Source organism: Hemiscyllium ocellatum, chromosome 6 (assembly GCF_020745735.1).
Source record: "Hemiscyllium ocellatum isolate sHemOce1 chromosome 6, sHemOce1.pat.X.cur, whole genome shotgun sequence".
NCBI lineage: Eukaryota > Metazoa > Chordata > Chondrichthyes > Orectolobiformes > Hemiscylliidae > Hemiscyllium > Hemiscyllium ocellatum.
The window spans coordinates 122,649,077-122,878,654 of record NC_083406.1 but is presented as its reverse complement, the minus strand read 5'-3'; the positions used below and the strand labels follow the sequence as shown (position 1 = coordinate 122,878,654).

Sequence of the window (229,578 nt, the reverse complement as noted above, 5' to 3'; positions counted from 1 at the left end):
GACCGAAGGGTATGTTTCCGTGCTGTACATTTCTGGATTCTACTACTAATTAACTGTCGAGTGTGTGTTACTGGAAAAGCACAGCAGGTCAGGCAGCATCTGAGGAGCAGGAGAATCGATGTTTTGGTTCGGAATCCTTCATCAGGAATGGTGAAGGGCTCCGGTCCCAAAGATCGATTCTCTTGATCCTAGGATACTGCCTGACTTGCTGTGCTTTTCCAGTAACACACTCTGCTCTGGTCTCCAGCATCTGCAGACCTTATTTTCTCCCACTAATTAACTGTTCCAATCCAGTGACATCCCATAAACACCCCTTGGCAAAAAGGTAAATTCAAACACCGATTCTTACAGGTAAGAGGGAGCAAGTTTCAGAAAAAGATTTTGAAAGGAAATTAAAGGAATTCTTTACTGAAGTTTACAACTCCCCTGGACACTCATCTTGTGACTGCTGCAGCTAAAACAAACTAGAAGAAATCTGAACTGGGGGAACTGGCTGCTCCCCTCCCATCGTTAAATTCCTATCTTTGGCACTTCTGCCATTATGACCTCTTCAAAAATAACCAAGGACAAAATAATCTTTTTAAAGTGACAGCAGCATCACATGTACCGATATACAGTGCAAAGTGTTTTGCACGCTTTCCAGGCAGTTTGTACCATACAAGTGAAGTGAACCAGCGTAGCAGAACAGAGTGCCGAATATTGTATTACAATAAGAAAGATCAGAATTAACATTGAGAGAGCCATTCAAAAGTCTGATAACAGCGGGCAAGAGGCTGTTCTTGCATCTGCCTGTACTTGTATTAATTATCTACATCTTCTGCCCGACAGAAGAATATAATTGAGGTGGAAGGGGTCTCTGATTATATGGGCTGCTTTCCCAAGACAGTAGGAAGTATAGATGATGTCAGTGGGTTGAAGGCTGCTTTGTGTAATCGCCTGTACTGTGTTCATAAATCTCGAATTTCTTGCGGTCTTGAGGAGAGCAATTGCCATACCGTACTGATGCAATCAGTTAGGATGCTTTTTTTGGTGCATCTATAAAAACTGGGAAGAGTCCTTGTGTGCGTGCCGCATTTCCTCAGCCTCCTGAGGAAGTAGATGTGTTGTGCTTTCTTAACCACCTTGTCGACGTGTGTGGACTAGCATAGATTGTTGGGGATCATCCCTCTCAGGATGCTCTTGACCATCTCCGGCTCAGCACCATTGTTGCAAACAGGGGTGTGCCCACGAATCAGCTTCCTGAAGTTAATGACCAGCTCCTTTGTTTTTGTTAATGTTGACAGAGACAGTGCTGTCTTTAAATCATGTAGCTAAGCACTCAATCTCTTTCCTGTATTCCGTGTCGTCGTTTGAGAGCTGACCTACAATGATGGTGTCATCAGCGAATCTGCAGGAATTGTTTTGAGGATGTCATGGGTAGAGTTAATGGGGGGAGCCAGTGGTTGTAGTTTAGTTAGATTTTCAGAAGGTCCCACAAAATAGTGTGTGTAAAATTGAAGTGTATGGGATTGGGATTAGTGTATGGAGATGGAGAGAAACCTGGGTGGCGCACAGGAAACTAACAGCAGGAATCAATGGATCTTTTTCCAACTTGCAGGCAGTGACTAATTGGGTGCCATAGGAATCCATGTTAGGATGCCAGCTATTCACTATACAGAGTATATATTAATGATTTAGATGAGGGAACTAAATGTAATCCTCCAGATTTATTGATGACAAAACCTGATGGGAGTGTGAGCCATAGGAGTACGCAGAGCTGTTTGAGTGAATATAGAACATAGGACAGTACAGTATAGGCCATATGACCCACGATGTTGTGTTGAGCATTTATCTTAATCTAAAATCAACCTAACCTACGCACCCCTCAATTTGCTGCTGTCCACGTGCTTATCCAGCAGTCACTTAAATGTCTGTAAAGTTTCTGACTCTATTACTACCGCTGGCAGTGCATTCCACACACCCACCATTCTCTGCGTAAAGAATCTACCTCTGACAGCTCTCCTAAACCTTCCTTCCATCACCTTAAAATTATGACCCCTTGCGACAGCCATTTCTGCCCTGGCTATCTACTCTATCGATGCCTCTCATTACCTTGTACACCTCTATCAAGTCCCCTCTCTTCCTCCTTCATACCAGAATGAAAAGCCCAAGCTCACTCAACCGCCAATCCAGGCAGCATCCTGGTAAATCTCCTCTGCACCCTATCTAAAGTATTTACATCCTTCCTGTAATGAGGCAGCCAGACTAGATACAAATTTCCAAGTGTGGTCTAACCAGGGTTTTATAGAGCTGCAGCAAAACCTTGTGGCTCTTAAACTCAATCCCCCTGTTAATGAAAGCCAAAACACCATACACCTTATTAACAACCTTATCAACTTAGGTGGCAACTTTGGGGGATCTGTGGACATGGACCCCAAGATCCCATTGTTCCGAGTGATTTCGGCAAGTTGAGTAAATGGGCAAATGGATGGTAGATGAATATAACGTGAGGTTATCCACTTTGGTAGCAAAAACAGGAGGGCAGACTACCAACTAAATGGCACAATGAGACCTGGGTGACCTTTCACTAGACAGTGAACATAATAGGAGACAGTGAGGACTGGAGATCAGAGCTGAGAGTGTGTTGCTGGAAAAGCACAGCAGGTCAGGCAGCATCCGAGAAGCAGGAAAATTGAAATTTTGGGCCAAAGCCCTTCATCCTGATTCTCCTGCTCCTGCTGCCTGATCTGCTGTGCTTTTCCAGCAACACGCTGTCAACAGTGAACATAAGCATGCAGGCGAAGAAGGCAAAATGATGTGCTGGCCTTGATAGTGTGAGGGTTCAAGTACAGGAGCAGGGATGTCTTACTGCAATTGTGTAGGGCTTTGGTGAGATCACACCTGGATTAGGTGTGCAGTTTGGTCTCCTGAGGAATGATGTTCTGACATGGAGGGATTGCAGCAAAGATTTACCGGATTGATTCCTAGGCTGGCAGGATTGATATATGCCGAAAGACGTGACCAACTGGATCTATACAAGGTATATGTAGAAAGGGTATTCCTGATGACCATGCAGTCCAGGACCAGGGGACATGGCCCAAGGATATGGGTTAGGCCATTTAGGAATGAGATGAGAAATTTCTTCACCCAGAGAGTAGTGAGCCTGTAGAATTCTCTGGCATAGAAAACTTGTTGATGCCAAAATACTGAATGTTTGTTTTTGAAGGAGGAGTTTGATCCCTTTAGCCCTAAGTACTGAATCTAAGGTTGCGAAGAGAAAGCAGGAACAGGGAATGTGTTGGGAGATCAGGTGTGATCATATCCAAAACAGAGCCAAATGCCCTGCTGCTCCTGTTTTCTATATTTCTATGATTTGTTGTCCAGAATAAGACATGCTCCAACCTGTCCCATTACAGCTACAACACTATTAACTACCCAACAATGTGGAAAACTGCCCAGGTAATTGGAATCGTACTGAACTACATTTCAAGTATTGTGACCGAGTTTGGGCCCCATATCTCAGGAAAGATGTATTCGCCCTGAAGTGGGTGCAAAGGAGTTTCATGAGAATGATCCCAGGAACAAAAGGCTTAACATATGAGCCTGGAGCCCAGTTACAAGTGGACTTCCGCAGGGATCAATTCTGGGTCCTCTGCTGTTTGTAATTTTTATTAATGACTTGGAAGAGGGAGTCAAAGGGGGTCAGTAAATTTGCAGACGATACGAAGGTTGGTGGAGTTGTGGATAGTGAGGAGGGCTGTTGTCGGCTGCAAAGGGACTTAGATATGATGCCGAGCTGGGCTGAGGAGTGGCAGATGGAATTCAACACTGTCAAGTGTGAGGTTGTCCATTTTGGAAGGATAAATAAGAGTGCGGTATACAGGGTTAACAATAGGGGTCTTAGTAAGGTGGAGGAGCAGAGGGATCTTGGGGTCTATGTTCATAGATCTTTGAAAGTTGCCACTCAGGTGGATAGAGCTTGTAAGAAGGCCTATGGTGTATTAGCGTTCATTAGCAGAGGGATTGAATTCAAGAGTCGTGAGGTGATGTTGCAGCTGTATAGGACCTTGGTAAGGCCACATTTGGAGTACTGTGTGCAGTTCTGGTCGCCTCATTTTAGGAAAGATGTGGAAGCTTTGGAGAGGGTGCAGAGGAGATTTACCAGGATGTTGCCTGGAATGGAGAATAGGTCATATGAGAATAGGTTGAGAGTGCTAGGCCTTTTCTCATTGGAACGGCGAAGGATGAGGGGTGACTTGATAGTGGTTTATAAGATGATCAGGGGAATAGATAGAGTAAACAGTCAGAGACTTTTTCCCCGGGTACAACAGAGTGTTACAAGGGGACATAAATTTAAGATGAAGGGTGGAAGGTATGGGGGGGATGTCAGGGGTAGGTTCTTTACCCAGAGTGTGGTGGGGCATGGAATGCGCTGCCTGTGGGAGTGGCAGAGTCAGAATCATTGGTGACCTTTAAGCAGCAATTGGATAGGTACATGGATAGGTGCTTCAGCTAGGACAAATGTTCGGTGCAACATCATGGGCCAAAGGGTCTGTTCTCTGCTCCAATGTTTTATGGTTTAAAGCAACCAAGACATCAACCTGGCCAGTTTTCACCCAGTCATCATCAACGTGATGTAAATTGTTGTTGACAATGCTGCACTGTGGCACCTGCTCAGCAATAACGTACTCAGTAACACCCAGTTTGGAGTCTGCCTGGGCCACTCAGCTCCTCACTTCATTGCCTCCTTTGTTCAAGCAAGGTGACACAGCCTTTGGCATCGGCATACCACCCCAATGCTTTCTCCGAGTGGAGTTCAACATGTAGGAAGTCCTAGTTCATCAGTGGGGGTGGGATAATCGGCAGGAGGTTTCCTTGCCCATGTTTAACCTGAGACTTCATGGGGTCAGGAGACAATGTTAAGGGCTCCCAGGGCATTCCCTCCTGACTGTATATTAGTGTGCTGCCACCTCTGCTGGGTCTGTCCTGTTTGTGGCAAACACTGAGAAAAATTACCTGAGGAATAAACTTGCCAAATGGCTAAACAATGGCGAATGAAGTTCAACCTAGGCAAATGTGGGATAATTAATTTTGGTAGGAGGAATATGGAGGTTATGGGACTATTTAGAAGGTGGAAGTTGAGTGGAGCAGAGGAACTCTAGCTTAATGGTGTACAAATACATCAAACATATAAACAAGACTGTAACAAAAGCAAATTAAATGCAAAGCTATTTCTACAGCAATAGAACTGAACAAAAGGAATGTGTGCTGCATTTTGATTAGACCTCACTTCAGAGTATTATGTGTGATAGAAAAAAATAACAATACAGCACAGGAACAAGCCCTTCACCCCACCAAACCTGTATTGCACATACACTGTTTAGAATCATAGAATCCTTAAAGTGTGGAAACAGGCCATTTGGCCGTACAGGTCCACAACAATCCTCTGAAAAGTAACCCACCCAGACCCATTCCCCTACCCTATTACTTTACATTTACCCTGACTAATGCACCTAACTAACACATCCCTGAACACTAGGGGTAATTTAGCATAGCCAATTCACCTAACCTGCACATCCTTGGACTGTGGGAGGAAACTATAGAGCACCCGGAAGAAACCCACGCAGACACTGGGAGAACGTGCAAACTCCACACAGACAGTTGCCTGAGACTGGAATTCAATCCAGGTCTCTGGCGCTGTGAGGGAGCAGTGCTAACCACTGAGCCACCATGCATCAAATGCCGCAACTCAACAGGACCAACAACGCAGCACTGATAACGCAGGCATCAATAACTGCAGCAGCTTGTAGAATACTTATTAGAAACCTGGGATATTGGAACGTCACTTCCAGATTGCTACCTTCACTTCAATCCAGAGAGGACAGCTATGTCAGTGTTCCACATGTAACACTACCACTGCGAAATAAGTCCACGTTTCCTTCTGTGGGAAGCAATCTGATGTCACCCTCAGTAGGACTCTTACCTATTGTCCTCAGCTCATGAATGCTGGCCAAAAAGTTAATAAAAGTGTGAACCTGAAAATAGGAGTAATTGTAAATGGGAATTATTCTAGTATTATCACATATTTTCCTAAGGAAATATTAGCCAAGTGGCTACACTGAAGTGCACACTATATGTAGGCAAAGGTAATTGGCTACGGTGCTATGGGTCTCCCTGAAGATGAGGCATCATGTAAATGTAAGTTCTTTTTTATTCCATAACATAAATGGAGAATTATAGATCAGATCACAATAAGCATCAAAATCAATCGTGCAATATTACCAATAGTACTTGATTTATACTTGATTTAGGATCACCACAGTTCCACAGCTGAGCATCTCATTGTTATTGACTAGGCACCGAAAACAAGAAAGGTGACAACAGCTTTATTGACCCTGCAAAACCCTCTTACTATCTTCTGGGGGCTGGTGCCCAAATAAGAAGAGCTGTCTTACAGACTAGTCAAGCAACAGTCTCATATAATCATATTTATGGAATCATATCTGACAGGCAAGGTCCCAGATACCTCCATCCCTGGATATGTTCTGTCCCACCAGCAGGACATTCCCAGCAGACGTGGCAGCATAGTGGGATACAGTCTGGAGGGAGTTGCCCTGTGAGTCCTCAACATTGACTCTAGACCTATGAAGTCTCTCAGCTTTAAGGTTAAACTTGGCCAAGGAAACCTCCTGCTGGTTACCACGTTCTGTCCTCCCTCAGCTACTGAATCCGTCTCCTCCATGTTGAACAACACTTGGAGCAAGCACTGAGGGTGGAAGAATGTACTCTGGGTGGGGGGTTTCAATATCCCACCACCAAGAGTGGCTCAGCAGCAGTACTACTGATTGAGCTAGTTAGTTCCTGAAGGACATCAGATGGAGTTCAATCTGAATAAATGTGTGGTATTGCATTTTGGTACAACAAACGAGGGTAGAGCTTATACAATTAATGGTCGGGCCCTGGATAGTTTGGTAGAACAGAGGGACTAAGGGTTCAGGTAGGTAATTCTTTTAAGTTTGCTTCACATACAGACAGATTGGTTAAAAAGGTGTTTAGCGTGCATGCCTTCATTGCTCAGTCGTTTGGGTATTGGAGTTAGGAACTGAAGAAGGGCTTATGCCCGAAACGTAGATTCTCCTGTTCCTTGGATGCTGCCTGACCTGCTGCGCTTTTCCAGCAACACATTTTCAGCTCTGATCTCCAGCATCTGCAGTCCTCACTTTCTCCTATTGGAGTTAGGAAGTCATGTTGAGGTTGTACATTGGTGAGGCCTCTTCAGGTAGGGCTGAAGATGAGGTGTCAACCTGGTGAAGCTACAAAGCAGGGCAACTTACATGCCAAACAGCATAAGCAGCAAGTGATAGGTCCAAGCAATCCTTTAGATCAGATCTAAGTTCTGCAGACCTGCCACATCCAGTTGTGAATGGTGGTGGACAATTAAACATCGCACTCCTCAATAATGGAAGAGTCCAACATGTAAGTGCAAGAGATAAGGCTAAAGCGTTCACAACAATCTACACCCAGAAGTGCCAAGTGGATTTTCCATCTCCGTGACCCCCAGAATTACAAATACCAGTTTTCAGCCAATTGAATTCACTCCATGCAGTATCAATAAATGGCTGGAGGCACTGAATGCTGCGAAGGCTATGGGCCCTGAAAACATTCTGGCAATGGTGCCCGAAGACTGGCTACTCCCCTAGCCAAGCTATTCCAGTATAGTTACAACACTGGCAGCTACCCGGTAATGTGGAAGGTTGTCCAAATATTTCCTGTACATAAAACGCAGCACAATTCCAACCCAGCCAATTACAACCCCATCAGTCTACTCTCGATTATAGTAAAATGATGGAAGGGGTCATCAACAGAGCTATCAAGCAGCGCCTGCTCAGTGATCCCCAGTTTGGGCTCTAAAAGGACCATTCACCTCCTGACCTCATCACAGCCTTGGTTCAAACATGGACAAAAGAGCTGAATTCCAGAGGGGAGGGGAGAATGACTGCCCTTGACATCAAGGCTGCATTTCGCTGAATGTGGCATCAATGTGCCCAAGCAAAACTGCAATCAATGGGCATTGTTTATAGGGGGGGGGGGTTGGGGTGGGGTGTGGTGGTGTGATCGTAGTATTTCAGATGATTGGATTCACACCTGGCTCAAAGGAAAATGGTTGTAGCTGTTGGAGTCGTTATTTCAGCTCCAGGACACCTCTGCAGGAGTTCCTCAGGGTAGCGTCCTACACCCAACCATCTTCAGCTGCTTCATCAATGACCTTCCCTCTGTCATAAAGGCAGAAGTGGGGATGTTTACCAATGACTGGGCAATGTTCAGTACCATTCATGACTCCTCAGATACTAAAGCAGTCCATATTCAATAATATATTCAGATTTGGGCTGGCAAGTGGCAAGTAATGTTTGTGCGACGCAAATGCAAAGCAATGACAATCTGCAATACAAGACAATCTAACCACTACTCCTTGACATTGAATGGCATTGCCATTACTAAATTCCAAACTACAAACATCCTGGGAGTTTTCATTGACCAGAAAGTCAACTGGACTTGCCATATAAATACAGTGGCTAAAAGACCAGGTCGGATGCAAGGAATACTAGGATGAGCAACTCACCTGCAATTCTACAAATACAAATTTACCCCATAAACTGATATGTGCGCGCGTGCAGGAGAGACAGTTAGTGTGAGCATGTGAGTGTGTGCGTGTGGATGTGAGTGCATGTGAAAGAGTGTGTGTATGTGTGTAAGCTTGGTGTGTGATGGGGTATAAACCTGTGAGGGGATGCATGAGAGAGAGCTTCTGTATAAGAGAGGGTCTGCGTGAGTGTGTAAGTATGTTGGAGAGTGTGTGTGTGTGTGCATGTGTGTGTGTGAGAGAGTGTTGTTATGACACGGGTTAAACCCCTCTGCTAATTTAAATCTGACACACATAGAAGCTCAGCTCACATCGTAATCTGTTAAATTTCAAGAGGCAAAGAACTATCCCAGAGGTCACGGTTTAAACTAAAAATGAACAATTTTATTCTTTTAATTCTAAAAGAGAACATTAAACAACTATTTATCATTCCTTTCTTGTAAACATATCTTTTAACTCCCACTCTACAATACTGGTCCGATAAAAATAAAAATTATGATTAAGATTTACAAATAAAAAAATCATGTTTCAAAACCAGCTAGCGTCAATTTTCCTCTGTATTTTGCTGGGTCATCTTTGCTTTGGTCTTCTGCTGCACAACTTATGGACATGTACCTTTCAGACAGCTGTTCAGCGAGCAGTCTTGTCAGTGTCCTTTGCTGCTCTCCCCCAACTGTTCAAAATGTCGTTTTATACCCCAAATCATTGAATCATTTCATTGGTTTGATGTCATTCCAAAAAGTAAAATTCAAATTTGATTAGATTCTGGTCTCAGGCATAATTTAAACTGATTGTCATAGAGTCATAGAGATGTACGGCATGGAAACAGACCCTTCGGTCCAACCCGTCCATACCGAACAGATATCCCAACCCAATCTAGTCCCACCTGCCGGCACCCGGCCCATATCCCTCCAAACCCTTCCTATTCATAAACCCATCCAGATGCCGTTTAAATGTTGCAATTGTACCAGCCTCCACCACATCCTCTGGCAGCTCATTCCATACACGTACCACCCTCTGTGTGAAAAAGTTGCCCCTTAGGTCTCTTTTATATCTTTCACCTCTCATTCTAAACCTCTGCCCTCTAGTTCTGGACTCCCACATCCCATGGAAGAGACTTTGTCTATTTACCCTATCCATGCCCCTTATGATTTTATAAACCTCTATAAGGTCACCTCTCAGCTTCCGACACTCCAGGGAAAACAGCCCCAGCCTATTCAATCTCTCCCTATAGCTCAAATCCTCCAACCCTGGCAACATCCTTATAAAAAGTGAGGTCTGCAGATGCTGGAGATCAGAGCTGAAAATGTGTTGCTGGTTAAAGCACAGCAGGTCAGGCAGCATCCAAGGAGCAAGAGATTCGACGTTTCGGGCTAAAGCACTTTTCTGAACCCCTTCAAATTTCACAACACCAGAATTGCACGCAATATTCCAAAAGTGGCCTAACCAATATCATGTACAGCCACAACATGACTTCCCAACTCCTGTACACAATATTCTGACCAGTAAAGGAAAGCATACCAAACGCCTTCTTCACTATCCTATCCACCTGTGCGTCAACTTTCAAGGAGCCATGAACCTGTCGAATTTGAATTTGTTTTTGTACCATGGCAACACAGCACTATTTGTGTCAACTAAATGTTACATTTTTAAATTGTTCAGCATACCCTGTGCTTTCAGTCCTTGCCAGCTTCCTGTCTCTCTTAAAGGTACAGTACACACCTACACCTTCATTACAGAGTATTTAGTGCAGTGGGGTTACCTGCAGTGTGACAAGGTCCCGGTTGAGGCCATCCCCATGGGTACTGAACTTGGCTATCAGCCTCCGCTCAGCCATTTGTGTTGTTGCTTGTCCCGAAGTCCACCTTGGAGAATGGTCACCCAAAGGTCCGAGCCAAATGTCCCAGACTGCTGAAGTGTTCTCCAATTGGGAGGGAACACTCCTCCCTGGTGATGGTTGCACGGTGTCCATTCACCCAATGTCGCAGCTTCTGCTTGGTCTGGCCAATGTACCATGCTTCAGGACATCTTCGCCTGAGGCATATGAAAAGGACAAATTTGGCCAAGTCACATGAGTACCTGCCGTCTACATGGTGGGTGGTGTCCCCATGTGTAATGGTGGCATCCGGTCAATACTCTGACACGTTGCAGCGGCTGCTGTGACAGGGTTGTACGGTGTTGTGGTCGATGTTGACTTGAAGGCTGAGCGGTTTGTTGCAAACAATGATCTGTTTGAGGTTTGGTGGTTGTTTAAAGGCAACAAGTGGAGACGTGGGGAAGGTCTTGGTGAGGTGCTCATCCTCATCGATAATGCGTTGCAGGCCGCGAAGAACATGGAACAGTTTTTCGGCTCCCAGGAAGTACTGGACAACAAGTAGTGGTACCCTATTGTTTCCTGAGGAGGTCGTTAACACTCCTTGCTGTGTCATGTCTGAACTGGCAGTCAATGAGTTGAGCACCGTACCCTGTTCATATGGGGAGAAAGTGACCTATCGCATCTCCATCGCCCCTCCTCCCTACCACCTATCGCATTTCCAACGCCCCTCCCCCAAGTCCCTCCTCCCTACCTTTTATCTTAGCCTGCTGGACACACTTTCCTCATTCCTGAAGAAGGGCTCACGCCCGAAACGTCGATTCTCCTGCTCCTTGGACCTGCTGCACTTTTCCAACAACACATTTTCAGCCCTGTTCATATGAGGACAACCTTAAGCACTTTCAAGGGTCCGTTTAGAAGAGTATTCCGTCACACTTCTGACTTGGGTTTTGTAGATGGTGGACAGACTTCGGGCAGTCAGAAGCTGGTTACTTAATCTTAACAAGTATTCTTAATATACACTTCACAAAGAAGTTTCTCCTGAATTCCCTGACTGGATTTACCATTGATTGTATTGTATTTATGGTCCTTAGTTCTTGCTTCCCTCCCACCCCCTCCCTCAGTGTCTGCAGCATTGAAATCTACTCCCAGACTCCTACCATGAGTCACTAATCTCTCAATGAGGAATTGTTATTTGAAATAGTTGATGACCTAGACAAGAACTGAAAATCACTGGATGGTCAACTGACTCAACACTGACATTGCTGTCAAGAGTGGGGCACTGGAAAAGCACAGCAGGTCAGGGAGCATCCGAGGAGCAGGAAAACCGACGTTTCAGGCAAAAGCTCTTTGCTGGTCCTCAGATGCTGCCTGACCTGCTGTATTTTTCCAGCACCACTCTCTCGACTCTAATCTCCAGCATCTGCAGTCCTCATTTTTGGCCCACTGACAGTGCTATGTCAGATTCAGTCATATTACCTAATGCAATTTAACCACAATGATCTCGGGTCCAGTTGAGCTTTACATCATTCACTGTCTTACGATGCAACTTTGTTCTGAAACTCAGCCCTTGCTATTCAGCACACACCCATGAGTCAGAAGGTCATGGGTTCAAATTGCAGAGCTGAAATTTGACAAAAGAAATCCATGCAAACTCTCAGTACAACACTGAAGGAGTGCTGCACTGTTGAGGAGTTGGTACTGAGGGAATGCCACACTCTTGGAGGGTCAGTGATGTGGGAGAACCGCACTGTCAGAGGATCAGTACTAAGGAAATGCCACACTGTCGGAGGGTCAGTGCTGAGGGAGTGCCGTGCTGTCAGAGGGTCAGTGCTGATGGTCTGCCGTGCTGTCAGAGGGTCAAGTGCTGAGGGAGTGCCGCACTGTCAGAGGGTCAAGTGCTGAGGGAATACCTCACGGTCAGAGGGTCAGTGCTGAGGGAGTGCCGCACTGTCAGAGGGTCAGTGCTGAGGGAGTGCCGCACTGTCAGAGGGTCAGTGCTGAGGGAGTGTCGCATTGTCAGAGGATCAGCGCTGAGGGAGTGCCACACTATCGGAGGGTCAGTGCTGAGGGAGTGCCACACTGTCGGAGGGTCAGTGCTGCGGGAGTGCAACATTGTCAGAGGGTCAGTGTTGAGGGAGTGCTGTACTGTTGAAGGGTCAGGACTGAAGGAGTCAATACTGCTTTCAAATTGTCATGACCACTGACATTCTTAGGTACACTCACATTTCTTGCTTTTCTTTAATAAATGTTTCAAAGGTGACATAGCAATGTTGACATTTTGAATGAACTTACGATCAAATCCTTTCACGCTGATATATGATGCAGTTTCCTGTTTCTGTCCTAGGCATGGGCAAACCAATAATGACCTTTAGTTTTGTTTCTCTCAGTGTGACTTGGTCTTGTTCCACGGTTTGGCCCAAATAACTCAGTTTTACTTTGATTTACAAATTATTCGTAACTGATTTGTTCAAATGTTGGAAATGTTCTTCCTCCTGTTTGGATGTATATACAACCAAGTCATCTAAATATACAATACAATTGCACCATCCTCTGATGACTTGGCTAATCATTGATAAATTGCTAATGTATCTATCACTCCACATGACGACTTTATATTGATAAAGCTCAGTTTGGTATTACTAAAGCTGATATTTCCTTGACTGTAGAGTCAACAGAACTTGTCATTATCCTTTCGACAAATCAATTTTTTAAAACATTCACTCATTAGATGTGAGTATTGCTGACTGGGCCCAGCATTTATTGCCCGTCCCCAGTTGTCCCCTTGAGAAGGTGGGGGTGATCTGCCTTCTGGAACCGCTGTAGTCCATGTGCTGTGGGTAGACCCACAATGCTGTTAGGGAAGGAATAAAGTTCTCTCTGTTCCCATCAAATACTCCCAGAACAAGGACAATATGGGGTTAGATGCAGAGTAAAGCTCTCTTTACACTGTCCGCATCAAACACTCCCAGGACGGGGACAGCATGGTTAGAGACAGAGTATAACTCCCTCTATCTTGTCCCCCATCAGAGAGGGACAGCACTGGTTTAGATACAGAGTAAAGCTCTCTCCACACCGTTCCCCCCATCAAACACTCCCAGGGCAGGGACAGCACAGGGTAGATACAGAGTAAAGCTCTCTCTAAGCTGTCACCCCATCAGATAATCTCAGGACAAGGACAGCACAGGGTTAAATACAGAGTAAAGCTCTTTACACACTGTCTCCAACAAACACCCCCAGGACAGGGACAGCATGGGGTTAAATACAGAGTAAAGTTCCCTCTACACTGTCTCCAACAAACACTCCCAGGACAGGTTCAGCATTGGGTTAGATACAGAGTAAAGCTCCCTCTACACTGTCCCCAACAAACACTCCCAGGACAGGGACAGCACAGGGTTTGATACAGAGTAAAGCTCCCTCTACACTGTCCCCAACAAACACCCCCAGGACAGGGACAGCACAGGGTTTGATACAGAGTAAAGCTCCCTCTACACTGTCCCCAACAAACACCCCCAGGACAGGGACAGCATGGGGTTAGATACAGAGTAAAGCTCCCTCTACACTGTCCCCAACAAACACTCCCAGGACAGGGACAGCACAGGGTTAGATACAGAGTAAAGCTCCCTCTACACTGTCCCCAACAAACACTCCCAGGACAGGGACAGCACAGGGTTAGATACAGAGTAAAGCTCCCTCTACACTGTCCCCAACAAACACTCCCAGGACAGGGACAGCACAGGGTTAGATACAGAGTAAAGTTCCCTCTATACTGTCCCCAACAAACACCCCCAGGACAGCATGGGTTAGAGACACAGTATAACTCCCTCTATCCTGTCCCCCATCAAACACTCCAAGAGAGGGACAGCATCAGTTTAGGTTCAGAATAAAGCTCTCTCCACACTGTTCCCCCCATCAAACACTCCCAGGACAGGGACAGCACAGGATTAGATACAGAGTAGAGCTCACTCTACACTGTCCCCATCAAGCACTCCCAGGACAGGAATAGCACGGGGTTAGATACAGAGTAAAGCTCCCTCTACACTGTAAAAAGTGAGGTCTGCAGATTCTGGAGATCAGAGCCGAAAATGTGTTGCTGGTTAAAGCGCAGCAGGTCAGGCAGCATCCAGGGAACAGGAAATTCGACGTTTCGGGCATAAGCCCTTCATCAGGAATCCCCATGCTGTCCTGGGGGTGTTTGTTGGGGACAATGTAGAGGGAACTTTACTCTGTATCTAACCCCGTGCTGTCCCTGTCCTGGGGTGTTTGTTGGGGACAGTGTAGAGGGAGCTTTACTCTGTATCTCACCCCGTGCTGTCCCTGATGAAGGGCTTATGCCCGAAACGTCGAATTTCCTGTTCCTTGGATGCTGCCTGACCTGCTGCGCTTTAACCAGCAACACATTTTCGGCTCCCTCTACACTGTCCCCCATCCCAGGACAGGGACAGCATGGGGTAGGATATATAGCAAAGGTGCCTCCAGTCTTTTAACGGAAAGTAAAACTCTCTCTACTCTTTGAAACTGAAACTAAAGGTTCCTATATTCTTTTAAACTGAAAATAATGCTGCTTCAACACCCTCCACATCAAACACTTCCAGGATAGGTACAATGCAGGATGAGATACCGATTAAATTTCCCCAACTATTTCAAATTAAAATTAAAGCTCTCTCCTCACTTCGCTTTGAACACTCCAAGGATGGTACAGCACACTGTTAGATACAGCATAATGGTCCCTCTACTATTTTAAACTAAAAACAAAGTTCTGTCTACTCTTCTAAATTGAACCTAAAGTTCCCTCCACTTTCTCCCCATCAAATGTCCCCAGGACAGGGACAGCACGGGGTTAGATATAAAGTAAAGCTCCCTCCACTCTGTCCCAATCAAACACTCCCAAGACGGGAATTGCATGGGGTTAGATACAGAGTAAAGCTCCCTCTATACTGTCCCCTTCAAACACTCCCGGGACACAGACAACATGGGATTAAATACAAAATAAAGCTCCTTCAACACTGTCCTCCATTAATCACTCCCAGCAGTAAAGCTCCCTCTAGTGCTCTCACAATATATTCCTAACTTTGCAATTAATTTATGACTTGTTTGATTCCTGATACTGAGGTATTCGCATCTCCACATGTAGAAGAGATGAAAAACACAACCGATACATGAAGTCTTCTCAGTCAGTCGCCAAGGGTCCTCAGTGCATCCCAGTCACTAGCATTCATTAATCCTGGAATACATATTACACCTTTACCACAGTACAACATTACAGAACTTTATATTGCAGCAAAATTTGGAGAACATTATGGCATTGGAAGGGAAAATTAGACAGACATGGGTGAGAACGTGGAATGATTTGAAAACAAGGCTGACATTTTAAAAATTAATTCAGTGAAACACTGGGAGCCAATTAGGTCAATGAGCACAGGGAGTGAATGGGAACATTTTGGGGACTGTGGGACTTGAATTCTACGGGAAAAAGATTAGAATGAGCTTCAGAATATCACAATGACTGCGAGGTCCCTCACCAAATTGTAAGCAGGCAATTTTCTGTCAATGGTTTATGGCAAAACTGCACAATATAAATGCTGACCACTTGCTGCGTGTCATTTGAAACTCACCGAGCCAACAACACAAGATAAAATTAACCTCCTGAACTTTAGTCCTGTTCTGGGATTGGATAACCAGCTGGTCAAAGCTGCAATTTTCTTCACCAGACTAATTTTAAAGCATCTACTAACGTCTGTAGGTATTGCCAGCAGATACTGTCTGTCCTCAGGTGTACAGTTCTTATCCTTACTTTGACATCCTTCTGTAACCTTGTCCTCTCCCAATCTCCACCTTCTGAGATCTCTACTTACCTCTAATTCTGGCTTCTTGAACCTCCCCAGATTTTAATAATTCCTCCATGGACAGACATGCCTTCAAACTGACTCTGAAGCTTTGGAATGTTCTCATAATTACAGCACAGGAACAAGCCCTTTGGCCCCACATGTCTGTATTAACATTGGTGCCATCCTAAACTAATCCCATGGATTAAACTATCCTTCCATTCCCTGCCTATTCGTGTGTCTGTCTAAATGCCTTTTAAACATTGCTATTGTCTCTGTTTCCACCACCTCTACTGGCAGCACGTTCCAGGCATCTATCACCCTCTTTGTAAAAAACATCTTGCTTTGCACATCTCCTTATCCCACCTCACCTTAAACCAATACCTCTTAGTATTTGATGCTTGCATCCATGAAGTGGTTGGCATGGACGGGTTGGACCGAAAAGTCTGTTTCAGTGCTGTATATCTCTATGACTCTAAGTCATGTGGCTCCATATATGAAAACGGAAGTGGTTTCAATAAGATATAAACACACAGTCCAAAGGTTCTGTCAGAGTTCCAACATCAGCACGGCAAACTCTCCTACTCAGTTCGGCTGCAATCAAACCACCAATGACAATCAAAACCTTCAGCAATCGCCAGACTGGTGAGAATTTAGATTTCTCTCTCTTAGATAAAAATTATAGAAACATGCAGGCAGTAAAATAGAATAACATTTATAAATTAACTGATATCAGAGTAATGCCTCTGCTACTGCTGCACTGTTAAAAATGTTCAAATTATGAAGTGTTTTGACAGCACAGAGGGAGAAACTTTCTCCACGCAGAGATCTGAAATGTATCGCCTAAACGGGCAGTGGAAGCAAATCCAACAGGAACTTGCAGAAGGGAACTGGAGAAATATTTGTTTGAAATTGTTATCACATGTTAATGTAACAGCTCTATTAATAATTGCAGGAATGTGGGGAAAGAAGGAGGAGTGGAAATAACTAGAAAGCTCTCTCAACACAACATAGGCTTGATGGTCCAAATGGCCTCCTTCTTAATATAACAGAGGAATTCATTCAGCCTATTAAATCTGCTCTGGATCTCCAGATGAGCATTCAGTTGGTCTCGTTCTGTCTTCTTCCTTATTACATTTTAAAATTCCCTTTTCAAAGGCTACTATTGAGTTTGTTATGCACTGCTGTAAACAGCCAGTCATTTGATGAAGATATTTTTGGTAACACAGAACTGAAAACAGAGATGTTGCTGAAGCTTTCTGCCTTTCACTCATAGGAACAGGAGTAGGCCATTTGGCCCCTCAAGCTTACTCTGCTATTCAATAGGATTTTGGCTGATCTGACATTCCTCGTGTCTACTTTCTTACATTTTCCCTGCAATCCTTGATTCCCTGACTGATCAAGAATCTATCGATCTCAGTCTTAAAAATACACAAGGACTCTGCCCCCACAGCTCATTGTGACAAGGAACCCTCTCAGTCTGAAATTGGTGCCCCTTTATTCTGAGACTGTGCCCTCTGGTCCTAGACTCTCCCATGAGGCAAACACCCTCTCAGCATTGACCCCGTCAAGTCCCCTAAGAATCCTGGATGTTTCAATGAGATCCCTCTCATTCTTCTAAACTCCAGGGAGTAGAGTCCTGATCTTCACTCATAAGACAATCCCTCCACACCAGGGATCATCCCTGTGAAAAGCAAAAGAACTGCAGATGCTGTAAATCAGAAACAAAAACAGAAATTGCTGGAAAAGCTCAGAGGTCTGGCAGCATCTATGAAGAGAAATCAGAGTTAACCTTTTAGATCGAGTGACTCTTCATCAGAATTTAAGTGATCAATCAAGCTCATCACATGGCTCATTTACGCTTGCATACGACCTTTATTCAGGCCCGCTGTGGTAGTGACCCTATCCCTGGACTGGGAGGGCCTAGTTCAGGTTCCCCCATGCCCCAGACGTGTGTAATAACATCTCTGAACAGGTTGATTTGAAAAATATTTTAAATTTTTAAAAATTCAACATCCATTCATATGCAGGTACCCATTCTCTGAAAGGAAAAGCAAAATGTTTTGAAACTTGCACTTTTTCTGACTAACCAAAACCTCAGGGAATCTATTACTTATTGCTATCTGCATGGCAACTAATCAAGGTTTATTGGCCAATCAATCAATACCCTCATCATCTGTAGGAAATATTGTTTGAATATTCCTATTTGATTTAATATTCATGGATTCATATTGACAGATGCAAAATGAAAAGCTTTGACAACACGTTTCTCAATTCAGCAAGATTCAAGTTCTGCAGTACCACGAGTCAGTGCAGCATTTCCTCAGCACTGACCCTCTGACAGTGCAGCACTCCCTCAGCACTGACCCTCCGACAGTGTGGCACTCCCTCAGCACTGACCCTGTGACAGTACACCATTTCCTCAGCACTGACCCTCCGACAGTGCAGCACTCCCTCAGCACTGACCCTCCGACAGTGCAGCACTCCCTAAGCACTGACCCTGTGACAGTACACCATTTCCTCAGCACTGACCCTCCGACAGTGCAGCACTCCCTTAGCACTGACCCTCCAACAGTGCCCACTCCCTCAACACTGACCCTCTGACAGTGCGGCACTCCCTCAGCACTGACCCACCGACAGTGCGGCACTCCCTCAGCACTGATCCTTCGACAGTGCGGCACTCCCTCAGAACTGACCCTCCAACAGTGCGGCACTCCCTCGGCACTGACCCTCCGACAGTGCGGCGCTCCCTCAGCACTGACCCTCCAACAGTGTGGCGCTCCCTCAGCACTGACCTTCTGACAATGTGGCACCCCCTCAGCACTGACCCTCTGACATTGCAGCACTTCTCAGCACTGACCCTCCGACAGAGCGGCGTTCCCTCAGCACTGACCCTCCAACAGTGTGGCGCTCTCTCAGCACTGACCCTCTGACAATGTGGGACTCGCTCAGCACTGACCCTCCGAAAGTGCGGCACATCTCAGCACTGACCGGTGCGGCACTCCCTCAGAACTGACCCTCCGACTGTGCGGCACCCGGGGTCAGTGCGGCACTCCCTCAGCACCAACCCTCCGACAGTGTGGCACTCCCTCAGCACTGACCCTCCGACAGTGCAGCGCTCCCTCAGCACTCACTCTCCCACAGTGCAGCACTCTCTCAGCACTGACCCTTTGACAATGTGGCACTCCCTCAGCACTGACCCTCTGACAATGTGTCACTCCCTCAGCACTGACCCTCCGATAGTGCGACACTCCCTCAGCACTGACCCTCTGACAATGTGGCACTCCCTCAGCATTGACCCTTCAAAAGTGCGGCGCTCCCTCAGCACTGACCCTCCAACAGTGTGGCGCTCCCTCAGCACTGACTCTCCAACAGTGTGGCACTCCCTCAGCACTGACCCTTTGACAATGTGGGACTCGCTCAGCACTGACCCTCTGACAATGTGGCATTCCCTCAGCACTGACCTTCTGACATTGCAGCACTTCTCAGCACTGACACTCCGACAGTGTGGCGCTCCCTCAGCACTCACTCTCCCACATTGCAGCACTCTCTCAGCACTGACCCTATGACAATGTGGCACTCTCTCAGCACTGACCCTCTGACATTGCAGCACTTCTCAGCACTGACCGTCCGACATTGTGGCACTCCCTCAGCACTGACCCTCCGATAGTGCAGCATTCCCTCAGCACTGACCCTCTGACAATGTCGCACTCCCTCAGCACTGACCCTCCGATAGTGCAGCACTCCCCCAGCACTGATCCTTTCACAATGTGGCACTCCCTCAGCACTGATCCTCCGACAGTGTAGCACTCCCTCAGCTCTCACCCTCTGACAATGCGGCACTCCCTCAGCACTGACCCTCTGACATTGCAGCACTTCTCAGCACTGACCCTCCGACAGAGCGGCGTTCCCTCAGCACTGACCCTCCAACAGTGTGGCGATCTCTCAGCACTGACCCTCTGACAATGTGGCACTCCCTCAGCACTGATCCTCCGACAGGTCAGCACTCACTCAGCACTGAACCTTTGACAATGTGGGACTCGCTCAGCACTGACCTTCCGAAAGTGCGGCACATCTCAGCACTGACCGGTGCGGCACTCCCTCAGAACTGACCCTCCGACTGTGCGGCACCCGGGGTCAGTGCGGCACTCCCTCAGCACCAACCCTCCGACAGTGTGGCACTCCCTCAGCACTGACCCTCCAACAGTGCAGCACTCTCTCAGCACTGACCCTCCGATAGTGCGACACTCCCTCAGCACTGACCCTCTGACAATGTGGCACTCCCTCAGCATTGACCCTTCAAAAGTGTGGCGCTCCCTCAGCACCGACCCTCCAACAGTGTGGCACTCCCTCAGCACTGACCCTTTGACAATGTGGGACTCGCTCAGCACTGACCCTCCAACAGTGTGGCACACTCTCAGCATTAACCTCTCAACAGTGCGGCGCACCCTCATCACTGATCCTTTGACAATCTGGCATTCCCTCAGCACTGACCTTCTGACATTGCAGCACTTCTCAGCACTGACACTCCGACAGTGCAGCGCTCCCTCAGCACTGAACCTTCAACAGTGCAGCGCTTCCTCAGCACTGACCCTCCGACAGTGCGGCGCTCCCTCAGCACTGAACCTTCAACAGTGCAGCGCTTCCTCAGCACTGACCCTCCGACAGTGCGGCGCTCCCTCAGCACTCACTCTCCCACATTGCAGCACTCTCTCAGCACTGACCCTCTGACAATGTGGCACTCCCTCAGCACTGACCCTTTGACAATGTGGGACTCACTCAGCACTGACCCTCCAACAGTGCGGCACACTCTCAGCATTAACCTCTCGACAGTGCGGCGCACCCTCACCACTGACCCACCGACAGTGCAGCATTCCCTCAGCACTGACCCTCTGACATTGCAGCACCTCTCACACTGATCCTCCGACAATGCCATACTCCCTCAGCACTGACCCTCCAACAGTGCGGCGCTCCATCAGCACTGATCCTCCAACACTGCAGTGCTCCCTCAGCACTGACCCTCTGAAAGTGTGGCGCTCCCTCAGCACTCACTCTCCCACATTGCAGCACTCTCTCAGCACTGACCAACTGATAGTGCAGCACTTCTCAGCACTGACCCTCTGACAATGTGGCACTCCCTCAACACTGACCCTCTGACAATGTGTCACTCCCTCAGCACTGACCCTCCGATAGTGCGACACTCCCTCAGCACTGACCCTCTGACAATGTGCTACTCCCTCAGCATTGACCCTTCAAAAGTGTGGCACTCCCTCAGCACCGACCCTCCAACAGTGTGGCACTCCCTCAGCACTGACCCTCCAACAGTGTGGCGCTCCCTCAGCACTGACCCTTTGACAATGTGGGACTCGCTCAGCACTGACCCTCCAACAGTGCGGCGCACTCTCAGCATTGACCCCTCGACAGTGCAGCGCACCCTCAGCACTGATCCTTTGACAATGTGGCACTTCCTCAGCACTGACCCTCCGACAGTGCATCGCTCCCTCAGCACTGACCCTCCGACAGTGCAGCGCTCCCTCAGCACTGACCCTGTGACAGTGCGGCGCTCCCTCAGCACTGACCCTGTGACAGTGTGGCACTCCCTCAGCACTGACCCTGTGACAGTGCGGCACTCCCTCAGCAATGACCCTGTGACAGTGCGGCACTCCCTCAGCACTGACCCTCCGACAGTGCGGCACTCCCTCAGCACTGACCCTCTGACAGTGCATTGCTCCCTCAGCACTGACCCTCCGACACTGCGGTACTCCCTCAGCACTGACCCACTGACAGTGCAGCACTTCTCAGCACTGACCCTCTGACAATGTGGCACTCCCTCAGCACTGATTCACAGACATTGCCGCACTTCTCAGCACTGACCCTCGGACAGTGCGGCACTCCCTCAGCACTGACCCTCCGACAGTGCGGCGCTCCCTCAGCACTGACCCTCCGACACTGCGGTACTCCCTCAGCACTGACCCACTGACAGTGCAGCACTTCTCAGCACTGACCCTCCGACAGTGCGGCACTCCCTCTGCACTGACCCTCTGACAGTGCGGCACTCCCTCAGCACTGACCCTCCGACAGTGCGGCACTCCCTCAGCACTGACCCTGTGACAGTGCGGCACTCCCTCAGCACTGACCCTCCAACAATGCGGCGCTCCCTCAGCACCGACCCTCCAACAGTGTGGCACTCCCTCAGCACTGACCCTTTGACAATGTGGCACTTCTCAGCACTGACACTCCGACAGTGCAGCGCTCCCTCAGCACTGACCCTCCGACAGTGCGCATTCCCTCAGCACTGACCCTCTGACAATGTGGCACTCTCTCAGCACTGACCCTCTGACATTGCAGCACTTCTCAGCACTGACCGTCCGACAGTGCGCACTCCCTCAGCACTGACCCTCCGACAGTGCAGCATTCCCTCAGCACTGACCCTCTGACAATGTCGCACTCCCTCAGCACTGACCCTCCGACAGTGCAGCACTCCTTCAGCACTGATCCTTTCACAATGTGGCACTCCCTCAGCACTGATCCTCCGACAGTGCAGCACTCCCTCAGCTCTCACCCTCTGACAATGTGGCACTCCCTCAGCACTGACCCTCTGACAGAGCAGCATACTCTCAGCACTGACCCTCTGACAATGTGGCACCCCCTCAGCACTGACCCTCTGACATTGCAGCACTTCTCAGCACTGACCCTCCGACAGAGCGGCGTTCCGTCAGCACTGACCCTCCAACAGTGTGGCGATCTCTCAGCACTGACCCTCTGACAATGTGGCACTCCCTCAGCACTGATCCTCCGACAGTGCAGCACTCACTCAGCACTGAACCTTTGACAATGTGGGACTCGCTCAGCACTGACCTTCCGAAAGTGCGGCACATCTCAGCACTGACCGGTGCGGCACTCCCTCAGAACTGACCCTCCGACTGTGCGGCACCCGGGGTCAGTGCGGCACTCCCTCAGCACCAACCCTCCGACAGTGTGGCACTCCCTCAGCACTGACCCTCCAACAGTGCAGCACTCTCTCAGCACTGACCCTTTGACAATGTGGCACGCCCTCAGCACTGACCCTCTGACAATGTATCACTCCCTCAGCACTGACCCTCCGATAGTGCGACACTCCCTCAGCACTGACCCTCTGACAATGTGGCACTCCCTCAGCATTGACCCTTCAAAAGTGCGGCGCTCCCTCAGCACCGACCCTCCAACAGTGTGGCACTCCCTCAGCACTGACCCTTTGACAATGTGGGACTCGCTCAGCACTGACCCTCCAACAGTGCGGCACACTCTCAGCATTAACCTCTCGACAGTGCGGCGCACCCTCATCACTGATCCTTTGACAATGTGGCACTCCTTCAGCACTGACCCTCTGACAATTTGGCATTCCCTCAGCACTGACCTTCTGACATTGCAGCACTTCTCAGCACTGACCCTCCAAAAGTGTGGCGCTCCCTCAGCACTCACTCTCCCACATTGCAGCACTCTCTCAGCACTGACCCTCTGACAATGTGGCACTCCCTCAGCACTGACCCTTTGACAATGTGGGACTCGCTCAGCACTGACCCTCCAACAGTGCGGCACACTCTCAGCATTAACCTCTCGACAGTGCGGCGCACCCTCATCACTGACCCACCGACAGTGCAGCATTCCCTCAGCACTGACCCTCTGACAATGTTGCACTCCCTCAGCACTGACCCTCTGACATTGCAGCACCTCTCACACTGATCCTCCGACAATGCCATACTCCCTCAGCACTGACCCTCCAACAGTGCGGCGCTCCATCAGCACTGATCCTCCAACACTGCAGTGCTCCCTTAGCACTGACCCTCTGAAAGTGTGGCGCTCCCTCAGCACTCACTCTCCCACATTGCAGCACTCTCTCAGCACTGACCCTCTGACAATGTGGCACTCCCTCAACACTGACCCTCTGACAATGTGTCACTCCCTCAGCACTGACCCTCCGATAGTGCGACACTCCCTCAGCACTGACCCTCTGACAATGTGCCACTCCCTCAGCATTGACCCTTCAAAAGTGCGGCGCTCCCTCAGCACTGACTCTCCAACAGTGCGGCACTCCCTCAGCACTGACCCTCCAACAGTGCAGCGCTCCCTCAGCACTGACCCTCCGACAGTGCGGCGCTCCCTCAGCACTGACCCTTTGACAATGTGGGACTCGCTCAGCACTGACCCTCCAACAGTGCGGCGCACTCTCAGCATTGACCCCTCGACAGTGCGGCGCACCCTCAGCACTGATCCTTTGACAATGTGGCACTTCCTCAGCACTGACCCTCCGACAGTGCATCGCTCCCTCAGCATTGACCCTCCGACAGTGCATCGCTCCCTCAGCACTGACCCTCCGACAGTGCGGCGCTCCCTCAGCAATGACCCTGTGATAGTGCGGCACTCCCTCAGCACTGACCCTCCGACAGTGCGGCACTCCCTCAGCACTGACCCTCTGACAGTGCATTGCTCCCTCAGCACTGACCCTCCGACACTGCGGTACTCCCTCAGCACTGACCCACTGACAGTGCAGCATTTCTCAGCACTGACCCTCCGACAGTGCGGCACTCCCTCAGCACTGACCCTCTGACAGTGCATTGCTCCCTCAGCACTGACCCTCCGACACTGCGGTACTCCCTCAGCACTGACCCACTGACATTGCCGCACTTCTCAGCACTGACCCTCGGACAGTGCGGCACTCCCTCAGCACTGATCCTGTGACAGTGCGGCGCTCCCTCAGCACTGACCCTGTGACAGTGCGGCACTCCCTCAGCACTGACCCACTGACAGTGCAGCACTTCTCAGCACTGACCCTCCGACAGTGCGGCACTCCCTCTGCACTGACCCTCTGACAGTGCGGCACTCCCTCAGCACTGACCCTCTGACAATGTGCCACTCCGTCAGCACTGACCCTCCAACAGTGCTGCACTCCCTCAGCACTGACCCTCTGACAATGTGGCACACCCTCAGCACTGACCCTCCAACAGTGCGGTGCTCCCTCAACACTGACCCTCTGAGAGTATGGCACACCCTCAGCACTGACCCTCCAACAGTGCGGTGCTCCCTCAACACTGACCCTCTGACAATGTGCCACTCTGTCAGCACTGACCCTCCAACAGTGCGGTGCTCCCTCAACACTGACCCTCTGAGAGTATGGCACAACCTCAGCACTGACCCTCCAACAGTGCGGTGCTCCCTCAACACTGACCCTCTGACAATGTGCCACTCTGTCAGCACTGACCTTCCAACAGTGCGGTGCTCCCTCAACACTGACCCTCTGACAATGTGCCACTTCGTCAGCACTGACCCTCTGACAGTGCGGCACTCCCTCAGCACTGACCCTCTGACAATGTGGCACACCCTCAGCACTGACCCTCCAACAGTGCGGTGCTCCCTCAACACTGACCCTCTGAGAGTGTGGCACTCCCTCATTACTGCATAGGAAGTGTCAGTCTGAACGCTCATCGTAAAGTTGATCTTGAAGCCAGAACCTTATGGCTTGAGCTGAGAGTGTGACTGATCAGTTCTAAAACTGCTGAAGTCACAGTTGATAATTTGCATTTGTCATCATTTTCTGAAACTACTTAATTTTTTTTCTTCAGGGCAGGAAGCTCTCTGCCTAATCGTCATATCTCTCCTGATGCTGTTGAATGGACTCGTCTCTGCTTACATTTTAAGAGATGGAGTCCAAGACCCAGGTAACTATAGAGAAGTAGACAGCAAAACCCCTCAGACAACAAAGCCCCTACTCAGACAGAATGTTGTTAGAAAAATGCTGCTTTAGTTCTGAGCACTGAGGTTTGCTTCATTGATGTAGAACACACATTTACTTGCCCAGAGTCCACGCCAGCAGGGAAGGACTAACAACTAACAACAATGCCCACACTGGCTGGAGGAATATGACTAACATTATTCCCATCCTCCACCTCCCTTTCTCTTAGTCAAGTAAAATACTGCAGGTGCTGGAAATCAGAAATAAAAGCAGACAGTGCTGTAGAGTTACAGTTTCAAGTGCAAATTCACTCATCAGGAATTGTACTGGACAATTAACAGAAACATTAGCTCGGTTTCTCACTCCATAGTGGCTGCTTGACCTGCTGTGTTTCTTTTTTATTCACTCACAGGACATGGGCATCACTGGCTGGGGCAACATTCATTGTCTGTCTTTAGTTGCCCTTGAGAATGTGCTGCTGAGCTGCCTTCTTCAACTGCTGCAGTCGATGTGCTCCCACACTGCCACTGGGGAGGGAGTTCCAGAACTCCCTTCCAAATGCTGCACAACCATGTCACCAAAAAGCAAATTGCAGGAATAATAAGTCGAGAAATACTCTCAGAAACTCCTTATGCTGACCTCCCAGCTCCCATAATTGATCGAGACTAGTCTAAGGAATCAACTAGCCGACGCTAACAGCCTTTGCTTCACCCCTCCCCAACTACCAAATTTCAATATTTTTATTTTGATAAAATGGAGATGTTCAGAGGAAATGATCATCCACCTTTTTATTGTGTCGCTGTGGTTTTGCTCCAGGATCACGCACAGCAGTGTCCTGTAGACTGATCTCTGATCCCTGGGGAATGTCGGTGGATCCCGGGTGGGGAATGCCAAGCCCAGCATCAGCACAATGTCCAGAGCAGACCTTAGAGAGAGCCGCACAGACTGATATGCAGCGTTTCAGAGGCAGCGTTAAAATGAGGCCCCTATATGTTTGCCCAGGTAGATGTACAGGACCACACTGCCACTATTTCAAAGATGAGGGGAATTCTCCCAGGAACCAATATTAATTCCCCTAACTGAATATCATTATAATCAGATGATCTAATGGCACAGTACAGGATCCCTGTGTGTGTCTGTATCTCTCTCTCTCTGGGACAAGAAAAGTCCATCTGCCCTGGAGCTGCATCATTACATGTCCAGACAGGTTTTTAAAATTCACTCAGGGGACATGGACATGGACATGGCTGGCTGGGTCAGTATTTATTGTCCATACCTAGTTACATAGAACATTACTGTGCAGTACAGGCCCTTCAGCCCTCGATGTTGTGCTGACCTGTGGAACCAATCTGAAGCCCATCTATCCTACACTATTCCACTTTCATCTATATGTTTATCCACTGACCATTTAAATGCCCTTAAAGGTGGTGAGTCTACTACTGTTGCAGGCAGTGCATTCCACACCCTTATTACTATCTGAGTAAAGAACCTACCTCTGACATCTGTCTTATATTTATCACCTCTCAATTTAAAACTTTGTCCCCTCATGCTAGCCATCACCATCTGAGGAAAAAGGCTCTCACTCAATCTAATCCTCTGATTATCTTGTATGTCTAAATTAGGTCACCTCTTAACCTTCTTTTCTCAAACGAAACAGCCTCAAGTCCCTCAGCCTTTCCTCATAAGACCTTCCCTCCAAATCAGGCAACATCCTATTAAATCTCCTCTGCATCCTTTCCACAGCTTCCACATTCTTCCTATAATGCAGTGATCAGAACTGTACTCAATACTCCAAGTGTGGCCGCAACAGAGTTTTGTACAGTTGCAGCATGGCTCCAAAACTCAATCCCTCTACAATAAAAGCTAACACACCATATGCATTCTTAACAACCCTATCAACCTGGGTGGCAACTTTCAGGGATCTATGCTCATCCACACTACCAAGAATCTTACCATTAGCGCAATACTCTTTATTCCTGTTGCTCCTTCCAAAATGAATCACCTCACACTGTTTCACATTAAGCTCCATTTGCTACCTCTCAGCCCAGATCTGCAGCTTATCTATGTCCCTCTGTAACATCCTTCATCGCGGTCCATAACTTCACCTACCTTACCTTTGAGAAGGCGGCCTTCTTGAACTGCAGCAGCTCCATTTGATGTTGGTAGACCCCAATGACCTTAGGGAGGGATTTATAAACAATACAATCGCACAATCTGGATCATTATCACTTTGCTGCGTGTGGGATCTAGCTATGCAGTATCTACCTAAATGTGACAGTGAGTGCAAAGTGCTCTAAGTTTGCTGCGGTAGTAAAAAGTGGTTAAATAAAACCAAATCTTTCTTCCTTTCTACCTTCTCTATGATGGTATTTCTTTCCCATCAGCAACATGTCCAGCTCTTACATGCAGCACCAGCCCAGTCAGGAACACACTGCAGAGTCTCATGTCTCTCTAGGAGCACATTTTTCAGGGGCTCAGCAATTACTGCTCACCATGGATACTGTGAGAAGTTATTGCCTTCTTCTCAAATCACAGTAATCCATCAGTCTGTCAAAGCAGTTTGAAATAACGCTGTCTTACACCAGCGCCAATTTAAAACTGGGATGAGGAGGGAATTTCTTCTCTCAGAGGGTTCAGAGTCTTTGAACTCCTTGTCACAGAACGTCCTTATGTCTATTTAAGGGTGGAATAGATTCTAGGTCAGTTGAGGAATCAAGGGTTATGGGGAAAGGGCAGGAAAGTGGACATTGTCAGCCCTGATCCTATTGAATGGCAGAGCAGACTTAATGGGCCAAATTCCTATTTTATATTGTCTTGTGGGGCCATGTCAGACAACAGTAAAGAGTCAACCACTTTGGGAGTCACATAGCCAGGTCAGGATGGCAGATTGCCTTTCCTGTAGGTCATTGTGTACCAGTTGTTTTTTACACCAAGCTGACAGTGTGAGGTCATTTTCACTGATCCCAGCTTTTTATTGCAATGTCAATTATCAAACTGAGCTACTGGTTTGGCTCATTGTATTACACCACTGTAACCTATGCCAAGCTTTTTAACTTGCCTCTTGTGAGATGCAGCCTAGTCCCCAGAATTTGGGAAAATCCCCCCATGTTGAAAAAAATGGCCAACTCTCCAATCTGTATGAACCTCAGGAAAGAGATATTGTTAAGGGTCTAACTGTGCAGATTACCCTAAATAATGCAGTAAGAAAAGGGTCATAATCTAAAGGCACGTTGCACAATCTAGGTTTACACTTCCTCAAATTTAGAATTTGATTTAATTTATTGTTGTCACATGCACCTTAAGTACAGTGAAAAGTTTTGTTTTGTGAGCAGTGCAGGCAGACCATAGCAACAAGGACATATAGATCATAGGAGACGAGGCAGAGTGGGGGATAGAGGGTTACACTGAACAGGGGTGCACAAAGCAAGGTCAATGTCAGATTTGGAGTTAGAGAGGTCCACTCAGCAGACCAATAATAGCAGTGAAGAAGCTGTTCTTGGAACCATTGGTGCATGGGTTCAAGCTTGTGTCTTCTGCCTCACGGAAGAGGGTGGAAGAGAGTATTATCAGGTTAGGAGGGATCTTTGATAATGTTAACAACCTTTTTGCAAGCAATGAGAAATGTAGATGGAGTCCATGGATGGAAGATTGGTTTGCCTGATGGTCTGGGCTGTGCACACAACCTTCTGCAGTTTTGTATGGTCCTGGACACAGCAGTCGCCATTCCAGGCCATTATGCAATGTGCTTTCTATGGTGCATTTGTAAAGGTTGGGTGAGGGTCCTTATGGACATGCCAAATTCCTAATCATCCTGAGGAACAGGAGGCATTGTTAGGCCTTCTTGACCGTCGCATGTACATGGGAAGTCCAGGGCAGATTGTTGGTTAATGTCACTCCGAGGAACTTCCCGACCCTCTCCATCTCAGCTCTGTTGATGTAGATACTAGTGTGTCTTCCACCTTTCTTCCTGATGTCAATGATCAATTCTTTTGTCTTGCTGACATTGAGAGGAAGATTGTTATGAGTGCGTAATGACACCAAGCACTCTATGCCTTTGTATTCTGACTCAACATTGTTTGATATTCGCCAACAACAGTGGTGTGTGTGCGTGCGTGTACCTAACATTTGAGCCAGGCCATTCAGGAGTGATGACAGAAGGCAAATCCTCTTCCATGGCCATTCTCCCTCTAATGCAGCATGTGTAGGGATAAGGTGCTACCGTCATGTACATAGATTGGAGAAGCTGGGACTGTTTTACTTGGGAAAGAGAAGGTTGACTGGAAGTTTTAATGAGGTATTCAAAACCAAGAGGGCTTTGGAGAGGGGTGATCAATTCCCTTGGGTAGAAAGATCAAGAATGACAGGGCACAGTTATAAGGTAATTAGCAAAAGAAGCAATAGAGGCATAAAAATAAATTCACACAGCAAGCAGTCAGGATGTGGAAGGTACTGCCTAAAGCTGTGGTGAAGGAAGATTCAATCAAGGCTTTCAAAAGATAATTATCTGAGAAGGAAGTCAGGCAGGAAAGACGCTGTTCATTCGGAGAGCGGTACAGACTTGATGGGCTGAATGTCCTTTGTGTGGCAACAATTCTATGCTTCTGTGACAAAGGGGATTGGAATTCTAACTCTCTCTTCCACCTCCAAAAGCTATAGAGAGTGGAGGTAAATTTTCAATTATCAAACAAAGATCTTTTGCCAAACTAAAGGTAGGAAAAAGTAAGATCCTGATTGAGTGTGGTTTAATGGAACAGAGGACCAGGCATAATGATCACCTTCTGTACAGCACTTTGTGGAAGGTGGATTTTGTTTATGGCCCAAATTCATCTCTTGAGCACGTCTAAATGAATTGCTTCTGTTCCCACAGGGTCTGATGCGTATGGTCCTCCAAAAATCATTGTACCCACTGGAATGACCGTCAAAGCTGAGCTAGGTAAGTATGACCACTATATGCACATTACATCTTGATTTGAGAACCACCACTGTAACTGACAGCCCTATGGACACTGCTGTTGAACTGACAGAGAGCTTGAACACTTCACACTCATTCCCAGACTGTGCTGAGCTAACTGGGATGTTGCACCTTGTGTCTGCCTCTTCAACCTGGTGTAGGGACAGGGAGCAAGAAATTTCAGAAAGGGCAAGATTATAATGAACCAGTGACTGCTTGGATCCAGCACATAACCCTCTCTGCTGAGGAAGAACAGTGGCTCTGAGTCCAGAGATTTGATCAGAAGTTTTTACGTTCAGAGCACTACTGACGGTGTGCCACATAATCGGAGGGTTAGTGCTGAAGGAGTGCCACACTGTCGGAGGGTCACTGCTGAGGGAGTGCCGCACTGTCGGAGGGTCAGTGCTGAGGGAGTGTCGCACTGTCGGAGGGTCATTGCTGAGGGAGTACCACACTGTTGGAGGATCTGTGCTGTCGGAGGGTTAGTGCTGAGGCAGTGCTGCACTGTTGGAGGGTCTGTGCTGAGGGAGTGCCGCACTGTCAGAGGTTCAGTGCTGAGGGAGAGCTGCACTGTCAGAGGGTGAGTGCTGAGGGGATGCATTTCTTGTTTTTATTCACTTATTAATTCCACTAGCTACTATGATGGGAGTTGAACCCTTACTCCAGGGAATTAACCTAATTCTCTGAATTGCAAATCCAATGATATTACCATTACCCCGCCTTTTTCTCTCTCATCTTCCAACTCCCACCCCCGGAGGGTTATTATGTAGGAAACATATCAGCCAATATTTCTTTCACACTCAGAAATATGGGTGTCAGTTTAATGACTCAGCTGAATAAATGTGGCACTGCAGGCAATGCAGCACTCACTCAGTACCGGAATGAGAGCATCAGCCTGGATTGTGGGTCCTGAACTTAAACAGTGGTGCCGACTGAGCCACAGCTGAACACCAACTGCACCATGAATACGATTGATATTTTGTCAGGGTGGTAATATTACCTATTGTACAAGAGCTGAACTGGGCAATACAGACTTTCACAAAAATCAATCTTTACTTCCCTGCAGGCAAGTCACTGAAGCTAACCTGCCAAGCAATTACTTGCTATACTGACAAATTTTCCACAATCATTTACTGGTTGGCAAACCACGAGTTCATCGAGGATGTGTTTGAGAACAACAGGGTGAAAGAAGGACAGGAAATGTAAGTTAATACATTAAACTATGACTTGGTGTAAATATCTAGACAGGTGTGATATCTAAGTCATAGCGTCACACAGTGCAGAAACAGACCCTTCGGTCCAACCAGTCCATGCCAAACATATCCCAAACCAAACTCGTCCACCTACCTGCTCCTGACCTATATCTCTTCAAACCTTTCCTATTCATGTAGTTACCAAATGTCTTTTAAACATTGTAATTGTACCCACAGCCACCACTTCCTCAGGAAGTTCACTTCATAAGCAAATCACACGTTTTTTTATAACTCTGCTCTCATCTTAAGAATGTACCACCTAATCTTGAAACCTCCCTCACAACCTCCTATGGTCCAGTGATAAATGTCCCAGCCTATTCAGCCTTTCTTTATAACTCAAACCTCCATTACCAGACACTGTTCTGGTAAATAAAATCTGAAAGAACTGTGGATGTTGTAAATCAGCAACAAAAGCAGAGATTGTGGGGAAAGCTCAGCAGCATCTGGCAGCACTGCAGAGAGGAATCAGAGTTAACGTTTCAGATCAAGTGAAGAAGGATCATTCAGCTTGAAACATTAACTAGTGATTCTCTCCACAGACCGGTTGAGCTTTTCCAGCAATTGCTGTTTTTGTAACATCTTGGTAAATCTCTCTGAACCCTCTCTCCAGCTTAATAATATCCTTCCTATATAACTGGACTGGAACTGGACACAGTATTGCTTCTATACTGAGCAATGAAGCCAAGAGTGTCAAACACCTTTTTAACCACCCTGTCTATATGTGATGCAAACTTCAAAGAATTATATACCTGCACCCTTAGGTCCTTCAGTTCTGCAACACTACCCAAGGCCCGACAGTTAATTGTGTAAGCCCTACCTTTGTTTGTTGGACCGAAATGCAATACCCCGCATTTATCCAGATTGAAATCCATCTGCTACTTTTCAGCCCATTGACCCAGTTGATCTAGATCCCTTTACAATCTTAAACCTTCTTCACTGCCCAATATGCCACTAATTTTGGTGTTGCCCACAAATTTACTAACCACACCCTCTATACTCTCATCCAGATCATTTATATAAATGACAGACAAAAGAGGACCCTCAACCAGTCCCTGTGGAACACTGGTGACAGGTCTCCAGTCTGAAAAACAATCCTCTAACTTCCACTGTCTCCTGCTGTTAAGCCAATTATGTATCCAGTTAGTTATCATGTGTAACGATCTGTTGGAAGTCACTGTCTAGACTAACACAGGAGTGGATCTAACAGGATCAGTCAGGGCAAACACAGGAAGTCCAGAACTTGGGGATATGGGGTAGGCAACTTAGGATTGAGCTGAGGAGACATTTCTTCACCTAGATAATGGGGAACACGTGGAATTTTCTGCCACAGAAAACACTGAGGCCAGAACATTGAAATGCTTTCAAAATGGATGTAGATATAATTCTTAAGACTAAAGGGACCAAAAGATATGGAGAGAAAATGGGAATAGGGGACTGAGATGGATGATTCACCATGATCACATCAAAAGAGGGAGCAGGCTCAAAGGGCCAAATGGCCCACTCTTGCTCCTATTTTCTCCATTACGACGATCACATCCCGAGGAACAGGTGACAGCTGCACACCTCAGGAGCAGAAGGTAGGGATGGAACAGAATTGAAGGCACGCTTATAGGGCAGAGGAGGATGGAAAGTCTGCACTAAGATTCGGCTCTACCAACACCATTTCAGGAACATTAACAGACAGATGAGCAACTGAAGCATTAAGCAGACATTAAGCAAGGTGATTTGAAAGAGGAAGAGCTGAGAGCAAGAAAGTTAAGGAGGGAACTCCAGAGTTTAGGGCCTGAAGGTATGGCGGCCAGTGGTGGAGTGATCAAAGCAGGTGGCACAAACAAACCCAGAACTCAAGCAGCATTAGCATCTTATTGGACTCAAAAAATGTTTTTTTTCCACATCTGCAGTCAGACCTGCAGTGTTCCTCCAAAACTTACTATTTGCATTTCAGATCAAAATGTCAGCATCCATATTTTGCTTTTATTGGAGGATTGGAACGATTGGAGGGTTATAGATATATAAGAGGTACAGAGATAGGGAAAGGGCTTAAGTCACGGAGAGAATGGCATGTGGAAGCTTGATGTATTTTTAACTGGGAGATAGGGGCAGGTGTTGAACCAAGGCAAGTTAACAAATTCCTCAGGCATAACTCTGTTCACCAAGTTAACCTTGATGTATCGCAGCCTATTCCTCAGTCAGTATTTCCTCCTGGCATGACAATATCAGCTCTTCCATCAACTCTTCACAGATTTATGACTGAAAATGGAAAAACTCTTATCCAGAAATATTTGGAGTTCACCAAAGTCACGCCTGGAGATTTCAAGACTAACTTCACGTGTGCTGTGCTGAATCCCACTGGAAGTTCAGTGAAAACCATCACCTTAGGTAAATGAACAGCAGGTGGCAGAAATGCTAGCAAGTGAGCATCTTCAGAATGAGCTGGTCGTAAAGCTCATCAACTGCAGTGGAAGGAAAGAACATGAATTTAGCAGCAACAGAATTGCAATATTGCAGAGGCAATGCAGCACAGTCAGTCATGTAATATAGGGAACCGAGGTGGGGTGTGGCAGTGTTCGGTTTAGTTCAGTTGACTGGACAGCTTGTTCACAAAGCACTATGATGCCAACATTGTTGGTTCAATTCCCATCAGTAGCTGAGGTTACCATGAACAACTCTCCCTTTCAACCACTCCCGTCACCCGAGTCACAGTGACCATCAGGTTAAATCACCACCAGTCATTTCTAATGAAAGACAAGCCATATGGTCTGGTACGACTATGGTAATGACTAGGGAAATGGGACAATTTATGAAATAAACTCGATCTGCAGTATTGGTTAAGAGCTTGGTGTGGTGCAAACAACAGAGACAAATCCTCTGCTCTGCGTCTCAATGGTCTATGAAATTCCCAAATCTCTGCAGCAATCCAAAACAATGGTGCAGCGCCCCCTCAGTGCTCACCCTCTGACAGTGTAGTATTTGCATAGCACTGACTCTCTTAACTCTTTGCACTCCCTCAATACTGACCATTGGACAGTGCCACATTGCCTCAGTAATCACTCTCTGAATTGCTGCACCTCCTCAAGTCTGACCACTCGACAATGCAGCATTCCCTCAGTACTAACTGACAGTATAGCACTGTGACATTGTACTGACCGCACAGGATTCTCCCTCATGAGTGTTCACCGATAGAAAAACAGGTGGTGGGAGAAGCTCTGATTTTTCACAAGCAATATGTTACAGATCTACTATAACTGCACCTGCGCTTTCCAGGCTCTGTGAATCATTCTCCCACTCCCCTCTATCCCAGTGAGTAAAAAGTGAGGTCTGCAGATGCTGGAGATCAGAGCTGAAAATGTGTTTCTCCCCTCTATCCCAGTCATGATAGAGATATATGATTTTAATGTTGCTGCACTTCAATTCTTTTTTGGATCTGAACTCATTTTCTTGTCAAATTGGATTTTGGGGAATCCAAGATGGAGGACTGTAAAAATTTCTGGCAGTAACAGGTTGCTCCTTTTTTGAGGTATTTCAGGTGTTAGAGGTGATTTCCTCAAATTTCAGGAGCGGCAATTACTGTTTTATATGCTGTTGCATTGTTTTGGAACTTTAAAGAAAAGGTCAAAACAATGGCACTTTTAAAAGGGAGACTAACAGACACAGACAGCATATGCTGAAAATGTGTTGCTGGAAAAGCGCAGCAGGTCAGGCAGCATCCAAGGTGCAGGAGAATCGATATTTCAGGCATGAGCCCTTCTTTAGGACTCTTCGGGCATGAGCCCTTCTTCAGCCGCAGCTACACTGGCACCACCCCCCACCTTTTCCTCCGCTACATCGATGACTGTATCGGCGCTGCCTCGTGCTCCCACAAGGAGGTTGAACAGTTCAGAAAAAAAACCTCTGCCCAAAGACAGCACAAGGTCAGGTCAGAGCAAGAGAGAAAGAAACCCATACTGCTGATACAGCAGTCAACCTGCACAGTTACTGCTTTTGCTGTTGAATTCATGTATCCCTGGACATCAGTGTGTCTGGGCAAATTAACAAACAGTGAAGTTCACAACTGATCTTGAAGGAACCTGTTTGGGAGAGGTCACAACACAAAAACAGATAAATGAATAACTTTAAAGTATAGCCTTGCTGTTAATCTACAACAGTGAGTAGAGTTGATTCTTTTGTGATTATATGTTTTATTGAGATATGTCTTTTGATTAAATTCAAAAATATATGACATAAGTATTAAGTTAGGCTGGAGCAGTGTTTTGTAGAGGAATAAGACAGTGCTATTTTTTGGGTCTGTGGATTGGAAGCAGCAAAAATGGCCCTTAGTATAGTGACATGCTCTTCTTGGCAGAATTTAGGGAGAGTTTACATGTTATTAGGATTATATCTGCAATAAATGCCATTGGTTGTGAATCCTATCAGATCGAATGGATTGGTTGGAGTGACAGGTAGAGGCAATGAGGAATTTACAAGAGCAAGGAGGTGTGATGGATGGCAGTTATAGGAAGGGAGAAACGTCACAGGTCGAGTCACATAAATGGGTTAATTCCAGGACAGGTAAGAGAGGTACACAGGTAGTGCAGGAGTCTTCTGTGGCTATCCCCATTTCAAATAAGTATACTGGGTTGGAAAATGTAGGGGATAATGGATTCTTAGGGGAATGTACCACGAACAGACAAGTTTCTGGTATCGAGACTGGCTCTAATGCAATGAAGCGTACATCATGTTCCAAGTGATCGATTGTGATAGGTGTCTCTCTAGTCCGAGGCACAGACAGATGTTTCTGTGGCCAGCAGTGAAAAATCAGAATAGTGTGTTGCCTCCCTAGCGCCAGGATCAAGGATGTCTCAGAGAAGGTGCAGAATATTCTCAAAGGGGAGAGGGGCCAGCAGGAGGTCATTGTACACATTGGAACCAACGACATAAGAATGGAAAAACTTGACATTCTGAAGGGACAATATAGAGTTCGGCAGGAATTTAAAAAGGAGGTCCTCGAGAGTAGTGATATCTGGATTACTCCCAGTTCTATGAGCGAGAGAGGGTAGGAATAGGAGGATAGAGATGAATGCATGGCTGAGGAGCCGGTTTAGGGGAGAAGGATTCACATTTTTGGATCATTGGAATCTCTTCTGGGGTAGAAGTGACCTGTACAAGGATGGATTGCACATGAATTGGAGGGGACTAATATACTAGCAGGGAGATAGTGTGGAAAAAGCTCAATCGCAGACTGGTACAGTTGGGAAAAGGAGCAAGTCAAACAGTCAGGGCAGGCAGGGACAACACAGAGAACAAGATAGGACTGATAAATTTAACTGCATTTCCTTCAATACAGGAGGCCTAATAGTGAAGGCAGATAAACTCAGGGCATGGTTAGGAACATTGGACTGGGATATCATAGCAATTACAGAAATGTGGCTCAGGGATGGACAGGACTGGCAGCTTAATGTTCCAGGATACAAATGCCATAGGAAAGACAGAAAGGGAAGCAAGAGAGGAAGGGGAGTGGCGTTTTTGATAAGGGATAGCATTACAGTTGTACTGAGGATGGTCCCGGAAATACATCCAGGGAAGTTATTTGGGTGGAACTGAGAAATAAGAAAGGGATGATCACCTTATCAGGATTATATTATAGACACCCTAATAGCGGGAAATTGGAAAACAAATTTGTAAGATCTCAGTTATAGGGTGGTTATGGTAGGGGATTTTTACACTGCCTATTTTTGGAAAGTTGAGGGTTGAGATGGAGAGGAATTTGCTAAGTGTGTACAAGAAAGTTTTCTGATTCAGTGTGTAATTTTACTTTCTAGAGAAAGTGCAAAACATGACCTACTCTTGGGAAATAAAGTAGGGCAGGTGACTGAGGCATCAGTAGAGGAGCACTTTGGGGCCAGCGAGCATAATTCCATTAGTTTTAAAATAGTCATGGAAAAGGATAGACCAGATCCAGAAGTTGAAGGTCTAAATTACAGAAAGGCCAATTTTGACAGTATTAGGCAAGAACTTTCAAAAGCTGATTGGGTGCAGATGTTTCTTGGTAAAGGGACAGCTGGAAAATGGGAAGATTTCAGAAATGAGATAACGAGAGTCCAGAGACAGTATATTCCTGTTAGGGTGAAAGGAAATGCTGGTAGGTGTAGGGAATGCTGGATGACTAAAGAAATTGAAGGTTTAGTTAAGAAAAAGAAGAAAGCATATGTCAGTTATAGACAGGATAGATTGAGTGAATCCTTAGAGTATAAAGGCAGTAGGAGTATACTTAAGAGGGGAATCAGGAGGGCGAAAGGGGACGTAAGATAGCTTTGGCTAATAGAATCAAGGACAATCCAAAGGGTTTTTACAAATACATTAAGGACAAAAGGGTAACAAGGAAGAGAATGCAGCCCCTCAAAGATCAGCAAGGCGACCTTTGTGTGGAGCCGCAGGAGATGGGGGAAGATACCTTATGAGTATTTTGCATCATGTTTACTATAGAGAAGGATATGGAAGATACAGAATGTAGGGAAATAAATGGTGACATTTTGAAAAAAAAAGTCCATATTACAGAGAAGGAAGTGCTGGATGTATTGAAATGCACAGACATGGATAAATCCCCAGACCCTGATCAGGTACCCTAGAATTCTGTGGGAAGCTAGGGAAGTGATTACTGGGCCCCTTGCTGAGATATTTGTATCGTTGATAGTCACAGGTGAGGTGCTGGAAGACTGGAGGTTGGCTAATGTGGTACCACTATTTCAGAGAGGAGGTAAGGACATGCCATTGGAATTATAGACCAGTGAGTCTGACGTCGGTGGTGGGCAAGTTGTTGGAGGGAATCCTGAGGGCCAGGATGCATGTGTATTTGGAAAGACAAGGACTGATTAAGGATAGTCAACATGGCTTTGTGCGTGGAAAATCATGTCTCACAATCTTGAGGTTTTTGAAGTAACAATGAGGATTGATGAGGGCAGGGTGGTAGACATGATCTATATGGATTTCAGTAAGGCGTTCGACAAGATTCCCCATGGGAGACTGATTAGCAAGGTTGGTTGGCACAGTGGTTAGCACTGCTGTCTCACAACGCCTGAGACCCGGGTTCAATTCCCGACTCAGGCTACTGACTGTGTGGAGTTTGCACGTTCTCCCCGTGTCTGCGTGTGCTCCGGTTGCTCCGGTTTCCTCCCACAGTCCAAAGATGTGCGGGCCAGGTGAATTGGCTATGCTAAATTGCCCGTAGTGTTAGGTTAGGGGTATGGGTGGGTTTCGCTTTGGCGGGTTGGTGTGGACTTGTTGGGCCGAAGGGCCTGTTTCCACACTGTAAGTAATCTAATCTAATCTAAGGTTAGATCTCATGGAATACAGGGAGAAGTAGCCATGTGAATACAGAACTGGCTCAAAGGTAGAAGTCAGAGGGTGGTGGAGAAGGGCTGTTTTTCAGACTGGAGGCCTGTGACCAGTGGAGTGCCACAAGGATCAGTGCTGGGTCCACTACTTCTCATCATTTATATGAATGATTCAGATGTGAGCATAAGAGGTACACAGTTAGTAAGTTTGCAGGTGACACCAAAATTGGAGGTATATTGGACGGCAAAGAAGGTTACCTCAGATTACAACGGGATCTTGATCAAATGGGCCAATGGGCCAAGAAGTGGCAGATGGAGTTTATTGAAGTGCGAGGTGCTGCATTTTGGGAAATCCAATCCTAGCAGGACTTATACATTTAATGGTAAGATCCTAGGGGGTATTGCTGAACCAAGACATCTTGGAATGCAGGTTCATAGCTCCTTGAAAGTGAAGTCATAGGTAGGATAGTGAAGAAGGCGTTTGGTATGCTTTCCTTTATTGGTCAGAGTATTGAGTACAGGAATTGGGAGGTCATGTTGCAGCTGTACAGGAATTTGGTTAGTGCACATTTGGAATATTCCATGCAATTCTGGTCTCCTTCCCATTGAAAGGAAGTTGTGAAACTTGAAAGGGTTCAGAAAAGATTTACAAGGATGTTGCCAGGGTTGCAGGATTTGAGCTAGACAGCAAGGTTAAATAGGTAAAACCAAGGACTGCAGATGCTGGAAACCAGAGTCGAGATTACAGTAATGTTGGAAAAGCACAGCAGGTCAGACAGTATGCGAGGAGCAGGAAAATCAATGTTTCGAACAAAAGCCCTTCATCATGAAGGGCTTTTGCCCAAAATGTCGATTTTCCTGCTCCTTGGATGCTGCCTGACCTGCTATGCTTTTCCAGCACCACTCTAATCTAGCCAGGTTGAATAGGCTGGGGCTGTTTTCCCTGGAATGTCAGAGGCTGAGGGGTGACCTTAAAAATGTTTATAAAATCATGAGGGGCATGGATACTTCTTCCCTGAGGTGGGTGAGTCCTCCTATAAAGGGCATAGGTTTAAAGGTGAGAGGGGAAAGATTTAGAGACCTAAGGGGCAACTTTTTCACACAGAGGGTACTACACGTATGGAATGAGCTGCCAGAGGAAGTGGCAGAGGCTGGTAGAATTGCAATGTCTAAATGGCGCCTGGATGGGTATATGAATAGAAAAGATTCGGAGGGAAATGGGCCGGGTGCTGGCAAATGGGACTAGATTAGATTGAGATATCTAGTCGGCATGTTTGAGTTGGAGCGAAAGGTCTGTTTCTATGCTGTACATCTCTATAGCTCCAAATTGATTCATGAGATATGGGTGTCAATGGCAAGACCAGGATTTCATGCCTATCTTTAATGGGCTGGCTTGCACAGCTATTTCATAAGATTGATAAGAGTTAATCACTCACTTGTAGGCGAGATTATGTAAGGGTGGCAGATTTTCTTTCCTGAAGGACATGAGTGCATCAAATGGACTTGTGTAAAAAAAAACATGGGGAAGTGATTGTCTGATAGAGTCTTGTGATAATACTTTCTCCAGAGACAAAGGACGTACAAAAAACACTACAGCACAGGCCCTTCAGCCCTCCAAGCCTGTGCCGATCTAGATCCTCTATCTAAATCTGCCGCCTATTTTCTAAGGATCTATGTCCCTTTGCTCTCTGCCCATTCATGTATCTGTCAAGATACACCTTAACTGATGCTATTATTCCCGCCCCTATCACCTCCGCTGCGTGAAGAACTCCCTTAAACTTTTCCCCTCTCACTTTGAACTCGTGACCCCGAGTTTCTTGTTATCCACCCTGTCTACACCTCTCATGATTTTGTAAGCCTCAATCAGGTTCGCCCCTCAACCCCCCCAATGAAAATAATCCTATTCTACTCAACCTCTCCTCATAGCTAGCACCCTCCATACCAGGCAACATCCTGGTGAACCTCCTCTGTACCCTCTCTAAAGCATCCACATCCTTTTGGTAATGTAGTGACCAGAACTGTACACAGTATTCTGAATGCGGCCAAGCCAAAGTCTTACATAAGAGTAAAAAGTGAGGTCGGCAGATGCTGGAGATCAGAGCTGAAAACGTGTTGCTGGTTAAAGCACAGCAGGTTAGGCAGCATCCAAGGAACAGGAAATTCGACAGGAATGATGAAGGGCTCTGGCCCGAAACGTCGAATTTCCTGTTCCTTGGATGCTGCCTAACCTGCTGTGCTTTAACCAGCAACACATTTTCAGCCAAAGTCTTACATAACTCTAACATGACCTGCCAACTCTTGTACTCAAGACCCTATCCGATGAAGGAAAGCCTGCCATATGTCGTCTTGAACACTCTATTGAGCGGTGTTGCCACCTTCAGGGAACAATTGACCTGAACACCCAGATATCTCCGTACATCAATTATTCCCAGGACTTTACCATTTCCATAGTTCACTCTGGAATTGCATCTTCTAAAATGCATCACGTCGCATTAGTCCGGATTGAACACCATCTGCCATTTCTCTGTCCAACTCACCAATCTATCATATTTTGCTGTATTCTCTGACAGTACCCTTCACTATCTGCTACTCCACCAATCTTGGTGTCATCTGCAAACTTGCTAATGAGGCAACTTATACCTTCCTCTAAATCACTTACGTCTGTCACAAACAACAGTGGTCCCAGCACGGATCCCTGTGGGACACCACTAGTCACAGGTCTCCATTTTAAGAAGCTCCCTTCCACTACTACTCTGTCTCCTGTTGCCCGGCCAGTTCTCTATCCATCTAGAGAGTACATGGATCCCATGCGACTTCACGTTCATCAGCCTACCATGGGAACCTTCTCCTCAAATCCCTTACTGATGTCCATGTATATGACATCTACATCCCTTTCCTCATCAATCAACTTTGTTGCCTCTTCAAATAATTCTACTAGGATTGTAAGACATGACCTTCCCTGCACAAAACCACGCTGATAAGCCCATTTTCTTCCAAATGGGTATATATCCTATCCCTTAGTAACTTCTCCAGCAGCTTCCCAACCACTGATGTCAGGCTCACAGGTCTCTAATTACCTGGATTATCCCTGCTACCCTTCTTAAACAAGGTGACAACATTAGCAATTCTCCAGTCCTCTGGGACCTCCTCCATTTTCAAGGATGCTGTAAAGATATGTGTTAAAGCCCCAGCTATTTCCTCTCTCGCTTCCCTCAGTAAGCTGGGATAGATTAGAGTGGTACTGGAAAAGCACAGCAGGTCAGGCAGCATCCGAGGAGCAGGAAAATCGATGTTTCGGGCAAAGGCCCTTCATCAGGAACAACAATCCATCCCAAGTGTCCATGATTGTTCAAATAAAAATCTAAAGGAATTACAGAGCTGCACTGTAGCTATAACCCCAATTTGATGCTCTTGTAAAAACTATATGCAGAATGAGGCATAGAGGCACTACATTCAGGTTCTAGTCAGCACTTAAAAGAGATCCACTGATCCACAGATCAAGAACAGAGAATCCACTTCCTTTTGAACTCAATACAATCCTGATGAAGGGCTTTTGCCTTCGATTTTCCTGCTCCTCGGATGCTGCCTGACCTGCTGCGCTTTTCCAGCATCACTCTAAATTCTGGTTTCCAGCATCTGCGGTCCTTTTTTAACCTGGGATAGATCCCATCTGGACCTGAGGACTTGTCCACCTTAATGCTTTTTAGAATACACAACACAATACACAAACCCAGTTAATGGTCTGGGAACTTTGGTTCGAATTCCACTATAGCAGACAGTGGAGTTTTAATTCAACTAAAAATTCTCGAATTCAGAGTCAATTAATGACCATGAAGCTACTGTTGATTTTCCTAAAACATATCTGGGTCACCAATGTCCTTTAGAGAAGAAAATCTGCCATCCTTATCTGGTCTGGCCTACACGTGACTCCAGACCCACAGCAATATGGGTAATGCTTAACTACCCACTGGGCAATTAGGGGTGGGCAATGAATTTCTAGCAAACACCCTGCAAATGAATGATAAAAATAACAGTTTCACTGAGACTAGAATCCAATTCCAGATTTTATTGACTGAATTTAAACCCAAAGCATTATCTTGAGCCTCTGGGTTACTAGTCGGAGTTGGAAAGTGTGGTGCTGAAGAGCACAGCACATCAGGCAGCATCCCAGGAGCAGGACAGTATACAGTTCAGGCATAAGCCCTTCATCGGGAATGTCCATTGACAGTGTCACGATATTACCGAATATTTTATTTTAAGTTGAACTGAAGTTTCTTGGTTCTGCAACCTGATGTAAACCAGTCACTCCCTGCCTGTACCACTGCCTCTGATATCTGCGGTCATCTTCCCAGCCATTCCACGCAGGCCAGGTCAGCATGGCAATAATGTCATCCAGAGACCAGGGCTGGGAACTTTGATTCAAATCAGACCGCAGGAGCTAACAGAATTCCAAGTTTGGGAAAAGATTTGTAGCTCAGGTGCACGTTGTTGTGGTTCTGTTCACCGAACTGGGAATTTGTGTTGCAGACGTTTCGTCCCCTGTCTCAGTGTCATCCTCAGTGCTTGGGAGCCTCCTGTGAAGCGCTTCTGTGATATTTCCTCCGGCATTTGTAGTGGTTTGAATCTGCCGCTTCTGGTTATCAGTTCTAGCTGTCCGCTGCAGTGGTTGGTATATTGGGTCTAGGCCAATGTGCTTATTGATTGAATCTGTGGATGAGTGCCATGCCTCTAGGAATTCCCTGGCTGTTCTCTGTTTGGCTTGGCCTATAATAGTAATGTTGTCCCAGTTGAATTCATGTTGCTTGTCATCTGCGCGTGTGGCTACTAAGGATAGCTGGTCATGTCGTTTCGTGGCTAGTTGGTGTTCATGGATGCGGATCGTTAGCTGTCTTCCTGTTTGTCCTACGTGGTGTTTTGTGCAGTCCTTGCATGGGATTTTGTACACTACGTTAGTTTTGCTCATGCTGGGTATCGGGTCCTTCGTTCTGGTGAGTTGTTGTCTGAGAGTGGCTGTTGGTTTGTGTGCTGTTATGAGTCCTACTGGCTGCAGTAGTCTGGCTGTCAGTTCGGAAATGCACTTGATGTATGGTAGTGTGGCTAGTCCTTTGGCAATTTCATCAACAGATGCCTAAGGGAAAGATAATGGAGCGAGGACATGCCGCAACCCAAAGGACTAGCCACACTACCATACCAAAATCCCATGCAAGGGCTGCACAAAACACTACATAGGACAAACAGGAAGACAGCTAACGATCCACATCCATGAACACCAACTAGCCACGAAACGACACGACCAGCTATCCTTAGTAGCTACACACGCAGATGATGAGCAACCCGAATTTAACTGGGACAACACTACTATTATAGACAAGCCAAACAGAACAGCCAGGGAATTCCTAGAGGCATGGCACTCATCCACAGATTAAATCAACAAGCACATCGACCTGGACCCAATATACTGACCACTGCAAAGGACAGCTGGAACTGACAATCGGAAGCGGCAGATACAAACCACTACAAATACCGGAGGAAAGATCACAGAAGCGCTTCACAGGAGGCTCCCAAGCACTGAGGATGTCACCTAGACAGGGGACGAAACGTCTGCAACACAAATTCCCAGCTTGGCGAACAGAACCACAACAGCTAACAGAATTTATATTTAGTTACTAAACCTAGAATTGAAAGTTGGTCTCAGAGTCCCAAATACCTCCCTTGACAAAGGTGAATCATCAGTCATCAAGAAGGCAGAAGCAGATATAAGGTGGTGAATGGGGATTGAATAAAGAAAAAGTGCTGGGTTAAGGAGACAGGCAGGAATGAGACTGAACTCCTTCCAACAGTCAGCACTGTTTTGAGGCAGTGAATGATTTCCTTCAATTTAGCAACGTTTTAATGCATTTTTAAAATAAATTTTGCAGCAGAGATGCAAGTCGGAGGTTTGACTACAAGCGATCAACTTGAGAAAAGCAGCGAGATTCAATTATGATGTGAAGCTACAGGAATCAATACTGGAAGCACATTTACCTCAAAGACTAACTGGCTAAGCAAACAAGGAGATATCCAAGAACCAATAGCACAGAACATTTGCTACCAAATGCACGATTGTATTACCCATCAACATTAAATAGAGAACAAGTGCACAGTCTGCCTGGCCCAGGACATACTGTGCTTCATTTTAGCATTCTTTCCCTTTCCTGGAGCTTAATAGCTCATTGCATAACAGCTCTGTGCTTAACACACCCCGCCTACAACTTTGGATGCTGTGGATTCAAGTCTCTCATTTGGGGTCTTGAGCACTGTGAATTAGAACTACGCTGAGAGCATGGGGCTAAGGGTATGCAGCACTGTCACAGGTGACATCTTTCACCTAGAAAATCCCCTCAAGCTCTACTGCAAAGGCAAAGGAGCCTTCTGCCGTTTTTATTGTGTACAATAATACCATAAATAAATACTATTGATACACTGAGATCATTACTGCTGTTATTTAATTATGGTACCCATTAATAGTCTACAGACCAAGACAGGATTCACTCAAAGATGAGAGGGGTGGACTCTCAGCCAACGTACAAATGAATTTATGAATTAGGTGGTGAAGGCCACTCAGCCTCTCAAGCACTTTTGGTCATTTGACAAGATCATGGCTGATCTGATTGCTCCATATTCCCTACCTGATGATAATCTTGTTCATAAAGGATCTACCTATCTATACCTTACAATAGTCAGAGTCTGCTTTCACTGTCTTTTGTGCAAGTGTGTTCCTGGGATTTGCCCCTCTGTGAAAGAAGTACAGCAAGATGAACTGTATCTCGTTCAGTGAGCCAGGCCCTTTGGAATGTCCCAGCATGGAAGGAAGCAGTACAATCATTGGTAAAATTTGGCACTTGCTGCCAGCCCTATCAGTGGGCAACACAATCACCTCAGAAGAAAAGTGAGGTGCATTCCAAAAACTTGTGCATAATCTAGGAGGATATTCCAGGGAGAGCTCAGGAGTCAGGAAGGTTGTTTCAAAGGAATTGGTGCAATTGGACAGCCAGTACCAAGGGAACGCTACACTGTTGGAAGACAGAGCAGTGTCTCAACATCTGCCCTCTCGGGAGGGCACAAAGCTCGCACAATCGCTATTTCACAAAATCTGGGGATATCCCTCAATGTCCTCAGCAGCATTTATCACTCATGCAGCATTATTACAAAGAGGTTATCTAGCAATCAGATTTGTCTGTGGGAGTTTACGATGTATAAAGTGCTCATCATATTTCCTACGTTGGTTGTAAAGTGCTTTGAGTTCAACTCAGCTCATGACAAGTGTTATGGAATTACAGGCCCTTTACTCCATTTCTCAGCGAGCCCATTCCTGTTTATAGAAGTAAACAGCGGAGATTCTAGCTCACTTCATAGACTTTGAAGAGACAAAACCCACCCTCTGTTTGTCTTGGAACAGATTTGCTTTGTTAGTGCTGCATTTCTTTGAAGAATTACAAAAGAAAATGCAACAGGTACATTTATTTTATTAAGTGGAGACAACATTTAAGATTACATTGTGCATTCAGATGGACTGCACGAGAGAGACAGACAGTCTAAACAACTCGTATAAAAAAATTAATATTTTTAAAGCCTGTTTTAGAGAGAGCAAACAGAATATCATTTCAGACAGTCAGTGACAGAAATCACAATAAACCCAGTTTGCAAACAGGTCAGTCAGATAATGGGACCACTAGGTAATTCTTTGTTGACCACCTACCCCCATTCCATACACCCCAAAATACTAAATACCCAGCGGATCACTACCTGAACCTGACAGATCTGCAAACCTGTACAAGTGCTTCGTAGTTCCTGGTTGTGCTGCCTGGTGTTGATATACAGGAGGCACTGGGAAGCAATGAAATTTAAACTGGGAAAAAATTCTCAATCTCTGGATCAACAGCAGCAAGGGAGACAAAAGGGCAGATGTGTGCTTGGTGTGAAATCCTTCAGTGCTGCCCACCTACAATCCCTCCTTCACCCATACAGTGCATACTGCCATCAAGCTATCATTCCATGGGTGCTCTTACAGAGGGCGTGGACAAAGCTTGCTGAAAGCTAGTTGTGATCAGGGAGTCGACCAGCTGGAGGTATCAGTTTATACACTTTTATTTTTGGAAGCCCATTTCCGTGGTGACCATGGGTGCTGGAATTCTAGGAGTCACCGGCATCGGTCCCCATGGAACCCATTACAAGGGCAGATCCACTTTGCAAATCTTGGTGGCTTCAACTTCAATGCAATGCATGACTCGCCTCACCTTTCACCACAGTGCTCACGATCATCAGTACACACTTGCATACATGCAAACACATGGACACAACTCTAAACTTTCTCTCCAACCTCTCTCCAAAACAATTGGACTTATCAAAAGTTTCTCACACAAACACAATCTCTGCTTCTCCGGTACTGACAGATCTGGTCAGATTGTTAAGAGTTCTGTTTATTGATAATAGGATTTAAAATGTTTCCCAGACTGGCATCAGGCATTATAAAAAAAATTAAATAAATTTTGCTCTGAACCAACTAGGATTTCATTACCAGCTCAGTGCCCTGTAGTGAGGGTGACTGAAATTAGCTGTGTCTTTTGAATCCAATATTCAACTTCATAAAACCTACAATAGCTTAAAACAGGCTTATCATAATAAACACGCAATCACTGATTAATAATGACTACATATACATAACCTAGCATTGCAGTATACAGGAGCCAAGGGCTGTACAAGTCTAGATCCAAGACCGGAAAGGATACGTCTGTGACACTGCTAGGATTAATTTAGTGTTCTACAGACAGTGGCCCTGGGAGAGCTGGGCCTCTCCAACAGTGGAAGGCAGGCAGACAATACAGAGGGGAAAAAAAAAGAGAGAAAATGACCTGCAAACAGCAAGTTCCAGCTTGTATAGAGGGGCTGAAAGGAAATCAACAGATAATATATTTATTCCCTCAAACTCACTAATTAATAAGTGGAGTAGATGACTGGGATACCTTTGAGTAAAATTAACGAGTGGTAGTGTGAGGGAGTCAAAGGATTTAATCCAGCTCCCAAGACAAAAGCTGGCACTTGTGACACTTTCATTCTGAACAGGATTTAGTGGGGAGGGAAGGGAAAGAGGCAGGCGGTCGGGGGGGTGGGGACGGTGGGAGGAAGAGACTGCAGACCCCTGCAAGGTTTTCCGTCTATTTTCTTCTCCACATTTTCTTCTATTGCGACCTCCTCATTAAGACGTTCTCTATTGTGCTGTACTTGTTACAAACACTGCACACACTAACATTAGGAGTTGAAATCAATATCACTAATAACAATGCCAGCCTAGTCTCCAGGAAACTGTTTAGTTATTTCCTTCCTAATGTCACTTGCAGTAGAGTGGCAGCTGAAAATGAAAGCAGAGGGACATTATAGTGAGAGAGAACAAGATGATAAAATAGCCAGAAAAGACTTAGGGAAGTCAGCAATTAATACCACCCTTCAGACATTCTCAATTGACAGACAGTCACTCACTCTCATTCCTTCTTTTAGACAGGTTACTAGGTCAGGTTTTCATAATCCTTGTCTCCTGTATAATCATAACGCTCAACAGCTACAATCTAACTAGCTACAGGGATGCTCAAAGATGAAGCCATACAGTGGGAGTGTCAAGTATCAGACCCGATGAGAGAGTAGGGGCTGCAACGTATTTGGACTTCCACCAATTCAGACAGGTTCAAAAAGTGCTCTGGGGAAGGTAGGGGTGAATGATGGGGTACAGGAATAAAGTCCACCAGAGGTTGGGTAAACTCAGTCTCCAACTCCACCCCACCCTGCTGAGGGTGTTGGGACTCAACCTGGAAGCATTTCTTTATAAAATTATGTGCACAAACCTGCTTTCTACAAGACTGAGGGGTGACATGGGCTACCACTGTATGGCTTTATCGAAGGAGAAAACTGCTTCAAAAGCACTAATTGGAAAATTTACAACAGGCAAGGCTTGCAAAAGGACATAAGAAATATAGTTTGATAGAAAGTTCAGCTGCAATCCTAATACTCGAGTAACCGGTATGAGCATTCAAAACTAAGAGGCAGGAGTGAATAGTTAACTCACCCTCCTGCAACTACTGTACTCTATGCTGACTGGTGTGGAGTCTGACTTCGTTAATCACTCTTAAGGCAAATTGTTTTGTTAAAAAAAATAAAAGAGTAAGCCAGCAGTTTGTCTGGTCATTCTCCGGGCAGAATGGGTCTTCACAAACATCCAGTCCTGGGCAGGTTAGGCTTCTGCTCAGGGATCTCACCAAACACCCACCTAACAACACTCACATCTTCATGTTCTTGGATGCTTTGCGTCTGCCAACATCCTGAAACAGAAAGGGAAATTAATGAATAAATGGTGGGGATAGGGAAAAGCAAACACAATTAAGGAGTAGATTTACCCAAGTTTAGATGCTGGACTCTGTTAGGTCCACGCTCCCACCCACACCCTGACCCTCCCCGCATCTTCCCCTGCCACTGCAAGAATTGCAAAACCTGCGCCCACACCTCACCTCTGTCCAAGGCCTCAAAAGGAGCCTTCCACATTCAGAGTTTTACCTGCACTTCCACACGTGTCATTTACTGTATCCGTTGGCCCCAATGCGGTCTCCTCTACATTGGGGAGACAGGACGCCTATTTGCAGAATGCTTCAGAGAACATCCCCGGGATACCTGCACCAACCAAACTCTCCATCCCTTGGCTGAACACTTCAACTCCCCCTCCCACTCTGCTTAAGATATGCAGGTCCTGGGCCTCTTTCATCACCACACCCTAATCACCCGACCCCTGAAAGAAGAATGTCTCATCTTCTGCCAGGGGACCCTCCAACCACATGGCATCAATGTGGATCTCATCAGTTTCATTTCCCCTCTCCCCACCTTATCCCAGATCCAGGCTCCCAAATGGCACTGCCCTCATGACCTGCCCATCTTTCTTACCACCCTCCTCGCCTACCAATCACCATTACCTCCACCTCCATCTACCTATCGCACTCTCAGCCACCTTCTCCCAGGCCCAGCCCCACCCCTACCTATTTATCTTGGCTCACAAGCCTCATTCCTGATGAAGAGCCTTTGCCTGAAACATCGATTCGCCTGCTCCTTAGATGCTCCTGACCTGCTACAGTTTTTTTAGCACTACACTCTTTACTTAGTTTTAGGCTATTCACATCAAACCAAGCAATGACTATCACCAACAAGAGAGTATCTACGAATGCCTCCTGTCATTCAATGGCATCATTATCATCACTGAATCTCCTGTTGTCAACATTCAGGGGGTATCATTGACCAGAAACGGAGATGCACTTGTCATATAAATACCACGGCTACAAGATCAGGTCAAAGGCTAGAAACTAGTCCTAAAGAACTCAACAGCTCTTCTCCTTTGAGCCTCTGTCTTTTTAATCATCCACTTACCTTTTTAGAATTTGATCTTGGAGATTTCTTGGGCGATTTCTTTGGGGTTTTCTTAGGAGTCGCCCTTTTATTGATGCCTCTTAGCAGGGTGTTGCCTAACTTCCGAGGCGTGTTCAAGACGGTGTAAGATATCGATTTTCGTCTATCAGTCTGGAAGGAATGCGCAAGAAAAGATAACAGGTGAAGCGAAGGGAAACGGACACTTATGAACATAAACTCTCCATGTGACAGCCACCAATGGGAAAGAACAAGAAATGTCAGCTCTAACAGTGCAAAGTAAGGACAGTTTTAGTTCAGCACACAGGTAAAGGAATTGATATCACGACATGTATTATGAAGAGTATAGCTGGATTTCACTGACACAGAATGGTTGAAGCACTGAAGAAGGCTATTCAGCCCATTGTGACTGTGTTGGCTCTCCAAAGGAGCAGTGCACTTCATGGCACTCCTTGCCTTCCGCTACCTACATATTCCTTTTCAGATCATCCATTTCTTTTACATGTCTCGATTTTATCAGACTTTCCCAAACACTCAGGCAATGCATTCCAGATCCTCACTACCTGCTGCAGAAATAGGTCTCTCCTGGTATCTCCATTTGACAGCATCTTCCAAACCAACGACCACTTCTATCTGGAAGGACAGGGGCAACAGACACATAGGAAACTCCCAACCCCACTGCAATTTCTCCTCCAAACCACTGATCATCCTGACTTGGAACTAAATCGCTGTTCCTTCACTGTCACTGGGTAAAAATCCTGGAACAGCACTGTAGGAGTATCTACACCAAATGGACTTCAAGGTGGCAGCTCTCCACCACCTTCACCAGGGAATCTGAGCAATGGCAATAAATGCTGATTTTAGCCAATGATCCCATAAAGTTAGAAAAACTTTAAATCTGGGACTTTTGGTTCTCAATTCTTCTACTAATGGACCAGTTTCTCTCTACCTACTCTACCATCAGGAGTTTGAATATCTCTTTTCAAATCTCGCCAGCTTTTTTTTTGCCAAAGAGAAAAGCCCCAACTTCGCCTATTTACATAACTGAAATGCACCAAACTCAAGGAACAAGCTCAGTTACCAAAAGAGGGAAGAGAATTCCAACAGTACCCAATTGTTATTCTCACACATGGCGCAGTGACCAACAGTAATAAATGACACCTAACAAAGTCTGGAACATTAACGTCTTTTGATCACATTGTTATAATTTGTTAATGACATTACATTTAAGAGAGAGGTGGTGAACATTAATGGTCTTCAAATGCATACAAAGAGTAAGGACACCAGCCTGCTGGGATGAGAAATGCAAGGCTAAGCAAGTTAATAAACTCTCTGCAGCACTGCTGCCTCACAATGCCAGAGACCCGGGTTCAATTTCCACCTCGGACAACTGTCTGTGTGGAGTTTGCACATTCTCCCAGCGTCTGCGTGGCTTTCCTCTGGGTGCTCCGGTTTCCTCCCACAGTCCAAAGATGTGCAGGCTAGGTAAATTGGCCATGCTAAATTGCCCGTAGTGTTAGGTGGATTAGTCAGCAATAAATGTAGGGAGGTGATTGCTCTTCGGAGGGTTAATGTGGACTTGTTGGGCCAAAGGGCCTGTTTCCACACTGTAGGGAATCTAATCTAATCTAAATGGCAAGTTGTGTTGGCCTCCATCTCATCCCTGACTTGGAATCTATTAGCATGTTATGGGTAAAACTTTTCAGTAATGTTTTATGGGAAGAAAAGCTGCTGTCTGTACCCAGTATGTATCTAAACAGGACTTCAGATCCACACCAACATGGCTCATTCGGACCAGCCCTGGAGCTGCTGGGGAGCTGACCTTGCGATGGCAGATCTGTCTGCTTTCAAATCAAGATTGACTCAATGGCAAATTAGCTTCACTACACACTGATCTCAACGTGGCATCTTGTATTAATGTGCACGTTTCACATTATAATCTGGAGAATTTGACATCAAATTTGGAAGAACCATGCTCTGAGACAGGAGGCAGTCACAATGCAGATCTGAATACCACAAAGGGGAATATGGGAAACAGATGGAAATATCTTACATCATGTTGTGTCTTTGTCCCTATTTTGACAAAATATATAAAGTTTTGAGAATACAGAATGGCCTGCAATACTTTTCACAACCTCAGACACCCTAAAGCTTAACAGCCAGTGATGTATTTTTGAAGTACATTGCGGGAATATCTAATTTAATGATTCATATAATTTTGGTCTACAACTTTTTGATTAGGAATTGACATTTTAAAATATAAAATGAATGAAAATACCTGACTTGAGAATCTGGTCATCAAAACTACAGTGATGGAAAATGAAAGGGCAGCCTTTGGATTGAAACGGTCTGTTTCCGTGCTGTATAACTATGACTGTGTTTATTTAATAAAGGTCAGAGTTGGAAAGGGAAGCCAGAAGAATAAGATTACCTGCCTGAGCGTTTCGTGGAGATGGGATGTCTACAGCTGTCTTATTAAGGGATTCAAGTTATTCACATGGTTTCTCAGAGCAAAGGCAAATCTTGAGAATTAGGATTTAGGAACACCAGTTGGTCATTTAGCTCCTAAAACGGGTTTTGCCATTCAATAAAATCACGGTTAATCTGGTTGTCCTTTCAACTGCACTTTCTCTCTGTCCATCACAAACCTGGGATTCTCTTGTTCATTCAATCTGTAACTCAACCATGAATAAACTCAATAAGTCAATCTCCACTGTTTTCTGTGGAAGAAAAATTTCAGATTATTGACCCTCAGAAAAAAATTCCTCAACTCCACTTTAAAAGCAAGACTCTTTTAACTGGTTTTAATAGTTTAGATGCCTATCTGGGACACCTCAGATGTGTCATATAGCCATGAAGATAGTGTGTTAGGAACTTTTATTGTTTTATTTTGGACTTCTTGTCGTGAATTTTTATGGAAGTGGGCAGTCAGCCTGGGAGCAGCTCTGAGATAGCAAGAATCTGTCAGGAACTGTAGAAGTCGCTGGGAAACCAGGAGCCAAAGGGAATCAGGACTGGAAGTGTTTCTGATATGGAGTCACTAAACAAGAAAGCAATGATGAAGATTGCTTCAGCTAGCAGTCTACAATTGTGAGGTGTTGAAAGAAAATTTCAAAGACTGTTGCTAGTGGGTGAACTTAAGAAATTTCATATCTCAGAGAATAATGGAAACATCAAGAAGATTTAAACTGAATTCCTGAGAACTGTGACATACCTTGTTTTGTTGACAGGAAAGGTCAACTACCCTCAAGGTCCTGTTAAGAACAGGGGAAATCTTGGACGAAAATAAAAGTAGAGCAGGAAGTATACTTCAAACCTGAAAATCTCAATGGGACAAGTGCTTATGAAATGTAGCACTACGACTAGTAAGTTAGTAGAAACAGTGAAAGCTTTCTTTTAAATTTTAAAATACCAAAATTTTGGTGCAGTTCTCTCAGTTAATACCAAGTTGATCACAGAAGATCACATTTTGTTGAAAAGTTACTTGTCTCCACTGAGACTGTAACTGTAGTCACTATTGAAACACAGGAACCGCTGTAGCCAATTTCTGCAAAGCAAATTCCTACAAGCAGGAATGAGTAACAACCAGGTTACATTTGGTTAAAAGTTAGTCAAAACATCAGAGTAGTTTTATTTTGTCTGATCCAATGTTGTGCTGTAAAGATTAAGAAACACACCTGGTTCTTGGCCTTATTTGGAGTCGGACGCTTGGCCTGACTGTCAAACAGGGAGTGGACACGTTTCTCCTTTTCCTTTGGGGTCAAGGGGCGAGGAAAGCAGCTCAGTTGCTTCTTGGCCTGCAAAGGAGGAAAGAAATTGAAGTTCAAAATATTTAGAAAGCAGTCTATAGTAACAAATTCATGCTGCCTACAACCATCATACATGTAAGCAGCCTTAACGTTCAGATTCCATTCCGTTCTCAGAATTATGCAACTTGCAGTATGGGAACAGGCCATTCAGCCCAAATATGTTACGCTTATGTGCCACATAAATTTTCTCCCACCCCACCCCTATTCGTTTCACGTATCAGCATAGTTTTCTATCTCCTTCTCTATCATGCATTTATTTCACTTCCCCTTAAATGCTTTGCACTTTAATTACTTCCTGTTGTAGGAGAATATAGAAGTAGGGTTTGCTGTTTAAAAGTAAGTGGTCACCCCTTTATAAAGAGTGGTTTGTGTGTGGAAGAACTTCCTGAGAAAACGGTGGATGCAGGTACAATTACAATGTTTAAAAGGCATGAATAAGAAAGGACTGGAGGGATATGGGCCAGGAGCAGGCAGGTGGTGCTGGTTTCATTTGGGATTATGTTCAGCATGGACTGGTTAGACTGAAGAGTTTGTTTCCGTGCTATATGACTCGATAATGAGACTTTTATCTCCCCCCAAAAGTGTCTCAAGAATATTTTGAGGCACAACTGCCTCTTGATAAAGGGTTTAAAGGTGATTTGGAGCAGGAAGGAACATGAAATTACGGTTGCAATCAAATGAGTTCTGATCTTCTTGAATGATGTATCAGGTTCGAGGGGTCAAATGGCCTCCTAATTCATATCTTCACCACTTTAAAGATGCTCTCCTGAATTTCCCATTGTGTTTTATATGATCTTTTATGTGACCCCAAGTTTAATGCAACCCCATCTCCAGAGCCCCTCAAAAGTATAAAAAAAAGTGTCTGTCCTAGCAACAAGGGGCCAACAGATTGGAGGGGTCTCTCTTTCTGAGCACATCAATTGCCAAGTTTCCTACAACAAACTGCACACATGAAAAAAGCCTCGATAAGTGTAATCTGCTTCCTTTCCAAACATGTACAGCAGAAAAACAGCCCATTCAGTCCAACAAATCTGTGATAGTGTTTATGCTCCACAAGGGCCTTTGCTCAGGGAAGTGCATGGGCTAATGCTTGTGGTCTCTTCAATCCCCACTTACCTCTGGGGTACCTGATCCCTGGTGTGACTCCTCTGACAGCCGTTTGCGCTGGCGCGTGGTGACACCTTTCCAGTTGGACCCCTGAGAGTCAGTGGAAAGCCTCTTCAGACGGCTGGTGCTCATCTCCTTTATCTGCTGAGGCAGCAGGGTGGCCCTTCGGAGAGTTTCCTGTGGGTCTCCGAGTCTCAGCTCATCCTCAGTGATCATCGATTCATTGGTAGCAGTCTTGTAGGGGGAGCAGACAATGAAATTTAAAATAAGATAAAAATAATTAAATCCTTTTTACAAGCCTTTGCAGTGGAGTTATGTCAATAAGTATTTTAGAGCTGCCTTTTGGGATCACCTCTCTAAACAGCTTGAAGAGTTTGCAGTTCTATGTCGTGAGTACTTTAAAGGTAGAATGACAGAAGGTTAAAATCACACAACAATTCTTTATTCTTTCATAGAAAAGCCAGCCTTTCTCCCCATCCCCAATTGTTCTTGAATTGAATGGCTTGCTTGACAGTTAAGAGTCACCCACATTGCTGTGGACCTGGAGTCACGTGTAGCTCTGACCATGTAAAGTAGGCAGATTTCCTTCCCTAAAGAGAACAGAAAATGCTGGGGGATAAAATCTCAGAAGGGTGGGGCAGGATCCTTGTTGAGAAAGAGAGTCAATGTTTCAGCTTACCAAGGCCAAAAAGTGTGGTGATGAGGTAAGAAAAGAAACAAACAAAGCAATTAGAATTGCTGAGCAGACTGAAAGGAAAGAAGAAAACAAGCAAACAAAGAATGAGATAAGCAGATAAAGAGAAAACAAATTGGAACGGAGTTTGAAATCAATGTTTCATGTGAAAGGCTAGTGTTTGCTTGAAAGATGAAGTGTCATTCCTCAATCTTACAGTGAATAGCATGGCAGGCCAAGGACAGAGATGTCAGCATTACAACAAAGTAAAGAATCAGTCAGGCCACCAGAAGCTGGGTGTCTCAACTGTGGACTGAATGGAGGTGTTCTGCAAAGTCATCACCCAATCTCTGTTTGGTTGCCCCATTACAAAGGCGACCATAACGTGATTAGCAAATACAGTAGACTAGATTGAAAGTAGTACATTTATATTGCTACTTCACCTGGATGGGATGTTTGGAACTTGGACATGAGGGAGAGAGGAGGTAGAAGGGCAGGTGTGATATCTGCTGCATTTGAATTAGGCTGTGCCTCTGAATTAACTGCCCAGTCACATACACCACTGCCTCCCATGTTCACTCTGGGCAATTAAAATTCAATTAATTAAGACATCTGAAAACAACACATTAATTCTATAATTATCAAGTATAACTAAAATTTCTGTAGAGCTCCAGCACTTGTGGAAACCCATTATCCTTAATGTGGTGTAACCAATGCAGTTTTCAGCCATGTCACTGTAGTTCACACTTAACTAGCTTTTTATTAGATGAATCAGCCATTCTGTTCTATCTAAAGAACAACAGGAAACAAAGGTTGGGCAATAAATGCTGGCCTTACTAGCAGCTCTTTTCCTCAGTACTTTCTTTCTCCTGCATTTCTTAATCCAGATCAGGGCATTACAATTTGGAGTGATTATAAAGTAATCTTGAGATGGTGAGCTGCAAGAGGCGCACACACACACACACACACACACACACACACTTAAAAGAAACAGAACAGCATTTATTGTTATTATTGTTCACTCCTAATTGCGCTAAGCTACTTCAATTAGGTCAAGCAAGGACTTTATATATTTGAACAATGCCATTTGATGCGGATACCACATTCATTTTTGCTGATATTCTCCCCGGGGGGAGGCTATTCAGTCCCTTAAAGCCCATGCCACTATTTAAACAGGAACTGGCTGATTCATATTTCTACTCCAACAATCCTGAGGTAGTTACACTACTCCCTAGTCTTTGCAAGTGGTTGGGATACAACTCCTGATCTCTGATTTCCAGATGACTTCAATGAGCAAGGGGACTTGTTCTGGATTTGTCAGCTGGATAGGGCTTCATTGGGGAATTCCAGGCATGGCGAGGAAGTCATGTCTTCCCAGATTGAACAAATCTGGATAGTCACTAGCCAAATCAACCCACCCTAACTCCAGAAAGAGAATAGTCACCTCAAAGTACAACTGAATAAGGTTTCCAAGATGTTGAGGAGATCTGATCAAGGAGCAAGAAAGAAAAATTACTTCTGCTGACCAGTCAGTCAATTACTTGAGGTGATGGATTATTAGGAAAGGAGGGGATTCAAGACATTTTGTTGTCAGCATATGGAACACTTAACCTGAAATGCTGGTGGCCAGCTGAAATTTAAGGAGACGGGTAGACAGGTTGGATGGGAAGGAACTGAAGGGTTATGCACCAAAAACTGGGCATGCTGGTTTCAAACACAGCTGTTCTTTCAGGGAAATACAAGCTCACTGGGATGAATGGCCTTACAGGCAACAGGTTACGGTGGTTTGACAGGATGGACAGAGGAAAATTATTTCAATGAAGTAAATCAGCTTTCTTACGTTGGACTCCAAGGGATAGGAGGTCTTCAGATGTGGGGGACATACCCCGTTCCGTCGCTGCAGTTCGGCAATCCTATTCCAGTCTTCCAGCTGATCAGGTTCATCCTGGCAACTTCCTGGGTACAAACTGCTTGAACCTGATCAAGGGGAAATGGGAGAAAAAGCAAACGTAAAAAATCCCAACCAGACCTTGCCTGGATTGTGGAGATAAATAATCTAATCTGCACATACAAAACCACAAGTGGATCCTGAATGAAGATTTGCTGATGTAGCTGCATTAATGATCCCTGAAATTGAACAGCCACATGTTTTTGTCAGAGGGGAGGATGGTGAACAGGACTGACATGAGCAGTTGTCCAGAAGAAAACATCAGAAAGAGATCCCTTGGGCTGTTTAACACCATTTTATTAGATCATGACTGATCTATACCCTAAAGCTCTTCTTCTGCTTTTGTTTCAGATACTCCATCCGAGAAGTATCATTTTGATCCATTTTGAAAGGGAGAACATGGACAGACAATACAAAGTAGGGAATACAGTACTTAAAAATGTACAAGAGCAGAGGAACCTGGGTATGTGTATGCATAAAATATTGAAGGCAGCAGGACAGGTGGAGAGACCAGTTAGGAAAGCATACAGTACTCTGACTCATACATAGGGGCACAGTGTGAAAGACACTAAAGCTGAATTATACAAGGCAATCGTTAGTCCTCAGCTGGGATAGTTACTGGACATGACACTGGCGGATTGATGTGAATGCATTAGAGAGGATGCAAAGAGATTTACAAAAAAGTTTCAGAGGTAGAAACTGCAGTTATGAGAGTGGATTGGAGAGGATAAGATCATTCTCCTCGAAGGAAGGCGGCTGAGGGGAGACCCGAGTTTTCAAAATATTTTCAAATTTTCAAAATTGAAGCAGGTGAACCTATTCTAGCTAGTAAAAGGATCAAGAATAAGACAGTACAGATTTAAAGTGATTTGCAAATGCATCAAGTGTGGAAGAGAAAAAGAAACACACCGAATGGTTCACATTTGGAATGCACCACCTGGAAGTGAAGTGGGGACTAAGCAATTGAAACATTCAAAAGGGTAATGCTTTTATTCAAATAATCGTCCAATGTTCAAGGGTAGAAGGAAAGACTAGCACTAAGTCGTAATTATGTTAGACAGCCAGCACAGACAAGTGAGCAGAACAATATCCTTCTGTGATTCTAGTCCACCAAAAATATATTTGTTTTAAAACTAAAACTGTTCAATCAACTTCCAATCTATTTATTTGCTAAAATCCAAATATCAAATTAAGGGAACATCATGTAAAGTACAGGTGTGTATTGCCTGTAAAATGATTTCTTTTGATAATTCAGGATACAAGGGTCTGTGCGATTGTAGTGTCTCAAGGTGCTGTAATAATGTATCTCTCTCCTTTTCTTTTGTCTGTTCTGACCTACAATTAAACAGATACCAACCCTGCAGCAGCCACTAGCAAATTTGCACATTCATTAAGTCTATTTGGCCTACTGTGTCAATGCTTGCTCTGAACTAACTACCAAATTAACCCATCAAACCTCCTCTCAACTCACTAAAATTTCTCATCGCTGGAAGAAGTTTCTCCCCATTCTTGGGAGCTTACTGCCAGTGCATCCACAATCTCTGTAGCTACTTCTTTTACAATCCTAGAATGCAACCCATAAATTCCAGTGGACTTAGTATTTAGCTTCACGAGTTTCACTAATACTTTTTTTCCCTCCAGTAATATTTCTTCTATTTATTTCCCCTCCTGCTTTTGCTCCTGAAATATTTAGTTGTTTTGGAATGCTGTTAATGTCTTCTACTATGAAAACGGATGCAAAGCATATTCAATTCCTTTATTATGTTTTCCTATTAATACGGCTCCAGCCTCGATTGCCAAGGGTCCAATGGTTTCTTTTCCTTTTCATATGTTTAGAAAATATTTTACTTTATGACATTACTTGCTAGTTTACAATGAAAATTCCTTTTTTTTTGATTATCTTTTGTTTTTAACACTTTCCCAATCCTCTGGTTTACCATTCACCTTTGGTATATTTTCTTTCAATCTGATAGAGTCCTTAATTTCCCCAGTTAAGCACTGTTAGCTTATCCCCCTCATAGAATCCTTCTTCCTCAATGGGATATACTTTTGCTGTAAGCCATGATTTTCTTAAATCCAAGATTCTGCATTTAGATATCCCTTTGTATCTAAGATGGCATCACAAGTCATGACTTTTAATTTTTCACTGCACTCATAAGTACATGTGACAATGAACCTAATTCAATTTAATCAATTCAATTCAAATGAATGGCTGTTCATCATTTTTTTTTCTCCTTTCCCAGTCCACTCCAGTCAACTCTGCCCTAATTCCTTTGTAAGCACAACTTATACAAATCTAGCACAGTTGTTTCCAACCCAAGTTTCCCTGGCTGAATGCTAAGTTTTAACATGTTAAAGCCATTGTTCCTGAGAAATATTTTACTCAGAGATAATTTATTAAACCTATCACATTATACATCATCAGATCCAATAAAGCCTGATCCCTGATTGGATCCACAACATACTGTTCTCAAAAACAGTCCTGAATACACTATGAATTCTCTTTTATGGTTACCTCAGTCAATTTGACTTTCCCAAATTTACATGAAGAGTAAAGCCACCCATTACTGCCTATTTTACATGCCCTCATTATCTCCTGATTTATTCTCAGTCCCGTCATATGTTAGGAGTCTACAGACTACCCCCATCAGTGTTGTGTTCTCCTTGATATTTCTTACTTCCAACAATATGGATTCTACATCTTCCAGTCGAAAATCCTGTTTTGCTAATGTGCTTATTCCATCTGGCATTTAAAGTCACTCTACCACTATTTCCTTTGTGTTTCCTTTTGAACAGTCACGTACACCTGAATATTTAGTTCCCAGCTTTGATATCTCTTTGTGACAATGTCTCAGGAATGTTATAAAATCAGCACAATGAGAGACCAGTGGTATGTTAATTCAGTTATTTTGGTGAAATTCTTTTGCTTTGTAAGCCTCCTCTACTCAATTTAAAACCGTTGTTATTCTAGTTGCTAGGTAGATAGTTCCAGTATGGTTCAAGAGAAGCCTGTCCCGGCGGAACAGCTCCCTTCTACCCCAGCACGGGGGTCAGTGCCTCATGAATTTAAATCTATTCCTCCTACATCAATTGAGCCATGCAGTTAACGCCTTGATTTTATTTATCCAATGTCAATTGGCTCTGGCTCGGGTAGCAAACCTGAGATTATTGGCTTAGTTGTTCAGTTTTATAATATAGCTCCCAGGTAGTCAAATTCTTTCATCATTTATAGTCCCTACAATGTCATCTGTTCCATTTGGGCATGAGAACAACTGGATCCCTTTGCTCCCCTCAAGTTTCTCAACAGCTCTGAGATTAAGCTCTTGACGCTTGCACTGGGCAGGGTGCAGAACCTTCAGGACTTCCACTCATGGCTGCAGAGAACGGTAACCAGCCCCTACAACTGCTACATCTGTTTCCTCCCTCTATTTGAATAGCTACCTGTATCACAGTGTTGTGGTTAGTTTAATCATTCTCCCTGCAGGCCCCATTCCCACTCTCTCAGCTTGGAAGAGTCTTTTAACTGCTGGACATTGGGGGCCTGATTCCTCTAATGCTCCTGGATCCCATAATGACCTAACCGGTAAACCGTCTCCTAGCTTTATCACTGACCAAACTTGAAGCATTTAATTGAAGGAGTGTAACTGCCTCCAAGAGAAAAATGCCCTTTCTAGTCTCATAGTAAACAACATGTGCCCCTTCCTTTTCCCCAACAACCTACCTGAGGCAACACTGCCGAATGCGGACAGCCTGGTAGACCTCCTGGTTGATGGCCGGTAGCCTGGCAGATTCATTAGGGTAGCGGCTCCCAGGTCCTCTGCATTGCTGCTGCTGTCCAGCGAGTCCTGTGACATGGAGCGATCAATGATGGGAAGAGAGATGGTGGAGGTGGGCCGATTCCTCCGACCTCCCCTGGAAGGCCGACCCAAGAGGTTAGGTTGAGAAGTGGATGACTGGGTGCCCAGGACTGAAGTGCTGGCTCCCTCTTGGTCAACTGTCTCCTTCTGTAAGGAAGGCAAGAGAAATGTACCCAGCAGAAAGATTAACAAAGGAGAACTGTCACCAAGGTAAACAGCTACCAATACACTGTACAATATTAAAAAAAAGTACTTGCTTTTTGAAAAATAAAATATCTTTTCATAAAAACATACAGGTGTAGACCATTCAGCCCAATAAGTCTGTTCCATCATTCAATAATCTGGTTATGTTCTGAACTCCTGTTCCTGTCAGTCTGTCTCCTCATACCTGGCTCAGCAACCCAAAACACTAATTGTACCAATTAGTTGATTAAGAATATATGATTTGCTGATGGTCAATTTGAGTTCTGCCAAGGCCACTTAGATGCTGAGCTCATTACAACCTTAGCTCAAAGCTGGACAACAAAAGATGAATTCCACAGGCAAGTGAGAGCAACTGCCCTAGATATCAGGTTGACATTTAGTGTAGCATCAAGGAATCTGAACATCTTGTGTGTTGTTGGAACTGCACCTCCAGACAAGTGGAGAGTATTCCATCACACTCCTGTCTTGCAAACAGGCTTTGGCGATTCAGGGATGAGTTACTTGCTGCAGGATTCTTAAACTTTGACCTGCTCTTTTAAGTATATATGGTTTTATCTTTTATATGGCTAAGAAAAGTACATGATTATATCTGGAATGAAACATTCCCTTACATAACCACCACACTCACAATAAAAGGGGCTCCTTTGCATACCTTTGTCATGAGGATGTTGATGACCTGAGTTGTGCGTCTCCGCCCAGAGCGGGTTTTCTTGCCAGAGTCCAGACTCAGGTCACCGAGAGAGCTGAGGCTGATGTCCAGTTTGGACTGGTTATGGCTGGGCAGTGGGGTGAAGTACAGAGACTCCAGTGACTCTTGGCTGCCACGCTGTTTCTGTGCAGCACGAGATCCTGCTCTCTTTTGAGCTGCGACAGGAGTCTTGTAAGCCTGCTTCCCTCTCCTGGGGTATAAAGAGAAAATGTTACAAATGGGGTTATTTGTTCAGGGCAAAGAGAACATATTGGAAATACAGGTCAGCAGACTGTGAAAGAAAGAACAGGCCAGTGACAGAGCCAGAACAAGTGCATGCATAAGCTATGTCCATACCTGACAAATTCTAACCTAGTTGTGAAACTGAGAACTCGCATCAATTCTCGCCATCTAAACTTTGAAAGTGGAGACCCTGTATTTATTCTATTCCAGCCCATCTCAAAGCATATGTTATAATGGATTGCAAAGAATTCCATCGATTTTTCTGCTGCTTAGGTACAGATAAAACACCTTTAAAGGCCACAAAGTCTAAATGGTATTATTAGCAGAGTCAGGATTATTAAAGGATAACTGCTTGCATAGGTTTTTGACTGCTTGTAACTCAGAAGATTAGCGAAACATGTAATACCGTACCTAATTTTTTTTTGTTGAGATTGCTTCCCAATGGTAACCTATAAGAGCTTTGGTGTTACAACTTGCACATGGACAATTCACACTATGGCAAAAGTGAGGACTGCAGATGCTGGAGATCAGAGTCAAGATTAGAGTGGTGCTGGAAAAGCACAGCAGGTCAGGCAGCATCTGAGGAGCTGCTGTGTTTTTCCAGCACCACCCTAATCTTGACAATTCACACCATGTAGTTCTGGCTCCTGACACTTCAGGTGTGGGTTAGAAATCAGGTATTAAATGAGCCTCAGTTTAACTCACAAAAGAACGGCCATGGTGATGAAAATTTAGCCTTTAATGTCTTAAACTAGTTCAAGAAAGATTAAAAAATAAGAGATAACAATATTTGTTTTGGTAGTCAGAATAATTTCCTCGATGTAAGCATGGTCAACTATGGCTCTCAGCAAACAACAGCCTCAACACAGGTTCAGGAAGACACGTGTTCAATTGAAACTCCAGAGACTCAAGCACATAACCCTAAGCTGCCCTGCAAGGGAGTAATGAGGGGATGCTGCACTGATGGAAGTGCTTTCAGAGGCAACATTAAATCAAAACCCAAAAGAGATGGTGAAAGGAGATGAATGTGAAAGTACTTTACCTGCCCCCAGTATTCTCCCATGTCATCGTTGTCTCCTCCAAGTCACTCAGCTCGATGCTGTCCTTGCTGAAATCAGCTTCTGATTCTTCAGTCTGCGATGACCCTCTGCGGGTGTCAACACGTGACTTCACAGATCCAGTGGTCTGACCTGACTTGAGTTCCCTTAACTGCCGGTCAGTGAAGTCCACCTACCAAGCAGGCACAGTAACAATATTGCAGAGACGCAGGGGCAAGAAAGTATTTCAGTCATATGCAGGAAGTGGACTCTATAAAAGTAACTACAAAGGCATAAAAAGTAACTACAACCGAAGCCTGTACACTGCTCAACTGTCTTTTTTAAAAGTAAAGATCTGCTTCTGTCTTGGAGCCCAAATATTCTCTTTTTCCAAAAGGAAGTAGCCCATTCAGCCCATCTTGCCTTTCTCTGATGTTCTGTTAAATCATAACTGAGATGCATCTTAAATCTATTTGGCTCCAATTCTCTAGATACCCCATACCTAACATTAATCAAGAGATTAAGAGTAGGAGGTGCTGCAGAAACCCAGCAAATCTGGCAGCTTCTCTGGAGGGAGAAATAGAGCGAACGTTTCAATTCCAATTTGGACTTGAAACATTAACTCTATTTCTCGGTCCACAAATGCTGCCATACCTGTTGAGTTTCTCCAGCATTTAGTCAAAGAGTCATAGAGACGTACAGCATAGAAACAGACCCTTCGGTCCAACTCATCCATGTCGACCAGATATCCCAACCTAATCTAGCCCCACTTGTCAGCACCCAGCCCATATCCCTCCTTTATTATGGATTTCTAGCAACTACAATACTTTGCTTTTCTCTGCGTTTATTCATCTGGCTTGGCTCCAAAACCCTTTATCCTCATGGTGGCTGGAGGAAAAAACCACAAATTTGAAATCAACTGAAGTAGCACCCATGGCTTACTGTGGGAAACATTCTACACACCCACCATCATTACCTCTTTTCAGAGAAATAGTATTTCCTAACTTCTCTTCTGAATGGCCCAGTCTGACCACTTTTTCCACAGTGCCAACCAAAAAGTGAGGTTTTGATTGGGCCTCGGTCAGTTCATTTTGATAGCATAAAAATTGTCAACCATGGGCGGCGTGGTGGCACAGTGGTCAGCACTGCTGCCTCACGCGCCAGAGACCCGGGTTCAATTCCCGCCTCAGGCAACCGTGTGTGGAGTTTGCACATTCTCCTGTGTCTGCGTAGGTTTCCTCCGGGTGCCCCAGTTTCCTCCCACAGTCCAAAGATGTGCAGGTCAGGTGAATGGGCCATGCTAAATAGCCCATAGTGTTAAGTGAAGGGGTAAATGCAGGGGAATGGGTCTGGGTGGGTTGCTCATCGGAGGGTCGATGTGGACTTGCTGAGTCGAAGGGCATATTCCCACACTAAGTAATCTAATCTAATCTATCCGGGAAATACAAGCCTAAATCATAATCTCTCCTGACAATTTAGCCCTTGGAGTCCTGGTAACAGACTAGAAGAATCAAGAACTGCAGGTACTGGAAACAAAACACAAACTGCTGGTAAAACTCATCAAATCTGGCAGAAAGCAGAATCAACATTTCAGGTTCTTTCATTAGAAGAGTCTACAGAATGTGCACTGCTCTCTTAAAAAGGTCAATGTATAATTTTCTAATGAACACAGACTACAATAGTCATCAGTATGCCTGACATGGTCTGATGAAGGGATCGTACAGTTGAAGCAATGTTCCTCCCCTTTATACTCCAACCCTTCAGGATGGTCAAGGCTGACATTTCATGAGCTTCTTTAATTAAATTTGATATCCAATGTCAATATTTTAATGATTGCAGCACAAAGCCTGAATCTCTCCGGACTGTTAAATTGCTAACCTGTGCAGAGAGAGTCTTGTTCTTCTGGTTAGCTTCCTTCAACTCCTTTGCCGACTGCTGGAGCTCCTGGCGCAGCTGCTCAGACTCCGTGCGCAGGTCCACGCATTCTTGCTTCACTGTGGTCAGCTGTTGTTCTAGGGCAGAGACGTCCTTCCTGCTGGCCTCCAACTTCTGTGTCAGTTCAAGGTTCAGCACTTTTTTGCTGTCGTAATGAGTCTTTGCTTTATCCAGCTGTTTTGGCGGGTTTGGGTTGGAAACACAAAAGGAGCATGGTGAAGCATATCAAGTAGAAAAATAAACCGCACTCGTGTCCTATTCAGTCCCCGAGCTCACTAACCGACATTGGCTACATTACTTCACTATTCTTGTTTACGATCTTAAATCTATCCACAGATTCAGGCTTCCCTATTTCTCCACCCTCCTACCGTTACACAATCTTTTAAGATATCTATATCCTTTCATTTTAGACTTTAAATGCTGCTTGTGGCCTGCCTTCAACTGTCAAAGCCTCATGATCTAGAATTCTCTATCAAAACATAACTTGTCTCTCCTCCTTTAAGACCTTCTATAATACTTACTTAGCCAAGCTCTAATTAGGTTCTTAACATTTCCCCATTATGTAGCTTCATATTCAAATTTTGCTTTGGAATCATTGCTATGAAGCTCACTTACTATATCAATGGCACAATATAAAGGCAAGCTGCGATGGCTATGCCTTCACAACCTACTCCCTTATGGGACAGTGAATCACATCAGAACATTAGATAGTGCACCTGCTACATAAATGGAAGAGAGAGAAAAAGAATATGTTTCCATGACAATACACATCCACAGCTAAATAATAAGTGGACAACCTGGGCCTTGACGTGCTGCACAACCTCCTCCTTCTTCTCGAGCTGTGCATTGAGTTCCTCCACCTGCTGCTCCAGTTTCCCCTGCGCATCGCTATCACGTGCCTACAGTTGCAGAACAAAGTTTGTGGTTAGACAAAGTTAAAGTGGAAAGTCTAAAAACAGTTTCAAAATGGAAGCAATCTGGAATAGAGAGGAAAATCACTAGGTCATGCACAAACGTAGGAAGCCATTTAACTCAATCCCAAACAAATTCCACAGCTCCACCCTCTCCCCATGACCCTGTATCATTCCTAAACTAATCCCACTAACCCCAGTCGTGGCATAGCATAGTGTATGTCACTGGACTATTAATTCAAAACCCCAGCCTACTGTTTTGGAGAAGGTGAAACGTGAATAAATTGGAATAAAAAGTTAAATGGGATGGGGTGGGGGAAGGCAGACACTAGCTGTCCACCCCCTCACCCCTTCCCATTTATCTCTTCATCTCGGAGGCTCCCAGCCTCATTCCTGTTAAAGGGCTTCTGCCCAAAACATCGATTCTCCTGCTCCTCGGATGCTGCCTGATCTGCTGTGCTTTTCCAGCACCACACACTCAACTCTAATCTCCAGCATCTGCAGTACATTCATCTGGAATAAAAAGGTACCCTGATGGTGACCATGTAACGATTGTTAATTGTGGTAAAAACCTCTCTGATTCACTAATGCCCTTTAGGGAAGGAAATATGCTAACCTTTCCTTGTCTGGTCTACATCTGACTACAAACTCTCAGCATCTAATTGACTCTTAACTGCCCTATGGGCAATAAGAGCTAGCCGAGCCACCCACATTTCATGAAAATTTAAAAAAGGAAAAGAAACTCTAACCCCATATGGACTGAAAACTAGTACCAATTTGCTCTTCAAGTAAAGGGCAATGCAGCTGCCGGTTTGAGCATAGGTCGGCCCCACAAAACGACAATCAGGTACTCTTGGTTTTGCTTTTAATAAACTTTGCTTGTTTGAAAGCTAAGTCTGTGTATTAGGTGTGGCCTTTCCATTATCAAAATACAAGTTCCAAAACTTAGCAAAAGGGTCCCTTAGGAAGCATTTATTACACATAAAAACTCAAAATTACTCAATTCCACTCTGCTGAACACATGAATCATAACAATGGTCACAAAAACAGCCACCATCAATGAGGATTGAACAAAGATTCTCAATATTAATTTTGAGTTTTCTAATACACTAGCAAAATCTCCCTTATTAGGAATTCAGGTGTGAATAATTGCATTGCTGACTAATAAATTGAAGAAATGTAATGGTCAGAATCCTTGATCACAAAATAAGTATTAATAATGAACTCTGAGTAATTGTTTATTTTGATTTTCGTGGCTATTTTACTGCCTTGGCTACTTAATAGTAGTAGAGCAAAATAAAACAAAGGGCCTGAGGGGTCAGTGGACCACAAGACCATTAGAAATAGGAACAGGAGGTGGTCATTCAGCCCCGTGGGCCTCCACTGCTATCCTTTAGATTATTGCTGATTCAACTTTTCTGCTCTTTCCTTGATTTCCCTACTGTTCAAGAATCTGTCACAGCCTGAAATATACATAAGGAGGGAGGATTTCAGGTACTTGGATAAATGTGACTCATTCTGAGGAAGGTGTACCTGTACAAACAGGAACTAGAGGGGTACTAATTTCCTGGGTTGGAAATTTGCTGGTGCTATTCGGGTGGGTTTAAACTAGCTCAGCAGGGGGATGCGAACCTGAGGTGTAGTTGCAGTGCGCAGGAGGATTGAGAGTAGGGAGGGCAGGGACAGGAATTCAGGGTCACAGGAATGTGTTGGCAGACAGCAAGCTGGTTTGAAGTGTGTCTACTGCAATGCCAGAAGTATCCAAAATAAGGTAGGTGAGCTTGCAGCATGGATAGGTACCTGGGACTTCGATATTGTGGCCATTTAGGAGACATGGATAGAGCAGGGTAAGGAATGGATGTTGCAGGTTCCAGAGTTTAGATCTTTCATCAAAAACAGGCAAGGTGGTAAAAGAGGGGGAGGTGTGGCCTCTTTAGTCAAGGACAGCATAACGGTAGCTAAAAGAACTTTTGACAATGACTTGTCTACTGAGGAGGTATGGACTAAGGTTAGAAACAGGAGAGGAAAGGTCACACTGCTTGGAGATTTTTATAGGCCTCTGCAGAGCTCTAGGGAGATGGAAGAGAGAATTAGCAAAATTATTCTGGGTAGGAGTGAAAGGGAACAGGGTGGTCTTTATGGGGGACTTTAACTTCCCCAACACTGATTGGAAATGCTATAACTCTAATACATTGGATGGATCAGTTTTTGTCCCATGTGTACAGGAGGGTTTCCTGACACAGTATGTTGAAGGGCTGACAAGAGGGGAGGCCATGCTGGATCAGGTGCTTGGTAATGAACCAGGCCAGGTGTTTGATTTAATTGTAGGAGGCCATTTTGGAGAGAGTGACCATAATTCAGTTACATTTAGTGATGGAAAGGGATAGGTACATGCCACAGAACAAGAGTTATCGATGGGGCAAGGACAATTATAATGCGATTAGGCAAGAATTAGGATGCATAGAATTGGGTAGCAAAATGCGGGGAATGCAGACAATGGAAATGTAAAGCTGGTTTAAGGAACAGAAATTGCGTGTCCTTGATAAGCATGTTCCCGTCAAGAAGGGAGGAAATGATAAGGTAAGGGAACCGTGGTTTACTACAGAAATTGCATCTCTTGTTAAGCAGAAGGAGGAGGCTTGTGTGTTGATGAGGCAAGATGGTTCAGCTGAGGCGATGGAGTGTTACAGATCAGCTAGGAAGGATTTAAAGAGAGAGTAAGAACAGCAAAGAGACGACACGAGCAGTCTTTAGCAAACAGAATAAAGGAGAACCCAAAAGCTTTCCATAGGGTACGTGAGGAATAAAAGGATGACCAGGGTAGGAATAGGGCCAAAGACAGAAATGGGAAGTTGAATTTCTGTGGAGATCAGAGAGGTGCTATCCGAATATTTCTCATTGGCTTTCACTCAGGAAAGGGACAATATTGCAGAGGAGAAGAATGAGGTATGAGATATTAGACGAGAAAGGATCGAGGTTAGTTACGAGCAGTTATTATCAATTATAGGAGTGAAATTAGACGAGTCCCCTGAGCCAGATGGGATTTATCCGAGGATTCTCTGGGAAGCAAGGGAGATAGCAGAGCCTATGGCTTTGATACTTGAGTCATCAATGTCTACAGGTTTAGTACCAGAGAACTGGAGGATTGCAAATGTTGTGCCCTTGTTCAAGAAGGGCAGTAGAGATGACCCAAGTAATTATAGACCAATGAGCCTTACTTCTGTTGTAAGAAAGGATTATAAGAGATGAGGTTTATAATCATTTAGCAAGCAACAATTTGATTTTGGACAGTCAACATAGTTTCGTTAAGGGCAGGTCATGTCTCTCAAACTTCATTAAGTTTGTTGAGAAGGTGACCAAGCATGTATATGAGGGTAGGGCAGTTGACGTGGTATACTTGGACTTCAATAAAGCCTTTTGATAAGGTTCCACATGGTAGGCTGTTGGAGAAAATGCAGAGGCATGGGGTTGAGGGTGATTTAGCAGATTGGATTAGAAACTGGCTTTCTGAAAGAAGGCCGTGAGTGTTGGTTGATGGAAAATATTCAGCCTGGAGTCCAATTACTAATGGCATGCCACAAGGATCTGGTTTTGGGACCACTGCTGTTTGTCATATTTATAAATGACTTAGATATAGGCATAGCTGGATGGATTAGTAAATTTGCAGATGACACTAAAGTCAGTGGAGTAGTGGACAGTTTGGAAGAATGTTACAGGTTGCAGGGGGACTTGGGTAAACTGCAGAATTGGGTTGAGAAGTGGCAGATGGAGTTCAATCCGGCTAAATGTGAGGTGATTCACTTTGGGAAGAATAACAAGGCGGCAGAGTACTGGGTCAATTGAAAGACTCTTGATAGTGTGGATGTGTAGAGGGATCTTGATGTCCATATACATAGATCCCTGAAAGTTACCACCCAGGTTGATAGTGCTGTTAAGAAGGCATACAGTGTGTTAGGTTTCATTTGTAGAGGGATTGAGTTCTGGAGCCACAATATTATGCTGCAACTGTACAAATCGCTAGTGGGGCCTCACTTGGAAAACTGTGTACAGTTCTGGTCACCATATTTCAGGAAGGATGTGGAAGCACTAGAAAAGATGCAGAGGAGATTTACCAGGGTATTGCCTGGTCTGGAGGGAAGATCTTATGAGGAAAGGCTGAGGCACTTGGGTCTGTTCTCATTGGAAAGGAGAAGGCTAAGAGGAGATCCTTGGATAAGCATATGGATGATGGTGGAATAGTGTAGGGGGAAAGCTGAAAATAGTTCACAGGTCGGCGCAACATCGAGGGCTAAAGGGCCTGTCCTGCACTGTATTGTTCTATGTTCTATTACCTGTTGCAACTGTGCTTATCTGCTTTGTGTTTCATGCAGAAGTTCCCCCAAACCGCCCCAAAACATCATTATTTTCATAGATCTGTCAGACCTGTTCAATTTCTCATACAATTTGTTTTTGTTTGATCACAATTTCCAGTATACTCAATTCTTTCTTTTATATTACAATACTGATAGAGGTTTGTAAAATTTATAGTATTATCAGTGGCTCAGTCAGTAGTACTTTCACTTCAGAGTTACAAGGTGCTGGGATAATTTCTCACTCTTGGCCAACTATCCAGGGCAGTACTGAGAGAATGCCACATTGTTAGTGATTGTGACTTGTAGGTAAGACTGAGGCCCATCCTCTTAGGCAGATGAGAGATATCCCATGTCATTATTTTGAAGGGCAGCAGAGGAGCGTATCCTTGTCAAGCAACATGGCAAAAATAGGCTCTCTCGTCATGATGATGATGCTGTTTGTGGAAGCTTGCTGTGAACAAACTAGTTACCACATTTCTTAGAGTAACTATGATCAAAACTGTCTAATTGGCTATGAAAAGCTTCAGTGTGTGTTAAGATTGTGAAAGATGCTACACAAATGCAGGTCTCTCTTTAAATGGAGTGTATTTACCTTAATTTTTTAAAAAGTAGCATGTAAGAATAAAATAGCATGTAGCTAATCAGTAACTGGCATGGGGAAAGTCCGAATTAAATAAAAGGAGGCTTGGTGATGACAGATCCAACCAACCGTCTTGAGTGAAGTAATTGATTTGGAGTCTTACCTTGAGTTTCTGAAGCTTACTTTTAGCTGTTGTGTCGTGCTGGGCCAGCTTCTGATTCAGTTCCATAACCTGAAACCAACCAAACAGGTTCCCATTAAGAGGGAGAGGAGATCTCTGGTGCTTTGTGGGCGATCAGCACCTGAGTCAAAAGGGGAGACTTCACAAATATAATTTCATCAAAGATGAGAAGGAAAAAAAGTCAGAGAACTACAGCACATGTTTTTAAAAGAATAATTCAGCTCCTGAAACAGTTGGTCCAATTATACCAGATCTCGAGGGATAAAAAAGGCTTGCATTTTCCAGCAGCTCTCATAACCTGACATCTCGAAGAGCCCTACCAAAGCGTAGTGTACTGCAGTCACTATTGCAGAGCAGGAAATGTAGCAGTCATTGGCACATAGAAAAACATAAACCAGCAATGCACAATGACCAGATAATCTCTCTTCGCAATGTCTGTCTTAGGATGAAATTGGCCAGGATACCAAGTACTTCCTCTGATCCTCTTCAAAACACAGGATATTTAGGCCTATTCAAGAGAGTACTCCAGTCCTCAGTTTGAAGTACTGACCAAACGATGAACAGACCTCTCTCTGTAATGTACTAAGGACTATTAGCCATGAGTGTGCACCCAAACAGGGTGAGATTTGGGCCACAACTTTTGCCTTAGATGCAAGGGTGTCAGCTAGCAATCCTACTGTATGGGCGCCCACTCCATCAAGTGGGCAGACTCAGGTATTCTAAAAAAACTACAGAGCAATGTTTGCAGGAAATTCTTGCTCCTTCTAGCAACCAACAAGATCAGGGCAAGATACTTTACAAAATACAGCTCAACTTGCACTCAAAGGCAGAATAGACAAAAGGAAGACTGCGCTTTTCACCAGCTGCGAAGACAGAGGGTGGCAGCAGTTGCATATCATAAGCATATCACAAAAACCTGACCACTTAGCTAATAAAGGCCGTGTGGGCAATGACAGTTGCCCAAGTTCTCTAATTTAAATAAAAAACATATGCAGGTTTCTACAAAAGTCCCTTTGTCATGTCTTACGACAATGAAGAATGGGCAAAGGACTGAGAACTGGGGAGTCTGTCAACAGTCTGTTATTTTAATGATGAGATAGAACAGTAGCACAGAATGTCAGAAAAGGAAGTAAATCCTGCATTTTGGATTACACTACTTCATGGGAATCCTGTCCCAGATGCCAAAAGATTCTGGAATTCCCTCCCCAAAGGTAGTGTGGGTTAACTTACAGCATGTGGACCGCAGCAGTTCAAGACAACAGCTCACTACTGCCTTTAAAGGGCAACTAGGAACGAGCAATAATTGCTGCATCTCACAAGTGAATAAAAACATCTGCAAGTCAAGGACCAGCACGTTTAGTCATATAAAAGCCCATGGCAAAAATGCAATGACCTAAGTAGTGGTCACACTCAAAGTGAGGGACAGCCAATCAACACCAATTCAAAGAGTCAAGCCCTCTGCTATAATGTTTGAAGCTAACACTGAAGAGGCAAAACATTTTGCCTGACTTTTCACTTTGGCCTAGATGGTGACAAGGTTTTGGAGTGCTGTAGGAGCTGCACTTATCCAAGCAATAGGAGGGTACTTCATCATACTCCTGACTTATAGATGGTGGACAGACTTTGGGGAGTCAAGTGGTGAGTAACTCACTGTAGGATTGCTAACCTCTGAACCTGCTCTTTTAGTCAATGTATTTATATGGCTAGTCTAATTGAAGTTCTGGTGAATCTTAACCCCAAGGATGTTGATAATGGTAGATTCAATGATAATAGTTCCACTGAATGCCAACAGGTGGCGTCAAAGGAATCAACAAGATTCTTTCTTGTTGGAGATGACCACTGATTAACACTTGTTTGGTGTGAATACTATATGCCACCTGTCAGCCCGAAGCAGGATATTGTCTAGGTCTTGCTACATTTGGATGTGGGCTGTTCCAGTATCCAAGGAGTTGTGAATAGTACTAAACATTGCACTATCAGCAACCATTCCCACTTCTAGAGGGAAGGTCATTTATGAAACAACTGAGGATGGTTGGACTAAGGGCACTACCTTGAGGAACTCTTGCATTCCTCCCCCTAGTCTAGTTGACATTAGCACTATGCCAGTGTCTCCAACTATTCACACACTTTCACAAGGCCATCACTGTGAAAATGTTGTATGACACAGCATTTCTTCCCTGCCAGCTAGCACCCAGGCCCACACAGCACTCCAAATGGTGCCTGGATAAAGTCCTGTACAGCCTAAGCATCATTCGTGCATGCCTGAAGGGAAAGGTGGATTAAAAAGACAAATTTCAAACTTTACAGACATAGCTCATGAACTTTTGTTCGATAAAGTTTTTACTAGATATATGGCAAAGGTGGAAAAATGGAATTGATATCAGCCATGCCCTAACCAAATGACAGAACAGATGTGTGTGGGGGCAACAATTAGATGACCCTAGCTCCAGTATTCTGGAAGACATAATAAAGTTACAAGCACAGTACTTGTCAAGCAAATCCAACAACGTCACATTTTTACCTTCTGGTTCTCTGTGGCCAACTTCTTCTGCAGTTCTTCAACCTGTACAGAGAGAAGCCAAATTAGCCAAAAGCTCAACTTGTCAGCCGTAGGTCCCAATTCCATAGAATAGAAAGAAGCTACAATTCAGGAATTAGCACACTGAATGAGGCAAGTCCACAGGACTTGGACACACTGCATATTTTCAAAGTTACCGATTAGACAAGACATGTTGCATGTTTCTGGAGATTGACTTGTTGGTTATCTTGGGGAGTTAAAGGTAAACAACTGAGTTCACAAACACACCAATGAAACTGAAATTGAATCAGGCTACACTTTGACCAATAATAACTCAAAGAAAACACATTAGTGGCAGCTAAAAAGAGTGACAAACCTCCAGGACCAGAAATGAAATGGGTATGAGAATCAAATGCCTCAACTATAACTATACTGTTCTCAGAGATTGGATAACTGCATGTAACTCCACGATTTAAGGTTAATGAGGGCTTAATTTTCATTAAGCAATCTCAAATTTAAAATTATCAACTGATCCAGCATTCACTGCTGTTTGTGGAACAGTGTTGCAAATATCAATCACTGTGTGTGTAGAAGTGCTTCCTAACATCTCTGCCGAATGGTCCAGCCCTAATTCTCAGACTACGCCCCCAGTTCTAGAATCCCCAAACAGTGGAAATAGTTTACCTTTATTCACCGTCTTTTCCTGATTGAACAGCTTGAAGATTGTCAGCTGATCAGAATCTCAGCATGGATTTGTAGGTATTTTTCCCTGAATGGGCTCTGCATGCAAGTTGAACAATTGGAAATACAGATAATTGAAAGGTAGTGGTTAATAGATGAAAGAGTGTGCGTGTGTGTGTATGCGTGGGTGGGGATGTGTCTGTGTATGTCTGTGTTCTCTTCCTCTGGAAATGTCTTTAATATGCCTGAACAGGTTGGTTAAAATATGCAATTGGGTTTGATAGCACTTCTGGAAATAAAAAGAGGAAAAAGGAAAGGATAGGTATCCCAGGTTCAAGATCCAACTGCCCCAGAGGTGTTAAAAACATCTCTGAACAAGCTGATTAAAAATAAATACGTAAAGGGAAGCTTAAATACGTAAAGAGAAGCTTACACTTGATAAATCAGATTGAAAACTTCGAAGAGCTGACAAACTAGTACTGATATCTGTAGATGTTATTTATACAGATTCTCAGAAATTACTAAGGATTGTCAAAGCAGACTGTTAGCTAAAGTCAAAATCATGGATTTGACAAATTAAATCATTTATCTATAATCATGCAGTGGATCACAGAATGATTACAGCACCATTTTAGCCCACTATGTCAGTGCAGGATTTCTAGAGGAGAAGCTTACCTCATACCATTCCCCATCCTCACCCAGTAGAATCTTTCCTCTTCAAATATAAATCCTATTCCCTCTTGAAAGCCGCAACTGAACCTGCTTCCATCACACTGAGGCAGCACATTCCAGACCCTAGTCATTCGCATGAAAAGATTTTCCTTCATGACTGAATTACAATTTTTTGTCAATTACTGCAAATCCTCTGGCACTAATTCTGCTCTGCCTCACTGCTATACACTGCCCAGGTCCCTCTCAATTTTGAATATCTCTACCAAGTCTCTTCTCCACATTCAAGTTCAAAATTCTCTAATCGGTTTACCTAAACTTGCTCTTGCTGGGAACCCTTCTTGTGAATATTTTCTGCATCCACTCTAAGCCTGTCTTTACATGCTTCCTAAAAGGTATGGCCCTCAAACTTGATACAGTACTCTAGGTGAGATTGAAGCAGTGTTTTATGCAGCTTTAATATAACTTTCTTGCTTTTTCATTCTTGTCACTACTGATAAAACCCAGGAGTCTGCATGCTTTTTTAAAACCACTACCTTAATACATGTTGGACCTGAAACTTATGCACATGTATTCCAAAAATCTGTTCTTGCATCCCATTTAAAATTGTACTCATCCATTTTATATTGTCTCTTCATATTCTTGCCTCCAAAACAAATTACTTCATGTTTCTTGGTACTTAAATTCCATCTGCCACTCATTTATCCTTTCTGATTTCCTATATGCCCTTTTTGAGTTATACAGCTCCTCACAGTTAAAAATATTTTCAACTTTTGTACTGATTGCAAAGGTCTACATCATTACTATTATATCAGGAAGAGCAAGCAAAGGTCCTAAACCCCTGGGATAATTCGCGATAAACTTTCCTCCAGTCTGAAAAAACAACCATGAACCATTACTCTGTTTCCTGTCATTCAGCCAATTGTGTTGCTACTATAATTTTAGTCATGAGCTCCAACCTGGCTCACAGCTGTTGTTTGGTTCTTCATCCAATGCCTTTTGAGATGAATAGAAGGGATAACTGGAAGGTACTCTAATTGACAGAATTTGCCTTGTGATGCCCCACAACAGAATTACCACATTAACCGAATGTGTTTTTAATAACACATTCTTTATTGTGATGGAAGGGTTACTGGTAAAGATATTTACCCACTACTAATTATCCTCAAACTGAGTGGTTTGATAAACCATTTCAGAGGAAGAAAGAGTCAACTACACTGCCGTGCACCTGGAGTCACATGTAGGCCCGGCAAAGTAAGGATGACAGATTTCCTTCCCTAAAGTACATTCGTGAACCAGATGAGTTTTTTCAACACTGATTGTTTGCCATCACCACTGATTCTAACTTTCCAAAGGCAGATGTATTGATGGGATTTAAATTTAAGGTGCAATTTGATTCCACATTTCCAGTGCCAAGACCTCTGAATGACAGTTCAGTGACATGATAATAATGCCCTGCTTCCTCCATATATTAGTGTGTACTGTGTTTATTACAGTTTGCCTTGCGAGTTCAGGATGAGGGACAAGAACATGGCAGATGGAATATAATGTGGAAAAATGGGAGGTTGTCCACTTTAGCAAAAGGGTCAAACAAGAGGACAAAATCAGACCAGAAGTAGACTAGCGTGACGTGGTGCAGTGCAGCACACAATAGTGTGGCGCAGCATGATGCATAATAGCATGGCGTGGTGCAGCATGACACAGAATAGCATAGCACAGAATCCCCAAAGTGTGGCAACAGGCCCTTCGGCCCAACAAGTCCACACAAATCCTGAGGAGTATCAACCTATTCCCCTACCCTATTACTCTACATTTCCCCCTGACTAATGCACCAAACCCGTACATCTCTGAACAACTTAGCCCTGCCAATTCAGCCATCCTGCTCATCTTTGGATTGTGGGAGGAAACCGGACCACCCGAAGGAAACCCACGCAGCTAAAGTGAATGGTGCACAGTCACCTGAGGCTGGAAGCGAACCTGGGTTCCTGGCACTGTGGGGCAGCAATGCTAACCATTGAGCCACCAGACATGAAATGCATTTGGGAAGCAATACAAACAAAATTTTTAAAAAGAGGTTGCAGGAACAGAGAACTTGATTTAATAGTAAATCTTTTATTTTTCTTTTCGACTTTAGTACGTCGGAATAGACCATTCAAACCTGACTGAATGGCTGACCTGACAATCTTCAGCTCCACTCTCTTGTTTCTTCCCCAAAACCCTCGATTTCCTTACTAATTAGAAACCTATCTCAACCCTGAATATACTTAAAGATCCGTGACAGCTCTCTACATTAAAGAACTCCACAGATTCACTATCCTGAGAGGAAATTCCTCATCATAAGTATGACACCCTTTATTCTGAGATTATGTCCCTGTGGTCTTGGACTCTTTCACAAGGAGAAAACAACTTCATTGCACTTACTTTGTCAAGTTGTCCAAAAACCTTCCTGATGAAGGGCTTTTTCCCAAAACATTGACTCTCCTGCTCCTCAGATGCTGCTTGATCTGCTATACTTTTTCAGCACCACACTCTCGACTCTAATTTCTAGAATCTACAGTCCTCACTTTCGCCTGAAAACCTTACCGGCTCAGTTTAGAACATAGAATATACAATGTTTAATACAGAACAATTCATTTACCTGTGCACTCAGCTTTTGCTGCTCATCTTGAAACCTGCGTCGCTCATCCAGGACCATAAGTTTTGCTTTCTCATACTTGTTGGTCACTTCTTCCATTCTTTTCCGGCTCTCTTCCTCTTTGACTTTGCTGGCAGCCTCCTGCTCAGCATGGCAGGATTTCAGGTGGCTCAGCTCTTTGGCATGTGCCTCTCGGGCCTTGGCCAGCTCAGCTTCCAGCTTCCCGCAGGCCAGACCAGATTCAGAGCTCAGCTGGCTGCTGCTCTGCTGGAGTCGCTGTATCTCCCGCTCTTGCTCCTTGCAGCGCTCCTTTAAGGATGGCAGCTGCCTGGTCTCTGCCTTCAACTCATTCAGCACCTTCTGCCGTTGCTCGAGCTCGCCCTGGTGCTGTGACTCAGATGCCCGCATTGTGGACTGGATCTCTGCCATCTGGCCACGCAGTTGGAGTAACTCCTGTTCCATTTGAGCACTTCGTTCTTTGTCTGCTTGTGCCTGGCGTTCTAGCGTTGTTTCTGCCAGCTTCCTAGCAGCCAGCTCCTCCTGAAGCTTCTCAGCTGCCTGCTTTTGGGCAGCAATCTCCATTTTAAGGGTTGTGTTCTGGAGCTTTGTTGCTTCTTCTGCTGAGTTTCTCTTTTGTGCCTCAGAAGCTTGCTCTGCCCTCAAAGCATCTATGGTTTCCTGCAGCTTCCTGCACACCTCCACTTGTACAGCCACCTTATCTCTCAGCTTCGCGTTTTCCTTCTGCTCTTCTGAGGATTTCAGCTGCCAGGTTGGGATTTCCAGTTCAAGGGCGCGAACCTTTTCCTTCTGTTTTGCAAGTTCCTCCAGGTGCAGGGACACCTTTTCCTTCAAGGCCCTTTCCATTGATTCTTTCTCCTTCAGCAAGCCACGGACTAACGACAGTTCTCCTTGTAATGCTGTCATGTGCTCATGACTGTGAGAACCTTGTGCCGTTTTCTCTGTCTCCAGCCGGGCAATGGCATCCTGTTGTCCTTCGCACTTCAGCTCCAGTTCAGCTACCTGAGATTTCAGTGCCTCAATACTGCTCAGCCTCTCTTGGCAGAGGCTGCGGGATTTGGACAGCTCCTTCTCAGCAGAGTCCATTCGCTGTTTGTGCTGTCGGATTGCATCGTCACCTGCTGCTAGTTTGGAACTGAGCTCATGTAACTCCTCCTCCTTCTTACTCAGGACCTCTGCATAGCGCAGCATTTCCCTTTCCTGGCTGATTATTTTTTCCTTCATGTTTTTCATGGTTGACACCTCTGTTTGGAGTTCATTGATCCTCACTTGCTGGTGTCTGCTCTGATCCTGCCATCTCTCAATTTCACTCCTCATCAGTTTCTCCTTAGTTTCGATTTCCTCTCTGGCAGTGCGGGCACTGGAGACCTCACTTTGCAGTACCACAAGACGTTCCTGCTGCTCATTGATAGACTGTTGCAGCCTAGTCTCCAACTCAAGCTTGCTTACCCTCTCAGCCTCCAGTTCCACCTTGGCTGCATCTTTCTCCTCTGACAGTTTGTGTTGCTTTTCCTCCACCCTGGCCATGCACTCAGACTGGGATTTCCTCAGGTCCGCCAGCTGGCTGTGCAATGCCTCAACCTCTCCACGAAGTTCCTCGCTCTGCGCTGCCTCCTCTCTTGCCACTTGTCGTGCTTTGGTGAGATCAGCCTCCAGCTTTGAGATCTGGTCTTGCTGCTTGCTGCCTGCCTGGTTCACCCGGTCCTCAAGGTGAGCCACCTTTTCTCTTGCCTCAATGAGCTCCTTCTCTATTTGGTCTCGCTTGTGCGAGTTTTGTCTGGCCTCTTCCTCCACCTGTGACAGGCGCTGAGATGCTTCCTTCTGAGCAGTCTCAAACTTCTCCTGCCAGCTCAACACCTCAGCCTGAGCCTGGTCTCTCAAAGCCTCTTTTTCGTTAATTTGTGCCAGTGCATCACAAAGATCTTTCTCCAGTGCTGAGGCCTTCCTCTCTTCCTCAATATTCAACTGGTCTATCCTTGTCTCAAGCTCGCTGCTCTTGGCCTTTTCTTCCGACAGCTCAGCGTGGGCTTTTTCTCGCTCTTCCTTTAAGCACGCAATAAGCTCATCTCCCTGAACCTGCTTATGCTGAACCACCTCAAACTTTTCCTTCCAAGATGCTATGTTTTCACAAAGCCTTGCTTCTTCCTTCTCTTTCTCCTCAACCTTCCGCAGAGCATCAGAAAGCTCACTCTGCAGCGTGCTACATCTTTCCACCTGTTCATCCATGGTCTGTTTCATTTGAGCTCCAACCACCTCCTGACGTTTTAGTTCTTCAGCTAACTGGGTTCTCACCTGATTACGTTCCTCTGTAAGCCCCTTCACTTCACTTGCCAGTTGGGAATAGCGCTCAGCTTCTCGGGCATGCCCCTCTTCCCATTGCTTCTTCTCATTTTCTAATGCTTCTACTGTCCCCTGCAGGGAAGTGAGCTGCTCCTGGAGGTTCTTGACATTCTGAGCGCTGGCATCAAGACCTGCCAATCTGTTCCGGTGCTCCTCCAACATGCCTTCAGTCTCCTGCAACTTCATTTTAAGAGCGGCTACCTCTTCAGCATGTCTCTGCTTGTGGGCTTCACAGGCAGATTGGAGGCTCTGGTTTTTGGAGCCTACCTCTGCAACCTCAGAGCATAACTCTTGCACCTTCTGTGATAAACTGTCCTTCTCACTCTTTAGGTTTTCCATTTCCAACTGGTTACTTTTCAAAGCCTTAATTTCTTCAGTGAGCAAGTTCAGTTCAGCCTCCTTCTCAGTCTTTAATGTGTCATACTGAGAGAGAATGGAAGCCTTCTCATTGTTGATCTGCTGGGACTCCTCTTTCAGGGTAGCCACTTGCTGTGACATGTTCTCGCGCTCAGCGCTCACCTCCTTCTCGAGCATTTTAAGTGCCTCTTCTTTTGTTCGCAGAACTTCACTAAGCGTCTGTATCTTGGAGTCAAGATCAAGGACAGTCTGCTCTTTGCTTTGCGAATCATCGGCCAGCTGGCGCCTCAGTTTCTTCTCCTCTTCCAATTCCAGGTCCTTCTGCATCAAGGAATTATTCAGCTTCATTATCTCCACATTCAATGCATCTAGCTGCCCAGTGAGCCTATCTTCCTGAACCCGTGCATCTTGCTCCAGCTGGTCCTTCTGTTCAACTAGGTCACTGATAGACTGCTCGAGGTTACGGATAGTCTCAGCAAGTTGGCTTTTCTCCTCTTTGTGAAGGGAGCTTTCTTGCTCCAGTTCTGCAGTTTTGGCCGTCAGCTGTGATATTTCTGTTTTAAGAGCTTCCAACTGCAATGACAGAAGATTGGAAGATGGAATAAGTCAGATAAGGCAAAGCTTTAATTAACTGCATTCCCTCAACCAACAGATTAAGGGGTGATTTAATCAAGATGTTTAAAATGATTAGATAGGTAGAGAGAGAAATTGTTTCTGGTGCTGGCTGAATCTGGCAATGGGAAAGGAAGGCAGCATTTTAATCAGCTAGGCTGCCATGCAGGGTGATGTCTTGAAACACTCCTTCACACAAAGGGTCATGGATATCTGGAATTATCCCCCAAAAAGCTCAAGCTGTCCTTCAGTAAAAGGCTTTCAAAATGCTACAGGTTTGTCACCATAGAATCCCTACAGTGGGGAAACAGGGCCTTCGGCACAACAGGTCCACACCAACCACTGAAGAGTATCCTACCCAAACCTATTACACTAAGTTTGCCCCTGACTAATGCACCTATCCTACACATCAATGAACACCATGGGTAATTTAGCATGGCTAATTCACCAAACTTGCACATCTTTGGATTGTGGGAGGAAACCAGAGTACCTGGAGGAAACCCACACAGACATGGGAGAGCATGGAACCTCTACAGAGTCGCCCGAGACTGGAATTGAACCTGGGTCCCTGGCACTGAGGGGCAGCAGTGCTAACTACTGAGCCACTGTGCCATCCCACCAGCAACTACTCCGCCCCAATCTGTGTTTCGGGGACTTCATGCAGCACAATTTCTCAGGTATTTCGTAAGAAGCAACTTACCTGGAGAATGTCACCCATGACCTCTCCTTTCATCTCACTGGAACTTTCCCCAGCTGCTTTCAGCTGATCCTCCATTAAGGAGATTTTTCCTTCCAGGATTTGTACTTTTTCTTCCAATAATTTCTGTCAATACCAAAAAAAACCCCAAAAAGGAAACATTTAAAAACTTAAAATGAGCCCCAGGGAAGTGCAGCATCCAAAAACACATCTTAAAACAAAAATCATGACTGAATCCATGTGATTCCTTAAATAATCATACATTTATATAGGGTCTTTCACATCCTTGACACTTTTCAGCAGAACAGGAGCAAGCCACACTTATGCAGCCTCTAAAATATTAAATTATCCATGGAACAGTATAGGAGCCTAATTGAAACACAATCTAACAGAACCACATGCAAAAATATTAGGGTGGATGACAGTCGTTTGGTCAGAAAGGCAGGATTTAAGTTTTGGTTTAGGAGAATAAAAGAGAGTTGGTTTTAAGTGTAGAGCCTTCGCATCTGCAGACACAGCTACCAATAGTGAAGAAATTGAGGTCAGGAATACTCAAGAAGCCAGATTTGGATGAGTGCAGATGTCAGAGTCTGAGGGGCTAGAGAATATTATGAACAGAGAGATACTCTGCTTATTTGCACCTCGATTATAATTTCAACTTACTTCACACGAAAAAAGCACTATTGCAGATGCTGCTCTTAGCACAGTGTGTCTAGCACACAACAAGAATCTAGAGTGCAGACAAGAGTGAGAAATAGTTTTGCATCCCTCATTAAAAATCTACTGCTTCAGTCTCAAAAGTCCTTCAACTGAGTCTCAGCTTTCACTGCCACTTGGGGAAGACAGAATTCCACATTTCCACTCACCTTTGTATAAAAATGTGCACCCTGATATTATCCTTAAACACTCCAGCTCAAATTTTAAAGGTCATGTTCCTTGGCCTTGAAACATTTCCCTTTCTACCCTATTGAATCCATGAACCATTTTAAGCACTTGTATCACATCACATTTCAGCTAAGCAAAAACAAACATAGACCTTATTTATATAATTCATTGCCTCAATTTAATTTTTCGAAGTCCTGGTATTCTCAGATACCGTTTAGAATATTACCACAAAACCTTAAGAATAATTGCTCACTTCCTACCACTACCTCCCCAAGACTGTTCAGTTTACACTGTTGTGAATAATTCTTACCTTGTCTGAGAGCGTCACACAGAGGTCACTCTCCAGCTGCTTCTGCTTTCCCTCCCAAAGGGGTATGGCTGCCTCATGCTCATCCGCTAGCTCATTCAGTGCCTTCTGGGACTGGGCCAGACGACTGTTCAAGTCACGAACCTGTGGATAACACAGACACAGAAGAGTCTCACTACACTCCAAGGCACCTGCTGACTGGAGGATAACCGACTTGGTCATTAACTAGGAGGAGCAAAAGAAAAAACTAACTCCTTATCAAAGTGACCATCGGCCTCTGCCACAGGAAGTCATCCAGGATCAGCAAGCGATGACACTGTTGTCAAATGACAACTACCAAATGGCCCACAACTGGAGGATTTTGATTGCCAAAAAAAGTAAATTTGGTTACAACGAATAATTCTGAAGCACCACCAACATGAAACATCAACCTTCCTTTCTCTCCACAGATGCTGCCAGACTGGCCGAGTTTCCCCAGCAATTTGTTTTTGTTTCAAATATGTCTCAACCTGCCAGAACAGTGAACAATGTAAAACTAACAGTGAACACAGATTGAAATAGCAAAACTGATTACCTCTTCAGCACACAATGAATTCTAATCACCACTAAGAAAACCTTATCAACTGCTGTGTCAATTTAAACTCTATCTGCAAATGTAGGTAGCTAACACGAAGAAAGAAAAACACTCGAAATACAACGAATCATCATATCACTAAATTAAACCTTCATGATGAAACAAGCAGACTCTGCATTAGTTTGCGACAAAGTCCCACAAGTGACAAATTCACCTGCTGGTGACCGCACTCCTTTGGTACTGCATGACAATATCAGCCTAAATTGTCTATGCTAGTCTCTGAAGTGGGACTGGAACCCATAGCCCTCTCAGGCACCAAACAAGAAAGGGTAATCAACTCAGCCAAGCTGACATGAATATGAAAAACAGACCGAAGAACACATGAAACCTCAGGAAAGTGCCTATTTTATTTTATGTGCATATTGTTGGCCAGGTCACCATTTATCAACAACCCTTGAGAAGGTGACAATCTTCCTTTTTATACCAATGCCATCCATAGTGCTGTCAGAAAGGAATTACAAGGATTTTGACCCCATAATATTTGAGGAACACCACTACTGTTCCAATTCAGCATGGTGTATGATTTGGAAAGGAATATGCAGGTTGTGGTGCTCCTTGTGTCTTTGCTCAGAGTTTGAGTAGGTTCAAGGGACTAAGTAGATTACTCCTTCTAGTTAGCTTGTCTGATAGGAGGGGCAGATCTGAAGTTTTTTCTTTCCCAACTCAGATAAATATCCATTTACATTTTTGAAATTAACTTCTGGGACGTGGGCACCTCTGGCTAAGCCAATATTGATCGCTCATTCCTAGCTGAGCCTGAGAACGTGGCGGTGAACTGGCTTCTTGCACTGCTCCAGTCCATGTTTTTATGTAGAGAGCTCCAGAATTTTGACTCAGCAACACTGAAGGAATGGCGATATATTTCCAAGTCTGGATGATGAGTGGCTCAGAGAGGAACTCACAGATGTTGATATTCCCATGTTTCTGCAGCCCTTAAGACTTTCAAATATGTCTCGGTCATGGATTTGGAAGGTGCTATGTAATTTTCTAAATTATAATTTTTCGGAAGTCCTTTATCGGGTTTAAAAAGTATTTAGGGATGCTCTGAGATTGCGAAAAAGGCTATGTAAAAGCACTTTTTAAATCTTGCACGAGTCTTCATAATTCATGTCAGCAATAGATCCACTCAAGGACACTTCTTTCAAGAATCAGGAAACAATAGCACAATAACTGAAAATTATACCTTGTACGAAAGATCTCCATTTTCTTCTTCAAGCTTATCAATCTTTCGTTCGGTTTGGTTTTTCTCAGTTTTCAGATCCTGGCATTGCTTCTGAGCATCACGCAGCCTATTTAACAAACTGGGTAGAAGTGGAAGGTTTTCAGTGGTTAGAGAACTCAAAAAATACATAATGTTTTACTGTCAGAAAAATTCCACAGGCAAACCAACAACAGAATGAAAATACCTTCAAAAGCACTGCAGAAATCTACAGATGGAAGTCTATGATTTCTTTCTCAATACCATGAACCAAAAAATAAATCCATCAAACATTGGGAGAAGTGGAAGAGGATCCTGCGCAATATCTCAACTATGCCACTATAGAGGCCTCAGTAACTGAAAGGTACTCTTCTTACCCCTAACTGCCACTTTGGACGTACAACTGGACATTTAGTACTCTGACAATGAAGTCAAAATTCTGGGTTTTAAAAGCCAATACAGTGAAAGAGGAAACCTTCTCTCATAACACCACTAGACAACTCATTGTTCTTCTTGTATAAACTGGACAGACACCTAACTAAAGGCTGCTGAAATAAGGAAAAAAAACTCAACAAGTTTAATGTCAAAAGGATTAGAACTGAAAAGCAGAGAAGTTACATTAAATCTGTGCAAAACCTTGATGGGGCCACATGGAGTACTGTCTCTCTGTATTACAAAGAGGATGTGGAGGCACTAGAAGAGGTACAAACTTTATTCACTAAAAAGAAATCAGAATGGAAAGATCATGCTGATCAGGAAACAGTGTACAAACTTGAGCCTTTTCTTCTAGAGCAAGGTAGGTTGCTGAGTAATGCAACTGATGTTTTTAGATTATGAAAGGGGTTGACAGGATAGGCACAGAGAAAATATTTCAACTTAATGCACGAGACCAGAACTAGAGACCATTTAATATCAGTTAGTCGTAATAAAACCAGAGGGGAATTTAGGAAAGCTTTTTTATAAGAAGCCTAGAAAGTGGTCAGAATATACAACTTGTTACTTATGGAATGACTGAATGCATACAAAATGTTCTTCTTTAAGGGAAAGCAAATAAACATGAAGGAACCGGATGACAGGATGAGATAGAGGGTTGTAGGCAGCTTGCGTGGTGTGTAGAAACAGACATGAACCAAAAAATAAATGCCCCTTTTCCATGCTGTAAATAGATTACTTAACTACTTCCCTCTGTTCATCATATCATTGCCCCTCAGGTGGGTGTGCTTTTCAGCCTTCAGAACAGATTTTGGAATTGCACAGATACCTTTCATGTTTATCCCTCATATTGCTGAGTTCATCAGAATCCTCCTCACTGGTTTGTTTCTCAGTCAGTTTCACAAGACGCTCGATCTTCTGCTGCATGATTGAGATCTGCGTTTCTAGTGAAAGAGAACAAGGAAATCATAGAGACAGCATGAAGATAAGTCTGCCCCACTTACAATTAGTTCTGATGTTGGTGACTCTACCCTCCAACCTGACACGATCACCTGCACTAACCACTTTCATTCAATGTCTTAACCAAACAACTGCAGCTCACAATACAGCAACCTGACTCCCCTCGCCAATCCTGAGGGCTGATTATCTGACTTTTCAGCCTTGCACTGACTCCCTCAGTGCTGCCTACAACTAGGTAAAAACAATGACTGCAGATGCTGGAAACCAGATTCTGGATCAGTGGTACTGGAAGAGCACAGCAGTTCAGGCAGCATCCAACGAGCAGCGAAATCGACATTTCGGGCAAAAGCCCTTCATCAGGAATAAAGGCAGTGAGCTGGAAGCATGGAGAGATAAGCTAGAGAAGGGTGGGGTGGGGAGGGGAGAGATCTGGGAGTTGCAGTGGGAGAGGGGCTCCCTGAGATTCTTGTAGAGAGAGGAGGAAAACTTCTTCAAGGCAGGCATCCTTACAAGAGGATTCGCAGTAGGGTTCGGAAGCTAAGCAGACTCAGACCTGGTTAGTACTTGGATGGGAGACCGCCTGGGAATACCAGGTGCAGTAGGCTGCCTACAAGTGTCAGGCTGGATTACAAGCTCAAGTCTCTGCAGTAGGTTACAAACACAGGAACTGCTGGCTTACAGGTGAGTGCTGCTCATTAAACGGTACTGATTCCTGTTTAGAAAATAGATGTATACAAAAGGAGAAATAATTGCCATTTTATAATATCTTTCATAACCATAGAATATTCCAAAGCAATTTTCCAACCAATGAAATACTTTCAAAGTGTAGTCACTGTTGTAATGTAGGAAACACAGAAGACACTTGAACAAAAGTTCCCGTGACCATGATAAAGGTGATGACCAAAACATCTCAGCTGGCAGATAAACATTTGAGAGAACCTCGGGACAGCCTGAATGGTGCCGGTGGGATCTCTCAGGTCAACCTGAGAGCAAAGACCCAGTTTAATGTCTCATCCAAAATGGTAATATTGCAGACTATTCTCATTACTGACTGAGCATGTTAACCATAATATTTTGGTATTCAAATGTACAATATGAGCATCACTGGCAAAGTCAAAAAGTGTGGCTTGGAAAAGCACCGCAGACCATGAAGGGCTTATGCCTGAAATGTCGACTCCTCGAATGATGCTTGACTTGTTGTGCTTTTCCAGCATTTGCAGTCCTCACTTTCTCTAGCATCACTAGCAAGACCAGCACATGATACCCATCCGTAACTGACATTGACAAGAGTTCAGATTCAACCTTGTGCTTTGGATCTGTAGTCATGTGAAGACCAAACCAAATAAGAATCACAGATCTCTTTCAGTAACTGACATGAATGAACTAAATACATTCTTTTGACAATTGATGACAATTTCATAGTTATCTTTACAAAGATTGGCTTTCAATTCCACAAGCTGCCACTGTAGGATCTGAACCCATGAATCCACAACTCTGGTCTAGCCCTAGATTGTGTGATTAGGTTGCTGAAGTGGGTCTCACTCAGAGGTAGCAGAGCTATTCACTGAAGTCAGTAAAAAACAGAATCGTGAAAAGGGTCCCAATCAAATCCAAGCCAGGTTTTCATGTAACCTAACATGTTACGAGATGCATGTGCCAGGAAAAGATCATTCCACTGGGTAGATTCACTAGTTTTCTTCTTCTTCTTACTCCTGAACCCAGCTTTTTTTTAAAAAACTCATTTGTGGATAGAGAGCGTCATGGGATGGATCAGCATTTATTGCCCATCCCCATTTGCCCTTGAGAAGGTAGTGCTGAACTGCCTTCTTAAATTGCTGCAGTCCATGTGGTGTAAGGAGACCCACAATTCCCTTGGGGAGAGAAGTTCAGAATTTGACCAATCGACAGTGAAGGAACAGTGATATGTTTCCAAGTCAGGATGGCAAGTGACTTGAAGGGGAACTTGCAGAGGGTGGTATACTCATGTAACAGTTGCCCTTGTCCTCTAGATGGATGTGGTTGTGGGTTTGGAAGGTGCTCTCTAAGGCTCTTTGGTGAATTTCCACCATGCATCTTGTAGATGGTATGTACTGTTGTTACTGAGTGTTGGTGCCAGAGTGGATGTGGTGCCAATCAATTGGGCTGCTTTTTCCTGGATGGTGTCAAGCTTCGAGTGTTGTTATTCAATAACGTAGTCATCTAAATGCTGCCCCAAAACATAATTAGCAAGCGAGAGAGGCAGCCTAAAAAAAACGATCCCAATGATCCCAAAGGGCCATAAGACTACAATACATAAGAAGAGGCTGTTTAGCCTAGCGAGTCTGCTTCGCCATTCAGTGAGATCATGGCTGATCTGATAATCTTTAATTTCACTTTCCTGCCTTTTCCCCATAACCATTGATTCTCTTATCAATTAAAGTAAAAAAATGAGGTCTGCAGATGCTGGAGATCACAGCTGCAAATGTGTTGCTGGTCAAAGCACAGCAGGTTAGGCAGCATCTCAGGAATAGAGAATTCGACGTTTCGAGCATAAGCCCTTCATCAGGAATAAGAGAGAGAGCCAAGCAGGCTGAGATAAAAGGTAGGGAGGAGGGACTAGGGGGAGGGGCGATGGAGGTGGGATAGGTGGAAGGAGGTCAAGGTGAGGGTGATAGGCCGGAGTGGGGTGGGGGCGGAGAGGTCAGGAAGAGGATTGCAGGTTAGGAGGGCGGTGCTGAGTTGAGGGAACCGACTGAGACAAGGTGGGGGGAGGGGAAATGAGGAAACTGGAGAAATCTGAATTCATACCTTGTGGTTGGAGGGTTCCCAGGCGGAAGATGAGGCGCTCCTCCTCCAGCCGTCGTGTAGTTGTGTTCTGCCGGTGGAGGAGTCCAAGGACCTGCATGTCCTCGGTGGAGTGGGAGGGGGAGTTAAAGTGTTGAGCCACGGGGTGATTGGGTTGGTTGGTTCGGGCGGCCCAGAGGTGTTCTCTGAAGCGTTCCGCAAGTAAGCGGCCTGTCTCACCAATATAGAGGAGGCCACATCGGGTGCAGCGGATGCAATAGATGATGTGTGTGGAGGTACAGGTGAACTTGTGGCGGATATGGAAGGATCCCTTGGGGCCTTGGAGGGAAGTGAGTGTGGAGGTGTGGGCGCAAGTTTTACATTTCCTGCGGTTGCAGGGGAAGGTGCCGGGGGTGGAGGTTGGGTTGGTGGGGGGTGTGGATCTGACAAGGGAGTCACGAAGGGAGTGGTCCTTGCGGAACGCTGATAGGGGAGGGGAGGGAAATATATCCTTGGTGGTGGGGTCCATTTGGAGGTGGCGGAAATGGCGGCGGATAATACGTTGTATGCGCAGGTTGGTGGGGTGGTAGGTGAGAACCAGTGGGGTTCTGTCTTGGTGGCGGTTGGAGGAGCGGGGCTCAAGGGCGGAGGAGCGGGAAGTGGAGGAGATGCGGTGGAGGGCATCGTCGATCACGTCTGGGGGGAATCTGCGGTCCTTGAAGAAGGAGGCCATCTGGGCTGTGCGGTGTTGGAATTGGTCCTCCTGGGAGCAGATGCGGCGGAGACGAAGGAATTGGGAATATGGGATGGCGTTTTTACAGGGGGCAGGGTGGGAGGAGGTGTAGTCCAGGTAGCTGTGGGAGTCAGTCGGTTTATAATAGATGTCTGTGTTGAGTCGATTAAACTTATCAATTAAAAACATGTCTATCTTAGCTTTGAATATATTTAATCACCTCACCTGTCCTCAGCAGGATAGATTCACTACTCTCAGAGAAGCAATTCCTCCTTATCGGTTATAAACGGGGGAACTCCTTATTCTGAGATTACATCCTCTGGCCCTGGACTCTCCCCGAAGGGAAACAATCTTTTCACATATACCTTGTCAAGTCCCATAAGAATCTATATTTCAATAAGGTAGCCTTTCATTCACTCAACCCCTCGAGAGAAGACACTCTTCATAGCTGGTATCAGCATAGGGAACCTTCTCTGGAGTGCCTCCAATGTCAGTATACCTTTTCTTAGATAAGGGGCAGTAAAGTGTTTGACAGTTATGGTCTAACCAGTGCCTGATCTAGTTTTAGCAAAATCTCCCTATTTTTATTTTTCATTCTCTTTGAAATAACGGCCAACATTCTTTTTGCTGTCCTTACTATCCACTGAATGTGGACACTAGTGTTGTTGGATTCATGGACAAGGATTCCCAAATCCCTCTGCTTTGTAGTATTCTGCAGTTTTTCTCCATTTACATAATATCCAGTTCCTCTATTTTTCCTGCCAAAATGCATAACTTCATTCTTTCCCTCATTTATATTCCATATGGCAAGCTTATCCACACCGACTTAACCTGTCTATCCTCTGCAGACTCTGGGTCATCCTCCCCATTTGCTTTTCCAACTATTTTTGCATTAGAACACATGCCTGTGACCTATTCAGCATAATTCCCATGTTCCACAGCACAGGAGGTCAGCAAGAGGACAGGTGCCTTGCTGATACATTAGCTCAAACAAGAACAGTAATGCCATGGGAACACCTTCACCTGAACGTTTATTTCAAAGTCAAATGCCAGATTGACTTTATGCATCTACATTCTTTCAATGGTAAACCATCCTCTGCTATTGCTCAATGTCATTTTGTGGCAGCACGGTGACTCAGTGGTTAGCACTGCTTCCGCTCAGCACCAGGATCCCAGGTTCAATTCCAACCTCAGGCGACTGTCTGTGTGGAGTTTGCACATTCTCCCAGTGTCTGCGTGGGTTTCCTCCAGGTGCTCTGGTTAGGTGAATTGGCCATATTAAATTGCCCATAGTGTTAGGTGAATTAATCAAAGAGGGGGTGGATCGCTCTTCGGAGGATCGGTGTAGACTTATAGAACATAGAACATAGAAGGATACAGCGCAGTACAGGCCCTTCGGCCCTCGATGTTGCGCCGACCGAATCCTACCTAACCTATACTAGCCCAATAACTTCCAAATGCCTATCCAATGCCCGCTTAAATGACCATAAAGAAGGAGAGTTCACCACTGATACGGGCAGGGCATTCCATGAACTCTCAACCCGCTGTGTGAGGAATCTACCCCTAACATCTGTCCTATACCTACCACCCCTTAATTTAAAGCTATGTCCCCTAGTAACACCTGACTCCATTAGCGGTAAAAGGTTCTTAGTATCTACCCTATCTAAACCCCTAATCATCTTATACACTTCTATCAGATCTCCCCTAAACCTTCTCTTCTCCAATGAGAACAGCCCCAAGTGCCTCAGCCTTTCCTCATAAGATTTTCCTACCATTCCAGGCAACATCCTGGTAAACCTCCTCTGCACTCGTTCTAAAGCTTCCACATCCTTCCTATAGTATGGCGACCAAAACTGCACACAATACTCCAGATGAGGCCGCACCAGAGTCTTATACAACTGCAACATGACCTCAGGACTCCGGAACTCAATTCCTCTGCCAATAAAGCCCAGTACACCATATGCCTTCCTCACAGCACTATTTACCTGGGTGGCAACTTTCAGAGATCTGTGTACATGGACACCAAGATCCCTCTGCTCATCCACACTACCAAGTAGCCTACCATTAGCCCAGTAATCCATCATCTTGTTATTCCTACCAAAGTGAACGACTTGTTGGGCAGGAGGGCCTATTTCCACACTGTAGGGAATCTAATCTAATATACTAAAATTATCCACTCAACTGGCTCATGGAAACCTAGAAAATGTGAGTTAGAACAGGCCATTCAATATGACCATGGCCAACCATCCATCTCAGTATCTTGTTCCAGTTCTCCCTCCATATCCTTTGATCCCTTTATCCCAAAGATACTTTAACTTTCCAAACATAGGCTGGGACAGCCATCGTGTTAAGGGTTGAGATGGAGAGGAATTTGTTTCTGATTCAATATGTGAATATATCTAAGAGAGAAGGTGCAAAATTTGACCTTGGGAAATAACACAAGGGAATTGAGGTGTCAGTGGGGGAGCACTTTGGGGCCAGTGACCATAATTCTATTAGATTTAAAATAGGGATAGAAAGGATAGATCAGATCTAAAAGTTGAAGTTCTAAATTGGAGAAAGACTAATGTTGATGGTATTAGGCGAGAACTTTCAAAGCTAATCGGGGACAGATGTTTGTAGGTAAAGGCTCGGCTGGAAAATAAGAAGCCTTCAGAAATGAGATAACGAGAGTCTAGAGACAATTTATTGCTGTCAGGGTGAAAGGAAAGGCTGGAAGGTGTACAGAATGCTGTTATGACTAAAGAAATTGGGCTTTGGTTCAGAAAAAGGAAGCACATGCCATGTCAAGGATAGATAGAGGGAATCCTTAGAATAGTAGAAGGCAGTAGGAGTAATATCAGGAGAACAAATAGGGGACATGAGATAGCTTTGGTAAAACGGTTAAGGAGAAACAAAGGGTTTTTACAAATACATCAAAGCACAAAAGGGTAACTAGGGAGACAATAGGGCCCCTCAAAGACCAGCAAGGCAGCCTTTGTGTGGAGTTGCAGGAGATGGAGGAGATACTAAACGAGTATTTTGCAGCAGTGTTTACTGCGCAGAAGGACATGGAAGATAAAGAATGTAGGGAAATAGATGGTGACATCTTGAAAAATGTCCATATTACAGAGGAGGTGGTGCTGGGGTGTCTTAAAACACAAAATGTAAATAAATCACCAGGACCCGATCAGGTGTACCTGAGAACTCTGAAAAGCCATGGGAAGTGATATTTGTATCATCCATAGTCACAGGTGAGGTACCAGAAGACTGGAGGTTGGCTAATGTGGTACCACTATTTAAGAAAGGATGTAAGGACATGCCAAGGAACTGTAGACCAGTGAGCATGACATTGTTGGGCAAGTTGTTAGAGGGAATCCTGAGGGACAAGATGTACATGTACTTGGAAAGGCAAGAACTGATTAGGGATAGTCAACAATGGCTTCGTGCGTGGGAAATCATGTCTCACAAACTTGATTGAGTTTTTTGAAGTAACAAAGAGGATTGTTGACAGCAGAGCAATGGACGTGATCCATATGGACTTCAGTAAAGCATTCAACAAAGTTCCCCATGGGAGACTGGCTCGGAAGGTTAGATCTCATAAAATACATAGAGAACTAGCCATTTGGATACAAAACTAGCTCAAAAGGTAGAAAACAAGAGAGAAGTGGTGGAGGGTTTTTTTTCAGACTGGAGGCCTGTGATCAGTGGAATGCCACAAGGATCAGTGCTGGGTCCACTACTTTTTGTCATTTATATGAATGATTTGGATGTGAACGTAGGAGGTATAGTTGTAAGTTTGCAGATGACACCAAAATTGGTGGTGTCGTGGACAGTGAAGGTGGTTACCTCAGACTACAATGGGCTCTGGATCAGATGGGCCAATGGGCTGAGGAATGGCAGATGAAGTTTAAATTTAGATAAATGCAAGGTATTGCATTTTGGGAAAGCAAATCTTAGCAGGACTTATACACTTAATGATAAGGTCCTGGGGAGTGTTGTTAATATTGTATGCAATTCTGATTTCCTTCCTATTGAAGGATGGTGTGAAACTTGAAAGGGTTCAGAAAAGATTTACAAGGATGTTGCGAGGGTTGCAGGATTTGAGCTATAGGGAGAGGTTGAATAGGCTGGGGCTGTTTTCCCTGGAGCATGAGAGGCTGAGGGGTGACCTTATAGAGGATTATAAAACCATGAGGGTCATGGATAGGATAAATAGACAAAGTATTTTCCTTGGGGTTGGGGAGTCCAGAATTAGAGGGCATCGGTTTAGGGTGAGAAGGGAAAGATATAAAAAGGAATCTAAGGGGCAACTTTTCACGTAGAGGGTGGTGTGCGTATGGAATGAGCCGCCAGAGGAAGTGATGAAGGCTGGTACAATTGTAACATTTAAAATGCATCTGGATGGATAAATGAATAGGAAGGGTTTGGAGGAATATGGGCCAGATGCTGGCAAGTAGGACTAGATTAGGTTTCGATATCTGGTTGGCATGGACGAGTTGGACCGAGTGCTGTACATCTCTATGACTCTAACGGCATCTATGTCCATTTGAAAACATTCACTATTTGGGCCTGAACTGCTTTCTGTGGCAGAGAATTCCACAGGCTCACTACTCTCTGGGTTAAGAAATTTCTCATCTCAAATCTGAATGGCCAACCCATGCCATCCTTACACTATGTCCCTTGTTCTGGATTCCTTGGCTTTTGGGAACATTGCTCCTGCATTTAACTTGAATAATCCTGTTAGAATTTTATAGATTTCTATGGGACCATACTCATTCCTCTAAACTTCAGTGAATATAGTCCTAACCAATTCAGTTTTTCTTCATACATCAGTCCTGCAATTCCAGGAATCTGTCTGGTCACTAATGTCCCCTAGGGAAGGGAACCTGCCCCTCGCTCAGTCTGGGTCTATATACACATCAACATAGTCAACTGAACTGGCTTAGCAAGTCACTCAATCATGTCAAACAGTTACAAATACTCACCCATAAGAAAGCCGTTCACTGTCACCTTCTCGGAGCAACTAGCAATGGGAAACAAATGCCTAGCAACACCAACGTATCATTAATGAGAACGTAAAAAGAAAATGCAATAGCTCAGTGACAGGGCTGCTTTCAAGTCTCTGTTTGGTTGCCATTTATGCTAGCAGACACAATGTCTGTGCCCACTATCATCAATACAGGAAGATTACAGTAAACATAACTGCAGCATGTCTCCAGCTCTGTAACCACCATTGCTGAGGAGGACAAGAGAGAGAATACCTTGGGAATACAATCACCTCAAGATTCCTCACTCACATTGCACAAACACATACCAGAAATCAATCTGTGAAGGAATGTAATTTCTTTTCTGTTACCTTTTTCGGTAAGCAACTTGCGGGCTTCAGTCAGCTCGATCTCTAAATCATCGCGAAGTGTTCGTGCATCCGCAAGCTGTCTCTTCATGCGCCGCACCTGGACTAATGGGGTTTGCATGAAGTCCCGCATGGGCGATGTAGGAGAGTTAGATGGTGCAGAACTGCAAAATTGAAGGATTGAGATAACTACCACCAAAACATTGCAGACCCTTTCTTTATATCTTTTAGCTCATCAACCCTATTTATTTGGAACCAGTGAATAGCTCTCGAGTAAAACAGTGATGCCCAACATGCACAGTCTCCACCAGTCACCAGACAAGTTTGTGTGACAGCAGAGTGAGCAGTTTGCTAAACAAGATGGCAACTATAACATATTTACACGCATAACAATAATTTCAGCTCCAGTTATTTGATTGTGTGCACCCAATGGACAAACCTTATGGTAATAGCTGAAAAATAAATGGCAAGTGGGAGATTCAATAAAGAGTCTCAAATTACAGCAGGTCTAAAACAGTTCATTTACAAAAACAGCTCTCATGGCACTGGCTTGCATTCAGATCATGTTTATATCATCCCAATCATGGTAAATCCCATTTGAACAATAAGTTGCAAGATCTTGGACGAGGTTATGTGCTGTGGACAAAGGGGATCCAATAGATATGGCGTACTTGTATTTCCAAAAGGCATTTGATAAAGTCTTATAAGAAGTTATTGTGCAAAATAAAAGCTCGAGGTGTATAGGGTCCTTTTTTGGATATTCATTCATGGGATGAGGGCATTGCTGGCTAGGCCAGTATTTATCATCCATCCCTAATTGCCCAGAGGGCAGTGGAGAGTCAACCACAGAGCCATGGGTCTGGACTTACTTGTAGAGGATGGCTGTTTCCTTCCCTAAAGATAACTGGCTAAAAGGAAACACTAGATGTAAATGTATCATTTTTAGGTTGGCAAGATGTCAAATGTGATATGTCACAGTGAATGGTGCTAGGACTTCAAATGCTTATCATTTATATACATAACTTCAGCAAAGTGACAGAAGGTATGACTGTTAAATTTAATGATGCAAAGATAGGTAGGAAACAAAGTTGTGAAGAGATCACTAGTTATAAAAACAAATTTGATAGGTTAAACATGCAGACAAAGATGTGATAAATGGAGAATAAGGTGAAAACGTGTCATACTGTCCATTTTGGCAAGGAGAAGCATATTATCTAACTGGTGAGACATTACAGATCTCTGACTGCAGACGGATCTTGCTGCCCTTATGCACAAATCACAAAGTCAACATGTAGGTATAGAAAATAATTAGGAAAGCTGATGGACTGTTATCATGTATCACAAGGAAAACTAAATGCAAAAGTCAGGAGGTTATGTTTCCAGTTATATAGGACACTGGACTATAGTGCTCAGTATAGGTCCTTATTTAAAGATGTATGTAAATACTTTGGACAGAATTCAAAGCAGGTTTAATAGACTAATACCTGTACCTGGTTTTGGTAGGTTGCCTTATGAAGAAAGGTTAGACAGGCTAGTCTTGTACCTGCTGGAATTGAAAAGATTAAAAGGCAATTTGGTTGAAAGAAAATGCTGAAGGTTCTTGGCCAGTTAGATGTGGAGAGCAATTTTTCCTCTTATAGAGGATCTAAAAGCACTGAAAGACTGTTTAAAAATCCAGGTTGTCCATTTAAAATGGAGATTAGGTGATTTTTCTTCTGAGGGTCACAACGGTTTGGCATACCTGAAAACATGGTGGAAGGAGGGTCCTTGGATATTTTCAAGGCAGAGAAACAAAGGAATAAAGCTAGCTGTCTGTGGAAAGCTGAAAATGTGGCTGAGAATAGACACTGGAGTGCAGTTCCCAGAATAGTACATTCTCATTTCAGATACTTGAATATGAGCAGTCATTGAGGCAGTCCATGACTGAGTAGCTCATGAACATCCCAAAGTTACACCTTTGAAAGAGAAGAATTTGGAAATCTATTGTACAATTTTAATGACTTACCATGTCACTAATGGCTGGGCGGGGGGAATTGCTGAGAAGTCCATGAGATCTGTCATGAACGCATTTGTTTTCTGATGTGCTCTGTGGGGTGCTTGACCACAGACTTACCCATATTTACTTTAGATTATATTCTAACAGCTGATTACAACTAAATTGCAAATATCGTCAATTGTATCACTATACTCAATTGCATCGTGAAGTTTACTGTTTGATTGAAACTATAGGATCCTATGGCTTTTACGGTTTTATCTTATCAAAAGCTGGTGTCTCACTCTTTGCTTACTTGAAAATGTAACTGCTACCCTAGCCAGTTGTAACAGAAGTTTGGTTATCCATTCTGGAATCCTAACAACTGGTATTAGTAAATATGAAAAAAAGGAGTTAACTTGAAAATCAGCCATGATAGAATAGAGGTTAAACAGTCTATTCCTGTTCCTATTCTTGATGAAGAGCTTATGCTCAAAGCGTGGACTCTGCTGCTCCTCGAATGCTGCCTGACCGGCTGTTCTTTCCCTGCACCATTCTTTTTGACCCTATGCCTTGTATAACTGGATACATTAATATTGACAATATGAACACTGTGGGCAGCACGGTGGCTCAGTGGTTAGCACTGCTGCATCATAGCGCCAGGGATCCGGGTTCAATTCCAGCCTCGGGCAACTGTCTGTGTGGGTTTGTACATTCTCCCCATGGCTGCGTAGGTTGCCTCCAGGTGCTCGGGTTTCCTCCCACAATCCAAATACCTGCAGGTGAATTGGCCATGCTAAATTGCTCAGTGTTGGATGCATTCGTCCCAGGAAAATGGATCTGTGTGGGCTACTCTTTGGAGGGTCAGTGTGGGCTTGTTGGGCCAAATAACCTGTTTCCTCACTGTAGGGAATCTAATCTAAACATCAGATGATTTTTCTTTTAAGTATAATACAATAGCATATTTTAAATAGTGTGAGAGAGGGAGAGAATGTGTGTCGGAGACCAGAATCATGTCAGAGTACTGACCTGTACACACTGGATGTTAAAAATTTTGTTTTATGCCCTCCAGTTTTCTCACTAAATGGTGGCGAATTAGTCTCATCTGAACTAGCGCTGAATAGACGGGCGACTGGAGATGTGGCTAGAAAAGAATAGATAAAAATAAAACATTAAAGAAAGTGAGGCTGAGGTTTTTAAATTTGGATACTTGTAATACCACTTCAACTTCTATATTGAGGGATTGAGGATTAAGGCCTTTGAAGGAATTGATAGTTAGGCAGAAGAAAAATGGAGGGGGAATCTAAACAAAGAGGGACAGAACCATGAAGTGTGAACCAGCCATTCAGGAAGGGTGGGAGTGGAAATCTAAAACCCCCTCTTACCCAAAAGCTGATGAGCCTTGAAGAAAGTCAACAGACAACTTCAAAACAGAGATGGATAGGTTGGCACTTAAATTACTTTCACTTAGAAAAAAACTACAGAAAACTGCAACACAAAAGGAAACTGAGGGTATTTTGCATCAGACGCAAAGCTAGCACACAGAGTGCAGCAGGTAATCAGGTAGGCTGATGAAACATTGGCTCTTATTTCATGGGGTTGGAGTTTATTAGTAGAGAAGTCCAACTTGTTCTATGCAAAATGCTGATGAAACTATATCTGGAGTACTGATAGCAGTTTTGGTCCCCTTATTTCGGGGAGATATCATTTTACTGCAGACAATTCAGAGAAGGTTCACTAGGATGAACCCTAGTGGATAGGAACATGGATAGGAACATAGAACATAGATGTTCTATGTTCCTATCCACTAGGGTTCACCCTAGTGAACCTTCTCTGAATTGTCTGCAGTAAAATGATATCTCCCCTAAATAATATTTTACTGCAAACAGTTCACAGAAGGTTCACTAGGATGAACCCAAGTGGGTAGGGATTGTCTTTTGATCAAAAGGTTAAATAATTTGGGCACTAAACAACAAATCAAAACCAAAAACTGCAAAGGCCGGAAATCTGAAATAAAAACAAGAATTTTTGGAGAAACTCAGCAGGTCTGGCAAAAATCTGTGGTGAGAAAGCAGAGCTTACATTTCATGTCCAGTGACTCTTCTTCAGAATTGAACGAACTAGGAAAAGGTGGTATGTGTGTATGAGGTGGGTGGAGATAGGAAGAGTAGATGATAAATGGAAATAGAGAACAAGCATTCTGGCTGCTAGGCAGACAAAGGAATAGGTAATGATCAGCCTGAGATAATTTACTAATGGGGGCCATTAGCAGCTCACAATGAGTTGATTGTGGTAGCAGCCCAACTGGGCCCGAACATCTTGCACATCCTATTCCAATGTTAACCAATCTCTTGTCAACTACTAATGGCCCCCATTAGCAGATACTGATTCCCCCGAACTGACCATTATCTGTTCCTTTGTCAGCCGGAAAGCCAGTATGCCCGCTCCCTGGACTCTATTTCGACCTATCATTTATTCTTCTCCCTCCTCATCTTCAATACATACCTAGCCTTTTCCTGGCTACTTCTGAAGAAGGGTCACTGGACATGAAACGTTAACTCTGCATTCTCTCCACAGATTTTGCCAGACTTGCTGAGTTTCTCCTGCAATTTCTAGTTTGGTAAAACAGAGTTGGACTCATTGGAATTTCGAAGAATGCGAAGTGATCGCATTGAAACATATAGAATTCTTAAGGGGCTGGACCAGGTAAATGCTGAGAGGATGTTTCCCTTCATGTGACAGTCTAGCACTAGAGGGCGTAGTCTCAGAATAAAGGGGTGACAATTTAAGGCAGAGATGAGGAAAAATTTCTTCTCTCAAAGCATTGCTTCTCTTTGGAATTCCTTGTCACAGAGAGCTGTGAAAACAGAGTCCTTGTGCATTTTTAAAGGTAAGATGGCAAATGCTTGATCTGTAGGATAATCAAGAGTTATGCGGAAAGGGCAGGAAACCGGACACAAGGAATACTGGATCAGTATTGATTGGCAAAGCAGTCTCAAGGGGCCAAATAACCTACTCACATTCCTATTTCTTATGGTCTGCAAGTAGGAAAATGATCTACAATGAAAGCATGCATGCTGTTGGGACAAAGTTATTTACTGCAAGATATTTTTAAAAAAATACAAGTTACCTCTACTCCGCAAGAATGCGACCAAGTTATTATCCAAATAAATTGCTTCTTCATTGTCGAGAATATACCGAAGCATTCCCACCAGTTCACCCTGTGAAGGAACGAAGGTGGGGATAAGTCAATTTTAACTTTCAAGAAGCAAAATAGAAATGAGGGACGTACAGGGTGAAGCCACTTTTGGAGTACTGTGTCCAGTTCTGATTGCCCTGCTTTAGCAAAGATATTGGAGACGGTTCAGAAAAGATTTACTGGGATGTTGCCAGAATTGGACAGTTTGACTTGGACTTTTTTCACTGGAGATTGAGGAGTGACCTTATAGAAATTTATAAAATCAATTTATAATAGGGATATAGTTAAGGTGAATAGCAAAGATTTTGTCCTGAGGGTGGGGGAGTTCAAAACTAGATGAGAGGAAAAAGATGTTAAAGGGACCTGAGGGGTAACTTCTTCACACACAGGGTGGTTCATATGTGGAATGAACTGCCAGAGGAAGTGATTGATTCAGGTAGTTACAATATTTAAAAGACATTTGGATAGGTACATGAATAGGGAAGGTTTAGAATGATATTGGACAAACGCGAGCAAGTGGGACTCATTTAGTTTAGGAAACTTGGTCGGAATGGACTGTTTCCGTGCTGTATGATTCTAAATCCCTGCATAAAGTTTTCAGAAAGCAAAGAACCATCTGAATTCAAGAACAAGCCTTATAAAAATCATACATAGTTTGGATGTTGTGTGCTGTGTAATAAATATTCAAAATAATGTCATTTCAGCAACAGGAGACAAAAACAGAATTTGCTGGAGAAACTGAATGCTGAATAACAGGTAGTCTATTTGTTATGGAAACATTTCCCAGATTCAAAACACGTTATTTACCCAAGCTGAATATTCCTTCCATTGGCACTACCCCCTTCTTGCTAAACTCTGGTTCCACAGACACATTCTACAGCACTTCAATCTTCAGTAGTACCAAGCCTTTGACCTTCTCCCTAGTGCCCAGGCCAATAATAGCTAGAGTAAACATCAGTGATTACATACAAACAATCTGTCCATCACATTAATGCTTGTGAAAGCTTGAAAACACGCAAATTATGGAAAGGCCATTTGGCCCCTTCTCTTCCTCTGCTATTCAGTATAATCATAGCTGATCTGACTGTGGCTTCAACTCCTCAAACCTGCCTCAAACTAATCAATACTCTTCAACTCCCTTGCTGATCAACAATCTACTTTTACCCAATGACTATCCTCACCATTCTCTGAAGAGAAAAATATTCTCTTGATGTCTTTCATATACGGAAAGTAAATTATCTTTTAAGCTGCCCCCACCAACTCAAAACTATTCAGGGTAATAAATTAGCTTGGTTGACACCATTTTTCACAAAGCCCAACATGCATCCCTTTCATCACCACCTGTGGCTCCATTATGAAGGTGCAGCACAGTAGCTCAATAAGTTCACTTCAACAACATTACATCACTTCACTTCCACTTCCCTGCGGTCTCCATCACCAATGTCATGGGCATCCTAGCACACCCAGTTATACTCATTCTATTGGGTCAACATCCTGATAGTCCATAATGTGGCAATGCTTTCACCAGTAGGGACTGCAGTGGTTCAATGAGAAGGCCAAATACCACAGGGAAATAAATAGCAGGCTTGCCAATGTCATCCTACTCCGATGAGGGAGTGGGGGTGTGCGAGTGTAGAGGAGGAACAATGTATCTGCTTTACCTGGGTGTCTATATCGAGAGACTCAAACTCCCACGGATTTTGTTTGGCCATGGTATGGAGATGAAGTAAGAGGACTGCCACCTACAGAAAAAAAAGAGAATGATTAGAAGTCTCACTTTTTCATCTCATCCTCAGATTGCATACACAGGTTAGGCAATAATTGGCACGTTAAGTTGCCAGGACAATCCCATCTAGTTTTCAATCATTTTCAAGGTTGTTCAATGCCTATCAGTGGCCACGTTAATGGCACATTATACATGCCCCAGTCTTTACTATGAGGAAATCCACAGATATAAGCCACTGAGGAACACAAACGCTCCTCACACCCCCAACCCCCTTGTCCCCACAGCACCAAAGAGTCAACAGCTTTTTTTCTTGGTTAAAATAATCAAGGACTACTTTAGTCTCTGGAAAGGATACAGTTGCACGGAGTATTATTCTTCTGATTGAAAAGAATTAAAAACAACTAAACACTCTCATGCCAGTTCCATCAGGACAACATCTGATCACTTTAGGTAACAAGCAGACACAACCCAGACTGGCTCACCTTCGCCATCTCAAGTTCCACATCCTCGCTGTTCAAGATCTTCTGCCAGGAGACCACACTTCCTGCAGCAGGGTTATACCTACACAGTTCTGTAATTAAGGAAGAGAAATGTAGATGTTCATAGTTGCAATGCTCAGAAGAACAGTTGATAATTATTAACATTCATTGATGGTATTCATAAAAATTTGTAAATTATAAAACAATTGAAATTGCAATTTATTTGCCACCTTTGTAATTTTCCACCTTTGTAATTTTCCATTGTGTCCCCCTGATTTCCAGTGTTTCCCCATTGAGGTCCAATGCTTTAGTATCACTTCCTTAATGTCTGACTCTCTCCTTCTCTAAGATGCATCTTAAAATTGGTCAATTGGACAGGGTTCATGGTCTACAATTTGCCCCAAATACTTATTTGTTCAAGCAATGAGGGACTTCAGTAACGAAGACAGATTAGAGATATTAAGGCAATTGTCCTTGTGGAAGAGAAGGGGGAGACAGAGACACAGAGAGAGAGACAGTTTCCACTTGTGAAGAGACCAAGGATGAGGGGACAAAGATTTGAAATGAATACTAAAAAATCAAAAATGACATGAGGATATCTGGTCAGTATAGACAGGTTGGACCAAAGGGACTGTTTTCATGCTGTATATCTCTATGACTCTATGATTATGACTTAAGCAGCAAGCGGTTAGGGTCTTGAATATGCTGTTTGGAAGTGTAGTGGAGGCAGGTTCAATTGAAACATTCAAAATCACCTGGAAGGAAGACATGCGGGGTTACGGGGAGAAGGCAAGACATTTGCACTGAATAAATTGCTAATTCAGACAGCCAATGCAGACACAATAGGCTGAATAACCTCCTCCTGTGATTCATTAGATTGATGGCTTGATGCCAATTTTAATCCTCATCCGTTTATGTTCCTATTGTTCTATAAAAGAGAACCTGTAACTAAGTGCCCCTCAAGACAATTACAGATGAGGAAGTTTTCACTCCATCTTAACGTGGTGATGCAGAGTAATCCTCTATTGCTGCATGTAATCCTTTGGATAAATTATCCTGGGGAGTCACCTTCACAATTTTATCTGAAGGTTATTTCATGTGGTGATCTGCCCATGAAATTTCACATGTTTGAATGATGTCTAACTATTCCAACATTCAAGGCTGTGGCCTACTGCAAAGTGGGACAAGCGTACACAGTAGGATATTTTTGGCGGTACAGATTTTATGAGCCGAAAGGCCTTTTCTGCACTGAGAAGGGCCAGAGTGGGATAAGGATAGTTGGTACTCTTCCAAAAAAGGGCTTTTGACTACAAAGTGACAGCATCGTGGTCACATGAACTAAAATCTTTTTATTTCCAGATTTTTAAAAAATCCTCAAATTGAAATTCCCTATCCTAAACTCACATGTTGATCAAAAATCACTAACAAAGAAGGGGTATAAAGCTGCAAACAGAAGGTCACTCAACCGCAGAGCAAGCTTGAGGAGTTGAAAAGACTATTACTGCTGCTACATCTCACAATGTTAGGAGGTCACACTCTCTGGATCATCACTGCAGTGACATTAAACAAACCATGTACATTCCCTTTACTTTCTGCAGTCGTGTCTCAACTTCTGAAATAACAGCCTCCAAGATATAACTACTATATATCAACTACCTTTGCAGGGAAACTTACCTGACTGAGTCTTCTGGACTTCAGAACCTATGAATACAAAATAGGATTATTGGTTGTTCATGTGGAATTTCATGCAAGTTGCAGACATCTAGTTTTTAAAAACAAAGAGTTAAAACACATCTAGCTATTGATATATGTTTTACACAACAGTCACGCTGCTCTAAAGGACAAAGTAAATAGAATTTACTGATCAAGGCTGCATTATATGCCGACAGCAGGACTAAGTGGCAGGCTCAGCTCATTAAACATTATTCCATCTTAGGGTAGCTGCATAAAAGTAAAGTACTGAGCATGCTCTGAAATAAAAACAAAATGCTGGAGAAATTCAGTAGGTCTGACAATAACTGGGGAGAAAGAAACAGGGCTCATACTTCAAAGCCAATATGACTCTTCTAAAGAAGAACTTTTCTTGGAACTACTGGACTTGAGAAAGGCAACTATTTCTGAAATGGAGTGCAACAAAACAGCAGAATCTCCGATTTGATCCTCAGCCTGCTCAAGGTTAATGAATCACACCCTGATTGTGTCAGTACAACCAGTCTTCATGCCCAGGTCACCATCTACTGGACCAACCTCTCCTCCACAAAATGGGAAAGTGCATGAATGATATGAATGGACTCAATGGTAAAGGCCGCCACTATTGCTTATTACTTCCAAATTAAGGATAGATAGACACTTGGTGGATCATTAACTCAGCAAGACACAGCCAGTATTGGGTGGGTAAAAGAGAAATACTTCAGCAAGGGATTAATCTCCAAACTTTTGCCCTCTCATTTCAGCAAGACAATACATCCAATTAACAGCAACTCGTTGTTGCAGCTTTTAAAAGTTAAAATACCCCAAAAGAGGTTGAATACTGTTTTCCTGTTGTCTAGCTACAGTAATGTCACCATTCCCCCACTGCCTCCTATCCCCCATGCAATACTGCAGTTTGGTTGTTGCATTACATCAAATCAAATCTTACAGCCAATCCAGCCAACTCACTGAAAGAGCATCCTCATTTGCTCTGATCTGTACAGCACAAATCACCACAAAATCACAAGGGGCATAGACAAGGTGAACAGCAAAGGTCTTTCCCTTAGGGTTGGGGAGTTAAAAACTAGAGAGGCATCATTTTAAGGTGAGGGGAGAAACATTTAGATTAGATTAGATTAGACTTGAGGGGTAACATTTTCCACACAGGGTTTTTCATATGTTGAATGAACTGCCAGAGAAAGAGATAGATGCAGGTACAGTTAAACCATTAAAGAGACATTTAGATAGGTACAAGAACAGGAAAGATATAGAAGGACATGGGCCAAATACAGGCAAATTGGACTAAACTGATTTGGGAAACCAAACCATTGGCATGGACGAGTTGGACCAAAGGATCTGTCTTTATGATGTAAGACCCTGTGACGCTAAGGACACCAATAAAAAGAGGTCAGCACACTAGGAGAAACAGCAGTAGATCTAATCTTTTTAGATTCATATTTCTCTTTTTACAAAGTGCAAGGAACAACTACTGGCAGTGGGAAAGTTTCCACTGGGTACCAAGTAGGAATTTTAGCTGGGTCAACTGATTGCAAATGCACACGGTGTTTAAGTGAAGCTCAAGTTCAGCATTTGAGCAGCAACTGCCTTCAGCTCCCTGTCTTCAATGCCGTCTTTACAATCCAAACCAATAGGGGGATGCCATGTTTTGTTAAAATAAATTTTTTTGTAAATTAAAATCAATTAAGCAAAAAAAAATTAGTTCAAATCAAAACAAAAATCATGGACACATTTATGCAAGACTTTAAACAATTTTGCGCAGTAGTTTTTTTCCATACTTACATTCTAAAAAGTTGCAGATAAATTGGAATCTCTCCTCAATGGTTTTCGATTCTATTAACTGCTGTGCATTTTCCTTTCCACTTCTGTAATAAGAAAATACATTTGCTATCATATTTGATTTTAAATGCGAGATGATTCAATCAGCCCAGGTAGTTCTAGATAAAGTAAAATAGGTGTAGACAAGTGCTCATCACCAGGACCTGTCCAGCAAGCTCATCCTGTACTCGAGAGACAGACTAAATTGATATGGTCCTACTCAAATTAAATACACTGTCACTCTCAGGATCTCCAATCACAGGCTGTTTGTCACCTGCATTTACTGCTCATAAGTATAGTGAATGCAGGAGAGAACCAGTCTCTGATGGGAAAAACAGCTGGGCAAGTAAATGACATCAGCAGACGAGTTAGTGGGGCAGAGGTCCAGGCCTCATTGGGTGGAATGTGCATGCATGTGCACGTGGCAAGGATGGGGTTGCAAAGTTGGAAAGCAGTGTCTGTCAGTGCAACAATAAAGTGTGTCGGGTCTAAATCAGTGCTTAGCCATCAGGAGGGGGTTTTGAACCCATATCCTTCTTGACCGAGGCACAAGTGCTGCCTGTTGAGTCACAGCTAATACTAACAGTGTCAGTCTATTGATAGCGCAGTCCTTCAGATCCTTTCGGTACACTGCCCAAATCATTTTTTTCCAATTATGCTACTTTGATGCGCCTTATAACATTTTACTATTTACTAAAGGTGCTATAGAAACACAAATTGTGGCTGCATCTCCCTCAGCACAGTACAAATTTGGCTGAGATCATTCAACATCATCTCCTACTTGAATATGCAAAAGTAAAAACTCAACCATCCGTTGGAAATTCCTCAAAGTTACTCACATTCTGCACACAATATTGATGAAGATGACACCATCCTGGAGATCTGACAGATTTTCAACTTCTTTTGACAATTTAAGACTATTAATCTGTGGGGTGGAAGGAGGCAAAAACAAAAACAAAAACAAACAAATTATAAATGGGGCAAATATCTGCAAGTCAGTTATTTGGAATTCATCAGGTTCATTCCCAACTTGAACACAGGTACAAGACAAAACAAAAAGCTTTTCACCTTTTAAAGCTGAAAAAACTTCCCACATAAATTTCTTTCTTATTATTGGCTCTGGGGTCTAAGACCAGTGATTTTTCATTATGAATATTTGCACTTGCATAAATTAGATTAGATTAGATTACTTACAGTGTGGAAACAGGCCCTTCGGCCCAACAAGACCACATCGACCTGCCGAAGCGCAACCCACCCATACTCCTACATTTACCCCTTACCTAACACTACGGGCAATTTAGCATGGCCAATTCACCTGATCCGCACATCTTTGTGACTGTGGGAGGAAACCCACGCAGACACGGGGAGAACATGCAAACTCCACACAGTCAGTCGCCTGAGGCGGGAATTGAACCCGGGTCTCTGGCGCTGTAAGGCAGCAGTGCTAACCACTGTGGCACCATGCCGCCCACAAATTCAAGAGCAGTTGGTTTATGAAGACAGATATAACACTGGAAAAGAAAGCATTTCCAATGATTAGCACCTAAAGTCAACAGTTATTTCTCAATTTGCAAATACCCAGGCCAAATAACCGTTTAAAAAATGAGGTCTGGAGATGCTGGAGATCACAGCTAAAAATGTGTTGATGGTTAAAGCACAGCAGGTCAGGCAGCATCCAAGGAATAGGAAATTCGACGTTTCGGGCATAAGCCCTTCATCAGGAATGAGGAGAGTATGCCAAGCAGGTTAAGATAAAAGGTAGGGAGGAGGGACTTGGGGGAGGGGCGATGGAGATGTGATAGGTGGAAGGAGGTCAAGGTGAGGGTGATAGGCCAGAGTGGGGTGGGGGTGGAGAGGTCAGGAAGAAGATTGCAGGTTAGGAGGGCGGTGCTGAGTTGAGGGAACCGACTGAGACAAGGTGGGGGGAGGGGAAATGAGGAAACTGGAGAAATCGGAGTTCATTCCTTGTGGTTGGAGGGTTCCCAGGCGAAAGATGAGGCGCTCCTCCTCCAGCCGTCATGTTGTTATGTTCTGCCGGTGGAGGAGTCCAAGGACCTGCATGTCCTCGATGGAGTGGGAGGGAGAGTTAAAGTGTTGAGCCACAGGGTGGTTGGGTTGGTTGGTCCAGGCGTCCCCCAGAGGTGTTCTCTGAAGCGTTCCGCAAGTAAGCGGCCCGTCTCCCCAATATAGAGGCGGCCACATCGGGTGCAGCGGATGCAATAGATGATGTGTGTGGAGGTACAGGTGAACTTGTGGCGGATATGGAAGGATCCCTTGGGGCCTTGGAGGGAAGTGAGGGAGGAGGTGTGGGCACAAGTTTTACATTTCCTGCGGTTGCAGGGGAAGGTGCCGCGAGTGGAGGTTGGGTTGGTGGGGGGGTGTGGACCTGACGAGGGAGTCACGAAGGGAGTGGTCTTTGCGGAACGCTGATAGGGGAGGGGAGGGAAATATATCCTTGGTGGTGGGGTCCGTTTGGAGGTGGCGGAAATGACGGCAGATGATACGTTGTATACGGAGGTTGGTGGGGTGGTAGGTGAGAACCAGTGGGGTTCTGTCTTGGTGACGGTTGGAGGAGCGGGAAGTGGAGGAGATGCGGTGGAGGGCATCGTCGATCACGTTTGGGGGGAATCTGCGGTCCTTGAAGGAGGAGGCCATCTGGGCTGTGCGGTGTTGGAACTGGTCCTCCTGGGAGCAGATGCGGCAGAGACGAAGGAATTGGGAATATGGGATGGAGTTTTTACAGGGGGCAGGGTGGGAGGAGGTGTAGTCCAGGTAGCTGTGGGAGTCAGTCGGTTTATAGTAGATGTCTGTGTTGAGTCGGTCGCCCGAGATAGAAATGGAAAGGTATAGGAAGGGGAGGGAGGAGTCTGAGACAGTCCAGGTGAATTTGAGGTCGGGATGGAAGGTGTAAGGAAAGTTGATGAACTGCTCAACCTCCTCGTGGGAGCACGAGGCAGCGCCGATACAGTCATCGACATATCGGAGGAAAAGGTGGGGGGTGGTACAGACATCTACTATAAACCGACTGACTCCCACAGCTACCTGGACTACACCTCCTCCCACCCTGCCCCCTGTAAAAACTCCATCCCATATTCCCAATTCCTTCGTCTCCGCCGCATCTGCTCCCAGGAGGACCAGTTCCAACACCGCACAGCCCAGATGGCCTCCTTCTTCAAGGACCGCAGATTCCCCCCAAACGTGATCGACGATGCCCTCCACCGCATCTCCTCCACTTCCCGCTCCTCCGCCCTTGAGCCCTGCTCCTCCAACCGCCACCAAGACAGAACCCCACTGGTTCTCACCTACCACCCCACCAACCTCCGTATACAACATATCATCCGCCGTCATTTCCGCCACCTCCAAACGGACCCCACCACCAGGGATATATTTCCCTCCCCTCCCCTATCAGCGTTCCGCAAAGACCACTCCCTTCGTGACTCCCTCGTCAGGTCAACACCCCCCACCAACCCAACCTCCACTCCCGGCACCTTCCCCTGCAACCGCAGGAAATGTAAAACTTGCGCCCACACCTCCTCCCTCACTTCCCTCCAAGGCCCCAAGGGATCCTTCCATATCCGCCACAAGTTCACCTGTACCTCCACACACATCATCTATTGCATCTGCTGCACCCGATGTGGCCTCCTCTATATTGGGGAGACAGGCCGCTTACTTGCGGAACGCTTCAGAGAACACCTCTGGGACGTCCGGACCAACCAACCCAACCAACCCGTGGCTCAACACTTTTAACTCTCCCTCCCACTCCACCGAGGACATGCAGGTCCTTGGACTCCTCCACCGGCAGAACATAACAACACGACGGCTGGAGGAGGAGCGCCTCATCTTCCGCCTGGGAACCCTCCAATCACAAGGAATGAACTCCGATTTCTCCAGTTTCCTCATTTCCCCTCCCCCCACCTTGTCTCAGTCGGTTCCCTCAACTCAGCACCGCCCTCCTAACCTGCAATCTTCTTCCTGACCTCTCCACCCCCACCACACTCCGGCCTATCACCCTCACCTTGACCTCCTTCCACCTATCACATCTCCATCGCCCCTCCCCCAAGTCCCTCCTCCCTACCTTTTATCTTAGCCTGCTTGGCACACTCTCCTCATTCCTGATGAAGAGCTTATGCCCGAAACGTCGAATTTCCTATTCCTTGGATGCTGCCTAACCTGCTGTGCTTTAACCAGCAACACATTTTCAGAAATAAGCGTTAAACCCTGAATAGAACTACAACACCATATAATCAGGAGTGTTTCCCCCTTAATGCTCGGGACTTACTGACTTAAAAAATGGGCAAGTTCTCACGAGCAGGAAAGAAGATTGCACATTACAACACTAATGTATCTTCACATAAAAGGGTGGGAAATAGGTAACACTCCCACAAAAAAAGCAGATGCCCGTTAATTACTATTGCAAATCTGAGATTTCGCAAGATCTTTTCGTAGGCAAGGGTATTTGGGACTAAGAACCAAAGTCAGCAAAAGGATTTAGGATACAGATCATGATCATGAATCTTCAAATTATGATGTGGTGAATGTTGAAATAGGCTAAAGGAGATGAATGACTCAATGACCATCTCCTTATCCTTTATGATCAACTCCAATAACAGCATGGGATGCCCATAAGTGAATATTTACCGTTATGAATGGGTCCCTGTGTGGAACTTAAAGTTATTTTTGAAGTAGAAGCTCTTTTTTTGAAGCATCCAGAATTGGACACAACGTTCCAGACTGGAGCCTATCAGCAATCAGGCTGGACTTTGTGACCCATGCTCCACCTTTAGCGAAACTGTTAAGACTATGCTGAGCTGGATCCAGTGTGGTGTTTAAGAAACTTAGGATATTAACAAACTCACTCTCAACACAATGAATCAGTATAGTTAGGTTTGAGTTAGAACACCCCAGTAGTTAAAAGAAAGGATCTACACAAAATCCTTCTAAAGGGAGTATAATAGCAGGTTGAGGAATGATGGGATCTGTTGCAGAAATCCACAAAGTATCCTAACTAGAGATATAGGTGAATAAAACCAGAAAAGAAAAGAAAACAAAAATACTGTGGTGTGCTTTTTTAGAGACTGAACTGGAATGCAGAAATGTTGGGCTAAGTCCTTGTAGAACATCACTGAAGGGGGTGCCCTCTTGTGGCACAGTGGTAATGTCCCTACCCCTGGACCGAGGGGCCCAGATTCAATTCCTACCTGCTGTGGTGGTGTGCAAAACAGGTTGATTAGAAAAACAGGACATCACTTAATGAAATCCTCCTTTTGTTGGACAGGTGACCCCACTATCTGAAAGTGCAGCATTCCTATAAAACCGTTCATAAGCCGAAATGGTGTAAAGCAAAGCAACAATTACCATTAATTACACGGGAAAAATTTTTTGAGCGTTCCCAGACCCAAAAAATAACCTACCAAATCATACCAAACAACACATAAGACCTAAACTAACACAAACATATGATACATCCCAACGGAGGTTGAGGTGGTGGGAGGTACAGGAGGCTGGGGTGTAGGAGAGAGAGGAAGAGGGTTGCGTGAACAGGGTCCTCAGCATGACCCATGTGGGGGACATGTTCTGACAGAGTTTCAGCGATTTCCCAACACAGGAAGTGCTGCGTTTTTGCCAAGGGAGCGAATCCGGGACCTTAGACTGCCTGGGTAACTTCCAGGCCAGCTAGCAGAACCAGATTTGACCTGGTCAATACGAAAATGGTATCATCTGCGGTATCACCACGGCTGTGGGCCATATTCCAACCTGGTTTCAGCAATTTCCCACGGTGGGGAGTGCTCCGTTTTCACAAGGACATGAATCCGAAGACTTGTCCCCACCTGGGTGACTTCCAGGCTGGCTCGTGCCACCGGATCCAGTTGGGGCAGCGTACAAACATTGTCCCTGGCTACTCTGGGACGTGTTCTGACCGGATTTCAGCGATTTGCCATGGTGGGAAATTCTCTATTTTCACAAGGGAGAGATTCCGGGACCTCACACAACCTGGCTGACTTCCAGGCCAGATTCAGTCTGGTCGGCGTACAAACAGTGTGCCCGGCTAGGCTGGGATGCAGGCCACATTCTGACCATGTTTCACCGACTTCCCACAGTTGGAAGTGCTTCATTTTTGCAAGGGAGCAAGAGTCTGAAGAAATGAAGTGAGTAACCAGCAAAGCTTAGGAAACGTGCCTGACCGTTTTCAAAACAGTCATGTCAGTAATCAAGCAAACTTAGAAACGGGTCTTTGCTCTCTTAGGCTTTTCTTTACCTTAGGATACATCTCGCTAACGGATGCATAAAATAAGTCGAGATAAAGCACAGATGTTCACAAGACACTCACAGACACAATTCAAAGCTATGGTGGCTTGATGCTGAGTATAGCTCCTGGGGAAGGCGCTTGGCAGTGCCACTCTCGCTGCAGTCGCTTTTTCGTAAAAGCGCAAATCCTCTTTTGGTAGGCAAAAACAGGTACTAAACTAGGTTTTCGTAAAAGCAAGTTGGTGTAAAACCACCGTTTGAAAAGTGGGGGATACCACTTTCTGCTACAGAAGCCAACAGTGTAAGGAACATAGTAACATTCAGGGAACATTTGGTTCGAAGAGGTTGCTACATTTGATTGTTCCAAAATATTAGTTAATTTCAATAATGACTCAGAATAGCAGTGAGGTTTATTGTAGGGTTTTCAATAGATCACTGAAAACAAATCAAGGTCAAAGGAGAACAGTTCTCTGGTCAGTCAGTGGAAGCAGTCTCTGTGAAGAAAAGAACCGTTAAGCTGCATTGCCGAGGAGGTGACTGAGAGCCACTGGCTTTGTTTAATCAGAACCTAAGAAGGAATCAGTAGGTGGGAACAATAATTTGGTTGAGAGCAGAGTAAGAAGTCAAGAGCAGTTGGGCAGCAGTCAGATTTGAGGAAGGTTCTCTAGGAGATAGTGAAATGTTGGGATTGAGCGTTCAGGAAAAGTCCTCAGAGTTGTGCAACATCAGAAGAGTCCGCATGACATTAATTGCTCAGTTCAGCTGAGAGAGAAGGTGAATGAAACTCTGTCTATTTTCTGTGAAGCCAAGCAAGATTAAATCTCAGGAAACAAAACCAGGAGCATTTTTGACTTGGTGAAGCTCGCTTTCTGTGAAAGCTGGAGTTGTGCTCTAGTTCAATTTCCATAATCCAGGGGAGTATAAATCCAGGGTAAGCGAATCATCAGAATATGTGCAGTCAGTGAGATAGCCCATGCTGGAGCAGCTGAAGACAGCTGCAATGAGGTCGTCAAAAGGGAACAATTGGAATTCCTTGTAAAGCTTTAATGAGATTTGATGACCTTTACCTTTTTTATTTTGAAAAGGGAAAATCTGAAGCAAAGCTTGACCCAGATAGAGTTTTCCACAATGATGACTGAAGAGAGAGAGAGAGAGAGAGAGAGAGAGAGAGAGAGAGAAACAGCATTTAACTTGTGGATGAATGCAGAAATAAGGGCCATTATGACAGTCACCAACAAATCCAAAATAGAAATTCCTGACAAACTTTCCAGAGACTAGCGACAATGCAGAATTGTTACCATAGGGAGTTGCTGAGTTGAATAACAGAAATGATGGATTCCTGATCAAAGGCTTGTGCCCGAAACATTGATTTTCCTGCTCCTTGAATGCTGCCTGACCTGCTGTGCTCTTCCAGCATCACTCTAATGTGGACTCTAATTTCCAGCCTCTGCAGTTTTGTCTAATATAGATATGTTCAAGGGGAAGCTGGATAAATCCTTCAGAGAGAAAGTAGGGGAAAAGGTTCAATGGAGGAGAACGTGTGTGGACTATAAACAAGATCGATCTGTTGGATCGAATGGACTGTTCATTTGCTGTAATTTCGATACAATACTGCAGAGGCTCCAACTCAACAGTGCTCCATCAAGCAACTTCTTGAATACTTTGAATCTTGGAAACACAAAGCAAAAATGTAATTCTTCAAAGCAATGCAGCAAACTGCCACAAGTTCCTGGTGTTAAAAAGGATTAAGTGTAATAGGAGTTTGGGCAGCAGGATGGCTCAGTTATTAGCAATTCTACCTCACAGCACTAGGGACCTGGGTTCAATTCCATCCTCGGGTGACTGTCTGTGTGGAGTTTGCGCATTCTCCCAGCGTCTGCGTGGATTTCCTCTGCATGGTTCGGCTTCCTCATACAATCCAAAGATGTGCAGGTTAGGTGGACTGGTCATGCCAAATTGCCCCATAGTGTCCAGGGAGGTGCAGGCTAGGTGGATTAGCTATGAGAAATATAGGGTTACAAGGATTGGGGACGAGTGCTCTTCAGAGGGTCAATGTGGACTCGATGGGCTGTGTGGCCTGCTTCCACACTCAAGGGATTCAATGAATTCTTCACAGAAAAAAAAGGAATAGACACTTGAAATCTGAGTAGGGTTATGGAACAAATCCTGGAATAATTAGGAAACAACCACGATAGAGAGCAGAGGAACTGTATTTTATTTCTCCACAAACAAGTTGTGCTCGGCTGGATGATCTCTTCACCAAGCCAAATTTTTCAGAGAATAGGCTGGACTGAAAGTCTACAGCACACACCAAGGTAGAATGCAACAAGGTGCAAGAAACTTTTGACCAGGCAGTTCAGAAGCAAACTAACTCTTAACACAAATGTGAGAAAAGGCATTTTTATTGAAGAAGATAGAAACATCACCTGCACAAAAGAAGTATGAAACTGAAAGGAGTAAAAGCACAAAAGGAATCTAGGGATACAGATGAAAAAACGTGAACAGTCTTTTCCTCAGTAAACAACAATGCAAAATACTTGTTTAGTATCTCCCCCATTTCCTGCGGCTCCACACAAAGGCCACCTTGCTGATCTTGGAGGGGCCCTATTCTCTCCCTAGTTACCCTTTTGTCCTTAATGTATTTGTAAAAACCTTTGGATTCTCCTTAACTCTATTTGTCAAAGCTATCTCATATCCCCTTTTTGCTCTCCTGATATCCCTCTTAAGTATGCTCCTACTGCCTTTATCCTCTAAAGATTCACTCGATCTATCCTGTCTATAACTAACATATGCTTCCTTCTTTTTCTTAACCAAACCCTTAATTTCTCTGGTCATCCCGCATTCCCTATACCTACCAGCGTTTCCTTTCACCCTAACAGGAATATACCGTCTCTGGACTCTCGTTATCTCATTTCTGAAGGGTTCACATTTTCCAGTCGTCCCTTTACCTGCGACCATCTGCCCCCAGTAAGCGTTTGAAAGTTCTTGCCTAACACTGTCAAAATTGGCCTTTCTCCAAGTTAGAACTTCAACTTTTAGATCTGGCCTGTCTGTTTTTCAGACTGGAGGCCTATGACCAGTGCAGTGTGGTTCTGTGTCCACTACTTTTCATCATTTATATAAATGATTTGGATGTGAGCTTCAGAGGTATAGGTAGTAAGCTTGCAGATGACACCAAAATTGGAGGTGCCGTGGACAGCGAAGGAAGTTACCTCAGGTTACAACAAGATCTTGATCAGGTGAGCAAACGAGCGGAGGAGTGGCAGATGGAGCTTAACTTAGATAAATGCATTTTGGGAAAGCAAATCGCAGCAGGACTTATACACTTAATGATAAGGTCCTCAGGAGTGTTGCTGAACAAAGAGACCTTGAAGCACAGCCTCATAGCTCCTTGAAAGTGCAGTCACAAGTCAAGAAGATAGTGAAGGTGTTTGGTATGCGTTCCTTTATTGGTCAGAGTATTGAGTACAGGAGTTGGGAGGTCATGTTGCGGCTGTACAGGACATTGGTTAGGCCACTGTTGGAATATTGTGTGCAATTCTGGTCTCCTTCCTATCGGAAGGATGTTGTGAAACTTGAAAGGGTTCAGAAAAGATTTACAAGAATGTTGCCAGGGTTGGAGGATTTAAACTGGAGGGAGAGGGTGAATAGGCTAGGGATGCTTTCTCTGGAGCATCAGAGGCTCAGGAGTGTCCTTGTAGAGGTTTAAAAAATCATGAGGGGTATGGATAGGATAAATAGATAAGGAATTTTCCCTGGGGCAGGGGGAGTCCAGAACTCTAGGGTTTAGGGTGAGAGGGGGAAAGATAAGAGAGACTCAAGAGACAAATATTTCATGCAGAAGGTGGTGAGTGTGTGGAATGGGCTAACAGAGAAAGTGGTAGAGGCTAGCACAATTGCAATATTTAAATGGCATCTGGATGGGTATATGAATAGTAAGGGATTGGGGGGATATGGGCCGGGTGTTGGCAGATGGGATTAGATTGGGTTCGGATATCTGGTCGGCATGGACGAGTTGGACTGAAGGGTCTGTATCCATACTGTACATCTCTCTGACTCTTAAGTGTCAAACTTCTACATGGAAATTAAAAGCCAGACAAGCATGAACTTTTAGTTGCATAAACTTCAGAAGTATGAGATTATATTAACAGAAGAAATAGGAACAGTAGTACACCATTAAGTCCACTCAGCCCACTTTATTCTTCAATGAGATCAAGACTGATCATCATCTTCAACAACATTCATATTTACAACATGTAGACAGAAGATAAAAGATACAGGAGAACTGCACCATTCAATGATATCATGGTTGATCAAATAATCCTCAACTCCACTTTCCCACCTTTTCCCCATAATCCTCGATTCCCTTGCTGATTAAAAATCAGTCTATCTCAGCCTTGAATACACGTAAAGGTCCAGCCTCAAAAGCTATCCGAGTCTTCAACATACAGCTCAACTCCTAGGTCTGATGACACACGAAGACTGCTATCCATTTGATGTGGAGTCCAGATTATAAAAAAAGGACTTGACACAATGGAGGGAGAACAACAAAAAATGACAAAAGTTGATACCAGAGCTGAGAGATTTCAACTTATCAGGAAAAATTAATGAGATTGGGCATTTTTCTTTCAAAACAAGAGATTCAATGCAGGCCTGATGTGGACCCTCAAAATCATGCATGATTATAGTAACAGAGATCTGTAGAGAATGCACCCACTTGTGTGAAAATCCAAAAGTTTGAGGTCAGAAGCACAGAGTTCTGAACAAATCCGGTAGTGAAATTGCTTCACTCAGTAGTTAGAATGCAGGACTCACCACCAAGGCAAATAGTTGCAGCAAAGAAATATGCTGTTTTGGAAAATATAGGAGGGGGGTGATGGATTCTCAGGGGAACGGAGCACAAAAAACCAAGCTTGGCTCAATGCAATGAGGGGTATGTCGTGTTCCAAGAGATCAATTGTGTTCAGTGACTCTCCAGTCCGTGGTGTATACAGACATTTCTGTGGCTAGTAGCGAAAAATCAGAATGGTGTGTTGCTTCCCTGGTGCCAGGATCAAGGATGTCTCAGAGAGGGTGCAGAATGTTCTCACAGGGGAGAGGGGCCAGTAGGAGGTCATTGTATACATTAGAACCAACGACATACGAAGGAAAAAAAAGGTTGAGATTCTGAAGGGAGATGACAACGACTTAGGCAGGAATTTAAAAAGGAGGTCCTTGAGTGTAGTAATATCTGGATTACTCCGAGTGCTATGAGCTAGTGAGAGCAGGAATAGGAGAATAGAACAGATGAATGCATGGCTGAGTAGCTGGTGTACGGGAGAAGGATTCACATTTTTTAATCATTGGAGGTTCTCTTGGGGTAAAAGTGACCTGTACGACAAGGATGGATTGCACCTAAATTGGAAGCGCACTAATATACTGGCAGAGCGATTTGCTGGAGCTGCTTGGGAGGATTTAAAATAGCAAAGTGGGGCAGTGGGACCCAGGGAGATAGTGAGGAAAGAGATCAATCTGGGACACGTACAGTTGGGGAAGGGTGAGAGTTAAACAGTCAGGGCAGGCAAATAAAAAAAACGGGAAGAAGGTAGGACTGATAAATTAAACTGCATTTATTTCAATGCAAGAGGCCTAATAGGGAAGGCAGATGAACTCAGGGCATAGTTAGGAACATGGAACTGGGATATCATAGCAATTTACACAAATGTGACTCAGGGATGGACAGGATTGGCAGCTTAATGTTCCAGGATACAAATGCTACAGGAATGACAGAAAGGTAGGTGAGAGAGATGGGGAGATGGGAGTTTTTGATAAGAGATAGCATTACAGCTGTACTGAGGGACGACATTCCTGGAAATACATCCAGGGAAGGTATTTTGGTGGAGCTGAGAAATAAGAAAAGGATGATCACCTTATTGGGATTGTATTATAGACCCCTCCCCCCCCAATAGTCAGAGGGAAATTGAGAAACAAATTTGTAAGGAGATCTCAGTTATCTGTAATAATAATAGGGTGGTTGTGATAGGGGATTTTATCTTTCCAAACAGACTTGGACTGCCATAGTGTTAAGGGGTTAGATGGAGAAGAATTTGTTAAGTGCGTACAAGACAATTTTCTGATTCAGTATGTGCTTGTACCTACTACAGAAGGTGCAAAACTTGACCTACTCTTGGGAAATAAGGCAGGGCAGGTGACGGAGGTGTCAGTGGGGCAGCACTTTGGGGCCAGCATCCAAAATTCTACTGGTTTAAAATAGTGATGGAAAAGGATAGATCAGATCTAAAAGTTGAAGTTCTAAACTGGAGAAAGGCCAATTTTGACCATATTATGCAAGAGCTTTTGAAAGCTGATTGGAGGCAGATGTTTACAGTTAAAAGGATGGCTGGAAAATGGGAAGCCTTCAGAAATGAGAATGAGAACCCAGAGAAAGTATATTCCTCTCAGGGTGAAAGGAACAGCTGGTAGGTATAGGGAATTCTGGATGACTAAAGAAATTGAGGGTTTGGTTAAGAAAAAGGAGGAAGCATATGTCAGGTACAGACAGGATAGATCGAGTGAATCCTTAGAAGAGTATAAAGGCAGGACGAGTATACTTAAGAAAGAAATCAAGAGAGCAAAAAAGAGACATGACATAGCTTTGGCAAATAGAGTTAAGGAGAATCCAAAGGCTTTTTACAAATGCATTAAGGACAAAAGGATAACTTGGGAGAGAATAGAGCACTTCAAAGATCAGCAAGGCGGCCTTTGTGTGGAGCAGCAGGAGATGGGAGAGATGCTAAACGCGTATTTACTGTGAAAAAGGAGATGAATAATATAAAATATAGATAAATAGATGGTGACATCTTGAAAAAATGTTCATATTACAGAGAAGGAAAAGTACTGGATGTCTTGAAACACAAAAGTGGATAGATTCCCAGGACCTGATCAGGTGTACCCTAGAACTCTGTGGGAAGCTAGAGAAGTGATTGCTAGGCCTCTTATGGAGATATTTGTACCATTGATAGTCACAGGTGAAGTGCCAGAAGACTGGAGGTTGGCTAATGTGGTGCCACTATTCAAGTAAGGTAGTAACGACAAGCTAGGGAACTACAGACTGGTGAGCCTGACATTGCTGGTGGGCAAATTGTTGGAGAGAATCCTGAGGGACAGGATGTACATGCATTTGGAAAGGCAAGGACTGATTAAAGATAGTCAACAAGGCTTTGTGTGTGGGAAATCATGTCTCACAAACTTGATTGAGTTTTTCAAAGTAGTAATAAAGAGAATTGATGAGGGCAGAGTGGTAGATGTGATCTATCTGGGCTGCAGTAAGGTGTTCAACAAGGTTCGTTATGGGAGACTGGTTAGCGAGGTTAGATCTCATGGAATACTGGGAGATTCAGAACTGGCTCACAGGTAGAAGACAGTGGTGGTGCGGAGTTGCTTTTCAGACTGGAGGCCTGTGACCAGTGGAGTGCCACAAGAATCAATGCTGGGTCCTCTACTTTTCATCATTTACATAAATGATTTGGTTGTGAGCTTAAGAGGTCCAGTGAGTAAGTTTGCAGATGACACCAAAATTTGAGGTGTCGTGGACAGCGAAGGAGGTTACCTCAGATTACAACAGGATCTGGACCAGATGGGCCAATGGACTGAGAAGTGGCAGATCGAGCTTAATTCAGATAAATGAGAAGTGCTGCATTTTGGGAAAGCAAATCTTAGCAGAACTTATACATTTAATGGAAAGGTCCTCGGGAGTGTTGCTGAACAAAGAGATCTCGGAGTGCAGGTTCATAGCTCCTTGAAAGTGGAGTCGCAGTAGATAGGATAGTGACGGCGGCTTTTGGTATGCTTTCCTTTATTGGTCAGAGTATCCAGTACAGGAGTTGGGTGGTCATGTTGCAGCTATACAAGACATCGGTTAGTCCACTGTTGGAATACTGCATGCAATTCTGGTCTCCTTCCTATTGGAAAGATGTTGGGAAACTTGAAAGGGTTCAGAAAAGATTAACAAGGACGTTGTCAAAGTTGGAGAATTTGAGCTATAGGGAGAGGTTGAATAGACTGGGGCAGTTTTCCCTGGACCGTCAGAGGCTGAGGGGTGTCCTTGTAGAGGTTTATAAAATCATGAGGGGCATGAATAGGATAAATAGACAAAGTCTCTTCTCTGGGGTCGGGAAGTCCAGAACTAGACAGCTTCGGTTTAGGGTGAGAGGGGAAAGATATAAAAGAGACCTAAGGGGCAACCTTTCATGCACATGTATGGAATGAGCTGCCAGAGGAAGTGGTGCAGGCTGGTACAATTGCAACATTTAAAAGGCATCTGGATGGGTATACAAATAGGAAGGTGTCGGAGGGATATGGGCCAGGTGCTGGCACGTCGGACCATATTGGGTTGGGATATCTGATTGGCATGGACAGGTTGGACTGAAGGGTTTGTTTCCATACTGTACATCTCTATGATTTTATAAATTGTTTAGGGGCTTCAAAATGAAACTCAACAGGCACCAAAAAGAAAAATTGTTGAAATTACGGTGAGAGGATAAGGTGATCAATGAGAGGAGGTTCACAAGAAGTTTAAACATCAGCACAGCATACAAGATAGACTGGTCTGTTTCTGTGTTGTGTGTTTATACAGTAGCTGCAAATGTGTTGCTGGTCAAAGCACAGCAGGTTAGGCAGCATCTCAGGAATAGAGAATTCGACGTTTCGAGCATAAGCCCTTCATCACTTTATACAGTAGAGCAGTTTGAGTAGAGTAGAGTAACGGTCCGTTTCAGAAAGGGACAAAGGAGCCATCTGACCAAGCACACAGACTCCAAGTGAAACAGCCACACGACTTTGAAAAACACAATATTACAAGGAACCTTTCTTACCCATTTCACCAAGGCCTCAGCCTTCGTCCTGTGCACTGCCATTCTGTGTAGCTTTACTCAAGAGGTGACCTGGAAATAAAGGACAAAAGGATTCAGCTACAGGGGACATAGATGTACAGACTGTCACAGTGGACCAAAAGTTGCTTGCAGTTACTGCCGGAGAATTTAAAAAAAAACTTTCACCAGAATGCCCCTCAACAGACACCTGTTGCATTGAATAGCTTGCCTTATCATTCGTATTATTTTATCTTTCATATGATAGTTGGGCTTGCACCTTGTGAAAAGACTCCAACCATTCAAGTTTTGTGAGCTATGTGCATTCCCAATTCTGGCCTCAAAATATCCACTACTTTAAAACAGTGGCTTGCCTGCAACTGTCTGGACACAAAACTTTGAAATTGTCTTCTTGAAACTCCGTCTCTCATCTCCTCAGATACTTGAGTCTTGCAAAACAGACAGGCATGTTGCCAAGATATTTTGTACTCATCAGAACAAAGGCAAGAATGCCTCATTTCAAAAGGATGAAAACAATTTATACAAAAGGGAAAAAAAAGGGTGCTGATCGGTTGGGGCTTGCCATGGAGAATGAATGTAATATTTTTCTGTAACATAAACTGTTGTGATCATTTGAAATTTGGCAGGTTTGTTCTGACGAGTGAAAATGAAAATATTCCAGCGATGTCTCACTTTACAACAACATCCTGCATTTTTAAGATGCTCCTTAAACCTTGACCTCATTTATCAAGCTTTGTCACCTATCCCAATGTCTCATGTCAAATTTTCTCTTCAAGTTGAGGGTCAAAATTTGGAGCTTATTCACATGAAGAACTTTTGAGACATTTTATTCTAATAAAGGCACTATATAAATTTCCGCTGTTGCTGTCTGTCTCTGTTACAGACCTGCCAACTGCTGCTGTTTAATTCAGTGGTCAGCAGTCCCAGGGACGTTTCTGGTGCAGTGGCAGTGTCCCTATTTCTGAACCAGGCAAATGGGCTCAAGTCACATTCTCTCCAGAGTCACGTAATAACATCTCTGAACAAGTTGATTTGAAAATACCTCCATGCTAGCCCTAGAAATCAACTCCCTGTGCAAGAGATTACCTGAAACCTCACTGAAGTAAGTCTGGGCCACTCACATTTCATGAAGGTGCTGCAGCATCAAAATAAACACACCCTCCAACAGGGACTGGACAAAGCACAGCCTGAGAGGGGTTGAAAAATAAAGCTGAAACACATCTGGAATTGTTTTAAATGGACTAGACTTACACAATGCATCAAACGCAGAAGAAAAATTCCAGTTGCAGGCTGTCACATTATATAAATTTGAAACCAAGTTGACTCCTCTCTCCAACATAAAAAGGAATCCTCAACTCAATACACTGCTGCAAGAATGTCTGGGCGGGTAGGAGAAACAAAAGCAAATGCAAACCAGCTGTGTCGAAGTTGTAATGCCTCCAAACACTCCTGAAACCCCGACATCATAAATCATTGGTTGTAAAGTTCTTTGGGATGTCCTGTTGTTATGAAGGTACTGCATACATGTAAATGATTTCTCTACAAATTCGTGGTTGCAGTAGAAGACCATATTCACAAAACAGACACAGTAGTGTGGTGGTTAGAATACTGGACGAAAAATCGAGGCCTAAATTAACAATACTGAGAATGAGTTAATGAGTTATACTTGTTTGAGAGTTCAAGTGTAATTCTCAATTCAAAGTGTATTTTTCTGAAAATATGGAGGTAAAAACATCCTTTCAGTAAAATGAAGCTGATGGGGATGACATCAAAACCTAACAGGTTAACTTAAAAGGACACTAGCCATAGTTGCATAGTCTGGAATTCTGATGTTAGTCATGCACCAAGCTGCTGGAGCTTTAACTACCCTCAAGTGGCCTAACAAGCCCCTCAGAACGAGTAAAGGGACTAGAATGCCACATTTGTTAGTTATGGGTAATAAATATCACTGTTGCTATTGACAGTCGCACTTCTCATCCCGCCCCCGTGCAAGGGTTAAAGCTTAAAAACACGCCTAAAATTAAAACGCTGATGGTTTGGGGTTACATTATGTACTTCCAGTTTGCAGAAGGCAGCCACTGAGGCCTGTCTGAGACGCCGCCAGAATAAAGGGGCCTCCCTCTCCAACAGTATCGACCTCCCCTCCCCCCCCCCGGCAACAAGAGACAGGACAAAAGTTGCAGAGGCCACAGTTCAGGAGAAGCTCTCAGCTAATCTCCCTCTCACCGTCGCGCCGGCATCAGAGGCCGCATTCCTTTCCCAGTTTCCTGTAGAGATGACCCTCTTGTCTCAAACAAGGGTGCGGTCAAACATTGCGCCTATATTTAAGGTTAGGGCACAATGTGCGCGCGCGCAGCCGTTCATTAAAAATAAACGGGTGAACGAAAATGCCGGAGTGTTTTCTCAAGAAAACCCAAATTGCGCCCCTGCACAAAATGGAGAGACAACAACAGCTGCTGCTGCTGCTGCAAGGCCCCGACTCCCAGCTCACTTTGATTGGAAACACGAATCCCTTTTACAAAATATGATCCCAAAAAAAAAACAAAACAAAGATGAGGGAATTTACCAGTTTTATATGAAATCAAACTGGATTCGTATGTAAAACGGGAGAAGAAAACAAACAGGAGCTGGGCCAACAGCCTGGGCTTGTTTCAAACAAGAGACTTTTTTTTTGCAACAATAAAGTCCACGCATGAATAAATAAACGCAAGGCTTGGGGAGTAGGGGATGAAGTGCGATGGCCCCTCGGTATCAAAAGCTGGAGAAAGAGAGAATGTGTGAGAGAGAGGGAGAGACGCTGGAGCCGGACTGCAATCCGCAATTACTGCTCCAGGTAACAATCCTTCCCTCTGGATACGCTGCTCACCGCTACAAAGTGTCTCGTCTGTCTGCAAATCCTCCTCCTTCCATTAAAGTTTCTGTCCCACTCTCAACCCCGCCCACAAGTGCTTCCTTTTGTGCTCTCTTGTGATAAAGAGGGGCTGGAAAGGAATACCACTTTCACCTAAAAATAAGAAAACAATAAATCCTTCTCGACTGCCGCTGCTGGCAGCGCTTCCACTTCCTGTTACGTCGCTTATTGCTTCCCCTATCTCTTTTTCCCAGTTCTCTCAAGCTTACCCCAGGCTTGGTTCACTAGTTTATCACGGTCAACTATGACTCAGGATGCTCTGGCTTCGAAGCCTGGTCAAGGCTATCAAAGCTGACACCCACAGCAACACAGACAGGGTGCTACACTATCGGAGGTGCCATCTTTTAGACTGACATGTTAAAGTGGGGCCTGGTCTGTCCTCTGGTTGGTATAAATGATCCCAAAGTAACTACATTCAAGAGTACAGTGGTAAACGTTCTCTTGATCAGTAGACTCGCCATTAAAACAGATTATGCAGTCATTAATGTTCCATAAGTTGGCTACGCAACAGTAGTTAATACACATCAAAAATTATTGAGTAACTGTAAAGTGCTTTAGAGTGTCCTGAGGTTGAGATCGTGATGACATAACTGCAAGTTATTTCTTTATTCTCACTTCGCTGCCCCCACCCACCCCCAACTTCCTCATCAGCAGTTAATTACAGTTGGAAGGGGGTTGATAATTTAGGACGAAGGTGAGAAGTTTCTTCACCCAAAAAGACCAAAGTTCTTTGGAATTCTCCACCCAAGTGCGCCATAGATGCTTCAACATTGAACATATTGAAATCAATGGATTTTTGGATTGGAAAAGAATTGACATATTTGGGGATAGCGCAGGAAGGTAATCGAGGTAGATCAGGCATGACCTTATTTAATGTTGGAACAGGCTCAACGGGATTGAATGACCGATTCCTCTCACTTTCAGTTCTGTTTATCCCCTCACGAGTGCCTAGCCCATGAAAAGCTGGGCATTACAATCATTAAAACCATGTCACGTCCCTCCCCTTTACAAAATCAATGCTGCAAAAATCAGAACAAAGCACAGCATTTCACTCTAGTTCGATTATCACCTATTTGATTATATTTTATAAAGCAATTTTTGTAGATACTCCGTTTATTTCCATATGAAATTCCCAGATCATTTAATCTCACTGAAACAGGTACATGGATCCCATACAACAGATAGAATATGAAAGCTGCACAAGTGATTTTTGACACAGCAGGACATGAACAGGTTCAGATATCATGTATATAAAAAGAAAATACTTACGTGGAAACATAGAATAGTTTATGAAATGGGAAGGGGCCATTTGGCCCACTGTTCATGTTGGACAAAAATTTTATTCTAACTTAATCCCATCTAGCAGGCCTTGGTCTGTAACCATGTAGGTTACAGCATCTCAAGTGCACATTCAAGTGATTTTTTTTCTAATGAAATATTCTACAAAACAATTTTGGGCCTTTTTCATATTTATACACAGCCTCTTTTAAATTCAGGATGCACTTATTCACTGCTATAATATGGAGCCATTCAGCCCCTTGAATCTATTCCACAATTCCACGAGATCATGGGTATTCTGTAAAACCAACTCTACATGCCTTGATACCAACATTTTTATTTTGTTGACCAACACTTAGTGAGGACTGCAGATCAGAGTCAAGTGTGGTGCTGGAAAAGCACAGCAGGTCAGGCAGCATCTGAGGTACAGGAGAATCGATGTTTCAGGCATAAACCTTTCATCAGAATTCTTGATGCAGGGCTTATGCCCGAAACATCGAGGCTCCTGCACGTCGGATGCTGCCTGACTTGCTGTGCTTTTCCAGCACCACACTCTCAACTTTGATCTCTAGCATTTGCAGTCCTCACTTTCTCCTATAACTTGGTGTTGTGTGATTTTAAACTCTTTCCAAAACCAGATTCATCAAATTTGATTGTTTGTGGGCAGGAACAAAATCAACAAGAGGATGAAAGTTTGCATATTATAAGTCAATGTCTTTCGGTGGGGGGTGGGGGAACCACTAATGATGCTGAACCAATTGATTTAGGCATGGTCATTGGTTACATATGAAGACAACATTGATAACATTCACACATCTTGGAAGGTCATACTAACTCTGTAAACAAACCAATTTCACCTCTGGTTTCTGTACAGGGACTGGATTGCTTTGATCTTTGGTTCTGCATTCCAAAAGTTGGACACAAATAACATACCAGAAATATTGCGAAACACTGGGTTTAGTGAGGAGGAACTGAAGGAAATCAGTGCTAATAGGGAAGTGCTGGTGGGGAAATTGATGGGATTGAACATTGATAAATCTCCAAGGCCTGATAACATACATCCCAGAGTACTTTAAAAAAAAAAGTGGCTGTAGAAGTAATGTATGCATCGGTGGTCATCTCCCAAGATTCTATAGACTCAAATAGTTCTGACAGATTGCAGGGTAGCTATGTAATCGCTCTATTCAAAACAGAAGACTGAGAAAAAACTGGCAAGTATAGACCAGGCAAGCCTGACATCACGTTGAGGAAAATGCTAGAGTAGACAAACAGGAGGCTGGAAGAACACAGCAAGCCTGGCATGATCAGGAGGTAGAGGAGTCAACATTTCAGGTATAACCCTTCTTCAGGACTGAGGTGGAGGTAGAGGGAGTTACAGATGGGGGTAGTGGAATGGTGAGGCAGTGATAGATGGATACGACCTGGTTGATGGGAGGAATGAATCCGATTAGTGGCTGAAAGAAAGGGTCAGGAGGTGGAACAGAAGGGAGGAGGCAAGGCTGGAAAGGGAGGCGCGGTATGGGTGGGAAGGTTATTTGAAATTGGAGAACTCAATGTTAAGTCCTCCGAGCTGTCGGCTGCCCAGGCAGAAGAGGAGATTTGTTCCTCCAATCTGTGGTCTGATTCACTGTGGCAATGGAGGAGGCCAAAGGTGGACAGTCAGGAAGGGAATGAGAGAGAATTAAAATGGGCAGTGACTGCGAGGTCATGCTGGCCCTTTTAGGCTTGGCGAAGGTTCTCGGTGAAACGTTCACTTAGTTTATGTTTGGTCTCACTGATGTAGAGAAGACCACATTGGGAGCATCGGATGCAGTAGCCTAGGTTGGAGGAGATACAGGTGAACCTCTGTTTCACCCAGAAGGACTGTTTGGCGTTCTGGATGGAGGGGAGAGGGGTGGAGGAGCAGCTGATGCATCTTTTTTGTTTGCAGAAGGTGGTATCAGGAGTTTGGAAGAGTTTGTGGAGAGTGTAGTGTGAATCAAAGAGTGGCAAAGGGAACGGTCCTTGTGGCAGACGATGGGGAGGTGGTAGGGTCTAGCTGGAGTTGGCAGAAGTGTTTGAGGATGATCCGTTGGACACAGAGGTTGGTGGGGTGGAAAGTGAGGACAAAGAGGACCCTACCTTTATTATATTGTGGGGGGGGGGGGGAACCATTGCTTGAAATAGGAGGACATCAGAAATGTTTGCGAGTGGAACATCTGCTCATCACAACAGATGCAACGGAATTGGGAAAACAGGATAGAGTTTTTGCAGGGTACAAAGGTGGAAGGAGGTGTAGTCCAGGTAGCTATGGAATCTGTGGGTTTATAGTAAATGTCGGTCTACAAAAGTGCTAGAGTCCATTAAAGCAAATAAATATTTGCTAACCATTTGGAAAACAATGACAAGATCAAACAGAGTCATCATGGATTTGCGAAAGGGAAATATGCTAGTCAAATCTACTAGAGTTCTTCAAGGATGCAACTATTAGAGTTGAGGGATAGCCAGTTAATGTGGTTTATTTGGACTTTCAGAAGGCTTTTGACAAAGTCCAATGGAAGACATTAGTATCTAAAATTAAAGTGCGTGGGATTATAGGTAACTTATCTCTCCAACCTTCAGGCTGTCTGCCTGTATTCCTGATGAAGGGCTTTTGTCCAAAACATCGATTTTACTGCTCCTCGGATGCTGCCTGAACTGCTGTGCTTTTCCAGCACCACTAATCCAGAATCTGGTTTCCAGCATCTGCAGTCATTGTTTTTATCATTGTTTTTGCCTTATGGGTAGTGTACTGACCTGGTTAGAAAATTGGTGGTAGACAGGAATCAAAGAGTAGGGTCTTTTTCCAAACTACAGGCAGTGACTATGGGGTGCCACAGGGATCAGTGCTAGAATCTGTTATTCACAATATATATTAATGATCTGAATGAGCAAATTAAATGTATCTCCAACTTAGATGACACAAAGCTGAATGGAAGGATTAGATGTGAGGAGGGTGCAGACAAGCTTCAGTGCAATTTGAACAAGCTGAACAAGTCGGCAAATATGTGCAGATGCAGTATTTGGATAAATATGAGATTATGCACATATTTTGCAAATACAAGGAGGCAGTATACTAATGGTTGAACAGCTACAAATTGAGAAAGGGAAATGTGCAATGAGATCTTGTTGTCCTTGTGCACCAGTTGCTGAAAATAAGCTGCAGGTGTAATGGACAGTCAAGACATTAAGTGGTATGTTGGTCTTCATTACAAGAGGATTTGAATAAAGGAATAGAAATGTCTTGCTGCAGTCATACAGGGCCTTGGTGAAATAACGCCTGGAATATTGTGCGCACTTTTGGTTTCTTTATTCAAGGAGGATGTTTTTGCTATAGAAGGAGTATGGCAAAGTTTTACCAGACTGATTCCTGGTATGTTGGAACTGAAAGTAGTTGTTGAATCGGTTCAGGTTGTATTTGTTGGAGTTCAGAAGAATCAGGGGGGATCTCGGAAACCTACAATTCTGGGATGATCACTTTATTGGGATTTTATCATCAACCCCTGCGTTGGCAGCAGGGCAATAGATAAAAAAAATTGTAAGGAGATTTCAGTTATCTGTTAAAATAATAGATAGGAGATTTTAACTTTCCAAACAGAGACTGGGACTGCCATAGGGTTAAGGGTTTAGATGGAGAGGAATCGGTTAAGTGTGCACAAGAAAATTTTTAGATTTAGTATGTGGATGTACCTACGAGAGAAGGTGCAAAACTTAACATACTCTTGGGAAATAAAGCAGGGCAGGTGACTGAGGTGTCAGTGGGGGAGCATTTTGGGGCCAGTGATCATAATTCTATTAATTTTAAAATAGTGATGGAAAAGGATAGACCAGATCTAAAAGTTGAAGTTCTAAATTGGAGGAAGGCTAATTTTGATGGTATTAGGCAAGAACTTTCAAAAGCTGACTGGGGGCAGATGTTCGCTTGTAAAGGGACAGCTGGAAAATGGGAAGCCTTCAGAAATGAGAGTCCAGAGACAGTATATACCCATTAGGGTGAAGGGAAGGCTGATAGATTTAGGGAATACTGGATGACTAGAGAAATTGAGGTTTTGGTTAAGAAAAAGAAGGAAGCATAGATCAGGTATAGACAGGAGGGATCGAGTGAACCTTTAGAAGAGTATAAAGGCAGTAGGAGTATACTTAAGGAAATCAAGAGGGCAAAAAGAGGACATGAGAAATCTTTAGCAAGCAGAATTAAGACAATCCAAAGGGTTTTTACAAATACATTAAGGACAAAAGGGTAACTAGGGAGAGAATAAGGCCCCTCAAAGATCAGCAAGGCAGCCTTCGTGTGGAGCTGCAGGAGATGGGGGGACATACTAAATGACTGGGACAACATACGTCCTAGGACAGGCAAAGGCACGCACGAGAATTCAGAGAGGCATGGCATTCTAACCAGAACTCAATCAATAAATACATTGATTTAGATCCTATCTACGTTCCCTTGAGAAAAAGAACCGGAAATGACACCACGCACCTTAAGTAACCAAAACCGATTAATAGAGAAGCGGGACATACCACCACCGCTTCACTGTAGACACTCACTGAAGATATTACCTAGCATGGTGACAAAATGTCTGAAAACAAATCTTCAAACTTAGCGAGCAAACTTACAGACATACGAAATGAGAATTTTGCATCAGTGTTTACTGTGGAGAAGGACATGGCAAATATAGAATGTAGGGAAATAGAGGGTAACATCTTGAAAAATATTCATATTACAAAAGAGGAAGTGCTGGATATCTTGAAATGCACAAAGCTGGATAAATCCCCAGGACCTGATCAGGTGTACCCTGGAACTCTGTGGGAAGCTAGGGAATTGATTGCTGGACCCCTTGCTGAGATATTTGTATCATCGATAGTCACAGGGGAGGTGCCAGAAGACTGCCTGGCTAATGTGGTACCACTATTTAGGTAAGATGGTAACAACAAGCTAGGGAACTATAGACCAGTGAGCCTGACCTCGGTGGTGGACAAGTTATTGGAAGGAATCCTGAGGGACAGGGTGTACATGTATTTGGAAAGGCAAGGACTGATTAGGGGCATAGGCTTGTGCGTGGGAAATCATGTCTCATAAATTTGATTTGTGTTGCTGGTTAAAGCACAGCAGGTCAGGCAGCATCCAAGGAATAGGAAATTCGACGTTTCGGGCATAAGCCCTTCATCAGTCCTTCCTGATGAAGGGCTTATGCCCGAAACGTCGAATTTCCTATTCCTTGGATGCTGCCTGACCTGCTGTGCTTTAACCAGCAACACATTTTCAACTGTGATCTCCAGCATCTGCAGACCTCATTTTTTACTCATAAATTTGATTGACTGTTTTGAAGAAGTAACAAAAAGGATTGATGAGGGCAGAGCAGTGGACGTAACCTATATGGACTTCAGTAAGGCGTTCGACAAGGTTCCCCATGGGAGACTGGTTAGCAAGGTTATATCTCAGAATACAGGGAGAAATAGCCATTCAGATACAGAACTGGCTTGAGGGTAGAAGACAGAGGGTGGTGGTGGAGGCTTGTTTTTCAGACTGGAAGCCTGTGACCAGTGGATCAGATTAGATTGCTTACAGCGTGGAAACCAACAAGTCCACACCGACCCACCGAAGTGCAACCCACTCATAACGCTACATTTACCCCTTACCTAACACTACGGGCAACTTAGCATGGCCAATTCACCTGACCCGCACATCTTTGGACTGTGGGAGGAAACCGGAGCACCTGGAGGAAACCCACGCAGACACGGGGAGAACGTGCAAACTCCACACAGTCAGTCGCCTGAGGATCAGTGCTGGGTCCACTACTTTTCATCATTTATACAATGATTTGGCTGTGAGCATAAGAGGTATAGTTAGTTGCAGATGACACCAAATTTGGAGATGTAGTGGACAGCAAAGAAGGTTACCTCAGATTACAATAGGATCTTGATCAGATGGGCTAATGGGCTCAGGAGTGGCAGATGGAGTTTAATTTAGATAAATACGAGGTGCTGCATTTTGGGAAGGCAAATCTTAGCAGGACGTAATATTTAATGGAAAGGTCCTAGGGGGTGTTGCTGAACAAAGAGATCTTGGATTGCAGGTTCATAGTTCCTTGAAAGTGGAGTTGCAGGTAGATAGGATAGTGAAGAAGGCCCACCACAGAACACACAGATGGCCTCCTTCTTTAGAGACCGCAATTTCCTTACCCATGTGGTTAAAGATGCCATCCAACGCATCTCGGCTACATCCCGCACCTCCGCCCTCAGACCCCACCCCTCCAACCGTAACAAAGACAGGACGCCCCGGTGCTCACCTTCCACCCTACCAACCTTCGCATAAACCAAATTATCCGCCGACATTTCCGCCACCTCCAAAAAGACCCCACCACCAGGGATATATTTCCCTTCCCACTCCTTTCCGCCTTCCGCAAAGACCGTTCCCTCCGCAACTACATTTAAAAGACATCTGGATGGGTATACAAATAGAAAGGGTTTGGAGGGATATGAGCCAGGGGCTGGCAAGTGGGACTAGATTAGGTTGGGATATCTGTTCGGCATGGATGAGTTGGACCGAAGGGTCTGTTTTATGCTATACATCTGTGACTCTATGACTAGACAAGGTAGACACAGGAAATGTGTTCCCAATTGCAAGGGATCCCAGAATTAGGGGTCACAATGTAAAGATACAAGTGAATGATTTAGGACTGATGGTAAATTTCTTTACCCAGAGTTTGGTGAGCCTGTGAAATTCACAATCACAGAAAACAACTGAGGCCATAACATTGCATGATATCAAGGAGGTGTTTGTTATAGCACTGGGGCATAAAAGAATCAAAGGATATGGGGTAAAGTACAAATAGGCTGTTGAGTTGGACGATCAGCCACAATCATAACGAATGGCAGAGCAGACTTGAAGGGCCAAACAGCTTACCTCTGGTCCTAGTTTTCGATGTTTCTACATAGGACAACTAAGAGTATTGTGTGGCTATGCTATTATGCTAAAAGTGAACAAAACATTGCTGAAAGCAGTGAGCAGGTGTAGCAGCATCCATGAAGAGAGAAATGGTTTTTTCAGGTGTTACCATTCATCAGAATTGAAAGACTTGGGAAACTTATAAGCAAAGTTGCTAAACAAAGAGCAGGAAATGTTGGCAGGTGGGGTGATAGGGAGGAAAGAATGAAAGGAAATGTCTGATTTGGCAAAAAGCAAGAATGATACAGTGAATAAAGGAATAATGATGCCAGGTAAAAATAAATAGCAGGAAGTATCCAACCATACACCTGTATGATCACTAAAAGCACCTACTTCCACCTCTGTTGCATCATCTGACTTTCCCCTACCTCAGCTCATCTGTTAAAACCTTCATAACAATCCTTTATTAACTCTAAACTTTAACTACTCCAACACTCCTGGATGGCTCCCCAACTTCTATCCTTGATAAATCAGACCTAATCCAAAACTCTGCTGCCCTTGTCCTAACCTGCATCAATTTTCACTTATACATCATCCCTGTTCTTACTAACCGGCACTGTTTCCAGTTAAGTAAAGCCTGGGATTTTTAAATTCTCATCTTCATTTGCAAATCCTCTGAATCACTGCAACATATTCCAGCTACACAACCAATTCTGTTTTTTTGTGCAGCTGATTTTAATCATTCCACCAATGCACAGCATACGGGACCCATGTTCTGAAATTCCCTCCTCAAACCTTTCAGCTTGTTAAGATTTCTTTAAAGCCTACCTGGCATCAATTTAATATCTCTCTAGAGGACTCATTGTCAAAATTTGTTTGATAATGCTTCTGTGAACTGTCTTGGGATGCTTTACTCTGATAAAAGCACCACATAAATACAAGTTGTTACTATGCTGGGATAACTAAAGAAAGAGGATATTCCCAGAGGAGCTGTAAATGACAACAGAAGAATCATTAATCACACCTGCTGTCTGAACAAACAAGAACAGTGATTCGAATGTTAAGGTATAAAAAACTGTGTATAATGGTAACTGTCAAATGGAGAGGTTTATGAACATTGCAAGTGCTGACAAAGCTGATACCATGTCAGTAGTCAGCCACGGAAACAGTCATAGTTCTTGTTGTCGGGAGTTTTTGTGGCACAGTGGCAGTATCACTGCCTCTGGACTAGGAGACCGGGTTCAAGTCTCATCTGCTCCAGAAGTGTGTAATTACATCTCAGCAGGTTCATTAGAAAATATTTTTAAAATGCTTGGGGTCACTTTCCCCTCCTTATAACTTGGCCTAGTTGACAGCACTTCACCAAAGTTGCAGTTATTGGTTTAAACTACCAATTCTTAAGGTCAATTAAAGCCCACAATCCAATGCTGTATGTATTTTTAAAAATCATGGTCAGAGGACACCACTGGTTAGTCTAACATTAATTACCTATATCAAGTTGTTTTTGAAAAAGGTGATGGTGAGCTGCCTTGAATTGTTGTCAGTATAATGCTGTTAGGAAGACAGTTCCAGGATTTTGACCCAGTAACAATTAAGAAACACTTATATAGTTCCAAGTGATGATTGAGAGTGAATTGGAGGGAAACATGCATGTAGTAGTTCCACACATTTACTGTTCTTGTCTGTTTGGGTGGTGGTGGTGGTGTTGTTGGTCACAGATTTAGAAGATGCTGTTGGAGGAGCCTTGGTGAGTTGCTGCAGGGTATCTTGCAGAAGGTACACACTAATGCCACTGTGTGTCAGTGGTGAAGGGAGTGGGGGAGAAGGGGATACAAATCAAGCAGACAGCTTTATCCTGGATAGTGTTAGCTTCTTCAGAGTTAGTGGCGCTGCATGCATCAAAATAAGTGGAGTGTCCCATTAAACTTTTAACTTCTACCTTGTAGATTTTGGACAGAGTTTGGGAAATCAGGTGGAGTTACTTGCCATTTAATTCCAGAATCTGACCAACTCTTGTAGCCACAGTACTTAGATGGCTAGTCCAGGTCAGTTTCTAGTCAGGAGTAATTTCAGGAAAAGACTATGTAAATAAAGATAAATTATTTCCAGTGGTCAGGGTCTCTAGAACGAGAGGCATAGTCTGAGAATTAGGGCCAGACCATTCACGAGAGATGATAGGAAACACTTACTACATGCAAAAGATGGTAAATATTGGAATGCTCTTCCACAAACTGCAGTGGACACTGGATCAATAATTAACTTTAAATCTGAGACAGATAATACTTTTGCTTCACAGAAAAAAAAATCAGGGATATTGAGATCGGCCACATATCAACAATGATCTCATTGAATAGTATAACCCTGTTCCTACATACCTATGGACAGTGGCAATCCCAGAATGTAATGGAGGATGGTAAAGCCATTGAATGTCATTCGGTGATGGTTACACTTTCTTTTGATGGAGATAGAATTCTGTGTGCCAGCAAGAAGTTACGTTTTTAAAGAACAGAAGGAGGCCCCTCAGCACATCGTGTCAGCATTGGTCAAACAACCATTTAATCTACACCCATTTTCAGTTGGCCCGTAGCCCTATATGCTAAAGAGTTTCAAGAGCTCTTCTAAATATTCTCCAGATGCCTTGAAGGGTCCATCCTCTACCAACCTTTTAGGTAGTAAGTTCCACATATCCAATCCCTCAGGGAAAAGAATTAAAAAAGTCAAAACAATGGGACTCTTAAAAAGGGGAGAAAGAAAGACAAAAGGCAGCAAACACATGGTCAGTGAGGGAGGGAGACAGACAGAGAGAGAGAGAGAGAGACAGACAGAGAGAGAGAGACAGACAGACAGACAGACAGAGAAAGCAATGAATCTGCACAGGCACTGCCTTTGCTGATTGAGTTCATGCATCTCTGGACATGAGAGTGCATCTAGGAAAAATAAACAAAGAGTGAAATTCACAGCTAACACTGGAGGAACCTGTGTGGGAGAACTCTCAGCACAGGACAGATAAGTGCATAGATTTTAACATGTAACCTTGCTGTAAGTCTACAGTAGTGAGTGGAGTGGGTTCTTTCTTGACTAAATGTTTTCTTGAAACCTGTCTCTTGATTACATTTTAAACATATAAACTGTAAGTACTAAGTTAGCCTGGAGCAGTGTTTTATAGAGCAATAAGACGGTGCTGTTTTCTGGGTCTGTAGATTGTGAAGGAGTAAAGATGGCATTTAGTACAGTGGTATGCTCTTCCTGTTGGATATGGGAGTTTAGGGAGAGTTTCCATGTTACTGATGATTGTGTCTGCAGAAAGTGTCTTTGGTTGCAAATTCTATCAGATCAAACACTACGGGGTGTGAGAGGTAGCAGTTATAGAAAAGGAGAAAAGCCACAGTTACAGTCGAGTTGATTGATTAACTCCAGGAAAGGTGGGAGGGGTACGCAGCTAGTGCAGGCATCTTGTGTGGCTATTCCCATTTCAAATAAGTATACTGTTTTGGAAAATGTAGGGAGTGATGGATTCTCAAGGGAATGTAGCACAGAACAACCAAGTTTCTGGTATTGAGACAGGCTCTACTTAATGAGGGGTACGTCGGGTTCCAAGAGATTGACTGAGTTAGGGGACTCTCTAGTCAGAGGCACAAACAGACATTTCTGTGGCCAGCAGCAAAAAATCAAAATGGTGTGTTGCCTCCCTGGTGCCAGGATCAAGAATGTCTCAGAGAGGGTGCAGAATGTTCTCAAAGGGGAGAGAGGCCCGCAGGAGGTCATTGTACATATTGCAGCTAATGACATAGGAAAGGAAAAGGATGAGATTCTGAAGGGAGAATATAGAAAGTTAGGTAGGAATTTAAAAAGGAGGTCCTCGAGGGTAGTAATATGTGGATTACTCCCAGTGCTACGAACTAGTGAGTGTAGGAATAGGAGGATAGAGCAGATGAATGCATGGCTGAGGAGCTGGTGCAGGGGAGAAGGGTTCACATTTTTGGATCATTGGAATCTCTTCTAGGGTAGAGGTGACCAATACATGAAGGATGGATTGCACCTGAATTGGAAGTGGATTAATATATTGGCAGGGAGATTTGTTAGAGGTGCTCAAGAGGATTTACAATTGTAAGGTTGGGAGTTGGGACCCAGGAAACAGTGAGGAAAGAGATCAATCTGAGACTGGTACAGTCAGGAAAGGGAACTAGTCAAACACTCCAGGCAGGCAGGAACAAAGCAAGACTAATAAATTAAACTGAATTTCCTTTAATGCAAGAGGTCTAACAGGGAAGGCAGATTAACACAAGGCATGGTTAGGAACATGGGAACGGGACATCATAGCAATTACACAAATGTGGCTCAGGGATGGACAGGACTGGCAGCTTACTGTTCCAGGATACAAATGCCATAGGAAGGATAGAAAGGGGGAGTGGCGTTTTTGATCAGGGATAGCATTACTGCTGTATGTGCAGAGAATATTCCTGGGAATATGTCGAGGTAAGTTATTTGCATGGAACTGAGAAGAAGAAAGGGATGATCACCTTATTTTGGGATTGTATTATTGAACCCCTAATAGTCAGTGGGAAATTGGGAAATAAATTTGTACGAAGAATTCAATTATTTGTAAGAATAATAGGATGGTTGTGGTAGGGGATTTTAACTTTCCAAACAGACCGGCACTGCCATAGTGTAAGGGTTTAGATGGAGAAGAATTTGTTAAGTGTGTACCAGAAAATTTTCTGATTCAGTATATAGATGTACCTTCTAAAGAAGGTGCAAAACCTGACCTACTATTGGGAAATAAGGCAGGTGTCAGTGGGCCAGTGACCGTATTTTATTTGTTTTAAAATAGACATGGAAAAGGATAGATTGAATCTAAAAGTTAAAGTTCTAAGTTGGAGGAAGGCTAACTTTTGACAGTATTAGGCAATAACTTTCAAAAGCTGATTGGGGGCAGACGCTCGCAGGTAAAGTGACAGCTGGAAAATGGGAAACCTTCCAAAATGAGATAATGAGAGTCCGGAGACAGTATATTCCTGTCAGGGTGAATGGAAAGGCTTGTAGGTGTAGGGAATGCTGGATGACTAGAGAAATTCTCTGAACCCGACTATATGTTTTCTTGAAACCTGTTTGCGGTTTGGTTACGAGAAAGAAAGAAACATATGTCATAGACAGGAGGGATTAAGTGAATCCTTAGATGAGTACAAAGGCAGTAGGAGTATTCTTAAGAGGGAAATCAGGAGGGCAAAAAGGGGACATGAGATAACTTTGACAAATAGGGTTAAGAGTGTAGTGCTGGAGAAGCACAGCAGTCAGGCAGCATCCGAGGAGCAGGAGAATCGACGTTTCAGGCATAAGCTCTTCATCAGGAATGAGGCTTGTGGGTTGGGGCTGAGAGATAAATGGGAGGGGAGGGGAGTTGGAGTGGGGTGGGGTAGCTGGGAAAGCAATAGGTGGATGAAGGTGAGGAAGATTATGATAGGTGAGAGGGAGGCAGTGATGGATGGGTCCGGAGGGTGGTGCCAAGTTGGAGACTTGGGACTGGGATAATGGGTATTTCAATGCAAGGGGCCTAACAGGGAAGGCAAAAGAACTCAGGGCATGATTAGGAACATGGGACTGGGATATCATAGCAATTACAGAAACATGGCTCAGGGATGGGCTGGACTGGCAGCTTAATGTTCTGCTACAGGAAGGATAGAAAGGGAGGCAAGAGAGGAGGGGGAGTGGCATTTTTGATAAGGGATAGCATTACAGCTGTGCTGAGTGAGGATATTCCCAGAAATACATCCAGGGAAGTTATTTGGGTGGAACTGAGAAATAGGAAAGGGATGATCACCTTATTGGGATTGTATTATAGACCCCCTAATAGTCAGAGGGAAATTGAGAAACAAACTTGTAAAGAGATCTCAGCTATCTGTAAGAATAATAGGGTGGTTATGGCAGGGGATTTTAACTTTCCAAACATATACTGGGACTGCCATAGTGTTAAAGGTTTAGATGGAGAGGAATTTGTTAAGTGTGTACAAGACAATTTTCTGATTCAGTATGTGGATGTACCGACTAGAGAATGTGCAAAACCTGGTAAAAACAATGACTGCAGATGCTGGAAACCAGATTTTGGATTAGTGGTGCTGGAAAAGCACAGCAGTTCAGGCAGCATCCGAGGAGCAGTAAAATCGACGTTTCGGGCAAAAACCCTTCATCAGGAATAAAGGCAGAGAGCCAACTTCTCTCTCCACGCTTCAGGCTCTCTGCCTTTATTCCTGATGAAAGGTGCAAAACGTGACCTACTCTTGGGAAATAAGGCAGGGCAGGTGACTGAGGTGTCAGTGGGGGTGCACTTTGGGGCCAGCGACCATAATTTGATTTGATGTAAAATAATGATGGAAAAGGATAGACCAGATCTGAAAGTTGAAGTTCTAAATTGGTGGAAGGCCAATTTTTACGATATTAGGCAAAAACTTTCGAAAGCTGATTGGGGGCAGATGTTTGCAGGTAAAGGGACGGCTGTAAAATGGGAAGCCTTCAGAAATGAGATAATGAGAATCCAGAATAAGTATATTCCTGTAAGGGTGAAAGGAAAGGCTGGTAGGTATAGAGAATACTATACCTATGATGAAAGAAATTGAGGGTTTGGTGAAGAAAAAGAAGGAAACATGTAAGATATAGACAGAATAGATCGAGTGAATCCTTAGAAGAGTATAAAGGAAGTAGGAGTATACTTGAGGGAAATCAAGAGGGCAAAAAGGGGACATGAGATAGCTTTGGCAAATAGAATTAAGGAGAGTCCAAAGGGTTTTTACAAATACATTAAAAGGACAAAGGGTAATTAGGGCCCCTCAAAGATCAGCAAGGTCGCCTTTGTGTGGAGCTGCAGAAAATGGGGGAGATATGAAAAGAGTATTTTGCATCAGTATTTACTGTGGGAAAGTATATGGAAGATATTGACTGTAGGGAAATAGATGGTGACATCTTGCAAAATGTCCAGATTACAGAGGAGGAAGTGCTGGATGTCTTGAAACAGGTAAAGGTGGATAAATCCCCAGGACCTGATCAGGTGTACCTTAGAACTCTGTGGGAAGCTAGAGTAATGATTGCTGGGCCTCTTGCTGAGATATTTGTATCATCGATAGTCACAGGTGAGGTGCTGGAAGACTGGAGGTTGGCAAACGTGGTACCACTGTTTAAGAAGGGTGGTAAGGACAAGCCAGTGAACTATAGACCAGTGAGCCTGACAGTGGTGGTGGGCAAGTTGTTGGAAGGAATCCTGAGGGACAGGATGTACATGTATTTGGAAAGGCAAGGACTGATTAGGGATAGTCAACATGGCTTTGTGTGTGGGAAATCATGTCTCACAAACTCGATTGAGTTTTTTGAAGAAGTCACAAAAGGGATTGATGAGGGTAGAGCGGTAGATATGATCTATATGGACTTCAGTAAGGCTTTCGACAAGGTTCCCCATGGGAGACTGATTAGCAAGGTTAGATCTCACGGAATACAGGGAGAACTAGCCATTTGGATACAGAACTGGCTCAAAGGTAGAAGACAGAGGGTGGTGGAGGAAAGTTGTTTTTCAGACCGGAGCCTGTGACCAGTGGAGTGCCACAAGGATTGGTGCTGGGTCCTCTACTTTTTGTCATTTACATAAATGATTTGGATACAAGCATAAGAGGTACAGTTAGTAAGTTTGCAGATGACACCAAAATTGGAGGTGTAGTGGACAGCGAAGAGGGTTACCTCAGATTACAACAGGATCTTGACCAGATGGGCCAATGGGCTGAGAAGTGACAGATGGAGTTTAATTCAGATAAATGTGAGGTGTCACATTTTGGGAAAGCAAATCTTAGCAGGACTTATACACTGAATGGTAAGGTCCTAGGGAGTGTTGCTGAACAAAGAGATCTTGGAGTGCAGGTTCATAGCTCCTTGAAAGTGGAATCGCAGGTAGATAAGATAGTGAAGAAGGCGTTTGGTATGCTTTCCTTTATTGGTCAGAGTATTGAGTACAGGAGTTGGGTGGTCATGTTGCAGCTGTACAGGACATTGGTTAGGCCACGGTTGGAATATTGCATGCAAATCTGGTCACCTTCCTATTGGAAAGATGTTGTGAAACTTGAAAGGGTTCAGAAAAGATTTACAAGGATGTTGCCAGAGTTGGAGGATTTGAGCTATCGGGAGAGGCCGAACAGGCTGGGGCTGTTTTCCCTGGAGCATCGGAGGCTGAGGGGTGGCCTTATAGAGGCTTACATAACTATGAGGGGCATGGATAGGGTAAATAGGCAAAGTCTTTTCCCTGGGGTCGGGGAGTCCAGAACTAGAGGGCATAGGTTTAGGGTGAGAGGGGAAAGATATAAAAGAGCCTTAAGGGGCAACATTTTCTCACAGAAGGTGGCATGGGTATGGAATGAGCTGCCAGAGAAGGTGGTGGAGACTGGTACAATTGCAACATTTAAGAGGCATTTGGATGAGTATATGAATAGAAGGGGTTTGGAGGGATATGTGCCGGGTGCTGGCAGGTGGGTCTGGATTGAGTTGGAATATCTGGTCGGCATGGACGGGTTGGACCAAAGGGTGTGTTTCCATGCTGTTCGTCTCCATGACTCTATGATAACACCTTCCACCCCAACCTCAAATTCACCTGGACCATCTCGGAAACCTCCCTCCCCTTCCTGGACCTCTCCATCACTGCTTCTGGCGACCAACTAACCACAGACATATACTATAAGCCCACCAACTCCCACAGCTACCTCGATTACACCTCCTCCTACCCTACCTCCTGTAAAAACGCCATCCCTTATTCCCAATTCCTTCCCCTCCGCCACATCTGTTCTCAGGATGACCAATTCCACCTCAGCAAGTCCCAGATGGCCTCCTTCTTCCACGATCACAACTTCCCTTCACACATGGTTGACTATGATCTCCAGTGGCCTCTCCTCCACTTCATGCACCACAGCCTTTGAACCCCACCCTTCCCAATAAAATAAGGAGAGAAGCCCCCTTGTCCTTACCTTCCCCACCCCCAACCAACCCTCGCACACAATGCATCATCCTCCACCACTTCCAAACACACCACACCAGAGATATATTTCTCTCCACACCCTTATCAGCAATCCAAAAAGACCATTCCCTCCACGACTCCCTCATCAGACCCACACTCCCCCCCCCCCCCCCCCCACCAGCCCACACCTCACTCCTGGCACCTTTCCCTGCAACATGAAATTCAAAACCTGCACGAACTACTCCTCTCACTTCTATCCAATGCCCCAAGGGATCCTTCCACATCTGTCAGAAATTTACCTGTACCTTTGGTTAAATGTCATCTAATGAATCCGTTGCATGCGGTGTGGTCTCCTTTACATCGGCGAGACAGGATGCCTTCTTACAGATCATTTCAGAGAACATTTCTGGGACACCTGCACCTACCAACCCCACCGTCCTGTGGCTGAACACTTCAAGTCCCCCTCCCACTCCGTCAAGGACATGCAGATGCTGCGCTTCCTCCACCGCCAAACCATTACCACCCGATGCCTAGATGAGAAACGTCTCATATTCCACTTTGGGAGCCTGCAACTACACGGGATAAATGGGGATTTCAACCCATTCCTCATTTCCTCTCCCACAACAATATCCCAGTCCCAAGCGTCCAACTAAGCACCACCCCCCGGACATGTCCATCACTGCCCCCCCCCCCCCCCCCCACTTCTCCCACACCTTCATCCATCTATCACTTTTCCAGCTACCTTCGCCCCCACTCAAACCCACCCCCTCCCATTCATCTCTCAGCTCCAACCCACAAGCTTCATTCCCAATGATCGGTTTATGCCCGAAACGTTGATTCCCTTGCTCATCGGATGCTGCCTGACCTGCTGCGCTTTTCCAGTACTACACTCTTGACTCTGAGCTCCAGCATCTGCCGTCCTCATTTTCTCCAAATAGGGTGAAGGAGAATCCAAAGAGTTTTTATAAATACGTGATGGACAAAAGGGTAACTGGGGAGAGAATAGGGCCCCTCAAAGATCAGCAGGGCAGCTATGTGTTTCCTGTGGAGAAGGACACGGAAGGTATAGAATGTGGGAAATAGATGGTGACATCTTGAAAAAGGTCCATATTTCAGAGGTGGTGGTGCTGGATGTCCTGAAACACATAAAAATGGATAAGTCCCCAGGACATGATCAGATGTACCCTAGAATTCTGTGGGAAGCTAGGGAAGTGATTGCTGGGCCCCTTTGCTGAGAAATTTGCATCATTGATAGTCACAGGTGATGTGCTGGAAGACTGGAGGTTAGTTAACATGGTGCCATTACTTAAGAAAGGTAGTAAGGAAAAGCCAGGGAACTATAGACCAGTGAGCCTGGTGGACAAGTTGTCAGAGGGAATCCTGAGGGACAGGATTAACATGCATTTGGAAAGGCAATGACAGATTAGGGATAGTCAACATGGCTTTGACTATGGGAAATCATGTCTTATGAACTTGATTGAGTTTTTTTGAAGAAGTAACAAAGAGGATTGATGAGGGCAGAGTGGTGGACATGATCTATATCGACTTAGAACATAAAAAAATACAGCGCAGTATAGGCCCTTCGGCCCTCGATGTTGCACCGATCCAAGCCCACCTAACCTACATTAGCCAACTTTCCTCCATATGCCTATCCAATGCCCGTTTAAATACCCATAAAGAGGGAGAGTCCACCACTGTTATTGGCAGGGCATTCTATGAACTCACGACTCGCTGAGTAAAGAATCTACCCCTAACATCAGTCCTATACCTACCACCCCTTAATTTAAAGCTATGCCCCCTCGTAATATCTGACTCCATACGTGGAAAAAGGTTCTCATTGTCAACCCTATCTAAACCCCTAATCATCTTGTACACCTCTATCAAGTCACCCCTAAACCTTCTTTTCTCCAATGAAAACAGCCCCAAGTGCCTCAGCCTCTCTTCATACGATCTTCCTACCATACCAGGCAACATCCTGGTAAACCTCCTTTGCACCCATTCCAGTGCCTCCACATCCTTCCTATAGTATGGCGACCAAAACTGCACACAATACTCCAGATGCAGCCGCACCAGAGTCTTATACAACTGCAACATGACCTCAGGACTCCGGAACTCAATTCCTCTACCAATAAAAGCCAGTATGCCATATGCCTTCTTCACTGCACTATTTACCTGGGTGGCAACTTTCAGAGATCTGTGTACGTGGACACCAAGATCCCTCTGCTCATCCACACTACCAAGTATCCGACCATTAGCCCAGTACTCCATCTTCTTGTTACTCTTACCCAAGTGAATCACTTCACATTTAGCTACATTGAACTCCATTTGCCATCTTTCTGCCCAGCTCTGCAGTTTATCTATATCCCGCTGTAACCTGCCACATCCTTCCTCACTGTCAACAACTCCACCGACTTTCGTATCATCCGCAAACTTGCTCACCCAACCTTCTAGCCCCTCCTCCAGGTCATTTATAAAAATGACAAACAGCAATGGTCCCAAAACAGATCCTTGCAGAACACCGCTGGTAACTGCACTCCAAGATGAACCTTTACCATCAACTACTACCCTCTGTCTTCTTCCAGCCAGCCAATTCCTAATCCAAACCTCCAATTCACCCTCAATGCCATACTTCCATATTTTTTGCATTAGACTACCATGGGGAACCTTATCAAACACCTTACTAAAATCCATATACACCAATCTACCACTTTACCCTCGTCCACCTCCTTAGTCACCTTCTCAAAGAATTCAATAAGGTTTGTGAGGCACAACCTGCCCTTCACAAAATGGCTTCAGTAAGGCATTCGACAAGTTTCCTCATGGGAAACTGATTAGCAAGATTAGATCCATGGAATACATGGAGAACTTAGCATTTGGATACAGGACAGGCTAAATGGTAGAAGACAGAGGGTGGTGGTGGTGGAGGGTTGCTTTTCAGACTGGAGGCCTGTAACCAGTGGTGTCCCACAAGGATCAGTGCTGGGTCCACTACTTTTTGTCATTTATATAAATGATTTGGATGTAAACATAGGAGGCATAGTTAGTAAGTTTGCAGATGACACCAAAATTGGAGGTGTAGTGGGCAGCGAAGAAGGTTACCTCAGATTACAATGGAATCTTGATCAGATGGGCCAATGGACTGAGAAGTGGCAGATGGAGTTTAATTTAGATAAATGTGAAGTGCTGTATTTTGGACAGGCAAACCAGAACAGGACTTATTCAATTATTGGTAAGGTTCTGGGGAGTGTTGCTGAACAAAAAGACCTTGGAGTGCAGGTTCATAGTTCCGTGAAAGTAGAGTTGCAGGTAGATAGGATAGTGAAGGCAGCATTTGGTATGCTTTCCTTTATTGGTCAGAGTATTGAGTATAGGCTTGGGAGGTCATGTTGCAGCTGTGCAGGACACTGGTTAGGCTACTTTTGGAATATTGCGTACAATTCTGGTCTCCTTCCTATTGGAAAGATGTTGTGAAACTTGAAAGGGTTCTGAAAAGATTTACAAGGATGTTGCTAGGGTTGGAGGATTTGAGCTATAGGAAAATGCTGAATAGGCTCGGGCTGTTTTCCCTGGAGTGTTGGAGGCTGAGGGGTGAACTAATAGAGGTTTATAAAATCATGAGGGGCATGGATAGGATAACTCAACAAGATCTTTTCCCTGGGGTGGGGCATTCCAGAAGTACTGGCAGAGGATAGGGCAAGAGGGGCAAGTTATAGAAGGAACCTAAGAAGTAGGTTTTTCATGTAGAGGATTGTGCGCGTATGGAATGAGCTGCCAGAGAATGTAGTGGAGGCTGGTACAATTGCACCATTTAAAAGGCATTTGGATGGGTATATTAATAGGAAGGAATTAGAGGGATATGAGCCAAGTGTTGACAAATAGGACTAGATTAGGTTAGGATATCTGGTCGACGTGGACAAGTTGGACCAATGGGTCTGTTTCCATGCTGTACGTCTCTATGACTCTAAATCCCTCTAATCCTCCTGCTCTTTTCCTTAAAACTATGGTCCTGGCTATTGACCCTTGTACAATGGGGAAAATCCTCTATCTATGCCTCACAATTTTATAGATCTCAATTAGACCCTTCTCAGTGTTCTCTGCACTAAGGAAAACACCCTCAGCCTATCTAGTCTCTCTTTCTAATTATATTGCTCCTGACCAGGCAAAATCCAAGTACTTCTCTAGGGCAGTTACCTTTATCCTTTAGTGTGGCGATCAGAAATGTGTATAGTTAAGACCTAATTAACTTCTATACAACATCCATCAATCTCCTTGCTGTGTATGACAGAAACATCAGTCAGAGAATATTTTAAAATCTTAGGCTCGGTTTAGGTGGAAATTATAAGATCTTTTGAAATCAGAAGGAACAAGTAGTTCTCAAAGAGTTGAAGTCAACATTTTCCCCTCAAACAATGCAATTTGCATTTACATAGTGTCTTTAATATATTAAAGGAACCCAAGATGCTTCACTGGAGGGGGTGGGTGGCACTTTCATGTGTCACAGGCTTTAGGTTCAAGTCACACTCCAGACACTTGAGTGCAAAGTCTAGGTTCACATTCCCCGCTCGTGGCATTATGGCAATCTCACTCTATGAGTAAGCCAAAGGTACAGATCTGCAATGAACTTTCAAATCCCATCATATCATCTCGTGGAATTTAAATGCAATTTACAAATTTGGACTTAAGTGCTAGTCTCAATGACGGTTACATTGAAACCATTGATTATTATTAAAAACCCATTTAGTTTACTAATGCTGTTCATGGAAGGCAATCTACTGTTCTTACCTATTCTGGCTTATATGTGACTTTTTTTTTTAAGATTAGATTACTTACAGTGTGGAAACAGGCCCTTCGGCCCAACAAGTCCACACGACCCGCTGAAGCGCAACCCACCCACACCCCTACATTTACCCCTTACCTAACACTACGGGCAATTTAACTTGTCCAATTCACCTGACCCGCACATCTTTGGACTGTGGGAGGAAACCGGAGCACCCGGAGGAAACCCACGCAGACACGGGGAGAACGTGCAAACTCCACACAGTCAGTCGCCTGAGTCGGGAATTGAACCCGGGTCTCAGGCGCTGTGAGGCAGCAGTGCTAACCACTGTGCCACAGTGCCGCCCACTAAGACCTTCAGACCTACAACTATGTGATTGACTCTTAAATCCTCTCTGGCTTGCTCAGGCCATTTTAGTCAGTTCAAGCAGCAATTAGAAACATGAAATAAACATTATAGAACGTGGAACATTACTGCACATTACAGGGCCTTCAGTCCTTGTTGTTGCTCCAACCTGTGGAACCAATCTGAAGCCCATCGATCCTACACTATTTATTTTCATCCATATGTTTATCCAATGACCATTTAAATGCCTGTAAAGTTGTCGCGTCTACTACTGTTGCAGGCAGGGAGTTCCACGCCCGTACTACTGAGTAGAGAAACTATCTCTGACATCTGTCCTGTATGTGTCATTCCTCAATTTAAAGTTATGTCCCCTCATGCTAGCCATCACCATCCACCTTATCTAACCCTCTGATTATCTTGTATGTCTCAATTAAGTCACTGCTCAACCTTTCTCTAATGAAAACAGCCTCAAGTCCCTCAGCCTTTCCTCATAAGGCCTTCCCTCATACCAGTAACATCCAAGTAAATCTCCTCTGAACCCTTTCCAAAAGCTTCCACATCCTTCCTATAATGTTGTGACCAGAACTGTACACAATAACCCAAGTGCGGCACACCAGAGTTTTGTACAACTGCAGCATGACCTTGTGGCTCCAAAACTCAATTCCTCTACCAATGAAAGCTAACATACCGTATGCCTTCTTAGCAACCCTATCAACCTCGGTGGCAACTTTCAGGGATCTATGCACATTGACACCTAGATCTCTCTGTTCATCTACACCAAGGGTCTTGCCATCAGCCCAAGACTCTTTATTCCTGTTGTTCCTTCCAAAGTGAATCACCTCATACATTTCTATTTTCTGTACAGTGAAAGGTGAAAGAAAAGAAAGCACAAGGCCAAACTTCAAAAGACTATCAGAACATCTAAAGGTTTTGAATGTTGCTGCAGAAATTGAAATCTTCCTTTCTAATGCCATTATTGATATTGACAGATGTTAGAATGAGATAATTACGATGAAACTAAAATGTTCTTTATGAAACAGTCTGGAACTAGCGGCCCTTGAAGGCTGTGGATGCTGGAGTCATTTGAAGTTTTCAGGGTAGAGTATGGAACTTGTTAAGCAAGGGTATCAAGGTTCAAGCAGCAAACTAGATTGAGACCTCGATGGAACAAAATGGTGCCAGCATGGACTGGAGGGCTGAATGGGAATACTTGTAGCCCCAAAAATTCTGTGAAGCTTTTAAAGGTATTCTATTACAAACCGAAGCAAAGTTACGTACATAGGGCAGCGCATGATGCTGATACAGAGATCTTGCTCACAACCCTATTTCTCCCACAGGCAGTGAAGCAACAGAGGGGGACTTGATCACCATCCACACAACTTATACATGGAGAAGTGTGTTGACCAAATCATGTGCACCCACCTGTTCACCTTTTAATAATGCAATTGTTACAATAATTTCCATTTATATCCTTAATGTAAGAAATTGCACTAAAACACTTCACAGGAGATTTATTAAACAATATTAGATGACAACCACGTAAGGATACATTAGGACAGTGGCCCAAAAAGGTGAGCAAAGAGATCGGTTTTACTTATTACCTTAAAGGAAAGTTGTAGATGTTTAAGGAGAGAGTGCCACAGCTTAGAGTCCAGACTGCTGAAAGTATGGCCAATGATGGAGTTATTAAAATCAGGAATTTGTACAAAAAAAAAGAGATGTTGTGGATTGGTGCATCCCAAGCAGCTCCAAGATACAGGACTGTGCATCGTATGGGCTGTTTCCATGAATACATTCTAGGATAATAAATAGTTTTTGCTGGAGGACCATCAATTCAGGAAAAGATAAATTTGGTATTGTTGTCCATGACCAAATGTTACACTGTAGAACATTCAAGATCCAGAAACAGCCTGGAACAACGGTCATAAAGATTAAATGGGTTTGAGGTTATATCTAAGGTTATTTAATGAGGGACTGAAAACTGAAATTCCTCATTCAGAGTCAAGAAACATATTAATTTTGTGCATCTTGCAATTGTTTTTAGGTTCATGCTGGATAGAAGGAACATGAACTGGACTTTCAGTAATGTTCAATTTGAACTGTTACACAATGTAATTTTACAGTTCTTATTTACAAATAAAGTCAATTGTTATGGGAAAAATAAAGTTTGAGACATACAAGAGGCCAAAATTGGGGAAGCAGAGATCTTGAGAGGAAATTACAGCAATTAAAAAGGGCAAAACCATGGACAGATTTAAAACACAAGATTTTTTTCAAAAATTGAGGCAGTAGCTGGCCAGAACACAACAAAGGTTAGATAGCTCATGGATGAACAGGATTTGATGCGCATTAGAAATGGAGACACAGATTTATAAAATCTTTCCTCCAACCACAAAAAGAGAGTCATGCAGCCCGGGAACAGACCTTTTGGTCCAACTCGTTCATGATCACCATATTCCCAATCTAAAGAAACCCCATTTGCCTGCATTTGGCCCATATTCCTCTAAACCTTTCCTACTCAAGTACCTGTCCAAATATCTTTTAAATGTTGTAACTGTACCTACATCTACCACTTCCTCTGGCAGCTCATTCCACAATGTCCCTCAGGTCTATTTTAAATCTTTCTCCATTCAGCTTGAAAATATTCCCTCTAGTTTTGAACTCCCCTACCTTAGGGAAAAGGCTTTTGCCATTCACCTATCTCTACCCCTCATGACTGTTAACCTCTGTAAGGGTCACCCTTCTATGTCCTATGCTCCAGTGAAAAATAACTCAAACCCTCCAGTCCCAATAACAGAGTCATAGACCACAGAATCTTCGATCTAACTAGCCCATGTCAACCATATTCCCAAACTAAACTCGTCCCACCTGCCTGAGCTTGGCCTTCATCCCTCCAAACATTTCTTATTCATGTTTTTATCTAAATATCTTTTAAACATTATAACTGTACCCATATCCGTCACTTCCTCTGGATGTTCATTCCACACACAAACCAACCACTGTGTAAAAAAAAACTGCCTTCTATGCCTTCTTAAAATCTTTCTCCCCTCACTTTAAAAATATCCATAGTCTTGAACTTCCCTAGGGTGGTTGAAAGACACCTGCCATTCACCTTATCTATACCCCTTATTATTTTATAAACCTCTACAAAGATCACTTCTCAACCACCTACACTCCAGTGAAAAAAGTCAAAGCCTATTCAGCCTCTCCATATAACTCAAACCCTCCATCTCCAGCAACACACTGGTAAATCTCTTCTGAACCCTCTCCAGCTTAATAATATCCTTCCCATCACAAGGCCTCCAAAGGTGGCCTCACCAATGTCCTATACAACCACAACATGACATCCCAATTCCTATACTCAAACGTCTGAGCAGTCTGGCCAATACATCAACCAATACTCCAACTACTCCTCTTCACAATATTGTGATCAAAGTTCAAGTGATTGCCTTGTCTTTGACACAACTCTTTGCTCGAAGCTTAAAGTCGTGTTTCCTTTTTGACAAATTACAAACTTTGAAAGCCTGAGCTAGTCCTTGCCTATCTCCCCTCACCTGCCCAGCCACAACTGCATCTGACTTGTAGTGGGCGTTGGGACCCAGTGTCCAACTCTATCCAGCTTCAAATAATTATATGAAATGCCAAGTTCAATGCAACAGTCTAAGATACTGAAGTATTAAAATCTGATGCGGACATTGCTGAAGAAGGCCTTATGCCTGAAATGTCAATTGTCCTGCTCCTTGAGTGCTGTACTTTTCTAGCACCACACTTTTCGACTCTGATCTCCAGCATCTGCACTTTCTCCTATTAAAATCTGATCCAAAATTAAACACAAGTCAGACAACATATTAAAAAATATTTACTTCAGTAAAACCAAACAGCAAGAAAGAGACAAAAATCCTTTCATAAATGCAAAAAAAATGCTCAGCAACAGATGAAGGAATACCTAGTTCATTAACTCCATAATTTCAGATATTTAAACTCTTCAACAGTCTAAGATACTGAAGTATTAAAATCTGATGCGGACATTGCTGAAGAAGGCCTTATGCCTGAAATGTCAATTGTCCTGCTCCTTGAATGCTGTACCTGGATATAACTTTCTATCCACAATCTGGCAGAATGCCAGCAACACAGCACTGGCTACTCTCCAATATCTCAGCTTTATAAGTTGCCCACTCTCAACATTTCAACCCAAGTCTCCTCCTCCGGTTAGTGTTCATTCAACTCTTCATACTAAACAAGCTCAAACACACTAAAATTCAACAATGCTTTCATTGTGCATTAATGTTGCTTAACTGTCTAAATTCAGAGTTGCTAGATGATATTGGCAGAATTCTAAGCTTTATGCTAAATTTGTACTGTGTACATGAAGTTTGTTCAGCCAAGGAGGCCATTCAGCTCAGGAGTGGAGGTAGATTGGCTAGCTAATAGGAAACAGTGGGCGACACAGTGGCACAGTGGTTAGCACTGCTGCCTCACAGCGCCGGAGACCCGGGTTCAATTCCCGCCTCGGGCGACTGACTGCGTGGAGTTTGCACATTCTCCCCCTGTCTGCGTGGGTTTCCTCCGGGTGCTCCGGTTTCCTCCCACAGTCCAAAGATGTGCAGGTCAGGTGAATTGGCCATGCTAAACTGTCCATAGTGTGAGGTGCATTAGTCAGAGGAAATGGGTTACTCTTCGGAGGGTCAGTGTGGATTGGTTGGGCCGAAGGGCCTGTTTCCACACTGTAGAGAATCTAACCTATATAAATGAATTGGATGAAGAAACTGAAGATATGATTGCTAAATTAATTGCTGACAAAGATAGTTAGTAAAGTATATTGTGAAGAGGACATAAATAGACGGAGATACAGATAGGTTAAGTAATTGGGAATTATTTGGAAATTGGCGTGTAATATGGAAAAATGTGAAATTGGCCATTTTGACAGGAAAAATAAAAAAGAAGCACATTAGTTAAATGATGAGAGATTGTAGTGTTCAGAGCTGCAAAGGAATCTGGGTGCCTGAATGCATGAATCACAAAAGGTTAGTATGCAGGTACTGCAAGTAGTTAGGAAAGCTAATAGAATATTATCATTTAACATGAGATAAATTGAATACAATGGATTACCATGTACAATATTAGCCACTTTACTTAAGGAAGGATGCACTGGAACCAAATCAGAAAAGGCTTAGAAAGATAGTAATTAGGAGCAGGAGTAGGCCATTAGTGATTTGTACTTGTTCTGCCATTCTTACGATCATCCAACTCAATAGCCAGTTCTTGCTTTTCTCCTATATCTTTTGATCCTTTAGCCCCACCTGCTATATTCAACTCCTTGCTATATATTTTGCACTCATCTGCTTTCTGTGCTCATGAATTCCACAGGCTCACCAGTCTGAGTGAAGAAGTTTCATGTCATCTCAGTCCTAAATAGTGTACCTGGATCCTTCGACTGAGACTCCCTGGTCTAGACTCCCCGCTCCCCCCCCACCTCCTCAAAAAAAAAGCCTTCTAAAAGTCCAAATAAATCATATCTGTTAACTCCCTGGCATCAACTCTACTAGTTGCTATTTTGAAGATTTCCCGTAAATTTGTCAAGCATGATTCCTCTTTCGTAAATCCATGCTGACTGTGTCCAATACTGCCACTGATTTCCAAGTGCTCAGCTATGAAATCTTTTATAATGACTCAAGCATTTTCCACACCATCAATGTCAGGCTGACTGGTCTATAATTCCAAGTTTTTTCTTTGCTGCCCTTCTTAAACAGAGTTATATGAGCTACACTCGAATCTTTAGAAACTGTTTCAGAATCTATATAATCTTTGATGATGACCAATGTATCCATTATCCTATAGCTAATTCCTTAAGTACTCAGAGATGTATTTATCTGCCCTCAATTTTCCAAACATCATTTCGCTAGCAACACGTATTTCCTTCAGCTCCTTTATCTCACGAAAGCCTGTTTTCCTTAATATTTCTGATATGTTATTTGAGTCTTCCTTTGTGAGCACAGAAGCAAAAGTATGTATTTCGTTGGTCAACCAAAACATTGTTTGTTGGATTTATTTAATGATCATTTGAAATCTTGTCCCTCTGGTTACACTCTCAAAAACCCCATCAGATTCTGAACACCTTTGTTAAATCTCCCTTTTTAACTTCTCTGCTCCAGGATAGCAAGTCCATTGTGGAGTCATACTTGAACAATTCAATATTTTTGAAAATAAAATAACTGAATTATCCTACCATTAAAAAATTCTTTGATTCATACTTACAAATATTGTTTTTGTACCAAGAAGCTTTACTAATGCAAACAGCAAATACAATTTACATTTACATTAACTAGCTTAATTCTATGTACTCCCTGTAACTTTTCATTATAAACTCAATAGAAACTGCTAGTTTCATCTTAACACACCGCAATTCCTTCTTACCTGCAAAAACACAGATTTTACTGGCTGAAGAGAGTAACAATAGGATGACATATTTTTCATTAGGAATTACCATTATAAGCATGGATATCAGAACTTGTAGTGTAATTTATAAAATCAGAGTTAGCAACATATGACCCACAACCAAGCTGTTCTGCCAATCAATACAATCATGGCTGATCTTGGGCTGCAAATCCACTTTCCCATCTTGTTACCATTTAACAGCAGAGCATATTTTATTTTTACTTTTCTTTCCATGACTTTAAAGCAAGCCTTTGGTCAAGATTTTCCTCAATCCCATGCTATACCCAAGAACTCCATGTGATCTCAGCTTCCAAAAGCAGATTGTTTTCTAAATTTAAGAACCTGACAGATAATATCGAATAAAGGAATATGCAGCAGGTTGAAAAGCAATCCTTCTTTCGATCTTGACTGTGCCTGATTGTAACTCAATTCCCATCAGACCCTATAATGACCATGAAGGTAAAAAGCATTCACTGTTTGCAAGAGATTGACATTGAAAAACACAGATTAGTCAAGATTACAGTATTTGGTTACAAGATGATGTTCTTTTTTATTTTAATTCTCTGAAACATTCTGCTTCAGTTCTGCCTGTATGTTACAATTTGTAATTTTTCCTGTTACCATGTACAAGGTCTCTGGCTACAGTAGATTAGTGGTTATGTGACCAGATGAGTAATTCAAAAGCAAAATGAATGGCCTGGAGGTGCAAATCCAATGCCAGATGTGGAACTTGAATAATTTTTTTTTAATATGTCTGTGGGCACATGTATCACTGGCAAGACCAGCATTTATTTCTCATCATCAATTGCTCTGCCGTTTAATAAGATCAAGGCTGATCTGTTTATGGGAATTCCACATTCCTATCTAGCACCAATACCATTAACTCACCTGCCGAAAAAGCGTCACTTCTAGGTTAAAAATATTTAATGACCCTGCTCCACCAGCTTCTGAGGTTGAGTTCCAAAGTCACACATCCCTCAGAGAAAAATGAAATCTAGTTTTACTCAGTATATTCAGGACAGTTTCCTAAAACAATATGTTGTGGATCCAACCAGGGATCAGGCAATTTTAGATCTTTGATGCAAAATATGGTAGGATGAATAAATGATGTCTGAGTAAAAGATCCCTTAGAAAACAATGAAATGGTAGAACTGAGCAATCAGTTTCAGAAAATAATTGTGCTCAACTTAAATAAGGGTAAGTATGAAAGGAGTGAGGGTAGGGGTGGCTGGAGTGGACTGGGGAAAGAATTTAGCGGTAAAGATGGTCAACGAACAACGGCAGACATTTAACAAAACAGTTCATGGCTCCAGCAAAAATGTATCCCAAAAAAAAAATGGATTCTAGGAAGGGAATATAAGCCAACTGTGATTAACCAGAGAAGCTAAGTATAGCATCAAATTTGAAATAGAAAACCTTTAATGTGGCAAAGATTAGCGGTAAGTAAGAAGATTAGGAAAGTTTTAAAAACAAAAAAAAATGCAGCCCAAAAAAAGGAGAAAAAATGAGTATAAACTTGTAAATAATATCAAGATAGACAGCAAGAGCTTCTTTCAATGCATAAAAATGAAGAGAGAAGCCTAGGTGAACATGGGCCCTTAGAGAATGAATTTGGGAAATATGGAACTAGGAAACGGCAAAGGAGCACATTTGTCTTCTCCCGAGAAAACACTAATAATATTCCAACATTATTAAAAATTCAAGGGAAAAAAAGATGGAATAAATACAATAACTATCACTAGAGAAAGATTACAAGGAAAATTGATGAGCCTAAATAGTAGTAAGTCCCCTGGACGTGATAGGATGCAGCTATGATATTAAAAGATACAGCAATAGTGGATGCACTGCCAGTAATCTTCAAGGAATCCTTAGATTCTGGAAAATTCCCAGAGGATTAGAAGTATCATTGTAACATATTATTTAAAAAAAGATGGGAGTCAAAAACCAGAAAGCTACAGGCTAATTAGCTTAACATTTGCTTTAGAAAAATTTTCCAAAGGATGTGATAGCACAGCATTTAGAAATACACAAGATGATGAGAGTCAGAATGGTTTCACATGGGGAAATGAGAGCATCATAAAGATGTACAGCATGGATACAGATTAATTGGAATTCTTCAAATAGTAACAAGTAAGCAAGAGACAATAGTTGCGATATATTTGGATTGCCAGAAGGCATTCGATAAGTTTCCCCACATTAGACTACTTAAGATAAGAGCCCATGGTGTTGGAGATAGTATATTTGTATGGATAGATGATAGGCTAACTAGTGAAAGACTGAAAGTTAGGATAAGGGGACATTTTCAAGATGACAACCTGTAACTAACAGAGTGTCACAGGAATCAATGTTGGGGCCACATTTACAATATATATATTAGTGGCTGAGACAAGGGAAGTGAATTGCAATAGCCAAGTCTGCAGATGACACAACGCACTTGTTGAGCATTACAAAAAGATTCTGCAAAGAGATATAGACAAGTTATGCAAGTGGGCCAAAACTTGACAAATGGAATACATTTCAGGAAAATATGGGGTTAAGCACTATGGCAGGAAGAATACAATAGTTGGGTATTATTTAAATGGAGAAAGACTGCAGAAATCTGCAGAATGGAGAGATCTAGAAATCTCATGCATATATCTCAGAAAGCTAGCATTCCAGTTCAGCAGGTAGTAGGAAAGGCAAATAGAATATTAGCTTTTATTTCAAAAGGATGGAGTATAACCTAGAACTATACAAGGCAATAGTTCAATCACACCTGGGATTCTGTGAACAGTTTAGGTCCCTTAACTAAGGAAAGATGCAATGGCACTGTAGGCAGTTCAGAGAAGGTTCACTACATTGATCGCAGATAGAGAGGAACGGTCTGACGTCCAAGGAAAGGTTGAGCCTGTATTCATTCAAGTTTAGAAGAATGAGAGGTAACCTTGTTGAAACATACAAGATCAGAGAATTTGGCAAGATAGATGTGGACAGGTTGCTACCCACTGCGTGTGTGTCTAGGACCAGAAGGTATAATCTCCCAAGTGAGGGGTTGCCCAGTTTGAACAGAGATGAAGAGGAATGTCTTCACTCAAAACAGTAATGGATCTATGGCACTCTTTACTGCAGAGGGTAAAAAAGGCTGGGTCGATAAGTATATTCAGACAGATTTTTAACCGGTATGGGAATCATGGATTATGGGGTAAAAGTCAGGATTATCAAATCAACAATAATCTAATTGAGCACTGAAGCAAACTAATAAGCCAAATGGTCTGCTTCAAGTTCTTATTTGTTATGGTTGTTGCACTGAAAGTGCCCCCAATTCTAGACTCACCCCACTAGAGGAAACATCCTTCCCACATCCACTTTGTCAAGACAAAGTATGATCTTATACATTTCAATCAAGCGATACCTCAACTTTATAAATTCCAATGGAAGCAAGCCCAGCCTGTTCACCCATTTTTAAAAGGCAACCTATTCATTCCAATTATCAATCTTGAAAATCTCTACTAAATCACCTTCAATGCATTTACATCCTTCCTTGAATAAGGATTCCAAAACTGTACACTGTACTAAAGATGTGGTGTCACCAAGGCCCTGTGTAACTGAAGTACAAAATTCTTAGTTTTACAATCTTGTGATCAAAAATGGTATTTCATTAATCTTCATGAATTCATCCACATATTAACTTTTAGTAACTAGTATACTAGAAAAACAAAATTCCTCTGTATCTCAGAATTTTGCAGAAGTCTCTCCATTTACGTAATTCTCTTTTTTTGTATGCTTTCAGCCAAAGTGAACAATTTCACATTTTCCTACATTGTTCACCATCTGCCAGATTTTTGCCAATTCACTCAACTTAGCTGTACTTATCTTCACAACAGATTTTTCCTACCTAACTTGGTGTTGTAAACTAATGACGTACATGTTCAAAAGGTAATTTAAAAAAAGTGCAGGACCTGTTCAGCAGATCAGGTACCACCTGTGGAGAGAAAAATAGAATTAATATTTAAGCACAATGGCCTTTCAGCAGAACATCCAGTTGTACATCTGACTTGCTAAGTATATGGAGTATTTGTAGGTTTTTTTTGTACGGTGTTTGGCAGACTGGGATTTCATGGCATACAAAGGCCTGAACTGTGGACAATGCACAAACAAAAAGCAAGGATCCCAAGGACGAAATTCAGTGAAGAGGCGCATGAAGATCATCTGCATAGCCCAGGTTTATGAAAGCCAGACAATTCAGTTCACTCCTGAAATTCATTCACACATCAATTTTCATCAAATCCTCTCATAAATCTTTTTTGATAAATGAAGGTCACTGGCAAGATCAGCACTTATTGCCACTATCAGCCTTTATGATGGTGGTGAGCCACCTTCAACTCCCTATGGTTCTCTCAGCAACTGAATTCTCTCGTATATAACATATCATCTCAGCTTTATCCAATGCTTCTTCACTTACTATTCCTGGGGAGAGTCAAAAGACATATTTTCAGTCTTCAACTTTGTCACTACCTTAAAGATCTTAAATAGATTCTGGTACTTCCCAACTCCAATATAATCAAATTCAACTCCCATTGACTCATTTTTTCATAGCAATGGATTGTAATGCTAGGTATCTTGAACTCTTAATTTAAAAGAGGTCATACATCCAAAACATGATAATGGATGCAAATTTGGTGGCAGTCTGGCAAAGCCTTTTGTAATCACATACCATGTACTGCATCAAGAAGCTTCAGCTCGAGATAACAAAGGGCTGACTACCATTTCAGCATTGACATCTTATGTCCAAACTACTAACTGTGACCTTGATTTGTATGTTAGTTGGTGAGATGTAATTGGATTAGTGTTTTAAGAAGGTTACACTTTGAAGACAGCTCTTTGTAATTTACATAAATCTCTCAGTTTATAAGTTACAGCAAGTCCCTGTTCTTGAATTATTGGATTGAGAGAGACATGGTTGTTTGGTACTAACCTTCAAACATTTCTGTAGCCATCACAATTCCTTTTTGAACAGTTTTTGAGATCTAACCTTAGAGTGAATGGGTTCATATGTATGACTAATGGATTTTTGTTTATTTTGCTTTGTGACCCTATCAAATAATTAATAGGACCTCAGGAATTGTCAGAAACTTCTGGAACATGATTTCTTTTAACATTTGTGGGGAACATTACTTTGAAAGGGAGACTTTTTGGTTTCAACTTTACTTTGAGTTTTCGAGTAGTCCTATGTAGATGAGTGTTAAAATATAAAATATAGAAAGGTACAGCACAGAACAGGCCCTTTGGCCCACAACATTGTGCCAAGGATTATTCCTAATCTAAAATAAAATAAAAGTCTCACCAGGGACTTGTAAAGCTGCAGCAAAACCTCGCGGCTCTTAAACTCGACCCCCCCCCCCCAAGCCAAAATACCATATACTTTCTTAACAACCTACTTGTGTGGCAACTTTGAGCGATCTATGCACTTGAACACCAAGATCCCTTTGTTCCTCCACATTACCAAGAAGCCTGTCTTTAATCTATATTCAGCATTCAAGTTTGACCTTCCAAGTTGCATTACTTCGCATTTATCCAGGTTGAACTCCATCTGCCATTTCTCAGCCCAGCTCTGCATTCTGTCTATGTCACACTGTAGCCTGCAATAACCCTCGGTATTATCAACGGCAACTCCAAGCTTTGTGTCATTGGCAAATTTACTAACCCATCCCTCAACTTCCTCATCCAAGTCATTCATAAAAACTGCAAAGAGCAGAGGCCCAAGAACAGAGCCCTGCGGGTTACCATTCACCACTGACCTCCAGGCAGAATACTTTCCATCTACAACCACTCACTGCCTTCTGTCAGCCAACCAATTCTGAATCCAGTTAGCCAAATCCCCCTGTATCCCATACCTCCTGACTTTATGAATGAGCCTACCATGGGGAACCTTATCAAATGCCTTGCTGAAGTCCATATACACCACATCCACCACTCGACCAATCACCTCCTCAAATAACTCAATAAGATTTGTGAGGCGTGACCTGCCCCTTACAAAGCCATGCTGATTGCCTTTAATCACGCTATGCTTTTCCAAATAGTCATAAAGTCTATCCTTCAGAATTCTTTCCTGAACCTTTCCAGACCACAGACGTAAGACTGATGGGTCTGTAATTGCCAGGGATTTCCCTATTACCCTTCCTGAAAAGAGGAACAACATTCACCTCTCTCCAATCCTCCGGTACGACTCCCGTGGAGAGTGAGCAAGCAAAGATCTTTGCCAACGGCTTAGCAACCTCCTTTCTCGCTTCCTAGAGCAACCTAGGATAAATGTGGTCTGGCCCTGGGGACTTATCAATTTTAATGTTTGCCAAAATTTCCAGCACAACAACTTCATCAATCTTGATGTGTTCAAGCCTGTTTCCCAGCTCCTCAATGTTCTCATTCACAACAAGGTCCCTCTCTTTAGTGAAACCGAAGCAAAATACTCATTTACGGCTTCCTCTATTTGCTCAGACTCCACACACAAGTTCCCCACGCTATCACTGACCGGCCCTACCCTCTCCCTGATCATTCTCTTATTCCTCACGTATGAGTAAAATGCCTTTGGGTTCTCCCTAATCTTTCCTGCCAAGCCTTTTTTGTGCCTCCTCCTGGCTCTCCTCAGTCCGTTTTGGAACTCTTTTCTCGTAAGCCTGTAATCCTGTAAAGCTGTGCTAGATCCTTGCTTCCTCCACCTTAGGTAAGCTGCCTTCTTCCTTTTGACAAGAAACTCCTCTGTTCTTGTTATCCAAGGCTCCTTAATCTTACCCCTTCTTACCTATCTCAGAGGAATACATTTATGCATCACTCGTAACAACTGCTCCTGAAACAGTCTCCACATGTCTGTTGTGCCCTTTCTGTGGAACAATTGCTCCCAACTCCTGTACGATTGTGTCATAATTTCCTTTTCTCCAATTAAATATTTTCCCTTGGTAACTGCTCCTTTCCCTCTCCATGGCTACGGTAAATGTGAGGCAGTTGTGGTCACTGACCTAAGGAGGTCAGTTCCTGAGAAGGGAAAGATACATAGTGAACTAGGTTACCTGAAAATTGAAGGGTTAATGTTAGTCACAGACTAACATTAGAGGTTACTTAAGGCTCAATATGCTTAAGATCAGGTATATAATAGCTGCAGAAAAAAAAATCTGTTCACTGTTCTAACAGTTGAAGTCACAAGTGACTTAAATCCACTAAAGTGTCAGACACAGGGACTCTGGTGTGAATATTGTACAAGGATGTATTCGGGTACTGTACAAGGGATATGTTTCAGGTTCTACACAAAAGCTGTTTTGTCTTTTTAGATTTGAAGGAAGGTTTTGGTATTATACTTTTACTGACTGTTTAAAGTATTTGAATTTGTATTATAACTAAATGGTATGGTCATTCTATTTTATCTTCATTTCTTTTGTTAAACTTTGGTTTCATTGTAGAAGCAAAATCTACAGCATTGTGTGCTTACACTCTGGTCAGAGACATTTTACTAAAATCATAACTTTCATTAATTTTGATCCATCAAGCCAGATTTCTGTCTGGGATCTGACTTGTCCAACAATAGCACCTGTCATGATCTGAACATATTGCACACCTTGCACTGCAGGTAAAAAGAAAATGTCATTCTAGTGCTAGAAACCCAGCCAGTCAGATAAGTCACCACTGCAAAAGGAAACAGGCCAAACTGTACAGCCAAAAATGCTGAAATCTACTGCTTCACTACCAATGTCAGAATTACCATTTTAAAAAAAAATCACTCTTTCTTGGGACACAAGTTCCAATCCCTAGCTGCCATTGAAAAAGGTAGTGGTGAGCTGCCTTCTTAAACCACTGCAGTCCATTTAGCATAGGTATCCAACAACGCTGCTCGGGAAGGAACTCCAGGATTCTCACCCAGCATTACTGAAGGATATATTTCCAACTCAGGATGGTAAACGGCTTGGAAGAGAACTTGCAAGTGGTTAGATTCCCTTGTTGTTACCTGGCACTTCTGTTGCACGAATGTTCCTGCTTCAAGTAAAGATCCCACTTCTGACCCCGCGAATGGGGGGAGGCATTAATGAAGCAAATGAAGATGGTTGAACCAAGGCCACTACCATGAGGAACTCCTGCACTGATTTCCTGGGTTGGGATGACTGTCCTCCAACAACCACAATCATCATCTTATTTGTTCAGTGTGACTCCAACCAACGGATTTTTTTTTGTCCATCCCCATTATCTCAGAGATAGAGTACCATAATTGCAACTTTGACAGAGACTCTCACCTCACCTCAGGAATTCAAATCTTTTGTCACATTTGAACCAAAGCTACAATGAGATCAGTAGCGGATTGGCCTTTGGAACTCAAATTTGGCATTAGTGGGCAGATGATAAGTAATCAAGCTGCTTATGACACTGTTAACGACACTTTCCATCACTTTGCTGATGCTTGGGAGGAGATGGATTGAGATTTTTCAGAATCAGACAAACTTGGGGCAATTTACACATTTTGGGTGAATGCTAAATTTGTAACCGTATTGAAACAGCTTGGCTAGTTTTGCAACACACATCTTCAGAAGTGATGGCTGTATGACCTCTTTATTGCCATACCATTGTCTAGACTATAACCTTTACAGTATACACTGCCTTCAGCCACTTGATATCATGTGATGCTATGGAATTGGCTACCATGACTTTGAGGACCTCAGAAGGAGGCAATGATGGATGATCCATTTGACACTTCTAATGCAACATCTTCAGGCTTATGTTTTGCACTGATATATTGGGGTCTCCCATCACCAAGGATAGAGATATTCATGGAACCTGCTCCTCCATTGGGTTATTTAATTGTCCATCACCATGCACAACTGAATTTGGCAGAACTGCAGAGTTTCGATCTGAATCATTGGTTGTGAAATTGTTTAATCCTGTCTATCCATTTGCTACTTATGCTGTTTGGTACAAAGTAGTCCTGTGTTGTTGCTTCAAGTTGGCATCTCATTTAGGTATGCCTGGTACTGCTCCTGGCATGCCCTCCTGCACTCTTCATCAAATCGAAATAGCTGCAGCAAATCCACTATATGTTTTTCACAAAACCGCATGAGACTTACTCATATCCATTTCCCATTGTTACCTTTATCCTTAATTCACATTTACAATGTGTACTTGTGTCATATTTTTAGTATCTTTCCTCATGTTTAGTAGCTAATATTTAGTTCCTTTCAAATATTTGGATTGGGAAAAGGAATCCATGAGGAAGGCACCCTTTCTAAATTAAGCCTGTTGTAACCAATGCAGAGAAGTCGAATTAAGAAGGGGAGAGAGTTCATCCCTCCTCACCAGAAGCATTACTATTTGGGGATATCCCACTTAGAATCAATTAGGTTGGGGCCTGTCACTCAGGACCGTAACATCAAATCAGTGAGCATGCAGATGAAGCACTGGTGGCATGACCCACTTTCTATTTGTGTTTAGGTTTCCTTGGGCTGGTGACATTTTTCCCGTTCTATTTCTCAGGGGTGATTAATGGAATCCAAGAAGATTTGAATGAAGCTGTTTTTGTAAGGTGTGCTCAGGAGGGTTTCCTAACTCAGTACACTGACAGGCCGAGGAGGGGAGAGGCCATTCTAAACTTGGTGCTCGGAAACGAGCCGGGGCAGGTATCAGATCTTGTGGTGGGAGAGCATTTTGGTGATAGTGACCACAACTGCCTCACATTCTACATAGCTATGGAGAAGGAGAGGATTAGGCAAAACGGGAGGATATTTAATTGGGGAAGAGGAAACTATGATGCGATTAGACATGAGTTAGGAAGCATGGATTGGGAACAATTGTTCCATGGTAAAGGCACTATAGACATGTGGAGACTGTTAAAGGAACAGTTGTTGCAAGTGATGAATAAATATGTCCCTCTGAGACAAGCAAGAAGTGGTAAGATAAAGGAACCTTGGATGACGAAAGCGGTGGAGCTTTTCATCAAAAGGAAAAAGGTAGCTTACATAAGGTGGAGGAAGCTAGGATCAAGCTCAGCTCTAGAGGATTACAGGCAGGCGAGGAAGGAGCTCAAAAATGGTCTGAGGAGAGCCAGGAGGGGGCACGAGAAAGGCTTGGCAGAACAGATTAGGGGGATCACAAAGGCATTTTACACTTACGTGAGGAATAAGAGAATGGTCAAAAAAAGAGTAGGGCCGATCAGGGATAGCATAGGGAATTTGTGTGGGGAGACTGAGGTGGTAGGGGAAGCCCTAAATGAGATTTTTGCTTCTGTCTTTACGAAAGAAACGAACTTTGTAGTGAATGAAACCTTTGAAGAGCAGGTGTGCATGCTGGAATGGACAGAGATAGAGGAAGCTGATGTGCTGAAAATTTTGTCAAACATTAAGATTGACAAGTCACCAGGCCCAGACCAGATTTGTCCTCGGCTGCTTTGGGAAATGAGAAATGCAATTGCTTCACCACTTGCGAAGATCTTTGCATCCTCGCTCTCCACTGGAGTCGTACCTGAGGACTGGAGAGAGGCAAATGTAATTCCTCTCTTCAAGAAAGGAAATAGGGAAATCCCCAGCAATTACGTCTGTCGTCTGCAAGGTATTAGAAAGGGTTCTGAGGGATAGGATTTATAACCATCTGGAAGAGCATGGCTTGATTAAATGCAGTCAATGTGGCTTTGTGAGGGGCAGGTCATGCCTCACAAACCTTATCGAGCTCTTTGAGGATGTGACCAGAAAAGTTGATGAGGGTTGAGCTGTGGATGTGATGTATATGGACTTCAGCAAGGCATTTGATAAGGTTCCCCATAAGGCTCATTCAGAAGGTCAGGAGGAATGGGATACAGGAGAACTCAGCTGTTTGGTACAGAATTGGCTGGCCAACAGAAGACAGCGAGTGGTAGTAGAAGAAAATATTCTGCCTGGAAGTCAGTGGTGAGTGGTGTTCCACAGGGCTCTGTCCTTGGGCCTCTACTGTTTGTCATTTTTATTAATGACTTGGATGAAGGGATTGAAGGATGGGTCAGCAAGTTTGCAGACGACACAAAGGTTGGAGGTGTCGTTGACAGTATAGAGGGCTGTTGTAGGTTGCAGCTTGACATTGACAGGATGCAGAGATGGGCTGAGAGGTGGCAGATGGAGTTCAACCTGGATAAATGTGAGGTGATGCACTTTGGAAGGTCGAATTTGAAAGGATAGGATTCTTGGCAGTGTGGAGGAATCTTGGTGTGCAGGTACAGAGATCCCTTAAAATGGCCACCCAAGTGGACAGGGTTGTTAAGAAAGCATATGGTGTTTTTGGCTTTCATTAACAGGGGGGATTGAGTTTAAGAGTCGTGAGAATTTGTTGCAGCTCTATAAAACTTTAGTTAGACCACACTTGGAATACTGCGTCCAGTTCTGGTTGCCCTATTATAGGAAAGATGTGGATGTTTTGGAGAGGGTTCAGAGGAGGTTTACCAGGATGCTGCCTGGAATGGAGGGCTTATCTTACGAAGAGAGGTTGACTGAGCTCGGACTTTTTTCATTGGAGAAAAGGAGGAGGAGAGGGGACCTAATTGAGATATACAAGATAACGAGAGGCATAGATAGAGTCGATAGCCAGAGACTATTTCCCAGGGCAGAAATGGCTAACACGAGGGGTCATACTTTTAAGTTGGTTGGAGGAAAGTATAGAGGGGATGTCAGAGGCGGGTTCTTTACACAGAGAGTTGAGAGAGCATGGAATGCGTTGCCAGCAGTAGTTGTGGAAGCAAGGTCATTGGGGACATTTAAGAAACTACTGGACATGCATATGGTCACAGAAATTTGAGGGCGTATACATGAGGATCAGTGATCGGCACAACATCGTGGGCTGAAGGGCCTGTTCTGTGTTGTACTTTTCTATGTTCTAAGTCAATGTGTTTGTTGATAGAGCCGTAGTTGAAATGCCATATTTCTAGGAATTCTCATGCATGTCTCTGTTTGGCTTGTCCTAGGATGGATGTGTCATCCCAGTCAAAGTGGTATCCATCCTTATCTGTATGTAAGGATAATAGCAAGTGCGGGTCATGTCTTTTTGTTCATGTATCCTGGTGGCTAGCTTTTTTTCCTGTTTGTCCACTGTAGTGTTTGTTACAGTTCTTGCAAGGTATTTTGTAAATGACAAAAGTTTTGCTTGTTGTCTGTATTGGGTCTTTCAAGTTCATTAGCTCCTGTTTTAGTGTGTTGGTGGTTTTGTGGGCTACCATGATGCCAAGAGGTCTGGCAGTTATTTCAGAGATGTCTTTGAGGTGGAGGGGGCGGGGAAAGAAGTGGCTAGGGTTCCTGGAAGTGTTTTGTCTGCTTGTTGGGGTTTGTTGCTGTTCTTTTTGAATACATTGTATAGGTGATTTTCCTCTACTCTGCATAGTTCCTCTGTGCTGCAGTGTGTGGTGGCTTGTTGAAATAATGTTCTAATGCAGCTTCATTTGTAGGTGTTGGGATGATTGGTTCTGTAGTTAAGTATTTGGTCTGTTTGTGTTGTTTTCCTGTAGAAGCTGGTTTGAGGTTCTCCATTGGCTGTTTGCTCTACTGTGACATCTAGGAATGGCAGTTAGTTATCGTTTTTCCTCCACTTTAGTGAATTTTATGACAGTAAAGGGTATTATATCTACACCACAGGAAATGATGTCACCACAGAAAATGACATCGCTAACACAAGAAAACTAAACACATAAATAGAAAGCAGGCCATGCCACCAGTGCTTCATCTGGAGGCTCACTGATGATGTTACTTAGTATGGTGACGAAACATCTGAAAACTAATCTTCCACCTCAGTGAGCAAACCTACATACAGAACCTGAACTACAAATCAGAGTTGTAAGAAAATCTACCATCCTTATCCAGTCTGGGAGATATGTGATCCCAGACACACAGCAATGTGGATAGCTGAAATGGGCAAAACTAGCCAATTAGTTCAATAATAATTAGGGATGGGCAACAAATATTGACTTTGCCATTATCCTCACATCCAGAAAATGTAAACAAATTTTCAGAGAAATGGTAACCTCATAGTCACCCCTGGAGCATTGGGAGGCTGAGGGGTGACCTTATAGAGGTTTTATAAAATCAGGAGGAGCATGGATAGGGTAAATAGACAAGGTCTTTCCCCTTGGGTGGGGGAATCCAGAATTCAAGGACATAGGTTTAAGGTGAGAGAGGAAAAGATTTAAAAGGGACAGAAGGGGCAACTTTTTCATGCAAAGGATGGTGCATGTATGGAATAAGTTACGAGAGGAAGTGGTGGAGGCTGGTACAATTGCAACATTTAAAAGACATCTGGATGGGTATACGAATAGGAAGGGTTGAGGGGGATATGGACTAAGTACTGGCAAATGGGACTAGATTAATTTAGGATATCTGGTCAGCATGGACAAGTTGGACCGAAAGGTCAGTTTCCATGCTGTACATCTCCATGATCCTATGTCAGTTGCCAAGAACCTCAAATGCCCAGGATAATTTTGGGGGAAATTGGATCAAATCCCACCATAGCAGTTACCAGAAATGTAAATTCAAATCACAAAATCATCTTTTTGATATAGATGCTGAAGCAAGCACACAGTCTGGAATTAAGGAGAAGCGATAGCCTATTGGCATTTTCGCTAGAACTATTGAAGATCTGTGTAATGTTCTGGAGACCTGTCGAGGCAGATGATGGAATCTGGAATTAACCACCGTCAAGCGTCAGTCAGAAAGAAAAACATCTGGTTCAGTAATGTTTTTCAGGGAACGAAATCCGCCAGCCTTACCTGTTCTGGGCTAGATGGCTTAACTAACGTCTGACCAATTAACTCTGGCCTGGCCGGTGACGCGCACATCCCTCCAATAACAAAAACAAAGCTAGTTGTTGAAATTAAATTCCCTATCGCATGGAAACAAGGCCACACCGACCCATTCCCCTCACCTTCCCCAATGTACCTGACACCATGGGCCATGTCACCTAACTTGCACATTTTTGGAGCGTGGGAGGAAACCCATGCAGACACGGGGAGAATGTCGCCCTAGGTAGAAATCGAACCCAGTCCCTGGCGCTGAAAGGCAGCGGTGCTAACCACTGAGCCTCCCGGAGTTTATTTTACAGCACGGGATGAGGCCCTTTGGCCATTCGGATCCGCATCGTCATCAAACATCCGATTTGCAGCATTTAGCCCCCTATTCTCCGTTAGAAGGTGATTGTCGGGAGTTAAAATACATCTGGTTCACACCGGGCTTTTTGGGAAGGACATCTGACGTCCTGCTTTACGAAAAGGCCTTCCATTACACATAAAATGGGACAGGCTCAGGCCTGAAGGGTAGAACGGCCTCTACCCGACCCTCAATCCTTCGCTTTACCTCAGACGTACACTCCGCGTGGCTCTTACCCTCAATAGCCGGCCGTACCGAGCCCGGACTAGGCCGCGGAATCCTCGGCCTTGATTTCCTTGGGCCTCCCGGGCCCCAACCCTTTCAAACAGGAGCCCCGCCTCCCCGCGCTGCGCCGCCATTGGCTGACAGGGTTGGAGGAGGGCACACGTGATCAATCCCATCCGGGTACCGCGGATCTCCTTCCCGCCTCGCCCCAAATCCGGGTAAGTGGTGTCGTCACTGTCATCCGGGTACCCGTGGGAAGCCTGTGTAATGACATTAGCACAACAAAAACAGGCGGGAGTAAGTCGTGCGTCCACCGAAAGCAGTAGCCGCTGAATACAGTAATAAGTAGTGGCTAGATCGATAGAAATGGAGGCGGTGGATAGCGACACAAGTCAATGGGTGACGGACGAACAAGAGGAAAGCACCCGACCCTCGACATCGCGTGGTCTCGGCGGGTGAGCGTCTGTCTTGGCACCCTGGGATTTGTAGTCCGTCCGTCAGTTATTTCTTGCCTTCGCATTTCTGTGGCGAACGAACCACGGATAGTTCCAGCGCCGGGGGAAAGGCACGGTTTTGTAAAAGGTTCTCGGGTTTACATTCTCCCCAACTTTCTTGTCAAGTGACAGCAGGGTCGCCGCTGTAGTTCTAAGGCACGCCGGGAGATGTAGTGCCTCCTCAGGTTCATCCATTGGTGGCTACCAGTCCGGAAACTACAATTCCCAGTGTGCCCCGCGTGGCCGCCGCTCCTGTTGCCCCTAGCAACCCCATGATGCCAAAAGAGGCACAAGTAGACAGGCAGGAGGCTGGAAGAACACAGCATACCAGGCGATATCAGAAGATGCAGAAGTCAATGTTTCGGGTGTAACCCTTCTTCAGGACTTGGGGTGGATGTGGGGGGAAGCTGCAGATAAAGGAGGTGGCAGGGCAGAGTAGGGTGGTGAATTGGGGATTGGTGAAGACAAGTGGAGGGTGCGACATGTTTAGTCGATGAATTGGGTTGGTGGTAGGGAGGGAGAGGGGCTGGGAGGGGAGTCTGGGGATGGGAGGAAGGTTATTTGAAATTGGAGAAGTAACGTTGAGTCTTCCAGGCTGTAGAGTGGCCAGGTGGAAGATAGGGTGTTGAACTGAAGCATTGCAATAAATGGAGAGGGAGCAGTGGACAGTGGTCCATCCAATATCATTTACACATCTCACTTTTTATAAGATGTTTTACAGCTTTCCAGACTACATGTTGAGTTAATCAGTTTCATTCAATTTGATTTCCGTTGACCATTATAGAGTCATAGTCATAGAGATGTACAGCGTGAAAGCAGACCCTTCGGTCCAACTCATCCATGCCTACCAGATATCCTAATCTAGTCCCGTTTGCCAGCACTTGGCCCATATCCCTCTAAACCCTTGTTACTCATTTACCCACCCAGATGTCTTTTAAATGTTGTAATTGTACCATCTTCACCACTTTCTCTGGCAGCTCATTCCATACATGCACTACATTCTGCTTGAAAAAGTTGCCCCTTAAGTCTCTTTTATATCTTTCCCCCTCTCATCCTAAACTTATGCCTTCTAGTGCTGGACTCCCCCACCCTAGGAAAAGACCTTGTCTATTTATCCTATCCGTGCCCTTTGTGATTTTAGAAACCTCTAGAAGGTCATCCCTCAACCTCCAACACTCCAGGGAAAACAGCCTCAAACTCTCCATTTAGCTCAAAACCTCTAACCCTGGCAACATCCTTGCAAATCTTTTCTGAACCCTTTCAAGTTTCACAATATCCTTCCGATAGATAGGAAACCAGGATTGCATGCAATATTCCAAAAGTGGCCCAACCGATGTCCTGAAAAGCCACAACATGACCTCCCAGCTCCTACTCCAATGGTCTGATCAATAAAGGAAAGCATACCAAGCACCTTTTTCACTATCATCTGCGACTCTACTTCCAAGAAACTATGAATCCACACTCCATGGTCTCTTGGTTCAGCAACACTCCCTAGGACCTGACCATTAAGTGTATAAGTCCTGCTCTGATTTGCTTTTCCAAAATGCAGCACCTCACATTTTTATCTAAATTAAACTTCATCTGCCCCTCAGCCCACTTGCCCATCTGATCAAGATCCTGTTTATAATCTGAGGTAATCTTCTTTGCTAGGAGAAAGTGAGGACTGCAGATGCTGGGGATCAGAGCTTAAAAATGTGTTGCTGGAAAAGCGCAGCAGGTCAGGCAGCATCAAAGGAGAATTGACGTTTCGGGCATAAGCCCTTCTTCTCCTTCTCCTTTGATGCTGCCTGACCTGCTAATCTTCTTTGCTGTCCATTATACCTCCAATTTTGGTGTCATCTGCAAATTTACTAACTATACCTCTTATGCTCACATTCCAAATCATTTATATAAATGATGAAAAGTAGTGGACCCAGCACTGATCCTTGTGGCAACTCTCCACCATTATCCTCTGTCTTCTACCTTCAAGCCAGTTCTGTATCCAAATTCTAATATAGATTCACGGAATCCCTAAGTGCAGTTAGAGGCCTTTTGGTCCTGACCATCTGAAGAGCATCCCATTTGGACCCACCCTATCCTGTAACCCCATGTTTCCCATGGCCAATCCACCTAACTTGTAGATCTTTGGACAGTGGGAGGAAATTGGAGGAAACCCTCACATTCACAGGGAGAATGTCTGTGTGGAATGTGCACAATCATCCAAGGTTGGAATCAGAACTTCAGTATTGCTGAAAAAGAAAAGGCACATATCGCCAAAGCTTTTCATCTTATACTCGAGGGAATTTGAAACGGGCAATATTTTTAATCGGACTTGTACAGTGTAATAATAATAATTGGCAGTAGTATATCATTTTTATATAGGTATCTGGCATTCACTGCGTGGTGGGATGGTAGAGGTAGGGACCCTCCAGACATTTAAGAACAATTTAGATGAACAATTGAAAAGCTTTAAAATAGAAAGCTATGGGCCAAGTGCTGGAAAATCTGTTTAAAATAGAAAGATGCTTTTTTAAGTTCAGTAGAGATTTTACTGCACAAAGAGGCTCTTTTGGGAACTGTGACTGCACCAGTCATTGAACATCATCTATTCTAATGCTCAATCTCTCATACTGTCTATATCTCTCTTCATATTTGATAACCACTTGTTTTTTGTGTAATCTGAAATCTTGGCTATCGAACATTTACTTTCCTCATCCATGATGTGGAGGTGTCGGATTTGCATGGACAAAGTGAAAAATAACACAACAGCAGGTTATAGTCCAATAGGTTTACTTGGAAGCAATAGCTTTCGGAGCACTGCTTCTTCATCAGGTAGCCAACCGACCAAGGAGCGGTGCTCCAAAACTTGTACTTTCAAATAAACCTGCTAGACTATAACGTGTGATTTTTAAGTCTTTCCTCATCCAAACCATTCATGTATGTTGTAAATAAGTGTGACTCCAGCACTGATCCCTGTGGCAAACCACTGGTTACTGAATGCCAGTCTGAAAATGTTCCCTTTATGCCTCTATGACTCTATATCCCAATATCTTTTCTATTAATTAGACAATTCTCTATCAATACTAAATACCAACACCAACTACCTCTTAAGTAGCCTAATGTGTGGTACCTTATCAAATGGCTTCTGAAAATCGAAGTCTATTAAATCCATTGTTTTCCCTTTATCTGTCCTGCTTTATTACCTACTCAAAGAATTCTAATAAATTTGTCAGGCATGGCTTCCCCTTCATGAAACCATGCTAACTCTGTTTTCTCATACAATGTATTTCTAAATTCTCTATTGTTACATCCTTTTCTAATAGACTCTGACATTTTTCACTGACAAATGTTTGTCTTTTTGTAAATAAAGGTGCTATATTTCCAATCCTCTGGGACTTTTCCAGGTTCAAAGCATTCTTGGAAGATTGTAACCAGTGTGCCACTATCTCTGGAGCTACTTCTTTCAATATCCTTGTGTCGTTACTCAGGAAGCCTGACTGGAAAGGTGTATCATTTTTTTTTTGAACCAAAATAGAGCCATTACACCTAGAATACATAGACTAGTCCCAGCCAGGGACAGATAGTTCTGCAGATCCATCCCTGGATCTCCTTTTATATATTTTATACAAATCTTTTCAGAAACGATATGCCACACAACTACAGCAGGTGGGATTAGAACCAAGGAATCTTGGTTCAGAGGTAGCAATACTCCCAACATGTCGCAAGAGCACCCCACTCCCCTCCACCGGTCCCCCGTCCCCCATCCCCCCCCAGGTCTGTTTTTTTTCATTTCTATATCCAAAATTGTTATCTCTCTCAATTGAGCGGCTTTCCATCTACCAAATCGTTGTGACTTTCTTTTTGTTATATAACCACCACTTGGTTCTGCTTTACTTTTTTATATCTAGAAAGCCTCTTAATCACAACCAAATGGCTTTCCCACCACAATCAGTTCACTTTTTAAAATATTTTTAATGATTAACCACCACCAGTAAATCACCTGTGTAGCCAATTAGACCTTTGCATGCAAAGCCTGTTACAAGCAAAGCACTGGTCTGCCTTTTTTCCTTTCTCGGTCTGTTTTTTTAATCACTCTGTTCAGAAATGTTATGATACATTTCTACAGGCCGTCTGTTTTTTTCTATATATATATCTGGAAGTGTTATCTCTCACAACCAAAAAGCTTACCCATTACCAAATCACGGAGACTTTCTTTTTGTTACTGCTACCAGTAAATCACCCATATAGGCAATTAGAAATATGCATGCAAAGCACATTGTGTTTGGGGTCATACCCGGGTGTCCTTGGAGAAGAAGCATGCAGTGTCCATCTATCCTCTCGATGCCTTTAGAGAGAGGTGGGAAAACAGCACTTTATTTCCCCCTCCTACTTCATTTTGACTTACTCCTTTCCTGTTCTGCCTAAACCATCCCCTGCCACCCCACCTTTGGAGTGTGCTGCATTGCCCATACTGTGCTTTGCTTGTAAAGACTCAATTTGCTACACTGTGATTTTAATGGTAGTAATCAGTAGACTAAACCTCTTTTTCTAATCAACCTGTTGAGAGATGTTAGTACATAACTTTGGAGCAGGTGGGACTTGAACCCAGGCCATGCAGTTCATGGATAGGGACACTACCGCGACACCACAAGAGGGCCTGAGTCTACTTTGTCTTATCAGACAATACAGCTGCTTTCTCATTAGAGACATGACTAATGTTGGTTTGACTTGAGGGTCACCACAAATCAGACAAGGGGAGAGATTGAGAAGGAATCTCACTGTTGGTATAGCTCTGCATCACAAATTAGCTGTCCTGCGAACTGAACTAAACCATCCCCCACTGGGTCTACTCTGTCAAGGGCTCAGGTGATGAATTCCAGCTGGGCACACCATTTCCTGTTACCAAAGGAACTCATTGAGCACCACAGGAAAATTCATTACTGGTTCTCAATGGGCCTCACATCCCTCGCTCTGAATCTGAGGGCTCCCCTTTGCTCCTGAGATGAGGGGACCTCCTGCATCTTTTCACACATGGCCCCATTCCTGTTGCTTTCCTGATCTGAGAAGAAAGTGAGGTCTGCAGATGCTGGAGATCAGAGCTGAAAATGTGTTGCTGGAAAAGCACAGTAGATCAGGCAGCATCCAAGGAACAGGAAATTCGACGTTTCGGGCATAAGCCCTTCTTCAGGAATGAGGAAAGTGTGTCCAGCAACACATTTTCAGCTTTCCTGATCTGGCCAAGGGTGTATAATAAGTGGGTGAACATCTCTTCCACGAACACTGAAGAATCATTGCAAAGGGCTTTACAATTTTAAAAAATCATCTCTGAGGAAGTTACCTGCCGGTGGTCATTGATGTTTTTTATTTGGAGATCATCTTTCCAGACCGATACCCATCTGATTTTTTATAAAAGATAACTGCCATCACTGGAGATCCGACATCAGAAATTCCTTAATGTATCTGCACCTGGTAGTTTGAGATCTGAGACAAACTTTGACTGTGTTTCTTGGAACTAGGGTTTTGATGGTTTTCACCTTCTCATCAATGGTATAATTCAGCCATGTCATCTCTGTACCTCAGGTACATTAGATCTTTTACCTGGAGGACACATTTTTTCCCTTGTTAGCTGGATATCAGCCTCAGAAAAACACTAAGACCTCCTGCAAACTATCCACATGTTTCTTTACATTAGCTCCTGAGATTAAAACATTAGGCAGATGGACTGCCACTCTGGGCATCCCTTGGAGGATATTTTCCATTGAAAGATGGCGCAAGCTAAAGATACCCCAAAAATCAAGCCAGTGTACACATACAGTTCTTTGAGTATTTATAGTAAGGTGCTTCCTAGATAAACCCTCAAGTCCCAGTTGAAGGTAAGTGTGGCTCATATTCAATTTAGAAAATATGTGACCCTCACTGCAGCTTTTCTTACAAGTGGCATAGAATATCTGTTCTAAGTGGGAACATAATCCCCACATAGACACATTGAGTTGTCAGGTTTTACAACTGGGACTACTGGCATGACCCATTCAGCAAATTTGACTGGGTGAATTAAGTCCTGTTCTTCTAGAAGTTCTAATTCTACTTCTACTTTCACATATAGGGCACAGGGCAATACTTCAAGATTATGCCTTGAAGTATTGAGGTCAGGCCTCTGGATTTACATAGATCTTGGCTCTGGTGCCTTTTAATTTTCTCAAGGCCCTCTTCAAATGCTTCAGGATACTTGCTAATCACTTCATATAGATCGATAGGACCCATTTTAAAACTTTGCCAATCCAGGCAGATTTTTTGTAGCCAGTCCCTGCTGAAAGAAACTGGGACTTATCCCTTCCACTACTATCAAGGGGAGTCGGACTACCTGCTGCCCCGTGTACGTAACTAAGGTTACAATGATCCCAATATTCAGTTACAATTGAATTCAATTACAAGGTGGTGTTGGAGGAGGGCTCCTGACCTGGAGCACATCTGCAGCACCCACATTTTTCTTTTCTTGTGTTTTTTTTCCCCTCTATATCTTTACTTGCCTTTTGTCCAGAGTTCAATCATCATTGGCGGCACGAGAGCCAGTGTGGACCTCGAGCAAGCCAGGCATGGACTTCAAATGAGCTTGCTCTTACTTTTCCAGAGGCGAACACTGGACCTGGCATCAGAATTAGTGACTGCTACATCAGCGGGGGGTGAAGTTGGCGAGCTAGGCCCAGCAGTGAAATATAGCGCCTGAGGATCAGCATCTTTGTCATTGGTGGGATCTAGCACTGGGGGTGGCAAAGCAGTGGTGAAAAGGCATCACAGCGACATCAAGGTGAGCCTAGCAACGAGAAATTAACAATGACCTGGGTTGGTCTGGTGCAGGTGGTGGTGAGATGGTAGCGGAGGACTGTCAACCCAGTGGCAAAACATGGCAGCTGAGGATCAGCCACTTTGACATTGGTTAGGCCTTGTGTAGACAGCAACGGAGGGATGGTGGTGTAGGTAATGTTAATGGCGATAGCTGGCTCAGGATAATGGACTCTCTTGAAGCTATATCTTTCTTTTCCTTAATTCAAAATGACACCGAATCATGGTGACAAATGAAAGCTTTTCACTGTAGTTTATTGTATCCTTAAAATACACGTGACAATAAAATCATACATAATATGTAAGGGCTTGGTGTCTTGCCTCGGAGTCTTGCAAGCTTAAAGGCAAGATGCCCATTGGAGTTCCTAAAGGTTTGTTCCCCAACAATAAATGCAGCCATCCCTGTGGCTACTTCATGTCAAGGGGGTCGCCATTTACAAAGGAGAATAAAGAACAAAAGAGAAATGCAGCATTGGATCAGGCCCTTTGGCCCTCCAAGCCTGTATTGATCATCATGCCTGAACTAAACTAAAAAACAAACCTGCCCTTATTCATTTTGTATCCCTCTACTCCCTCCCTGATCATGTAGTCATCCAGATGCCTCTTAAATGTCACCAAAGTGCCTGTCTGTACCACCTATTCTGGCAGTGCATTCCAGGCTCCTACCACTCTCTGCATGAAAAACATCCCTCGCAATCTCCCTTGAACATTCCCCCTCTCACATTGAACTTGTGCCCCCCTTGTAATTGAAACTTCAACCCTGAGAAAAAGCCTCAGACTATCCACCCTGTTGATGCCTTGTAATTCTGTAAACCTCTATGAGGTCTCCTCTCAGCTGCTGTCTTTCCAGTAAAAAGCAATCCTAGTCTTTTTAACCTTTCCTCATAGCTAATAACCTTGATCAGGCAACATCCTTGAGAGCCTTCTCTGCACTCTCTCCAAAGCTTCCACGTGTTCCTGGTAGTGTGGCGACCAAAACTGCGCACAGTACTCCAAATGTTGCCTAACAAAGGTTTTATATAGCTGCAACATGGCTCACCAACTCTTGTACTCCATGCCCAGCTGATGAAGGCAAGCATGCCATTTGCCCACTTAATCACCTTGGCCACCTGCTTTCCCAGTTTGAGGGAACTGTGGACCTGCATGCCCAGATCTGTCTATATGTTAACGTCCTTAAGGGTTGTACCTTTTACATTATAATTCACACCTAAATTTGATCCTCCATAATGCATCATCTTGCATTTGTCTGGATTAAACTCATTTGCCATTTCTGTGGCCAAGTCTCCAGTCTATCTATATCTGTTGTATCCTTTCACAATCGACAGCATTATCAGCAACTCTACAATCTTTGTATCATTGGCAAACTTACTAATCAGACCACCCATATTTTGCTCCAGATCATTTATATACTCTACAAACAACAGAGAACCTAAGACCCATCTCTGTGAAATGCCATATTACCAGTCTCCATTCTGAAAAACACCCTTCTACCGCTTGGTCATCTTTTGTGACCAAGCCAGGTTTGTATCTAGCTAGCCCACCTTGAATTCCATGTGATTTTAGTTTTTGTACCAATCTGTTATGTGGAACTTTATCAAATGCCTTACTAAAGTCTAAATAAAACAACATCCACAGCCCCCTCATCAATTATCTTTGTCACCCCTTCAAAAATTCAATCAGGTTGATGAGACATGACCTTCCCCACACGCATGCTGCCTGTCAGTAACTAGTCCATTTTCTTCCAAATGTGCATATATCTTGTCCCTCAGTATCTTCTCCAAGAGTTTTACCTGGAGTTTTATCTTAATTGCAGCCACTTTGGGAGCAGTCATGTGATTTAACCGTATCAATTCCTCATCATCGGACTGATTTATTTGCAGTTTTATCTTGCAGTGACTTCGGCCTGGACGGTGTGCATTTTGGTAGCTTTGTCTCAGCAGACCCTGTGATGATAAGTGCAGTATAGACATTCTTATTCTTCACTGTATTGTGGAGAAACTTCCTGTCCAGTTTGTCAGGTGCCAAATGCTCATCAATCCAGATACTTCCTCACCTTTCTAAAGTTATAACGTCAACATGAGCAGCAATGAAGATTCTCATGTTGTTCCTGCTTCATCTGCACCACACGAAATTTATAGGCTTACCGGTTACTGTGTCCCTTGCTGCTCCAAGTGAAATATTCTGAAAAGACTCTGCCTGAATCTGCACCACATTGAATTTATAGGCTTACTTGTAAATTACCGAGCTGCTTTTGCTCCAACCTTAGTGCTCTGTAATCATTAACTACTCCTCACATAACAAGCCCTTCATTCTTTCTCTGTGTCTCACACCTGCACACACAACATGGATGCTGGGGAAAAATAAGCACTACCGCAGTTAGGCAGTAGTGTGGGGGTAAAAAGAGGGGGAAAAAAACAGGAGTGTCTGTTTGATCACGGAAAAAAAAACAAGCCCTTCATCCCTGGGATGATTCTTGTAAACTACCTCTGCACCCCAAACAATCTAAACCAACCCCCTCCCCTCCCCCCCCCCCCCCCCAATCCTCCAAACAAAAACCTGTCAGCATATCCCTCCATACGGGGCTCAAAACTGCTTACAGAAATGCAGACTGACTGGAGCCTTATACAACCTCATAAGAGTACATCCCTGCTCTTGTATTCCAGCCCTCTTGAAATGAACGCTAACATTACATTTGCATTTGTAACATCTGCATGTTAACCTTAAAATAATCCTGAACTTGGACTCCAAATTCCCTTAGTGCTTCAGATTTCCAAAGCCTTTCTGGATTTAGAAAATAGTCTACACTCTATTCTTCCTACCAAAGTGCATAACCTCACAGTTTCCCACATGTATTCCATCTGCCACTTCTTTGCCCACTTTCTTAGCCTGTCCAAGTCCTTCTCATGCAGCCCTGTTTTACCATGCACTTCCAAGCATCTTGCAATCTCCTCCTTTAATAATGGACTCTCAAATCTTAACAACAATCAAGATCAGCCTAACCAGCCTATAATTTCCTGTCTTCTGCCTCCATCACTTATTAAACAGGGGTTGCATTGCCCTTTGATGTGAAGAGCACTGCTTGTCACTGGCCACTTGGGTGTATCTTTTCTTCCCGGTGCTGGAAACTGAATAAAGATTTGTACACCTGTTGTCTTTCACTGTGTCTCACACCTGCACACTCAACATGGGTGCTGGGGAAAAAATAGGCACTACTGCAGTTAAGCGGTAGTGTGGAGGATAATAAAAAAAAATTTAAAAAGAAAGAAAAAAAATTAAACAGGGGTCTTATGTTAGCCATTTTCTAGTCCTCTGGGACATTCCCTGACTCCAATAATTCCTGTAAGATCACCACCAGTGCTTCTACGACCTCCTCAGATATCTCCTTCAGAACTCTGGGGTGCAGTCCATCTGGTCTGGGTGATTTATCCACCTTCAGACCTTTCAGCTTCCTAAGCACCTTCTCCTTAGTGATAGCCATTATACTTACCTCTGCCCCCGATTGTCTTGAAGTTCTAGCATGCTACTCGTGTCTTTCACCATGAAGACTAATGCAGAGTGCCTATTCAGTTTCTCTGCCATTTTATTTTGTTCCCTGTTACTACTTCTCCAGCCTTATTTTTCCAGTGGTCCAATGTCCATTCTTGCCTCTTTCTGACATTTTAGATATCCAAAAAAATCTCTTGCAATCTACTTCTATGTTACTGGCTAGCTAACCCTCATATTTCATCATCTCTCCCCTTATTACTTTTTTTAGTTATCCTCTGTTACCTTTTAAAGATTTCCTAATCCTCTGGCTTACCATTAATCTTCACCACATTGGTTGCTTGTTTTTTCCAATGCCAGTTGACATACTGGATATATGGTTCAGCCAGTTCAGGAATCAGGTTTCCTCCAAAAACAAACAGAAACCAAAAGCAACAATAACACACTGACTGTGGCCCAGCCAGTACACAGTCAGCCCCCTAAACTGAGGAGACTCTAAATCTCCTGGTTATAATTATTTCTTTTTTTCTAAATCTCCAGATTATTTTATTTTTACTTTTTTTTTACTTTTCTTTTTTATTTTCCCTTACACTACTGCTCTGCCGAACAGCGGTAGTACTTATATTTTCCCCAGCACCCATGTTGTGTGTGAGTAGGTGAGAGACAATAGGTGTACAAATCTTTATTCAAGTTCCACCACCAGGAAGAAAGGAAATACCAGAGTTGCCAGTGACGAGCAATGCCCTTCTCATCTAAGGGCAATTGCTGCGTGATCAAAAAAGTGAAATGAAGTGAAGGGGAGGATAGGGATTTAATCAAAATAGAGTTGGAGGGGAAATAAAGCACTCCACTCACTGCGGTGCCCACTTCTCTCTGAACAGCTCAACGGTGTTGTATAAGACTCTGGTGCGGCCGCATCTGGAATATTGTGTGCAGTTTTGGTCGCCAAACTATAGGAAGGATGTGGAGGCACTGGAACGGGTGCAGAGGAGGTTTACCAGGATGTTGCCTGGTATGGTAGGAAGATCGTATGAGGAAAGGCTGAGGCACTTGGGACTGTTTTTCATTGGAGAAAAGAAGATTTGGGGTGACTTGGTAGAGGTGTACAAGATGATTAGGGGTTTAGATAGGGTTGACCATGAGAACCTTTTTCCATGTATGGAGTCAGATATTACGAGGAGGCATAGCTTTAAATTAAGGGGTGGTAGGTATAGGACAGATGTTAGGGGTAGATTCTTTACTCAGCGAGTCGTGAGTTCATGGAATGCCCTGCCAGTAACAGTGGTGGACTCTCCCTCTTTATGGGCATTTAAACGGGCATTGGATAGGCATATGGAGGAAAGTGGGCTAGTGTAGGTTAGGTGAGCTTGGATTGGCGCAACGTCGAGGGCCGAAGGGCCTGTACTGTACTGGGCTAGATTTATTTTCTATGCTCCTTCAGGGACACCCGGGCTCGAACGTAACCACAGAAAAGGGGCAGGCAATCGGCCATTACAACCCCCTCCATGGCCCGCTGTCTGGACCTGTTTATGACCAGTTGGCCAGGCCCAGGAGCAGACCACATTGGATGCTTTTTGTTTAGCTTTCATGCTGTCCCTGACTTAACTAGTCAGCTATGGTTTCCTCATTCACCCCCCCCTCCCCCAGTAGGTTTCTTCTTCCTTGGGATGAATTTCTGCTGTGCATCCAGAAGCTTCTGCCGTCTTTACTCCACTGTCATCCCTTCTTGGCTCTGGCTCCAGATCTAGTTCTGTCAGCAGCTTCCTTTGGGTCACAGTATCATTAATTCTTTTTCCCAAACATTTTCCAAAATGCTGACCCATATTCCATGTTTTGCCAAATACCACAGTCTTGTCAAGAATTCAGTAACTGGTCCCGCAGGAAGTCTATTTGCCATGTTAAACCTGTAACACTTCGTTGAAACAGATGTTTTGGGTCATAGTGAACAACTACTATATCTATCAGTTCATCAAAGTATTTTGACTCGAGGGCTGTCAAGTAGGTTAAACTGTTTATGATGGCTGAAAGTTGTGGCTCCACAGCAGTCAGGACGTTTTGTCAGTGATCCCCTTCTATTTGTCTGAAAAAAAATCTCATTCAGCACACTGGGACCAATCTTCCACATCCGCATCATACGGTTCCAGTTTCCCAAATAGTGACAGCTTCGATATTTCCCCCATCACTGTCTTATCAAGTTCATTGAAAGTCAAGGCTGTTCCATCTGCTTTATATATTTTCTATTCATCTGCTCAGAGATGGTATGACCCTCCTCTGGAGTAGGTGAGATTTGAACCAAGGAGAAAGTGAGGACTGCAGATGCTGGAGATCAGAGTCAGGAGTGTGTTGCTAGAAAAGCAACACAGGTCAGGCAGCACCCAAGGAGTAGGAGAGTCATACTTTGATTCCTCGGATGCTGCCTGACCTGCGGGACTTAAACCAGGCCTTCTGGTTCAGAGGTAGGGGCAGTACCACTGTACCACAAGACTCCTAGGTCTCCTTTATTGATTGTTTCCTAATCAACTTGTTCAGAGATATTATGACACATCTCTGGAGTGGGTGGAGCTTGTCTTGCATTTGATTGACTTGATGCTATGATGTCATGCTGGCCAGAGTCAGTGTTAAGGACACTCACAGCAATTTCCTTCTGACCACATACCTCTGATAGTTATCTCTGCTGGTTTCAATAGGACGTAACCAGAGATTTTGATGTTGGTCTCTGGGAAATAGTCACATGGCATCAGACTTTACATACAACATCAGGGTATTGTCTGTGCAAAAGTTCTTCCAATTTTGGCAAAAATACCCAAATGTTTGCAAGAATGATCTCACTGGGTTTGCTGTCATTGCTTCTGGTATCTAGGTTGATGATGTGTGATCCTCCCAGTTTCATTCCTCCCTTTAGATTTTGTAGGGGTGACATGACTCAGTGGTTTGCTTGGCTATTTCAGAGGGCAACCACATAGTTGCAGCTCTGGAGTCATATGTCAGTCAGATTGGGTAAGGATGCAGATTTCCTTTCCAAAGACATTAGTGAAGTTGTTTTATAACAATCAGCAATGGTTATGTGGTCACTGCTAGCTTTTGATTACAGATATTTTTAAAAATTAACTGAAAACAAATTTCACAGGTGGATTTAAACCTATGTCTCCAGCATGTTAGCCTGGAGTTCTGGACTATCACTACATTATCACTATGCAGCAGATGTGACTCCAGGACGGAGTGTTGTCTCCCGAGGACCTGAGTCAACACTGTCATTAAATGGCTGCAGGGCATCCTGAATTGTGAGGGTTAACAGTCAGAAATCATGGTTCACACTGGCATAGGTAGTGTTACAACTGAAGGAGAACAAGCCCAAATCAAATCAGACTTGCTAACACTGGACTCAAAAAACGGTGAAATTAAAGCATTTGATGGACCCTCAAAGTTGTCCAGTTGTTCTTCTAAGACTTTAAGAATAACAGATATCAGATACCAAGTTTATGACTTGAACAACAATTTGCAATTTATTATTAACCTTGTCACTTTAAAACAGCAAACCTATACAACAGGTAATCTAATTAATGTAAATAGGACAGAGATCAATAGACTTCTGGATATTGAAGGTATCAAGACATATAGGGATAATGCAAGAAAATGGTGTTGAAGTGATCATGATCGGGTTACATAAAGGAGCAGGCTCAATGAGCCAACTGACTTGCCCATCCTGATTCCGATATTCCCATAAAACAGGAAAACAACTGCCTGTAATACCACCTCTCCTGCCAGATCTAGGTTACTGGCACCTGTGTGGAACTAGCATGCATGTCTTAGGGTGAATGGTCAGTTTCTCCATTTTAAATACTGTGTAACAACAAAAGCACATCTTAAGTGTTAAAGACACAAGTTACAAATTTTCCAAAGGTGATTTTAAATCACTATGAAACTACATATTTACTTAGCAAATGCAAATCTCATGACTCAAGTGATAGACTCCTTATTTGCTGAGCTACATGGAAAATGAGCAGGAGTAGGTCATTTGGTCTATCAAGCACATTCCGTCATTCAGCATGCTCATAGTTGATCTTCTATCTCAATGCCAGACTCCAGATCTCTCCTTTACCTCTTGACATCTTTAGTCTCTAGAAATATATTTATTTCTTTCTCAAATACATTCAGTAATTTTGCCTGCTCTGCTTTCCAGGGTAAAATATTCCACGAGTTCATCACCTTCTGAGCGAAAAGTTTCTCCTGTCTCAATCCAAAAGGTCTTATTCAAAATGCTTAGACTGTGAACTTTGTTCCAGACCCCTTGACCAGAGGAAATATCATCCCTGTCTGGCCCTGTCAGAATTTTATTCATTTCAATAAGAACCCCTCATTCTTCTAAAATCCAGTGAATACAAGCCAAGTTAACCTACCCTGTGGCCATGCGACACAACAGTCATCCTACTAATCAGTCTTGAGAGTATTCAAGATCAAAATTATTATTTTGTAAAGAGGACACTCCTTTTATAATTTGCAATTATAAAATTATAATGATTGTGTCTTTGTTTGTGACACTGAGCCACAGAAGGGGAAATTGGGGGAACCATAGAAGGTGGCTCAGTGGTTAGCACTGCTGCCTCACAGCAGCAGGGACCTGGATTTAATTCCTGCCTTGGCTGACTGTGGAGTTTGCACATTCTCCCTGTGTCTGTGTGGGTTTCCTCTGGGTGCTCTGGTTTCCTTCCACAGTCCAATGATGTTCGGGTCAGGTGAATTGGCCATGTTAAATTGCCCATAGTGTTAGGTGCACTAGTCAGGGGTAAATTTGGTGACTGGAATTGGTCTGGGTGGTTTAATCTTTGGAGAGTCGGTGTGGACTTGTTGGGCTGAAGGGCCTATTTCCATACTGTAGGGAATCTAGATTCAATGAACAAACACTTGTTAAAATATGTTGTTTTTGTTGAAAGTTGACAAACGATTCAACAACAGAAACCAATTCCATTCCAATCAAGCCTGTTACTGCAAAATGCTGTCTTCAGATTTCATTTTTGATGAGGTTGAATTATTTGGGACCAATTAGCCTCCCCTGATTCAACAGTTAGCTCTCAAGTTGTCATTGCTAGTATTGAACTTGAGTATTGCTCAAATGCATACTTTGTCAAAGCTTTTTGTTTGCCCTCATCAGGACAATTCACAAGAAATACCAATGTAAGAGGGAGCAATATTTTATAAATAATGAGAGGAAAATGCTAATTTGTTGGCAAGTGGACTCAGATAAAGGCATTGCCCTAAGAAATGAAACAATGAGCATTGACATTCCTGGTGGAAACATTTAAACAAAACTTAGAAGTTAGCTGTCAGTCATTATTAACTGATGCATTCTCTAAAGCAATGCTGTAAAAACAATACTATTGATTGAGGACTTAAACGGGAAAATAACTTTTGAAAACAAGGATTACTGAAGGATTGCTGCACTTCTTAAAAGCAAGTATCCTGACACTCATTGTAAGTGTTGTTTGCATTGTGTTAAAGCAATGGATGAATGGTTTCCAAGCCAAGGGTTGTATTGTAATATAGCTTGGCTGGCAACAAGCAGCTGATTGGTCTCCAGATTAGTGACCAGTTGTAAAAGGCCTCTGCCTGCCAACAGCTATATGATTGGCTCCCAGGAACTGGACAGCTTGAGGATGTGAATGTTTAGGAGGAGCTGTTAGATCCGCACAATGGCAGGCACTGTTTATTTTTTCTGCAATAACATTTACATTAAGACTGAAGAAAGTCAGGTTATTTGTTTCCCTCAGCAGTTGTTGTAAGCTGTGGCTCTTAACCGGTCAGCCAGAGACATGTGTGTAGCAGCTACTTGTAACTCCTGCAAGTAAGTGAAACAAGCAAGAGAAGGATGGTCGTGAATCAAGGTTCTGATCAGCAAACCCCGTGGATAGGGACCACTGGACTGCCTTCCCAATGTTTCCCTTCATCTACAATCATGTTTTTTCTTTGAATCTCTCAGTCTGTGTATGTAGAGGGGGAGTTTAAAAGGGAGTTAAAGGTTCAACCAGTAGAGTCATGTGCTGACAGTTCATAATTGTTGATCTTTAGCTAGAGTCTATTTATTTGTGGTAAGTAGTAATTCTGGTTAAGTACAGCAAGTATATAAGTCCATGCTAACTGTCAACCTAAGTCTAAAAGCTGGGGTATTTGCATACTTTTGCAAACCTTTAACTTTTGTGATGTTTCTGAGAATAGTGGAACTTGGTTTCAAGCATGCTACCCTAGAGAGGTAAAACAATACCTCTACCAATCAGCGTCCACTGTCCATGAGTGTAAGTTGAATAACTTTGACAAAACTTCTTCCTCCAGCAATACTGAAATTAGCTCCCACTTGTGGACAGTTGGCCATTGGACATAACAGCAGATGGGTGTGTGGACATGCTGTGTTCCAAGAATTGTAAAGTGGTCACCACATAGAAAAGGGCCCTCCAGCCAATTGAGCAGACGGAGGTAGATACTGCAGATGCTGGAGATTAGAGTCAAGATTAGAGTGTGGTGCTGGAAATGCACAGCAGGTCAGGCAGCATCCGAGGAGCAGGAAAATCGACGTTTTGAGCAAAAGCCTGCTGAAATATTGATTTTCCTGCTCCTTGGATGCTGCCTGACCGGCTGTGTGTTTCCAATACCACTCTCATCTTGACATTCAGCCAATTGAGCCCATACTGACTCTATATGAGAGCAATATAGTTTGTCCCATTAACTGAAAGATGTGTAATTAATACTACATGATTGAGTAAGTTGTCAGGGTTGAACCGATTTTCCCTATTACTTAAACTTAAATTAAGTTGCCTGTTTTCCTGCTCCTTAATTGGTACTGTAACCTTTATTCCCACAGGTCCATTAAAACAAAAGAGTTCGATTCCATCTTGTACGGTCCAGTTGTGGATTATTCGTTCAGAAATCTGGAAACTTTATCTGGTGATGTGTCATAATCTATAAATCTTCATAGAAATTTCACACTTGCAATAACTCCTTAATTTTGCTCATTAGAATAATATGGGATTCAGTGGGATCATGGTACAAAGATGCCTAACTAAGGTTTGTAATACAAATGTGTAAATGCATTGTCTGCTCAGCAAAATCGTGAACTGTAGGCACATCGAGGCTCAAGCAGGCAACCAAGACCTGCCTCCAAAGCAGGGACAATTAGTGCTTAATATTCCAGGTTTAGGGTGTACAGGAAAGAAAGGAAAAGAAAAAAGAGCAAGAGGGGCTACAGTTTTAGGAAAATAATAATGATGTGAAAAGAGGAATTGAGAGGTTAAGATGTGAGGTGTCAGTGGTGTAGTGGTAGTTCACTAGATGAGAAGTCCAGCACTCCAGGCTAATATTCTGGGTTTAAATCACTTCATGGCAAAAATCTGGAATGAAAACATGGCTTAATGGTGGCCACATAACCACTATCAATTGTAAAAACTCATCTAGTTTAGTTATGTTGTTTAGGAATGCATCAATGGATACCACTTTTGGATGCCTGCCCCACCAGTGCGAGAGAGGGTACATAATGCAAAGGAGACTCATTCATTCGGATTTGGAAATATCATTCCTTCAGTGTCACTAGAATTCCCTCCCCGATGGCATATTGTGGGTATGTGTCACACCAAATATAACCCAGCACTACTGTCTTCCCTATGGCAACTAAGGCAAGGCAATAAATGCTGGAATTTGTGAAGGGGTGGTGAAAACATGACTATCTGGAGAAAAGCAGTGGAAGTTAGATGTTTTTAGATCAGGAGATCAAAGACCCAATCTCTGCCTGTCTGAGCCTAGAGAAAGAGAATCAAAGTGAAGGTGTGAAGACTTGGAGAAAGTGAGCAGTATAGAACCTGCGGTCAGTGGTGGCAAAAGCTGGAAATATGAAAATTAAGCAAAGAATCAGTTCTGGTTTGAGTAATTTGTTGCCGAATGTTATGTGAAAACTGAACAGGAAGAATTTACAAGATTGAGAGACTGGCCTTCCTAATATAGTGCAGAAACTCGGGCAACGTCAAGAAGAGAGGAACAACGAAATCGATTTGTGAAGGAATGAAGTAAGACAAGATCAGAAACAAGTATGTCAAGGTGGCAACTGGGTTTAGTGAAAGTTATGTGAGCATCTGTTGTGAACATCTGGAACAAACATGGTGAGATAAGTGTTGGAGATGGGACTGCCATAAAGAAGATGAGAAAGACCTAACACTAACTAGAAACCTGTGATATCAAGGGATATAGAGTCACAGAGATGTACAGCATGGACACAGATCCTTTGGTCCAACTCATCCATGCTGATCAGATATCCTAACCTAATCTAGTTCCATTTGCCAGCCCTTGGCCCATATTCCTCTAAACGCTTCCTATTCAAATACCCATTTAGATGCCTTTTAAATGCTGTATTTGTACCAGCCTCTACCACTTCCTCTGGCAGCTCATTCCTTACACGCACCACCCTCTGCATGAAAAAGGTACCTCTTAGGTCCGTTTTATATTTTTCCCTATTCACCCTAAACTTCTGGACTCCCCCCACCCCAGGGAAAAGTCCTTGTCTATTTATCCTATCCATACCCCTCATGATTTTATAAACCTCCAGCGATATTGTGAGAGAAATGGATGGCTGACAGGAAGAGATGGAGAAGGGCAACCCAAAGTAAAATGAGACAAACTAAAAGAAGAAGTATTTCCCTTTTAAATGACCCTCATGCATTAAAACAATGGTAAAGAACGTGCATATCAGGAGGATAGGTATGCAGTACATGGGGGCTGGCAGCCACTTGGTACTATGAGGTTTATCAGAGAAATGATAACAGAATTGGGGGGCTACCTAAGCACAAAAAAAAGGCAGGAGCTGACAATAGGGCACTACTCTCACAGTTTTCATCCAGTGGAATGAGGAACAACACCTTCAAAAGAAGGACGGTTCCCTGAGCATCAAGTGGACAGAGGAGAAGAATAAGGGTAGTAAGGAGTTTGAGATAATAAATTCACGGCATAGGTACTATTGCCAAAGAAGTGGCTAATTGAAGTCACCAAAAACTTGTAGTACTGTAGGCTCTTAACTGTCTAAGGTGATGGTCAGAGATCCATTGCCTCATTACCAAAGGCTTACTAATCATGGTCACAGTTCCTTGCAAGGGCCAGTTGTAGATCTTGGCAACTCAAACAGCTAGCACCACTCAGTTCACTGATGTGCTTTTTCTAAGAGCCATGCAGATATTGTTATGCAGGCTCAGAGAGCAGTGAATTCTCCCCAGTCCCCAGATCCTTAGTTGCAGAACATCATTAATAGTAACATGGGTACAGTCAAAACAGTCGATGTGATCCATCAAAGGGAGGCATTCCACTCCCTCCACATCCAACTGCTTCCAACCACAATGAAAGCTTTCTCCAAGTATGCATTTCATTTCCTGGCAGCTATTGACTCCTTCATCATTCACCAGTGCAGGCTACCTCAGCAATTCACTTTAACTTACAGACTCCATAGGGGATCCTAGTGGATAAGTGATGCTTTGGAGAGATGGCTACTCTCGTCTCTACAAGAAACATAGAAAGTAGGAATTGGCCATATGGCCTTTTGAGCCTGCTCTGCTATTCAAAGTGATCATGGCTAATCATCCAACTCAGGATCCTGTTCCCACTTTCTCACATTCCCTTTGATTTCTTTAGTCCTAAGAATTACATCTATCTTCTTGAAAACATTCAATGTTTCGGTCTCACCGCATTCTGTGTTTGGGAATTCCACAGGCTCCCCACTCTCTGGGTGATGACGTTTCTCCTTGTCTCAGTCCTAAATGGCCTGCCCTGTACCTTTAGACTGTGACCCCTGGTTCTGGACTCGCTGTTCATCAGGAATATTTACCTTCAGTATTGCTGTTAGAATTTTATGGGTTTCGATGAGATCATTCCTCACTCTTCTAAACTCCAATGAATATAGTCCTAACTGATCCAGTCACTTTATATTTGTCAGTCCTGCCATCCTAGGAATCGGCCTGAAAAAGGAAGTGGCATGGTAGCAATTATCCTGGATGTGGAGATTTCCATGGGCCATCTCTGGAGGCTTCTGCACTAGCATTATTACAGGGGTAGCCTCCATCACTGCACAAATGCTCCCAATGTCTCCTATCAATATCATTGATTGGTCACAGCTGTAAAGTACACAACGCTAAATACTGTCACTCTCCACATTGGGGTTGGCCACACTCAGTGAAGGAGCATGCACTTGAAGCCTTGAGCCATGGTGCTCTCCATTCTGCACCCATGACTGTATGTTGCCTTGGGCCTCCAAGATATGAGAGCTGGTTTAGAAAGGAGGCTTAATGTGCCCAGCATCAGTGGTGCTATATCTGACCTACATCCTCTGAGGGGGACGGCTCTTGGCTGACTTTGTTTTTGGCATCACCTCCTGCTCACTAGGGATCTGTTCATCACCCAGGTATGAGGACCCACTAAAGTGATTGTATCTTTACTGTTGCAAGGTGGGACAGAGCTGGTTTAAGCGATGCTTGGCCTGTTTATAAGTGCTGCCATATCATATGTGAAATGCAATACAGCTCTTGTTGTACAGGAGTCTGAAAGGGTTAATATTAAGCAGTCTCATAGCATCCACCCACTATGATGCTGAGATGCAGACAGATCAGTTTAGGATTTCAGAGAAATGAGATCTGACATTTGAACCTCCTCAAACTCTAACAGTGGTGATCATATCAATATAAATGGTAACTAATTGCTAACTTGCAATAAACTAGATCTTATCAACCACAAAGAATAGGTAGACAGTTAGTCAAACTCTGCCATTAGGTCGAACAGGCCTTGGAGTTTCCCATGCTTAGAGAATGGTGACAGAAACCTTCATCATGAGCAGCAGTTTGTATATTGTAGTGAACTGATGTGCCCATACAAGATCTCTGATGTAGACTGAGGGGTCAGGAAATGGGCTGTGCACACATATTTCTCATGTTTAAGAGCAACATGCATCCTGAGGTTGGTCAGCTGGAGGGGAGGTACCTAGAAAACTGTCCTCTGCAATTATTATTACAATCTCATTGTCGAAGTGTCAAAGTGAGACAGGTTGTTGAATCCCTTTCAGTTTCTGGACATAACGCTTCATCTGCTACCTGTGTCTGTAATCTCCATCCATGTCTGCTTAGTTTGGGTAGGTGACCACCTGCTGTTAGCCTCTGGGAACAGGACCTCTCAACTCTTCCTCATGTTTAAAGTACCTCCCAATTTGCATCTGTGAATCAAGGAGCTGTCCTGGCCTGAATTCCAGGCCTCTGCATCTGCAGAGGCATTTTTCCAATCTGAAGGGAAAGCAAAGAATGGCAAACATAGTAATTGATGCCAAGGTGTATTTAAATCAGCCTACACATTCTGATATGCCATTGTGAATGTGGGGTTTTGCCTTCAGTGGGGTATTTGTATCTGACATGGCAATACTTCTGGAGCTCCCATAAGAACTAGACATGAGCAACATACCACAGAAAGAATTAACATTTATTATGGTACATCAGCATCTGGAATAATACTGAGTAAGCTGTTTGACAAATGGTAATGTGCTTCACCATTGTGTCATGCTTCAAGTGGCCTCAATGAAGATGGAGACTGAGACTTTATGTCCTGAGTCACATGATATGATACAGTGATGGTATTGTTATGAAGTTGAAAGCATGTACTGTACCTTTAAGAGAGACAGGATGCTATTCTGAACTGAAAACTTACAAGCACCTATGTATATGACTAGTTGGCAGACCCAGAGTGTACTGGAAAATTGAAGTCATGATTTGGAGATGCCGGTGTTGGACTGGAGTGTACAAAGTTAAAAATCACACAACACCAGGTTATAGTCCAACAGGTTTAATTGGAAGCACTAGCTTTCGGAGCGCTGCTCCTTCATCAGGTGGTTGTGGAGGACACAATTGTAAGGCACAGAATTTATAGCAAAAATTTACAGTGTGATGTAACTGAAATTATTCATTGAAAAATAGCTTGATTGTCGGTCGAGTCTTTCATCTGTTCGAATACCATGATAGTTTCACTTCTTTCATGTGTAAATCACAAAGCTTTTTTTTTAAAAGTTGCACTCTATAACATATTGTCAACATATTGTCTAGCTAACATATTGTCTAGCTAACATCAATTGTTACAGCTAACCAATCAGTTTAAATTATGCCCCAGGATACTAAAACCCAATCGCGTTTGAATTTATTGTTTTGCCAACATCGAACCAATCCGATGCTGGGGTATAAAAATGCAGACATTTTGAAAATTGGAGAGAGAGCAACTGCCATCAAGACAGAAAAACATGGAGAGCTAATATCTTGCTCTCCAAGAAATTAGGAAGCATTCTCTATCAAAGGTATCTTTTCGTATGAAACATACTCGCAGTAAAAAGAAAGAAGATGACCCAGGGAGATCCTTAGCCGCCAGAGGGAAGACAGAAAAAGACAGCAGCTGTGCTGTTTTGAAATTAAGTTGATATAATTTAATTGTCTTATTAGAACAGCATATTGTTATAGAGTTAGGGGCAGATAGTAAGCAGTTCAGAAAAAGGGGGCTTAGAGTTATGAATAGTTGTTGTTTAATGTTCACTTTTAGAGTTAAAAAATAAATTAATGTTATTTTCTTTAAATAATGGAATTTGAGAGTTCTCTGTCACTCATATCTTAACAGATTACAAGGCAAACTTTTCTTGGTGTTCAGGTTTTCTGTAACAGAGGGTTCACCTCAGTGTTGTAATAATATTATGATCTTGTCTTTTAAAATGTATACTGCATGCTAGTAGTGAAACATCCATCCAACCACACCACCCCAGAAAACAAATCAACCATCTCTGTGCCAATGAAGGATGATCCCCTGTGAAATTATGGCCAATGACTGTATCTAACCACACAAAAATAGGTTCTGGATGTAGCAGTCTTCTGTTCCAAACCCAAGAGCAAATTCCTACCTGTTAATTCTGCCTCTCCTTCTCCATAGATGCTGCCTGACTTGATGAGCATTTGCAATATTTTCAGTTTTTGTTTCAAATTTCCAACATCTCATTATTTGCAATTTTCTCTCTTAGAATATTAGCCATAAAGAGGAGTGGTGGGATGGATTAGAAACACATCTGTTGTTGGGGATACGGAAAGTGGAGAAGATATGATTGTAACCCTAAAGCTACAGTAAACAAAGTTGCTGGGAATCTGAATGGGATAAAAATAAAGGAGGATAGGATGATTTAATTTGGACACATCACCACATTTAGATGGCACAAATCCCAGGTTACTGAGGGTAGCAAGGGTAGAATTCCCTCCCTAAACCTTTCCACTCCTCTCTTTGTGTTCCCCTTTAAGATGTTGCTTAAATCCTCTTTAATCAAGCATTTGTTCAGCTGTCCTCATACCTCCTTGTATGGCTCACTGTCACGTCTTGTTGCATAATGTCTCAGTAAAACACCTTGAGACACTATTGCTTCGAAGGTGCTGGATAAATTCAATTAGTGTAGTTCAAGAATAATATGGGGACCTAAGGAAAGAGTGGGGCAGCAGGGTTAGTTTGGGAACAGTACAGTGAAGGGCCAACACAAATCTTTATTATGTCAACCTATGCTACAAAACAAGTTTGGATTTGATAATTAGCTCAGTGACTGTGTTTTATTGTAGAATGAGCTTCCAGGGCAGTTTAGTCTCCTTTCTCACTCTTTCTCTCCATCATACAGACTGTGTCAAACTGACCCCACGGACTGGCTTCAGACCGAATGAGTACACAGAGAATAAGAAGCTGAAGAGCTGCTCCTTGCGTCTGAGCCACAACCGTCTGTGTGACCTCAGTGGGCTGCAGCAGGTGGTTGATGCCTTGCTTGTGGAACCAGAACGTTTATTTTGGATTGACCTCTCCTTCAACAGCTTTCCCAATATTGACCCTGTAGGTAATTGCTAGGGTTTCTTTAGTTGCATTGAAATCAAACAAATTTTCCTCCACTGGCCACCTTCAATAGCCATTGAGACAAGCTTCATACATACACAGATTATTTCTTCTTTATTTCATCATAGCCAGAAAATCACTTGTAATGGTTTTTCTTCCTGCTTCCGGACCATTAGCAAATGGCCTGCTCCTACTGTCCTATTATCAGCATCAGTATAACCGCCATAACATTCTCGATCTTCACCACTGTCTCATCAATGTTGCTGAAACTTTTATGCTTTTGTCACTTCCAGACTTGACATCCAATTCTGTCTGGCATTCATTTGGTATGTACTCAAACTTGAGGTCATCCAAAACTCTGCTGTTTTTGTCATTTTGTCCCAAATTCTGTTCACTTATTACCCCTTCTGTCCATTGTGCTATACTGGCTCTCTTGGTCCAGTAGTATATCAGATTTTAAAATTCTCATCCATGTTTTCAAAGCCCAATGGCCTCACTTATCCCTATCTGACAACCTCCACCAGACCCATCTACTGTCTCTTTCTCTGCAAACTGTTTTTTGTAAATTTGTTCATATGGGCATTGCTTCTGAGCCTGAATTTATTGCCCATTCATATTACCTTGAGAAGGTGGGCAGTGAGCTGCTGTCTTGAACTACTGCAGTCTATTTGGTGTACTCAGTGCCATTGGAGAGGTAGTGACCTCGATTTCGACCTAGTGACCATGAAGGAATGGTGACATACTTCTAATTCAGGACGGTGACTGGGTTTGGAAGGGAACTTGCAGGTAGTGATTTTATTAGTGCATTCATTTGTGACCATATCTTCAGCTGACTGAGCACCAAGCTCTGAAAACCCCTCTCTCAATCTTCTTTCTCCTTCACAGCTTCTTAAAATGAACTCAGCTTTTAGTCATCTGATCTTCTGTAGGCAATGTGATTCAGTGTCCAGTGTAATTTATAAGGTGGTCAGGTTGTTTTATTACACTGAAGAGTCTTTCAGAATATAAGCCACCAATGTAACCTTTTCCACCCCAACAACTTTCCCATACCTCTGTATTGCTCCAATTCTACCCTCTTTTGCATCCCCAATTTTAATCACTTCACCGTTCATGTTATATACTTGTGAAGTACCTCGGGATGTGAAAAACACATCAATTAATAGAGGACTCAAGTTTTGAAGTAGAGTCACTGAATCCAAAACACTGACTCTGCTTTCTCTCCACAGGTGCTGCCAGACCTGCTGAAGTTTCCCAGGAATTTCTAGTTTTGTTTGATTTTCAGCACTTGCAATGCTTTGCATTTTGTTTAATATCAATCCAAAAACAGGAATACCTGACTGGTGCATTGGATTGAATATTGTGTCTAAATGGTCTTTACTGCACTAATGTACTAATTTACATCCTAAAACCCTGCTATAGAAATCTAGTTTGATATTTTGCTATTTTCAGATTGGCTTGGTTGTAAGAGTAAGTAGCACCTCAAATAATGCAATGCTCCCATCCTGTAGAATCATACAACATTAGAGACCATTCAGCCCAGCCAACCCATGCTGGCTCTTTACAACAGCTCTCCAGTTATTCCCACATTCCTGCTCACTCTCGCCCAAAAAAATCTGCAAAACTTACATGTTTTTAAATCCAATTCCCTTTTGAAAGCTACCAGTAAACCTGCTTCCACCACCCTTTTCAGGCTGTGTTCCTGATCACAGTTCACAGTCTTTAAAAATAAATACCCTCCTTCCCTGTAGTGAAGGTGTCTTCCTAATTGCCGTGAAGTGATTTCCGCTGTGTTTGAACATTACCTTCTAACCCCTGTTTTGTGAGATTGTTGTATTCAGAGTGCACCGTGAACCTGACCAACAGCTGTAGAGGATCTTCTGATGTTGAAAGATCATTTGAATGTTTGCTTGAGCCGAACTCCAAACCAGAGCCTTCTGGCTGTGGGTGTCCAGGAGGGGGAATAAGGAGGATGGCATTAGTCTTACATGAAATATATTTGACAGTCTTAGTCCATGCATCAAGCAGCAGATATAAAAACACTAAGGGTTATTTCCAGACCTCTGGTATAAATGCTGACTGTCTTTGTCCTGTAGAGTAGCATTATCACTAATAAATGTAGGAATAAATGAATAAGTTACATTTGAATATAAAATGACACCAATGTCATTTTGTTTTGGGAATTTTACAAATGGTCATCTTTCACCCACCTTATCTCTCAACAGGTCCTCATCCAGTGCACCAAACTGCAAATTCTCAATCTACACGGTAACCAAATCAGTGAGCTGTATGAGGTGGATAAGTTGGCCTCATTGCCTCACCTACGGAGCCTGACACTACATGGCAACCCTCTAGAACTGGTCAAAGGATACAGGTACCCAGCTGGGAACGTGTGCCTCTTCCATTTCAGTGAATTTTAGGGTGATCCAAGACCAAGTACATTCCCTTCCAACAGGCTCTGTCTATTCAGTGGGTAACTCTCCTACTGCCTTACCTATCTTACCAAAGTGACAAAACATTGTGGGAGGGTGGGCTATTAACAAGCTGTTTGACTCTGTCCTGAACAGAGATGTCTCACAGAGGGTCATGAACCAGCAGAATGTTTTTTGCAGAGGACTGTAGAGCCTGAGCCATTAGTATATTCAAGGCTGAGATAGACAGATTTTAATCAGTAAGAGAATCAGGGTTATGTGGAAAGACAGAACAGTGGAGCTGAATATTTATCAGATTAGCCATGATCTCACTGCTTGCCTCAGTGGATTGAATGGCATATTTCTGCCCCCAAATCCAATTGGGAGCAGGAGCAAACCGTACCAATTGTCCTGATGGTTGCTGGTGTGGAGACAGGAACACTCTCAGGCTGAGTCTAAGGCAGACAAGCTCCCTTCCTATGGGACGGGAGTTCTGATGAAAGTCTGACAACTTTCCGTCATGTTATCCAGTGACCAAACTCCACACTGACTGAGTTTGTTTTGCACTTTGTCCCAATAGCATTTAAAATCTCACTCTTTCTGGTTGCTGGAGAGATAAACACCCCCATTCTGCACACCAGGTTTGGTTCAGGCAGTGCAAAAATCATTCTTGCATCAGCAGAGCACGTGCTTTCATCCAAAAATAAAGAACTTAAATTTATTTAGGACCTTTCACTTCCTGAGGATGTCCCCAAACACTTTAGAACCAATGAAACAATATTTTTAAAAGATGTTGTCACTGTTGAAATGGAAGAAACACAGCAATCAATTTGGGCCCTGATAGGTAACATGCTAAATAATGAGGTAATCTATTAGAGGCATTGTGAAAAAGTAGTAGGATAACTCCACTACTCTTCTGCAAATGGTGCCAAGAGAGACCAGCCAACAGCTCCATATAATTGGCCATGCCATGAGCACACAGATCATAAATCATTCTCTGTTTCCTCAGACTCACATTTAGTCATCAACAGATTGAAAAAACTTCCCTTGGAATACTAGAATCACACAGCAGAAGGTGACACTGTGCCAGGGACCAAGATTGATTCCACCCTTGGACGATTGTGTAGGGTTTGCACGTTCTTCTCATGACTGTTTGCATTTCCTCCCACAGTACAAAGACTGTAGATTAGGAGGATTGACTACGCTAAATTGCCCACACTGTCCAGGGATGTGCAGGCCAGGTGGATTAGCCATGGAAAAATGCAGGGTTACAGGGGGGTAAGGTAGTGGGTGGGTCTGGGTGGGATGCTATTCGGAGGGTCAGTGTGGATTCAATGGTCAGAATGACCAGCTTCCATACTCTCTTGATGCTAGGAGGCTATTAAGTCCCTTGTGCTTATGCAGTCTCTTTAAATGAGCTATCTAGTTTTATCCATTCTTCCCATTCATGCCTCATAGCCTTGCAAATATTCTCTCTTCAGATATTTAGCCAATTCCTCCTTAAAAATTACCATTAAATCTGCCCTTTCAGGAAGGATGTTCAAGAGTATAACAATATACTGGGACTGTTCTCCCTTGGAGAGAACATGTCTAAGAGATTTGTTTAAAGTTATCAAAGTAATGAGTGATCTGGAAAAATAAAGGGAGAGATTATCCATTATACAGTACTTATTTCCATTTTCTCAACCCTTCTCGTCAACCGTTTGTTAATGGAATTCTGGACTTTATTAATAGAGGAGTAGAGTACAAAAAAAACAAGGATGTTAGGCTGGCTGCATAAATCATTAATTCAGCCTCAGGTGACGTATTGCATCCAATTGTGGGAATACCTCCACCTACAAGCTCCCCTCCAAGTGACTCACCATTCTAACTTGGAAATATACTATCATTCCATCGGTGTCACTGGTACAAAATCCTGTAGCTTCCTTCCCAATGACATCTTGGGGTTAACCTAACAGAAAATGGACTGTAGGAATTCAAGATGGCAGCTCATCAACTGGGCACAGATGACATAGGTCATTCTGCTCTAACACGTGTTTTGTTAACGTGATTGACGAATTAGGAACACCTAAAGCGCAATCTTTTAAAATGCGAGATGGCTGTAACATGATTACATTGCCAACACTTGAAGCACTGTTTCTAAAGCGTGATTTTTCTATAATAGGGAGTTGCACAAGAACGCAAATATCGCATTATAGAAGAACCAACTGTAAATGATGCCCCACATTTCACAAAAGAACAAAGATAGACATGGGGAAAAGTTCAATTATTTTTTTCTTCTTTGAGACCTAGGCATTGCTGGCCAACTCAGCATTTATTTTCTATCCTGAATTGAGCTCTGTAATAAGGGTGCTCTTTAAATGCAATTGATGGTGAAAGGGGAGTGAGATTGATGGGATAGCTGCAGGTTGAATGTTTTCCTCAACTGTAAAGATCAATGAAACTCCACCTGCAGGAGATTAACACTCTGCCTCTTTCTCTCTTTTCCCCATTCCCTCCCCAAAGGAGTTATGTGGTGGGGATTGTCCCACAGTTGAAGTCACTAGACTACAGCACAATCACCAAACAGGACCGTTCTACTGCCACTATCCTGAAGTCATTCACCAAACGCAAGCATGTTGCTAGAAGAAAGTACGACGACTGATTCCCAGGTGCTGTCTCACTGGATTTCTCCTGGTACCTGATCAGTCTGTAATCCTGGCTAGATCAAAGCCACAGAAAGAGAACTCTTTCTGCAACTTTCTCTAATTGATATCAAAAAAAAAACTTTGTTGAGCACTTATTATTCTTAATAAGATTACTCAATGTCTCTTCCCCTTCTGGCTGTGCTTGTGTGTGTATGGAAGGATGGTGGGAGGGAGCAAAGAGAGAGAGGGGTTATAAAGGACGATTACACTCGAATGTAGATCAAATCTCTTGCCCCCTCCCACCCTGCATTGGACTCCTCCACAGGAAAAGCCATTATCAGCTGCAAACTATAGCTCGAGCACTGCAGCCTTGCTGATGGAAATGCCACAGGAGCTATCTCACCGACATCAATCAGGAAATGGAGACAGTGGGAGATAGCGGGCACATAGCAGAAATGTCCGTGTGTTGAGATGGGGATGAAGGGTGTAGGCATGAAACACCATCAAACGTTGGAAGGAAAACAACACCTGGTCTTGAGCTGGTCCCTTCCATGTGCAAAGTTTCTTGAATCAAGACTTCCAATTCCATAACCTTCTCCCATTTCTTCTCAGTAACATGTCTCTTCGGAGTTGTAAGAGTTGGATTTAAAAACCCAAGGTTAATTGTAGGCTGAAGGTTGCCCTATCAACCATATTAGCAATTACAGGTAGTGCAGGGAATCATAGGCAGTATGGTGAGCTGGTTAACAGAGACCATGTAAGATGCAGAAGCAGTAATAGACTGTTTGGCCCATCTACCCCACCTTTCAGTAAAATCTTGGCTGAACTTATCCCTCAACTTCACTTTCCTGCCTTTTTCACAACTTTTATTCCATTCCCACTGTCTTAACATACTTAAAATGACGCAGCCTCAAGAGCCCTCTGGGGTAAAGGAATTCCATAAATTCACTACCATATGAAGAAAGACCCCTTCATTTCTTTTAAAAGGGTGACCCCTTAATCTCTCCAATGTTGTCAGAAGGACCGCCAAGTAAATCAGCACTGACTACCAAAGCCTGACACTACTTTGCTATTCTGTGCAACAAGGAACTGTCAGTCATCAAAACAGTTTCCCTTTCTGATGTAATTACTTAACATGATTTGACTTCACTTCTCTCAGAGGGTTGAGAATCTGTGGAACTCACTGCCCGAGTGCAGTGGAGGCAGAAATCAACCTTTTGATAAAAATCAGAAGGGATAAAAGGTTCTGGGAATCAGACAGGAAAGTGGAGTTGAGACCAGCATATGAAAAGCCTTGACCATTTTAAATGGCAGAGCTACTCAAAGGATTGAATTGCCTTCTCACACTCCAAATTCCTATGACCCTGACTCTCCATTTAATTTAAAATCTCCAATCACTTCATTCACAAGTCCCTCGTTGCTCTTCTCAGGCTGTACAGACAAGTTGGCTTTTTCATTTAACTGATTAACACACATTTTATATTGGGAAATCAATTCTGTGACTATGTCAAAATCTTATCCAGAACCTCAATGAGTGTAATAAAATTATTCCTAATTAAAAAATCAAAACATTAAAGATATTTAGCAGATCTGTTAATGGTAGAGAGAAAGTTTTTTTTAAATATAAAATGGTCTAACATCTTACCTGAAATGCAGTACAACATGGTATGATGAGAAAATAGGCAAAAGGGAGGACTGCAGATGCTGAAGATTAAAGCGGTGCTGGAAAAGCACAGCAGGTCAAGCAGCATCTGAGGAACAGGAAAATAGATGTTTCGGGCAGGAGCCCTTCATCAGGAATCCTGATAAAGGGCTCCTGCCCGAAATGTCAATTTTACCACGATAAGCAATTGTCAATTTTGGTAGGAAGAAGAAAAATGCATATTATCTAAATGGAGAGAGTTGCAGTGTTACCTAATGCTCAAAGTCACAAGAGGTCAGTGTTCAGGAACTGCAAGCGATTAGGAAAGCGCATAGAATGTTATGATTTGTTGCAAAGGGAATTGAATACAAAGTTAGGGAGGTAATGTTTCACTGATCCAGGACACTGGTGAGACCACATCTAGAGTGCCTTGTACAGAATTAGCCTCCTTATTCATCGGAAGCAGTTCAATGGGAGTTTACTTGACTAATACTCAAATGGGCGGGTTGTCTTACATGGAAAGCTCAGATAACCTCAGCTTGTATCAGCAAGTGACTAGAAGTGAAAGAGGAAACATGATTCAAGCACAGAAGATCCTGAGGGGTCTTGACAAAGTGTCTACAGGAAATGTAGAACTAGAGGTCACTATTTAAAATACTTTGGAAGTACTGTAATTCTAAAAACATAGAAACATGGAACAAGAGTCCTTTGAGCCTGTCCATTCAAGGTGGTCATGGCTGTCCTGATTTTAACCTCAACTACATTCCTGATCATCTTTTATCCCCTTGGCATTCACTTCCATGGCTGGAAGGATCAACTAATTTCTTGTTCCACAGACGCTGTTAGACCTGTAGAGTTCCTCCAACGTTATCTCTATTTCAGGAAAGCCCTTAGCCAGAGACAGTGATGAGAATGTGAAACTCACCATAACGATGCATTAAAAACCAAACAAGACAAACGTGAAAAACATGAATAAGGTGATATGGTAATAGGGTGAGGGATAGTGTTTAGAACATGAACATGAACATCTACATGGGCAATAAAGGTGAACAGCTTGCTTTGCTGAACATTCATATCAAATTCCCCAGCTCCCTGGCAATTCTGCTATTTAAAAAAAAACCATTTTGTTCTCACTTCCTTTAATTTATTTTAAGTCCAGGTGCAGGAAACACATTTAATCAACCCTCCAGATCAATTGGATTTTTAAGTGACTTCCATTTATATAGCATTTTTCATGGCATCTGGACAGTGAAACACTTCACAGCCAATGAAGTACTTTTGAAGTTTAATTAGTTGTGTTGTAAATTAGGCAGTCTATGCACAGTATCCTCTCACAAATAGCAAAGAGTGATAATAACCAAGTAATCCGTTTTTGTGATGTTGATCCGGGACCAAGGGAAAATGCCACTAATTCTACCTCAAAACACTCATGGGTTTCATTTTTACATCCATCTGAACAGGTAGTAGGGCTGTTTGTCATCTCATCGGAGAAATGGCACATGCAAACAATACAGCATTCTGTCTGTACTACAGCTATATTGTCAGTTTAGACTTTGTGCTTAAATCCTGGATCGAGACTTTAATTTGGAAGCTTGTTATTCATAGTTGAAATGCAGCTAACTGAAACGCTCTACAAAAATGAACTTTCTGAAGTTCCAGAAAAGCATCTGCTGTTAAGCAGACTAATCCAAGAAAAGCTTAAATCAGGAGCAAGTCTGGGAAGAGAACTAAAAATAATTCACCTGTTTAAAAGACCCAAGCATGAAGGAAAAGATCCATTTATTTCTTGTCTAATTCAAGACAATGGGGAGAGAATTGCCTGAATTCTCATCTCAGAAAAAAATGGGAAAGCACATTTTCTCCACAAACCAGTAGGCACTCAAGAGTGGTGCTGGAAAAGCACAGTAGTTCAGGCAGCATCTGAGGAGCAGTAAAATCGACATTTCAGGCAAAAGCCCTTCATCAGGAATACAGGCAGAGTGCCTGAAGGGTGGAGAGATAAATGAGGGTGGATATTTCTCCACCCTTCAGGCACTCTGTCTGTATTCCTGATGAAGGGCTTTTGCCCGAAACATCGATTTTACTGCTCCTTGAATGCTGCCTGAACTGCTGTGCTTTTCCAGCACCACTCTACTCCAGAATCTGGTTTCTAGCTTCTGCAGTCATTGTTTTTACCTACTCGAGAGCAAGGTTGTTCCTGAGCAGAGGAACACCTAATAGTTTAGTTGGCCGAGTTCGCCAACTGGCCGAGTGCATATGTTTCTCTCCACCCATCTAACCCCACTATCCAATAGCTCTTAACAACTAGAATGGGACTGAAGGGAAAAAATTGGGCAACTCTCCAAATACAACTGAAGAATCTGAAACATAAAAAGCTGCCGCGGTGAGAAATCTCTTGCTAAAATGCCATATTCTTGCTTTTTAAGGAGACACAGAAGCCAAAAGGAGTCAGATCAGCATCTGGAGGAGTTTAAATTCCATTCAATTTTGGAACATAAAGCTAGTCTTATTAATGGTGACTATGAAGTAGCCATATTGATCTAAAAGCCACCTTGTTCAGCAATGTCCTATAGGAAAAGAAATCTGCTGGCTTTGTGGGTTGTTGCGTATGTGACTCCAAACCCACACAGTAATGTGGTTGACCCTTTGGAACAGCAGAGTAAGCCACTCAGTTCAAGGGTAGTTAGGGATGAGCAAAAATGTTGGCCTTGCCAGTGAATGCTGTGTACAGAATAATAAAAAAAAGTAATGACATACTTGGAAAGTTTATTTCAGATCAATCCAAAACAGGTTGAATTCAGCACATTTTTCTCAACATACCAGGCACACCAAACTCATATTTCCATTTGTTAAATAGATGCTGTGGCAACAATTGCTGCTCTCTGCTCCTCCTCTCCCTCCATTCCTCCAGCAAATTGACCTAGAAAGGAGGGTAGGCAAGCAATGTGCCACAGGCTCTGGTATCTCACTGAATTGGCTGTTTAGTGGACAAAGCAGGAATCATCAGGTTATGCAGCAATAAAATACACGACACATGAATCCCAAGCCCAAAGTCAGCCCATGTCATCACCACAGAGAAAACAGGAAACCTCCTGGTGTATGATCCTCTAAACTCCGGGGTCAACAGCAAACAAAACAAGTCTCCCATAAGCAGTCATGATCAGATAACTCAGCACTGACTCAGTTGCCGATAGGATATCTGAAGCTGGCTTTGAAGAAATCTAATGGTCGTTTCACGAAAAGGAGGGCAAGACAAGGTGACTGCAGAGAGGGTTCACTAGGGTTTAAGCACAGGGTCAAATCTGATTTTATTCCCATTTTTAAAACAAAAATCACATCATTCCAACATGAAATCAATAGGAGACACGCAGATTTTACTGCATGAGCTGCTGTATTCGACATAGACAATATCTGCACTGCAGGCAGAGGAAAAAAAAGTCTTAAAGTTCCAGTTTACAAAGTCTTTTTTGCCTAAAACACGATGCAGACCAGACCAGACCCACTATGGAGGTCAGTTGAATTGTGAATGAATTTCTCAGAGAGCAAGAATAATGTGGGAAATAAGAAAGTAATAGCCCAAAACATTAAACAGCTGAAAATGACTGGGAAAAGAGGTGAAGTGAAGAGGTGGGGTAGAAGAATCTTCAAGTAAGGGCTGTCACCTGAATCTGGTTTGAATTCAAATTCTTAACCCAATTGAGCCCAAAGTGTCCTATCCCTCAGGAAGTGACTGAAGTAGAAGCCAGGTTGAACTGAACATCTCTCAGTATGTGAATGAAGTATTTTTTTTAAAAAAAGTGTCTAGTCACTACAGTGAACAGCTGAATTTCACGTGCCCTCCCATCCTCAGCATCCACTCTTAGCAGTAACTGTTAAAACAGTAACAGTGCAAGGAAACAAACTAACACCGCTCTGCTCCCCCCCCCACCGAGAGAAGTTGTGCCACAAGTTGTTTACAACTTGGATCCTGGGTCAATCGTAAATTAAAATGGATTTACTCATGAAAATCAATTGGAGAAGAACAAAATTGAAAATAAGAATGACTGGCAGTAATAGTAGTAGGGTATGTGAGAAAAGAGGGATGTGATGAGTAAATAGGGCATAAGACCAACAAGCAGACACTGGTACAAATCTAATTTAAACCTGATTATAAAGGCAAAGGGAAACAAAATAGGATTTGGGGACGAGCAGTAACAATTCTCTATTCTTTGCCACAATTTCTGAAGCTTGAATTGCAATAAAGAATTAAAGTAATTCAGGTAGCAATGGATCCAGTAAATTAAAATACCTTCAAGAACAATGGATTCTCTCCCAGAAACCACAGACATCAAATAGTTAAAGCCTGATTTATGGATCTATGAAAAAAATCTTCAAAACTAAATTAAAATTAGTTAAAATAATTATATTCAATAGAATTCCAGGGGGAGAAAAAGAGTAGACTCACATCTTGTAGGCCATCAGCCAGCCAAATGTGTACTGTTTTATGGAGGATTTAAACAATCACCTCGACAGGATGTTTTAAACCTATAAGTCCCGAAAAGACATCTTTCACTCATTTTTATGAGATTCCAAGATGCTGGTTTAGATTCACAGCTAATTAGTGTGAATGGGGCAAGCTGGTGAGTCAGTGGATGCAAGTTTGTAACTGCTATCAGGACTGCAGCGAGGACAGACAGTAAGCAAATGCGTTAATGTCAACCACCCTCAGAAATACCCCCCAGATCAGCTTCTGATAGCTTTCTACAAAATCCATTTAGTTGTTGCCTGCATAGCTGAGAGGTGGCTTTAGTGGTGATAACTTAACAGATGTTCCTTGTGGAAAACCCTGCCCACGAACCAACATCATCTTGCTCCAATCCACTGCCCCCTCAGTTAGCATGGTCAGGAGAAGAGATCTCATTCTAACATTGATCCCTAATCCCATGGCTAAGCTAAACTCAGACCCAAAACTCACTTGGGGCAATATGGGAGATAGGAACACTAACAGATGACTAAATTGTTCAAATCTGCCCCCAAACCACAATGAACCCAAGAAATGTTTTCTTTTAAGTAAATAAGGAGCACGAGTGGTGGCAACAAGTTAACTCACAGCTAAGCCCCTGCGCACTAGCACATCGCAACATATGCCTCAACTACCTGAGCACAACATGCTCTGAACCCATTCTCATTCCGGGTCAAACATATTAAAAGAAAATCAACTCCAAACATATTCATGACCAACAGTTCGCTGTTTTTTCTCCCCCAGAAATAGCCATTATTAGAAATTAAAAATAGTACTTCAACAGGAAAATAGGCAAAGAACATCTTTTGACAGAAGGACGTAATTCAGGGAACAAAGGTTAATGGTGGGTGCAATATTTAATAAATGAAATGCCCACTATCCCTCAGGGTGTAAAATTATAGTCTGTCAGTGAGTAGCAGAAATCAAATTAAAAAGAATGTGGTTAAAAGAAGGTAAACGGTGTTTCTCAAATTCTCCCCATGTCATGAATCACCTAAAGCTTTTACTCAAAAAACCCACAATCTTGAAAAATCAAATCAGCTAAATTTACAGCAGAAGGAGCTTCATTAAAAAAACTAGGCGTGATTTACGGGTGCAGATGCCCACTGGCATCGAAGGTGTCTCTAGGGCTGTCTGAGGAGAATAGTTAGTCCCAATGTTAAAGTCTTCACAGAACCAGATCTGGTGCAGGTCCAGACATCAGGGGATTGCGAACTGCACCACAAGTTCTTCCTTGGCATCCACTTTGATCTGGGAAAGAGCACTTGATGCGTAAGCAGCGATTTTAGAGATCTGAGACAGGAAAAACAGGAATTTAAAAAGAACAATTCAAAATACAAGAATCACCCACAAAGACATCATCCAAACACCAGCATTAATTTCCCATCTCTTTCTGCCCTTGAGATGAACCACTTTGAACCAATGCAGTCGTTGAGATGTAGGAATATCCACAATGTTGTTAGGGGAGGAAGTTTGATCCAGCAACACTGAAGGAACAGCAACATATTTCCAAGTCAACAGGATGAGTGGCTTGGAGGGGAACTTGTGGGTGGTGGTATTCCCATGTATTGGCTGCCTTTGTCTTTCTGAGTAGTAAAAGGTCACAGCTTGGAAAGTGCTGTCAGTAGAGTCTTGGAGGTGCTGTAATGCATCCTGTAGATGGTATATACTGTTGCTACTGTACATTGGTGGTGAAGCAACTGAATGTTGGAAGTGGCGAATATCATGAAAATCAAGCAGGCTGCTTTGTCCTGGATGATGTCAAGCTTTGAGTGCTGTTGGAACTGCACCATCCAGACTGACTTGTCCACCATCAACAAGGGACAGGCTTTGGGGAGTCATGAGGTGATTACTTGTGACAGAATTCCAGCCTCTGATTGCTCTTGTAGCCATTATTCATATGGCAAGACCAGTTCAGTTTCTGCTCAATGGTAACACCCCCCTCCCCCAGGGTGCTGATATTGGGATATTCAGTGATGGTGATTGTCAAGGAGCAATACTTAGATTCTCTCTTGATAGTGATGATCATTGCCTGGTGTCAATGTTACTACATGTCAGCCCAAACCTGGATACTGTCCAGATCGTGATGCATTTTAACATTAACCACTTCAGCATCTGAGGGTTTGAGAGTGTGCAATATTCAGAAATGGGATGATTGGTGCTGAACTTCTAGGAAAAGGAAAGGTCATTGACAAAGCAGCTGAAAATGAACAGTTCTGATGACTAATCAAACTCGAAACGTGAGCTTTTTTTTCCACAGATGCCATCAGGCCTTATCTTAAAGCTCATTCATGGATATGGGCATCACTGGCTGTGCCAGCATTTATTGCCCAGCGGGCAGTTAAAGAGTCAAGTCAACCACACTACCATGAGTTTGAAGTCACACGTCGGTCAGACTAGGTAAGGATGGCAGATTTCCTTCCCTAAAAGGAAGAGTGACCCAGATCATTTCTCCAAACAAATCGACAATGGTTTCATGGTGATTATTAGACTCTTATTTCCAGATTATTATGAGTTCAAATTCCACCATCCGCCATGGTGGGATTGAAATCCAGGTCTCCAGTACATTTCCCCGAGCCCCTGGTTTAATAGTCTGGCCATAATACTACTAGACCATTGCCTAACTCATGAGTTTCTTTAGCAATTTCTATTTTAGATCTCTGGCATTTGTTTTTTTTTGTTGTTTTATTTGAATGAAGACTGGTATTTGTGACACTGGGCGGCATAGGCAGAGGCTGAGATGGATCACCCATTGGGTATTTCTAGCTAATTCGCATTGTGGTGAATGCTTCAGCCTCATCTTTTGCACTGATATGCTGGGTTCTTCCATCACTGAGGATGGGATATTTGTGGATGGTCCATCTGTCAGCTGTTTTAATTGTACACTGCCATTCAAGACTGGATGTGGCAGAACTTTGATCACAGAGATCACACAATGCTGTCTGTCACTCGTTGCTTCAGTTGTCTGGCATGCAAGGAGTCCTTGTTTTGTAGTTTCACAAGTTTAGCACTTCATATTTAGGAACACATGGTGCTGCTCCTGGCATTCCCCCTTCATTGCGCCACACTGCTATGAGTGACTGGAATTAATTTTATCACATCATCCACACTCCAGTCTATCACTGTACTGGATGAATCACCCTGGGGAGACATTACTGTAGTCTAGAAGTAAATAGATTTTTGATTAAATTCAAACCAGAATTCCTGCCCCACTTCCAATTCACTGGTTAACACAGTAATGTCAATATTCAGTTTGTAAACAGGCCAACCCCCAGAACACCAACCAAAGAGGCCATCAGCAATTAAAGGGAGAGAAAGGTCTGCCCCACATCCCTTACAAAAGAATATTACTCCAGAACACACCACGCATGCTCCTGCTCTCCAGCAAACACCCAGCCAGGAGGCAACGGCATCCTTTGCAAACCTTGTGTCTGAAAGTGATTCCATGGCTAGGAATAATAAGCACATGAAGCCACGCCCAGCTCCTTCCCCACAACCATGCTCCCTCGCTGGCTCTAGTGGCAATGTCACATACCTGCTGAATGTCTGAAGGAGGTACGGGCTCACTGGCCAAAACCTGGTGTGGTTGATTGGTCAACGTTGGCAGGGAGGTAACTCGCTTACACTGTGTCGATCCACTGATCATCGCTAACCTTGTGCTGACAAAAATAACCAAAGGTGAAAGTTGTAACCAATCTCTGCTTCAAAACATACATACAGAGGGCCCCTCAACCTATTGTGCCTGAAGCAGCTCCTTAAAGGAACGGTTTAATAATTAGAATCCAACACTTCAACCTATGGAAACTATTTCCCTTCACAAATTTTCCAGTGCCCTTTTGAAAGGGATTATTGAATGTATTAAGACCACCCTTTTCAGTAGCACGATCCAGATCATAACTCATTAGTCACAAAGTATCCCACTGGCATTGGTGCCATTTATCAGTCATCAGACAAATTACAGGAAAATGTAGCATTTTAGAATTGACATTAGAATTGTAAAGAGAAACTGATTGCTGGAATGTGGGCACTGCTGACTGGGCCAAATTTATTGACCATCCCTGGTTGCCCTGAAGAAAGTGCAGGTGATTTGAACTCTTAAATGCTGCAGTCTGGTGTTCTCTGACAGCAAAGTGATACAATTCCAAGTCAGGATGATGTGGAGCTTGGAGTGGCAGTTGCAGAAGTTCTTTGTAGAGAAATACAGTCAATGCAATTGCGCAAAAACTTAGCAGAAGGAATGTAATGTGGGAAAATGAGGGTATGCACTTTGGCAGGAAGAACAGAGGAGTCAAGATTATTTAAATGGAGAAACAAACTAGAGAAAGCTACAACATCTGGGAGTTATCATGCATAAATCAAAAAGACAGCCTACAAAATCAATAGGTAATAGGGAATGTTAGCTTTTATTTCAAAGCAAAGGGAGTATAAAAATAGGGAAACCTTGCTAAACCATTAACGGAACCACTCAGATCACACTTGGAATAAGGAGACAGATTTGGGCCGTTATCGAAGGAAAGATAGAGTGGCATTGGAGGCAGTCTGGCATTGAAAGGGCATGGAGGGACTGTCTTATGAGGAAAGGTTGAGTAGTTTGGGAATTGATTTTGTTGTAACATACAAGATTCTAAGGGGACTTGACAGGATGGATGTGGTTTCCCTTGTGGGAGATTCTAGGACCAGAGGACATCATCTCAGAATAAGGGTCTGCATATTCAAGACAGATGAATAAGAATTTATTCTCTCAGGGGTGAGTGTCTGTGGAATTCTTTATCACAGTGGGGTATCAAGGCTGGGTCATTCAGTATATTCAAGACTGAGACAGATTGTTAATCAATAAGGGAATCAAGGAGAAAAGGCAGGAATGTGGAGTGAGGATTATCAAATCAGTCATGTTTTCACTGACTGACAAGGCAGACTCAATGGGCTGAACGGCCTATGTCTGCTTTTATGTCATGAAACTTGAAAAATCGGATGTAAACGTTCCCAGTGTCTCTATTTCAACAAGCAACAATGGGGTTCTCAAGGTATTTCACAAAGCATAACCAGTAGCAAATCGAAAACAATTCCAGCCCAACATTTATCACAGGTTTAACATAGCTGGTACATTTGGCCAAAAGGGAATCTGTTGACTTGGGGATCTTTAAGGTAAGCAGCTATTCCTCACCTGTACTGTCGTGCACGATCCATGTACTCATGCTGCTCCATTCCTTGGGAATCTGCTGCCGACACATCGATGATATTACTGGGGGTGGAAGGAGAAATGCATTAGCAAGCTGCAGCAGGGGACTGTTCATTCTTGCTTCTGAACCCCATCTCATGCGTGCTGTTTGGTTGAATGTCCTGAACAGAAATGCAGGTGCAAAAGAAAAATACACACAGGAAGAGAACAATTTTCATGTTGCAGTTGGATAAGACTCTGGTGCGGCCGAATCTGGAGTATTGTGCGCAGTTTTGGTCGCCATACTATAGGAAGGATGTGGAGGCACTGGAACGGGTGCAGAGGAGGTTTACCAGGATGTTGCCTGGTATGGTAGGAAGATCGTATGAGGAAAGGCTGAGGCACCTGGGGTTGTTTTCGATTGGAGAAAAGATGGTTTAGGGGTGACTTGATAGAGGTGTACAAGGTGATTAGGGGTTCAGATAGGGTTGACCATGAGAACCTTTTTCCACGTATGGAGTCAGCTATTACAAGGGGGCATAGCTTTAAATTAAGGGGTGGTAGGTATAGGACAGATGTTAGGGGTAGATTCTTTACTCAGCGAGTCGTGAGTTCATGGAATGCCCTGCCAGTAGCAGTGGTGGACTCTCCCTCTTTATGGACATTTAAACGGGCATTGGATAGACATATGGAGGATAGTGGGCTAGTGTAGGTTAGTTGGGCTTGGATCGGCACAACATCGAGGGCCGAAGGGCCTGTACTGCGCTGTATTGTTCTATGTTCTATGTAATTGATACCATCTACATAGCAGCTTCAAAAAGGAAGCTAACCTCTCCACCCAACCTCAAACCCATCTTTGCCCCTTTCAAGGGAAACAAAGGAGGAAGGAATGTAAAACTCAGACAAATATTCCTGAAAGCCCAAAGGATATCCAAATAAAGAGTGTGAAGTCAGCAGAAATAAACAGAATTCACACAGCACAAGCCATTCAGCTCAACTAGCACATCGATGCTCCACAGGAGTCTTCTGCCACTCGAGTGCACTGCACCATCTGCTTAAAATTCCCATTTCTTTCTTGCTTGTATTTATTCAGCTTCACTTTAAATGCATCTACACAACTCACACCAACCACACCCTCCCCACTTTCTGAATAACGATGCTTCACCTGAATTCCCATTTAGATTCATTACAGTCAGATGTATAGCACGGAAACAGACCCTTCGGTCTACCCCTTCCATGCCAGATATCCCAATCCAATCTCGTCCCACCTGCCAGCACCCGGCCGATATCCGTCCAAATCCTTCCTCTATTCATATACCCATCCAAACGCCTCTTAAATGTTGTAGTTGTACCAGCCTCCACCACATCCTCTGCAGCTCATTCCATACACATATCACCCTCTGCGTGAAAAAGTTGCCCCTTAGGTCCCTTTTATATCTTTCCCCTCTCACCCTAAACCTATGCCCTCTAGCTCTGGACTCCCCAACCCCAGGGAAAAGACTTTGCCTATTTACCCTATCCATGCCCCTCAATTTTGTAAACCTCTATAAGGTCACCCCTTCAGCCTCCGATGCTCCAGGGAAAACAGCCTCAGCCTATTCAGCCTCCCCCATAGCTCAAATCCTCCAACCCTGGCAACATCCATGTAAATCTTTTCTGAACCCTTTCAAGTTTCACAACATCTTTCCAATAGGAAGGAGACCAGAATTGCACGCAATATTCCAATAGTGGCCTAACCAATGTCCTGTACAGCCGCAACTTGACCTCCCGAGTCCTGTACTCGGTACTGACCAATAAAGGAAAGCATACCAAACACTGCCTTCACTATCCTATCTACCTGTGACTCCACTTTCAAGGAGCTATGAACCTGAACTCCAAGATCTCTGTTCAGCAACACTCCCTAGGACCTTATCATTAAGTGTATATGTCCTGCTAAGATTTGCTTTCCCAAAATGCAGCACCTCACATTTATCTGAATTATACTCCATCTGCCACTTCTCAGCCCATTGGCCCATCTGGTCCAGATCCTGTTGTAATCTGAGGTAACCCTCATCGCTGTCCACTACACCTCCAATTTTGGTGTCACCTGCAAACTTACTAACTGTACCTCAAATGGAAGGAAGGCTGGTTTTCACGATAGACTGGGCTGCATTCACAACTTTGTAATTTTTTGCAGTCTTGGGCAGTCTTTATTTGGAGATGCCGGTGTTGGACTGGGGTGTACAAAGTTAAAAATCACAACACCAGGTTATAGTCCAACAGGTTTAATTGGAAACACATTAGCTTTAGGAGCGTCGTTCCTTCGCTATCACCTGATGAAGGAGCGAAGCTCCGAAAGCTCATGTGCTTCCAATTAAACCTGGTGTTGTGTGATTTTTAACTTTGGGCATTCTTTGTTAGTCTGTACTACTTTACATACGTTTTCAAAAAGAAGCAAACATTTTCTCTATACCTTTCCAAGGGAACAACCTTGTCATCTGAAACTCCTATCAAGTGATAGAGAAAAGATGGTCAGCTTGGTCAATTTTTCTTGTAATTTCTATTCCTCACTTAGCAACTTCCTTTTCAGTCTGGCATTTTGAATGTTTGTCCTCTACTGACCTTCTCCAGTGTCTCAGTAACTGGTTAGAGGACTTTCCACTAACCCAGGCTCATATCTCAATGGGATTGGACCAGAGTTACATTTAATATGTTCAGAATTCAACACAAAGTTATCTTCACAATTGATGCATCTCCAACAGAAACATTACTTGCACGTAGGACACAAAAGGCTGAGGTTTGGAAAGAGCTAAAAAAAAAAATTGTACTTCATCCCACGCCATACCTATCCTGAGAATGTTTGATGGGGAGGTTCAGAGGCAGAGCTTTAATCCTGTGCTTTAACTGTCCTGAGATTTGATGGGGACAGTGTCAACGGAGATTTACTTTCAGTTTAAAAGAGTAGAGGAACATTTATTTTGTTAATTTTAGTTTTAAGGAGTAGACACCTTTATACTGTATCTAACACATTGCCATGTGTGTTCTGGGAACGTTTGATTGAATCTGTAAAGAGACAGCTTTACCCCATAGCCATTCCATGCTCTCTGTGTCGTGGGAGTGTTTGATGGGGACAGTGACAAGGGAGCTTTACTTCCAGTTTAAAAAAGTAGAGGTAACTTTAATCTGTACCTAACCCTTGTGGTTCTGCCCTGGGAGCATTCAACAGGAACAATGCAAAACATTTTATTGTCAGTTTAAAAGGGTAGAGGGAGCTGTATCTAATTCTGTCTCCATCAAACATTCCCAGCACAGTGTTGAGAGCTTTACTTTCAGTTTCAAAAAGTAGAAGGAGCTTTACTCTGTATTTGGCACATACTGTACCATGTTATGGAAGTATTTGATGTAGCAAGAGTTCTACTTTCAATTTAAATGAGTAGAGGCAGTTTTACTCTGTATCTAACCTGTTGTTATACTTGTCCTGGGAGTGTTTGATGGAGACAGTGTGGAGGAAGCTATGCTCTCCATGTAACCCTGTACAAAATGCTGGCATGTATGTTCACAAAGTAGTAGGGACAGCAAATGGACTGTGGGCCTTTATTTGAAGGGGAATGGTGTTTAAAAGTTGAAGAGGCTGGTTAAAACTACACAGACACTAATTAGACCACATCTAGAATACTACGAACAGTTTTGATCCCTTTACCTAAAAGGGATACATACTGGCATTACAGGCATTTGAGATAAAGTCCACGAAGTTGATGCCAAGTGTAGAGAGATTTTCTTAGGAGGATAGGTGAATAGATTGGACAACATTGCAGTTTAGAAGAATGAGGGAAGACCTTACTTAAAACTACAAGATTCTTAGAGGTCTTGACAGGGTAGATGCAGAAAGGTTGTTCCCCCTTGTGGGAGAGACTGGGACCAGAGGGCATAATCTCAGAATAAGGGTTCATTTAAGACTTAAATGAGGGTGAATTTGTTCTTTCAGAGGCTTGTGAATCTGTGGAATTAAATACTACAGAGACTAGACTGTGAAGCATGTTCACAGTAGAGCTTTAATTAATAAAGGAATCAAGGGTAATGGGGAAAAGGCAGGAAAGTGGATTGAGGATTATTGGATCAGCCATGATCCAATGGGCTTTTTCTTTATTCTTTCATGGGATGTGGGTGACATTAGCAAGGTCAATATTTGTTGGCCCCTTAACTCTCCTTGAAATAAAGGCAGATAATGGTCAACAACATTGCTGTGGGTTGGAGTCACATGTAGACCAGAATGGTTAAGGGCAACAGATTTCCTTCTCTGAAGGATATTAGTGAAGCAGATACGATTTTAAAAGCTTTTAAAACCAGAAATCCTTTAAAACATTTTAACTGTCATGGTGACTATAAACAGACTAGCTTTTCAACTCCAGATTAAACTGAATTTACCATTTCACCAGATGTCATGGTGGGATTCAAATACATGCCCCCAGAACATTAGCCTGAGCCTCTAGACTGCTGGTCTGGTGATATCACCACCTTATTCCCTCACTGCCAGCTGCTGTGATTTCAGGAGTGCTAGGTTAAGACCAAACACAGAAAGGGCTATAAGGGCAAGGAAATAAAACTCAAATGGTTACATTGAGGGCAGGATGAAGGTCATTGATCCTTGGGTCAGAAAATGGACAATTGGAAAAAATGTGATCAAAACCTGGAAATAGAAAACAATGAAATTCAAAGTGCATGCCAACATTAGAGGACTGCATCAAACAGCAAACAGTTTACAACAGGCAAGGGATCACGTTCAGCCAGCCCATGCTTGCAAAACTGAAAGCAGGATCCAACACTAGATTTGATTCTGCAATAGAATTATTGAGCAAATGTTGTCCAGAACATCCAACATATTACACTGATAACCAACTTAGGATTGCCAGTCAAGTTCAGCATAGCACTGACATATGTACTGGCAGCTATATCTAATACCATACAGGGCCTTCTTCACAGACAGAAGAACATGTACTCTCACTCTCTGTCTCAGTTTAACAGGACAGCTGACAGTCATTCTCTAGTTCACTTCAAAAAAGTGTTAAAAACACATTCTATCTTCATCATTCAAATCCTTAACCTACTGGGTATTTTTCCATTTTTGTCTATTCTTTCCCACTTATACTGCAGAGCTGGCTGGTCTGTCCGATTGCTGTATGAACCAGAGAGTTTGTGATAAGGGGATATAGTATAATCCAAAACAGTTTATTTGATAACAGGTTCTGCTATCTCTCGTAAGATTATATTTCTTAATTAGAATGCATGTTGTTGTTGAGTTTATTGAAGAAACCTAATCAAAGTATTTTGTTCTAGGGAGAAACACTGACCAATTTTGGTGATTAAATTAGACACTTTAGTACAGCTTTTGAAGTAATACTGCTTGATTTCCAGCTCATTGCTCCTGTCTGTTACCTTGACCACATTCAACTGCCTGGTATAAAATTAAAAGAGTGCTTGGCAGTAAAGCTGTCAATCAAACAGCCATATCCTCCACAGCAAAACCTTTGTCAGTCAGAGTCCAGTTGCCAACCAATCAACACTCTCCTCTCAAGTATAAAATGTTTTCCTTTTTAACTTATTTCTTGCAAAGTGCAAAAAGCTTCAACTAAACAGGTGTTTGATCAGTAATACTCAAGTTCTGCAATACCAAACCAACTATTTGCAGTTTTCTTGTTTAAGGAGGGAGGCGACTGCAATGCTATTTCTTGCTCTCATGTCACGAGTCCAACACCTGTCATAAGCACAAACAACATAGGATCCAGGCAAGGTATCTGGTAACAGCGCACAAGGGGTACAGATTGGAGAGAAAGCAAATTGCTGACAGCTCCCAACAACCTTGGCCAAATGGTTAATCCTAAGGCCTGTAAATACAAACAGCTGTGGGCCACACATAGGAGCTGGTGTGTGGGGTATGCCACACTCTCACTGGTCCCAATACAGTCAGGAATTGTAGCCAATCTTCCTGAAAATCAAGTTAAGAGGACTGGGGCCAAATGCTGAAATGGCTGCTATCGGTGAACATGGAACAGAATGGAACTGGAAACGGAGGCCCTCACCCAAAGCAGATAGATTTATGCATTTGCTTTCTCCCTCAGGGCCCCCTCTGTCCCTGCACATAGTCAGAAGGTCAATACTCACTGTGCTGTTTTGCTGAGAATAGTGTTAAGGAGAGCTTGTTCATCTGGGAAGCGGGAAGGAATACTGCGGTAGTCGGGGTCAGTGCCACCCGATGATTTGCTGGCAGCGTTGGCTACAGGGATAAGGAGCGGTTTTCCTTCCTCACGATCCTGGAAACAGGGAACGGGAAAAATACAAAACATGAGTACTGGATTATTCAGGCTCAACATCGCAAACACCTTCAATCCGCACTCATCAACATGACAAAAACAAAAGACTCCCCCACACACAGCTGCTCTGATGATCTGTGCACTGCAATCGGTATTGGCCTCCAGTCCCAGAGGTCACTGCAGCACGTAGATCTCAAGGTTCCTCACAGCAATGAAGACAGTAGATAGACTGATCATCAACACAGCCCCAGGCCCTACCTACACAGGGAGAGGGCGACTAATGCTGTGGAAACAACAGCTCAAATCCCATTAGGGCAGTTGACAGAATTTAAGCATACTTCATAAGAGAAAATTAATCAATTCAATTGATTAAAAAACCCTGAATTTTCCAGATTTTTCTTGAAGCCTCTCTTCACAGCTTAATTGCTCCATTCCCTGGTGAATTCATATCTTGGTGAATCCCATCTTCTTACAGTGCAGCAACCAGAACTGCACCCAATACTCCAGCTGCTGCCTAACCAACGTACAGCGTCAACAAAACCTCCCTGCTCTTAGAATCTGTACCGCAACCGATAAATGCCAGTGTACCATACACCTTAACTACTCTTTCCCTGCTGTAAACCACAGCAGCTCCGAGAGCATCAGCCAGGTTGTGGCACTCAAGTCTCTGCTGTGGCTTGAGAAATCCCAACTTTCTGTTCACAAGGCACTGTGCAACAATGTTTTCAGAACAGGTCCTTAAAAAAAACCATGAGATTGACATATTACTACCAGGATTCAACAACTTTTATTTATTCATTGGACGAGGATATTGCTGGCTAAGCCAGCATTTATTGCACCTCCCTAATTGCCCAGAGGTCAGTTAAAGAGTCAACCATATTGCTGTGGGTCTGGAGTCACATGTAGGCTAGGCCACATAAGGATGGCAGTTTCCTTCCCTAAAAGACAACACTAAACCAGATGAGTTTTTCAAACAATGGATTCACGCTCACCAATAGACTTTTTAATTCCAGATCTTTAGTGAATTCAAATTCCACCATCTGCTGTGCCAGGATTCAAACGCAGGTCCCCAGAGCATTACCTGGGTCTCTGGATTAATAGCCTAGTGATAATACAACTAGGCCACTGCCTTCCCTGGATAAGCAATCCAGAGAACCACTGTCACTTTTGGTAAAAAAAAATGAAAAACCAACAGAAAACCCAAGCCTGCCTTTTGTTCATTCTTGTGATGTGGACATTTGTAACAAGGCTGGTAACTATGGCCCACCCCAGGTGCCTGCCAGGTGGTGGCAGGGCATAGCTTCAATGAAAAAAATACTCCAAACAACAGTTTCTGATGAAAGGTCTTGGTCTGCAATGTTTCTCCCTAAAGACGCTGCTGAACCAGCTGAATATTTCCAGCTTTTCTGCTTTTGTTTCGGATTTCCAATTTCAGATCTGCAGTATGCTGATTTGGGGGAAAGAGTGACAAGCTCAGGCATTTGAGGGAAGTTAAAACAAGAACTAACAGTAGGCCATTCCACCTCACCAGCCTGCTCTAAAACCTAAAAACCTATGCCCTCTAGTTCTGGACACCCCCACCCCATGGAAAAGACTGTCTAATTTATCCTATTCATGCCCCTCATGATTTTATAAACTTCTATAAGGTCACCCTCTCAGCCTCCGACACTTCAGGGAAAATAGCCCCAGTCTGTTCGGCCTCTCCCTATAGCTCGAATCCTCCAACCATAGCAACAGCTTGTAATTCCTTTCTGAACCCTTTCAAGTTTCACAACATCCTTCTGATAGGAAGGAGACCAGAATTGCACGCAATATTCCAACAGTGGCTTAACCAACATCCTGTACAGCTGCAACGTGACCTCCCAACTCCTGTACTCAATACTCTGACCAATAAAGGAAAGCATACCAAATGCCTTCTTAACTATTCTATCTACCTGTGACTCCACTTTCAAGGAGCTATGAATCTGCACTCCAAGGTCTCTTTGTTCAGCAACACTCCCTAGGACCTTACTATCAAGTGTATGAGTCCTGGTAAGATTTGCTTTCCCAAAATGCAGCACCTCACATTTATCTAAATTAAACTCCATCTCCTATTCGTCAGCCCATTGGCCCATCTGATCAAGATTCTGTTGTAATCTGAGGTAACCTTTTTCACTGTCCACAACACCTCCAATTTTGGTGTCACCTGCAACATTTGGCAGCACAGTGGCTCAGAGGTGAGCACTGCAGCCTCACAGCACCAGGGACCCAAGCTTGGTCCCAGCCTCGGACGAATGTCTGTGTGGAGTTTGCACATTCTCCCTGTGTCTACATTGGTTTCTTCCAGGTGCTTCGGTTTCTTCCCACAGTCCAAAGATGTGCAGGCCAGGTGAATTGGTCATGCTACATTGCCCAGAGTGCTAGGTGCATTAGTCAGAGGGAAATGGGTCTGGGTGGGTTACTCTTCAGAGGGTTGGTGTGGACTAGTTGGGCCAAAGGGCCTGTTTCCACACTGTAGGGAATCTAATCTAACAACTATACCTCTTAAGCTCACATCCAAAATCATTTTTATAAATGACGAAAAGTAGTGGACTTAGCGCCTATCCTTGTGGCACTCCACTGGTCAGAGGCCTCCAGTCTGAAAAACAACCCTCCACCACCATCCTGTCTTCTACCTTTGAGCCAGTTCTGTATCCAAATTAGGTGAAAACAATGACTGCAGATGCTGGAAACCAGATTCTGGATTAGTGGTGCTGGAAGAGCACAGCAGTTCAGGCAGCATTCAAGGAGTAGTAAAATCGATGTTTCGGGCAAAAGCCCTTGCTAGTTCTCCCTGTATTCCGTGAGATCTAACTTTGCTAACCAGTCTCCCATGGGGAGCCTTGTCAAACGCCTTACTGAAGTCCATATAGATCACATGAGAGACATTATTTCCTTCACAAAGTCACATTGACTATTCCTAATCTGTCATTGCCTTTCCAGATACGTGCACAGTGGAAACTCGATCATCCGAATGTGATGGGCGGGCACTATTTCATTCGGATAATCAATTGTTTGGAAAATCAATTAAATGTCTTTCCTGAGTTTTAAAGGAGACTGCAGCAGCACACAGCACGAGACTCTGCCCCAACACCCCCAGCTTCAAGCTGATCCAACACCACCCCCACCGCCCAGCACAAAGCGCATGAGACACAACCCCCCACCCTGAACCCATCCAACACCACTCCCCAACACCCTCCCAACTCCAGCTAACACTGGCCCCTGACCCTGGCCAACAGCCCCCCCTCGCAAAACCTGGCCAACGCGCGCCCCCCCCCACTGCACAAAGCATGCGAGCCCCCTCACCCAACCCCTCTCCAGGGCATCTGGACTGCACACCAACAAGATTGCTGCTGCATTTGTGGGATAAGTCTCCAAATAGCACAGCCACACACAACTTGTGACTGCAAATTTTTGAGAGTGAGCGAGCAAGTGAGTGAGTGAGTGAGCGAGGGGGGGGGGGGGGGGGATCTGTAGAATGACAGGGAAAGTGTGGGGGTGCGCGGGACGTCAGTCATTTGAAGATGGCGTCTGTTTAATTACGGTCAACAAAAGACACGATCACTGCTGGACATACGTCTTTGATGTAATGTTTCTATCGGGACCTCGAGATCTCATTCAGATAATCCAATAGTTGGATAATTGGTATTCAGATAATCGAGTTTTCTCTGTACATTCTGTCCCTCAGAATTCCCTCCAACAACTTGCCCGCCACTGATGTCAGGCTCACCGGTCTATAGTTCCCTGGCTTGTCCTTACCATCTTACTTAAATAGTGGCACCTCCAGTTTCCAGCACAACACCTGTGACTATCGATGATACAAATATCTCAGCAAGAGGCCCAACAATCACTTCCCTAGCTTCCCACAGAGTTCTAGGGTACACCTGATCAGGTCCTGGGGATTTATCCACCTGTGTGTGTTTCAAAACATCCAGCACTTCCTCTGTAATATGGACATTTTTCACCATCTATTTCCCCACATTCTATATCTTCCATGCCCTTCTCCACAGTAAACACTGATGCAAAATACTTGTTTAGTATCTCCCTCGACTCCACACAAAGGCTGCCTTGCTGATCTTTGAGAGGCCCTATTCTTTCCCTTGTTACCCTTTTGTCCTTAATGTATTTGTAAAATCCCTTTGGATTCTCCTTAATTCTATTTGCCAAAGCTACCTCATGTTTTGCCCTCCTGATTTCCCTCTTAAGTATCCTCTTACTTTCTTTATACTCTAAGGATTCACTCGATCTATCCGGTCTATACCTGACATATGCTTCATTTTTTTTCTTAACCAAACGCTCAATTTCTTTAGTCATCCAGCATTCCCTGTATTTACCAGCCTTTCCTTTCACCCTGACATGAATATACTGTCTCTGGACTCTCGTTATCTCATTACTGAAGGCTTCCCATTTTCCAGCCGTCCCTTTACCTGTGAACATCTGACCCACGCAATCAGCTTTTGAAAGTTCTTGCCTAAGGCCAATTTTGACGGTATTTCTCCAATTTAGAACTTGAACTTTTAAATCTGGTCTATCCTTTTCCACACTATTTTAATATTAATGGAATTATGGCCACTGGCCCCAAAGTGCTCCCTCACTGACACCTCAGTCACCTGCCCTGCCTTATTTCCCAAGAGGAGGTCAAGTTTTGCAATTGTGCATGATCCAATAAAGTCACTTTTTATTCATCTAAACTCCAATGAGTACAGACTCAATCCACTCAACCTCTCCTTCCATACCTGCTATCAGCTTACTGTTCATTTGCTGGACTGTCTCCAATACTAGTACACTTTTCCTTACAGAAGGAGCTCAAAATCCGCTTTCCAGCTGCCTTGACGAGTGATTTACATAGTTTGAACAAGTAAACCACTGTCCTTCCAACGTAATGACTGCATTCCCTTTGAAATAAAAGGCCAATATTCCCTTTCACATCTACTGATCTTAGACGTGAATAAATCACAAATTAACAAGGACTCCAAAATCGCACTGTGCTGCAACTGTCTGCAGTCTTTCTTAATTTAAATAATTTCCGTTGTTCTCTTCTTCCTGATGCAAGAATGATAAAACATTCACTTTCCTCATTCAAGTCATTAATGTTGTGAATAATTGCAGCCCCAGCACGGATTCCTGTCACATACCATCAGGTACCACCCACAAAATGCCCCCTCTTATTCAAACACTGTCTTCTATTAATTAGCCAATCCTCTACCCATGTTAATAGACTCCCCTCAACAGGCTCTTATTGTAAGGAGGAAAAAGTGACTCTCCAGCACCTGCAATTGTCAGAGTCAAAAAGTGTGGTGCTGGTCACGCAGCATCTGAGGATCAAAACGTCATCCCTATTTCTCTCTCAGCGCACACACACACAAAGATGTCAACTTTCCTGCTCCTCAAATGCTGCCTGAACAGTTGTGCTTTCCTGGCACCACACTTTTCGACTCTTTAGTAGTCTAACACACGGTACTTTAAATGCCTTCTAAAAGTCCAAACAGAGTACATCCAGTGTCTATCCTGCCTGTTACATCCTCAAAGAATTGTAATATATTTGACAGGCATGATTCTGCCTTCACAAAGCCATGCCAACTCTGCTTGGTCATATTATACACTTCAAACTACTCTGCTTTGATATCCTTTAAAACAGACCAATATTTTCCCAAAAACAGATATTAAGCTAACTGGCCTATAGTCACCTGTGTTTTGGTCTCCTTCCCTTTATAAATAGAGGTATTAGATTGGCAGTGTCCAATCTAAAGATTCCTGGGAGATTACTACCTGAGCATTAATTATCCATGCAGCTACTTCCTTTAATAGGTAAAAACAATGACTGCAGATGCTGGAAACCAGATTCTGGATCAGTGGTGCTGGAAGAGCACAGCAGTTCAGGCAGCATCCGAGGAGCAGTAAAATCAACGTTTCCGGTAAAAGCCCTTCATCAGCCCTGATGAAAGGCTTTTGCCCAAAACATCGATTTTACTGCTCCGCTCTTCCAGTACCACTAATCCAGAATCATACTTCCTTTAATATCCTAGGATTCATCCCATCAGGTCCAGGGTACATATCATTTAGTGCCATGTATTTCCCTCACACTTTCCCCTCCAACAGTAGTTATTGTATTTAACATCCTCTGATCTTTGGCCTCGAGTATTTAGTAATTTCAGAGTGCTGTTCATATCTTCTCATATGAAAAATGTTGCCTGATAGAAAGGGGCTTTTGAACCCTTCTGCCATTTCCTGCTTTCCCATTATTATTCCCGCAGCCTCATTCTCTAACAGGCCTTTAGTCTCTCTTCCTTTGCATATATTTGAAGCAGAGAGTCAACACAAGATTAGCAGCTAACAAAAACAAATCCAAAAGACTTTGATAAGAATGCAAACAGAAGAGTAGGGATGGGTCCCAAAAGGGCGACTGAATGATTAGTGACCAAGTTAAAGGGCATGGCTCGGATGCTTGCCATTCTTTACAAAGGGAAAGAAATGCTGCGAGTGTCAGTCAAAGTGAAGGCAGTTGTGACAAAACAGGCTAAAACTGATGAAGAGGAAGTATTAGAAATCAGTTACCAGGACTAGATACATCCACAAATAAGGAGGGAAGTAAAGAAAATTGCAGACAGTTGCAATAACCTTCCCATCCTCTGTAGATACAGGGGTGGTGTCAAAGGACTAGAGAACTGCAAATGCTACATTCTTGTTCAAAGAGGGACTTAGAAGGAAGTCTTGCAATTACTGGTCAGGGAGTTTAACACCAGTAGTAGAAAAGCTATGAGAAACAATAATCCAGGACAAAGTTAACACATTCAGGCGACTGTGGAAAAATTAAAAATGCTGCATGCAAATTGAGTTTGGTTCTGATAAAACATTAAATCTTTCTCCAGAGATGCTGCCTGATCTGATGAGCATTTCCAGCAATTTTGACTTTATTGTGCATTTAATTACCATTGAGGATTTAAAGAAGTGACCAACAGGGTTGATAGTTATATGGGCTTCAAAAGAAAAAGCATTTCATAAAGTGCCACAAAACAATCCGGCCAAAGTTGAGGCCTGTGGAATTAAAAAAAAACACCATACATAAATGAATAGAAGTTCGGTTGAGTGACAGGAAATGGGATGTAATAGACAACAGTTGTATTTTGTCCTGGAAGGTGGTTCATAGTGGGGATTCCCAGAGTTAGTGCCCAGCTAGTGCTTTTGACATATTAGGGAACCTAACTTGGCTGCGTTGAGTAGAATTTCAAATACTGCATATGATACAAATCTTACAAGCATTGTGAACTGTGGAGGATAATGATGGGATTTAAGAGGATGCAATGAGGTAGAATAGCTTCAAGAAGCCAAGTGGTCCAATTCAGCTCCTAATCTGAACGAAGAAAGGCTTTCTTATGCAACGAGTGACTAGGATCTGAGAGACACTGTCTGAGAATACAGTGAAGACAGATTCAATCGTCTTTCAGAACAGGATTAGATATGCATCTGAAGGGGCAAAGTTTGTAGTGTTGTGGGCAAAGGATGGAAGAGTGCAACAAACTAAGGTGTTTTTCCAGGGAGCTGGCATGGCCACAAGGGACTGAATGGACTCTGTGGTGTAACCTATGGTCAAGAATAGAGGAAATAGGAAGATTGGCCATGAAGCCTTTAATGCTTGCTCCATCATTTGTCTAGATCATGGTTGATTTACTACACCAGTGCCATTTTCCTGCAATAATGTATTATCCCCAACATCTTTAATATTTGGAAATTTGTCGATTTCTGTGATGAATTCTTTTATTTGCTAATTATGTGGGCATTATTAGTTGGGCCAGCATTTATTGCCCATCCCTAGTTGCACTTCAGAAGGTGATTTCTATGGTCCATGACCTGTGGGTTGATCCACAATGCTGTTAGGGAGTGTGTTCCAGGATTTTGACCCCGTGACAGTGAAGGAACAGAGATATCTCCAAGCCAGAATGACTTGTGGCTTTGAGGGAGATTTGCAGGTGACTTGTGCCTTGTACATGGTAAGCAGGTTTTGGGAAGGCAGGAGGTGAGTGACTCACTCAATGATTGAGATTCCAGAGTTCCCTGTGGTAGTGGGCAGCACGGCGGCTCAGTGGTTAGCACTGCTGCCTCACAGCACCAGAGACCCGGGTTCAATCCCGACTCAGGCGACTGACTGTGTGGAGTTTGTACATTCTCCCCGTGTCTGCGTGGGTTTCCTTCGGGTGCTCCGGTTTCCTCCCACAGTCCAAAGATGTGCAGGTCAGGTGAAATGGCCATGCTAAATTGCCCGTAGTGTTAGGTAAAGGGGTTAATGTAGGGGTATGAGTGGGTTGCGCTTCAGCAGGTCGGTGTGGACTTGTTGGATCGAAGGGCTTGTTTCCACACTGTAAGTAATCTAACTTAATCTAAACATTTCTAAAGACACACAATCTTGAGTGCAGAAATTCCTCACCTCAGTTCTCAGTGGCCTGTCCCTTTGAGACACTGTCCCCAGAATTAGACACGAGACACTGAGGAAACGTTCATCTATTCTGTTCATCCATCTAAGGATTTTCTAAATTTCACCTTTCATTCTCCTATACCCCAGAGCATACTCAGTCTCCTAAAACAGTCCTCGCAGGACAACCTCACCATCCACGAATCTGTCCAATGACCCTCCATTGCACTCCCTCTACGTACATCCTTCCCTCAATATGGAGGCAAAAACTGTACACAAATAATTAAAGTCTCACTAAAACTCTCTACAATTACAACAAAGCAAGCACCTTCCCTCCTGTAGTCCTATAGTCTTGTTATAAAGGTTAACATAATTATGACAGGAAAAGTATTTGGTGTACCTACATGCTATCTAACTTATGAACATCATCGCGGTCCCCTTAGCCATCAGCATTTTAAACTTCACTTGAAATTGGTGCAATCCCTATCTTTGGTTGGGTTTCACAGCAAGGTCAGTCATGACTTTGTGGATAGTGTTTGAACCTCTGTCAGGAGAATGTGCTTCCAGTCCCTCTCCACATCTTTGAGCATTAAATCAGATGAAATGTTAAACCAATGACCCAGCTGCCTGAGGGCAGCTCTGAATGATTTCATGGTACTATTGGTTCTCTCATATTTATTCCTCAACCAGCACAATAAAAAGTTATCTGGGCAAAATGAAATTTTTGAGGGGGGGGTTGGGAATCTTAGAAATGAAGTGACCAGATTTGTGCATGCTATTTTGCAATGGAGACTACCCTTGAGAAAATGCTTTGTCACAGAAATACAAACACTTCTTTCCAACTTCCTCAAAAATCATAGAAAGTTGAAGGGACAGAAAAAGGCTATTCAGCCCATCCAGTTTGTGCCAGCCAAACAGACATCACCTGGCCTAACCATCTATATCTATTGTAGCATTCAATACTCCTCCTGATTTGTTTCACTGAAACAAGTAATCTCACACCATATCTTGCTATTGGAAACTCCAGATTTCCTAAGAAAGAATTGGACATTCTTGTTGTTCAGCAGTGTCAATTTATGATAAGTGAGATCAGCTCTCCACGGTAACACAATGAGCTCATTTACTCAATGATCAGTCGGAGTTTACCCCGGTTACTTGTCTGCAACTAAGTGGCGTTATTAACTCCTTAGAAACCGATTCTAGAAGTAGACCACCTTTTCCATTCTCATCAAATTGCAGAACCAGATAGTACAAAGACAATATTTCTGACAAAATTGCTCCTGCTATTTTGAGGAAGAGAATGGTGAAAGGCAATGTCAAAAAGAAGTTTTAAAAATCATTTACAGGGGGTTTGAGGGGGGCATAACAGTCATACAATCCCAACAGGGAACTCAGAGGAAAAGGTGTCCACCCAGTGAGTGGCGAGAATGTGGTTAATCCAACAGGGCACTCCGTCCAAGCCACACATCATCCTGACTTACAAATACCACACCATTCCCTCACTATTAAAATCCTTAACCACAAAGATTGCAGTGTTTTAACAGCAGATCAGCTTCAGCCAGTCACACCCTCACCCCAGGGGCAAAAAAAAAGTTTCAGGAGAGCAAGACATGGCAGTGAACACAGCTGACAAAAACTGGCATTCAGCTAGCACCTGAAAAATCAGACAAATTCCACCTAACCACCAAAGATTGGAGGGAGGGGTTTTAACCCCGCGCACCACCCCCTCCCAGTGCAAGGATGGGGGCAGTTAATCGCACAGACAACCCGAAGAGCAGGAAAGTCGACGTTTGGGGCATAAGCCCTTCACCATCCCTGCCCCTCGGGTGCTGCCTGACCTCCTGGGCTTTTCCAGCAACACTCTGGACCCTGGTTCCCAGCACCTGCCCTCCTCACTGTTACCTCACCGTCCGATCCGGGGTGAGGGGGGGGGGGGGGGTTGTGGTTAACGCCAGACACTATCCAACCCCACTTTAAGGGGGGGGTATAACCCCCACGCCGCCCCTGGTCCAAACGGAGGGGTCAGGCTCCCCCAGTTCAAGGGTCACACCAGCCTCCTGCAGGGGGTTGGGTGAGGTTCCAGGTGATACTGCCAGCTACGTGAAGGAGAAGGTGGGTACGCGGACTGTGTCAGAGGGTGGGGTTCTCACCTGTTCGCTGCTGTCGCCCTCGCTGCTGTAACAACAGCCCATGGTGGGAACAGGAGGAGCGCAGGCCGCGGCCTCCCTATTTACACCATCACATGATCGGGCCTAGCAACCTTCGCGTCACATCCGCCCAGCTCTGTCAATCACCCGACGTCGCGCTCACCCCCCTGACGTCCGCCCGCCACAGCTGTCAATCATCGCCAGACCGCCCGCCCACTGATTCAGCCCGTCTATTGACATCAGATCCGGCCGGCTGTCAATCATCGCCAGACCGCCCGCCCACTGATTCAGCCCGTCTATTGACATCAGTTCCGGCCGGCTGTCAATCATCGCCAGACCGCCCGCCCACTGATCAGCCGTCTATTGACATCAGATCCGGCCGGCTGTCAATCATTCTGTCCACCACGTGACATAGACCAGGCAGCTGATTGTCAGATGGACAACCACCTGAAGAAGGAGCAGTGCTCTGAAAGCTAGTGCTTCCAAATAAACCTTTTAGATTAGATTCCCTACCTTTGTAATCATCAAAAACACAGATATAGAAAAAACACACCGAATCATCAACGCCACACTCACAGGAATCCGATTCACACGAGAAGAGGAAAAGGATAGCCAACTCCCATTCCTAGACGTGTTAGTAGAGAGAACACCGAACGGAGAATTCACCACAAGGGTACACAGGAAACCAACACACAGACCAAGTCTTAAACTATGAAAGTAACCACCCCAACACACACAAACGAGGCTGCATCAGGACACTATTCAAAAGGGCCACAACACACTGCAGTACACCAGAACTGAAAAAAGAGGAAGAGGAACATCTATACAAGGTATTCGCCAAAAACGGATACCCACGCAACTTTATCACCAGGTGCCTAAGAGATAGACCGAGGAACAAGGACATGCCACAACCAAAAGGACTAGCCACTCTACCATACGTCAGGAGCGTCTCAGAACTGACAGCCAGACTACTGCGACCCTTAGGACTCATAACAGCACACAAGCCAACATCCACGCTCAGACAACAACTCACTAGAACAAAGGACCCAATACCCAGCATGAGCCAAACTAACGTAGTTTACAAAATACCATGCAAGGACTGCACAAAACACTATATAGGACAAACAGGAAGACAGCTAACAATCCGCATCCACGAACATCAGCTAGCCACAAAACGACACGACCAGCTATCTCTAGTAGCCATACACTCAGACAACCAGCAACATGAATTTGACTGGGAAAACACCACTATCATAGGACAAGCCAGACAGAGAACAGCCAGAGAATTCCTAGAAGCATGGCATTCATCCCCAAACTCCATCAACAGACACATTGACCTGGACACCATATACAAATCACTGCAGCTGAAACTGACACCCGGAAGCGGCAAGAACAAACCAATATAAATACCGGAAGAAACATCAAAGCAGCGCTTCACACGAGGCTCCAACAGCACTGATGATGTTCCCCAGCCAGGGAACGAAACGTTTGCAGCAAAAACTTCCAGCTCGGCGAGCAGAACCACAACAGATTCCCTACAGTGTGGAAACCTGGTGTTGTGTGATTTTTAACTGTTTCTCCCCATGAGTGATTTCTGCACATTCTCCCTGTTCAGATATTGATCTCGTTCTTGTTTCAAACACTCAATGGACGCTGTCTCCCCCACACCTCAAGCAGCACATTCTGGATTCTAACCCTCTCTCTGTGTGAAACACCCCATGTCTCCATCGCTTCTTTTATCAATCCCCCTCAACCCTCAGCCTCTGTTTTTCTGACCCCCCCCTCAACATTGTGGTCATTTTCTACTGATTCCCTCTGTCCAGACCCCTCATGATTTACAGTCACAGATGTAAAGCACAGAAACAGACCCTTCGGTCCAACTCGTCCATGCCGACTAGATATCCTAACCTAATCTAGTCCCATTTGCCAGGATTTGGTCCATACCCTTCTAAACCATTCCTATTCATGTGCCCATGATGTGGAGGTGCTATGTTTGAATGGTGTGCACAAATTTAAAAATCACACAATACCAGGTTATAGTCCACCTGTTTTATTTGGAAGAACAAGCTTTCAGAGCACTGCTCCTTCATCAGGTAACTAGTGGGGCAGGATCATAAGATACAGAATTTAAAGCAAAAGATCATAGTGTCATTCAACTAATGTGATGTATTGAACAAACCTGGATGGCTGTTAAGCCTTTAATGTTTCAGAATGGGGATGCAGGTTTCGGTTCACTAATATGTAAATCCCAGAACTTCTTTCAAGTCACATTCCTGAGATAACAAGATTTTTTTTTAAAGTGACATCTCAGCTCAGACAATGCATTAAAGGTGTGAGATTAGAATCTGTATGTATTCCAATCTTTAGTCAAATAGGTACTATTTCCAAAGTAGGAATTTATAAAATGTTACATGGACTGACTGCCTACAGATTGTAGGCAAAAATGAGGACTGCAGATGCTGGAAACCAGAGTTAAGATCAGAGTGGTGCTGGAAAAGCACAGCAGGTCAGGCAGCATCCGAGGAGCACGAAAATCGACATCGATAGATTGTGTGTCAGAGAGTCACAGAAATGTCATACAACATGGAACAGACCCTTCAATTCATCCATGCCATCCAGATATCCTAACCTAATCTAGTTCCATCTGCAAGCTCTTGGCCTATATCCTTCTAAATGCTTCCTATTCATGTACCCATCCAGATGCCTTTTAAATGTAATTGTACCAGCTTCCAACACTTCCTCTGGCAGCTCATTCCATACATATATCACGCTCTGCACGAAGAAGTTGCCCCTTAGATCCCTCTCACCCTAGCCTTATGACCCACAGTTCTGGGCTCCCCAACCCAGGGAAAAAACCTGGTCTGTATACCCTATCCATGCCCCTCATGATTTTATAAACCTCTATAAGGTCACCCCTCAGTCTCTGGCACTCCAGGGAAAACAGCCCCAGCCTGTTCAGCCTCTTCCTATAGATCAAACACTCCAACCCTGGCAACATCCTTGTAAATCTTTTCTGAACCCTTTCAAGTTTCACAACATCCTCCTTATAACAGGGAGACCAGAATTGCACACAAAATTCCAAAGTGGTCTAACCAATGTCCTGTACAATCACAACATGACCTCCCAATTCCTATACTCAATGCTCTGACCAATAAAGGAAAGTATAACAAATGCCTTCTTCATTATCCTATCTCCCTGCGACTCTACTTTTAAGGAACTATGAACCTGCACTCCAAGGTCTCATTGTTCAGCAACACTCCCCAGGACCTTACCATTAAGTGTATAAGTCATGTGCTGACTTGCCTTTCCAAAATACAGCACCTCAATTTATCTAAATTAAACTCCATCTGCCACTCCTCAGCCTATTGGCCCATCTGATCAAGATCCCATTGTGATCTGAGGTTACCTGCTTCGCTGTCCACTACACCTACAATTTTGGTGTCATCTGCAAACTTACAAACCATACCTCCTATGTTTACATCCACACCATTTATATAAATGACGAAA

At 43.5% G+C, this 229,578-nt stretch overlaps 4 protein-coding genes across 11 annotated transcripts; 2 read left to right on the top strand and 2 right to left on the bottom strand.

Annotated features, from left to right (window-relative positions):
* Positions 1 to 16,805: 16,805 nt before the first annotated feature.
* On the top strand, positions 16,806 to 45,949 carry LOC132816904 (interleukin-1 receptor accessory protein-like 1). Of its 3 annotated transcripts, XM_060826919.1 has the most exons (6): positions 16,806 to 16,903; positions 25,858 to 25,953; positions 30,835 to 30,900; positions 31,985 to 32,120; positions 34,414 to 34,550; positions 45,400 to 45,949. In XM_060826919.1, the coding sequence occupies exons 1-6, from the start codon at positions 16,870 to 16,872 to the stop codon at positions 45,465 to 45,467; spliced, it is 537 nt and encodes a 178-aa protein (XP_060682902.1). In that variant the 5' UTR covers positions 16,806 to 16,869; the 3' UTR covers positions 45,468 to 45,949. The 3 variants fall into 3 exon arrangements, with proteins under 3 accessions (XP_060682902.1, XP_060682903.1, XP_060682904.1); XM_060826920.1 differs by lacking the exon at positions 25,858 to 25,953; XM_060826921.1 differs by lacking the exon at positions 34,414 to 34,550.
* Positions 45,950 to 46,966: 1,017 nt separating this feature from the next.
* numa1 (nuclear mitotic apparatus protein 1) lies at positions 46,967 to 168,350 on the bottom strand. Of its 6 annotated transcripts, XM_060826361.1 has the most exons (28): positions 168,199 to 168,350; positions 157,799 to 157,821; positions 122,216 to 122,284; positions 107,957 to 108,042; positions 107,082 to 107,164; positions 105,267 to 105,293; positions 103,596 to 103,684; positions 103,049 to 103,129; positions 101,319 to 101,409; positions 99,218 to 99,332; positions 96,220 to 96,380; positions 87,255 to 87,369; positions 85,979 to 86,096; positions 84,165 to 84,305; positions 82,973 to 83,095; positions 78,949 to 82,233; positions 74,964 to 75,005; positions 72,425 to 72,493; positions 67,216 to 67,317; positions 66,362 to 66,592; positions 64,489 to 64,676; positions 63,168 to 63,414; positions 62,176 to 62,458; positions 58,347 to 58,483; positions 55,843 to 56,067; positions 54,595 to 54,714; positions 50,921 to 51,070; positions 46,967 to 49,830 (listed from the first exon to the last, which is right to left on the bottom strand). In XM_060826361.1, exons 3-28 carry the CDS (start codon positions 122,255 to 122,257, stop codon positions 49,789 to 49,791), a joined length of 6,393 nt encoding a protein of 2,130 aa, XP_060682344.1. In that variant the 5' UTR covers positions 122,258 to 122,284; positions 157,799 to 157,821; positions 168,199 to 168,350; the 3' UTR covers positions 46,967 to 49,788. The 6 variants fall into 6 exon arrangements, with proteins under 6 accessions (XP_060682344.1, XP_060682343.1, XP_060682346.1 ...); XM_060826360.1 differs by lacking the exon at positions 157,799 to 157,821; XM_060826363.1 differs by lacking the exons at positions 157,799 to 157,821; positions 168,199 to 168,350 and adding an exon at positions 157,765 to 157,786.
* A 93-nt stretch (positions 168,351 to 168,443) lies between these two features.
* On the top strand, positions 168,444 to 199,442 carry lrrc51 (leucine rich repeat containing 51). Its single transcript, XM_060826918.1, has 5 exons — positions 168,444 to 168,642; positions 185,834 to 185,916; positions 192,671 to 192,876; positions 195,099 to 195,247; positions 197,790 to 199,442. Exons 1-5 carry the CDS (start codon positions 168,554 to 168,556, stop codon positions 197,926 to 197,928), a joined length of 666 nt encoding a protein of 221 aa, XP_060682901.1. The 5' UTR covers positions 168,444 to 168,553; the 3' UTR covers positions 197,929 to 199,442.
* Positions 199,443 to 202,302: 2,860 nt separating this feature from the next.
* lamtor1 (late endosomal/lysosomal adaptor, MAPK and MTOR activator 1) lies at positions 202,303 to 226,197 on the bottom strand. Its single transcript, XM_060826358.1, has 5 exons — positions 226,075 to 226,197; positions 215,351 to 215,499; positions 209,219 to 209,296; positions 207,590 to 207,713; positions 202,303 to 205,347 (listed from the first exon to the last, which is right to left on the bottom strand). The coding sequence occupies exons 1-5, from the start codon at positions 226,114 to 226,116 to the stop codon at positions 205,255 to 205,257; spliced, it is 486 nt and encodes a 161-aa protein (XP_060682341.1). The 5' UTR covers positions 226,117 to 226,197; the 3' UTR covers positions 202,303 to 205,254.
* Positions 226,198 to 229,578: the final 3,381 nt, after the last annotated feature.

Excerpts from the sequence above, each read along its gene's own strand:
- LOC132816904 (XM_060826919.1), top strand. The coding sequence starts at position 16,870 with ATGACAATCAAAACCTTCAGCAATCGCCAGACTG. Across the intron at positions 16,904-25,857 it reads CTTCAGCAATCGCCAGACTG|GGCAGGAAGCTCTCTGCCTA; the intron begins GTGAGAATTTAG and ends TTTTTTCTTCAG. Across the intron at positions 30,901-31,984 it reads GACCGTCAAAGCTGAGCTAG|GCAAGTCACTGAAGCTAACC; the intron begins GTAAGTATGACC and ends ACTTCCCTGCAG.
- numa1 (XM_060826361.1), bottom strand. The coding sequence starts at position 122,257 with ATGGCAGTGCACAGGACGAAGGCTGAGGCCTTGGTGAAATGG. Across the intron at positions 105,294-107,081 it reads TATCTGCAACTTTTTAGAAT|GTTCTGAAGTCCAGAAGACT; the intron begins GTAAGTATGGAA and ends TTGTATTCATAG. Across the intron at positions 72,494-74,963 it reads TGGCCACAGAGAACCAGAAG|GTTATGGAACTGAATCAGAA; the intron begins GTAAAAATGTGA and ends GGTTGGTTTCAG.
- lrrc51 (XM_060826918.1), top strand. The coding sequence starts at position 168,554 with ATGGAGGCGGTGGATAGCGACACAAGTCAATGGGTGACGGACGAACAA. Across the intron at positions 168,643-185,833 it reads ACATCGCGTGGTCTCGGCGG|GTCCATTAAAACAAAAGAGT; the intron begins GTGAGCGTCTGT and ends TTATTCCCACAG. Across the intron at positions 195,248-197,789 it reads GAACTGGTCAAAGGATACAG|GAGTTATGTGGTGGGGATTG; the intron begins GTACCCAGCTGG and ends CCCTCCCCAAAG.
- lamtor1 (XM_060826358.1), bottom strand. The coding sequence starts at position 226,116 with ATGGGCTGTTGTTACAGCAGCGAGGGCGACAGCAGCGAACAG. Across the intron at positions 215,500-226,074 it reads AGGGCGACAGCAGCGAACAG|GATCGTGAGGAAGGAAAACC; the intron begins GTGAGAACCCCA and ends CCCTGTTTCCAG. Across the intron at positions 205,348-207,589 it reads CTCCTTCAGACATTCAGCAG|ATCTCTAAAATCGCTGCTTA; the intron begins GTATGTGACATT and ends TTCCTGTCTCAG.